Source organism: Triticum aestivum, chromosome 3D (genome assembly GCF_018294505.1).
Source record: "Triticum aestivum cultivar Chinese Spring chromosome 3D, IWGSC CS RefSeq v2.1, whole genome shotgun sequence".
NCBI lineage: Eukaryota > Viridiplantae > Streptophyta > Magnoliopsida > Poales > Poaceae > Triticum > Triticum aestivum.
Genome location: NC_057802.1, coordinates 101,498,681 through 101,787,038, shown reverse-complemented (window position 1 = coordinate 101,787,038; position 288,358 = coordinate 101,498,681).

The window sequence follows — 288,358 nt, the reverse complement described above, 5'->3', positions numbered from 1 at the left end:
AGGAAACGAGGACACTGTGCGTGCTGGTGCCTGCCTGGTGCCCGCCTAATCTTGGTCGTCATGGCTGACATCATAGGAACCTCGCGAGGTTCGCCTCGCCTTGATCTCTCCGCCCCTCGCTAGCCAGCCTGGTGAGGCCACTCCTGAGGAGGTCTTGCATCGTCCGCCTCGCGAGGTTCTTAAGCGTTTGCTGGTGAGGACGGGCCGTACTGGGCCTCGAGGGAGCCACGCCGTGGGCCACAGGCAGGCAAGTCTGGGGACCGCCGTTCCCAGAACGCCGATAGTAGTAGCCACCTATGTAATTATGTACGTAATAGTTCACTTTGGTGTGTGCAAATGCCATGGTTGTAGTAGCCACCTATGTAAGTGGATGTTTAATTTGGATATGCAACCATGTCCTTATAAGTGTGTGTATATATATGTTGTTGTTCTGTATGCAATCCCATCGCACAACACACATGTCTTATTAGCAGCAATCGTCTGTGTTATTATCGGTCTTCACACACATTTTTGATTACAGACATGTTTGTCGCGTATCATACACATCTTGTTATATTGAACCATTTCTGTTCTCTTGTCTCAACGCAAACAGTTCATCCAAGTGAACTGCATGTCATATATCGCACACACCTTGATCTGGCTGATCGTTTCTTTTGTGTTGCCTAATCACAAACAGTTCATCCGGGTGAACCGTATATTGTATATCGCACACACCTTCATCTAGCTACCCGTTTTTTTGTTCCTCCTCATCGCAAATAGTTAATTGAACTGAACCGTATGCCCTGCATTGCACACACTACTAAAATCTGAACCGTGTTTGATGCATCCATCATCGCAAACGATTCGCTCCTTTTTTGACGGTTTTTTACACCACCGTTTGCGATTATTGCATCGCACACAGTTTCGTCGAAGGGTCTCTGATCGTAGTGTCGTGTTAGCAGCATCCTGCAGTAGTGATAGCTGATGGTCACGAAGTCTTTGCAAGACTGCTCTGAGATGTCCCTTGTGCTCCTCTTCACCTTTCGAGTATATGAGGATGTCATCAATGAAGACCACCACAAACTTATCCAAGATGTCCATGAATACTTTATTCATCATATGCATGAAGAAAGCGGGGGCGTTGGTGAGACCGAATGACATGACCGTATATTCCTTAAGACCATATTGCGTGGTGAATGCGGTCTTAGGAATATCTTCCTTCTTGATTTTGAGCTGATGGTATCCGGCCCTCAAATCAATCTTGGAGAATACTTTTTCCCCACTGAGTTGATCGAACAAATCATCAATCCTAGGAAGCGGATATTTGTTCTTGATAGTGACATCATTCAAATGTCGGTAATCCACACACATTCGGAGACTGCCGTCTTTCTTGTCCACGAATATTGCGGGTGATCCACAAGGTGAAGATCCTGGACGGATATATCCTTTCTGAAGCATCTCATCAAGATGTTTCTGTAAGTCCACTAATTCCGAGGAAGGCATCCGATAATACTTCTTATATAACGTTGCGGTCCTGGGCACAAGGTCAATCGCAAACTCAAGCTCTCGGTCTGGCGGCATTCCTGGTAATTCCTCAGGAAATACATCTGGAAACTCACTAACCACAAGAATTAGATCCAATTCTTCAGCTACCACGGTGAAGACCATGTCTTTCTTGGGTATGCTTCTTTGAGCAAAGAATTTTGTAGTCCGACCTTCCTGACTTGTCAATGTGACTTCTCTGGTCGCACAGTTGATGCATACTTAATGTTGGGTCAACTAGTTCATTCCAAAATAATATCCAACTTGGATGACTTGATGACTACTAAAGAAGCTGGGAAGATGACTCCCTTGATGTCAATCTCCAAATTGCGGCAGACTAGGTTGCTTCTGAGCACGGATCCTGGGGATTGTACCATCATACTCTTTCCCAAAATCGAGCAAGAAAACTTGTTTTGGGCAACAAAACTCCGCGAAATAAAAGAGTGGGAAGCTCCAGAGTCAAACAGAATTATTGCAAGTATGCTATTAATAGGAAACATACCAATGACAACTTTTGGGTCCTCTTGGGCTTTGTTTGTGGAGAGCTGGTGAACTTTCCCTTGGATGGCCTTCTGGCCAAGGTATGGTCCCATATGGTTGACTTGTGGCTTAAATGGAGCATTTGACTTGCCACTCTTGGGGCACTGTCTGGCAAAATGTCCGGTTTTCCCACAATTAAAACACGAATTGTTGCGCTGACACTCCGCGTACCGGGCTGGTCACAACATTCTTGACTTGGGTAGTGGTCTTGTTAACATTTTGCTGCCAATTGGGCTTGTACTCAACCTGAGTCTGCTGCCAGGTACGAGCCTTCTGCACTGGCTATCCATCCTTCTTAGGCTCAAACTTGCACTTATGATCATTATTAGCGGCCTTATTGTCGTGCACGAGCTTGTGTTCTCTTTCTGCAATGAGGGCTATGTTTACCAGAGTCTGGAAATCCAAAAAACCGAGCATACTGAGAGTGCATCTAAGGTGTTGATTCAGTCCTCCAAGAAATCTGTCGATCTTCCTTCTTCCGTAGCCACATCATAGAGAGAATAACGGGCCAAATGGTTGAACTTATGCAGATACTCACTTACAGACAGGCTTCCTTGGGTGAGAGCAAGGATCACGCTGCTTGACCTTCATAATACCGGCGGGAATATGGTACTTGCGCAAATGGTCCTTTAATTTAGCCCAAGTGATTTCATCATCCGCATGCCACATAGCTTTAACATTATCCCACCATATAGCGGAAGCTCCCTCAAGATAGTTGTATAGCAAACGGAACCTTGTTGACTTCTTCGGTGCAAGCAATCTCAAGCTTTTTCTCAATAGTCCGCAACCAATCATCGGCTTCCAAAGGATCGAGAACTTGACTGAAACTGGGAGGCTTAGTCCTCTGAAAGTTTGATAGTTTAGAGTGATGGCCATTCGGATTTCCATTCTGCCCAACCATAGCTTGCACACTTTTTAACAGCTCAATCAGATCATTGTTTCTTCTTTCTTCAAATATGTGCATGATTTGTTTAGTGGATGGCGGATGTGGCGGTGGAGGCGGTGGTGGTGGATACGGCTTGGGGGATGTCCTGCCTGTCTTGCCGAGCGACAAACAGGGACATCCTCACCAGTGTGATTGTTGTTGCCTCCTCGCATCATCCTATTGTTTGTTTTTCCCAATATAAGGCAATCGAGATGAGCAACATCCAAAAATGGGAAGAAAATCAAGCGACAATCCCGAGAGAAAGCAGTAAAAACCAAAGCGAATAATAAAAAGTTCCAACATAATTATACATACTCATACATGAAAGGGAAACATCATGGCAGGTTCGACTACGCTCATACATGAAACGAAACATCATGACACGTATGACTACATCTGTACATCAACATCATGACAACAGCGGATACTCTGATGATCTGGTGCTCTGCCGGTCCTGCTGGGTCCTCTCCTGATCCGGACTCAGATCCTGAACTGACAACATTAACAGAAAACTAAGGGTTAAAGGTGACACGACGAAGCTGCCTCGAGGGCTCTCCCTCAGGGGCAGGTGCGGGATGAGGCTGGAGCATAGGGGCTGCGGGGGTAGCGAGAAGTGAAGCCCACTCGACAGGGGCACTCTGGGGAGTCACAGTCGAGGTGCCCGAGCTACTCGAGGGAGTAACCGGGGTAACGGGCAAGCTAGAAACTGGTGCAATATAGGGAGTAAATCCCAAGGAAGGTGGAGTGGGATAGGACCTAGCCGCAACTAAAGCAATGCAAGCATGAGTCAGCTCTCGAGCAAGCTCATGGATCAGAAGATAACAAGCAGTGATATAGCGGGAAAGGTGGCTAGTAGCACTATCAGTCATCGAATCAATGATAGGAAAGCGGACACGACCATCGTCGTGCAGGGATGGATAGTAGTAAAAACGTGGGTGGGTCTAGATCTGGATCTCATTATAGCGTACCTCAACGAGGATCTCAAACACAGCAAACTGGACGGCCTGAGCGGCAGTAGAAGCGAAACCACTCTTAGATGTACGAGTGTAAGAGCCTGATGCCGAACTGCTGCGCAAGGTAACCACTGCGTAATACTCATATACTGAGTCTGCTAGGTGCTCCCGGTACACCCGATACACAGGGTCATTACCGTGAGGGTAGAATCGACTGAAGGAAATATGCCCTAGAGGCAATAATAAAGTTGTTATTTATATTTCCTTATATCATGATAAATGTTTATTATTCATGCTAGAATTGTATTAACCGGAAACTTAGTACATGTGTGAATACATAGACAAAACAGAGTGTCCCTAGTATGCCTCTACTTGACTACCTCGTTAATCAAAGATGGTTAAGTTTCCTAACCATAGACATGTGTTGTCATTTGATGAATGGGATCACATCATTAGAGAATGATGTGATGGACAAGACCCATCCGTTAGCTTACCATTATGATCGTTGAGTTTTATTGCTATTGCTTTCTTCATGACTTATACATGTTCCTCTGACTATGAGAATATGCAACTCCCGAATACCGGAGGAACACCTTGTGTGCTATCAAATGTCACAACGTAACTGGGTGATTATAAAGATGCTCTACAGGTGTCTCCGAAGGTGTTTTTTGGGTTGGCATAAACCGAGATTAGGATTTGTCACTCCGTGTATCGGAGAGGTATCTCTGGGCCATCTCGGTAATGCACATCACTATAAGCCTTGCAAGCAATGTGACTAATGAATTAGTTGCGGGATGATGCATTATGGAATGAGTAAAGAGACTTGCCGGTAACGATATTGAACTAGGTATGATGATACCCACGATCGAATCTCGGCAAGTAACATACCGATGACAAAGGGAACAACGTATGTTGTTATGCGGTTTGACCGATAAAGATCTTCGTAGAATATGTAGGAACCAATATGAGCATCCAGGTTCCGCATTGTTTATTGACCGGAGATAAGTCTCGGTCATGTCTACATAGTTCTCGAACCCGTAGGGTCCGCACGCTTAACGTTCGATGACGATTTGTATTGTGAGTTATGTGATTTGATGAACCGAAGTTTGTTCGGAGTCCTAGATGAGATCACGGACATGACGAGGATTCTCGAAATCGCCGAGAGGTAAAGATTGATATATTGGAAGGTAGTATTCAGACACCGGAAGGGTTTCGAAGTGTATCGGGTACATACCGCAGTACTGGAGGGGTTACCGGAATCCCCCGGTGAAAGATATGGGCCATATGGGCCAAAAGAGGGAGGCTAACCAGCCCAAGAGGGTTTGGTGCGCCCCCCACAAGGGAGGAGGCCGAATTGTAGTAGGGAGGGGGTGGCGCCCCCCTTTCCTTCTCCTTCTCCGTCTCCTTCCCCCTTTCCCTCTTCGGTAAAAGAAAGGGGGTCCGAATTGGACTTGGAGTCCTAGTAGGACTCCCCCCAGGGGGAGCACCCTAGGGCCGGCCTCCTCCTCCTACCCTCCTTTATATATGGGGGAGGGGCACCCCATAGACACACAAGTTGATTCTTAGCCATGCGTGGTGCCCCCCTCCATATATTTCCACCTCGGTCATATTGTCGCGGTGCTTAGGCGAAGCCCTGCGTCGGTAACTTCATCATCACCGTCACCACGCCGTCGTGTTGACGAAACTCTCCCTCAACCTCGGATGGATCTAGAGTTTGTGGGACGTCACCGAGTTGAACGTGTGCAGATCGCGGAGGTACCGTGCGTTTGGTACTTGGATCGGTTGGATCGCGAAGACGTTCGACTACATCAACCGCGTTACTAAACGCTTCCGCTTTCGGTCTACAAGGGTACATGGACACACTCTCCCCACTCGTTACTATGCATCTCCTAGATAGATCTTGCGTGATCATAGGAATTTTTTGAAATACCGCGTTCCCCAACATCGACGCCATGTTCCGAAGAAGGTGCGGCGACGTGTACGGTAGCAGCTCCAACTGGTACGCATACGGTACCGGGGCCATCTACACTCACAACCATTAGTCGATTAGAAATAATAATAAAGAAAATGCATGCAATTTAGCAATCAAATGCAAACACTACCGGCACTCAATGTAAGCTAGCTACCATTCAACTAACGCGTTGGCGGTCTAGCATTGCCTACAGTCAGCGTGGCTCTGAGCAACCGGTTTACCTTGCATTGCCAGCCCAGAGATCAAGTCTTCTGGCAACACACAACAACTTGGTACAGAATACAACAGCTTTATTGATGCTAGCGGAAACATAGGTTCGATATTACATCAAGTAGCGAGGCCAAGGGCACCCACGGTGCGGCTGAACAGTATGTACATTATTTAATGAACATGAAGGGGCCTCGATCACGACAACTACGCGGCAGCGGAACGACGATGAAGCGGAACTCCATAGCACAGGGACACCGATGTGGACACGATCTAGACACGGGAAGCACTCCAATCAACTAAGACTTTCCTGAAATCTGGCATGACACACCAAGTCAGTACATTACATGTACTTGCAAGCTGACAACAAGTATAAGCATAATGGCAAACAATATTATGACAATTAAGCAGGTTAAATGCAGTACTTCAACATACTACTCATGCAGTGAATCAAACTTGTGCACCGAGTCCCTCGGACTCTCTTACCAAACGGGTTACCTTGTAACCAAAAACGGTGATCATTCCTAGATCACAACCGAAACCAACACTTTGGTTCCCACAACAACAACCATCTTCATGGTCTCAACAATCTCATCACATAACCAGTGCCACACATTTAACTCTAGTGTGCAAGATTACTTAATCATATTGATCCATGGTGTGACCTACTTACGAGCTATGTCCGTAACCGAGGACGCGACTATCGATAGATTAATAAACACTTTGTAGAGGTTACTACATTGTACCCACACCACGGAACCCATGGCCTCGCAGTCCCATTTGGGTGGACCAACGGCATTCCGACAAAACCCTCCCATTGCCATGACACTCTCTCGGCCACTCCGACCAACTCCCCTCTGGGCTAAGTCATGGGTGGCCCCGATGTCTACCAAAGACATCCAACGGCCACCGTCATGGCAAAAGAAATCAACGGTCCCAAACAGGGACAAGGTACCATAACAAAAACATGCACACAAGGTTATGTCTGCTTACCGAGCTAGGGTACCACACACCCATAACCTTCCCTCGTTGGAGGCACCGACCAGAGGCATGACAACGGACCGAATAAAGGCCTTCCCATAAAGGCAAATGTGGTTGCACTAGGAAGCTCGATTCAATGGCACCATGACCCGATCAACATTATGTTCAAGTTGAATTATCATCAAGTTTAACTTGAAATAAAAGAACTCAAGTCATAGTATGCCATGAACATGCAACTATCAGACATGCACTATATCCACATAGCACTTAAAGTAAACAGATCAACATCGTAGAATCATTCTACTTGGACTACTAATCACTTTAACTCACTAGTTTCAACTTCACTAGTTTTCAACCTCATCATTTTTAGTTATGCTCTTAACATATTAAAATCAATAACTCATATATGAAAATGATACCGATCATAACCACATCATAGCCATACTACCAAAATACTTCTACTACCTCATACTAGTCCATGCATTCAAATACTACTGTAAATTAAGCACTTCAAGCATGACAAAGTAAACTAACATAAGCAATATTTATTAAATGATTAAATGCATGAAATAAATCATATTCAAGTTGGAAAAATCATAAATATTGAAATGACACCATGCAAATATTTGTGTGGCTTGCCTTAGCACAGAGGAGGGTCACACTCCTCCTGGTTCTCCTCTAGGCAAGCTCCTCCTTCTGAAAAATAATTAAAACAGCAAAAAGAAAACATCAAGAACACTTCTGAAATTCACCAGAAATTCTAGGCGGCAGAGAAAATCTCAAAATTTGTGTGCTGCTAGAATATTCCAATACAAACACAATGCAAAAAAGAATCAATTCATTTGGACATATGGTTTAAAAGTTATGGCTGGTCAATATTTTAATTAAATACAAATAAAAAGAAAACCAAGGGGTGACGTCGAAGGCGTATTCCCGCAGGGCGCCACCACTCATACCGCTTCAGCCGCGGCTGAGTGGCCGACAGTGGGCCCCTGCGGTCAGGGTTAGAGGGAGAGGGAGGGAAATAGAGGAGGGTGGTGGTTCGCCGGCGATTCTCCAGCGAGGAGAGGTCAGCCACCGTCGTGGAGGGGGGATGGATGTGCACGACTACGGCGAGCATGTACGTACCCGAAACATGGCTAGTGTGTACGGAGTGGGTCGCGGTGGTCTTCTCCAGAGGCGTCGGCGGAGGGAGCTCGTCGGAGCTGGCGATTCTGGTGAGGCAGGGCCGGTCCAGCAGCTCCAATGGCACCAGCGCGCACCAGTGGTTCACCAGAGGCACGCCGGAGAAGTCGGTCGATTTCGAGCAACTTTGGAGAGGTGGGAAGCAGCAGAGGGGATCGCCGGCGAACTCTGGTCGGGAGCTGCGGCCAGAGGCCTGCCCGGCCAGGCGGCGGCTATCTACGGCGTCGTGGTGGTTGTGTCAGTGTGTTGAAGTGCTCGGAGAAGCTGGGGAGGGGTTGTATTTATAGGCGAGGGAGGAGAGGGGCTCGGGCTCGACCGGAGTTCTCTAGAGACGGCGCCCGGCGACAAGACGTGTCATTGGGAGGGGGAGAAGAGGTCATGGCTCACGAGGCCACTGTGGGAGGGACGAGACGAGCACAGGGCTCTGGTGGCGACGAGCACAGTGGGCATGGGCGCACTGTACGCTTGGCCGCGTCGTGCCCGTTCTCCCTGCGGTGAGCTCCGGCGTCGGCGAGCGCCAAGGGGATTTAAGGGCGTCAAGACGATGCTGGTCGCGAGGTTTGGCAAGGTACGGTGAGCTGGGAAGCGATCACGAGCGAAACAGAGCGCGTCGACAAGCATCTTGGCATCGTGCACATGCGTGGTCACCACGTGAACTTTGGCATCATGCCACGCCGCGCATAATTTCATGCCTGGCGTGTAGTCCTTGATGGTTTGAGTTGGTCCAAGGTCTTGAGTTGATCACAGGTGAACTGTGTGCGAGTGTAGCATCTTGGCAAGTTTCTGGACATAAACTTGTTACGTTAAATGAGAGAAATCTAGACTGATTTTAGAGCTGATCTTTGGAGGTTATGGTTTTCTTAGGAGGGTAATGAAGCCCTAAAAATTTCAGCTTCATTGGGTCAAGGAAAAATGCACTTCCTGTAGAAACTGCATTTTCTGGCCAAAACAGAAAAGATTTTCTCTAGCAAAAATATTCCAAATAACTATGAAATATTTTTGCACAGGGAGGTGTGCCAAGGACCAAAGAATATTCAGGAATTTTCTCAGATTTTTGTGGGCAAAAAAATGAGGGTTGTTTTGGAGCATATGTGACTGAAGTGATTTTCAGAGAAGAGCATGAATATTTTTCATTTATGGCCATTTTGTGATATATCAGAGAGGAAATGATGTGTTGGAGAGGGAGGCGGGTCAATTGGGTGAAAATCAAGGACATGCCCAAGTCATTAAGTCCAACTGAGTTGATTCAAAACTCCAAATTCAAATCAAATGACAATGAAATCCAGAAAAAGAAAGAGGGCAAAAACGAGGATCTCACACACAGTGCCCAAAGAAATTATGCTACTACTGAAAAAGAATTTTTTAGCAGTGGTGTTTTCTTGTGATAAATTCAGATCTTACATTGTTGATTCTAAAGTGATTGTTCACACTGATCATGTTGCTATAAAATATCTTATGGAAAAGAAAGATGGTAAACCTAGACTCATTAGGTGGGTTCTCTTGCTACAAGAATTTGACTTTCATATCCCTAATAGAAAAGGAGCTGAGAACCCTACAGCTGCTAACTTGTCTAGGTTAGAAAATATTCTTGATGACCCACAACCTATTAATGATAGTTTTCCTGGTGAGAAATTAGCTGCAATAAAATTTTCTCATAACACTCCTTGGTATGCTGACTATGCAAACTACATTGTTGCTAAGTACATACCACCTAGCTTCACATACCAACAAAAGAAAAAATTCTTCTACGATTTAAGACATTACTTTTGGGATGACCTACATCTTTACAAAGAAGGAGTAGATGGTATTATTAGGCGTTGAGTACCTGAGCATGAACGGGGACAAATCCTATGGAAATGTCACTCCAAAGCTTATGGAGGTATTCATGCGGGAGACAGAACTGCTCACAAGGTATTGCAATCTAGTTTTATTGGCCTACTCTCTTCAAGGATGCACGTAAGTTTGTTTTATCTTGTGATGAATGTCAAAGAATTGGTAATATTGGTAAGTGTCAAGAAATGCCTATGAATTATTCACTTGCTATTGAACCGTTTGATGTTTGGGGTTTTGACTACATGGGACCTTTTCCTACCTCTAATGGGTATACACATATTTTGGTTGCTGTTGATTATGTTACTAAGTGGGTAGAAGCTATTCCAACTAGTAGTGCTAATCACAACACCTCTATTAAAATGCTTAAGGAAGTTATTTTCCCAAGGTTTGGAGTCCCTAGATATTTAATGACTGGTGGTGGTTCACACTTTATTCATGGTGATTTCCGTAAAATGCTTGCTAAGTATGATGTTAACCATAGAATTGCATCTCCCTATCATCCTCGGTCTAGTGGTCAAGTTGAACTTAGCAATACAGAAATAAAGTTAATTTTATGAAAAAACTGTCAGTAGGTCCCGAAAGAATTGGTCTAAGAAATTAGATGATGCACTTTGGGCTTACAGAACAGCATATGAAAATCCTATGGGTATGTCTCCCTATAAAATGGTTTGTGGAAAAGCTTGTCATTTGCCTCTTGAGTTAGAACATAGAGCATATTGGGCAATTAAAGAACTCAACTATGATTTCAATCTTGCCGGTGAAAAGAGGTTATTTGATATTAGCCCTCTATATTAATGGAGAACCCAAGCTTATGAAAACTCCAAGTTATTTAAAGAAAAAGTTAAAAGATGGCATGATAAAAGAATCCAAAAGCGTGAGTTCAAAGTTGGAGGATATGTTCTTTTGTACAACTGTCGTTTCAGATTCTTTGCAGGAAAACTCCTATCCAGATGGGAAGGACCCTATCTTGTCGAGGAGGCTTATCGATCTGGAGCCATCAAAATGAATAATGCTGAAGGTACAAACCCGAAGGTCGTCAATGGGCAAAGAATAAAACATTATATCTCAGGTACGCCCACTAATGTTGGAAGCAATATTATCCACACTTTGACACCGGAAGAACACATAAAAGAAGCCTTTCGGAACACTCGAGAATCGTGGAAAAGAGGAGGTACGTGATACGGTAAGTAAACGGACTCCGAAAAATCCGCAAAAATATTTTCTATCAATTTTCACTACAAAAAAAATACACTTCCGTGATGATACGTGTTTGTCACAATAGGTCGCGTTTTTTTCATGCATGTACATCCATGACGATTTTATGACAGAATCAAGATAGTCATACCTGTGTTGTCATAGAAGTGTTCCATGACATTACCAAAATTATCATCACGGAAGTGTCCACTTCCATGACGATAAATCGCGCGTCACACAAGTGCTTTCGTCAAGGGTGACCGACACATGGCATCCACCATAATGGAACGCCGTTAAGCTATCAGGTCTGGTTTGGGATCCGATAACCCGTTAACAGCCCGGACCAATGGGGATTTTCCACGTGTAAAATCATCATTGGCTGGAGGAAACACGTGTCAGCTCCGCGTTGGCACAGGTGTCACTCATCCAATGGGCGAGATGCGCCTATGATATGTTGACATGTGGACCGGCCCAAAAGTGGCCCATAAAGTTTAAATGGGTCGGCCCAACTAAAGGCCCGCAAGATTTTGCGGACCATAATGGGCTGGCCCAGCTAAAGGCCCACAAGATTTTGCAGGCCATAATGGGCCGGCCCAGGTAAAGGCCCACAAGATTTTTGCGGGCCATAATGGGCCGGCCCAGGTGAAGGCCCACAAGATTTTTGTGGACCATAATGGGTCGGCCCAGCTAAAAGCCCACGAGATTTCGCTGACATTAAAGGGCTGGCCCAGCTGTAGGCCCACAAGATTTTTAGGACCATAGTAGGTCGGCCCATTAACTGGTAGCCATGTTTTGGGCCAAATGGCGGCCCATATTTGATCCGGTCCATTAATGGCCTGCCACGTTCCGGGCCTAACAATGGCCTTATGAGATCCGGCCCGTTAAAAGCCTACCATGTTCTGGGCCAAATTACGGCCCAGATCAAGTCCGGCCCTTTAAGAGGCTTTGGGCTAAATTATGGCCCATATCAGATTCGGCCCGTCAACTGGACGTTATGCTTTTGGGCCCACTTTCTAAAGGTCCATTTAGTAATTTGGCCTCATATTAGTTTCGGCCTGTTAAGGGCCCGTTTAACATTTCGGCCCTATATTAATTTTGGCCTGTTAAAAGCCCGTCATATAGTTGGGCCTAACTACGGCCCGGTTTGCATCCGGCTTGCTCGCAGTCGATAACCTGATTGGGCCAAACAAGGACCGAGACAATTTTGGCCTGTTAAAAGCCCGTGATTTGATTGGCACAATCATGGGCCGGGGTCCATTTTGGGGTGCTGCCGGCCCGTGAGCTGTTCGGCATGTTTCAGGCCCAACCTACTTCTCAGCCTCCTAAAAGCCCATAGAGTTTTCTTGCGAAAAGAGGGCCGGTGGTTTACTCGGCCTATTGAAGGCCCGAATCTACTAGTGGGCCAGTTTACATTTAGGCCTTTTAACGGACCAAGATGACGGGGCCCATGATGCGGATCATACATCGTGATTGCATGACGGCCCGATTATGTACCGTAATTTTACGGTTTGGCCGGTTTACTGCGAGGTCAGGATATATATACAGTAAAATAACTGCAGCATCATGAATAAGAAAAAACCTAGACTATCCAATGAAGAAATTACGGCATATTACATCCACTAGGCATCAAAGTTCGCCACTATGATAATAAAGCACAAGCAGACAGCAGATTACATACACTGGGCATCAAAGATCACCACTAGTGCAACTAAACATGCCGACAAAATAATATACAAAACCGACAGCACTTCAATAGAGTTCAAGAAAGGTTAGCCCTTCTAGGGAGCTCCAGCGCAAGCAGCTGAGCAAGCTGATGAGACTGCGCTTGTTTAACACTTATATCCTCCTCACTCTGAAAGATAAACAAGTAGACAGATGACAGGTTTTGCACATAAAAGTATCAGTGCTGACAATTCATCACATTTCTTACTGACGAATAAAGTGACACAGTTTAAAATTGCATTAACACAAGATGGTATTGTTCAGGTTAAGACATGGCAGGAAATGACATTGTGAAGGAGTTCGCAGCTTCACGACACCACACGATTACAGATCAAGAACTCATAAGTATCAATGGTTAGTGAGCTGTCAATTTATCCCATTTTAGATTGGCAAATAAAGAGATGGTTTAAATAATATTAGAATGATATGACATTGTTCATAGTTAAGACATTGCAGAATATGACATTGTGCTGTAGTGGGTAGGTTCACCACACCACTGGATTACGGATCAAGAACAGAAGCATACATGCAGTGCAAAAGAAGATCACTTGCTCTGTATAGAGAAGTAACTTGGTTGTACAACTGAAAACTTAAATTGAGAAGGACAAACTTTTGTTTATGAACTACATAATAAACTTTAAACATGCAATTTGATACAAACACCAAAAATATACAGTTGTTGCAGTCATGCCTAACCAAATATACACAACAAAGTTTGAAGGCTTGAGAAGGACAAACTTACATTATTGGTGAAGACAGGCTCTATAAAGCCCTTGTCCATGCTGATGGGGGGCAATTCAAGAAGTTTAACACAGAATCTTCTTCATAAGCATTGCCTTTATTCTACATTTTGTTAAGAGTAAATATAGATGTGATAATATAAGAAAAAATGGAGAATATTTAAGATAAGATGAAGAGTGATGCTACATAAATGTAAGTACAGCAATACAGGCAAAAGGTACAGCCAAGAGCAATGCACAGCTAAACTTCTTCAGTACCATCGGTGTTATCCAACCTTATGGTAAGAGTAAATATAGATTTGATGTGTAGAAAATGGAGGGCAAAGGAAAATAAGCTACAGAGTGATGGTACATGAACAACTACCTGTCAATATAAGTACACTGATAAAGTACAACAAGTACTTACAAGAAGAATGCAGAGCTAAAAAAATTCATTGGCATTGGATAGATTCTACACTAATGTAACCATTTATACAGATCATATAATTTGGAGCGAACAATTGATAAGCAAGCTATCGCGCATACTGCTGTTACATAATGAACCAAGTATGTATGCAAGTACAGTGATATAGGACAACAGGTACTAACAAGAGCAAAGCAGCGGGCAGCAGATTTGCGATATCCTGTCGTTCTTTTCAAACCGGAATTCTTCTTCGAGCAGATTTCCTGCAAAAAGATCCGTAAGGCACATGCGGAAAAGTAGAAGTTCAAATTGTCATGTGATTTCATAGACAGTACCTCATCCTGGGAATGAGGCCTGTGCATAACAAGGTTTTTCCATTCAATGTCTTCTAAATTTAGCACAGGGGACTTCACCGAAAATTCGTTTATAGACTTGCCATCAAAGTGTGATTGCCTCAGGTACACCGATACTGCTGCAATGCTTGCTTGAAAAGCACAAGCAAGCTTTGCTCGTCATGACTATCCAGACTGACCCTCGCCCACTTACAACAATGTAATTTAAATCATTGATGTGTTCAATAAGCAGAAAACAGGAAAATAATAACCATGAATAATAGCACTTACACGTAAGTTGGACAGGAAGATTTGAAAATGGTGTTTGTCTTCACTATAATATTCCCATGATGCGAATATATGCCTGTACTCCCTAACAACATTGAAAGCATTGTCTTTTAAACTGGGAATAAATGGAATGGGGTTCCAATCTGCAGGAATTGGCCGTCTCTACAGTTGGGATAGGTCTTCGGCCGGTGGATGTCGGTGGGAACGACACCTATGGGATCATTGGGATCCCTTCTACGGTCGGCGGGCGTGGGGTCATGAGAAGAGCAGGTTTAGGAGCAAGCACACGGATCATTTACCCAGGTTCATGCCGCGAGGATGCGTAAAACCCAAGTCATGCTTTGGTGGATGTATTGAGTGTTCTTGAGCTTTCAAACAAGCTACGGCGGCTGCGTAGTTCCAAAAAGCTGAATCCTCCTCCTGGTCGGCTCAGGCCTCCTTTTATAGGGAAAAGGGGTAGCCATAGTGGCACACAGGAGCTGGAAAGGCCTACAGTGTGCGAGCTTATCGCACGGCATTACGGGACAAAGTGCATTCAATGCACTACTTAGGTGTCCATTAGCTTTATCGAGGACGGGAACGAGGCCCGTCCCGTCCGTCGCCGCTCCTCCTCGCTTCGACACGTGCCCTGGCCAGCGATGCATGCTACATGATGTAGGCAGGCAGGCAGCTGAGGTGGCGCGGTGGTAGGGTCTTCACGAAGATCGGCATGCCACCACGCAGGTGCTTGCTGATTTGGCCTGGAAGCTGCATGTTGCCACGTAGGTGCCTGCCCAGCTGGTTGGGCTGGCAGCTGCATGCGAACGGCGGAAGAGTCTTCGTTGGTGCGGGCCTGGCAGTGGCCCCACTGATGGCCTCGGCAAGGACCTTGCCGGGGGGCCCGGCAAGGGCCTTGCCGTGGCGTCGCAGTTGTCCCCGGCAAGAACATTGCCGGGGGTCTTGTGGGTTTCCTTGGCGAGGATCTTGCCGAGGGCCGTCGTCTTCTAATCCTCATCTGATCTTGTGTGTTTATGATCTTGACAAAGATCTGCATGCCACCACGGAGGTGCCTCCCGGGCCCTGGTCCCAATGTAGTTTGTTGGGTTGGAACCTGTGGGCTTGAAGGTGGCTCGCTCTGTTGGTGTTTGGGCAAGTTGCCCCGGCAAGGGTCTTGCTGAGGGAGTCCACCTTGCCCCCTTTGCTCTTTGTGTTCCTGATCTTGGCGTTGCCTCTGATCGCCTTGCGCCTTTGGCTTCTCTCCGGCTTCCCTCCCCTGCCCTGCTTAGTGCGGCCGTGGGCACGGCTCCGACTGTCCGTGCACAAGTAAAGGGGTAAAAAAGGAGTGCCCCTACTTTTGTACACCGACAGGAGCCCCCGGGCCTGGGCCACACAAAAGCGCGACATGTTGTTGGGCCAGGCCCAAAACGGTGCGCGGGCAGTCGGCGCGGGATTTTACCGCAATAATTGTTTTGTCCGTTGCGCTTCCCCATGACCCGCGCGCGACATGGAGGATCTTGCGTGACGTGGGGGTCATGCGTGGGGCAGTTTCCGCATGCATGCGTCACATCATGGTAAAGAGGCGGCTCGCGCCTTCCCCACAGAAAGAGGGAGGCGTGGAGGCGCAGCTCATTTACTGGGTGGACTCGGGTCACAGTCTTCAAGGCGCCCACGCCCCATGATCACGGGGCGGGGAACGGTCGCCTCACCTGCCCTTTCGATCCTGTTCGCTCACCACGCGTCCTCCATGCAAGTGGCAGGCGGTGGGGGCGGGAGACCGGGCCGTCGCTGATTGGGGCAGCGGGTCGGTCCTGATTCCCTGCGCCCCCAATGGCTGGATTGGCTGAGTGGGGCGGCCGAGCCTCGACCCCGCCCCTTTATAAGGAGGGGGAGGGGGCGTCGTCCCACATTCCTTCAGTATCCATCCTCCTCCACCTTCGCTCCTTTCTTCCACCTGCCATGGCGAGAGGAGGTGCTGGGCTTTCGACGGTGGCGGCGAGGGTTGCTGCTCATCAGCGCGTCCCCCTTCCCCCGAGCCCGTGGCAGCGGAGCCGGCCACGAGAGGAAGGGGGAGGGGGCGTGGCCGAGGTCGCCGCGGCGGTCGGGGGAGAGGGGGACGAGGCGGTGCGATGGCCGTGCCTCCGCCAGCGGTGCCTCCCGCGATGGAGGGTCACATCGGGGACCAGCCCCGCGAGTTCTTCATCAGGCTGCGTTGGCCACCGCATCGTCGTCTCCGTCTCCGCACCCCCTTCGCTCAGGAGATGGAGCTCGATCCGCCCAGACCCTCAGATTGCACATGAGGGGCTGCGGGACCGGTGGCATGCCGGTTGACGTCGACTTCCCCACTCCTCATGTTATGTATCTCCGTCGTGGATGTAAGACATTTGCTCGCATCCATATCCTGACGGTGGGGCTCGTCCTCTACTTCAAGTTAATGGAGGGCGGCCTGCTCTCCGTCAAGGTCTTCGGAGATCTTGGCACTCGCCTCAAGTTCTGCGTGGAGAGCTCCTCCGACGATGAAGATTCCTCCTCAACTGGGAGTGACGAGGAGGACAGCGACATCGGCGACGAGGCAGTCGAGCGGCAGGATGCCGACTCCGACTTCGACTGACCGCACCGCCCCTCCCTCGGCCACGCGCCCTGCCGAGGGCCATCCTTGCCAAGCTCTCCATCGGGGTGCTCCCCATCGCCTCCTTGGGCGGCTGGCGTAGGAGGGCCGGAGAAGGCGAAGAAGGCGGGTGGTGGCCGTCAAATCGGAGTACGCGGGCACCGACGCCTTCGTCGCGTATTGCCGGCCCGCTGCATCGTCTTCCAACTCCTTTTCCAGCACCAAGATGTTCTCTTGGTGCCTTCTGCTGCTCGTACCTTGCCTAGGCACTCTTTTAACCCTCCTGCTGCCTTGTTCCACCTTCTGTGGAGAGGGACAAGAAAGGGATTACGGGCACCTTACTTCTTTTTAGTTTGTAAGCCTGCAGGCACTTGTTAATTTTAAGACTTGTAATTCCCTTGCTCATGTTTTTAATTCCGTATGAACTGTACCTGTATGGGATGTTTTTAATGAAAAGGGTGCTTGCCGGGTTCTTTGTGCGTGAGCGAGGCCCATGCCAAGGATGAATCCTTGTTATTTTTAAGATAAACATGGTCGCCCGGCAACAGGCCTTGCCGTTCCCCCACTTCAGTTGACCATTCTCGCGCTCTTGGCGGAGGCAGGGGCGAAGTAGAGTTAGGCCCCTCGTTCATCTCCTCGCCACCGCGACTACTACCAAATTCTGACCCGGGAGGTAGCTCTTGGGTACAGGAAAGGTGGAGCACGGTGGTTTTAAGAACATAAATGAGGTTTCACATATCCTAGTTCTATACGGAAACACATAACAGGGGGATGAAAGACTTATCTGATTCCGCAGCCCCCGGCAACCTTGGCTTGTCGTGGTTGGATCCTTGTATCTTCAGCCCCCGGCAGTCTTGGCCTGCCGGGGCCGGAGTGCCGATTCATTCTCTTTTTCCCAAGCGGCTCAGCAGAAGTGTCTGCGTGCCCTGCGAACCAAAGAGAACAGAAAGACACACACTCGACCTCTAGGCTAGGGGTTAGTCACCGCTAAGCACTATCAACCCTAACCGAGGGAGAGACTTAACCTAGCATGCATGCTATAACTTAGGGCGCCAGCGCTTCGTTTATTTATGCTCAGGGTCTGCGCCTGGCTTTGTACAGAGGGTTACATGCCTTGCTGACAAAGCTTGTACAAAAGGTGGCTTGCCGGGGAGCCCACCAAGCCGCGCCTTATGGGTAAAACTTGCGGAGATGCTCGATGTTCCTGGAGTTGCTCACTGGGACAGCATCTTCGGTCTCCAGGCGGACTGCGCCGGGCCTGGTGACTCGTATTACCCGAAAAGGGCCTTCCCACTTCGGCGTCAACTTGTTGGAATTCTTGGACGACTGAACACGCTGAAGAACAAGGTCGCCTTCCTCAAAGCTTCGGGCACGAAGCTTGCGGCTATGGTAGCGGCGCAAGGCTTGCTGGTAGCGTGCTGCTCTCACAGCCGCCCGAAGACGATCTTCCTCAAGGAGCGTTGCATCATCTTGCCGCAACTGCTCTTGCTCAAGCTCGTCATAAGCGAGCACTCGAGGTGACCCGTATATGAGTTCCGTGGGGAGAACTGCTACTGCCCCATATACTAGGGCAAAGGGTGTCTGGCCGGTGGTTCGATTTGGCATCGTCCTGATCGACCAAAGAACCACCGGCAACTCATCAATCCAGCGCCTTCTGCTCTTGTGCAGCCTGTTGAAAGTCTTCGTTCTCAGGCCTCGCAACACTTCAGCATTTGCCCTCTCGGCCTGGCCGTTGCTCCGGGGGTGTGCCATGGAAGCAAAACAGACCTTGCTGCCGAGGTCTTGGATATACTGCATGAAGGTGTGGCTTGTGAACTGCGTGCCGTTGTCGGTGATGACTCTGTTTGGTACACCAAAACGGCAGACCAGCCCATTGAAGAACTTGACGGCTGACTGTGCTGTAACCTTCCTCACTGCCTCCACCTCCGGCCACTTTGTGAACTTGTCGATTGCAACGTACAAGTACTCAAAGCCCCCGACAGCGCGAGGGAAAGGGCCCAGTATGTCGAGCCCCCAGACCGAAAACAGCCAGGAGAGAGGGATTGTTTGAAGGTCTTGTGCTGGTTGATGGAGCTTCTTCGAATGGAACTGGCACGCTTCACACCTGATTACTAGTGCCATCGCATCCTGGAGGGCAGTGGGCCAGAAGAAGCCTTGCCGGAATGCCTTGCCAGCAAGAGCCCTCGACCCTTCGGCACCATCCTGACCCTTCTCCTTGTCTCGCCTCTCGTACTCGGCCTTTTGCTTTTCAGCAAGCAGCTCAACCTGTCCGCAGTTCTGGAGGTCGTGGCCCTTGGTGCGGTGAATCTTGCAATACTGCTTGTCCGAGCCTCCTGGCTTGTCGGCAGCCGCCAAGGCCCGGCAAGCGGCACACCCGGCAATCTCCTTGCCGGGGTCGTCTATCTTGGCCTTCTTGGCGGGGCCAGTGTCGTCGGATCCCTCGACGGCAAGCACGATCTTGCCCTTGCGTTTCCTGTTGTGACACCGGCCCCTCTTCGTCGGGGCGGTGGTGTCTTCATCAGTAGAGTCGGTTTCCGCGCCGGCGTCCTCGCCGGGGTACTTCCTTCCCTCCTCAACCCGGACGCGCCTATCGGCAAGAACATAGAGTTCAGCCACATCCTTAACCTTGTTCATCGGCAGCTCTTCACGCATCTTGTAGTTGCGCATGTTCTGATCGAACGCGCTAATCACGGCGGCGGGATGAATATCGGGGATGTTGTACTGCACCCAGCTGAATCTCTGGATGTACTTGTGCAGGATTTCCCCTTCCTTCTGGGGAATGATATGCAAATCACTGGCCTAGCCATGAGATTGGTGGCCTCCAGTGAAGGCACCAACGAACTCATGGCACAGATCCGACCAAGAAAAAATGGAATCCGCCGGCAAGTGCATCCACCAAGACATGACATTGGGCTTCAGTGCCAACACAAAGTAATTGGCAAGCACCTTGTCGTCGCGAGCTCCAGCAGCTTGCATCGCGATGGTGTAGATGCTGAGGAACTCTAACGGATGGGTCTTGCCGTTGTACTTCTCGCCGACGTCGGGCTTGAACGTGCGGTGGGACAGCCACTGGAACTGCCACAGCTCACGGGTAAAGGCTGGGCAACCCACCTCGTAAGGTAGGCCACCGGAGCCCCCTAGTGCTGGGTGGTCCATAGCGGGTCCCGCCCGCTTATCCGACTGGTGGCGTGTATCGCGCCGACGCTTGATTGTGGTTCGAGCGTCTTCATGAGCTCGTTCTCGAAGAACATGACGCTGGTCGTGGTGGGTCTGTGGGTCGGACGATGCTATGGAAATGCTATCACATGTGTCGTTACGACGGACCGGCACTGACGACAACTCGCTAGGGGGAGGAGAGTGCACTGTGGCTGCAGCTCCCCCGGTCTTTCCCCCGCTGGCATGTGGTGGCTTGATACGTCTCCGTCGTATCTACTTTTCCAAACACTTTCGCCCTTGTTTTGGACTCTAACTTGGATGATTTGAATGGAACTAACCCAGACTGATGCTGTTTTCAGCAGACTTTCCATGGTGTTATTTATGGGCAGAAACTAAAGTTCTCGGAATGACCTGAAACTCCATGGAACATCTTTTTGGAAAATATTAAAAATACTGGAAGAAAAATCCACATCAGGGGGCCCACACCCTATCCACGAGGGTGGGGGCGCGCCTGCCCCCCCTGGGCGTGCCCCCCTGCCTCGTGGGCCCCCTGACGCTCCACCGACCTCAACTCCAACTCCATATATTCACTTTCGGGGAGAAAAAAAATCAGAGAGAAGGATTCATCGCATTTTACGATACGGATCCGCCGCCAAGCCCTAAAACCTCTCGGGAGGGCTGATCTGGAGTCCGTTCGGGGCTCCGGAGAGGGGGATTCGTCGCCATCGTCATCATCAACCATCCTCCATCACCAATTTGATGATGCTCACCGCCGTGTGTGAGTAATTCCATCATAGGTTTGCTGGACGGTGATGGGGTTGGATGAGATTTATCATGTAATCGAGTTAGTTTTGTTAGGGTTTGATCCCTAGTATCCACTATGTTCTGAGATTGATGTTGCTATGACTTTGCTATGCTTAATGCTTGTCACTAGGGCCCGAGTGCCATGATTTCAGATCTGAACCTATTATGTTTTCATGAATATATGTGAGTTCTTGATCCTATCTTGCAAGTCTATAGTCACCTACTATGTGTTATGATCCGGCAACCCCGAAGTGACAATAATCGGGACCACTCCCGGTGATGACCGTAGTTTGAGGAGTTCATGTATTCACTATGTGTTAAGGCTTTGTTCCGGTACTCTATTAAAAGGAGGCCTTAATATCCCTTAGTTTCCATTAGGACCCCGCTGCCACGGGAGGGTAGGACAAAAGATGACATGCAAGTTCTTTTCCATAAGCACGTATGACTATATTCGGAATACATGCCTACATTACATTGATGAATTGGAGCTAGTTCTGTGTCACCCTTTGTTATGACTATTACATGATGAACCGCATCCGGCATAATTCTCCATCACCGATCCAATGCCTACGAGCTTTTCACATATTGTTCTCTGCTTATTTACGTTTTCGTTGCTACTGTTACAATCACTAGAAAATCCAAAAATATTACTTTTGCTACCGTTACCGTTACTTCCATATTACTTTGCTACTAAATACTTTGATGCAGATACTAAGTTATCCAGGTGTGGTTGAATTGACAACTCAACTGCTAATACTTGAGAATATTCTTTGGCTCCCCTTGTGTCAAATCAATAAATTTGGGTTGAATACTCTACCCTCGAAAACTGTTGCGATCCCCTATACTTGTGGGTTATCAAGACTATTTTCTGGCGCCGTTGCCGGGGAGCATAGCTCTATTCTTTGAGTCACTTGGGATTTATATCTGCTGGTCACTATGAAGAACTTGAAAGATGAGAAAACAAAAATTTATCCCTCAACTACGAGGGGAGGTAAGGAATTGCCATCTAGCTCTGCACTTGATTCACCTTCTGTTTTGAGTAAGCTTGCGACACCTAAACCTACTTCTGCTATTCGTTCTGATATGTCGCATGTTATTGATGATGCCACTTCTGCTATGCATGATACTTATGATTAAACTACTTCTATGCTTGATACTACTGTGCCACTTGGTGAATGTCTTGATGAACAACTTGCTAGGGTTAGAGAGAATGAAATTATTGAAACCGATAATATTGATGAAAGTGATGATGAAGACTCTCCTGTTGTTCCTGAGGGTTATGTTTTTGAAAAAGAAGCTGCTCTAGCTATTTTAGCTTGCAAAGATAGATACGAGCTCAAGAGGTTATTAGCTAAATGGAAGCAGCAATCTCTTAATGCTAGAATGAAACCTGACCCTGCTTTTGCTACTTCACCTATCTGTGTTACTGATAAGGATTATGAATTCTGTGTTGATCCTTATATAATTACTTTGGTTGAATCTGATCCTTTTCATGGCTATGAATCTGAAACTGTTGTGGCACATCTTACTAAATTAAATGATATAGCCACCCTATTCACTAATGATGAGAAATCTCGCTATCTTTATATCCTTAAAATATTTCCGTTCTCATTAAAGGGTGATGCTAAGATATGGTTTAATTCTCTTGATCCTGGTTGTGTGCGTAGTCCCCAGGATATGATTTATTACTTCTCAGCTAAATATTTCCCTGCTCATAAGAAACAAGCTGCTTTGAGGGATATTTATAATTTTGTGCAAATTGAAGAGGACAGTCTCCCACAAGCTTGGGGGTGGCTTCTCCAATTACTTAATGCTTTGCCTGATCATCCTATTAAGAAAAATGAAATACTTGATATCTTTTATAATGGACTAACCGATGCTTCCAGAGATTACCTGGATAGTTGTGCTGGTTCTGTTTTCAGGGAAAGAACACCGGATGAAGCTGAAATTCTATTGAATAATATGTTGAGAAATGAAAATAATTGGACACTTCTGGAGCCAGCTCCTAAGCCAATTCCTGTGCCTATTCCTAAACCAACTCCGAAGAAGAGAGGTGTTCTATTTCTCAGTCCTGAAGATATGCAAGAGGCAAAGAAATCTATGAAAGAAAAAGGTATTAAAGCTGAAGATGTTAAAAATTTACCTCCTATTGAAGAAATACATGGTCTTGATTTACCGCCTGTTGAAGAAACATATGATCTCAATCCATCACCTATTGAAGAAACTCATGGTCTTGATAACCCGACACAGGTAGTAAAGGTAAATTCTCTCTATATATTTGATGAAGGTGATATTCCTCACTATAAGTCTGCTAGACAATGCTTAGAAGAGTTTGATAATTTTATTGTCAAACAAGAAAACTTCAATGCTTATTTTGGTAGACAATTGAAATACAATTCTTATACGCTTGAACACATGGGTGATTATATGTCTAGAGTTAAAGGTGAACTTAAACTCATTACTAAAATGCTTCTATGGTCACCACTCAAGTAGAAAAAGTACTTAAAGCTCAAAATGATTTGCTCAATGAATTGAATAGTAAGAAAAATGATTATGCTATTAGAGTGGCTACTAGAACTGGTAAAATGACTCAGGAACCTTTGTATCCTGAAGGCCACCCTAAGAGAATTGAGCAAGATTCTCAGAGAAATAATTTAGATGCACCTAGTCCTTCTAAAAAGAAGAAAAAGAAAAATGATAGGACTTTGCATGCTTCTAGTGAACTTTTTGCTGAAACACCTGAGAATCCAAATGATATATCTATTTCTGATGCTGAAACACAATCTGGTAATGAACATGAACCTAATGAAAATGTTAATGATGATTTTCATGATGATACTCAACCTAGTAATGATAATGATGTGGAAATTGAGCCTGCTGTTGATCTTGATAACCCACAATCAAAGAATCAACGTTATGGTAAGAGATACTTTGTTGCTAGAAAACATGGTAAAGAAAGAGAACCATGGGTTCAGAAACCCATGCCTTTTCCTCCCAAATCATCCAATAAAAAGGATGATGAGGATTTTGAGCGCTTTGCTGAAATGATTAGACCTATCTTTTTGCGTATGCGATTAACTGATATGCTCAAAATGAATCCTTATGCTAAGTACATGATAGAAATTGTCACTAATAAAAGAAAGATACCGGAAGCTGAAATTTCCACCAATCTTGCTAATTATACTTTTAAGGGTGGAATACCAAAGAAACTAGGAGATCCAGGAGTACCCACTATACCATGCTCCATTAAAAGAAATTATGTTAAAACTGATTTATGTGATCTTGGAGCCGGTGTTAGTGTTATGCCTCTTTCTTTATATCGTAGACTTGATTTGAATAAGTTGACACCTACTGAAATATCTTTGCAAATGGCTGATAGATCAACCGCTATACCTATCGGTATTTGTGAGGATGTGCCTGTTGTGGTTGCAAACGTTACTATTTTAACGGACTTTCTTATTCTTGATATCCCGAGGACGATAGTATGTCTATTATTCTTGGAACACCTTTTTTGAATCCTGCAGGGGCTGTTATTGATTGCAACAAAGGCAATGTCACTTTTCATGTTAATGGTAATGAGCATACGGTACACTTTCTGAGGAAACAACCTCAGGTCCACAGTATTAATTCTATTGGAAAAATTCCATCGATTATTTTTGGAGGTTTTGAATTTCCACTTCCTACTGTCAAAAATAAATATGATATTCTTATTATTGGGGATGTGCATATCCCCGTTGAGGTAACATAGTGTCATTCGAAATTTCTCCGGTTCCATGTTATTCGGAATGAGTGTGTTAACAAGACCTGATCAACCTTTTTAATGGATTCCTTTCGATGACCATGAGATGGATGAAACTAGAAGGCACAACCTTCTGTACCCTCTTTCTACTTTCTTTTATTTAGTTGAAATAAAGTAAAAATAGTATTTTTCTGTCTGTTTTCTGATTTATCTGTGCAATATAAAAGTACCTGGAAAATAAAAGTTCTCCAAATACCCTGAAAATGAAATATGATTTTTTCTGGAATATTTGAGAATATCTGGCACTGAGAACATAGCAGGAGGGGCAAGCACCTGGCCACGAGGGTGGAGGGCGTGCCTACCCCCTTGGGCGTGCCCCCTGCCTCGTGGGCCCATGGTGGCTCCCCTCCACTTATTCCTCCACCCACACACTTCTTCTTCATGAGTTCTAGCTCATTTTGCTGCGATTTTCGATCTCCTTGCTCAAAGCACCTCTCACAAAACTGCTTGGGGGGATTGTTCCTTGGTATGTGACTCCTCCATTGGTCCAATTAGTTTTTGTTCTAGTGCTTTATTTGTTGCAAATTTGTGCTTCCTAGGTGAACATGTTCTTGAGCTTGCATGTCAAATTTATATGGTTCCAAGTAGTTCTAATGCATGATATAGTCTCTAGCCACTTGTAGGAGTAGTTGCTATCAATTTTGTTGAGCTTGGCTCACTTTTATTTGAAGTTACTAAAAATTTCAGAAATTTTCAGAAAATAATGAAGAGATTTTTTAGGGGCTCATCGAGCCGAAGCTTGAAGGAAAAGCAAAATGAAGAAGCACAGAGGCCCAAATATAATTTGCCTCGCACAGCGGAGGTTCGGCCGTGTGAATGGCCTTCCAATGATTTCTTTAGAGCAGCCGGGATTTATGATGATTTTTATGAATTGGCTGAGAATGCAGGCCTCACCGACTTCCTCCGCGACCAACGCAATCAGTATCTCTTACTCACCAATACTTTTGTGCAAAACTTGTACTATTATCCTAAGGAATCACCACCTTCAGTAGAGTTTCATTTATATGATGTGATTAAGAAGATGCCACTAGATGAATTTTGCAAGGTTTGCAAAATACCTTTTGAGGGTAGTTTAGATGAACCACATCGTGAAGATGTGGATGGGTTTATTGACACTATTACTGTAGGGGAAACTAGCAAGGTTTCCGATGCAAGAATCACTAGCATACATTTTCCTGTTTTACGCTACTTTGCCTTATTTGCTAGTCGTTGCTTAATTGGTCACGAAAACTGTGGAAACCTTAGTGTTCCTGATATTATTATTATTTTCCATGGTTTATTCTACGATAACACAGTTAGTATGGGCGGTATTATTGCTAAACGGTTATGTTTGAACCGTACAAAGGGCCCCATCTTTGGAGGTATTTATGCTTCACGCCTTGCTGCACATTATAACATGCCTATTAGGCACTATGAAAAAGAAGAAAAACTGCTGCCCACTGCTTATTTAGATTGGAAGAGTATAGTAGCGCATGACTTTATTGTTAAGAATAGGGAAGGGGCGCTTAAATACAAATTGTTCTTTGATAAAAATCACCCTCAGACTATTACCTTGCCTGCTCCTTCCTTGTTTGATTTATCTGCAGGTCTGTATCTCGTTCCGCTGGCGGCCATTCACGCCTACCGGAACCCTACTTCAACCACAGAGCTAGAACCGGAACCACAATTTGAGCCTCCACGACAATCTTATTACCAGTGGGATCCGGAGATGATTGCCAACCAGTGGCAATCAGAGTCTTCTTCATCTCAGTACGACCCCGGCTACAACTATGGATATCCGCCAGGACATCCGTGGTAATAAACCAACTTAGGCCAAAAGCCTAAGCTTGGGGGAGTACGTATTTCCCACCGACATTACCTTTATGTTCTGTAAGTGCATCTAGTGCCCCTTAGTGATTTTGGTGTATTGAAGACTTATAGGTTAAGGGACTAATGTGTTTATGAGTGTACACAGGTCTTTAAGTCTATGAGGAGTTTGATATTTACAGAGAAAGTCGACCCCTAAAAATGAAGTTATTCGACTGAAGACTTTGGATTTCTGAAGACTTTGGAAGTGAAGAAATTGGTGTGACCTTGAAGACTTGGTATTCATTTGAGGAACATGAAGCGTGAAGACTTTTGTTTTCGTAGTTTCATTTTCTCTTTCTTGAGTCATAGGAAACACCGTACTGTTAAAGGGGGTCGAGGAAATACTAAGGAAAAATTTCCATGTGATGCTCAACTCAAAATCCTACACCTACCAATCCCTTCGAGTGAAGCCATTGGAAATCTCATACAGTTCAGTCAATTTCTTCAGTGACAGAGACGAAGTTCTTCTGGTCGCTGAGGAATTTGTTCTGACTGAGGACTTAGGAATTCACCAGTGCGAATTGCCTACACAGTGAGGATCATGATAGCCCTGAGGAATTTGATACTCAAATTTCCGACCGTTGCTGTGCTACGCGCCGGCTGTCCCAAAATATCTTATCCACCTAACGGTCATATCATTGAAGGGCATTTATGTCTTATCATGTCAGGGTGCTCCCTAGGCTATAAATAGCCACCCCCTACAACCACTAGCTGGTTGGCTGCTCCGAGAGAAACTGACATTTGTCATTTGAGATCATCCCATCCTCCGAGGACTTTGAGTGAAAATCATCGAGTGAGGAAAACCCAAACCCAAACACCTACAAACCCAAAGTGATTGAGCATCACTGAAGAGATTGATCCTGCGTGGATCCGACGCTTGTTACCTTTGAAGACTGTGCTTCTTCCAGACGGTTAGGCGTCATGGTCTAGAGCATCCAAGAGGAAATTGTGGATCGCCGAGTGACCGAGTTTGTGAAGGTTCGGAAGTCACCTGAAGACTTACCACGAGTGATTGGACGAGGTTTGTCTGACCTTAGTTCAAGGAGAATACGGTGAGGACTGTGTGTCCTCAGGTTTAAATACCTAGCCGCTCCAACCAGATGTACAACTGAGACAGCAGTTGGAACTGGTCTACCAAATCATTGTCTTCACCAAGCCAACTGGTTCTATTTCCCCAACTCTTTCATTTCCTCATTACTGTGTTGTGTGCCTGTCATATCTGTGTTTGAAGACTTTGACTGAAGACTTTCTCAATTTCCTCAGTTCAATTTCTTCAGTCTATTTGTCTTCATCCCGTGTTTACGCTTTCTGTACTCTGTGCTTGTCTTCATTTAATCATGATGACCATGCTTGTGTTATGCTATATACTTTTGAGTACTTATTCCACTGCAAGTAGTTCTTCGCTAAGGAATTTCCTCACCCGCAAATTCCTCAGTGAAGAATTCATAAAAATCGCCTATTCACCCCCCCTCTAGTCGATATAACGCACTTTCAATTGGTATCAGAGCGAGGTACTCCCTTGTTCTGTGTGATTTTGGTTTAACCGCCTGGAGTTTTAGTTATGTCAACCGTAGGTATGAAGAAAGTGACATGCCCCATCTTTGACGGTCACGAGTATCCCAAGTAGAAGGCCATGATGAAGAAGCGCCTCATTGCGATGAACAGCGAACTATGGACCGTCACTGAGATTGGTCTTACCGATCTGTGCAAGACGACGGAAGCTGATGACATTCGCAAGTACACTCTTCTCAACCTCACGGCGAAGGACGTCATCTGCTCCTATCTGTCTCAAAATCAGTTCAGGAACATCATGCATCTCGATCATGCGAAGCTTATCTGGAACCGTCTCTCTGAGGTCTATGAAGGTCATCGAACCCGTCATGATCCTTGGTTTGAGGACTTCAAGGAATCTCTCAAAGCGATGACATTCGAACCAGAATCATCGTCCTCTTCATCATGCCTTATGGCAAAAAGTGCTGAGGTAACTGAATGCTACCTATCCGAGTCAAGTGATGATGAATCTGGTGATGAATTTGGACCCAGCTATGTCAAACTTGCTTCCCTTGCCACTAAACAACAAAGAGCTTTGGAAAAAGTTCAATACATGCTAAATAAGAGCGATGATATGTTGGGTGAAGAAATGGATCAGTCAAAAGCTTTGGCTGAAAGTCTTCAGAGACTTCATACTAAGTATGACACCCTTCAAGATCAACATAACACTCTCTTATCTGATCATGAGAAGCTTTCTTATGAATTTCTTCAAAGAAAGCAAGATCTTGAGAAGCTAAGAGTGGGTTATGAAGATCTTCAGAAGGAGCGCGATTCATTACTTGCTCAACAAATCAGCGCTACTCAGGAAGAATTTGTTCCTCCATGTTTGAAATGCATTGAACGTGAATCTGCTAATTCTTCACCTGAATGTTCAAATGCTTCTAATGCTACAAATTCTTCAACTATCTCTGCTATCACTAATTCCTCATCTGAGGACATTGCTAGTATCACTGACGATGCAGGGCTGAAGGAATTGTACATGAAAGGCATGTACAAAAGCCTCAAAGGGCATCAGACTCTTTGTGATGTGCTTAAAAAGCAGATCCTCAACAGGAACCCTAGGAAAGAGGGTATTGCCTTTGAGAGGAAACTCAATGCTGATGGTACATATTGGAAGCCTGAGCAGTACCCCAAAACCTCATGGGTTGCTGCAAAGGGACCTCCAGATGATCCATCTAATTTATCTGGCTTTCCATGTGAATCTTCTCATTCTTCTGATGAGTCATTTGACTCCAACTATAAACTGTTTAAAAATCAGAATGGTGAAGTATTTGCTAGATATGTTGGCACTAACTGCAGGAACGGTTCTCCTATGAAGAAAATCTGGGTTCCCAAAAGGTGCCTTGAAAGTCTTCAGGTGAATGTCCTCATGACACCACCTGTGAAGAATAGGAACCCCAGATCAAATTCTTCATATGGACCAAATTCTTCATATGGATCCAAGTCCTCATACGGATCGAATTCCTCACGTGGATCATATTCCTCAAAAGGATCAAAGTCCTCATATGAACATCATTGTTCTAACAACTCTGTTTCGCAGGGAAGAGCTAAGGGCTATGAATATGAGCATTATTCTTCTAATCATTATGTTCATAAGTCCTCGAAGAATTTCTCTGCTTATTCATATGCTTACCCTAACTCCTCTTATGTGAAACGGAATGGATTGGCTTCTATGCCACCTTTATCGTATGGAGCTCGCAGAGTGATAAACTCTTTGCCACCCCTTCAGATGTGGGTGGTGAAGAAAAAGAACTAATATCTTCTGCAGGGTCAGGTCTCCAGACGTGCTCAAACGTCTGAAGAATTTGCTGGAGACCTGAAAAGTGTCTGAAAGGATGCAGGCTAATCATGAAGAAATGAACTTTCATTTCTCACGTCCTCATACTGTTTTAACTGTTGCATTGCTTGATGAAATTGGTCTGATGAATTGTGATGTCATATTCTTCACTGATGAAGTATATGAAGTTCATAAGCTGCACTAATTCATCCGCAGGATGATCAACCCAAAGCCACTGAGTGGGTCCTTGATACTGGATGTACAAATCACATGACTGGTGACAAGAATCTATTGATGGATGCTCCCTTATCACCATCGCATCTGAAGCATATCATCTTCGCTGACAAAGGCAAAAGTCAGGTATTGGGTCTATGTCGGAGTAAATGGCCACGGGTAGCCTAACCGACTGCCCCTGGTTCTTCTGAAAAAATTATCAGGCCTTCGGGCCTCCAAGCACTCCGAGCATTGGGCCGCCTTCCCTGGCCGGCTACCTCTGAAGCTGACTCCCGGAAGGCGACCCAGCCTCACCAACTCCTCCCCAGGACGACTATGGGGTGGCCGACTCCAAGAAGCCGGCCAAGAAGGACGCCGACTCCTAGGAGCCGGCCGAGACCATAACCACCAAAGCTGTTCCCACATAACGGCGACACGACGGGGTGTGGCCACAGTGCGGCCCACTACCCCCAAAGCCCGAGGCGGGCATGGCTACAGGAGGCCGTACGGGACAGCCGTCTCCCGTGCGGCTTGGCACTGTAGCCATGCTGGCCTCGACGTCACCCATGACCGACTCCCGTACGGCCCGCGGGCGGCGGGCCCCTTCAGCCAGAGAGAGGCGTGAAGGCAGCCCGGCCTTTCCAGTCGGCCAAGAGCGTAGCCGGCCTCCAGAAGCCGGCTATTCCCTTCCTCGAAGCAGGAGCCCCATTAAGGAGACAAGACGAGGTAAGGCTACAGTGAGAGCCCCCGAGGCGGCCCACTGTAGCCACGCTTACCTCGACAAAGCCCTTGTCATCAGAGGCGTGGCTACAGTAAGCAGCCGCCGACAAGACCCTAGGCGGTGGGGCCGGCCTGTCGACCAAGTAGCCGGCAGCCGGCGGGACCCAGCAGCCGGCGGAGAAGCCGGCGGGCATAGACACTGACAGCTGGGACCAGAGCCCCACCGGATTACCATTGTACCCCCGGGGGGTAGGCCTATATAAACCCCCCGGAGCACCCATGCAAAGGGTTGGCCTCTGAGCATAGTTGGCTTCTAAGCATAGCACACACACACACCATAGATAGAGAGAAGCAAGAGCTAGCCTTGTTCTTCTTCTCCCTTGATCTCAACAGCTCTAGGAGAGATTGTAGCTACCTTTCATCGATCTAGTGATCATGCGGAGACCCCGCAAAGCAGGACTAGGGGTGTTATCTCCTCGGAGAGCCCCTCACCTGGGTAAGATCCGCCGGCGTGCATGTCTTCGCCTCATCCCATTTCCAGGCACCGGCGACGTTTTATTGGCTCCCGCAATGATAAGCCATCCCTTGGCATATGTCGCACCAACCACCCAACATTTGGCGCCCACCTTGGGGCCAGGTGCACCGTCGTCCGGAGACCTGTTCTGGACGGGAACCCTCTTCCTCCCCCACGAGCGCAGCCAGCCTGCTGCGCCCGATGGTGTTTGCCTCGACGCGCTGCAAGGCGTCGACGACGCCTGCGCAGCGAGCCGCCTCGCCGATCTGCTCGGCGAGACTCGCATCTCCGATGAGCCTGCGTCCGACGCAGGCACCGACTACCCCGAGAGCCGCCTCGTCAGCCTCCTCGACCAACTTCACGTCTCCAGCGAGCCCGCTGCGGACATGGAGTCGGTCGGCTCCACCGACCCGATGCTCATCGACTCCGACACCACGTCGCTTGACGCCTACCCTTCCGACGTGGTGGTCTTCGACGACCCCCTCCCTCGAGCTGACAGCGGCAGCAACGCTGTCACCGAAGTGCTGGTCATCAGCCACGTCTCCAACTCGGGCGATAATGCCCGCGACGCTCAGCAAGCGGCGATGCACGACCTCTCCGTCCCCATCCCGACCGACGCCGACGCTGAGACCCTGGAGGCACGCCGCCTTGCCCTCATCGCGGAGGGCCAGAAGATAGCCTCGATGAGACGCCTCACCGAGGCCCACCAGCGCGAAGTCGACCGCGCCGCCTTCGGCACGCCGCCGCCTAGCGACCCGAGCCGAGCCGGCTTCGTCCAGAAGCGCGGCGCAGCCGTCGCCAGCATGCTGGGCGCAGATCGCCCCGTCTCCGCCACCCCGCTCGAGAATCTGCAAGCCACTCAGGCGGCTGCAGAAGAGCTCAATGGGCTAGGAGCCGATGAGCTCCCCTACATGACGAGACGGATCCAACAGCTGCTCCACGCGGCTGCAGGACGGCACGAAGCCGGCGCCCGTGCTGATAGTCATGCCCCGCGCCGGGAGCACGCCGCGACGTCCCGCTCGCCGACTGCGAGCGGCGCGCGCCAGAAGAAAGACAAGGAGCCGGCTGCCAGCCACAGCCGGACTCGCATCACCATCGAGCGCGATGCAGATGGCCGCCCTCGAGCTGTAGAGCACCCAGGAAATCTGCCTCCTCCCCCGCCTCGAAGAGAAAGACGCCTCACTCCGCCGCCTATCACACACCCGACTCTTGGCGACCGACTCGGCCGCCGAGAAGGAGTCGGCGAGACCGACGCCCGCCACAGGATCGACCGCCTTGCTCGATCCTTGGCGTTAGAAGAAGAAGACGATGTCGGCCCGCCATGCTTTGGCCCCCGCATCCGCGATGAGCCCTTCCCCAAAGGGTTCTCGCTCCCCAGAGACACGCCCAAGTACAACGGCTCGGTGAAGCCGGAAGATTGGCTCATCGACTACTCCATGGCTGTTAGCATAGCCAACGGCAACCGGCGCGTCGCCGTGAAGTACGTCCCCCTGATGCTGCAAGGCACGGCGCGCACATGGCTCAACAGCCTCAAGCCCTACAGCATCAACAGTTGGCTGGACTTCACCGAAGTCTTCGTCCGCAACTTCACCAGCACCTACAAGCGGCCTCCCAAGCCTCGCCAGCTCTCCCTCTGCGTCCAGGGGCCCAACGAGTCGACCCGCGACTACCTCACGCGATGGGCCGAGCTCCGCAACTCCTGCGAGGGAGTGCACGAGGTCCGGGCCATCGAGTACTTCACCGCCGGGTGCCGAGAGGGCACCCTCCTCAAGCACCGACTCCTCTGCGACGAACCGGCTACCCTCGATGAATTGCTGGTCACCGCCGACAAATACGCCACCGCCGACTCCTCAATGAAGACCGAGCTCCGAGTGGACGCCTCGGGGAAAGTACTTGCTCCGGCTCCCAAAACGCCGGCTGGCGACCCTAATCGGCGCCCCTACCAGAACGACCACAAGCGCAAGGGCCCCATGCCGACTACCTCCAGTCGGCAGGTGGCCACAGTTGAAGACGAGCAGCCCGAAGATCGGCCCGCTCCCAAGAAGAAGGCTGGCCGGCCGCCTTGGCAGCCGTCTTTCTCTTACGAGCAAGCTCTAGACGCCCCCTGCAAATTCCATGGCGGCGCGAAGCCGTCCAACCACACAACCCCGAAATGCCACTGGCTCACCCGCCTCACCAAGGGTGAGGGAATGTTGCCGCCCCCGCCTCCCGGCCAGCCGCCTCCAGCTCCCCAGCAGCCGGCGGCTCGGCCGGCAGTCGGCGCCATCCAAGACGAAATCCCCGAAGAGCACGCCGCCTACATCGTCTTCACTAGTCAAGCCGACGACAAGCGCAGCCGACGCCGACAGCACCAAGAAGTGAATGCAGTCGCCTCTAGCACCGCCGAGTTCATGCACTGGTCAGAAAAGTCAATCAGCTAGAGCCAGGCCGACCACCCAGAGGTGATGCCTTCGCCTGGCTCCTATGCAATGGTCTTGGACGTCACCCTCGCGACGGAGAGGCGAGCTGCCAGATTTTCCCGCGTCTTGATAGACGGCGGAAGTAGTATCAACATACTGTACCGCGATACCATGGAGAAGCTGAATATCAAAGCGAAGCAGCTCATGCCGAGCCGCACCGTCTTCCATGGTATCATACCCGGCCTGTCTTGCTCTCCAATCGGCAAGATCAAAATGGATGTTCTCTTCGGAGACAAAGATCATTTTCGCCGGGAAGCAATATGGTTTGAAGTAGTGGATTTGGAGAGCCCCTATCATGCATTGCTTGGCCGGCCTCCTTTGGCCAAGTTCATGGTTGTGCCCCACTACGCCTACCTGAAGATGAAGATGCCAAGCTCGAAGGGGATCATCACGGTAGCCGGCGACTACAAGAAGTCCATCGAGTGTGCCATGGACAGTAGCCGGCTGGCCGAGTCCCTCGTGGTGGCAGAAGAGAAGAAGATGTTGGAACGGGTTGTGGCCATGGCCGACAAGCAGCCGGCCTTGTCCCCCAACCCCAAGGATTGTGATGCGCAGGGCTCCTTCCAGCCTGCCAAAGAGACGAAGAAGATACCTCTGGACCCGGAGAACCCGGAGAGGTTCGCTGTCATTGGGGCGAACTTGGACAGTAAATAGGAAGGCGAGCTCGTCGACTTCCTCCGTGAGAATCGAGACATCTTTGCATGGTCCCCAAAGGACATGCCGGGTGTTCCGAAGGATTTCGCCGAGCACAAATTACATGTCCGAGATGATGCGAAGCCGGTCAAGCAGCCCCTCCGCCGACTGTCAGAAGAGAAGCGAAGAATCGTGGGAGAAGAGATAGCCCGGCTCCTTGCCGCCGGCTTTATCATGGAAGTATTCTTTCCAGAGTGGCTTGCCAACCCAGTTCTGGTTCTGAAGAAGAATAACAAGTGGCGTATGTGTATAGACTACACTAGTCTGAACAAGGCCTGCCCAAAAGATCCGTTTGCTCTGCCACGGATTGACCAAGTAATAGACTCCACAGCCGGATGCGAGTTGTTAAGTTTTTTGGATGCATACTCAGGGTATCATCAGATCAAGTTGGACCCGGCTGACCGCCTGAAGACTGCCTTCATCACACCCTTTGGAGCTTTCTGCTACCTGACAATGACATTCGGCCTGAGAAATGCCGGTGCCACTTTTCAGCGTTGCATGCAGAAATGTCTCTTGAAACAACTCGGCAGAAATGCCCACGTCTACGTAGACGACATTGTCGTGAAGACAGAGAAGCGCGGTACCTTGCTGGAAGACCTGAAAGAAACATTTGCCAACTTGCGCCGATTCCAAATCAAGCTCAATCCTGAGAAGTGCGTGTTCGGAGTGCCAGCCGGCCAGCTGCTAGGCTTCCTGGTCTCCGAACGCGGCATTGAGTGCAACCCCGTCAAGATCAAGGCCATCGAGAGGATGGAGATTCCCACCAAGCTGCGAGATGTGCAGAAGTTCACTGGCAGCTTAGCCTCCCTGAATCGTTTTATCAGTCAACTATGAGAAAAGGCTCTCCCCCTGTACCGACTCATGAAGAAGTCCACTCACTTCGAGTGGAATGATCAAGCCGACCAAGCCTTCCATGAGTTGAAGAAAATGCTGACCACTCCGCCTGTCCTGGCTGCGCCGACTGAGAAGGAGCCCATGCTCCTCTACATCGCCGCGACTAGCCGAGTCGTCAGCACTGTTGTTGTGGTCCAGCGCCCGGAGGAAGGCCGAGCCCAGCTAGTCCAGAGGCCGGTCTACTATCTTAGCGAAGTACTATCCAGCTCAAAGCAAAACTACCCGCACTACCAGAAGATGTGCTATGGAGTGTACTTCGCTGCCAAGAAACTGAAGCCCTACTTCCAAGAGCACCCCATCACGGTCGTGTGCACTGCCCCGCTCGCCGAGATCATAGGCAGCCGGGATGCATCCGGCCGGGTGGCCAAATGGGCCATTGCGTTGGCACCCTACACGATTTTCTATCAACCCCGCACCGCCATCAAGTCGCAAGCATTGGCCAACTTCCTCGTCGACTGGGCCGAGACCCAGTACTTACCGCCGACTCCCGACTCTACCCATTGGCGGATGCACTTTGACGGGTCCAAGATGCGCACCGGCTTGGGAGCCGGCATCGTCCTCACCTCTCCCAAAGGCGACAAGCTCAAGTACACGCTGCAGATCCACTTTGCCGCCTCCAACAACGTGGCCGAGTACGAGGCGCTCGTACACGGGCTCCGGCTAGCCAAAGAGCTTGGCATACGCCGGATCCTGTGCTACGGCGACTCAGACTTGGTGGTCCAGCAATCATCTGGCGACTGGGACACCAAGGACGCGAACATGGCGAGCTATCGTTTCCTCGTCCAGCAGATAAGCGGATACTTCGAAGGGTGCGAGTTCCTTCACGTGCCAAGGGCCGACAACGACCAAGCAGATGCCCTAGCACGGATCGGCTCCACCCGACAAGTCATACCAACTGGCGTCTCCCTCCAGCGCCTCCTCAAGCCGTCCATCAAGCCGTCTCCAGAGTCGGATTCCATCTTCGTACCGCCTACGCCAGAAACAGCCGGATCCGACTGGAGAAATCCCGCAGGCGGCACGGGGACTTCGATGACTGGCCCGGGGACTGTCGTAGTCGCACCCGGCCCGAGGACTTCAGAACCCGGCTCGGGGACTGCAGCAATCGGCCCGGGGACTGCAACGACACAAGAAGCGGTGGCCGACTCACCCAACCCACCCACCCGAGTCATGGTGGCCATATTAACAGAAGAAGGCGTCACAGCTCCCTCATGGGCCCAGCCCATCCTCAAGTTCCTAGTCAGCAGAGAGCTGCCGGCTGATGAGATCTCAGCAAGATTAGTGCAACGACGAGCCGCAGCATACTCAATAATCAACAGAGAGCTTGTGAAGCGCAGCATCAATGGAGTCTTCCAGCGTTGTGTCGAGCCAGAAAAAGGAGTGGCAATCCTCAAAGACATCCACCAAGGCAAATGCGGCCACCACGCAGCCTCAAGATCCCTTGTGGCCAAGGCTTTCCGCCATGGTTTCTTCTGGCCGACTGCCTTGGAGGATGCTAAAGCAATAGTCAAGAGCTGCAGAGGATGTCAAGTTTTTTGTTCCAAGCAACACCTGCCGACTTCTGCCCTCAAAACCATTCCCCTCACTTGGCCTTTTGCCGTCTGGGGACTGGACATGGTGGGCCCTTTCAAGACAGCCCGCGGTGGCCTGACACATCTACTTGTTGCTGTGGACAAGTTCACAAAGTGGATTGAAGCAAAGCCAATCAAGAAGCTCAATGGGCCGACTGCCGTAACATTCATCACCGACATCACTACTCGGTACGGCATGCCGCACAGCATCATCACCGACAACGGCACGAACTTCGCCAAAGGAGCACTGGCACGTTTCTGCGCGACGCAGGGCATCCGACTGGACTTGGCGTCCGTTGCCCACCCGCAGTCAAACGGCCAGGTCGAGCGAGCAAATGGACTCATCCTCTCCGGCATCAAGCCCCGACTGGTTGTACCATTGGAGCTATCGGCCGGCTGCTGGCTCGAAGAGCTGCCGGCTGTCCTCTGGAGTCTGCGTACTACACCCAACAAGTCAACCGTCTTCACTCCATTCTTCCTCGTGTACGGTGCCGAGGCTATCATCCCAACAGACATCGAGTTCGACTCGCCTCGGATCACCATGTACACGGAGCAGGAAGCCAGAGAAGCAAGAGAAGATGGCGTCGACCTACTGGAAGAAGGCCGGCTGTTAGCCCTCAGCCGGTCCGCCATCTACCAGCAAGGGCTGCGCCGCTACTACAACCGCAAGGTCAAGCCAAGATCCTTCCAAGAGGGCGATCTTGTGCTCCGGCTGATCCAGCGAACAGCCGGCCAGCACAAGCTCTCGGCCCCTTGGGAAGGCCCCTTCGTCGTCAGCAAGGCACTCGGCAATGACTCCTACTACTTGATCGACGCGCAAAAACCAAGAGCACGCAAGAGAGACGACTCCGGCAAGGAGTCGGAGCGACCATGGAACGCAAACCTCCTAAGACGATTTTACAGCTGAAAAGCAGTATGTATCACGCTCCCCTTTTGTATTAAGTACAAACCAACAGGCCCCCCGAACAGTACTCGGGGACTGCCTTTTATTTTATCTATGAATGACGAGTGTCATATCCATGAATGTATTATTACATTTTGAATTTTTGTCCGGCACCGGGTTCGACTAGTCGGCCCGGGGACTGGCCGCCTTGAGCTATATCGAAAGTTTTTCCTAAAGTTAGAAAAGTAGTGCGCCGGCTCCCGAGTCCTCTCTTGTTGAAAGTCGCAGCTCAAAGAACTGACTGTCCGACTAGCAAGAGGAAAGACAGAAAGGACGCCCACACGAAAAACGGCTAAGAAACAACGAACCTATATAGCAAAGAGACGGCCTCCAAACATGCCTGCCGGCTACCAGAGCAGCCGGCTGGCCGGCTTCCTAAAAAACTTAGCTTTAGTCCAGCAGAGCTAAAGTACTTCCCCCTCCCCAATCGGCCAGGCACTCCCCCGGCTACAGATTGCAGAGCAACTGTTTGACTGGGGAGGCGGCAACCAAGGGAGGGCGGCAAAGGAAAAAGTAGAAGGACAAAAAGCAAAAAGTACAAGGAAAGGCCAAATGCATAAGTCATATATATACATAAAGCCGCCAACAGGCCGGCAACAGACATAAGTTCGAATACACCCAGTGGGTGGAATTGTGCGAATTTAACCAAACATTGTTCTAAAGAGTAACAAGACAGGAAAAGCAAAAGACGGCAGACTAGGGCGCGACATGGAGGCCGAGCTGGTCGGTGAAGGCAGCCTCGCCGGCTGAAGGAGTGGCCGACTAGTGGGCCCCGGGTTGACCACCACCTGCGGCAGGAGGCGTGGAGGCGCGCGACGTAGTGCTGGAGGCGCGGTCAGACTGAGGCTGGCCGGCTACTCCACCGGCCGGCTCGGCGTCTTCACCCTCCTCCTCCTCCTCTTCGCCCTCGTCGCTGGAGTCGATCTCCTCCGCCGAGTCCTCACCGTACGCCAGGTCCAGCCCGAACCACTCTTCCGGCTGGGCGACTCCATTGTCGTCCACCTCGGGGGCGAAGACGCTGGTGTCGGTGTAGTCGGCGATCGCCGAAGCCCGCCGAATGATGGCCGGCCGCGCCGGCTCCAGCTCCGTGTCGGCTTGCTGCCGCCAGGTAGCCAGCTGGTCCAGGCTCAGGCCGGGATACCAGGCCTTGACGAACTCCAGCGCCCGCCTAGCACCGGAGCGAGCCGCCGACGCCTTCCAAGCCTCAAAGCGGCCGATTGCCACCTCCAGCCAGTCGGCGGTCCGACTGGGGGTGCGAGAGACCACTTGGCTGGGCTAGAGGGCGGCCAAGACCTGCGCCCCGGCACGCTGAAGACGGCGGAGCAGCCGGTGAGCCGGCTGGATGTGAGCCTGGATCGCCAGGAGTTGTTCCTCCAGCGAGCGGCCGACGGTTGGCGAGATTTCAAAGCCGGCTTGCCTCCGCGCCTGGCGACGGGCCTCGATGGTCTGGTTGGCGGCAGTAGAATAGCCAGGAAAATACTCTGCACAAGAAAGGAAGAAAAGAACACCAAAATCAGAAAAACGAGCCAAAGTGGCAGACGGCAAGAAAGGACGAAGGGGTAGGCGGCTTACCGTCAACCAGATCTTCGATCTGGCCATAGCCAGAGACCAGAGTCTGCCTGGCCTCAGCCCAGCTGGCCGCCTCTGTCTCGAACTCGGCCTGGCACTACTAGGAAAAGGCCTACTAATGGCGCACCTAATTTGGCCATTAATGGCGCATTAGTGGTGCACCATTAGTGCCACGCCATTAGTATATTTTACTAATGGCGCACCACTAGTGCGCCATTAGTATCTGGTATACTAATGGCGCACCACTGGTGCGCCATTAGTATATGCCATGGTGCGCCATTAGTATAGGCCACTGGTGCGCCATTAGTATAGGCCACGGTGCGCCATTAGTATTTTTGAATTTTGAAGGCGGGAAAATAGTAGTGGCGCACCGTCTAACCCCCACCGTGCGCCATTGCTATTTTTGAATTTTGAATTTGGATCTGGATCGCGATTTTTTTGCCCATTTGTTGCTCGTTCTTTTGGCTCTTTTTTTTGCATGATATTATTTCAAATTTTGTTCCTGTTTTTGGATCTTGTACATTCTTTTGCCGTGTTCTTTTGCCGAAGAGGAGGAGGAGGAGGTCGCCGGAGAGGTGCTCGCCTACATCGCCGGAGAGGAGGAGGAGGTCGCCGGAGAGGAGTTCACCGGAGCATCGGAGAGGAGGAAGGAGAAACCATGAGGGGAGCTCACCGAAGAGGAGGGAGGAGGAGCTCACCGAAGAGGAGGGAGGAGGAGCTCACCGGAGAGGAGGGAGGAGGAGCTCACCGGAGAGGAGGGAGGAGGAGCTCACCGGAGAGGAGGGAGGAGGAGCTCACCGGAGAGGAGGGAGAAGGAGATGAAGTGGAGGAGAGGTGGAGTGGAGGAGAAGAATGAAGAGGTAAGGAGGAGAGGACACGCCCAGCCATATATACGGCATAGTAATGGCGCACCGTGGGCAGGTGCGCCATTACTATTTTTTTGATTTATTTTGAATTTTGAAGGCGGGAAGATACTAATGGCGCACCATGGGCAGGTGCGCCATTGTAACTTTTTTTTATTTTTTTTTATTTATTTTGAATTTTGAAGGCGGGAAGATACTAATGGCGCACCATGGGCAGGTGCGCCATTAGTAACTTTTTTTTATTTTTTTTATTTATTTTGAATTTTGAAGGCGGGAAGATAGTAATGGCGCACCATGGGCAGGTGCGCCATTAGTAAGTTTGATTTTTTTTGAATTTTTTTGCCTCTCCAGATCTTAAAAGCCCCGTATCTTTTTTTCTGGTAGGTTTTTGAGGATTTTGAAAATGTTTAACCGGGTGTTAAATTCGGATGTAACTTTTCGAGTAGATGATTTTTCATATAAAAAACTTTTTCATCCGAGTTCGTATGCAAAAGTTATGCCCATTTTAAGAAATTCCAGAGAGATTTTGCAAATAAAGTTGAAATTCATATTTGTTAATTTTCCCAACAACTAGACCACATATCACATGGGAAACTTGTTTTATTTTATTTTTTTGACATTTCCATCATTTTCTTTTTTTTTAAAAAACCGAAAAGGCGGTCCAGGGGGGGGGGTGCATTCGGTGGAATGGGCCAAGTTACTAATGGCGCACCGTGGGGGTGGTGCGCCATTAGTAGTTCAACTAGTAATGGCGCACCGTGGGTGTGGTGCGCCATTAGTAGTTGAAGTAGTAATGGTGCACCGTCCCACGGTGCGCCATTAGTAGTTTAAAAAATAAAAATAAAAAAAATTGAAAAAAAAATTTGAAACATAATTACTAATGGCGCATCGTGGGATGGTGCGCCATTACTAGTTGAACTACTAATGGCGCACCATCCCACGGTGTGCCATTAGTAGTTTTCAAAAAATTAAAAAAAATTACTAATGGCGCACCGTGGATGTGGTGCGCCATTAGTATTTTCACACTAATGGCGCACCAACACATGGTGCGCCATTAGTATATAGTAATGGCGCACCACATGTCTGGTGCGCCATTAGTGGCCATATCATCTATAGCCCTTTTCCTAGTAGTGTGGAGAGTGGCTTCGCGGTCCTGCGCCGCCTTCAGTGCCGCCTTGTGGCTTTCTTCCTGATCGGCCAACTTCTTGGCCAGGCGGTCGCGCTCCTGCACCAAGGCGGCGAGCTCGGCATCCTTGGCACGAAGAGCAGTCTGGGACTCCCCCAGCTGTGCCCTCACACTGGCGTTGGCCGCTGCAAAGTCGGAAGAAGAAGAAGAAGAACAGTAAGAAATCGTCAAGGAAGATCCGACCCGACTGCTCAGCGGTCGGCCCGAATCTCGGGGACTACACCCAGTGGGTGCGCTGACGCGCCCCCACATGAGATAATGAATAAACCACGTATCTCGGCTCTCAGTAAGATCGGCGGTCTTCTGAGTCAGCTCCCGAGCCTGGGAGTTGAAGGCGGCCGCTCGAAGGTTGTGGTAGTCCTGCAAGATGGACAGAAGACCGAAGTGAGAACAAAAATAGCAAAGGCAAATCCACCAAGAAGTTCCAAGCCGCCTGCTCAGCAGCCGGCTCGGAACTCGGGGACTACACCCAGTGGGTGCGTTGACGTGCCCCCACGGAAGGAATCGAGATCAAGAAAAAAGCAAAGTCAAGAAGAAACAAGATCGGAGTACTAACCCGGATGGCCGCCCGCGTTGCGAGGAACTCGTCGGTGAACTACCTCAGCGCCGCGGCTTGGCTTTGGAGCCGGGTCCGGACGTCTTGTGCGGCCACGTTTACTACGGCTGTCCCTCCGCCTGGCGTCCACCCCGAGGTAGCGCTGGCCGCCTCCGCGTCCCGGGCCGACGAGCTGGAGCCCACGGCCGGCTATGGCTCCGACGCGGCCTTCTGTGGCTCCGACGCGGCCTTCCCCGCGCGCCGGCTCGGCGGCACCCGGACCGCCACCTCAGCCCCCGCGGCCGGCTCGCCCTCCGCCGACTGTGCAGGCGACGGATCAGGCTGGCCGCTTTGGGCTGCCCCAGTTGGCGGGGTCGGCTCCGGCGCCTTCTCCAAGATGATGACGTCGTCGCCGCTTCCCCCCAGCCCTGGCTGGTCGCCGCTGGCTCCCCCTGGCGAGGATTCCATGTCCCCAGGCGCCATGACACGCAGCGGGGTGACCATCAAAACCTCCCCCGCCGCCGCCGCGGCCTCAGCCTCTGCCTGGGCCCTGGCTGCGGCCTCGGCGAGTGCCTTCGCCGCCTCCTCCTCCCGCGCCGCCTGGGCGGCGGCCGCCTTCCGTGCCTCCACCTCCCGTGCCTCCTGCTCCTCCCGCGCCTCCCGCGCATTCCTTTCCGTCGCCTCCTGGAGGTCGGCGCGGGGGTCCACTCGGCGGGTGGTGCTCCCAGAGCCCCTTGGCGACTCGACGACGGAGCCGGCAGCCGCCCGCTCAAGTGACAACGGAGCTCTGATCATTGAAGAAAAAGACGAGAGTTCAAGAACCACCAAAAAAAAGAAAGAAAGAGAGTACACAAAGAAAGATTCGGACTTACGCCGACACGGACTGCGGTTGCTTCACCACCTTGCGGAAACGAGCCGCCTTCGCGGCCGCCTCCTCCCGCCTGGTGGCTGCCGCCCCGCTTCTGGGTTTCTTCGTTCGGCTGCCGAACAAGCCCTGGGCGGCGCGACGCTTCTGACCTCCACCCCGAGCAGGCTGCGCGGCGGAGGAGCCCGCGCCGCGTCCAGATGCCGGCTGGCGGCGCGGGACGGCTTCGGCTTCATCGTCGTTCGGCCAGTCGTCAAAAGTGGCAGTGAACCCGGAGCCGCCTATTTCGCCGCCGGCTTGGCCTCCGCCCGGCTCAACGTCGTCGTTCATATGGACCGCCCCCAGGTCGGGGTCCTCCAGGTCATGTTCGGTCCGGTCGGGGACGAAGGGGCGCTCCGTGTCTGACCCGCCGGCCGGCCGAAGAAGAGGACTCTGTCAAAGAGCAATCCGACTAAGTTAGAGTCGGCCCAGAGATGCTCGGCAACAAGGCTGAGAGAGAGAGAGAAAAAGGCACAGGGAGAGCATACCGTAGGCGGCGGATTGGCTCGGCTATACGGCACTTGCCGAACTGCCACTCTTCGGTGAGTTTGCAGTTCGCAAGGTAGTTCACCATGTAGGCGACCTCCTCGCGCGGCATCTCCTTGGTGCACATTCGGCTCGGATCAAGCTGGCCGCTCATCTGACAGATCAGATGAGGCCGGCTCTGGAGCGGAAGAATCCGGCGCGAGACGAACGCGTCCAGAAGGTCGGGCCCCGTCAGGCCCTCCGACTGGACCATCACCCGCAGTCGGGCGATGGCGGCGTTTCCCGCCGGCGACAGCGTCACAGCCCGGAAGGACCACTGGGGCAGCCTGCCCGCCGGTGGGCCGGCTACGTAAGCCGGCAGGTTGATGTAGTCGCCCCGTGGAGCGATGCTCCGCACATAGAAGTACGACTTCCGCCACTTCTTCACCGATTGGATCGGCGTGATGACGGGGAAGGGGTTGTCGGCAGCCGATCTCCGCGACGCGATGAAGGCGCCAGTATGAGCCGGCACGCCCTGACTGCGCGTGCCCAGCTTCGTCTGGAAGAACTCCCCCCGGAGCTCTAGGGTGGGGAGGACGCCGAGATAGCCCTCGCACAGGGTGACGAAGGCGGACAGCAGCACCACCGCGTTGGGGGTGAGATGGTGCGGCTGGAGCTGATAGAATTCGAGCCAGGAGCGGAAGAAGGCACTCACTGGCAGGCCGAAGCCGCGCAAGAAGTACGAGCGGAAGACCACCCGCTCGCCCTCCTGCGGCCTCGGCGAGATTTCCTTCGCCGGCGCGAGGCGGACCTCCACTTTGTCCGTGCTGGGCAGCCGCCGCGTGTCGCGGAGGAAGTCGACATGGTCGTCATGGACGTTGGAGCCGTCCCAATCCCCGCCAAGCTGCTCTACGGTGGGAGGCATGGCGAAAGCTAGCACGGCGGAGGAGGAGCGTGCGGCGGAAGAGCGCGGCGGCGAGGCGCTGTCGCAAGAACTGGCAAGAGGAAGAAGACGGTGGAAGTAGGAGGAGCGTGCGAGGGCCTGCCGCCCTCCACCTCCCCCTACTTATAGCCTCACGAGGCCGAAGAGGCCGGACGTGGGGGGGACGTGGGATTAACTACGCCCACTCCCCCCACGTCTCGCGATTATTGCGCATAAATGCGAGCCGAAACTGCCGCACGGAACGTGCGGGCGGTTTCGGGATACAAAGGATCCGCGCCTGGGCTGGGGCGCGAACGTGGCGGGCCCCCTCCCTGCGGCGACGTCCCGTCACGCGCGTGGGCTGGCAGGCTTTCCGGCCACGTGGTTCGCCGACGGCCCGTTGCCGGCCCGGTGCACGTGCCAGCGGGCTCCCGCCCTCCGACTCCAGAAGATTTCGACTCAGGCGGCGCGCCTGACCAAGGCCGGCTCCCAGCTGCCGGCTTGTCACAATAGGAAGCTGATCGAGCTTCTCATGCCCCACTCCACCTCGAAGCCCAATCAGCTTCGGGGACTACTGTCGGAGTAAATGGCCACGGGTAGCCTAACCGACTGCCCCTGGTTCTTCTGAAAAAATTATCAGGCCTTCGGGCCTCCAAGCACTCCGAGCATTGGGCCGCCTTCCCTGGCCGGCTACCTCTGAAGCCGACTCCCGGAAGGCGACCCAGCCTCACCAACTCCTCCCCAGGACGACTACGGGGTGGCCGACTCCAAGAAGCTGGCCAAGAAGGACGTCGACTCCTAGGAGCCGGCCGAGACCATAACCACCAAAGCTGTTCCCACATAACGGCGACACGACGGGGTGTGGCCACAGTGCGGCCCACTACCCCCAAAGCCCGAGGCGGGCATGGCTACAGGAGGCCGTACGGGACGGCCCTCTCCCGTGCGGCTTGGCACTGTAGCCATACTGGCCTCGATGTCACCCACGACCGACTCCCGTACGGCCCGCGGGCGGCGGGCCCCTTCAGCCAGAGAGAGGCGTGAAGGCGGCCCGGCCTTTCCAGTCGGCCAAGAGCGTAGCCGGCCTCCAGAAGCCGACTACTCCCTTCCTCGAAGCAGGAGCCCCATTAAGGAGACAAGACGAGGTAAGGCTACAGTGAGAGCCCCCGAGGCGGCCCACTGTAGCCACGCTTACCTCGACAAAGCCCTCGTCATCAGAGGCGCGGCTACAGTAAGCAGCCGCCGACAAGACCCTAGGCAGTGGGGCCGGCCTGTCGACCAAGCAGCCGGCAGCCGGCGGGACCCACTAGCCGGCGGGACCCAGCAGCCGGCGGAGAAGCCGGCGGGCGTAGACACTAACGGCTGGGACCAGAGCCCAGCCAGATTACCATTGTACCCCCGGGGGGTAGGCCTATATAAACCCCCCGGAGCACCCATGCAAAGGGTTGGCCTCTGGGCATAGTTGGCTTCTAAGCATAGCACACACACACACCATAGATAGAGAGAAGCAAGAGCTAGCCTTGTTCTTCTTCTCCCTTGATCTCAACAGCTCTAGGAGCGATTGTAGCTACCTTTCATCGATCTAGTGATCATGCGGAGACCCCGCAGAGCAGGACTAGGGGTGTTATCTCCTCGGAGAGCCCCGAACCTGGGTAAGATCCGCCGGCGTGCATGTCTTCGCCTCATCCCGTTTCCAGGCACCGGCGACGTTTTATTGGCTCCCGCAATGATAAGCCATCCCTTGGCATATGTCGCACCAACCACCCGACAGTCTAGGTAAGGTTGCGATCACAAAGGATCGACACATGGACAAAGTCATGCTTGTCGAGTCCTTAGGATACAACCTTATGTCTGTCTCAATGCTTTGTGATCTTGATATGGTTGTTGTCTTTGGCAAGTATCGTTGTGTTGTGGTTATGGAAGCTGACAATTCCAAAGTCTTCGAAGGCTTTAGGAGAGGAGACTTGTATATTGTTGATTTCTCTACAGGACCGCAACCAGCCGTGTGCCTACTTGCAAAAGCTTCAGAAGGCTGGCTATGGCATCGACGACTTGGTCATGCAGGCATGAGGAATTTGCACACGCTTGCGAAGAAGAAGCACGTCATTGGCATTGAGAATGTCAAATTCCTCAAGGATCACTTATGCGGAGCCTGTGAAGCTGGAAAGATGACCAAGGCTAAGCATCCAGCGAAGACTATCATGACCACTACTCGACCATTTGAATTGCTTCATATGGATCTCTTCGGTCCTAACCATTACTCAGCAGTCACAAATGATGCATCTCTCTATTGCTTTGTTATTGTTGATGATTACTCTCATTACACTTGGGTACATATTGTCACTTACAAACATTAAGTGCAGGAAGTCTTCAAACGATTTTCCTCGAGGGCTTCAACCAACATCGGTGTGAAAATCAAGCACATTAGAAGTGACAATGGAACCGAGTTCAAGAATTCTGGTCTTGATGACTATCTTGATGAATTTGGTATTACTCATGAGTTATCTGCTCCTTATACTCCTCAATAGAATGGCATCGTGGAGCGCAAGAACAGAACTCTTGTTGAGATGGCTCGCACTATGCTTGATGAGTACAAGACGCCTCGTCACTTCTGGATTGAGGCAATTTATACTGCATGCCACATCATCAACAGGGTATATCTTCACAAATTCTTCAAGAAGACTGCCTATGAACTCCTCACTGACAAGAAACGCAATGTGAGTTATTTCAATGTCTTCGGTGCTAAATGTTGGATTAGAGATCCTCATCACAATGCTAAATTTGCACCGAAAGCACATGAAGATTTTATGCTTGGTTACGGAAAGGACTCGCACACCTACAGAGTCTTCAACAACGTTCTTCACAAGGTTGTTGAAACTGTAGATGTGCGGTTCGATGAAACTAATGGCTCGCAAAGAGAGCACCTACCCTCTGTGCTTGATGAACCAGCACCTGAGGAAACTATCAAGTTCAAGGCTACTGAGGATGTCATTCCTACCGAAGAATCTGCTGAAGAATTCATTCCAGAACGTGAAGAACGTCAAGCTAATGCACCTGAAGAAAATGCTGATCAAATTCCTCGACGACAACCAGCTCATCCTCGCGTTGCAAAAGAAGTGCAAGTTGAAAAGATCATCAATGACATTGAAGCACCAGGTCCTCTCACATGCTCAAAAGCTTCACATTTATCTAACTTTTGTGGGCACTATGCTTTTGTCTCTATCACAGAGCCCACTAAGGTAGATGAAGCATTTCTAGAGCCTGAGTGGATTCATGCCATGCAAGAAGAATTACATCAATTCGAGCTCAACAACGTCTGGGAACTGGTTAAACGTCCAGATCCTCGCAAGCACAATATCATTGGCACAAAGTGGATATACCGCAACAAGCAAGATGAAAATGGCCTTGTGGTGAGGAATAAGGCACGGCTTGTAGCTCAAGGCTACACACAGGTTGAAGTAATTGATTTCGATGAAACTTTTGCACCTGTTGCTAGACTTGAAGCTATTCACATATTACTTGCTTATGCTAACTATCATGATATCACTTTATATCAAATGGATGTGAAAAGTGCATTCCTCAATGGTAAGCTTGAGGAAGAAGTATATGTTGCTCAACCCCCAGGTTTTGAAGATCCAAAGCATCCTGACAAAGTCTTCAGACTCAATAAGGCCCTCTATGGCCTCAAGCAGGCCCCTCGGGCATGGTATGATACTTTGAAGGAATTCCTCATGAAGGAATGCTTCAAACCCGGTTCACCCGACCCTACTCTTTTCACTAAATCTTATGATGGTGAATTGTTTGTGTGCCAAATATATGTTGATGATATTATCTTTGGCTGTACTGACCAACGTTATAGTGATGAATTTGCCTATATGATGAGTGAAGAATATCAAATGTCTATGATGGGAGAATTTAAATTCTTCTTAGGTCTTCAAATTCGTCAACAGCGCAATGGCATATTCATATCTTAGGAGAAATACCTCAAGGATGTACTAAGGAAATTCGGCATGCAAGATTGCAAAGGCGTCAAAATTCCGATGCACACAAATGGCTGTGCACTGATGAAAATGGTATTGACTTCGATCAAAAGGTATACCGCTCCATGATTGGTTCTTTATTGTATTTATGTGCATCTAGGCCAGATATAATGCTTAGTGTTTGCATGTGTGCCCGATTTCAAGCTACACCGGAGGAATCACACCATAAGGCTGTGAAGCATATTCTTCGATATCTAGCTCACACACCAACACTTGGATTATGGTACCCCAAGGGCTCGGCTTTTGATCTCATTGGATATTCTGACTCTGGCTATGCTGGTGATCGTGTGGACCGCAAGTCAACATCTGGTACATGTCATTTCCTCGAACGATCTTTGGTCTGTTGGTCCTCGAAGAAACAAAACTGCGTATCACTGTCTACTGCTGAAGCTGAGTACATTGCTGCTGGTTCTTGCTGTGCTCAATTGCTGTGGATGAAGCAAACTCTCAAGGACTATGGCGTCAACGTGAAGAATGTGCCTCTCTTCTGTGACAATGAGAGTGCCATCAAGATTGCTCACAACCCAGTTCAGCACTCGAAGACAAAGCACATTCAGATTCGTCATCATTTTCTTCGCGATCATGTATTGAAGGGTGACATTTCTATTGAGCATGTGAAGACTGAAGAACAGCTAGCCGATATCTTCACAAAGCCCTTGGATGAGAAGAGATTTAGCAAGTTGCGGTGTGAGCTAAATATCTTAGAATCTTCGAATGTTCTTTGAAAAGGACACTCATCCTAACACTTATGCAAAATTGATGACTTAGATGTGCAACACATGAAGAAACATTTTTGTTCAATAAATGAACAATAACACTCTAAGTGTGAAGAAATTAACGAAGAATTTCATTCTCAGAACCCTACGACAATTGTACGCGGTGTCTGAAATTATCATTCTTATACGATGGGTCACGCCACCACGAAAAGTTGAAAAACTTCAATTTGAATTTTTCCTCAGTTTTGAAATTCCTCAGTTGTTCATTTTCTTCAAATTTGAAAAATCTTCACTATTTCCGTCATTTTTCTTCATTGGCTATATATATATATATATGAGTTTATGTCCTCTACGGCATTCACTTATGGCTAATTCTTCAAGTTGGTTTTTCTGCTAAGTGAATGTGATCGGACCCTTCCCCCTCTATGCTATACTCAACCCAATCTATTCACAAATTCTTCATGTGCGTTCTATTTCAAACTCGTTCAAAATCTTCACTGTGTCCTTGTTAGCTGAAGAATTTGCGAACGGAAAGTTAAAACTTATCTTATCCAAATTTTTGTTTTGCCGCTCAAACCGTTCCGCATCCCACGAAATACTTATCTATTCACTCACGATCTAACACGATCTCCACTTCTCAGTACGTGGGTGACACATGTCAAGCGAATGAGAAGGGTCAGGGGCACGTTCGTCCAAAATCTTTGGGCGAACAGTTTTTCACCGTGGCTATAAATACCCCCTCTCCCCTTCCTCACTTCCTTTACTCCGCTCGACCTCTCTTCAGCTTGAGCTTCTCAAACCCTAGCGCCGCCGCTACTTCATCATCGCCGGTGAGGAAGAGCTTCACTGCCTCGACCTCGTCGCCGCCGTACTCGCTTCGTCACTCCGTCGCCGCCGTAGCTGTCTTCCTCCGCCAAGTTAGGGCGTGGAAGATCTGCACTGACGAACTTCACATCTCCACATCCCAGTTTGTCGTGTTCTTCGTCCAGGGTAATTAAAAGTTACTTTTACTGCCCTCTTTGATTCAAATGATTTCTACAAAATCTTCAAAGGTGTTTCTTCTTCAAATTCTTCACACACTAAACACCTCACATGTCATATGTTCTTGATTCGTTTCTCTAAGCAATAATTTTTCTTCAAGATTCCTCAATTGTGTGGATCTTCGATCTATACAACTCTGGAACCTAAGACAAAGAACGCTTAGTGAAATTCTTCAAGTCTCATCTGGTCAAATTCCTCAAACTTGTTCTTTTTGAAAAACCTTCTAAGAACGCATATGACCTCTCCAAATTCCTCGCAACTATACTCTGTTCACAGGAACTCATGTCCGCTGCTGAATCTCTAGGTTCTCATCAACTTAACTCATTTGCAGCGTTCCTCGAAGAAAAGTTGCATACTTCTTCAGAGAATTCAATTGTTCAAATTCCTCATGTGAAGAAAATGGCTGATGGAAAGAAGCCACAGAAAGGAGGAAAGAGGCCTGAGGTCAACACTGCATTTGAGATCCCTAAGGACATCTATGCTGGGTACTGCACACCCCCTGAGGAAGATAAAAATCAGCGAAAGGTGCGCATTCAGAAGATAGAGAGGAGATGGGCAAGAGAGTGGAGGGAGTACAGGTATGTGACTCCCAAGTACATGAAGAAATTCGCACTCAATCCTCCATGCTCAAGACCTCCGTTGGCACCTGGCCAAGAAGCTGATATCACCAGCCTCAAGCGTGGTGAGGATTATCCTGATGAATGGGCCAAGCACCAGGCCAAGCTGGCTAGACAAGCTAGAGAAGCAGTGAGGAAATTCAATGAAGACTCTGCTGCTGCTGCTGCCGCTGAGGCCTCTGTCAAGCCGAAGAAATCCATGGCAAAGAAGCCTGCACATAAGCCAAGTGCTTCACCTTCAATGCCCTTAAGGCCAAGTTCCTCAGCAATGCCCTCACGGCCAGAATCCTCAAAGCCCTCATGGACAATTCCTCACGCTGCTCCTGCTATTCCAAAATCCTCAGCTCCTTCGCATAAGTCCTCAGCTGCTCCGACCAAATCCTCAGCACCTGTGCATCTTGCCACGTGCCAAATGACTACAGGCATCTCTATTGCCTCAGGAGCTTCAGCTAGTTCCTCAGCTGCTCCAAATTCTTCAACAGGACCCTCTCTGCTGAAGACAAAGACCATTACTAGACGAGGTTCTCGCCCAAGTCCTCACAAGAAGCAGGTCGCCTTCCAAGTGTCGTCTGAAGAAGACGAAGCTGATGATGAAGAACTTGCTGAAATCATCATAGATAGGCAAGATAGGGCCGCTAGAGCCAAGGGCACAAATGTGCCACTACTTTTGGATCCAAAGTTGATCCTCGACTACATTGATCTCTGGCACAAGGACCCAAACACTCCTATGCCTGATTTCAAGTTGACTCCTGGCCAAAGTCATATGGTGACTGCCTTCATCCAAGAAGAGAAATGGAAATTTGAAAAGGCCAGGCAGATCAACAAAGCGCAGTACAGGAAGGAAAAATTCCTGAAGAACAACGTTGTCTCTATGACAACTAATGAACTTGTGAAGATCCAGTCCGAAATCAAAGTCCTCAGCGATGATTTCAATGCTTACTATGCTGATTGGAAAGGAGCCAAGGTCAGGTTTGTTAAACTGACTGAGAAGTTCACCTCAAATGTTGCAGCCCCATCGCAACAAGAAATTCCTCAGGCTGAAGCATCTGCTCAGCCAACTGAAGAACATGCCAGCACCGCTGATGACTTTCAGGCTGCTGAAGAAAATGTGAGTTCCAGGGCTGATGACTACATTCTAGCCGCTGAAGAAATTGCCAGGGCATCCACTAGCAGTGCGCGTGAAGAAAATGAAGAAGTCAGGTCAACTGCATCAGTTGTGCCTGAAGAAAATCAACCACATTCCTCTTCTCCTCTTGCGCCTACCCCAACTCCAATCCTTCCATCTGCATCAGATGTGAAGAAGACCAAGGCTGCAGAGCGTGCAGTAGTGAAGAAAAGGAAAGCATCAGCTTCATCAGGTTTTTCAGCTTCGAAGAAGATGAAGAAATTAACCAGCTCTGTTACAAACCCCATTGATGTTGTTCCAATCTCAACCATGCCATCAAAGGACCTTGTTCCTTTTGATGAAGAATATGTGATCCCTAGCGGATCTGATGAAGAAAATCCTTCTGCTGCTTCATCAGAGCAGATGGATGAAGAAATTGAAGTGGATGAAATCCCTTCAACTCCAGCTGTTTCCTCGCATATGCCTCAGTTTACTGGTGAAGAGGCCGGCGTTGAAGAAATAGAAGATGAAGACGTGGACATTGGCTATACCACACCAGTGATGAATGATGACTTTTGGGAAAGTCAGCACCCCAACTCTCCACGGTTCACACCTTTACAACAAATTCCTCAGTCCCCTGCACATACTGTTCCATTGGGCTCTAAAGAAACTCACCCCACTCCGTCTGTACATGAAGGAATTCCAGCCACTAGTGCTGAAGAAACTGCTGCTGCTGAATCATTGAAGACGCAGACTACCACTGAAGAGGAACCAGAAATTCCTCAGCCTAAGGAACCTGAGATTGAGATTCCTGAGGTTGTAATGCAACTGACTGACACTCCTCTGCCCAAACCGAAGGATCCATTCTCAAGGAAGCAAAAATTCAAGGCTAATGATTTCTTCGGTGAGCACGTATTCTTCACTGATTACAACCCCTATGACTCTGCTCGCATTAGGAAGAGGCGTTTCTGGACTGCCAGCCAGGCAAATTTTTATTCCTCAGTGCTGTTCAACAAAGACAAAGTCTTCGATCATGAGCACATTCCTCACGTGGATATGGAATCTCTGCCGTGCTTCGTGACAGTCCTCAGTGTTCTTCACGACGCTGGGTTGTTAAATTTCTGCACTGATATATGTGATTGGAATGAAGAGCTCATTCTTCAATTTTATGCAACTCTACACATCACCGGAGACTCTGAAGATGTGAATTCATGGGTGCTGGACTGGATGTCTGAAAATACTCACTACAAGGCACCAGCTACTGAATTGCTTCGTGCTTTGCCTCTCAGTCCTCCCCTTGAAGCTGCTCGTTGCGTCTATAGTGAACCTGAGCTTACAGATCACTATATGCAAGTGCTGATGAAGCCATTGAAGCCAGGTCAGGCCCCAAGAACTAAATTCCTTGTGAAGGAATTGTTATATGTGCCTGGGACTGTCTATGGCATTCTGACGAAGATATTGAGTCCTATCAAGGGCCACGACTCGAATGAAGAAGAAGTCGTTGGCATCATGAAGAATCTGCTTTTCAATATCATTCATGGCGTTCCTGTCAACTTCCATGATTTCTTCATGAGGACTCTGGCCAATGTCGCAATGTCACCGTTCAAGTTGAAGCCTTATGCTCCGTGGATTATGAGATTCATCAGAACAAGGTCTTCACTCAACTACAAAGCTGATACACTGGACCATTGCAGCTACTTGCCCCCGACTGAAGTCCTCAAACGGACATTTTCCTCAGCTAATGAAAAGGGCAAGGCTACTGCTGTTATAGATGAAGGCATTCGTCCATTGGATGGTCAATTTCGCAAGGCTGCATCCTACTCCACAAATGATGACTCTGCCGCCAACGCAACCAAGCCAAATCCTCAAGGCACAGCTCACAGGGTGATGACTGACCATGAGCTTCTCCTCAGTCTTCACCAGAAGGTTGATCGCAATCACAAATGGGTCAAGCGTCAGTTTGGTTCAATTCTTCACAACATGACTGCTACCCACAATGCAGTGAAGAAAAACCATTACTACCTCCATGAAACCTTCAACCGTACCTGGGCTATTCTGTCTCGCATTTACAGCGAAGAAGATCTGAAGAAAATGGGTCTCAAGGAGAACTCTGACTGCTCTGCACCTCCATCGAAGAAATACAAGAAGGTCAAGGTTCCGTCCTTGGTGGCCAGCTCCTATTCTTCATCGCGCGAAACTGATGAGCATGAAGACTTGGACGACACTGCGGCAGGCCCTACATCAACAAACGACCCCAACAACGCTGGCGCTCCTTCATCAACTTGATATTCTTCAAGGACGTTAGTCCTCATTTTCAATCCTTTTGGTCATTCGATGACAAAGGGGGAGAAATTTGAGTTAGTCTTCAAGCGGGTCTATCTTTTATGGGCGTTTTTTTCTAAGTTACAACTCTCGTTCTTCTGATGACCTTGTTGGATCGAGTTGTAAACTTAAAACTCTATGGTGGCCTGATACGTTTGTTGTTTCTTCTGCATGCTTATTCCTCGTTAATGTTATTGCACGCATGCTAAATTACATCAGTCACCATATTTCATCATGCATTTCAAATCCTTCATATATTATGTCAAATGCGTGTATGAATTACAAGATATAGGGGGAGATCTCCATGATTCAACTCTTCAAGTGTGCATTGCTTCAAAAGCAAATTCCTCACTATGCACACCTTCACGGGGAGTTCTTCTTTATCTTGCAATCAAATTCCTCAATATCAGTATTTACACTTCATATGTTTATCCCCGTTGAAAACTTAACCTATATTGTCATCAATCACCAAAAAGGGGGAGATTGTAAGTGCATCTAGTGCCCCTTAGTGATTTTGGTGTATTTAAGACTTATAGGTTAAGGTACTAATGTGTTTATGAGTGTACACAGGTCTATAAGTCTATGAGGAGTTTGATATTTACAGAGAAAGTCGACCCCTAAAAATGAATTTCTTCGACTGAAGACTTTGGATTTCTGAAGACTTTCTGAAGACTTTGAAAGTGAAGAAATTGGTGTGACCATGAAGACTTGGTATTCATTTGAGGAACATGAAGCGTGAAGACTTTTGTTGTCGTAGTTTCATTTTCTCTTTGTTGAGTCATAGGAAACACCGTACTGTTAAAGGGGGTCGAGGAAATACTAAGGAAAATTTCCATGTGATGCTCAACTCAAAATCCTACACCTACCAATCCCTTTGAGTGAAGCCATTGGAAATCTCATACAGTTCAGTCAATTTCTTCATTGACGGAGACGAAGTTCTTCTGGTCGCTGAGGAATTTGTTCTGACTGAGGACTTAGGAATTCACTAGTGCGAATTGCCTACACAGTGAGGAACATGACAGCCCTGAGGAATTTGATACTCAAATTTCTGACTGTTGTTGTGCTATGCGCCAGCTGTCCCAAAATATCTTATCCACCTAACGGTCATATCATTGAAGGGCATTTATGTCTTATCATGTCGGGATGCTCCCTAGGCTATAAATAGCCGCCCCCTACAACCACTAGCTGGTTGGCTGCTCCGAGAGAAACTGACATTTGCCATTTGAGAGCATCCCATCCTCCGAGGACTTTGAGTGAAAATCATCGAGTGAGGAAAACCCAAACCCAAACACCTACAAACCCAAAGTGATTGAGCATCACTGAAGAGATTGATCCTGCGTCGATCCGACGCTTGTTACCTTTGAAGATTGTGCTTCTTCCAGATGGTTAGGCGTCATGGTCTAGAGCATCCAAGAGGAAATTGTGGATCGCCGAGTGACCGAGTTTGTGAAGGTTCAGAAGTCACCTGAAGACTTACCACGAGTGATTGGACGAGGTCTGTGTGACCTTAGTTCAAGGAGAATACGGTGAGGACTGTGTGTCCTCAGGTTTAAATACCTAGCCACTCCAACCAGATGTACAACTGAGACAGCAGTTGGAACTGGTCTACCAAATCATTGTCTTCACCAAGCTTACTAGTTCTACTTCCTCAACTCTTTCATTTCCTCATTACTGTGTTGTGTGCTTGTCATATCTGTATTTGAAGACTTTGACTGAAGACTTTCTCAATTTCCTCAGTTCAATTTCTTCAGTCTGTTTGTCTTCATCCTGTGTTATCCTATGTTTACGCTTTCTGTACTCTGTGCTTGTCTTCATTTCATCATGATGACCATGCTTGTGTTATGCTATATTTACTTTTGAGTACTTATTCTGCTGCAAGTAGTTCTTCGCTAAGGAATTTCCTCACCCGCAAATTCCTCAATGAAGAATTCATAAAAATCGCCTATTCACCCCCCCCTAGTCGATATAACGCACTTTCATGTTCACACACACTCATTGCTAGATGTCGGTGCTCATACTCTTTCTCTGTAATATCCATGCTAGTTTATTTACTTTTTTTTCTTGCTTTCTTCTTGTGTGTTTGAAAAACCTTAAGAAAAAAATTAGTGTAGTTTTTAGTTAGTTTACTTTTCTTGCTGTAGTAGTAATAATTAAAAAGAAAACCCAAAAAGATTTCCTGTTCTTCTTTTTGCTTGTTGGGAGCTTTCCCGTGTAAATAGTTTTATATCTTTTCTTTGGGGGTCGATAGGAGAAGACCATGATTAAACTGTTGAAGTGGCTCTTATATGCATTATTGTTGATTTAACCAAGAGCCCATATTGCCTTGTCTTCTCCTGTTTAATGAATGCTCGCAGATTCCAGCTTAGTCCAATGCACGTGCACTCTTATTATTATTCACTTCGTTCGGTCGTGCAAGTGAAAGGCAATTATGACGATATATGATGGACCGACTGAGATGAGAAAAGCTGGTACGAACTCGACCTCTCTTGTTTTTGTAAATATGATTAGTTCATCGTTCCTGATTTAGCCTATTATGAATAAACATGTTTGCAATGACAATTAGAGATTATAGTTGCTCATGCCATGCTTGATTAGCTATGAGTTATAATGGTTGTGATGTGGTACAGTGGGGTGGTATCCTCCTTTGAATGATTTAAGTGACTCGACTTGGCACATGTTCACACATGTAATTGAAACAAATCAACATAGCCTTGACGATATTTATGTTCATGGTGGATTATATCCTACTCATGCTTGCACTCAATGTTTATTAATTTTAATGCATGTTCATGACTGTTGTCGCTCTCTAGTTGGTCGCTTCCTAGTCTTTTGCTAGCCTTCACTTGTACTAAGCGGGAATACTGCTTGTGCATCCAATTCCTTAAAACCCAAAGTTATTCCATATGAGTCCACTATACCTTCCTATATGCGGTATCTACCTGCCGTTCCAAGTAAATTTGTATGTGCCAAACTCTAAACCTTCAAATGAAATTCTGTTTTGTATGCTCGAATAGCTCATGTATAAACTAGGGTTGTCCGTATCTTCCATGCTAGGCGGGTTATTCTCAAGAGGAGTGGACTCCGCTCCTCATTCACGAGAAAATGGCTGGTCACTGGGATGCCCAGGCCCATAGTTTATGCAAACTAAATCGAAATAATTGCAAACAAAACTCCCCCGGGACTGTTGCTAGTTGGAGGCACTCGTTGTTTCGAGCAAGCCATGGATTGATGGTTGTTGGTGGAGGGGGAGTATAAACTTTACCATTCAGTTTGGGAACCGCCTATGATGTGTGTAGCATGGAAGATATCGCCATCTCTTGGTTGTTATGTTGACAATGAAAGTATACCGCTCAAAATATTATTTATCTCTATTTCAAAACCGAGCTCTGGCACCTCTACAAATCCCTGCTTGCCTCTGCGAAGGGCCTATCTATTTACTTTCATGTTGAGTCATCACCCTCTTGTTGAAAAGCACTAGCTGGAGAGCACTGCTGTCATTTGCATTCATTACTATTAATTTATATTGGGTATGACTATGACTGGATCTCTTTTACCATGAATTACAATGTCTAGTCAGTCCTTGATCTTTAAAGGTACTCTGCATTTATGTTTTGCGGTCTTAGAAAGGGCTAGCGAGATACCATCTTATTATATCATATCATGATTGTTTTGAGAAAGTGTTGTCATCCGAGATTTATTATAATGGCTCGCTAGTTGATTATGCCATTGATATGAGTAATTATGAGACCTAAGAGTTATTGTGAATGTGGTTAGTCATAATCTTTGCTGAAAACTTGAATGCTGGCTTTACATATTTACAACAACAAGAGCAAACAGAGTTTGTAAAAGTTTTTCTTTATCACTTTTAGTTTATCAACTGAATTGCTTGAGGACAAGCAAAGGTTTAAGCTTGGGGAGTTGATACGTCTCCGTCGTATCTACTTTTCCAAACACTTTTGCCCTTGTTTTGGACTCTAACTTGGATGATTTGAATGGAACTAACCCGGATTGACTCTGTTTTCAGCAGACTTTCCATGGTGTTATTTATGTGCAGAAACAAAAGTTCTCGGAATGACCTGAAACTCCACCGAACATCTTTTTGCAAAATATTAAAAATACTGGAAGAAAAATCCACAACAGGGGCCCACACCCTGTCCATGAGGGTGGGGGCGCGCCTGCCCCCCTGGGCACGCCCCCTGCCTCGTGGGCCCCCTGACGCTCCACCGACCTCAACTCCAACTCCATATATTCACTTTCGGGGAGAGAAAAATCAGAGAGAAGGATTCATCGCGTTTTACGATACGAAGCCGCCGCCAAGCCCTAAAACCTCTCGGGAGGGCTGATCTGGAGTCCGTTCGGGGCTCCGGAGAGGGGGATTCGTCGCCATCGTCATCATCAACCATCCTCTATCACCAATTTCATGATGCTCACCGCCATGCGTGAGTAATTCAATCGTAGGCTTGCTGGACGGTGATGGGTTGGATGAGATTTATCATGTAATCGAGTTAGTTTTGTTAGGGTTTGATCCCTAGTATCCACTATGTTCTGAGATTGATGTTGCTATGACTTTGCTATGCTTAATGCTTGTCACTAGGGCCCGAGTGCCATGATTTGAGATCTGAACCTATTATGTTTTCATGAATATATGTGAGTTCTTGATCCTATCTTGCAAGTCTATAGTCACCTACTATGTGTTATAATCCGGCAACCCCGAAGTGACAATAATCGGGACCACTCCCGGTGATGACCGTAGTTTGAGGAGTTCATGTATTCACTATGTGTTAATGCCTTGTTCCAGTACTCTATTAAAAGGAGGCCTTAATATCCCTTAGTTTCCATTAGGACCCCGCTTCCACGGGAGGGTAGGACAAAAGATGTCATGCAAGTTCTTTTCCATAAGCATGTATGACTATATTCAGAATACATGCCTACATTACATTGATGAATTGGAGCTAGTTCTGTGTCACCCTATGTTATGACTGTTACATGATGAACCGCATCCGGCGTAATTCTCCATCACCGATCCAATGCCTACGAGCTTTTCACATATTGTTCTCCGCTTATTTACTTTTCCGTTGCTACTGTTACAATCACTACAAAATCCAAAAATATTACTTTTGCTACCGTTACCGTTACTTCCATATTACTTTGCTACTAAATAGTTTGCTGCAGATACTAAGTTATCCAGGTGTGGTTGAATTGACAACTCAACTGCTAATACTTGAGAATATTCTATGGCTCCCCTTGTGTCGAATCAATAAATTTTGGTTGAATACTCTACCCTCGAAAACTGTTGCGATCCCTATACTTGTTGGTTATCATGGCTCGACGGAGCGCCGGCCCGAGGGCCTTGCCGGCCGTGGCTCGTTTTTTTTGGCGATGGCGACGAAGCTCTAGAGGGTGGCTCTCTACGCGTCGAGCTTCTCCGCGGCAGGAGGGAAGTCGAGGAGCAGCTGCGCGCGCACCAAAGCTTCTGCTGGTGTGGGTGGTGGCGAGAGCTGCGTGGACCGTGGCGCGCTTCGACTTCTAACCACATTAGAAGGAGCTCTATCACGGCCCAGCGGCTGCTTGCCATTGTCGCCAGCACTTCGGCGGGCATGCTGGCCTCCTTCGCCCCGCAGATGATGCACATGGCTCTTCCCACGGCGGTGCTCAGGGTCACCGGCGTGGTGACGCTGCTCGTCGCGCACACCATGGGAAGAGCGCGCTGTGGGTGTCGGGGTGGGCGTCCTGGAGGTCGTCGCGCCGCCCATGGGTGGCACGGCGGTGACCCCGGAGGGCCCCGCGCCGCCTACGGGGGGGGCATCTCTCTCTGGATTTTGTGGTGTGCGGCCCGCCGTCTTGCGCACGAACGACACCGGTCGCCAGGCTCTAACTGCCAGAGCGATGTTGGTGCTCGCGGGCCGCGCCTCGGGTCCTGTCCGCGACCGGCCCGCTACTCGCCCTCACCGGTACAGGCCGTCTGGCCCCCGACGAACCGGCCGCTGTGGCCTTCTTCTTCTTGGGGGACATGGCGACGAAGAACTGCTAGGCTAACTGCTAGACCAGATTCTCACAACAGCGCCCCCTACCTGGCGCGCCAAAGATGTTTGTGGGAACGACACCTATGGGATCACTGGATCCCTTCTACGGTCGGCGGGTGCGGGGTCGTGAGAAGAGCAGGTTTAGGAGCAAGCACACGGATCGTTTACCCAGGTTCGGGCCACGAGGATGCGTAAAACCCTAGTCCTGCTTTGGTGGATGTATTGAGTGTTCTTGAGCTTTCAAACTAGCTACGGCGGCTGCGTAGTTCCAAAAAAACCGAATCCTCCTCCTGGTCACCTCGGGCCTCCTTTTATAGGGAAAAGGGGTTGCCATAGTGGCACACAGGAGGTGGAAAGGCCTACAGTGTGTGAGCTTATCGCATGACATTACGGGACAAAGTGAATTCAATGCACTACTAAGGTGTCCATTAGCTTTATCGGGGACGGGAACGAGGCCCGTCCCGTCCATCGCCGCTCCTCCTCGCTTCGACACGTGCCCTGGCCAGCGATGCATGCAGCGCCATGTGGTGCATGTGCTTTTCCGAAAGTAAAGTAGGAACATTAGCTGACCAATTAAATGTTACCTATTTTAGTAATATCAGCATCATATCAGATTCGTACTTGAGCAACAAGTTTGGAATTATGAGTGGCATGTTGTTTAGCTTGATGGATTCAGGAGCCGTGCTAAGTAGGTACAATGATGGTACTGAATATAAAGGCATGTCTGCATGCAAGTCACGTGACTTTTGTCATTTGGGTGAGTCGACCATTTCATGCGGTTGGATGAAGATCCTACGTCTCCTAACCCTTCTTCTTCCTCGTCTCTAATTCTTCCCATACAGAACACCGCACGGACCGCCGGCCAGACCACCGGCCCCCACCGCCTGTGTTCCTCCGCCACCCCCGCCCCCACCCGTGTCGAGTTTTCTTCATTGGGCGAGGCCCCACCATCGCCCCCCAAAACCACCGTCCCCACCCGAGCCCCTTCGTTCGCACTGGCGAACTCCGGCGAGCTCTGAAAAATCGACTGACCCAATTTTGAAATTCAGTCTACTGTGATTTAACTAGTGTGGAATATAAAAGGGGAAAACCATAAGCATTGGGAGTATATTGTTGAGCGTGCCATGGCGGATCTGAAGGTGCAAACGGGACAAAGGCAACTTCGCAACCAATGTTTGCTTTCAACTAGCAAGTAAGTGATGGACAAGAAATCAGAGTAAAGCAGTGGCGATCTATTTTCTTGTTGCGATAAATAAGTTGAGCAGATACGAAAGAGTACCGCCTCTGGTGCGGCGTCGTGTATGCATCTGCTGAGAATTTGACGGTGCTGCGGTAGCGATGGCTGTCGGCGGCGTGGAAGAAGATCTAGGAGGGTAGACGGTGGCTACGGGGCGCGGTGGACGAGACGGTCGTAGGAGCGGCGCCGGCAAGGTGGATGACGGCGGGGATGAAGCAAGAGTACGGGATGCAAGGATCCCGGTCCGAAGCCGGGGATGAGAGACGTCGATCTCTTGTAATGGACGGCGGCGTCGGGGTATCAGCTCCGGCATGGTGGAGGAGGACGGCGGTGGATGGGGTGGCGGACGGAGGAGGCTGGGGTGGAGAGGGTGTTTTGGCGCCCACGGAGTATGAATGGGGAAATGGATGTGGAGAAGAAGGGGGGAACCATGTCTTCAGGGCGCGCTTGTCTCAAATGCGAGGAAATTTACAAACTTAGCCCCCGTTTCAAATTTCCTACATCACAGCAATATTAGCCGGTTGGGGATAGGACGGTAATCTCGCATACACCGAATATTTGCCGACGAGAGTTTGTTTTTGGCGCCCACCGTGTATGAATCGGGAAGGAGTCGATTTCGGCCGAGGACACACTGTGTTTTGGCACCCACCGTGTATGAATCCGGGTGAGAGGCGGTTATGTCACGTTTGAGTGAAATTACAAACCTACCCCTATCGAAACCTATAGAAATCGAGCAGATAGGCTTTGCGTGGCAGGGATAGGCAGTAGTAATTTCCATCTCGCAGATTTTGGTTTCGGGCGGTTACTGCAACTTTCCCCGCTCCGTTCAAATTTTGTAGAGTGCACGTTTACCATGCCAACACAATTCGAATCCCGTTTGTATTCTATTTTTTTGGGCGGGATCCATTTTTGATTGGAATAAAATTATATATACATCATTTTTATATATACTTTCAAAAGCACAACAAAGAATTCTGCTCCTTTATATGTATAATATGATTTACAAATACAATGATCTCAAAATCATAAGGTTGAATTCAAAAAATTAAACCAAATTATGTTCTACTAAAATGTATGGATCAGTAATATCTACATATTAAATAACATAGACGCGCGTGAATTCATATGAGTATGCATGTTTGATAGATCAATTTTGGTTCGAGTATGTATCATCATCTCGAATTCAAATAATTGAATCCCTTTTATGTTCACTCCTTTCACGCCCATCTCTCTCGCATGCATGCTCCTTCATGTAGCTATCACTCTCTTTTCTCCAGCTCACCCGCACGCTCACTTCATGTTTCTCCTATCCTCGAAAACATGGTATCTCGACGTCTCCCTTGAGAAGTGTCACACTTTCCCTATCATTATACATTACACGGTTTTCATTATCTCTCACGTCTCTACCGTTCTCTCGTATCACTAGGTACCTAAGCTTTCTTTTTCACTGCCACACACACAGTCTCCACTCGTCTTTCACTTTGTCTTGCTCTCTATGGGATTCTCTCACACACCCTATATGTCTCTAGATATGAATCATACCACTAAAATTACTCTCTCTCTCCTGTAGACACAGCATTTGTTGCGGTCTCCTTTTCGTCTCCATCCCAGACTGACATTATTCATTTGTTTACCGATCAGACAAACTCCCCCCCTCTCTCTCTCTCACACACACAACTCCTGCTTCCACTCCCCTTCCCGACTACTGTCTCTCTCTCACACACACAAAACTCTCGCTTTTGCACCCCCGACTCGTATTTCTCTCACAAAAATTTATCGACTAGCCTCTAGATAGGTTTATACACCCGCACACTCGTGCTTCCACTATCGCATACATGTCTCTCTCCCGCTACTTGTATCTGTGTAGAATTTTCTTCCCTTCTTGAGACATGCCCTCTCGATCGTGCACACACACACTATCGCCTCATTTTAAGCTGATACCTCTCGCACACACACTCTTTGTGTCTTTGTCACACATGCACTCCGTCCTCCTCCTCTCTCCCTCTCTCTCACACACACATGGGCTTTTTGCAACAACTAGCAAGATGCCCATGTGTTGCACGGAACATCAAGATGCATTTGTATGAGTAGTTTATCTTGTGGGAGAAAAGGATGAACAACGGAAGGAATTATTTGCAAGTGTGGAGAGGGGTGTGGGTATCTTTTTGCAAAATTGCCATAGTTTCCTTCCTATCCGTCAGATATAGATCGGACGGCCTATACTGTAGGATGGCAGGCACACGATCATCACCGACTATGCTTTTTTATAAGAGTAGGGATAAAAAATAGAGTTGGTGATGATGGTGGGCCTGTCATCCTGCAATATAGGCCGTCCGATTTATATCTGACGGATAGGAAGGAAACTATGGCAATTTACCCGCACTCCTCTCCACATTTGCAGATAAGGCCTTCCCTCGTTCATCCTTTTCTCCCACAAGATCTTGATGTTCTGTGCAACGCACGGGCATCTTGCTAGTAAGAGTAGAAATTAGACATATACACTTCTCGAATCTTGAAACCAACAACATTCCTCCCTTATCTCATCAAAACCGCCAAAGGAATATATTTTGAGTGAAACATAACATATTTTTAGTGATATACGTATTTTGAAACTAGCCTTTTTTTTATCAAATCGGTGAATATGTATTAATCTTCTCTGATCGTGTGGCAACGCATTGGCACATTGCTAGTAGTTATTATAATTTTTTGGACACCAGACAAACGGTGGAGTACATATACGAAGAGAAGAGGTGCACGCACGCAGTCGGTCTCTCGCTGTCTCGCACACATGAGTGTTACGTAAAGGCAACGTTAACAAATAAACCATAAACCCTAGGTGCACGATTGCTGCATTCGCGGGTACCGGGTACGTGGTGGAGCGCACCTTTGTAGGAATAGTCAGCTCGCGTGATAATTTGATCCGTAGGAGTTGATGGTCGGGACCACAGGTGAACGACTTGGAGGCGGTGGCTCGCTAGTTGGCACAGATCGAGTAGCCACGTTTAAAATATCTTTTTTTAGCGGGGTTAAGAGTTCCGATTTTCAATGGTGCGTTATAAGTACTAAGTAGTTTTTAGAACGATTGGTATGGAGCGAAAATGGAATTCATAGTACTACGTACCTCCTTGGCGTATGGTTGTATGGGTTTATGTTGCGAGATGTTGAACCTGGTAGTTTTAGGGCAAATACTATGGTTTAGATTTAGATGTTGGTTTTGAGTAATGAAAATCGGAAGGGGGAAACCCTTCTTTGATTAAAAAAAACAACTACCTCCGTTCTGGTTTACTAGTCCCCATCGTATTTTGGGTCAAAGTTTGTCCATGAATTTTACTTGTAAAATGTGAATGGAAAACGAGATTTTGTTATACCCAAACAAAAAAGGACTGGAGGGAGTGATTGCTCTGACACGGACGCGACCTCTCATAGCGTAGCATGAACCGGCGTGCCGGCCAAGAGGGCCCCACTTGCTGCAGGCCCGGCTGAACACGCCTCCTCGCCACATGCAACTGGCTTTAGACTGCCCCGCTTGCCTTCATTGAATCCGCGCGTGTGCCGGCAACACGTCCTTCCGCGAGCCGGCCGGCATTTTACAACACAAAAAATGACCAAAATATAATTAATTACGCATGGTCTTGACTTGTTGTGCTCGCACTGGTAGCTGGAACTAGAGGTTTTTCTTTATTCATAACTCTCCTCAATTTTTTTTGGCTTTGAAGTGAATCATGGTGGTGGACATTATGTATGAATGTGCAGATATCTGTGAACATGAGTTTGATGTGGAAGTTGAACTTGGAATGTCGGGCTTGCGCATGAACTATACCATGTCCAATGCTTCGTCTGTTATTGTTTGGAAAGTAATTGCTGTTATTACATGACCCGAAAAAAATTGTGCCACATCAGTAGATGCACGGACATCACAATAGGCATGCTGACTGGATAAACATTTGAACCTAGCTACTATGAATGAAATTTTTTATTGACAATAGTTTTAGATAGCAGGAGACGCCTAGCCTGCTCTGCCTCTGCTAGCTTATTTCTGGCTTCTTCCATCTCTTCTTTGGCATGGGTGAAGACAGCATCTGATTGCTCTTTTCGCTTCTCAGGAACTCAGCTACATTCTCAAGGGCTGTTGCACGCTTTCTTTCATCCTTTACAAGAGCCACGAGGACACGAACAGCTGACGACTCCACCTGGCTTGTGTGTAATCCAGCATCATCTAGGAATTTGCACCTTGTGTCTAATCCCGCATCATTAGGGAACTGGCACCTTGTGTGTAATCCAGCCTCATTTTGGAAACATGATCTCGAGGTTGACCATACTTCCCTCCTCACAGGAACTGCATCCTGACATGAAGTTACTTCTTTTTTAGATCAATACTCAGAGAAACCCAGATCCATTTAGTAGAAGCCAGATAAACAGAACTGGGAGAAGTGAATTCAAAAGGAAAAAATATAAAAACAGACTACAAGGTGAGAACACCCACTTCCTACATCAAGCTAAAAACGAAAGCATTAGGACGATTAAGACTCTTCTTATTACAGAACAAAGAACACGAGGCTTAAGAGAAACAGAAACTACAACATATACACATCAAGAACACGAGGCTAAACGAAAGTAATTGAAAGGGTGTTACTTACCAAAGCTCGGTTTACAGGTTCGGTGCAGCTCCTCTTTAACTTGCCACGCTCCTTGAAGATGTCCGCAATATCCCGTGTTTGGTCTTCATTGCTCCTCTGCATGTTCGCACTCGTGGTTTTAAAATCTCAACATGGCAAGAAAAATATACTACTAGTAATACTCGCGCATCTTGTGGGCAACATTAGAGCACTCGTCTGCCATGTTAGAGCATCTCCAACAGAATCGCAACACGTGGCGCTTTAAAAAAGCGTTTATAGTGCTAAGATCGAGAAGTAGAGATAGAGAGTAGAGACTATATACTAGAGGATAGTTCTCAGCATAGATAGATAAAAAAATAGATTATTCAACTACTCCTCATCGTCCGACTCCTCCTCGGTGATGTCCTCCTCTGACGTCTGACTGTAGGCGTGAAGATACCGATCGCCGTCGGATTCTCAGGGCGACGCTGCTCCTAGCCTCATGTTGAATTGAGCTTCCACTTTTCGCCTACGCTTGTCCCCGCTATAGGCGGCTCGCTCTGCCCTCCTCTTATCCCTCTCCACCCTTCTTTGCACGTAGAACTCGCGCTCGTTGATGATGTCCTCCGGGAAGCGTTGGCGCCACAGCGCCATGGCTTCCTCGTCCATATCGTCAATGCCGAGATGGTGCTCCCGCCTCCGGTTGTCGCGGCGATCCTCGTCGGTGATAAGCCGCGGCAGAGGCGCGAGCTCCTGTGCCCGCTCCCGCGTCGGCACGTTGGGGAAGTTCAATATTCTATGAGGCCACCGGAGGCGCCACGCCGCCGTGTCATACGCGCGGGCGTCTTCGTTGGAGGTGTCAAAATTGCCGAGGCCGAGGCGCATCCCGCGGAACCGGATTCTCGGCAGAGAAGCCGCTGGAGGGGCGTGCGCGAACGCCGCGGTATCCCCAAGTTTCCCAGCGACGCGGCGGCGGCGAGGCGAGAAAGAGCGGGGAGAGAGCGGTGGCGAGGCACAAAGTGGAGAGAGAGCGGTGGCGAGGAACAAAGCGGTGGGAGGGCGCTGGATTTTATAAAGCGCATCGGACGCCGCGCGCCAAAACTAGCGCACGCTCGGCCGCTTTTTCCTGCACGCGCGCAATCCTTTCCCGACGTTCTGCTATCTCTACTCTCCTCTCTACTGTTACATTTATTTTATATTTAATATTTATCTCTACTTCTCTACTCTCTACTTTTTTTCTCTACTTTTTCCCTACTCTTATAAAAAATAGAGTTGGTGATGATGGTGTTCCTACCATCCTACAATTTAGGCCATCCGATTAATATCCGACGGATAGGAAGGAAATTGTGGCAATTTTGCAAAAAGATACCCACACCCCTCTCCGCATTTGCAAATAAGGCATAACCTCATTCATCCTTTTCTCCCACAAGATAAACTACTCATACAAATGCATCTTGATGTTCCATGCAACGCATGGGCATCTTGCTAGTTTTTTTCTTATAAAAAAACAGAGTTGGTGATGATGGTGTGCCTGCCATCCTGCAATATAGGTCGTCCGATTTATATCTGACAGATAGGAAGGAAACAATGGCAATTTTGCAAAAAGATACACACGCCCTCTCCAGAATTGCAAATAAGGCCTTCCCTCGTTCATCCTTTTCTCCCATAAGATAAACTACTCATACAAATGCATCTTGATGCATGCAACGCATGGGCATCTTGCTAGTTCTAAATTTTTTTCCATCATTTGCCACACTACTGGTTGCAGATGAAAAACCTACCCAAGCACAGCGCGATACAGGAGCGACGCACAATTACAAGCTGATATACTGTTGGACAATGGAGGCTATAACCAATTACTTTTACGGGAACAATAGCACCCAGGAAATTTGAAGGGTAGGTATGAACAAAATTGGAACTGCACATGTACTGCTAAGTGATTGAATACACACATTACCAATCGAGGAGGAGAACGATGGTCGCGGCGGCCTCTGTTAGTCATGGTCGGCAACGGGAGTTAGTTCATTGTCCACGACGGTGGTGCTTCTGCGCTTGGTGTCGGCTTCCGGGAAGCAGATCCGAGACAGTGGAAGATGGTGCCGGGGAAGAGGCTCCGTGTACGACGATGACGGTGGACCGGCTCCAGTGCGGCGTACGAGGTCGTCGATGAGGCAGATACGCTGCAGTGGACGAGTGCGCCGATGTAGAAGGGGAGGAGCACGAAGGCTGCAGTGCCGTGGAGAAGTCTATTTGCAGTGGGGATAGAAAATGGGGAGTATTCAGGTGTACTACTCTAGGTGCTGGGGTGGGGTTGGCTGGGTAGGGTGAACCTGAAGTTACGAAAATAGCCCCCTACCAACCGTCATCCGTAGGCCTGTTCCGAAGGCTATGATGGTAACTTCCCACTGCTCGAATCAGGGTCGCGGGAGATTTTCCCGCCGACCTCAAAATTTTGTGACACTGAACTCCCCGTGTGGCGTGTTGGGTAATTCGGCTAAGCAACTAGCGAGTAGTACTAGTAAACTCTGCATATTAGGTTTGACCAAAGTCAAACTTCCTAAAGTTTGACCAAGTTTATAGAAAAATATAAACATTTACCATAACAGATATGTATGATATTTTTTGTTATAAACTTTCTGAGAGTTTACAAAACTTGACTTTGAGCAATGCTAATACGCGGACTTAAATAAAAAAGGAGGGTGTACACATTTGTTTTCTTAGTATGTAGTGAATTAATCATTTGTTGAAATTGTGTAATAAATATATTAGGCTACTGACTTCGAATGTAATGGTCTATACAATTCAATAGTTACAATCATTGTCGAACTCCAAGATGTATACGAGGTCTATAGTACTTCACAACATGCTCAAACTCACATAATCCCAGTCAAATGACAATCAAAATGCATTTCATAGTTATTACTTTGTAGGATGCAACAAAACCAACAATAACTCTACATCGGCCATTATAAAAGCAACATTTTGAACATATCCCAATGTGTGAATGAAACGTGCAGAGAGAGCTTGCGAAGATGGAGCAGATAGGGCGGGAAAGATTGTATGTATGTGGACGAGAGAGTAGGAGACAAACCTAACGAAACAGAGAGAGAGATAGAGAGAGAAAGATAGAGGAAGAAGTTAGGTCTGTGAGAAAGATGGAGACATGTAATATACGTGAGATGCGTGTGCATCCGGATTCTGTACACGTGGAAGGAGAAGAGACAACAGGTTTGATGAGAGAGCTGGAAAAACATGGACGAGAGGGGAAGGATCTCGTGGGTTGAGGGATTGATAAATTTGTGCGGGGGAGAGAGGGATTGGTAATTTTGTGCGAGAGAGAGAGGGTGGGGGAGGAGTCAGTCAGCCATCGTCACATCATCCTGCTTCCAAATGGCCCCGCATTCTCTAGCGCAGTGTGGTCGCCGTCTTCGATCTCCTCGATGCCCTCTTTGAAGATTGAGGTGTTGTGCATGCTGGGGTGCAGAGAAGCACAAGCGAGAGTGGTCGCCGTATAACCTTGGATGGGGATGAATTGTGTGCTCGGGGGAGGGTGTGTGTGTGTGTGTTTGTGTGTGTGTGTGTCAGATATTGAGAGAAAACAAACCTAACGAGAGAAATGTGTGTGTATGTGACGGAAAGCTACATGCTAAACAGGGTATTCATGAATAGATTGTGCGTGCGAGATAGAGAGCGATGTGCGGGCCTTGAGGTGGGTAGGGGCCGGGTGAGGGTGTCAAAATGTGCGCGTTGATGCATGTGTTACATGCGATCGTGCGAGGGACGGACGAATCGAGAGAGATGGTTGTTGTGTTACGGATGCTCCTCTTTCTCTCTCTCTCTCTCTCTCTCTCTCTTTCTCTCTCTCTCTCTCTCTCTCACACACACACAAGTAAAATAGAAGACAGTTCTGTCATGTATACACAACATATCGGCATCTGTCTATGTCTCACTCATGCATGACCATTTGCACATTCACACCTCTCTATGTCTCTATCACACGCACACCGTCTCCACATTGCCCTTCCACCACAACACACATATGGACACATACACACGTACTCTCTCAGTCACACACACAAAATCAGTATTAAAAAAAACTAGGGCGCACCTAAAACGTCCAAATCCAAATAAACACGAACTGGAGCTAAATTAAAATATATGGGAATATAGTATCGTCAAGAACTTTTCCAGGAAAAAAAAGTTGAGTAATATTCGGGGATTGTTTTCACACACACAAAAAGGTTCGGTGGATGTCCTTCGAGCGCAAGAAGGTGACGCACCATTCGGCCGAGCGGCCGCAGTTCACGCGCTTGCACATGATTCGGTATCATGGTTGTGGTAACTAATAAAAGCGCTGCCTAAGTCTAATGTTTACGTGTACTAGTACGGTTTTCTTTTAAGTTTGACCAACCCTATATAAAACTAAACTAAGCTCCCATACGCGCACTCATCAATATGCCGCCGACGTTGCGCATGCGAGCGCCCGCCTGCTCCGGCCAACAATTTCTCGCCCATCACCACCGTGTCGCCGCCATCCCTGCACCATGAAGCCAAAGGCTCGCCCGCTCACGTCGTCTGCAGTCCCTCCTCGTGATGTCGCCGCGCTGCCAAGCACGCGAGCAGCTGGTGGAGCCACGTCTATGCACGCAGCTTACAAAGAGGAGGACGAGCGTGTGCTCCATCACACCGGCGAGGAGGAACTAGCGTGTGATTGTCATCTCCGCCCGCGCGGAGGAGGCGCGCATGGTGGCTGTCGCGGTGGAAGCCAGTCGCGCGCGCGTCGAGCCCGCAACCCGGGTGTAGACACGGAATCTACCTTCGAGACCTTGAATGCCACGTGGATCCTGCAATCTGAAGGAGCAATTTGGGTCAGTCGACTCTTGTGAGCCGTTTGATGCAACATGGATGGCTAGAAGGGCTTCTTCAACCTCCGAAATTGATGCATGGTTCATCTTCTCAGCCCGCCACACGCCTAACCACCTGCCGCCGCCGCCGCGCCCTCCCCTGAAGTGCCTGCCACCGCCATGCTCCCCCTCCCCACCCCGCCATCCGTTTAACCCCGGGCACGATCCATTTTTTCCGGCGAACTGCATTCCACACCCAACACTCATAAGATAGATCATGGGCACCCTGCCACCCTAATATAGATACTGGGGTAGCTTCTCTGCCGTCTTCTTCCTTCGCTCCGTCGAACTTCTTTCACAAATCGACTGACCCAAATTATACTACTAGTACGAACGTATTAAGTACAGTAGGAACACGAAGATACGAGCAGTAGTACCAGCTGCAAGAAGAACAATAGTAAGACATAGTACTAGTACTACTGTACGTACTAAAGAGTTCAAATAACGAGAAAGAACATAAACATAGTTCTGCTGGGGCCTCAGCACAACACACCCTTGAAAATAAACTAAGCAACTAGTCCGCTTGACACTGCAGTAGAACCAGCATGAGCGACGGCACTGCCACCTACTCGGAGTCCGAGTCCACGTCCTCGACTTCGTCCTCGTCCCTCTTCCTCTTCCTCTTCGCCGACGCTTCTTTGCTTGAACCGGACACTGGGCTCTGCTTCTTCATCCAACCCTTGTAGATATTTAAACAAAGGTAGGCATCCATTGCTGCGTACAGGATGTGATCTTCATCTAATGTCTTCGACTCCCATGCATGATGAAACTCGTGGTGAGGTTTCTTCAGTTTAGCGTACGAAGGATCAATCATGGCTGCTGCCAGGGTCAGCATTGAAGGCTGAGAGGAGGACACCAGGCTTGCCTTCTGGAGATCGAAGGGCTGGCCTACAACGAGGCCTATCCGACCCAGGACATCCCTGTCGTTCCTAAAGTCTACAGTAACGAATTTCACTCTTTCGTCCTTGAGGAAGTTCTTAAAATCCTGGCACTCAACGTCGGCATGGCATATGTGGTAGACCAAGCACACGTTATGTACGCAAACCTGGATCACGGCGGGCTTCTTCTTCTCTGCCTCCTTTAGAATCTTCTCTCTTTGCAGGACTGTGGTGTACTCAACATCTAGCCCAGCGACCCACTCATCCGTTGAACTGTTGAACATGCGTAGGAAGCGAGCAAGGCATGCTTTCACCGTCGCGGATCCACGTGTGTAGATGACGATGAACTCATCGCCGGTGATGGCTCTAACCTGGTACTCAGCGGCGACCATGGAGATTTGGGAGGCCATGGATTTTGGAGGAGGGTTAGGAGAAGTTGAACTGGTGTAATGTGAAAGGACGGGACGACTGGGAGCGAACTGTTGTAAGGTACTGTACTAGTAGAAGACGGGGACGAGTAGGGCGTGCGAACGGCGTGGGGTTGCTGGCTTGCCCGGTGGATAAACGGCTGCAAGCCCCCAAAGAGTTCTCGAGAACTATGCGGGACCCACTAGATGTCATGTCTACTAGACCCATATCGTAGGCCTGACGGTATAGCTTCTGCCTGTTCGCACGCCATGCCGGCGCGTGGGTAACTTCACTTAATTCCGTCAACCGTCGCGCCTCCCACGACCTTCGCCTCCCTCGCGCGGTCGCGCCCTTTGAGACTTCGACCGGCTATAAATGAGCAATTTTTTTGCCTACTCCGCATGCATGATACTCCCTCTGGTCCTTTTTACTTCCGTCAACCGTTTGCAAAGTGTTTGACCAAATTTATACTAAAAATATCAATATCTACAATACTGATTATAATGAGTATAAGAACTATGTTTTATAATGAGTATAAAAATATTGATTTGACATTGTGAATGTTGATACATTTTTCTATAAGTTTGGTCAAAGTAGAGGTACATTGACTTCAGACAAAACTTAAATGCACAATGCAGACTAGTTCCTCCGTCCAGGTGCGTGCCATGTCCTATCTTGTCATCACAACAAGGGCCCTGTTTGGATACTCTAACTCAGTTAAAGGTTAGAATTAGATTCTAATCCTGAACTAACCCTGAAGTAACTCTAGTGAAAGAGGTGTTTGGATGACAGGGTTAGATGGAGCGCGGATACGGCGAGGTGCCTTCATGGGCGATGCGAGAGGGAGGGAGAGGGATAGGATGAGAAGCTTCGAGGTAGTGGGGAGGGATCTGCTGCGGGGAGAGCAAGAGAAAAATGTGTTTTTTAGTGTCCCAAGAAGAACTAACCCAAATAAGCACCTCTTGGGTGGGTTAGATTTTGTGAATGGGTTAGATGCATCTAACCCAAACTAACCCTCCTGTTTGGATATTTTTGGGTTAGTTGAGTTCAAACTAACCCAAACTAACTCTAACACATGGATCCAAACAGGGCCAAGGTTAGCTATTAGAGTACTACTACCTCCCTTCTAGTTTAAAGGGCTCGATTCAAAATTTTCACCTACTCTTAGCAAGATAGAGGTGGTGGAATAGTTTTTGTAGTCTGCAAAAGTACTCAACTAATGCTGTCGTTCTTCACAAAAAATGTGTTTACCAATGCATGCATGAACACTAGTTACTCTAACCCCCCTCTCTTCTTTAATTCTTTGCCACATCAGCATGTTTGCTATTCCCGTGTGCATGATACCAGCTAAGATACCACCATTATGGCCAGCCTTAATCATCGCATGCAATAATTTAGTGCACCTTGAAATATGAACATGTGTGGGGCGTGTATGTTTTTAATGACTTGAGACTATACCTAGCCCGGCATGCAAGATGAGACTTATTATGCACCGTTCCCCATACCTGCAGGAAGCCCGTTCGTCTCCAAATCTTTTCCTCTCCATGTGTGGAAACAATATGCCTGCCAGACTCTCCTTCTCCCTCCGGCGGTCCCACCACTCCACCCCGTGTGGAAAAAATCCGCATGCATGACTCTCCTCCCCCCGCGCTCGTCTAATCTGTTGTGACCAGCAATATTTCCACCCCTTCCCTCCCCCGTAATTTACTCCAACAAATATGCCCACGTAGCTGTTACGTTAATCACGCAACATATCTTCCGGGACGCTGCTTCAGTTACTTAACTGCAGGTGCATTGCGTCACTGACATATGGGCCCAACAAGGGTCTGGCCCACATGTCGGTGATGCAACTGGACCTGTAGTTAAGTCAGTGCAGCTCAGTCCATATCTTACGTAGGTCTGCCATTGCTCGCTATAAATACTGCGCCTCCCACGGCATTCGGAAGAACACTCACGTTCATCGCTATCTCCTCCCCCTCCCTCTCACGTCGACCACCATGGCATCGCCCCTCCCAAGCCCTAGGCGCCCCTCGCTGCACCGCCTGGACGGTCACGCGTCGCCGTTCCGTTCCTCGCCGCCACTAGTCGAGGAGGACGCATCGGCGTTCCACTCCTCGCCGCGACGCGTCGAGGTGGACGCGTCGGTGTTCCCAATCTCGCCAGCACGCGCGTCGGAGTTCGCGTCGGCTCCCCGCTACGAGGAGAACGCCGCGCCGCCCGCCGAGCCCCCCAGCCTTGAGGAGCTTTGGAAAGAAATGGATGTCGCCATGTGGGAGGCTTTGCCGCCGGCAGAGAAAGCCAAAATAGAGGCGGAGAAGAAGGCCGAGGAAGAGAAGCGCGTCGCGGGGCAAGCTGCCTGGCAGGTCTATGTCGCGTCCGAGAGAGTTAGGCAATTGGCTCTTTGGCAGAAGGCTCGTGCAAGGGCCGTGAGGATGGCGGAGGACGCCCGTGCCAAAGCCTTGAGTGCAGTCGGGCCCAAGCGCCTCATCTACGCTTGGCGGTACGTGGACCGGGTGCACGCTTCCAGCGAGGAGGAGTACCTGTTGGCACCGGATCACCACACCGGTGAGATCGCGCTCGCCCGCTGGCAAGCCGCCAATCAGCACCTCGCGAGTTGCGAGGCTGAGGAAGAGGCGCTGTGTCGGCGCGCTGGGAAATGGCCGCGCACCAGGGCACTCGTGGCGCGCCGCAAGCGCTCCTGCGAGCGCTGTGGCTTTTAGTAGGAGTATAATTTTTGTTTCGTAAAGCGATCTCATTAGTTTTGGGACGCAAATGATAAATCCCGAACGTTCAGGAATTATTAGCGTCCTTAATTAAGTATGTAAAAGGGAAAGTTTGGAAACCTTGTGTATTCGTACGCATTTTGTAAGTACGTGCATATAGCACAAACTTTACTATATACTATCGCACTACACGTCTCTCTCTATATATGCTTGCAGACTGTGCTACTCCCTCCGTCCAGGTCAATAAGTCATCTTTGGTTGTGCACCGTGACCAAGAAGGAGGGAAGACTTATACACCTAGACGGAGGGAGTACTACTATTACTTATGTACGTGCAAATGCACGTTTTAACATTACGATGCGGTTTTTGTAAAAGTAGAAAAACAGCACTAGTCAAGCTTGTGAAACGATTCAATGCAAAACAAATGCAAAAATGCTCGTTTGATTGTTTACTTTTAGCTTCCTTCTCTGTGGTTATTTCTCTGTCGTACTTTGTACGGAGTATCTCACTGGTCGGAAAGGCATGCAAATTCCCAAACCGCTTCCTACACCCTGTATCGAATTTTTGCCTAACAAGTTGTGCCGTGCAATTGGAATTCCAACTTGAGTACTACTACTAGTAGGAGTACCAGGGGCCAGTTCTTTTAGGCTTCTAGATTAGTAATCCCATAACTACTACCTCCGTCCTGGTTTATTGGTCCCCATTGTAATCTGTGTCAAATTTTGATCATAAATTTAACTAATGAAATGTTAGTGCATGTCACATGCACTAACATTTTATCAGTTAAATCTTTGGTCAAAATTTAGCACAAATTACAATGGTGACGAATAAACCAGGACGGAGGTACTAGTAGTAGTTTAGAAGCCCAAATAAATGAGTGAGGCGCCTTAATGTTACTCTCCACTGTGACTAGTCTTATGGGAAAAGCTGGGGAAGCCGCCAAAAGAACTGGCCCTAGGAGTAGTAGCTAGGGATACTAGGAGTAGTAGCTAGGGATCGAGTGTGCGAGATGAACCGGAGAAAGTAAATGCAGAGAGATGAAATGCAAAAAAGACGGAGGGATGTGATGGTTGCTTGTCCGTTTATTTTACCAGGCCACTTATTACTGGGAGTGGTTGGGTTTTGTGATATGACGGCTTTACTGCCGCGCCACGAGCGGGGTGAGACTCCCGTGCAGCGCCGCCCTCTACACTAGTACTACATCGGTCGTGGTTTATCCCCCATTGAATTTGACTGAAGATTTAACTGACAAAATGTTAGTGCATGTCAACAAAAACAATATCGTTGGATTCGTATTTGAACATAGTTTTCAATGATATAATTTTAGGTGACATGCATCATCATTTATCGTACTATATATAATGTTAGTTCAATTTTTGGTCGTACTAATCTATAGTAAGGTGCCCGTGCGTTGCACGGAAGAGTGAAATGCATTGATCGGGGAGTTGTTTATTTTGACAAAGGATGTGGGGGTCATCTCATGTGTAACGGGTATCGATAGGTTTCTTCGGATATTATTTCATCTCTAGAGCTCACAAACATCCGGGTGAAATAGATAAAAAAGTATCTTTTGCAAACAAAAGCGTTCAACTGTTCAACCTGCATCCAAAACTTGTGAAGAAATAACTCTTATTGTGCTTTGCAAGAAATGATCTTCAAGAATTAGTTTTTGAGTATCCATTGTTATACATGTTGGCTACAGATGACATGGCACTTTCTTATAGTCAACAGTTGGCTATACTATTTAAGTATTAACCATGCCCTTATACACCTAGACGGAGGGATTAAATCAGGATGACTTGGAAGGGGGCAGAGGATATGTAAGAAATGGTTCATCATAAGTCTTTCACCAGTACTGTAGTAAAAATTCATACATGGAAGATTCTAGACTAAACCATAAATGGATACACTTTTATTCATGCGCGATACTCCAATAGAGCAAGATCATGCATGGAAGTCTCCACATGCTTAGACAACGGATTACATTGAGCGAAGACTAATGATCAACATTTAACTTGGTAATGCAGATGTCCAGGTGAACCTCCTTGGAGTCCCCGTGCACATTGTTGGGGGCCAAATAATACCATGCGTCTTCCATGTCCACATCAGCGGGAAGGTCCCAGCTCGGCAGAGTCCAAGTCAGCTTGACGTAGCCAGTGTCGCCGCCCACGTACCTCCGAGGGGTAGTAATAGTGACCACGCACTCGTACATCGGCCTCGTGTCAGTGTCAGCGTCAGCGGCGTCGCCCCTGACGCACACTACAAAGACGGGGCGGTGGCCTGCGCGGGCCTCGCCGGTGCCCACGATCAAGAGGAAGACGCTGCCGTCCTCCTCCGAGAGTAGCTAGCAGGCGGCGGTGATCCTCCAGTGACTCCGGCACGGTGAACGGGTAGCACGTCTCATACTTGATGTTCTTCGCCAAGGGCCAGTAGTGATCGTCGCACGCCTACGTGAGGTTATGCACGATGTCCGCCGGCGAGCCCCAAAACGGCATCGGGCACTCATAGCAGTAGACGAAGGGCTCCTTGGAGGCATCGACCAGGCCGTCCATGAAACGGGAGTGGCTGTAGGGGACGTTCCGCCAGTTGAATATATGAGCAAGTTACTACGAGATTTAGTCCGAATAAGCACAAAATAAATCATGACGGCTATAACAGAGATTAAACTAATCATGCGGACTAGCATAGTAGATGAACAGATCGAATCTAGGACACAGACTAGAAACATGAATTCTACCACGATTTCGAACAGGAAGGACAGAAACACATACGGTGCAACGGGAGCAGCACCATTGGCGTTGAGGTTGTCGCCCATGTCGTTGAGGAAGAGGTTGCCGAGGTCGGGGAAGAAGTCGTCGTCGGTGAAGTCGTCGCTGCTAGCAGTCGCGAGAGTGCGCTCCCCAAATTTCAACAGCGCCCGCCGAATGGAGCGCAGGAGGGAGTGGCTGTAGGGGACGTTGCGGCCGCCGAATGGAGCGCAGGAGTAGCCCACGAAGCAGTAGATGGTGCTCCTCCCTAGTCTCTATTCTTATCTCTATCTCTACTACTCTTCTTTGTTTTTTATAATATACTAGTTGTAGTTGTCAAATCGAATAGTACTGCGCCGTCCACTGCACGCCCGGCTGAACACGCCTCCTCGCCTCCATCAAACCCCTCCGTTAAACCCGCATGCAAACCGAGAAACCTGCTCCGGCCCGCGGGAGGAAATTTGTCGGTTGCCGTTGGAGAATAATAGAGTCACGTCCAATCCATTTGAGTTAATTGCGTGTATGATTCTCCCTCTATAAAAAGTTAATTGCATCCTTAATCTTCTATTCTAAGTACCCTGTGGGTTCCACTGTCAGTAGAGTGTACATGACTTGCAGGCTGGCTACAGATTCGTACAGAAAGTTAAAAAGAAACAAATCCATCCTTAATCTTGTATTCTAAGTACTCTGTGGGTTCCACTGCCAGTACAGTAGCGAAAGAAGTATATATTAATAAAATAAAAAGCTAAAGTTTAGGACAGAATTCGAACTCAGGTCATCGCGCTGCGAGCATCTATCCCGGACCAGTACACTAGGTGTTGGTTGCGGAGAATGCAAGAGATAAACCTTTATAACAATGAGCCCGTCTGTTGCAACAGATCCAAAGTAGAATAATACATATTCACAAATTTGAAAGAAAACAGTTTACTTTTGATATACATATCACTAAAAATATCTTACATTTCATTCCAAATATATTCTTTGGGCTGTTTTGATGAAGTAAGGGAGGAATGTGGTTTGTTTCAAGATACTAAGGGGTTTTGTGTAAACTGGAGCAGAGAAGTGGGAATTGTTGCAAAAGGCCACAACTTACATCACAGCCGTTAGATGCAGATCTAATGGTCAGAAATGGCGGATGACAGACACACCATCATCACCAACTAAGTCTTTTATAGGAGTAGGAGTAGAGAAAAAACCGAGTTGGTGATGATGGTGTGCCTGCCATCTTATAATATAGACTGTCCGATCTATATCTGACGGATAGAAAGCAAACTATGACAATTTACAAAAGATACCCGCACCTCTCTCCACATTTACAGATAAGGCCTTGCCTCGTTCATCCTTATCTCCCACAACCTCATTGCTGAGCAATTACAAAAGGAAGTCTCTGGAACAATCTGGCATGGTGGCCGCTGCCGGCGCCGTCCATCCCCATGCCTCCGCCCAGTCCGACCACCAGTCACCACCACGCCCCACTCCTCCTCACCTCTATCATCTTTCTCGACATATCATTTTTTCGATGAAATGGTCGACATACCATTTTCCGATAAAATTCTCAAGATATCATTAGTTTTTACACATGGGATTACTCCTGCATGGGTCAATCACAACAGGTGTTTTGTAAAAAAATGCATCTTGATGTTCCGTGCAATGCACGGGCATCTTGCTAATTTTTTGCATATAATTCCAAACACCACGTAGACACGGTCTTTGACCATTTTACAACTATGTTAGTATCATTGTTAGTGGTCAGCCGGTGCAAGTTATAGCCCCGGGTGTTTTAACCTTTTTTTAGTAATGATATCTGGCGATTGTTCGGCACGAGCTCAATCCTGGCGAATCCCACGTAACCGTCAGATTTCCATCCGACGGTGGCCTGTTTTTAAGCCATAGTATTTGACAAAACCGCCACCCTTACACACGTACTGTAACTGCGTCGCGGGCGTTTGCAACTGCCATGTCTCCCAGCGAACGTTTGCTGGGGATTGGAGTTAGCACCGATGGCGGTTCGTAGTCGTTCCACGCTCGTGCATTAAAGTTTGTAACTATTTTAGATTAGAACATACTACTCCTCCGGTGCTAGTAGTAGAGCAGAGTCCTACTCCACTACTACTCTACTCAAGCAAGTTAGGGCATAGTAGTAGGTACTGTAGGGAGTACCAGTACTGTGATCACTCAAGCAAGTTGTCTGACTTCGATATGACCCTACGCTGCTGGTATGTGTCTCGTAAGTCAAGCGGCGTGCTGTAGTCATCATCACCTGTCCACTTCCCGCAGCACATATTCGCTTCTCCATCTTTGTCCGCTCTTCCATCCCCGCTAAGGCGCCTCCCCCCTCATCCAATCTTCCATCCCCGCTAAGGCGCCTCCCCCCTCGTCCGAAACCCAAGCACTAACAATGGCAGAACCGAGCAGCGTCCGCCGAAAGAGTGGCTGGAATTCGCTCCCCACAGAGGTAATCAAGCTCATTGTTTCGCGTGTGGACAATCTCAGTACCATGCCGCTCGCCGCGTGCTCGTCGGGGCTGTACCGTTTACTCAAAGCCCTCAGGCCGGAGCTTTTTAAGCCAGCTCCTTGCTTGCTGATGCCGCCTGATCTTCAGAAATGGCGTGTCACGCAGCATAACGATCGTAGGGTGGCGAGCATCAACCCCCTTGACTGCGATCCGATCCCCGTCACCCTCAACTACATTAACGGTATGTACTGGGTCGGCATGAACACGTCTTGGATGGTGCTCGTCGACGGTCGCGGCAGCTGGATGCTCGTGGAGGTCTACACCCGGCGATTGATCCCCCTTCCTTCGATTAACACTGCACTGCTTTGGCACCGCGGCCCAGAATACTCGGAATCTTACAGTAGCCAACATGATACCAAGTTTGATTTGCTCAAGGTTGTAATCTGCCAAGTGCCCACAAGATCTGCGAATTATAAAGACTTCAGGCTAATTGCATTCTTCAACCGCGGTCTCGCCTATCTGACAGGTCACTGCGGTAAGTGGATAAATCTGCACGTCCATCGCAGGATCATACATCCTCCATGGTTCTCTGATGCCATTGAACACAAGGGCTTCATTTACGCTGTCGACTCCTTCTATGGCTGGACGTATTGCTGGCCTACTCCAGTCATCGCTACAAACGGCTGTTACAGCAGTATGTTACTTTCCTATGATATCATGATGGCTTGCTTATATTACTGTCAACATTTACTGAAAAAATATTCATGCTCATAACATGTTGTTCTTAAGATTGACTACATCAAGAGCCCTTTTTTATTTGACTCCAACTTTTTTAGGGTTATTTGACTCCAACTTGATATGATGTTGTAGGCCGCCTGGTGTCCCTACCCTTCCTAATCCCAGAACCTTTCAAAGAAAAGCGGCATGGCAGTTGCAGGTGGTTCCTGGCTCGATCAGACGACGGCGAACGATTGATGATCGTTCGCACGTACCGGACGTGTTGTTTCGCGGAATACAATCACAGTCACTGCAAGGTCTTTGAGCAGGATCCCAGCTTCTCTGGGCCTTCAGGAATTTTTGACTGGAGGTTGGTAAGTAGCCTTGGTACACGCTCTCTGTTTGTCGGACTGAATTATCCGATTAACCAGGAGATAACCGACGGCAAGGATCATGATGGCAGCGCGGTTTCGTTCATCAGGCAAAACTGTGTGTACACAGCGTACCATGCGTCTCTGCATGCACCATACCCTGATATGTGCCGCCACGCTCTGCAGCCCAAAGTAGGAGAGAGGGTCGCAAGTATCAGACTTCGACCTGCTGGCTGGAGTTTCCCCCGTCAGGCACCCATCTGGTTCAAGCCGTCAGCCAATCTCCACAGCTTAATAAATAGTAACGTCTAACTGAGCCAGTTAGTTAGATGCGTACACTTGGTGTAGTAGGATCTTTATTTAGTTTGATGCATACACTTGTTCTTTTTTGGTAGCCCTTTTGTAATGATGGCTGATGTTTGGTTTGGAAGAGAGAGCTGCGTCTTCACTCTTCTGGCCTGCTTACTGCTTCTGTTGCACCCCCAGCCCTGGTTGCTGCTGCTGCTGTTTTCAATGTACAATCAGTAGTATATTTCGTCTGTTGGTTGAATAAATGTGTTGTTAGAACGACAAACACAATGTTTTGGAAGTCGTTGCACGGTTCGATCCTTTAGTGCCCCGTACCGTACGTAGCGCATACTATTTTTCGTACGGAACACATTTTCCACTTGTTGATAACATGCAGCCCACTGATGAAGGCCCAATAGAGAAGCCCATAATTAACTGGAAGGGAGGCTCTCACATGAATCCGGCCCAGGTACATGCTCATGGTCCCCTAAACATAAATAAGTAAATAAATAAATAAAGCTAAATGCTCATGCACCAGTTCTTTAAATTCACGATTTAACAGGAGGATATTATTTCCTATGATAGTGTCGTTACATTCAGTCGATATTATTCTTAGGCAAAGATAGCGACCAGTCTTCTTTCTCCCAGCATTTTCTTCCTGCAACCAGCGGACCCATGCAAATCGTAGTCAACGTCGTAAATAGTTCCGGTCCATTTTTATTTTTCAATAAGAATGTCCAACCCAGCCCAGCACATTGGCGACAACACTTTATCCTCCGCCTTGGTGCGCTCGCCGCGGCGCCGCCGTCCGGCCCTGTCAACATAGTTTTTTTCGAAACGGTCCCTGTCAACATAGTGAATCGGGAGAGGACTGTAGTTGTGAGTATGACAGTACGGACCCACCAGGTCCACTCCCGAACACAAGCAAGCGCCTCTTTTACTACTCAGATGAACCCCTCGTTTTTTACTCTAATCCACCCTGCTGATATCTGGGACCCACATCATTTTCAACGTATAGTCAATTAACGACAGAATTGCACAACTTTTTTTGAGTAGTAATTCGGAGGAGCAGGCTATAAACTGGGTTGTGCGGTCTCTGTGGCCCGTCTAACAACATGACCAGCCCAGCAGTTTTTTCTTTGGGAAAATAGGTAGCCCAGTATTTCTTTTTGAAGAATACCCAAGCTAGGCCTATTTGTTTTCTCCGACTTACTGGGCTGCAAATCTTTCAAGACGAGGAGGGATGCATTCCGGCCTGGCCAAAGAGTATGGTCAGTGTCTGTTAAAAGTAATATCAAAAGGGGTTGAAAATTCCAAAAAAATTATAGCAAATGGGATATTAGTTTCTTTTTTGTTTTTGTTCTTCACTGATATCTTATACTCCCTCCGTCCCAAAATTCTTGTCTTAGATTAGTCTAGATACGGATGTATCTAATACCAAAACGTGACTTGATACATCCGTATTTAGACAAATCTAAGACAAGAATTTTGGGACGGAGGGAGTATTTCATTGGATTTAACATGACATAGTACTAATTTATTTTTAAATTTGTTTTAGTATGGCTACTAATTTTTGGATTAAGAATATTTTGTTCCCCAGCAAAAATTTGCGAATTTTCAAAATTTCCCACATATTTAGTTAATTTTTTAACCCTGGTACTGACCAGAAAATGGGCAGCAATTCTAAAAATGGAAAACGGGCTGCAATAAATTCCATATGAATTAGAAAATGAGTAAAAATTATAAAAATAATAGCAAATGGGCTGTACACGCCACAGATTTCGAGGCTGACTTGTTTACGCAAGGCTTTGTCAGTCAACACACGATTCTAGCAGCAGTGACTGTTGGATGTCCATCCAACGGCCGACGTGCTTCTTCAATCTCTGATCTTCCTGCTCCAGCCGCCTAAACTAGCGCCGGCGGGACTGCCTGCTCCCTCCTCTTGTGGCCCGCTGTGATGCCGCGCAGGCTTCCCCGGCCCACCCTACTCCCTCCGCTGGCCTGGCCGCACGCAATCAACTGCCTCCTTATTACGCGAAAAAATGATTCCTCCCACTGACATCTGGGGCGCACCGGTTGGGAGGCTGACCTGTGGGCCTACGAAGTTGACGCGTACGCATGGCTTGTCAAGTTAGTCAACAAATGATTCTAGCAGCAGTAACCGTTGGATTTGAATTGAACGGTCCTGCTGCTTCTTCAATCGTTGCTCTTCTTGCACCAGCCGCCTAAACCAGCGCCGGCGAGACCGCCTGCTCCTGCCTCTAGTGGCAGGCTGTGCTGTCGTTGAGGCCTCACCGCCCCCTACTACTCCCACTGCTAGCCAGGCCCTGCGGCGACGGCAACCTCACACCGCAGCCGAACCAATGAACCCTCGTACTCCTCTCCGCGTGGGCATCCACTGCCACGTCTTCCCCGGCTCCGCGTCTTCCCCAGCTCTGCGTCGTCCCCTTCCTAGGCCTCGCCGTCGTCGACCACCTTGGATCCGCCCGGCGTCGAGTGGTCAACGAACGACACCATCAGAAGTAGACTGTGCGTGGAGAGGCTGACAGCCGGGTCCATGGCCGCACGCAAGGAAATGCCTCCTTATTAGGCGCAAAATAATGATTCCTCCACCTCACAGCTGGGACCCATCGGAAGGGCCTCTGTATTGTGCGAAAAAAACGTTCCCACCGCTGACAGGTCGGACCCGCCAGCTAAGTGCCTCCTTGTTACGCACACAAAAATGAATACCCCCCGGCTAGCTGGGACCCAAAATAGTGGGAGCCTAACTTGTGGCCCAACTAAGTTGACGGGAACGGAGGGCTTTGTCAACTTAGTCAATATCGAACGATTCTAGCTCCAGTGACCGTACGATGTCCATCCAACGGCCAAGTTTTTCTTCAACTCTGGTCTTCTTGCTCCAGCCGCCCAAAGCCAGCGCCGGTCGTGCCCGCCTGCTCCAGCCTCCCGTGGCCGGCTGTGCTCACGGAGGCCTCACGCCCCATACTACTCCACCGCTGCCAGGCCATCCCTCCACTCACCCACACCCCCTGTTATTCTGCGGCGACGGCAGCCTCACACCGCAGCCGAACCAATGAACCCCTCGTACTCCTCTTCGCATGGGCATCCACTGCCGCGTCTTCCCCGGCTCCGCATCGTCCCCTTCCTAGGCCTCGCTGTCGTCCACCGCCTTGGATGCTCTGGCGTGGCGTGGTCAAGCTGGTCAACGATCCGACTTCCATCAGAAGAGTACTGTACGTGAGAGGCTGACAGCTGGTCCACGCGCAGCTGGGTCCACGGCCATAGCCCAGTTTTTTTGTGATTTGCCAATAAAGTCGCTTTGTCAGGCCTGTTGGGCTGCAAATCTTTCAAGACGAGGAGAGCTTCATTCGGCTGGCCGAGAAAATGGCCTATCAGTAATGAGAAATGGGTTGTACATTTTTAAAACACATCAAACCGGCAATTAGTTTCAAATTTCTTTTTTTCATTTCGAGATTTTAAATTGCATTGATTTTTATGCGTGGACAATTTGTTGGATTTTATATTGATATACATTTATTTTTAAAATCAGTTTGAATGTGACTCGAAATTTCGGGATTAAAAACAGTTCGGACCGCACCGAAATATGCAAAATTTCGTATAATTTTTTAACCGTGGCCACAATATGGGCTGTAATGCTAACAAAAAGAATATGGGCTCCAAAAAAACCTTAAGAATTAGCAAATGGGCTGTAAATTATTAGAAATAATGGCAGATGGGTTGTATGCTGTTTTCCACAGATTTGAGGCTTTCCTAAAAAAAGGTTGACGCACAAGCAGTGACTGTTGGATGTCCATCCAACGGCCGTCGTGCTTCTTCAATCTCTGCTCTTCCTGCTCCAGCCGCTCAAACAAGCGCCGGCGGGACTGCCTGCTCCCTCCTCCCCGCGGCCGGCTGTGCTGCCGCGCAGGCCTCACCGCCCCACCGTACTCCCATCGCTGGCCTAGCCATCCCTCTACTCACCCACACCTGCTGTTATTCTCCGGCGACGGCAGACGAACCAGTAAACCCTCGTACAGTCGTACTCCCCTCCGCGTGGGAAACAACTGCCGAGTCTTCCCTGGCTCCGTGTCGTTCCCTTCCTAGGCCTCGCCGTCGTCCACCGCCCTGGTGCTCTCGGCGCGGCCTGGTCAACGTGGTCAACGACCGACATGCATCTGAAGTGGACTGTACGTGGAGAGGCTGACAGCTGGGTCCACGGCCGCACGCAAGGAAATGCCTCCTTATTACGCGCAAAATAATGATTCCTCCACCTGACATCTGGGACCCACCGAAAGGGCCTCTGTATTTCGCGAAAAAAACGTTACCGCCGCTGACAGCTCGGACCCACCAGCTATATCTTCGCACGCAAGGAAGTGCCTCCTTATTACGCACAAAAAAATGAATACTCCCCCTGCTAGCTGGGACCCAGTATAGTGGGAGGCTGACTTGTGGGCCTACTAAGTTGACGGGGACGGAGGGCTTTGTCAACTTAGTCAATATGCACGATTCTAGCTCCAGTGACCGTACGATGTCCATCCAACGGCCGTAGTGCTTCTTCAACCTCTGGTCTTCTTGCTCCAGCCGCCCAAACCAGCGCCGGTCGTGCCTCGTGCTCCTGCCTCCCGTGGCCGGCTGCGATGCCGCGGAGGCCTCACCGCCCCCTACTACTCCCACCGCTGGCCAGGCCATCCCTCTACTCACCCACACCCCCTGTTATTCTGCGGCGACGGCAGCCTCACACCGCAGCCGAACCAGTGAACCCTCGTACTCCTCTCCGCGTGGGCATCCACTGCCGCGTCTTCCCTGGCTCCGCGTCGTCCCCTTCCTAGGCCTCGCCGTCGTCCACCGCCTTGGTGCTCTCGGCGCGGCGTGGTCAATGTGGTCAACGACCGACTTCCATCGGAAGAGTACTGTACGTGGAGAGGCTGACAGCTGGGTCCACGGCAGCCGCAAGGAAGTGCCTCCTTATTACGCGCAAAATAATTATTCCTGCACCTGACAGCGGGGACCCACCGGACGGGCCACCGTATTTCGTGAAAAAAACGTTTCCCCCTGACTGCTGGGACCCACCAGCTACATCTTCGCACGCAAGGAAGTGCGTCCGGGCAAAAAAAACGATTCGCCCCCCTGACTGCTGGGACCCACCAGCTATATCTTCGCACGCAAGGAAGTGCCTGACAGTCGGGACCCACCTGGTCGAAGCGTACGTAGCGTTGTCATTCTGGTCGCGAACGTGTACGTACATACTGGTCGATGTAGAGGCGCGCACGTGTCGTAGTAGAGGCGCGCACGTAGCATGTACACGTATGTACTGTGGCCAGTGTGCAAGAAAGAAAATACGGCCACATACGTACGTACGGGCGGGGTCTCGAACGCCTACTCGCGCATACGTACGGCCAGGGCTCATGTACATGGCTGGGTCGGAACGGAGAAACTGCGTCGTCGTCGTGTTCATGGGGAGCCAACAGGCTAGGTCGGGACGGAATGCGTCGTCGTGTTCATCGGGAGGGCTTGGACGGAACAGCCGATGGAAACGAGGCCTGGCGTACCGCAGAACGGAGGAAACGGCCTTGTGTTCGACCGGCCACGTTCGAAACGGGATCCTGTTCATCGGGAGGGGTCTGGCGTACCGCAAAACGGAGGAAACGGACCTCCTACGGTCGAAACGGGGGTCCTGTTCATCGGGAGGGGTGTGGCATATCGCAAAACAGAGGGAACGGACTTGTGTTGGAGCGCTACGGTCGAAACGGGGGTCCTGTTCAGCGGGAGGGGTGTGGCGTACCCCAAAGGGGACTCCACGGGATACTGTTCATCTCCACCGTCGCCCCCCTCCAGCCTCCACGGGCTACTGTTCATCCACCGTCGACCTCCTCCAGCCTCCACCTGCGACTGTTCATCCACGGGCTCCTGTTCATCCAGCCTCCACCGCGCGCTACTCCACCGGCTAATGTTCAACCAGCTCTCTCCACGGGCTCCTGTTCAACCACCCCTCCACGGGCTACTGTTCATCCAGCCCTCCACCGTCTACTGTTCATCCAGCCCTCCACGGGGTGGCCCTGTTCATCCAGCCCTCCACGGGGTCCTGTTCATCCAGCCCCAACCGGCTCGATCGATCGGGGTCCTGTTCATCCAGAGGCAACACCACGGGGTCCTGTTCATCCACCCCCCACCGGGAACTGTTCATCCAAACCCCCCTAGGAACGCTCACTGTTCATCCAGATGCAGCATCGATCGGCTTTAGTTAGGAGCAGTAGCGAAGGAATTGCTCGATCGGGTTTAGTTAACAGCCATCGATCGATCACTCGGGTTCACTAACGTGTAGCCTGCAGTGCAATCGCTCGGGTTCAGTTAGAGCCCAACACCTCGCTCGGGTTCAGTTAGAGCCCAACGCCTCACACCCACGCGTGTGCGTGTACGAGAGAAACGCGCATCGCTCGGCCCCGACCACCCACCGTAACCGGGAACACTCCGATATTTTCCTCGCCCTCGCATCTACCATGGTTTTTTCCGTCATGGATGGCCCAAAGAATGTCATGCAGCTGCATCTCCGGCCCGCCTAGGACGAAAAGCCCATTTTTGTCATGATTTTTTGTCATAGAAGTAGGAGCCCACCACATCTATGATGATACCGGGTACGTGTCTATGTGAAAAAGCAGGCGTCTTTGCTGGCTGCGACCTCTCATGCTACTGAGGTATCCGAACGGAATCAGAGTCTAGAGCGGACCGAGAGAGAGCTTGGCCATGTGAAAAACAGCTGGAGGACCATCAAGGTATGCAATGACCTTGTGTAGATTCAGAAAGGATGAATGATTGGTGTTGACCATAGTGCCATGATATTTTGTAGGAGCGGCAACCGAGGTGGAGACCCTCAAGAAAGCATTGGCCGAAGCCCAGGAGAGAGAGGCAAAGGAACAAGCCGCTCACGAAAAACACGAGGCCAGGGTCGGTGAGGTACAGCTGGAGCTCCAGGACGCGTGAAGAAATGCGAGTCCTTGGAGCACAATATTGTGGATCAAGATTCCGAGCTTCCCAAGGCCCGCCGAAGTGCACAGATACCCGGGTTGAAGCCCAGAGCGCCCTCGAGGAAATCCAGGAGGCCAGAAAAATCGCGGCGGGTAAGGCCTTTATTATGCAGAGCAAGTATGTGAAGAAAAGGTACCTCTTACTGACCCGGATTTGGAGTTCTCCATTAGCGTTTGCAGATCTGCCATGCAGTGTTGCTGACGCTGCGGATTTCTTCCGAGCTGAAGAAGGGAGCTCCACGGAGAAGCTGTTCTGGTCGCAATACCTTAAGCCAGAGCATCCAGTGCCCTTTAGCAATCAGCTGAAACAGCTGACCGAACTGCATAGGGCGGCCAAATTGTCCATGAAGGATTTGATAATCCGTCTATGGCCTGCCGAAGCCATACCCAGCAGTTACTTCGGGCTCGTGAAGCGGCTGGTCAATGCCAGCCCACGGCTTATTGCCATCAAGCGGTCGGTCTGCATCGAAGGTGCGCGGATGGCCTTCGCCCGCGTCAAGGTGCAGTGGGCGAAGATGGACGCCGTCAAGCTCGCGACCGAGGGACCGCCCGCGGGCAAGGAGCACCGCACGCCCGAGCACTATTTTGATGATGTCCTGAAGGGATCCCACATTGTAGAGGGCCAGTGTTCAAAAGACATTATCTTTGAATGAAGTCATTCATGTTATCCCTTCCTGTATTATGAGACAAAGCCGTTATGTAATATAATGTTTGTTGTTTGAAAATTTTACCTCCTGGGCGGCCGTTTTGTTAAATCTGAGAGTTGGCCAGTCGTCGGCTTCAGCCCCCACGTAGGTAGTACGGGGGTGTTCGAGATGGAATCTAAACACTCTTCATCCAAGAGTTTGGTCCTTGAAGGAGGTGTTTAGCGCAACGAACCAGGCAATCGGACTATGTGGCTTTTTCACTCTCACTTAGCCATAGGAGTTGGACAATAGAAATGTAGGCGCAACCCCTAGTTAGTATTTAATCCGGACTAGGGGGTTGTAGACACTTGATCGGGTAGAGGCCGATTCGTCGCAAAATGCGGAAAAAATCGCAAAAGATTTTTTTAACCTCCGAATAGCTGACCAGCTCTCGCCGTATCATGACAGTCAGTTTTCGGCTTTCTCTACTGAGGTGTTTGCTTAGATAAACCAGAAACACAATCGCAGTAGTTCTCCCTTTACTACCCTAGCCGATAGGACGGAACGTAAGGTAGCAAGCACAGGAGCCGGGCAACCCAACTATTGACCAAAGACATGATTCAAAGCCGATGCATATAATGCTAAAATTTGGGGTGCCGAACTGTACTGTAAAAAGTGTTCAGACTTTGTTGCCGTAGTATAGAGCATAATGAAGCCCCTGGCGAATTAAAGCGTACCAAAGTGTATGGGTGCAATCGATAAGAATAACGAAATAAAATGAAGTAGTAAGCTAGTGCCACGTAAGTTGGGCCGCAAACTGTTTCCATTATAGTTTGATTAATACGTCGAAGCGTATTTGTACAAATAGTGCGATAAGCAACCTGGCTATTTAACATGCCAAGACCAAGGGGGAGCTGCATGCGAGTCCCGAAAACAGGTAGAATGATCATCAAGAAGAACATCTAGAGATTCCCCCACACGTCTGTACTGCTTGCCGCCTTGGTATATCTATCCTTCGAAAGGACCGATGATCAGGCCGTCGGGAGGGGCCTATGAAAGAAAAGACTAAAAAATGGTAAAAAGGAAAAGGAAAAGTATGTGTGGGAGCCGTATGATGGACCACAATCAAGTTACGCCTCCATCTATGCCCATGGTATTTTGAGTGCGTAGTTATGTACGCGTGGTACATACGCCGCCATTTGGTCGGGACTGAGACAGAGGCCGAATTGCTAGTCGAGCTCCTGACGAGCTGGACCGTCCTGCTGCAGAGTAGTCCAGACTCGTTTGACAGTGTCCGGGAGCTTGGCCGCCAAATTAAGGTTCTGCTTGGTAAGGCCGCTCTGTATTTCTGCCGCCAGGGCCGCGGTGTGCTCCTCGGTATGGAGGGAGTGCTCCTTGTTTCCATTGACTGTTATGACACCGCGTGGTCCGGGCATCTTAACTTTGAGATAAGCATAGTGTGGCACTGCATTGAATCGAGCAAATGTAGTTCGTCTGCGTAGTGCGTGAAAGCCACTGCGGAAGGGGACGATGTCGAAGATCAACTCTTCGCTTTGGAAGTTGTCCGGAGATCCGAAGACAACTTCCAATGTGATTGAACCCGTGCAGCAGACCTCTACACCTGGTATTACTCCTTTAAAGGTAGTTTTTGTGGGCTTGATCCTTGATGGATCAATGCCCATTTTGCGGACTGTATCCTGATAGAGTAGGTTGAGGTTGCTGCCACCGTCCATGAGGACTCGCGTGAGGTGGAATCCATCGATGATTGGGTCAAGGACCAGTGCGGCCAAACCGCCATGACAAATACTGGTCGGATGGCCCCTGCGGTCAAAGGTGATCGGGCAGGACGACCATGGGTTAAATTTTGGGGCAACTGGCTCTATCGCATAGACGTCCCTGAGCGCATGTTTGCGCTCCCTCTTGGGGATATGGGTAACGTATATCATGTTCACCATTTTAACCTGGGGGGGAAACTTCTTCTGTCCCCCTGTGTTCGGTGGACGGGGCTCCTCGTCGTCGTCCTCACTCTGCGACCCCTTCTCCTTGTTCTCGGCATTTAACTTGCCCGCCTGTTTAAAGACCCAACAACTTCTGTTGGTATGATTGGCTGGTTTATCGGGGGTGCCGTGGATCTGACATGGACGATCGAGTATGCGGTCCAAGCTGGATGAGCCCGGATTGTTCCTTTAAAATGGCTTCTTCCGCTGGCCGGATTTGGAGCCACTGAATCTGGCGTTGACCGCCGTGTCATCGGTATTGTCACCATTGTTTTGACGCTTGTGCCTCTTGCGTCAGGGCTTGCCGTTGCTATTTCTGGCTTCAGAGGTGCCAGGTTCGCTTGAATTGTTATTGCTACGGGCTAGCCAGCTATCTTCGCCCGCGCAAAAGCGGGTCATGAGTGCCGTGAGGGCTGCCATGGACTTCGGCTTTTCCTGGCTGAGGTGTCGGGCGAGCCATTCGTGGCGGATGCTATTCTTAAAGGCCGCTAGGGCTTCGGCATCCGGACAGTCGACGATCTGGTTCTTTTTAGTTAGGAACCTAGTCCAGAATTTCCTGGCTGGCTCTCCGGGCTGTAGAACTATGTGACTCAAGTCATCGGCATCCGGAGGTTGGACGTATGTACCTTGGAAGTTGTCGCGGAAGGCATCTTCCAAGTCCTCCCAGCTGCCAATGGAGTTTTCAAGTAGGCTGTTCAACTAGTGCCGAGCTGCTCCCTTGAGCTTTAGCGGGAGGTATTTGATGGCGTAAAGATCATCACCACGGGCCATATGAATATGGAGAATAAAATCCTCAATCCATACCGCGGGATCTGTTGTTCCATCGTATGATTCGATTCACGGGTTTAAACCCTTCTAGGAATTCGTGCTCCATTTCTTCATTAGTGAAGCAGAGGGGGTGCGCGGCGCCTCTACATCGGGCCAAGTCGCGATGTAGCTCGGATGGAGTCCGTCTGCGGTTTTCGGCCCGGGCGTGATTTTGCTTGTCACGTTCGGCTAGATAGCCGTCGTCGCGCGTCGGGGCATGCCCACGCGATCCGTAGATCGATCTAGTCTGACCCGCTCTACTGTCCAGGTCTTGCCGCAGGTTGTATGTATATCCCCGAGCTGTTGTATCTCTACCTTTACGGCAAGGTGGTATAGGCTGGTGTTCGGCTTGAGTTGCCGTTTTGTCCAGGCCACGAGGTGGTCGGTCAGCCGCATTACACGCTGAAGGCGCGAGCTCGAGGGCCTTGTCATCAAATTGGGGTAGCAGTTTACGCTTCGGGTAACTTTTGGTTGGGCGCTTGAGGCTGTATTCCTCTGCTGCCAAGACATTAGTCCACCTATCGTTGAGCAGATCTTGATCAGCTTGAAGCTGCTGCTGCTTCTTTCTCAGGCTCCTTGCAGCGGCAATTAGCCGGCGCTTAAAGCGCTCCTGCTCGAGAGGTTCCTCAGGTACGATATAGTCTTCGTCATCAAGGATCACCTCGTCCTCGGAGAGTGGGAGATAATTACTGTCCTCTGAGTCTTCGTTTAAGGCCTGTTCGTCAGGGCTAACTTGCCCATCTTCTCGATCGTCCTGTTCGAAAGTTGGCTCGACGGGGTATTCTTTGTCTTCGGCATCGTCCGGAGTGTTGTTGTCTCTTGTGCGGGTATTGCTGTCTTTTCCACGACATGATTTAGAGCGGTGCCACTGACGTCGGTGCTTTGGCTGTGTCTCAGGAGGCTTATCCTCGAATGGATCTTCTTTATCATTGTCGTTACCATCTTTAGGTGTGTCCACCATGTACACATCATACGAGGAGGTGGTCGTCCAGCATCCGGTAAACGACGGGTTTTCGGCCTGCTCCTCTCCGGCATCGTCGTCCATACCGTCGATGTCTTCGGAGCCGTAGTTGAGCATGCCAGTTTAGTCTTCGACAGTGGCTATGAAGTGGGTGGTGGGTCAGACGTAAAATTCCCTGCTCTCAGCCCCTAGTCCAGGCTGGGCGTAGTTCGGACATTGCTCCTCTGTAATGATAAGGGATCGCATCAAGTCCAGAGCCTCGCTTGAAGGCGAGGTTTGGCCAGGTAGAAGAAGATCCGTGGAGTACGACGGGAAGGAAACTCCTTGGCCGAACTCACACGATGTTGTCTCTGAAGGTTCGGAGCCAGCGTCTGGAGGAGAGTCCGGCTTCATGACGGTTGCCAGCGACACTACTTCCTCCGGCTCTCCCGTACTAGGGTTAGTGGCCGCAGATAGTCCGGCGGGATCAGAAATCCCGTCCTCGGACATGGGGTCGCGCTCCGGATCTAAAGCCAGAGCGGAGGTTGGAGTCGTGAACCCTTGGAAGATCAAGTCTCCTCGGATATCAGTGACATAGTCCAGGTTTCCAAAACTAATCTGGTGACCTGGGGCGTAGCTGTCGATCTGCTCTAGATGGCCAAGCGAGTTGGCCCGCAGTGCAAAGCCGCCGAACACAAAGATCTAGCCAGGGAGGAAAACCTCCCCCAGGGCAGCATTGTTGTAGATAACTGACGGAGCCATCGTACCTTCTGATGACGACGCAGCGGAACTCTCAATGAAAGCACCAATGCCGGTGTCAAAACCGCCGGATCTCAAGTAGAGGGTCCCGAACTGTGCGTCTAAGGTCGATGGTTATAGGAGACGGGGACACGATGTTTACCCAGGTTCGGGCCCTCTTGATGGAGGTAATACCCTACTTCCTGCTTGATTGATCTTGATGAATATGAGGATTACATGAGTTTATCTACCACGAGATCGTAATGGCTAAATCCTAGATGTCTAGCCCGTATGATTATGATTGCCTCTACGTACAAAACCCTCCGGCTTATATAGACACCGGAGGGGCCTAGGGTTGTACAGAGTCGGTTTACAAAGGAAGGAATCTACATATCCGAATGCCAAGCTTGCCATCCACGCAAAGGAGAGTCCCATCCGGACACGGGAAGAAGTCTTCTGTCTTGTATCTTCGTAGCCCATTAGTCCGGCCCATGTTACATAGTCCGGACGCCCGAGGACCCCTTAATCCAGGACTCCCTCATGCGCCGTCGCCGCCACCGGAGCCGTGCGCCCTCGACGCCCCTGCCTCCCTCGCTGCCATTACTTCCCTCGTCCGCCCCTTGCCGCCCCTGCCTCCCTCGCCGCCACTGCCTCCGTTGCTACCAACGGAGCCGCGCGCCCTCGCCACCCCTGCCTCCGCCGCCGAGCACCTCCCCGCCACCGTCTCTCCCCTCTTTGTAAGCCCCCACCCCTGCCCCCACCCCTCCTCTCTCTCTCTGCATGTTCTTCCTGCCATGTTTTTAGTAGTAGTAGTAGTAGATGTTAATTAGTAGTAGGGTTCATAGATAATGGTTTTTGGTAGTAGATGTTAATTAGTAGTAGTGGTGGTACTAGTTAGCTAGGGCAGTAGGGTTAATAGTAGAAGTTTTTTAGTTAGGATAATAATAGATGTTAAGTAGTAGATAATGTAGATGTTAATTAGTTCGGTAGGGTTTAGTTTTTGAATTGAGTTTGCTTAACTAGGTGTTAATTAGGGCAGTAGGATTTAATTTAGAGTAAAAACTAGTTCAGTAGTTAACTAAATATAATTTTTAGGAAAAAATTGTATATGCTTAACTAGGGCAGTAGGGTTAGGGCTGTAGGGTTTAATTACAAATGTTAGGCAAGTAAGGTTTAACTAGATGTTAACTAGGATAGTAGGATTAGTTTAGAGAAAAAAATCAATATAAAAATATAAATTTCTATTAGTGCTGCAAGTCCAGTAGGTTCTTAATTTTTAGTGAATTTTTGTTAGGACAAAAATTTAGGACATAATTTGAGTTCTAGGGTTCATAATTTTTATTAGGACAAAAATTGAGTTCTAGGGTTCATAATTCTTATTAGGACATAATTTTTATTAAGACAAAAATATGTAAAGGTTCTAGGTTTTTAGGGTTCATCCATCTATATTTGGTTTTTGAATTGAGTTTGAGAGAGCATGAGATTTGTGTAGATTTTCTTGAAGTGTCAAACACTAGGAGATGCAAATTTGAAGTGGTCAGGTTATATGCAAATTCCTCAATAGTGTTTGCTCATGTATATCTACTATTGTAGTTTCTCATGTATAGGTTCTTAAGTGGTCCTGTTATATGCAACATTGAAGTGGTTCAATTGTGCCCAAGTGGACTTTTGTTGTTTGCAGGGAATTATTCCAAGTGGCCTATGTTTTGCCAGAATGTTGATTCATTTCCGTTTCGGCAAATTTCAGGCGCTCTATTTATCTAGTTTGTAGCAAAGGTCATGCCGAAAATTTTCGTGAATTTCGGCATGACTTGTGCTACAAACTAGGACATATCGAGTGCACGGGATTTGCCACAACGGGAACGAATCAACATTCCTGCAAAACATTGGCCTTTTTATGTCATTATTCATTTTATTAGGTCTAGAATTAATTGACTAGATTTAATCATAGGAAACATGGCTAGCAACGATGAAGGACAGGGTTCTAGTGATTGCAACGTCTATGTGGCAGCAGACGCCTATTTGAACCTTCTTGATGAGCAACGGTTGTTGCAGGGCCCACCTGTCACATCCAAGACTGAGACCGACATCGAGACCGGCGCCGGGACCGGCGCTGAGACTGACACCAGCGTCGAGACCGGCACCGAGACTGGCGAAGCCGGTATAGAACCGCAACCAAAGAGGCAACAACGCCCAAACCAGCTCATCACTACTAGAGTGGTGGTCACGGAGGTGGCCGACAGAAATTTTGAGCCAAAAGAGCCTGCGGAACCGCGCTCGTGCTACGGCAATCAGATTGGCTGCATCCTATGGGCAACCGCCACCATCAATGATGCGAAACTAAGGAAGATACCAGATATGAAGCAGTCCCTCCTAACGAAGCTGCACCAGGTGTTCTTGTTCCCGGGCCGGGATGAAAGCAAATATAAAAATCCAGATAAAGACCCGGCAATGAAGAAGATAAACAGACGCACCATGGGCAAGTTTAGCGGCGTGTTGTCCACCTGGAAAGTAAGGGTGAAAGCAAGGATCATCGACAAAAAGGAACCCTACTCCGAGATTGTAAAGGATAATCCGACAATTATGAAAGAGCGGTTTAAAATATTCAAGGCGGCTTGCGTTCCCGAAGCTACCAAAGAAAAGTCGGAGTACATGAAGGGGCTTCAAGAGAGGAACATGGGGTTCCACCACCTCGGAAGCCGTGGTTACGCGGGGAAGAGGTCCATATGGGCCAAGGAGGACGCGGAACGCGAAAGCCTGGGCATCACAGACCCCTTGGCGGAGTTCACCGTCTCGCAGAAGCGTGACGTCCTCAGGGCCAGGTACCATTGGGACCCAGTCAAGAAGGTCTTGAAGACGGAAGCAGTCATGACAGAGTTCATGCGACTGCTAGTAATTTTTATTTTACCCCCTAATTTTAGCTTCTGATCAATTTGACTGCACGTTTAGTCATATTTGTAAATGATCCTTTTGCCTTTTGCAGAGAGAGCACCACAGGATCGTGGCCAAAAGAGACTCGCCGTCTGAGGCGTTGGCGAGGCCCAAGTGGGACACCCCATTCAACCGAGCCTTGAACATATTGAAAGGACTCCCGGTGGACACTCGGCCGTCGTATGGACGCGTGCACGGCGTCGGAGACGACGCCACGTGGAAGAAGTACTACCATGAGACCACGAAGGAGAGAAAGGAAATACGGAGGTTAACTGAAGAAATCATCGACAAGAAGGTTGCAATTGCGGTTGATAAGAAATCAACCGAGACAGTTAAAGCAGCGGTAGGTACCACAAAAGAGGAAATGGCAGCTTCGTATGGTGTGTTGATTCCGGCTATCGTCAATTGGAGCAGGAAAAATCCAAAAAAAATACAGTAGACTTTCCCCTTTCCAACTTCTTCAAGAGCAGCTCGACTAGAGTTGCACCAGCACCTGCTCCTGCACCGGCTCCCGCACCTGCTCCTGCACTGGCTTCCGCACCTGCTCATAGCAGCCCATCCTCCGTCTCAGACGTGCTCGGCGGTGCTTCATCTTTGGCTGAGCTCGAGGCCCTCACGGTACATGTCACACCGGCCCTCTTCAATAAATGTATAATCTCTCGTTTCCTTTGCCTTTCAGATGTCTCACGTCCTAGGCATGTCTTTGCAGGCCGACATAGCCCCGTGCACCATATTGTACACCATCAGCGGCCAGAAGGTGGACATGGGGAAGGTGACGATAGTGAAGCCGAAGGAACAATTGTTCCACGGCTGGCCGATCCCCCCTGACGTCTTCAAGGTTTCAGTGGCCAATGTCAAACCGGGCCACAAGAATTTGGCTCCTCCGGTACTAGGGGAGACGACGACGAGAGGTGGGTCCTGTTGTGGCCAAAGAGTCTGCTTCTTCTGGAGGCGGCCGGGAGCACACCCATGACCATGCAACCTCAGCAAGGTATGAACATCAACACCCCACCTACCCAATTAGCGTCGCATGTCGTGTCGGGTGATAGCAGACGGGGTGAGGAAGAGGCTCCATTAGTCGATGATGACATCGCCGCCGTTGAAGAAGCAATGCATGATATCGATGCCATCGATGAGGATGACGATGAAACTCTACAGTATCTCAATACTGGAGCCTATGACGACGGAGGATTGATGGCTCAGCAGTATGAGTACTCAGGGTTTGAGCGTCAAGTTGGTGCCTGAATTGCCATAGGCTAAACATATTATAGACGACCTCCCAGTAGCAAAGAAGCATAGGAAGAGAGCGAGGAAAGGCAACAAAGCTGCTTCTCAGCCTCGGGTTCAAGACCATATACCTGTCATGGGTGCGGCGAAATGCTATATCCCCGGTGAACCAATCCTGCCTAAGGCAGCGGTAGATGCCATATACGGCGATCTCAGGAGACTTCATGACGATGTGCTGCGAAGAGAGAAAAGCCTGATCGCCTCGCAAAATCTAGGATACCCGCTCTACGTGGTTAACGTGCCATAGCAAAGGTTGTACGTCGACACATTCCCTGCAGAAAAGTTCTTCCTTCGATTCGATTAAATCTTTGACACGTTTCACTTGAAAAAGCTGGATTTTATGTTTGTCCGCCTTTTTGCCTTGTACATGAACTACATCATTAGGATTGAGCAGATACCTTATATCTGTGTCGCTGACCCATACTTCATGCATGAGAGCTTCTTGTTAGTGAATACGCGAGTAACTACATCGCCAATTTCATGGTCGGCAATAAGGACAAGGAGACGATTCTCGTGCCTTATCATCTTATGTAAGTCATCCGCGCGGACATCCTTCCTTCGATTCCAATCATTTCATTTGCACACATGGAGGCTAATTTGAGGTGTACTTATTTTGCGCAGCGATGGGCGCGCCGTCCTCATCATCCTTTACCCCCGATTCTCCCATGCTCTTTACTTGGACTCGTCAAAGAACATGACGAAAAAGAATTACACCCACATCAAGTCTGTTCTCGATAGTGCTATCTTCAGCTATGGCCTACGGGGGTGGAGAGATCACGACCAGGAAGACAAGGAACCGCAAGGCCGCCTTCGGCCATAAGACCAACTTCTGCTGCATCCAGCAACCGAGTGGTACTCGCAGTGATGGATTCTATGTCCTCCACCACATGCTGGAGTGCGCACGGGATCAGCAGAACCTTCGCATGTCACCTAGATCCGGCGATGCCCATATTTTGCAATGGGCAAAGAACCTAGGAGATATCCCGGATCACCGACTCCGAGCTGAGTTCTATCACATCCAGCGCAAACTTGCCCAGATCATCATGAAGGAGGTCCTCAAAAAATAGGGATGTTATACGAAGAAGGGCAAATGTCGCGGAAGACGTCCGAACATGCGTAGCCGCTCAGCATCTCGACCTGAAGCCTTTCACTGTGCTCGGGGACTATCTCCCTGACTTGGAGGGATGGCACGACATGTTGGAGTGATTGACGATATATGACAATGTGTCTGTTTAGTCCATACTTTCTCTAAGACGAAACTTTGAGTTATGCACGACGAAACTTCATTTGTGATGTAATTAAACCATCATCCTCAACTAGCGAAGATCACTCTAGTTAGGGCATTTTGGGTACGATGAACTTTGTTATTTATGCTTATGATATGTTGCTTCCATTTTTTCCAAGTCTGTCTCTTTCTGTTGCTCAACTATATATGTTGCATATCATCGACTCATGTGACGATGCAGGTGCATAGATCATCGATGGCGAAGAAGTGCTACGCCAGGAGTATACGACGAGTGGCCGGAGTGTCAGGCCCAGGTGTGCCGGTTTCCGTTTTCCGAGAGACAGCCATTAGTTAGTTTAGTTTCACGCTAGTACGAGAGAGGGATACGAACCGATGCCTCAAGAAGTACTACATTATGTATGATGAGACATGTCATGTAACTTGTATAGCTATATCGTGATTATGATGTGACGACATGATTTGTGTTGAATGAAATGATGAGACTATTATGTGTATGATATGATGAGCATATTGCATGTTTATGATATGATTAGAATACTGTATAAAACCTGTACAAAAACATCGCAAATATGTAGCAAAAAAGATATGAGAAAATATAGTAGTAGCGCTCTTTAGCGCTGGACAGGAAAACGCTACTGCTAAAGCACTTAGCAGTAGCGCTGCTATGGAAAGCGCTACTGCTAACTAGGTATAGCAGTAGCACGTGTCAAAACGCACTACTGCTAAACTTTAGCCGTAGCGTTGTATCAGTAGCGCGGGTACCCACGCTACTGATACACCAAATACCCGTGCTACTGCTAGGCTTTTCCCTAGTAGTGTGTATCTCTGCCTTGCCGGTTGTCACTCATTGCTTGAATGGCTCCAGCACCGCCATCATCGCTGGGATGCATCTCTCAAGGCAAAAGTCAAAAGCCAGCCATGGCGACTAGAGCATCGGGCTGTAGCGGCCATGGAGAGGAGCGCTTGAAGCTAGACATGGCGTCCGCACGCATCTTCTGCGAGGTTGCTTGCAGCGACCAGGCCGTAGTCAGATTTTGGTGCCCCTCGTCATCATATTTTGTTGTGAGGAAGAAGAAAAGGATGAGCAGCGGAGGTGATGGAGATGTGGCGCTAAACGCCGACAGCAATGAGAGAGATATTTCATGGACGGTGGGTAAGAGGTCAGGATAAGAAGGGCGGTGCTAGGCCCCAGAACGTGCTGCAAGGTGGAAGGACGGGACGCTGGCTGGTGCCTCCCGTGTGTGGGATCTAGCTAGATCAGACGCATCGCATGCATCCAGCTCAAAGTTGGGCCGCCCAGCAATATTGAAACATTTCTGTTATTTTATGAACCACGTTTTTTGCAACAAGATCAGGCCACTACCTAAGTTATAGGGAGGTCATCAGTTCGAACCTCCACACAAACATTTAATTTTTTGGCTGCTCTCAATCGGCCCACCCATGGGGAGATGTGCTCGACCCACGCACGTGGTTATATAGGGAGGTCGTCAGTTTGGTATTATTTTTACTAAATGACCCCTAGGCGACCTTATTTCACGCACTGTGCCCTCAAAAAACTTATTTCATCACCAGACCCCACCCCCCATTCGCGTCGAGCTGTAAGGCGCCACAGTTGCACGTCGTCGCGCCGCCTGCCAAGGCGCCATTAACCGATGACGACGACCGGCTGCCAGCGTGGCAGCAGTCAGATGCGCCAAGCCGGAAGGCGTCTCTGCCGTTGACACACCGGCGTTTAACCACAATCAGACAAACGCCTATTAATGTGGCATGCACTTGTTAAAGGAGGTTACTAGTTTTGCTTAGGCGTGTATCTAACCATAGAAGAGACGCCTAGGCGTTAGGTGTATTCAGGAGTCATTCTGCCTATCTGTTTGTCGCTACTGACTGCCAGGTAAAATTAAAATATTAGCGCTCACTGGTACGCGTCGGTCCTAAACAAACGGTTTTTAACCCCTTTCCGCGACGGCATTCGGAACCGTCACCAAGTGAGTGTGGGCGCTAGGGGGTCCTTCCCACATGACCCAGAAACCGTTGGGGATATGCCCTCCTGGCACACATGCTCGGCAAAATGAGGTCATGTGCGACCGGCGAGCACTCAAATACAGAAATACATACAGTAGTGCTCAAAAAAATACAGTTATACAAGCGAAATCATTTCCGGTCGTAAGTACATCCCACATAGTCAGTCACCACTAAACGTTTCCGTTCGTATGTACATCCCACACAGTCACTACAAGGAAAACGTTTGCGCAAGCTGGCGTAACGCAAACAGTTTTGAAGAGAATGTTGTGTGTGATTGTTCATTGATCCAAGACGATTTATTCCTAGAAACTATGTGTGTTGCCTGAGGTCATCGCCCACGGTGTTTTCTCATTAACCGTTTGCAATAGGAAAACCCAATTAGCAAGCTAGTTGGCCAATTAGCGGGCTAATTGGCCTATTATTAATAATCCATTTACTAATCTAATTGACGGCTAATTGGCCTATTATTAATAATCCATTTACTAATCTAATTGACGGCTAATTGGCCTATTATTAATAATCCATTTACTAATCTAATTGACGGCTAATTAGCCTATTATTAATAATCCATTTACTAATCTAATTGACATTCATATTAAGCACATAATATATTCCATTTCCATATTAAGGAAGCAGGATTTCATAATTGAAATACATCGGAGTACAACATGATATAGCTTCACCACTCAGCTACCCCATTACACAACTGCACCGGCAGCAAGTTTCACATGCAACATCTAGAACCTTTCGAAATTAGCATCATAGATGGTACATAGAGAGATGCATCTCATCTGGAAAACTGCTGAAGCGGAAGGCGAATATTGAGCCTTCATTCATGTTGAAGGTCTTTGCAACTTTAAGCCAGTCCCTGTGGATGATTGACCGTCCATCCTTCGACCTCTTCAGGAACACTTCAATATTGAACCGTGGGTGTTGTATGAAAACTTTCCTCGCCTCCTGACCACAGAGGTGGTTTGAGAGGTAATCATCAGTGAACCCTGAAAACAAGGATGTGCATAAATATCTTCTCTATATTGGAAATGGGGCAAAGGAAAAAAGGCAAGGTATAATAGTTAGTACCATCTTGTAAACCTCAGTGCTTCCCATTGTTTCCCTGCAACACATATAAGGTAGTTAGTCATCAGGTTAAGTAAGGGTTCACATGCTACCAGTAAAATATGTTGATGAAAAATAAGCACATTGCAGATTCATCAGATTAATTCAAGCCACATGGAAAACCCATTTATCCAAACCAAGCATGATTGAGAACTAGGAAATATAGCACTTGTATATATTTCTCATGTATTAAGTGCAGCCAAATTCGATTTATTCCTCACATGGTATACAATAACAGAATGCAGCCACATCAATTGAACATCGCATTGCAGAATTGAACCGAGCAGTTAACTAAACACCACAACAAATGAACCAAACGTTAACTGAGCACCACATTGCACAATATAACATACTCCTAATAGAAGATCAGACAGTTAACCAAACCAAGCATGCTTAACAACTTGGAAATATAGCAATTGTATTTGTTTCTCATGTATTTAGTACAGCCAAATTCGATTTATTCCTCACATGGTATACAATAACAGAATGCAGCCACAGCAATTGACCATCGCATTGCAGAATTGAACCAAAGCAATTAACTAAACACCACAACAAATGAACCAAACGTTAACTGAGCACCACATTGCACAATATAACATACTCCTAATAGAAGATCAGACAGTTAACCAAACCAAGCATGCTTAACAACTTGGAAATATAGAAATTGTATTTGTTTCTCATATATTTAGTACAGCCAAATTCGATTTATTCCTCACATGGTATACAATAACAGAATGCAGCCACAACAATTGAACATCGCGTTGCAGAATTGAACCAAGCAGTTAACTAAAGACCACAACAAGTGAACCAAGCCACAACAAATGAACCAAGTAGTTAACTAAACACCAATTGAACAATATAACATACTCCTAATAGAAGATCAGACAGTTAACCAAACCAAGCATGCTTAACAACTTGGAAATATTGCACCCTGAAGAATTGAACATCACATTTGCAGAATTGAACCAAGCAGTTAATTGAACACCACATTGCACGACATATAGAGCATATACACTATAGCAGAAGATTGCATGGTAAAAGTAGATAGCACAATTCACTAGAATTTGTTAAGGAAAGGCAGTAGCTAGCAAACTGAACATGGGTCCTTATAGTCAGCTAATAAGAGAAGCAACTCCTCATTGTCAGAGATATCGATGAAGATTGGATCCTTGGACATGGAAGAGGGCGAGGCCTCCGCATCGTGGGTGCCATCGTTGTAGTGGTGAGTTGCCTGAGCCGCTCCGGGCACCAAACTGCTGGCTCTCGAGATGAGGTAAGCACGTGCACGCTGAGAAAACACCTCGTAGTCTTCGTCGAAGGCACCAACGATGGCCTCGAGAAAATGCCATGAACTGTCGTTTAAAGCAGTCAACCGTGTCGCAACGTCGGCGCGCGAGGCGTCAACGGTGGCCTCGACGACGAGGTGCTCCTCCAAGATCTGGGGGTCGGCACGAATGGCAGCCATCGCGACCTCATCCGCGCGTGCGGCTGCGATTTGCTTCTCCACTGCCAAATGCTCCTTGAGGTCCTGGCTATACTGCGTGCACCATAGGTTAGGCCGGCGCTTATTTGGTGGAGGGGTCGGTGATTTGGGTGGAAGGTGTCGCGCTCGCGCCGGCGGTCAGGGCATGTGGGATGTGGAAGGAGGAGGAGGATGGGGGTCGGGTGTGGATTACCTGCCTAGATAGGCGAGGCCGAGCAGCGTGAAGGAGGGTCACCGGCGAGGAGGAGGCGGCGCTGCAAGCAAGGAGTGAAGGTTTCAACTTACAAAGGAAGGCGGAAACAGGGAAATTTGGCTTTTGGTAAGGGGGAGGGGCGGGGAGGTAGATTTTTTCGTGGAAGCCAAAAATTTGGAATCGCTTCAGCCAAAAAACTGGCGCGCAAAGTGTCATCAGACACGGTCCCTTATTCAGACACGGTCCAAAGATATTTTGTGCTGCATCTCATACGGTTGGTTATAATAAACTGTGCGGGATCTACTTGATTTTTCATCTTGATTTGGATTACATAATGGTGTCATAGCGGCCATGGACGGTGCTTGAATTGCTAGACCTTTTATCTGCAGTGATCATGCAACTATATGTGTGTCATAAAAGAATTGGAATTATTCAGGGTTCATTTGGACATTTTTATGCATTAAGTGAGTTTTCAATTCATTTTTGTGCGTAATTCAAATTTGAACTACATGCACATGTTCCAGTGCATATAAATTGGTTGAAAAAACAAATCTTTGTCCTTGGGTGCATGCTTAGGTCCCATGCAAGAAATGGGAATGAATGTCAAACACCCTACCACCGTCACTTGGCCGCAAACATTGAGATACCTAGTTTTTAAATTCTAGTAAATCCAAAACTCTTCTGAAATTCATGAAACTTGGCATGCTATCATGGAGCGGCATCAACATGGCGTGGTAAAGTTTTTGTCCCATTTGGGGCAGGTTTGGGTATATGCTTCTCACAACAAGCATGATGGTTTCGGTAGGGAACGCCCCAACTTTGGGGACGAAACGATATCTATTCCCTCTAATTGCTTTCAAAAAAATTCTCATGTCAACATAGAACAACAGGACTGTTGTGTTATTTTTTGTGATTTTTCAGGGTTCGTTTGGACACTTTTATGCAGTAAGTGAGTTTTCAATGCATTTATGTGCATAATTGAAATTTGAACTACATGCAGCATATAAATTGGTTGAAAAATCAAATCTTTGTCCTTCGGTGCATGCTTTGGTCCCATGCAAGAAATGGGTATGAATGTCAAACACCATGCCACCGTCACTCGGCCGCAAACATTGAGATCCCTGGTTTTTAAATTCTAGTAAATCCAAAACTCGTCTGAAATTCATGAAACTTGGCATGCTATCATGGAGCGGCATCAACATGGCGTGGTAAAGTTTTTGTCCCATTTGGGGCAGGTTTGGTTATATGCTTCTCACAAACCAGAGCTTCTCACAACAAGCATGATGGTTTCAGTAGGGAAGGCCCCACCTTTGGGGACGAAACGATATCCATTGCCTCTTATTGCTTTCAAAAAAATTCTCGTGTCAACATAGAACAACAGGAGTGTTGTGTTTTTTTTGTGATTTTTCGGGGTTCGTTTGGACATTTTTATGCATTAAGTGAGTTTTCAATGATTTATGTGCATAATTCAAATTTGAACTACATGCACATGCTCCAGTGCACATAAATTGGTTGAAAAATCAAATCTGTGTCCTTGGGTGCATGCTTAGGTCCCATGCAAGAAATGGGAATGAATTTCAAAAAATATGGCATCGTTGATTGCCAGCAAAACATTGAGATGCTTGGTTTTTAAATTCTAGTAAATCCAAAACTCGTCTGAAATTCATGACACTTGGTATGCTACCATGGAGCGGCATCAACATGCCGTGGTAAATTTTTTGTCCCATTTGGGGCAGGTTTGGGTATATGCTGCTCACAAACCAGAGCTTCTCACAACAAGCATGATGGTTTCGGTAGGGAACACCCCACATTTGTGGACGAAACATTATCCATTGCCTCTTATTGCTTTCAAAAAAATTCTCGTATCAACATAGAACAACAGTAGTGTTGTGTTATTTTTTGTGATTTTTCGGGGTTCGTTTGGACATTTTTATGCATTAAGTGAGTTTTCGCATTTATGTGCATAATTCAAATTTGAACTACATGCACATGCTCCAGTGCATATAAATTGGTTGAAAAAACAAATTTGTGTCCTTGGGTGCATGCTTAGGTCCCATGCAAGAAATGGGAATGAATTTCAAACACCAGGGCACCGTTGATTACCGGCAAAACTTTGAGATGCCTGGTTTTTAAATTCTAGTAAATCCAAAACTCGTCTGAAATTCATGAAACTTGGCATGCTATCATGGAGTGGCATCAACATGTCATGGTAAATTTTTTGTCCCATTTGGGGCAGGTTTGAGTATATGCTTCTCACAAACTGGAGCTTCTCACAACAAGCATGATGGTTTTCGGTAGGGAACGTCCGACCTTTGGGGACAAAACGATATCCATTGCATCTTATTGCTTTCAAAAAATATCTCGTGTCAACATAGAACAATAGGAGTGTTGTGTGAATTTTTGTGATTTTTCGGGGTTCGTTTGGACATTTTTATGCATTAACTAAGTTTTCAATGCATTTATGTGCATAATTAAAATTTGAACTACATGCACATGCTCCAGTGCATATAAATTGGTTGAAAACTCAAATCTGTGTCCTTGGGTGCATGCTTAGGTCCCATGCAAGAAATGGGAATGAATTTCAAACACAAGGGCACCGTTGATTGCCGGTAAAACATTGAGATGCCTGGTTTTAAATTCTAGTAAATCCAAAACTCGTCTGAAATTCATGAAACTTGGCATGCTATCATGGAAGGGCACCCAACATGATGTGGTATTTTTCTTGTCCATTTTGAGAGAAGGCGCACTCGAATAATGACAGCCAACAAAGGCATTTTGAAAAAAAAATATCTGCCACTTTAATATCTCAAACGTTTGTATAATTCAAACCGTGTGCGTTCGGTTAACCATTCACGTGACGCCACGTGTCTTGGTTTTAATGGCTATAGGAGGTGCCGTGTGGACAGCTGTTTGTGAAGGAAATATGCCCTAGAGGCAATAATAAAGTTGATATTTATATTTCCTTATATCATGATAAATGTTTATTATTCATGCTAGAATTGTATAAACCGGAAACTTACTACATGTGTGAATACATAGACAAACAGAGTGTCACTAGTATGCCTCTACTTGACTAGCTCGTTAATCAAAGATGGTTAAGTTTCCTAGCCATGGACAAAGAGTTGTCATTTGATGAACGGGATCACATCATTAGAGACTCATGTGATTGACTTGCCCCATTCGTTAGCTTAGCACAATGATCGTTTAGTTTATTGATATTGCTTTCTTCATGTCAAATACATATTCCTTCTACTATGAGATTATGCAACTCTTGGATACCGAAGGAATACCTTGTGTGCTATCAAACGTCACAATGTAACTGGGTGATCATAAAGATGCTCTACAGGTATCTCCGAAGGTGTTTGTTGAGTTGGCATAGATCGAGATTAGGATTTGTCACTCCTAGCATCGGAGAGGTATCTCCAGGCCCTCTCGGTAATGCACATCACTATAAGCCTTGCAAGCAATGTGACTAATGAGTTAGTAACGGGATGATGCGTTACGGAACGAGTAAAGAGACTTGCCGGTAATGAGATTGAAATAGGTATTGAGATACCGACGATCGAATCTCGGGCAAGTAACATACCAATGACAAAGTGAACAACGTATGTTGTTATGCGGTTTGACCGATAAAGATCTTCGTAGAATATGTAGGAACCAATATGAGCATCCAGGTTTCGCTATTGGTTATTGACCAGAAGTGAGTCTCGGTCATGTCTACATAGTTCTCGAACCCATAGGGTCCGCACGCTTAACGTTCGATGACGACCGGTATTATGAGTTTATGTGTTTTGATGTACCGAAGGTAGTTCGGAGTCCCGGATGTGATCATGGACATGACGAGGAGTCTCGAAATGGTCGAGACATAAAGATTGATATATTGGAAGGCTATGTTTGGACACCAAATGGTTCCGGACAAGTTCGGGCATATATCGGAGTACCGGGGGGTTACCGGAACCCCCTGGGGAGTCAATGGGCCTTATTGGGCCTTAGTGGGAGAGAGGAGGAGGCGGCCAGGTGGAGGCCCCCCCCCAAGCCCAATCTGAATTGGGGTGGGGGCCGGCCCACCCTTTCCTTCTCTCCATCTCCCTCTTCCTTCTTCTCTTACTCCAACTAGGGAAAGGGGCAAACCTACTCCTACTGGAAGTAGGACTCCCCCTTGGGCGCGCCATAGAGAGGGTCGGCCATCCCCTCCTCCCCTCTGAGGGAGTCCTGGACTAAGGGGTCCTCAGGCATCCGGCCTATTAACCATGGGTCGGACTGATGGGCTGTAAAGATACGAAGACCAAAGACTCTACCTGTGTCTGGATGGGACTCTCTTTGGCGTGCAAGGCAAGCTTGGCTGCCACGATGTGAAGATTCCTTTCTCTGTAACTGACCTTATGTAACCCTAGATCCCTCCGGTGTCTATACAAACCGGAGGGCGAGGTCCTTAGATGGACGATCATAGTCATACAGGCTAGACTTTTTGGGTTTTAACCATTACGATCTCGTGGTAGATCAACTCTTGTAATACTCATATTCATCAAGATCAATCAAGCAGGAAGTAGGCTATTACCTCCAAAGAGAGGGCACGAACCTGGGTAAATGTTGTGTCCCCCGTCTCCTGTTACCATCGACCTTAGACGCACAGTTCAGGACCCCCTACCCGAGATCCGCTGGTTTGACGCCGACATTGGTGCTTTTATGAGAGTTCCACTGCGACTTTGTCAAAAAGGGTCGATGTCTCGCCTTGTTTTCAAGGAAAATATCACCTCCGGAGGTGCCCTGGCCTCAGGCCAAACCCTCTGGCTCGGCGGCTTCGTCATGACCGCCAGCTCGGCCCTCGGGCCGACGATGACCTCTCGGGCCAAACCAGTTAAAACGGCCGAAGCCGGACAAGTAATAGACTTTATATCCGGCGTTGTACACCGTTATGGTGTTCCACACAGCATCATCACCGATAACGGCTCCAACTTCACAGCCAATGAGGTAAAAATTTGGTGCGCCAATCTGGGCATTAAGCTCGATTACGCCTCCGTCTATCACCCGCAAACAAATGGTCAAGTCAAACGGGCCAATGGTCTTATTATGAGCGGCATCAAACCCAGGTTGGTGCGGTCTTTGAAGGAATCAGACAAACACTGGGTTGAGGAGCTCGACTTCATACTCTGGGGGCTGCGGACCATGCCCAATCGAACTACCGGATACACACCTTTTTTCATGGTGTACGGCGCAGAGGCTATGCTACCCTGCGACATTATACATGACTCACCTCGGGTGCGCATGTACGAAGAGAGAGAGGCCGAGCTCGATCGGCAGGACAGCCTAGATGCCCTGGAGGAGGAGCGCGATGTTGCAAAAGCCTGTTCCGCATTTTACCAACAACAGGCCCGTAGATATCAAAGCAGAGAAGTACGGGCCAAGACTTATAACATTGGTGAACTCGTTCTACGCTTGTCGGAGAAGAAAAAGGACAAACTCAAGCCCAAATGGGAGGTTCCCTTCATCATTGACGAAGTTCTCACCGGAGGAGCGTACCGCCTACGTGATGCATCAGACAATCGCCTCGAGCCGAACCCCTGGAACGCGGCCAGAATCCGAAGGTTCTATGCCTAAGCACCGAACTCTTTGTTCGTCTCCTTCTCCCTGCTGTTTCCATAATACTTTTTTTCTTCTTTCTCTCTCTTTTCGTTTTTTCTCTTCAGCCTTACAACTTTCGGGCGGTTAGACCGTGCACGCCTGACGCATACATCTTTAAAAATGTACGTCCATTATACCTGGGGCCTTCTTGATCAGAAGCTTGCTATTATTATTTCCCGAGCATCAAGATCACCACATATGCGCTTTTTCCATATGTACCTTTTCTTCGCCATTATATGCATCGATATGACTTAAGTTTTGGCCAAGCTGGGTTGCTTGGCTCCTGTGCTTATGCCCTACGTTCCCGTTAGTTCGGCTAGGGCATAAAGGGAGCACCTCTGCGATTGTTACTGTCGGGTCATCCAGACGTGTACCTCAGACTGGGTGAAGCCGAAAGCTAGCGTTCTTAAGGGAATATTCGGTCGGTGAATTAGAGATGTTTTTTGCATTCACTCCATTGTGAACCCCCAGAAGTTAAATATACTGTGATTTTTCAATCACAGTTCGGACATGCACTTTAACGCATGCACACCCAGGGAAAGGAACCTTTAACGGAACTATTCTCTCTGGAATATGTTTCTTACAATCTTAATGTAATATAACATAACTAGCCGGATACAACTTGTCTGTTCAAGCAATTATGACCCCTACGCCTGGTTTCCACGCATACCCCGGTCTATTCGGCCGCACTGGTATTCGGAAACACTCCGCGCCTTCGGGTCCAGAGGTCGAAGCAAAAAGGTCTGCCATGACAATAGTTTTACAATTCAGCTAGAGTTACATATATCAAGGAAAGTACACAATCACTTGGACTCATAAATTTCCTCCTCTATACCATCCAACAGGCTGTCTAACTTATAATCCTGTTGGGAACACTTGGCAGCTACTGCTACTTGGTCATACACCAAATTAACAGGAACTTCTTTTCCGTCTGACCCTAGAGGTCTGACCCGGGCCATGCAATTTGGATCAATCTTGGTATACCGTGTCTTCACCATGGCCCAGGCCTCTCGCGCACCCTCCCGGCAGGCCGATATTTTCCATAATCGGATACGCCGCCGCGCTCCCTTGAATAGCTCTAAAAGCTCCTCCATGCTTCCTGGAGGGGAGGCGGATGGCCATAAGGCCTTGGCAACACTCCGCATTGCCTGTCGGGCTTGCTCGTGCATTTGCGACAGCCCTTGTAGTAGATCGCCTGACAATCCGTACGTCTCCTCTTCGGGACGGCCCGTCAGCATACCTGCAAACATACATCTATCAGTTCCTTGCGTCTCCGAACTATCATAAGGTAAGTTCGGCCACATACTGAATATGCCGCCTCGCAGCATTTTATTTTCCTTCACATAGTCGGCCAGCTAGGCCCGCACATCTTTCAGTTCCTCGCCTAGCTGGATGTTTTGATCCTGGAGCTTGTTTTTCTCCTCTCTGACTCGGGTCAGACCGCGCTCGCCTATGGCATGTAGCCTTTTCGCCTCTTTCTCGCCCGTTTGAGCGGCTTTCAGCTTCACTTCCAATTGGTTGGACGATCCTGTTAGGATAAGGAACAGTATTAGCACAAGCTGGTACACCATTATTATTTCTCGATGGAGGGGAATATTACTAGACGACGCCTTCTTGGACTCTTCCAGTTCGGTGGTTGCAGCAGTTAGCTGTGTCCGACATTTTTCCAGCTCTTGGGCTAGCAGATTGTTCTTCTCCGTCAAAACCTGGGTATACAACGATCCTTAAATCACTTGTACCAACTGCTTCAAGTCTCGGGGGCTACTGGCATATGGTTACCATATTCGGACAAATTAAACTTACCTGTACATCTTTTAAATGCTGCTCCGTGGCCCTATTAAGACCATCCCGAGCTGCCCGGATATATGCATCAGCTAAGCTTAAGGCACTGAAATCTTCTTTTGAGAAGCGAGGATCTCGTAAAACGGCCCTCCGGCGCCGATGATTCATGGCGCTTTCCACTTCTGAGTTGGTGACGGACATATCTTCGATCCCTCAGCCGAAGGACAGTCCGGCGCCGATCCCCTATCAAGCCCCGTCTCCTCGGCTGGGACCGGATCCTGGGTGTTGGGAGTGTGACTTGCCGGATCCCCGGACATAGTCCGGCAAACCCTCTTCCTGATACAGGGCGAACATAAAAATCACAGTTGGATGCGACTGCTACAGAAATGTATTTGCTAATCTATACCTCTTTGATGAAGGCTCGGTCGTATCTTTGTTTGCCTTCCTCTTCGAAGGCTTGCCCGGCATAGGGACCACCCTCTTTGGAGATACCCCTGGGGCAGCATGGCGCGCCGAACACCTCCCCTTTTGAGCACAGGACGGTGCGGTGGGTGAGGTAGAATGAGAGAACTCTTCTGGACAAGGTGTCTCCTAATTACTTACGTGTGAAGCGGGGAGAAGACTGGGATAGTCGGCGATGATGGCCACTTCTGTGACGTTGTAGCTCGTTTGGTAAAAAAACCATTCTCGAGCACCACAAATATATCCGAATCCTCTTCGAATCCGGGGTCAAGGTCCCGATTGTGGCCCTCGGGCTGCAGGGCGGGGCTGTGAAGCCCCTCGGAAATCTTTCGCCAGTGCTGTTATAAATGGACGGGTTAATATTCATTGAACGTAGCTCAGGGAGTGGAATGAGTAGAGCAGAAGAGTTGGGGGCTTACCCAGCTAGGAGGACTGTACATAGAATATCCTTCTATGTGCTTGATGCGCAGGAACTCCTCTTCCTCCCATTTGAATAGTTCGGCCAATATTTTGGCCAGGGCGGCAGGAGTGTCTGGACCCTTCCTGCCGCAGCGGGAGGCGTCATCTTCCCCATTGTAGTGCCACATGGGAAGTCCTCTGTATTGGAGTGGCTGGACCCCCTGCACTATGGAGGTCACCATTACTTCGACTATCGTATATCCGGACTGGGCGAGCATCCTTATCTTGCTCAAGAGTTGGCGAACTTCCGCACTATCTTCCTCCTCGAGGCTCGAGGGCGCCAGCGGTGGCATTTCTTCAAAGGAACACTTGTGAACTCAGGAAGACCTCTCCGGACTGGGTCTGGAAGCGCGATGTCCTTGATGTAGAACCACTCGGAAGGCCACTCTTCGGGCGCCTTCTTCGGTGTGCCGGATAGGTATCCGGTCTCGGCAATGCGCCATATTTCGGCTTCGCCCACTTCAAATATTGATCCTTCATGATTACGTGGGACAAGGCAGAATAGCCTTCTCCATAGTTCGAAGTGTGCCTCACAACCCAGGAATAGCTCGCAAAGGGTGACATAGCCCGCGATATGCAGAATGGAGGCCGGCGTGAAGTTGTGCAGTTGGAGGCCATAGTATTCCAGAAGCCCCCTAAGGAACGGATGAATTGGGAACCCGACGCCTCTTAGCAGGTAGGGGATGAGACACACTCGTTCCCCCTCGGATGTATTGGGGAAATCCTTCGCCTGGGCCTCACCATTGAAGGAGGTCAACCCCGCTCGAACTGGGACCAGATCCGCAGGGGGAACAAACCCATGCATCTGCAGCTTCTCCAGCTGATTATAAGGAACAGAGCACCTCTCCCACTCGCCTTTTTCTGGGCTGCAGGGATGGGAGGAGGAGCTGGGAGCGCTAGCCATGTTGGAGTGGTCTTTCCTAGCAGTCTCTGAGGATTTTTTCCGCATGGTGTCGAATGGATTTGAGATCCAATCTCTTTATAGACGCACTTTCTCGCATGGCTGGGGTGTTATGTGCAAAAAAAACCCTAACCTCTCGCATTCGCTTGACACGTGGAAGCCAAAGTTGTTGATACACATAAGCCAAGGGGTACGATATTAAATGGAAGGCCGGATACATCACTTCAAAGTCATCAGAAGAGGAACCCGCCTTGCAATGCCGAAGAGAATCTGCGCGCCGGACACCTTGTCATTGAAGCATGGTTCGGGGGCTACTGAGGGAGTCCTGGACTAAGGGGTCCTCGGGCGTCCGGCCTATTAGCCATGGGACGGACTGATGGGCTATAAAGATACGAAGACCGAAGACTCTACCTGTGTCCGGATGGGACTCTCTTTGGCGTGGAAGGCAAGCTTGGCGTCCATGATGTGAATATTCCTTTCTCTGTAACCGACCTTATGTAACCCTAGATCCCTCCGGTGTCTATATAAACCGGAGGGCCAGGTCCTTAGACGGACGATCATAGTCATACGGGCTAGACTTTTAGGGTTTTAGCCATTACGATCTTGTGGTAGATCAACTCTTGTAATACTCATATTCGTCAAGATCGATCAAGCAGAAAGTAGGGTATTACCTCCATAGAGAGGGCCCGAACCTGGGTAAACATTGTGTCCCCCGTCTCCTGTTACCATCGACCTTAGACGCACAGTTCCGGACCCCCTACTCGAGATCCGCCGGTTTTGACACCGACAACCTCCTTTATATACGGTGGAGGGGGCACCCCATAGACACACAAGTTGACAGTTGTCTTAGCCGTGTGCGGTGCCCCCCTCCACAGATTTCCACCTCGGTCATATCGTTGTAGAGCTTAGGCGAAGCCCTGCGTCGGTACCTTCATCATCACCGTCACCACGCCATCGTACTGACGAGACTCTCCCTCGGCCTCAGCTGGATCAAGACTATGAGGGATGTCACCGAGCTGAATGTGTGCAGATCGCGAAGGTGCCGTGCGTTCGGTACTTGGATCGGTTGGATCGCAAAGACGTTCGACTACATCAACCGCGTTATTAAAAGCTTCTGCTTTCGGTCTACGAGGGTACGTGGACACACTCTCCCCGCTCATTGCTATGCATCACCTAGATGGATCTTGCGTGTGCGTAGGATTTTTTTTTGAAATACTACGTTCCCCAACAGTGGCATCCGAGCCAGGTCTATGCGTAGATGTTACATGCACGAGTAGAACACAAAGAGTTGTGGGCGATAATAGTCATACTGCTTACAAGCATGTCATACTTTGATTCGGCGGTATTGTTGGATGAAGCGGCTCAGACCAACATTACACGTACGCTTACGCGAGACTGGTTACCGACGTGCTTCGCACATAGGTGGCTAGTGGGTGTCTGTTTCTCCAACTTTAGTTGAATCAAGTGTGACTACGTCCCGTCCTTTTTGAAGCTTAAAACAGCAAACTTGACAAAAAATCGTTGTGGTTTTGATGCGTAGGTAAGAACGGTTCTTGCTAAGCCCGTAGCATCCACATAAAACTTGCAACAACAAAGTAGAGGACGTCTAACTTGTTTTTGCAGGGCGTGTTGTGATGTGATATGGTCAAGACGTGATTATATAAATTGTTGTATGAGGTGATCATGTTATTTAACATAGTTATCGGCAACTGGCAGGAGCCATATGGTTGTCGCTTTATTGTATGAAATGCAATCGCCATGTAATTGCTTTACTTTATCACTAAGCGGTAGCGATAGTCGTAGAAGCAATAGTTGGCGAGACGACAACGATGCTTCGATGGAGATCAAGGTGTCAAGCCGGTGCCGATGGTGATCATGACGGTGCTTTGGAGATGGAGATCATAGGCACAAGATGATGATGGCCATATCATATCACTTATATTGATTGCATGTGATGTTTATCCTTTATGCATCTTATTTTGCTTAGTACGGCGGTAGCATTATAAGATGATCTCTCACTAAATTTCAAGGTATAAGTGTTCTCCCTGAGTATGCACCATTGCTACAGTTCGTCGTGCTGAGACACCACGTGATGATCGGGTGTGATAAGCTCTACGTTCACATACAACGGGTGCAAGCTAGTTTTGCACACGCGGAATACTCGGGTTAAACTTGACAAGCCTAGCATATGTAGATATGGCCTCGGAACACTGAGACTGAAAGGTCGAGCGTGAATCATATAGTAGATATGATCAACATAGTGATGTTCACCATTGAAAACTACTCCATCTCACGTGATGATCGGACATGGTTTAGTTGATATGGATCACGTGATCACTTAGATGATTAGAGGGATGTCTATCTAAGTGGGAGTTCTTAAGTAATATGATTAATTGAACTTTAATTTTTCATGAACTTAGTACCTGATAGTATTTTGCATGTCTATGTTGTTGTAGATAAATGGCCTGTGCTGTTGTTTCGTTGAATTTTAATGCGTTCCTAGAGAAAGCTAAGTTGAAAGATGATGGTAGCAATTACACGGACTGGGTCTGTAACTTGAGGTTATCCTCATTGGTGCACAGAAGAATTACGTCCTGGAAGCACCGCTGGGTGCCAAACCCGCTGCAGGAGCAACACGAGATGTTGTGAACACCTAGCAGAGCAAAGCTGATGACTACTCGATAGTTCAGTGTGCCATGTTTTACGGCTTAGAACCGGGACTTCAACAATGTTTTGAACGTCATGGAGCATATGAGATGTTCCAGGAGTTGAAGTTAATATTTCAAGCAAATGCCTGGATTGAGAGGTATGAAGTCTCCAATAAGTTCTACAGCTGCAAAATGGAGGAGAATAGTTCTGTCAGTGAGCATATACTCACAATGTCTGGGTACCACAATCACTTGAGTCGGCTAGGAGTTAATCTTCCAGTTGATAGTGTCATTGACAGAGTTCATCAATCACTGCCACCAAGCTAGAAAAGCTTCGTGATGAACTATAATATGCAAGGGATGGATAAGACGATTCCCGAGCTCTTCGCAATGCTAAAGGCTGCGGAGGTAGAAATCAAGAAGGAGCATCAAGTGTTGATGGTCAATAAGACCACTAGTTTCAAGAAAAAAGGTAAAGGGAAGAAGGGGAACTTCAAGAAGAATAGCAAGCAAGTTGCTGCTCAAGTGAAGAAGCCCAAGTCTGGACCTAAGCCTGAGACTGAGTGCTTCTACTTCAAAGGGACTGGTCACTAGAAGCGGAACTACCCCAAGTATTTGGCGGAGAAGAAGGATGGAAAAGTGAAAGGTATATTTGATATACATGTTATTGATGTGTACCTTACTAATGCTCGCAGTAGCGCCTGGGTATTTGATACTGGTTTTGTTGCTAATATTTGCAACTCGAAACAGGGGCTACGGATTAAGCGAAGATTGGCTAAGGACGAGGTGACGATGTGCGTGGGAAATGGTTCCAAAGTCGATGTGATCGCCATCGGCACGCTACCTCTACATCTACCTTCGGGATTAGTTTTAGACCTGAATAATTGTTATTTGGTGCCAGCGTTAAGCATGAACATTATATCTGGATCTTGTTTGATGCGAGACGGTTATTCATTTAAATCAAAGAATAATGGTTGTTCTATTTATATGAAAAATATCTTTTATGGTCATGCACCCTTGATGAGTGGTCTATTTTTACTAAATCTTGATAGTAGTAATACACATGTTTATAGTATTGAAGCCAAAAGATATAAGTTCAATAATTATAGTGCAACTTATTTGTGGCACTGCCGTTTAGGTCATATTGGTGTAACGCGCATGAAGAAACTCCATGCTGATGGTCTTTTGGAATCACTTGATGCTTCCGAACCATGCCTCATGGGCAAGATGACTAAGACTCCGTTCTCCGGAACAATGGAGCGAGCAACAGACTTGTTGGAAATAATACATACTGATGTATGCGGTCCGATGAGTGTTGATGCTCGCGGCGGGTATCATTATTTTCTGACCTTCACAGATGATTTGAGCAGATATGGGTATATCTATTTGATGAAACATAAGTCTGAAACATTTGAAAAGTTCAAAGAATTTCAGAGTGAAGTGGAAAATCATCGTAACAAGAAAATAAAGTTTCTACGATCTGATCGTGGAGGAGAATATTTGAGTTACAAGTTTGGTCTTCATTTGAAACAATGCGGAATAGTTTTGCAACTCACGCCACCCGGAACACCACAGCGTAATGGTGTGTCTGAACATCGTAATCGTACTTTATTAGATATGGTGCAATCTATGATGTCTCTTACTAATTTACCGCTATCATTTTGGGGTTATGCTTTAGAGACGGCTGCATTCACGTTAAATAGGGCACCATCTAAATCCGTTGAGACGACACCTTATGAACTGTGGTTTGGCAAGAAACCCAAGTTGTCGTTTCTTAAAGTTTGGGGCTGCGGTGCTTATGTGAAAAAGCTTCAACCTGATAAACTCGAACCCGAATCGAAGAAATGTGTCTTCATAGGATACCCAAAGGAGACTGTTGGGTACACCTTCTATCACAGATCCAAAGTCAAGATATTCATTGCTAAGAATGGATCCTTTCTAGAGAAGGAGTTTCTCTCGAAAGAAGTGAGTGGAAGGAAAGTAGAACTTGATGAGGTAACAGTACCTGCTCCCTTATTGGAAAGTAGTTCATCACAGAAATTACTTCCAGTGATTCCTACACCAGTAAGTGAGGAAGCTAATGATGATGATCATGAAACTTCTGATCAAGTTACTACCGAACCTCGTAGCTCAACCAGAGTAAGATCCGCACCAGAGTGGTACGATAATCCTGTTCTGGAGGTCATGTTACTTTACCATGACGAACCTACGAACTATGAGGAAGCGATAATGAGCCCAGATTCCACAAAATGGCTTGAGGCCATGAAATCTGAGATGGGATCCATGTATGAGAACAAAGTGTGGACTTGGGTTGACTTGCCCAATGATCGGCAAGCCATAGAGAATAAATGGATCTTCAAGAAGAAGACTGACGCTGACGGTAATGTTACAGTCTACAAAGCTCGACTTGTTGCGAAAGGTTTTCGACAAGTTCAAGGAGTTGACTACCATGAGATCTTCTCACCCGTAGCGATGCTTATGTCCGTCCGAATCATGTTAGCAATTGCTGCATTTTATGATTATGAAATCTGGCAAATGGATGTCAAAACTACATTCCTTAATGGATATCTTAAAGAAGTGTTGTATATGATGCAACCAGAAGGTTTTGTCGATCCAAAAGGTGCTAACAAAGTGTGCAAGCTCCAGCGATCCATTTATGGACTGGTGCAAGCCTCTCGGAGTTGGAATATACGCTTTGATAGTGTGATCAAAGCATATGGTTTTATACAGACTTTTGGAGAAGCATGTATTTACAAGAAAGTGAGTGGGAGCTCTGTAGCATTTCTGATATTATATGTAGATGACATATTGTTGATCGGAAATGATACTGAATTTCTGAATAGCATAGAAGGATACTTGAATAAGAATTTTTCAATGAAAGACCTCGGTGAAGCTGCTTATAAATTGGGCATCAAGATCTATAGAGATAGATCAAGATGCTTAATTGGACTTTCACAAAGCACATACCTTGATAAAGTTTTGAAGAAGTTCAAAATGGATCAAGCAAAGAAAGGGTTCTTGCCTGTGTTACAAGGTGTGAAGTTGAGTCAGACTCGATGCCCGACCACTCCAGAAGATAGAGAGAAAATAAAAGTCATTCTCTATGCTTCAGCCATAGGTTCTATCATGGATGCAATTTTGTGTACCAGACCTGATGTGTGCCTTGCTATTAGTTTAGCTTGGAGGTACCAAAGTAATCCAGGAGTGGATCACTTGACAGCGGTCAAGAACATCCTGAAATACCTGAAAAGGACTAAGGATATGTTTCTCGTCTATGGAGGTGACAAAGAGCTCGTCATAAACGGTTACGTCGATGCAAGCTTTGACACTGATCCGGATGACTCTAGATCACAAACCGGATACGTGTTTTTATTGAATGGTGGAACTGTTAGTTGGTGCAGTTCCAAGCAGAGCGTCGTGGCGGGATCTACGTGTGAAGCGGAGTACATAGCTACTTCGAAAGCAGCAAATGAAGGAGTCTAGATGAAGGATTTCATATCCGATCTAGGTGTCATACCTAGTGCATCGGGTCCAATGAAAATCTTTTGTGACAATACTCGTGCAATTGCCTTGGCAAAGGAATCCAGATTTCACAAAAGAACCAAGCACATCAAGAAACGCTTCAATTCCATCCGCGACCAAGTCAAGGAGGGAGACATAGAGATTTGCAAGATACATACAGATCTGAATGTTGCAGACCCATTGACTAAGCCTCTCTCATGAGCAAAACATGACCAGCACCAAGACTCCATGGGTGTTAGAATCATTACAATGTAATCTACATTATTGACTCTAGTGCAAGTGGGAGACTGAAGGAAATATGCCCTAGAGGCAATAATAAAGTTGTTATTTATATTTCCTTATATCATGATAAATGTTTATTATTCATGCTAGAGTTTATTAACTGGAAACTTAGTACATGTGTGAATACATAGACAAACAGAGTGTCACTAGTATGCCTCTACTTGACTAGCTCGTTAATTAAAGATGGTTAAGTTTCCTAGCCATGGACAAAAAGTTGTCATTTGATGAACGAGATCACATCATTAGAGAATGATGTGATTGACTTGACCCATCCGTTATCTTAGCACTATGATCGTTTAGTTTATTGCTATTGCCTTCTTCATAACTTATACATGTTCCTATGACTATGAGATTATGCAACTCCCGAATACCGGAGGAACACTTTGTGTGCTATCAAACGTCACAATGTAACTGGGTGGTTGTGAAGATGCTCTACAGGTGTCTCCGATGGTGTTTGTTGAGTTGGCATAGATCGAGATTAGGATTTGTCACTCCGATTGTCGGAGAGGTATCTCTGGGCCCTCTCGGTAATGCACATCACTATAAGCCTTGCAAGCAATGTGACTAATGAGTTAGTTATGGGATGATTCATTACGGAACGAGTAAAGAGACTTGCCGGTAACGAGATTGAACTAGGTATTGAGATACCGACGATCGAATCTTGGGCAAGTAACATACCGATGACAAAGGGAACAACGTATGTTGTTATGCGGTTTGACCGATAAAGATATTCGTAGAATATGTAGGAACCAATATGAGCATCCATGTTCCGCTATTGGTTATTGACCGGAAGTGAGTCTCGGTCATGTCTACATAGTTCTCGAACCCGTAGGGTCCGCATGCTTAACGTTCGATGACGATCGATATTATGAGTTTATGTGTTTTGATGTACCGAAGGTAGTTTGGAGTCCCGGATGTGATCACGGACATGACGAGGAGTCTCGAAATGGTCGAGACATAAAGATTGATATATTGGAAGGCTATGTTTGGACACCGAATGGTTTCGGATAAGTTCGGGCATATATCAGAGTACTGGGGGGTTACCGAAACCCCCCGGGGAGTCAATGGGCCTTATTGGGCCTTAGTGGGAGTGAGGAGGAGGCGGCCAGGTGGAGGGCGCCCCCCCCTCCCAAGCCCAATCCAAATTAGGGTGGGGGCCGGGCCCCCCTTTCCTTCTCTCCTTCTCCCTCTTCCTTCTCCTACTCCAACTAGGGAAAGGGGGAAACCTACTCCTACTGGAAGTAGGACTCCCCCTTGGGCGCGCCATAGAGAGGGCCGGCCCTCCCCTCCTCCCCTCCTTTATATACGGGGAAGGGGGGCACCCCATAGACACGCAAGTTGACAGTTGTCTTACTGTGTGCGGTGCCTCCTCCACAGATTTCCACCTCGGTCATATCGTTGTAGAGCTTAGGCGAAGCCCTGCGTCGGTAATTTCATCATCACCGTCACCATGCCGTCGTGCTGACGAAACTCTCCCTCGGCCTCAGCTAGATCAAGAGTACGAGGGACGTCACTGAGATGAACGTGTGCACATCCCAAAGGTGCCGTGCGTTCGGTACCTGGATCGGTTGGATCGCGAAGACGTTCGACTACATCAACCGCGTTACTAAACACTTCCGCTTTCGGTCTATGAGGGTACATGGACACAATCTCCCCACTCGTTGCTATGCATCACCTAGATGGATCTTGCGTGTGCGTAGGCAAAACTTTTGAAATACTACGTTCCCCAACAGCTTGACACAACGGGAGACGTGCGAGCGCAGTCCGGTGCGCAGGCTCACCGGGAAGCGTACAAGCTGTTCAACGCAGGATCTGTGCATCTCTTCAACGCAAACGGTTCAGATTACAGTATGTAAATTCAAGCCAGACTTCAGCACTAAGCCAAGAGACACTACGATTTGTCAAAATATGCAGCTAAAAATCAGTAGCACTATCTATTTTTTGCAACTAAAATTCAGTAATTAAGCATAGATTTCATTCATACTAGAGATTAAGCAGTCATTCTCACCGGGAAGCGAGACAGCCTTCGACCACCGCCCGCCTCGCTCCCACTGGTCTATAGTAATGGCGCCGCCGAGCGGCCGCACCCACCCCCCCCCCCATCCTCGCCACACACACACAATTCCTCTCTCTCCGCCCGCATCCTCGACGCCGCTCTGAGTCCTCAAAGTCGTCAGTGTACGAGGATGCCGCCGAAGCGCCCCATCAGAGGGAGTGGCGACGCCGGGGCTGCTGAAGCACTGGAGCACGGCGTGGATATGGAGACAGAGGTTTCCGTCCCCGCCGACAAGGTGGCAAACGAGGCTGCCAACAAGTGGAGGCGGGTCGAGAAAGAACCGCAAGCGACTCCAGCAGGCCTAGACTTCATCAACAACCTCCCCGATGATATGTTGATAGTCATCATATCCCTCCTCCCAATCAAATATCGGGCGAGGACAGCCGCCCTTTCCCCGCGGTGGCGCACCCTATGGCTCTGCACCCCTGTCGACCTCCTCGACGCCCACAAGCTCTGCCATGGCTATCGCCAAAGCTTGGATGCGTTCTCCCAGATCCTCGGCAGTCACGATGGCCCAATCAAAGGCCTTATCGCGGGCAAGTTTCGTTCCAATGGCAAGGACCGAGCCAAGCTTGACGAGTGGTTCTGATCCCGCGCCATAGATCAGCTCGAGAAGCTAAGTTATAATGATGGGCATATGCGCTTACTGCCAACGTCTGTGCTCCGCTTCACGCCCACGCTGCGCCTCGCCAAGTTCATGAACTACCATTCCCCCCCCTAATGACGCGCCCGCTCTTTTTCTACCACGATTAAAGCACCTCGAGCTCGTCGTCGTCCGCATCCCAAAGGATGACATGGAGCGCCTGCTCCGCGGCTGTACTGCACTCGAGTTCCTTCGTCTTTAGGCGATGAATTGGTCGAGTACCTTGCACATCACCTCCAGGACTCTCCGGACTATTTATGTGTGTTGCTGGTGCTGCAACGAGAGATCACAAAATGTGGACCACAAAATGGTCATCCAGGACACACCTTCACTTGAGAGATTACTTGTAGTTGATCAACAAGGTGCAACAAGAATCAATGTCATTTCTGCGCCGAAATTGAAAGTGGTGGGCTACTCGTCTGTCAAATACTACAACTTTCAGGTACAACAATCGCCTTATATAGCTCTCCTTCTTGATATCAACGTTATTTCTAGTTTTGAAGATGTATGTTCGTATGTCATCTAGCGAAGCTTCACCCAGACTCTGGGCATAGTGAAGGTCTTGGCACTAGAATCTGTTGTCCCCAACCTGGACCAAGTTGTCAGTTGCGTGAGATGCTTTTCGTGCCTGAAGAAGCTGTATATCGAGGTGATGTTCCTTTCCTGTTAAATGTTAAACATAAGGGAGTTCAATTTGTTGCACCTTTTCCCAAGTTTACAATGACAATGTACTACGATTTCTGAAGGAATTTTGGAGGATTTTAGGACATACACCCCCACCCCATATTGGTTGCTTCATTCATATGGTTACAATCGTCAATAAGCATTTCTCCTTTGGATTCATCTGTACTAGTTTTCTTAGGTAATTTTTCATCCGATCCAACCTCTTGTGAAGAAGGCTACATGTTTCTAGATTGTAATCAAATGCCCATGTTAATCATGCCAGATCGAAGATGGCACGTTGGTGCATTTTACAAATCCTGCAAACCAAATGGGCGTGTAGTAGTGTTCAAAACTGCATGTAGGCACTAACACGTTCTCTTCTTTCGCAGTGCATATTAGGCCCGGAGGTGGATGATGTTTATAACGACAATCACATCGAATGCCTGCATCTGCATCTCTCAAATATTACTTTGAACTCCTACCAAGGCACCCCACCGGAGATTACACTCGCCAGGTTCTTTCTTGCCAGAGCAAAGGTGTTGAGTGTACTGAGGTTGAACACGCGTTTAATTAGGAAAGATCAATGGTATGATTATCAGAGCCAGCTGGTACTGTGGAATGGAAGTGCCTCCAAAAATGCCAAACTTCATATTGGAAGAACATATGGCAAAGCAATTGAAAGTTATTCTGTCAAATCCATACATGACTTGTTAGCGGCTGATCCCTTTTCAGAAATGACGCAGCTTGCAATGTTTGAATTTGGGCATTGTAATCTTTGAATTTGAACCTTGCAATATTTATGGTATTTGTTATATTGAACCATTTTTGTTCTCTTGTCTCAACGCAAACAGTTCATCCGGGTGAACCGCATGTCATACATCGCACACACCTTGATCTGGCTGACCATTTCTTTTGTGTTGCCTAATCACAAACAGTTCATCCGAGTGAACTGTATGCTATACATCGCACACACCTTGATCTGGCTGACCATTTCTTTTGTGTTGCCTAATCACAAACAGTTCATCTGAGTGAACCGTATGTTGTACATCGCACACACCTTCATCTGGTTGCCCGTTTCTTTTGTTCCTACTCATCAAAAACGGTTAATTGAACTGAACCGTATGCCCTAAATCGCACACGCAACTAAAATATGAACCGTGTTTGATGCATCCGTCATCGCAAACGTTTTGCGCCTTTTGACGGGTTTTTTACACCACCGCTTGCGATTATTGCATCGCCCACAGTTTCGTCGAAGGGTCTCTGATCGTAGTGTCGCGTTAGCAGCATCCTGCAGTAGTGGCTATGTTACTTTGGTCTTTGTGCGTGGCAGGTCTGAGAAAACCCGCTGATGTGAAAGGGCATGGACTGGGAAAAACCAAAAGATTTAGATCGATCTTCGCTCTATCAGTCTGCAGAGCTCCATCTTCATCCTTTTCACCCCCTCCTCCTGCTTGCCTCCCCCATTCCTTCTACCGGTTTCCATGGGGGCGCACGAGATCACCGTGTTAGAGCTGAGGCACCTGGGAGAGGAGCTCGTGGCCAAGGATGCGCAGCTCTGGGCCAAGGATGTGGAGCATTGTGAGCTCAGGGAGGAGAAGAGTGAGTTGCTCTTCCATCATAAGCGTCAGCTCATGGAGCTTCATGAGCGGCAGATTCAGTAAACCCTTACAACTATAAATCCTTCAACACTTAGGCAAATTCAGTGAACTGAAAATATTGACCTATTAATGTGGTGTGCGCTTGTTAGAGTTGTCGCCTTCTCTTGTGCCAGCCGCGAGGCGTCGATGCCTCTCTTTTATTTCTGCAGAGTTGGTCAATGCTCCTTGGTTATTTTTTCATCCATAGCTCCCCTGACGGGCCATGGTAGAAGCAAGCACACGGAAGAAAGGTTTCTTCTCTTGGATGATGATGAGGATGAACGTGCACTGTTTCCTGAGCAGACGAAGGTACCATTTATAGATGGCTGCGCGATTCGTGTGGTCTAGCCTCGTAAATTTTTTTCGTATTTTAATTCAGCGTGTATTCCAAGGATAGGACGGCAGACTATTTGACGTTTCCATAGAGATTTGGGAAATGGAACTTGTGCATGCAGGCTTTGATAAGTACTTGGGAGTTGTAAACTTTAAGTTGGGAGTTGTAAACTTGAAATGGGCAACACGCACGGGGTAGTTGCTGCCACATTTAAGTACATGGTGGGCAACCAAAAAATGTGTAAAGACGCCTTCTCGCAATGCGTGTTACATTCTAACTTTCGTAGTAGTAGTTTTGTAGAACGACAGTTAAACAGGCATGTATGGAGTACCAATGGTTACATGAGTTGCAGTGCCAGTGTGTTCCTCGCAAACACGAATAATAGGATGGCGGTTAAATAGGCGTCTATGCACTACTAGGGAAGACCTTATACACAGAATCTTAGTAGCAGCGCGGTACAAAAAGAGGTGCTACTACTAATTATCCGTAGCGCGGGAACAAATCAAGCGCTATTGCTACTCAGTTAGCAGTAGTGCGGCCCGGTGGAACCGCGCTGCTACTAAAATCGACCGACAGTACCCGCCACCCTAGGTTTAGCAGCAGCGCGCTCCTGCTACCCGCGCTCCTGCTAAAGTAATAGTAGTAGCACGCTTTTTTTGCTGGTCGCTACTGCTAATTTTGAAACTGGCCACATGGCGGGCCCCTCTTAGTAGTAGCGCGTGTGTCGGAAGCGCGCTGCTGCTATGTTCTTATCAGTAGTGCACTTTACGACCCACGCTACTGCTAAGACGCAGCATAATACCACCTTTTCCCTCCCCCCCTCCCCCATCCTCTCTTCCTTACTTTCCCCTACCTCCCACCTCCTATCTCCCTCACTTTTTTCTTCCTCAATACTTCTCCCCCCATTACTCTCCCTCTTCTACCTACCTATCTCTCTCTTTATTACTCCTAGCTAACTACACCACCTCCATTAATGCATCTCCATTTCCTTCCCCCTCCACTAGTTGAAGTTGTCTCTCCTCCCAAATTAGCAAGCTAGGTAGATGTAGCATTTAGTGAAGTGACCTATGTACACCCTAACTAGATCTAGCCTTGTCAAGAAGAGCTTTGTCCACTTTTGATCTCCCTACTACATCCATCTCCACTGCATGTGCTCCATCTGGAGAGATAGGTGATTAAAAATTCATGCTTTTGCAAGAATGGAAATATGTGTATGTGTGTGCGATATGACATAATCGGGTGATATGATGGAAATTGTGTGCGTGGCATGAGTTGATGCCGAATTGTGCTTGTGAGTTGCCTATGTTTTGCCGAAATGTCGATCTATTTCCGTTTCGGCGAATTCTGAGCAAACTCTAGATCTATATGTCCTATTTTTAGGGAAGTTCATGCCAAATTTTTGTATGACTTTGATGCATGAACGCATTTTTATAATAAATTTGTTTATTATTACCGTGCAGGCGTTCATGATGGTCAGTGGAACGATGGTGGACAGGTGGTTGTGGTTGGCATTGCAGGACATGAAAGAAAATAACCTGACAGAGGTTTTATGTCCGTGTCAAAAATGCAAAGGAATAGTTTGGCTCGACCTGTATGACGATGGTCGTGTCGAAGCGCACCTGCTCATGACTAGTTTCATGGATGGCTATACTCGGTGGATAATTGAAGATGAGGATGATGATGTTGAGGACGCCGACGGGGCAGGCAATGACGACACGGGGCAAGACGAAGAGATGATTGATAATGGCGGCAGGGAAGAGGCCGGACATGGCGGTGGAGAAGGGGCCGGACATGGCGGAGGAGAAGGGGCCAGACATGGCGGCGAAGAGAACGTGGACTCCACGCCACAGAGTTCGTCGGTACTAAGTTCAATCGTGCGGGACCCTAATGTTCAAGCACTGCTTCGCAAGGAGACAAGTACTGAGAGAGCTGCTTCTAGAGAGGAGGCTAAGCTGCAGCAACTGGTGGTAGACTGGAACACTCCATTGTATGATGGTTGCAATCCTGAGGTGACCCGCTTGAGTTTCATGCTCCAAGTCCTGAAGACGAAGGCTAAAAACAAATGGACCGACACTAGCCTTGATGAGCATCTCAAGTACCTAAAGGATGTTCTTCCCGCGGGGAATCTATGTCCTACTAGTGTGGATGAGGCCAAGAAGATCGTGTGCCCTCTTGATCTGCCGCACGTTAGATACCATGCATGCATCAACGATTGCATAATTTATCAGAAGGAGCACGCGGAAAAAACAAGCTGTCCGGTGTGCAATGCTTCTCGATACAAGAAGGCCCGGAAGAAATCTCCCTAGAAAGTTGTATGGTACTTACCGATCACTCCCCGTCTCCAGCGGTAGTTCATAGATCCCAAGGAAGCAAAGCTCATGCGCTGGCACACGGAGAGGAAGAAGCTCGACGAGGGAGATGATCCGAAGCTGAGACACATCAAGGATGGAAGCCAGTGGAGAGCGTTGAACGGCTTCTATCGGTATTTCAAAAGTGATGCAAGGAACATCATGCTCGGCGCGTGTACCGATGGCATGAATCCGTTTGGCAACCAGAACACCAACCATAGCACATGGCCCGTGTTTGTATGGATGTACAACCTCCCCCCTGGTTGTGCATGAAGTCGAAGTACATTCACATGAGCATGCTGATTCAAGGGCCGAAACAACCAGGAAATAATATTAATCTGTATCTGGGGCTACTTCAAGAGGAGTTAGACACATTATGGAAAACACTGGCCAAGACATGGGACGCCAGCAAAGGCAAGTATTTCTACATGAGAGTCGCGCTGATCACGACGGTGCACGACTTTCTCGGTTACGGATATGTCGCAGGCCAGGTGTGCCATGTTTATTGCGGATGCACGCGGTGCATGGATGATACGACATCTCAGCAGCTAATGTTAAGGAAAGATGGCGGGTCTGCGAAATCGTGTACATGGGGCATCGAAGATGGCTCGATTAGGATGACCCGTGGAGAAACCGTGGTGATCTATTCAATGGTCACGCTGAGCATCGAGGACCTCCACGTAAGCGGAGCGGCACCGAAATTGATGAGCCATTGAAAAACTAGGAATAGTGCCCCGTGCCGGGAAAGACGATGAAAAAGGCGCTGGAGCCGCTGCTGAAGGTATGGAAGACGAGGTCTGTGTTCTAGGACTTGGAGTACTGGCACAAACTCGACACAACTCATTGCCTTGATCAAATGCATATCTGTAAGAATGTCCTTGAGAGCTTGCTCGCGACACTGATGAACATGTGGGATAAGACCAAGGATGGGCCGAAGGCAAGAAAAGACTTGCAAGATTTGAAAATCAGGGAAGATCTGCACATGCCGCCCCGTAAAAAGTCAGACGAGACAGATACGGAGACAGAGGCGCGGGAGAAGAAGGGCAAAAAAGTAAAGGAAGAGGATTATTGCCCCCCTTCTTGCTTCACCTTAAGTCAGGCTGAGATCGATCAATTCTTTAAGTGCCTTACCGGAGTCAAAGTTAGTTCCGGTTACTGTGGCAAGATAAGCAGATATCTAGACACGGACAAGAAAAGGTTCAGCGGGATGAAGTCCCATGACTGTCATGTGATGATGATGCAGATACTACCTGTTGCCCTTAGAGGGATAATGGACAAGCACGTCTGTGACACGCTTATTGGTCTCTGCAACTTTTTTTACGTCATCTCTCGAAAGTCGATCAGTGTGAAGCAGCTCTGAAGGCTACAGGAAGAGATCGTTGTGATACTGAATGAGCTTGAGATGTACTTCCCGCCCGCGTGCTTTGACGTCATGGTGCATTTGTGTGTCCATATTGTGGACGACATAATAGACATGGGGCCGTCATTCCTGCACAACATGATGCCGTTTGAGAGGACGAATGGGATCATCAAAGGATTCATTCGTAACATGTCCCGTCCGGTAAGCATCGTCCAGGGTTGTCTGACACAAGAGTGCATCTCTTTCTGCGAGAATTTTCTATATGGCGCAGACCAGCCGCCTGGTGTTGGTGTTGGTTTCCCCGTTAACAAGAACGATGGGAGGCTCGAAGGAGAAGGTCACTCCAATGGTCGCAGGGAACTGCACGTGGCATACTCAGATCGACGCAACGACTTTGACAGAACAAACTTGGTACTGCTACAACACCTAGATGAGGTAGATCCTTTCGCGTCACTGCACAAAGAAATTATTGCAAAGAAGTATCGTGACCGGGGGGTATGCAGGACGGACGCCGAAGTTAATAGAGAGCACAACTCCACTTTCCTGCGTTGGTTCAAAGAGCATATTATTGCTAATCCCCCGGAAGAGGGCTCTAAGGACGGATTGCTCATATATGCCTTAGCACATGGCCCCTCGCCCAACCTCGTCACCTATCAGGCATACGATATCAATGGATACACGTTATACAAGGAGGCCAAAGATATGGACAATGGTGATCAGAACTCAGGTGTCGGAGTAAATGGCCACGGGTAGCCTAACCGACTCCCCCTGGCTCTTCGAAAAATTATCAGGCCCTTCAAGCCTTCAAGCATACAAAACGTAGGACCGCCTTCCCCTGGCCGACTATCCCCAGGGCCGACTCCCAGAAGGCGATCCAGTCTCAGAAACCTTCCCCAAGAAAGCTACAAGATGGCCGACTCCAGGAAGCCGGCCCCAAGAGGACCGACTCCCAGAAGCCGACCAAGAAGAATGCCGACTCTCAGAAGCCGGCCAAGAAGAATGCCGACCCCCGAAAGCCGGCCAAGACTGCACCCACCAAGACTGCATTCACATAATGGTGATAAGACGGGGCGTGGCTGCAGTACAGCCCACTACCCCTGAATCCCGAAGCAGGCATGGCCACAGGGCGCCGTACGGGTCAGCCATCTCCCGTCCGGCGCGGCACTGTAGCCATGTTGACCTCGATGTCACCCACGACAAGCGCTAGTACGGCCCGCGGGCGGTGGGCCCCTTTAGCCAGAGAGACACTCGAAGGCGGCCCGGCCTCCCCTAGTCGGCCAGGGGCGTAGCCGGCTATCTCCCTCCCTCGAAACATGTGCATCATTAAGAAGACAAGACGAGGTAAGGCTACAGTGAGAGCCTGCAAGGTGGCGACACTGTAGCCACGCTTACCTCGACAAAGCCCTCGTCATCAGGGGCGAGGCAACAGTAACCAGCCGCCGACAAGGGCCCCAGGCGGTGGGGCCGGCCTGTCGGCCAAGAGGCCGGCAGCCGGTGGGACCCACCAGTCGGCGGGCCCCTACAGCCGGTGGAGAAGCCGGCGAGCACAGACACTGACGGCTGGGATCCGTGCCCAGCCGGATTACCATTGTACCCCTGGGGGGTAGGCCTATATAAATCCCCCGGGACACCCATGCAAAGGGTTGGTCTCATAGAATTACACACACCACATAGAGAGAAAAGGAGAGCTAGCCTTGCCCTTCTTCTCCCTCTAACCCAACAGCTCAAGGAGCATTTGTAGCTACTTGATTTGATCTAGTGATCATGCGGAGACCCCGCAGAGCAGGACTAGGGGTGTTATCTCCACGGAGAGCCCCGAACCTGGGTAAGATTCGCCGGCGTGCATGTCTTCGCCTCATCCCGTTTCCAGGCACCGGCGACGTCTTACTGGCTCCCACAATGATAAGCCACCCGTTGGCATATGTCGCACCTACCACCCGACATCAGGGGTGACGATGAAATGCATGACCGGCAGCGACAACGGCACAACTGAGAGATTTTACGGAAGGGTTGAGGAGATCTGGGAGCTTGACTACTCTAGACTGCACAACACGACGATGTTCCGTGTTAGATGGGCTAAGAATGTCAAAAGAGAAAACCGGTATTTCACTACCATGACTATACCCGACGCCAAGAGCACTACCGTGAACGCTATTGCAAAAAACGAGCCATGGGTACACGCTAAGCATGTGAGACAATGCTTCTTCATAACCGACCCGCGCAATCCCAGCCGTGTTGTCGTGAGGAGAGGCAAAAGGAACATCATTGGAATGGATGGAGTCGCCAACGAGGAAGACTACGACCAGTACAGCAACCCAATGAGGGAAGATGACGATGACGATGAAGTATATGTCAAAAGAAGAATCAATACTACATTACCTAAGAAAAAGTGTACTCCAAGGAAAAGGAAAAGTCACAATGAGGGGCTCAATTATTCTTTAACGAACAAGAAGGGAAAGAAGCTCACTCAAAAACGAAAACGTCAACGCTAAGGAACCGTATGTTATCGGTCAAATGATGTAATATATATGTTCCTATTTTGTGTACACACTTAGCCATTATGCATGGGTCAAATGATGTAATATATATGTTCCTATTTTGTATACATACTTCACCGTCAAACGATGCAATATATATTGCCTTAGTTATATACATTGTATCACCTTCCCTTCATTCACTGCTCTCAGAAAAAAGGAAAAGAAAAGTGAGAGAAAATAAAGGAAAAGAAAATAGAAGAAACAAACAGGAAAACTGCTATAGGTACTGGTTATAGCAGTAGCGTTTTTCAAAAAAAGAGCTACAACTAGTCAAGGTAGCAGTAGCGCTTTCCGTATAAAAATGCTATAGCTACTTGCAATAGCAGTAGCGCTGTCAGGATAAAAGCGCTATAGCTAACTTAGCTATAGCGCGTTTGTCCGAAACGCACTACTTCTACGTCGACTTAACCCCCAAAATCCTCACTCTCTCTGCTTCTTCCCGCCTCTGCTTTCCTCCCCAAATCCCCACTCTCACTTCCCCCGTGTCGTAGCCGCCGGAGCCCTGCCCTCGCCGCGCCCCTGCGCTCGCCCCTGACGCTCTCCCCCGACCTCGGCGCTCACCCCCGTCCCGGTGCTCGCCCCCATCCCGGTGCTCGCCCCGACCCCGACGCTCGCCCCCGACCCCGGCCCCGACCCCGACGCGCCACGCCTCCCTCCTCGGCTTCCTCCCTTCCCAACCTCGTTCGTCGTCGGGCCTGCCTCCTCGCCCCTGCACCCTCTGTAAGCCCCCCACCGCTCCTCCTCTCTCTGCTAGCTAGGGTTCTTCGGTTAATTTACTTAGGTTTTAGTTAGGGTAGTAGGTTAATTAGGTTATCTATTTAGTTATGAATTTAGCTAGGTTTTTATGAACCATTGGTTTCAAAATAGGACAGAAATTTAGGGTTAAGCAATTGTAGTTAAAAGAAAAGGAAGAATAGATTATATAGGTTTCTTGCATTTTTTTAGTTTAAGTAATTGTTGCTATTTAAATTTTATTGTGCTAGTTAGTTAATTAAAATTAGTATTTTAAAAACAGAATTAGTTTAAGCAATTGTCCAAATCAACATCCCTTGTTAAAGCAATTTTTTTAGTTTCAAATTTAGGCAGGCTGAATTTACTTTCAAATATTGTGAAGAAAAATGACTTCTTGCATTTTTCTTCAAGTTCTATATTTTTCTTCCTTTTATATGCAAATTTGAAGTGGACATGTGATATGTGGACATGTGATTTGGACATGTCATATTTGGAATTTGGACATGTCATTTGGACATGTTATATTTGGAAAATGATGATTATGTGCAGGGTAAATGATCTGAGTGGCCTATGTTACGCCGGAATGTTGATTCATTTCCGTTCCGGTGAATTTCAGGCGCTCGATATGTCCACTTTTTAGCAAAGGTCATGCCGAAATTTTCCGTGAATTTTGGCATGACTTGTGCTAGATAGTAGGCATATCGAGTGCCGGGACTTCTTGGGAAACGACATTCCGGCAAACATAGATCTTTTTATGTCATTTCTCATTTTTTTCGTAGTTTTAGAATTAAACGAGGAAACTTAATCATAGGAAACATGTCGAACAACGAAGAAACCGGGCCTTCTGACCAAGATGCAGACGAGATGGATTATGAGGGTGAACAAGAGTACCTCGACTCTTTGTCTGCTAAGCACAGTCAAGGTTTGCAGGTCGGCCTCGATGATGGTACTGACGCCGACATCGACACCGACGGCGCTGGCACCGATGGCGGCGCCGAGACCGGCGGGGAAGGTATCGGCGCTGATGCCGCTACCGAACAGCAGAAGAAGCAGAGGATATGAAAACCTAACAAACTCGGCATTGGACGATTGGTGATCACAAAGATGGCACCTGGCAAGTTTGAGCCATTAGAGCCGGAAGAACCTCGCAAGTGCTATGGGAACCAAGTAGGATGCATCCTACGGGAATGCGCGAGCATCAACGACGATGACTTAAGGAGTAAAGAACATTTGAGGCAGTTGCTCCTGACGAAGTTGCACAAGAGATTCAAGTTCCCCGACCGGGATGATAACATAGAACAACCGTGGGATGATCCGAAGATGAAAAAGATTAACAATCACGCCATGGGCATGTTCAGCAATGATTTGGCCTCCTGGAAAGGGAGGGTGAAACGAGCTATTGAGGCTGAGGAACCCCTGTCCAAGATTCTGGAGGAAAATCCTTCACTTACGGAAGAGGAGTTCGAAAATTTCAAGGAGTTGTGCTACCGAGGCAGCCAAGCCAAAGGCTTCTAAATTCAAGAGCCTTCAGCAAAGGAACACGGGGAAGCATGGCCTCGAAAGCCGTGGCTACCTCGGTAAAAGGCCCATATGGGATAAGGAGGACGCGGAACGTGAAGCCGCGGGTCTCCCAGACCCCTTCGCAAAGTTCACAAACCCCTTGGAGCGTGACTTCATCAGGGCCCGCTACAAGTGGGACAAGGAAAAGAAGGTTTTTTACACAGACCAGATCACGAGGATATTGATTAGAATACTAGTAATTATTCTTTTACCACCTTACATTTAGCTCCAGATCAAGTCAACTACACATTCATAAACGGTTCACGTTCCTTCTGCAGGAGAAGCAACACCAACTTGCAGCCGAAAGCCCTACTTCTTCGATGAGGCCCAAGTGGGACACCCCTCTTAACCGGGCCTTGAACAAACTTAAGGGATTCCCTTTGGGCCAGCGGCCGCAATATGGACGTGTGCATGGCGCCGGAGACGGTGCCACGTGGAAGGTGTTTTACAACGAGGGCCCGGAGGCCAAGAAGCAGAAAAAGAAGTTTAGTCAGGCGGACATCGACGAGAAGGTGAAGCTTGCGTTCGAGAAAAAAGCAGCTGAGGACGCGAAAAAATAGCCAAGGAGAAAAATGATTTGCTACAACAGACAGTCAATGCAGCTGTAACTGCCTGCAGAAATGATTTTGCTACTAACTTGGTCCCGGCTATCATCAACTGGACGAAGGGAAATCCAGACAAGACGGTACATGATTTCCCGTTGCCCAGTTTCGTCACGAACAACTCCGTGAACAACAACACCACTGCACCATCACCTGCTCACGCAACCGGGCCTCCTCCCGCACCGGCACCCGCTCATAGCAGCCCGTCCTCAATCTCTGGCGCGCTAGGCAGGCCTTCGTCTTTGGCTGATCTCGACGCCCTCACAGTAATTACATGTCGCACGAACATATATATCTAGAATATTCCATTTGCGTTGCCTTTTGGATGTTTTACGCCGCAGACATGTGTTTGTAGGCCAACGAAACCCCCCGCACGTTTCACAACCAGCCGATGCGCGCTGGGCACTTCAGGGTTACCTTGTCGAGTGTGACATCACGGCACGAGGATTTGCCTCCTCCATTACGCCTAGGGGGAGAGGACGACGAGACCCCGCCGTGGATTGGAAGCTGCAAGGGTTGGGTGCTGCTATGGCCGAAGAATCTTCTTCGTCTGGATCCGGCCGAGAGCACACCAATAACCACACATCAAGAAGCATGTATGGAGACCACCACCCCGCCTACGCAATTACCAGCTCCTGTAGTGTCGGGTGAGAGCGGCGGACGACGTGATGAAGGGGGTCCAATAGTACTGGCTGATGTAATCGGTCCCCTAGAACAAAGAATGGATGATGAGACGGAGGACCCAATGGGTTTCCTCAATACAAACGCCTATGACGGTGACTTAGATATGATGACCATATGATGAATCAGACTATCAGCATGCTAATGAGGATATGGATGATCTGCCCGGGCAGGAACGTCCTAGCAAGGATTGCAAGAAGTCTCTCTTCATGAAATCGTCATAGAACACGCCTGAAGATGCCGCCTCAACACAGACTCAACTAGCCGGGGGTCGTACAGTGCTTAGACCGGCAACACTGGGGCAGGGGTTAAGGAAGGGTTTGGAAGGTGTGCCCAAGAAAAAGGAGAGGAAGAGACCGGGGAAGATAGCTGCCTCCAAACAAGCCAGAGCACATAGCAGCCAGACGGTGGATTTTGAAGAGCGTGTACCCGTGAAAGGTGCTGCCATGTTCCATGTCACAGGCGAGCCGATGCTACCGCCGAAACCGCTGGAGGCACTATCAGGGGATCTCAGGAGACTGCACGACCATGTGTTATCGACTGAGAAAAGCCTACTAGCCTCGAAGGATCCAGGATATCCGACACACACGGCTCGTGTGCCTGAGGGGAAGTGCTACATCGACACATGGCCCACGGAGGTGTTCTTCCTGCGGTTTGACCATATCTTCGAGATGTTTTTGACAAGGCGGCTCGATTTTACAATCGTCCGCCTTTTTGCGCTACATATGTGCTCCGTCATGAAGAGAGAAGAAGTCTCGCAAATCTGTGTGGCGGATCCGTAGTACATGCACGAGTCCTTCTTGAGTCTCGGCGACTTTGAGCATGAAACTGCTAGGGAGTACCTTCAAAACTTCATGGTACAGAATAAGGACCAGGAAATTGTCCTCCTGCCTTATCATCCAAAGTAAGTCAGTTCCGAACAACCCTTTCGTACATTTCAATCATTCCTTCTCGCTCATATGGAGAATAATTTGAGGTGTCTTTTTCCCCGCAGCAACGGGCACGCCGTCCTTATCCTTCTTTACCCAAGAGTCTCCCACGCCATGTATTTCGACCCTACCAGAGACTACGAGAAGAAGGACTACACCCACATAATGAATATGCTAGATGATGCTCTCCAAGGCTTCAGCATTAGGGGTGGCCACCTGCAGATCAGGAAACAAAGGAACAAGAAGTTGGATTTCTCGCATAAAACTAACTTCTACTGCATCCATGTCCCAAAACCAAGCAAGAAAGATGGATTCTACGTCCTCCATCTCATGATTGAGTTCAGCACGGATCACCAAAAGCTTCGCATGACAACCAGAAACGATGATCATATCCGCAAGTGGGTAGAATCTCATGGAGAAGCGGATTATAAACTTAGAGATGACTTCTTTCGCATCCAAAGGGACATTGCGACGATCATCATGAAAGAAGTCGTCGATGAGAATGGGATGTTCCACCATGGCCCTATATCGCGAGATGACGTCCGAACTCGCATAGGCATGTAACGTCATGACCTCACACCGTTCAAGAAGCTAGGGTCCTTGATGATATGGAAGGATGGAACTTCTAGTGATTTACGATGCCGATGATGATGATATGTGTCGGTTGAACTTGTATACTTTCTGTAGCGATGAAACTTTGTGATGTTCACGGTCCCTGCCGAACTTGCGTAATGCTACTTTGTTAGTTTGGGTACGATGACCTGCATACCTCTAGTTAATTAGTTTGCGTACTATATGTTGCATCTAGTTGCTAACCCTTTCTTTTTCGTGTTGCTCTAGTATATTTTGTTGCATATGATCGTACATTCTATTGATGAAGATGCATCTCTAACAGGTACCTAGATTCTTGATGGCGAAGAAGGAGTGCTATGTCGTGTACAAAGGGAAGGTTCCGGGAGTGTAAGACGAGTGGCCTGAGTGTCAGGCGCAAGTGGAGGGGGTCTTGGGCGCCAGCCATAAAGGCTTCAAAAGCAGACAAGAAGCAGAAGCTAGTTACTTGAGGTTCACGCTAGCGCGAGAGCGGACTCATAACCGCCGCCTCATGTACTGCATAGTTCCGCTATCACTCATAGTGATATCTCTTCTCGCGTATATCATTGTTTAGATGGATGACGATGTAGTTGCAAGTATTCAAGACTTGTATCGCTATCTTCGAGATGATGACGAGAGACCACTTTGTGTTGGATGATGATTATGATGATGACATGATTTGATTAGACTATTTGTATGTATATGCTATGATTACATTTGTATGTGTATGATATGCTAGAGATTATTGTATAAAGCCCTAAACAAAATTCAGCAGCAAAAAATATGGAGCAGGAAAAAAATCAAAAATTAATAACAGTAGCGCAAGGTATGGCTTTAGCAGCAGCGTGCTCTTAGCAGTAGCGCTCTTTGTTGAAGGGTTCTGCAGCTATTAGCAGCAGCGCGTGCTGCATACAGACGCTGCTGCTACAACTTGATAGCAGCAGCGCAGGTCGAACCATGCTACTGATAAGCATTAGCTGTAGCGTTGTATCAGTAGCGCGGCCACCCGCGCTACTGATAAGCATTTAACCCGCGCTACTGCTAGGCTTTTCCCTAACAGTGATGGAGTATCAATGGTTACATAAGTTGCAGTAGATGCGACTATCTTGCTGGCGCGAATAACTACAAGGTCACATAAACGGGCATCCATGGAATGCCAATGGTTACATACGAACGTAAGTTTCTCACTTTCTCCTTACAAGACGTGCTCGACTTCATTGTTCCAGTCCCAGCAGTTTCTCACAGATGGTACTATCCACAGTGGAGGGCATCAGGAATATGTTTCGCAACTGCTTAGTGTCATACCCCATGAAGAAGTCCCATCGCAGCTGAATCGGCATAAATCAGGCAGAGGCCCGTCCCAGGTTTCTTTCCGATGGTGCATTGTAAATACGCGACCATGCTTCATGAACGGCAAACCCTCAGCATTGTGCACTGAAGGTGGCATCGTTATGACTAGTGGGTAGCTGTCCCCATTGAAAACAGAGTGTTCGCCAAGATTGTTTGCTGGCTCCTAGATAGCATCACAAAGGTCTATCGCGGTGTCGTCCATCTGGTATAGTTCACAAAGCATACCTAAAAAGAAATGTCACATACGTCAGGTTAGATTGATGTTTCATGCATCACAGCTTTTGAGGGTTCGATCCTGAAGCAATACCTGGGTGCATCATAAGGGTTCGGCCGGAGTAGTTCTTGGTAACACCTGCACCTGGACTATTGACACGGACTAATAATATATTAAGCCCCAAGCGGTGAAGGTCGGTTACATGATTCCATGTAATAACGTGTCCAACCCCAATATTAGGCGGAGCAATTATGATAGGGGGCGTCTCAATCCTGCAAAACATTCGATACCGGATTCAAATGTGAAGGAATATATGTGTACAAGAAGACTGAATTTGTTACCACGAAGACTGAATGTATATGTTCAAAATATTTGTTGTATTACATACCGTATGACGTATCCCATATGAAGCAACCTCCCTGGTTTGTTACCACGAAGACCCGGCCTACATGGTATACAGTGTCTTCGTGCCTGTATGGGTAAAAGCTCCACAGGCAACATGTACCAGCCATTCCCATCTTCCTGAGGCTGTGCATGGCTATCCTGATGTCGAACACCGCGATGAGACGAAAGTTGGTGTACGCGCGCAAATTTGTGGGGGTTTGGTCAGTGTTTTCTTTCTCAAAGTGGTTGTGGCGCCATGGTAACGCATGTACCTATTTCGCAAATTAGCGCGGCCGAACCCGACGGTGGACATCGGGGCTACGTCAACGTCGACACCGGTATAGATTTTGTGAATCTTCACCTCGGTATCCTCCATTATGTAAACAAGCCAATCGCCGTTTGCGCCAACCCAAACCTATGCATGACTGAACAAGTAAGTATATGCATGATTGGACAAGTACATTTAGAAACTATGTGTGAAAGAAGGTACAAACTTATGTATAATTGAACAATTAAGTGTATTCGGAAAGTATGTGCCTTCAAGGTTGAGACCTAGGCTTTGTTTATGAACAATTGAGCTGCATATTGAACTCCATATTCAGAAAGTATATTCATAAAGTACATCCAGATAGCAGATTATTAAACTGCATATCACACTGGCCTGATCATCGGACAAAATCCTAGTGTCTTCCAATCCTTGTCCCTTGCCTTCCAAGGTAGGGCAACTTTACAGGCATAATCTTGCATCTTTGTCCATACTCCCTTGGACCGGCCCACCAGAAAACGTGTTCCTCAAAGACCCATGGAAGACCAACTATCATCAGCCTGTCGCTGGCATGTTTATGCAGAAGCGTCCTGTAGAAGTTGGCGCAGGAACCGGCAAGTCTTGCGGTGGTAAGGAAGTCCGTGCAATTTAAGATCTGTCCCAGAGAATCGTCGTCGATGGTCTCCCAGCCACACCGAGGACAACCATGCGGCAGCGGATCCATGGCAGCAATGTTGTGTGTGTGGAAGGAAGGGAAGCAGCAGAATAGATCGTAACCGAAGGGACACGACCCTGGGGAACTGGAAGTTTTGGAGGCGTGATGTTTTCGAGGCCTTGCCCATCGTGGGTAGTATTGGTAGACGCTAGTTCGATAGGTGTGTTAAGTTCTGGATCTCATGGCATGGCCGCACGTACGGGTCAGGTGCAACACCAGTTAACATGGCATTCAACTTCAATAGCCATATATGTTGTTTTGTCTCTGAAACGTTCGGAAACCTCGAGTTGCACTAGTTTGAAGTTGTATTAGTTCATTAGAAGCTTGAATCTACTTTTCCTGATTGAGAACCAGCGCCTGCATGTACTACAAATCTCTTTAGGGATCCACTCGTCACATTCAATGTGTACGCGCCTAATAATCAGGCGGCCCATACCAACTAGAACATCCAAGTGATTTTTAACTGGTGCGTCTCACCTATCTTGCCTATTCGCCTGGTGGGACATGAATTGTTTTTGGTGGAACGCACCTTCCACATTATGAATGACAGGTGGGACAAATCCTGTAACGCCCAGATAATCAAGCTACAATAATCCCCTGTTAATGATGCTAGGTCATCAGTTTACTGTTGCTAAATCACTTAGATTCGAAACCGGATCAAATTCAAATTTAAAATAAAGTCAAAAATAAAAAATTTCAAATGTCCAAACTAAAATGTGCAAGCTGTGGAAAATAATTCATAAGTATTGTTTGTGAAGAAACCAATTTTTTATAAAAAATTTAAATGCTAAAAATGATTAAAACAGTGGCATTCAAAATTATATAAATGCCTTTTATAATTTCGAAAATATTAAAATAATTTATCAGTACCAAACTTATTGTGACAGAGGTGTAAACAGTGATACTAAATTAGAAATTAGTTTTGTATTTCATTTAAATTAAAATAATGTGAAGTTAAAATAAACAGAAAAGTTCTGAAAAGAATAAAAATAAATAGAAAAGCAAAAGAAAGCCTTCCCCCCTCCCCCGGGCCTAATGGCCCAGCTAGCTCCCACCAGCCCAGCTTGCCCCAGTCGACGCCGTGGCGGCCATCCGCTGGCGAACCCTATGTCGCCGCCACCCGATGCCGAAGCTCTCCATCGTCGCCCCGTCCCCGACCACCTCCACGACGGCTACCCCGAGCTCCGGCGACTCCCAGACTCCTCCTCGCGCACGCTTTTGCACACCTACAGGCCCGGTGAGGCCCCCTCCTACGTGCCCCTTCCCCTCGCTGTAGACGTCGTGCGCCACACTCGCCCACGATGTCGCGCGCTACTGCCCCCTTTGCTGCTGCTGCTCTGCCGCTGCGCACGCGCGAGCTCTTCCTGGCCGCCTCGTTGCCGCAGTCGCCCGCCGCTGCTCGCCGCCCATCCCCGCGCGCGCTCTTACCTACGCCCCGTGCCCGCGCTGCCTGCTGCTCGCCGCCCTCGGTTGCACCGCGCGCTCGCCACCGCCTGCTGCGGCGCCCCACCGCAATGGCCGCGCCCGCAGCCGCACCATCGCCGACGCCGCTGTCCACTGCCCCGCTGCCGTGCCGCACCGCCCGCGTGCCTGTCGTCGCCCGCACTGCTTGCCGCTGCGCGCCGCCCCGTCCTCCCCGTGCCGGCCACGCCCGGCCCGGCCCCGCGGTGCTGCCCTCGCTCGCCCTGGCCCCTGCCGCTGCTCGCTCCCTTGCTGGACATGTTGCTTCGCTGCTGCGGCCCCGCACGCGCTCGCCGAAGCCCCCGCGTCCGCCACCCCATTCTGCCGCGCTCGTCGTGAACGCCTTCCGCCCCTGGCCGCCCCGCTGGCCGCTGGCGCCCTGCCTCCCCGCGGCTGCCCCATGCGCATGCCCTGCTCGCCGCCCGTCTCGTGCCGCTCACTGCCTCCAGTCACCGCGGCCCTCCCCCGCCTCGCCGAGGCCACGGCCTCACCCCGCCCCGGGCAGGCTTCGGCCTCCTTGGGCGCCCACGCCCATCGCCTAGTAAACCCGCCCCGCTAGGGCCTGGGCCACTGCCAGGCGGGGCCCAGTCCCCCTGGTTTACAAAAAAAGATATAAAAAATTTAAAAAATTATATTAATAAAAATTATATTAATTAAATAATTAATTAACTTAATTAGTTAATCTTAATTAACCTGATGAACTAGATTAGTTAATTTAAATCAGTATCCCTCAAAAAAAATTAATTTAAATCAGTAAGTAGTTAGATGAGTCAATAACAGGGGGCCCACCCCTGTTGACCAGTCAAACTTTGACTGGTCAACTGGGACCCCCTAGCCCACCTGTCAGCCAGTGGGTGCACTTTTGTGTACATGTGCTGGGTGCATCTAGCATTTAAGCATTATTTTTGAATTAATTATAATTTCAAAATATTATAAAAAAACTTCAAAAATTCATATAAAATAATTCGTAACTTGGATGAAAAAGTTTTATACATGAAATTTGCTTAGAAAAATATGACGAATCCGAATACGCCCTCCCTTCATCTGTCACAAGCCCCTAGCATAGCGAACATGGAACCGTCCCCCTCCATTTCATTTGTCTGAAAATACCAAACGCTGGGAAAACATTCCCGAATGTTTTCCCCCTTCACCGGTATCATGTAACACTGTGATAGAACACCATAGCTCTGCCAGTAGTCATGCCATGCATATGCGTGCTTTGTATTTGCTGTTTCTTCCCCCTCTTATTCTCCGGTAGACCCCGAGACCGCTGTTGATGCCCCTGTGATCGACTACGTCGCCGACGACCCTTCTTCCCTTTCAGCAGAGCTTCCAGGCAAGCAAACCCACCTTGATCAATCCGATATCGCCCATTCCATTCTCTCTCATGCTTGCATTAGATTTTGCTACTGTAATTGATTGCTCCTATTCTGATGTGTAGCCTGCTTTTGTAACCTGCTCATTGTACCTTGCCTGCTTATCCTAAACTGCTTAGTATAGGTTGGTTGGTGATTCACCAGTGGCCCCCACTTTGTCCTAGTTGCCTCGGCTTGATGAGCGATGACTCGATCAACGTGATCGACGACCAGAGCCCGACACATCACATCACACCCCCTTAGTTGCTCGACTGCAGAGCTACTATCGAGTGCTGAGGGTGATACCTCGTAATGCACTCCTGATGATAACTCTGTAGTATAGCTATTCGGTCGTGGTCATCGAGGGTGATTCCTCCTTCACCACTCCCGATACGACTCTGTCGTGCAACACCTCTAGTGTGAACCTCGGGGGTGATTCCTCCTAAGCTCACCTTGAGGATTACATCGAGTGGAATCCATCAAGGGTGATTCCTCGGGTTTTCCCCTTGATGTTTTGGACACACGGTTACCTTGACTTTACTTCAGACCCTTGTTAAAGTCAGGCAGGCCCAGTGAGCACCCGCGAGAGATACGTGTGAAAGTCAGGGGGCCCGGAGAGCACCCGCAAGATGTTGCGATGGCGGCTGACTGTTTAGCGGTATCACCCAGGAGGGGGTGGTAGCTCCGGACTTGTCCCGACAACCGTCACTTCTGTTAATTGTTAATGCACTAACAAATTTAGGTATTTGTTCTGAGTTGGCCACTGGCCTTTACGCACTAACCACCACGTGGGAACAGTTATGGGCACTCGGCGTCGTAGTATCAGCCGAAGATTTGTCAGACGTCCAGTTCATCATTACGGCACGGCTGGGCCGGCACCATCCTGTAGTGGTGGAGCCCGGTCCGCCCCGCTCGCAATGACCCGGAGTGCAACGGGCGATGGGCCCAAGACCCTGGAGTGCTTAGGATGTAGACCGGCGGGGACCTCTTTGCTGAGCCTAGGTAGGGCTGCGACGTGTTGATCTTCCAAGGCCAGGCATTAACTCAGAAAAGTGTGTCCGACCAGAGTAATCAAACGTGTTGGGTAACGTTGTGCACCCCTACAGGGAGTTATCTATTCGAACACAGTGTCCGCGGTAATGGACCTTAAGACTTGTATCCTGATCTATTACAACTAGAACTGGTTACTTGAGACATGTGATGGATACGTTGGCTCCGGGATTGCTTTCTCGCAGGGAGTCGAGGAAGGATCTCTGTGCATTAATATTACAACATGCTTGTTAATTATAAACTGCTATTCTATACTCTTCTGAATGCTGCAAGATGCTTGGAGCTGCTTGAAGATGCTAGTCTTCGATATGCCATGCCTTCCCCTCTATTCTGGCATTCTGCAGTTCAGTCCACAGATACAACCCTTCCATTTGATACTGATGCATACTTAGTATAGATCTGATGCTTGCGAGTACTTTGGATGAGTACTCATGGTTGCTTTGCTACCCCTTTCCCCCGTCTTCCTTCTTTCCAGTTACTACAACCAGATAGTGGATCCTTGGAGCCAGATGCCACCGCCGACGTATACTACTACATGGAGGCCGCCAAAGACTAGGAGTAGTTAGGAGGTCCCAGGCAGGAGGCCTTGCCTCTTCAATCGTTGTTGCTTTTGTGTTTGCCTTCTTAAGGCATCCTTGTTTAATTTATGTCTGTACTCAGATATTGTTGCTTCCGCTGACTCTTGTGTATCGAGCTATGTATTCGAGTCCTCGAGCTCGAGGCCCCTGGCTTGTAATATAAAGCTTGTATTATTTTATTTTATGTCTAGATTTGTGTTGTGATATCTTTCCGTGGATCCCTGATCTTGATCGTAAACATTTGCGTGTATAATTAGTGTACGGTCAAATCGGAGGCGTCACAAATTCTGAAGTCCAACCCTTGGGAGCAGTCGGATCGAGGTAAGAGAATCGAACTTGCATCTTGCCCTCGGTACGAGAATCGTAGTTCAGAATGTTTGAGTGTGCTCCTCAGTCCTGAAAAATCCTAATTTTTCTCTAGGTTCCTTACGGACACGGATCCATGGAAGAGACTGGCCAGATGCACCACCCAGATGACGAGGTGGCGGGGTGTCCTCTCAGGCGTTCGGCGCCGCAACCGTTTCGAGTTCGCTTCCGGCGTGGTCCAGGCGGAGGACCTGACCACCTCATCGCCCTCCCTGAATATATGCTCCTCCTGGTCCTCTCGCGCTTACGCTGCTCCCGCAGCGTAGCGCGCATCGGCGTCCTCTTGCGTCGGTGGCACGGCCTATGGACGCACCTCCCGGATCTCACCTTCCGCGACGTCGCGCCCACCCAGATCAAAGCCGCGCTCCTCGGCTTGGTCGCTTTGCGTTCGGTGTCGAACGCCCTCGACATCGAGATCTCTCTGAGCCACTGTTGCGGCGGAGCTGGCTTATCCTCCCTCCTACACGCCGCGGTGAGGTTCTGGCCGCAGCAACTCTGCTTCAGTTACCAATACGACAGGTACATAGAAGTGGACCGGCCCTGCTTCGAGCGCGCCAGGGTGATAAACATGAGCTCGTACAACGACATCTGCTTCACACGGCTGCCGGCCGTCGTGTTCCCGGTGGTGGAGATACTATCCCTCGACGGTTGCAGCGTCATCGAAGTCGGCACCCTGGTTAGCCTGTGCCTGCGCTTGCACTTGCTTAGGGTGACAGCTTTTGGATATGACATCGTCGTCCACTCTGGGTCGCTGCAAACGCTTGTTATCAGTAGCGACATGGTATGCAGTACCATCAACATCGTGACGCCCATGCGCATTTGAAAATGGATTTCGAGGCCGACAATGACCTTAGCGTATCCATCTCGGCGCCAATGGTGGAGAGGATCGAGTGGGAGCGCTCCTTCACAGTGTTGGCTCTTGTGTTTGGTTTTTGGCGTCTTGATAGCATCACGGTCTTCAGGCCGACAGACACTACGCCGATGCGTCGATGGGGTTAACTTAGTCAATGGGATGAACTTATCCTCTGCTGCATCCATTTTGGCTTGATGGCTTGAAGCTTAGGCTCTACATATATGTCTAAGATGAGAATAAATGAGTGTCATGATTATTTTTTTGTTTGTTGCAGATAACAAATGTACAAAGAACTTAAGAATGAAGCTGGAAGAAACACCCGCTCATCTAGGCGGCTTTATCGTAAATTGATAATGAATTGCTTGCAAGATACAATGTGCTGAAATCAGTAGTTTGGGTGACATGTCAACCATGGATGGTTCAAACCCTCACCAATTCTCAAATTGATAAGCCGCCCCCTTGCCATCATATTAAGGCTATTTGGAGGGAATTTGTTGTATTTTTCATATAAACATCGGCAATGATTTTCAACTGATTTTTTTCATCAGATTTAGGTATGGGATTAGGAAAAATACTAATATGAACAGTGGTGAACTTGGAACTGAAAAAACCCGGATAGGTGGTACTAAGATATATCGTCGGGGGAAGCGACGGGCACTCGTGGTGGCGGAGGAGGTGGCAATAGTCGTCCTTCTCTGCCTTACAACCGCCCCCGCGCCCAATCATCCACCCGCCGGCTGTCAACTGCTCCAACAAAATCTTCACACCACCACATCTTCTCCGGCGCCGGCGAGCCTCCACCACCAAGCCTAGACTACTCGGGTCGTCTCCATGCGTGAGAGCTATGTCTTGCTAGTACCGATTCCTATTAGGAATCGTGTACGTGCGAGCGAATAGGGCCGGCCCATTAGCGCACTATCACTTTGTGTCGCTGTCGATTCGCTTTGCTTCTTTGTTTTTTCCTTCCTTTTTTTTCTTTTCTTTTATGTTTTTCTTTGTTTTTCATTGCTTATCTTCGGTTTTCCTTTTTTCATTCGTTTTGGTTTTGTTTTCTTTGTTTTCCACTTCGTTTCTTCGGTTTGTCTTCCTTTCTTCGTTATACTTTCGTTTCTTTATTTCTTTCTTGGTTCTCTTTGCTTTTCTTATTGTTTCTTACTCGGCTTTTATCTTTTTTTTTTCTTTTTCTAACACGTGTTTTCTTTTTTTCAATACACAATGCACATTTTTAGTGCACACGTGAAACATTTTTTGGTAACATGTGGGCATTTTTCAACTACACGGTAACATTTCCAAGTTATACGTTGTACATTTGTTAAGGGCAATAAGCATTTTTTAAGCTGTGCGACATTTTTTTACATTATGTAATATTTTTAGAAAATTCACAAACATTGTATAAACGATTTATTAAACTAGGTGAACATTTTCTAACATTGTAAACACTTTTTTGCTGTTTCTTTTCTCTGTTTTTCATCTTGTAGTATATAAAAGGTCCACCGCGTATTAAAAAAATGTTCATCATGTTAAAAAAATTTACCTCATATTATTAAAAACAATTCATCGTATATTAAGAAATTGTTCACCTTGTGTTTTAAACTTGTTCATTGTATATTAAGAGATTGTTCAACGTATACTCCAAAATGTTCATTGTGTATTTTAAAAACTTGTTCAGTGTATATCATAAAATGTTCAATGTGTCCTTAAAATTGTTCGCCGTATATTACATAAAAAATTGTTCATGTTTTCATATATATTTCACTTTTTCAAAAAAAATCGTTTTCTAGAAGTTGTTCGAATTTTGAAAAAAAATTGCGTTTTTGAAGAAATTTGTTGAGGTGAGGGGTCCGCCTCTGTTGCTATTACTTAAGAAATTTCTCTATGTTTTGGCCAAGCAATGTGGCTAGCTCGACCGGTTACCAACTGTAGTTTGTGACGTGCGGGCGGGAGTCCGAGTCCCAGGTCCCTGCTTAATTCTCGTGAGTTTTTACATTCAGCGTCTGTAAATGGGCCGGCCCGTTTTGCGCGCTCTTCAGCAAAGCCTCTTCAGTTTGCCGCTCGCGAGCGTCCAATAGGACCTCTCCAAGTTGGGCGCACCCGTATTGATTCAAATTGCCTACAAGTGACACAGTAGAGGGCCGGCCCATTTAGCTACGGTGATCACGCACTCTTCAGCGAAGCCTCTTCAGTTTGCCGCTCGCGAGCGTCCAATAGGACCTCTCCAAGTTGGGCGCACCCGTACCGATTCAAATTGCCTACAAGTGACACAGTAGAGGGCCGACCCATTTAGCTACGGTGATCAATGATTTCGCTTGTGTCACGTCTAGTCACTGCGTTCGTAGGATCAGTCTGTTTTTTTTCCTTTTTTCGACTAGCAAATATGCCCGTGCATTACAACGGGGACAAAAAAAAATTAAGTGCTAGCCAAATAAGTATTACTCAATACCCTGACATATGAGCGTCCTCTATTTTAACACGGTGGCTCACCATGTTGCCACTTATTTTTCTTCTCCCCCTCGCTGATGATAGTCGCGATGTCCACGTGATAAATCACAAGGCTATGAGCTTGCCACTGCACGTCACACTTGTCATTATGTTGCGCAAGGGAATGCTTCTAACTTTTAAAACAAATCTCATCGACCATGAGCTACTCCCATCACCAACACATATGAAGACTTAAAAAAATCAAATCCAAGACATAAAATACTTTTGAACCAGTGAACAGTTTTTTCAAATCGACAAACATTTTTTTTGAAAATTTGGATTTTCTCAAAAAAATCATCACCATTAGTTTTGTTTATGATTTCTTCTAAATGAATGAACAGTTTTCGAATTCATGAACATTTTTTAATCAAAACATTATTTCAATTGGTAAAAAATTATACAATTAGGGAACAAGTTTTAAAATTTGTTTTTGTTTGAATTTTTGTTAACATTTTATAAAATTTCGTGGACATTTTTTTAGTTTCCCGAATATGTTCTGAATACTTGATCATTTTTTCAAAATCAGGAACATGATTTTATTTACTGACCATATTTTCCAAATCGTGAATTTCTTTTATAATTTAAGAACAGTTTTGCAAAACCACCAACATTTTTGTATCCGTGAAAATTTTATGATTTCCTAATTTTTTTGAATTCACATACATTTTATGATTTATCGAACATGTTTTATGAAAACTCGCAACTTCTAAAATTTGAAAACCCCGAATAGGTTTAAAGAAGGGAAAAAAAGGATGAGAAAAGATATGACAAAAAATGTAAAAAAAAATGGGGGAGTCAAGGCCCGGACATGGGCCGGCCCATGAACGCAAACGTTGGGGATGGACGTGCGTGAGCAAAGGGAGTGAAAAAGTGGGGAGCTCCTAATCAGCGCTGCAGGCCCCTGTTAACGAGCTGGCGCCTGCAGCGTCCCTGGCATGAGCCAGCCCACGAGCTTACGCTCGCTCGGGAAGACAAAACCGTCGCTCCTGCTTCAGTCGCTCCTCGCTCACGTCGCTGGATCGGCCACTCACTAGCAGCCCAGTTTTTTCCCCTTATTTTCCTATTTCTTACGAAATAAAAAAATGTTTACAGATTTAAAGAAAAAGCTTCACCTATTTGAAAAAAGTTCATCACTTTAGAAAAGGTTCATCGATTTTTGGAAAAAGTTTGTCGATTTTGAAAAAACATTCATCAAATTTGAAAAAAAAATCAGATTTGAAAAAAAATCATCAGATTTGAAAAAAGTTCATTGATTCTAAAAAAAGTTCGTCTATTTTGAAAAAGTTCATAAATTTTGAAAAAAAGTTCATTGATTTTGAAAAAAGTTCATGGAAATTGAAAAAGGAAAATTCAGCCAATTTGAAAAAAGTTCAGCAAAATTCAAAAAATTTCATGGATTTTTTAAAAAGTTCATCAATTTGAAAATATTCATCGAATTCGAAAAAGTTCATCGATTTGAAAAAAAAAGATTCACGTATTTGCGGACAATTCATCGGGCAAGGAAAAAGAAGACAAAAGAAAAAAGAAAAAAGAAAAAAGAAAAAAAAGAAGAAAAGAAAATGGAAAATGGAATGAATAAATGACGTATAGGTTAGAATGTTAGCACAGCCGCGCTTGTTAGTGGTTGGTTAGAACAGGCAACCTTCCTGTCTAGAGATCGAACACCTGACCTCATTTATGCCTCGCGTAACCTAAAACCTCTCGGGCGACTAGGGTTCCACGGTGGACTTGACGGCGGCCGCATGATCCGATCGGCGGGGCACACCTGATCTCCGACGAGGGATGGCAGCAGCGTCCCAAACCACAAGCAGCGGGATGCCTCCTGACTCCCCCCGGTCGGCCAGGGCGAAATTGGAGGAAGCGCTCGGGAAGCTTGGCATCACAGATGAAGAGGCTACGCCTCTGGTGATCGACGATGCACAGGAGGGGAAGCCGAAGAAGTGGCTGTTGGTAGGCAAGGTTCTCCATAGACATCTCCTCCACATCCAAACCATCACCAGCGCGCTTCGGCCTGCGTGGGGGAACCCTAGGGGGCTGCAATTCAGATCCATGGGAGAGAACACTTTTGTGGCAGAGCTCGAGACCCAAAGAGATCGAGACAGAATTTGGATAGGCTTGCCATGGCATGTGAACAAACATGCGGTCATACTTGCCGACTTCGAGGATCACATGAGGCCGGATGAGGTGACTTTTGACCGACTCCATATGTGGGTTCGGGTTCCAAATCTGCTGTATAACCTGAGAGATGATGCTTGGGGCAGGTTGATAGCACAACAGATCGATAAGAATGCAACATTGGTACAGTTTGATCATGTTGGGGGCTATTTAAGAGCTAGAGTTTCCATTGACGTCAACAAGCCTCTACGGAGGTGGATTTTGATCAATTTGACCAAGAGGAAGAAGGAAGAACTATATGACATTCAATATGAACAAGTACCTCACTTCTGTTTCTCTTGTGGCCGTTTGGGACACAATGATTTGGTCTGCCCTACTCCAGGTCCCAGGGACAAGAATGGCGATCTACCGTTCGGGCCAGGGCTAAGGGCACCAGAAGAGAGGAGGAAACCCGCCTCGGGTGAGAGCATGAGCAAAGACCAACAAACAGGACCGAGCAGCAAAAGGGAATCCAAAAACTCAAGCAATGTTGGTGAAGCTGCTGAGGTGAACTCTCCTGTCAAAAACCGTGGCAGTATAAAACGGAAAGAAGCACCAAAGCAGGTTTATCGCCGAGTAGAGCACCCTCTCCTCATCACCAGTGGCGAGCATGTTGAACAAAAGACTACAGATGGTGTCATGGGGGAGGATAGTGATGATGATGCAAGGGAAGGAAAGGAGGTAGAAAGAGAACCAAAAAAGAAAAGACCTACACCTGAAAATTCGGCAGCAGCTGCGGAGCAGAGCCGCCTGTCCCAATGAGTATCATTAGCTAGAACTGCCGGGAGCTTGGGAACCCCGAGGCAGTTTGAGAGCTTCGCAATGTTGTGAAGCAAGAAGGGCCCACCCTTCTCTTTGTTATGGAAACGAAGATACGGGCAGCAAGGGTGGAAAACCTGAAGTTTACTTTGGGTTTTGATGGATGTTTCGCGGTAAACAGTGTTGGTCTTAGTGGAGGCATTGGACTGTTCTGGTCCAAGGATGTTTCTGTTGAGCTCAAGAACTATAGTACTGGCCACATTGATGTTGTGGTGCAGAAGAGGGATCAAAGCTCTTTCGAGTGGCGATTCATTGGGTTTTATGGAGCACCAAGGGTCGAGGACCGTCACCATAGTTGGCGTCTCCTCCAAACCCTGAATGAGCTAACCTATGCGACATGGGTCTGCATGGGCGACTTCAATGAAACGATGTATGTCGACGAACACTTCAGCCGCGCGGAGCGCCCGGAGAGGCAAATGAGGGCGTTTCGCGAATGTGTGGACGAGTGTGCTCTCCAAGACCTCGGATGGACAGGTGTGCCTTTCACCTGGGACAACCAGCAGGAAGGAGTGGTAAATGTTAAATCATGGATTGACCGGGCCTTCGCAAATGAGGAATTCAGGCAACAATTCGGGTACACAAATGTTCGTCATATCAGCGCTGCCGAATCAGACCACTATTTTGTAAACTTGGTATTCCGGGAGCAACGAGGTGATGCACCAAGGAGGGGAGTGAGACCCTTCAGGTACAAAAATGTGTGGCAGACACATCTGGACTATGAGCAGGTGGTGACAGAATGTTGGCTCAGCCGGCAGCGCACACCTGGCCTTCAAGGCGTGATGGATTCTTTGAGTGCCATGCAACATGGACTCGATCCTTGGGGAAAGAAAGAATTCGGATGTCTTGCAAGGAAAGTCCGGAAACTGCAGCAAAAGTTGGATAAGCTCCGACGACAATCTGTGGGGCGAGGACCGACAGAAGAGGAGAAGAGCACGATGGTGAAACTCCGTGAAGCTCATAGACAAGAGGAGATATGGCTTCGTCAACGTTCACGCGTACTCTGGCTACGCGACGGTGATCGAAATACAGGATACTTCCAGGCTCAAGCAAAGCAACGACAAAGAACTAATAAGATCGAGGGACTGCGAAGATCTGATGGTTATGTTTGCGCAAATGCTAAGGAAGACAAAACTGAAATTATGAACTTCTACCAGCAGCTGTACACGTCTCAGGGTCCAACGGATGCCAGCGAGCTGTTATTGCATGTGCTTGAGTGCATCACTCCGGAGATGAATGCCTCTTTGGATAGACCATTCGAACCGGAAGAGGTGCACAAGGTTCTGTTCCAGATGGCGCCATCCAAGGCGCCGAGTGTGGACGGCTTTACAGCTGGGTTTTTTCAGAAACATTGGGGGCTACTTCGCGATGATGTAACCAATGTTGTTCGGAGTTTTCTAAATGGTGGTGAATTGCCTATTGGTCTGAACGATACTTCGATCACACTCATACCAAAGGTACGGAACCCACAGTCAATTTCACAATACCGTCCAATTTCCCTGTGCCCAGTTTTGTATAAGTTGGCAGACAAAGTCATCACCAACAGAATCAGGGAATTTATGGACGAGATTATCAGCGAGGAACAAAGTGCCTTCATCCCCGGACGCCTCATTACTGATAACGTACTAGTTGCGTTTGAAAGTATCCACACCATGAGGAAAAGAAAGAAGGGAACGAATCATATTTGTGCTGTCAAACTTGACATGATGAAAGCCTATGATCGGGTCGAATGGAGTTATCTACAGGCTATCTTACTTAGTTTGGCTTCAGTACAAACCTTGTCAGACTGATAATGAAGTGCGTCAGTTCGGTTCGTTTCTTGATATGTCTCCATCGTATCTACTTTTCCAAACACTTTTGCCCTTGTTTTGGACTCTAACTTGCATAATTTGAATGGAACTAACCCGGACTGACGCTGTTTTCAGCAGAATTTCCATGGTGTTATTTTTGTGCAGAAATAAAAGTTCTCGGAATGACCTGAAACTTCGCGGAGAATATTTTTGGAATATATAAAAAATACTGGCGAAAGAATCAAGACCAGGGGGCCCACACCCTGTCCACAAGGGTGGGGGCGCGCCTACCCCCTGGGCGCGCCCCCTGTCTCGTGGGCCCCCTGAGGCTCCACCGACCTCAACTCCAACTCTATATATTCACGTTCGGGGAGAAAAAAATCAGAGAGAAGGATTCATCGCGTTTTACGATATGGAGCTGCCGCCAAGCCCTAATCTCTCTCGGGAGGGCTAATCTGGAGTCCGTTCGGGGCTCCGGAGAGGGGAATCCGTCGCCGCTGTCATCATCAACCTTCCTCCATCACCAATTTCATGATGCTCACCGCCGTGCGTGAGTAATTCCATCGTAGGCTTGCTGGACGGTGATGGGTTGGATGAGATTTACCATGTAATCGAGTTAGTTTTGTTAGGGTTTGATCCCTAGTATCCATTATGTTCTGAGATTGATGTTGCTATGACTTTGCTATGCTTAATGCTTGTCACTAGGGCCCGAGTTCCATGATTTCAGATCTGAACATATTATGTTTTCATGAATATATGTGAGTTCTTGATCCTATCTTGCAAGTCAATAGTCACCTACTATGTGTTATGATCCGGTAACCCCGAAGTGACAATAATCGGGACCACTCCCGGTGATGACCGTAGTTTGAGGAGTTCATGTATTCACTAAGTGTTAATGCTTTGGTCCGGTACTCTATTAAAAGGAGGCCTTAATATCCTTTAGTTTCCAATAGGACCCCGCTGCCACGGGAGGGTAGGACAAAAGATGTCATGCAAGTTCTTTTCCATAAGCACGTATGACTATATTCGGAATACATGCCTACATTACATTGATGAACTGGAGCTAGTTCTGTGTCACCCTATGTTATAACTGTTGCATGAGGAATCGCATCCGATATAATTCTCCATCACTGATCCAATTCCTACGAGCTTTACACATATTGATCTTTGCTTAGTTACTTTTACGTTGCCACTGTTACAATTACTACAGAACTGCTACTGTTACTTTTGCCATCGTTACTGTTACTTCCATACTACTGTGCTACTAAATACTTTGCTGCAAATATTAAGTTTTCCAGGTGTGGTTGAATTGACAACTCAACTGCTAATACTTGAGAATATTCTTTGGCCTCCCTTATGTAGAATCAATAAATTTGGGTTGAATACTCTACCTTTGGGTTGAATACTCTACCCTCGAAAACTGTTGCGATCCCCTATACTTGTGGGTTATCAAGACTATTTTCTGGCACCGTTGCCGGGGAGCATATCTCTATTCTTTGAGTCACTTGGGATTTATATATGCTGATCACTATGAGGAACTTGAAAGACGAAAGAACTAAGATTTTTCCCTCAACTACGAGGGGAGGTAAGGAACTGCCATCTAGCTCTGCACTTGATTCACCTTCTGTTATGAGTAAATTTGCGACACCTACACATGCTATTGATTATGATAGATCGCATGTTATTGATGATGCCACTTCTGCTATGCATGATACTCATGATGAAACTACTTCTGTGCTTGATACTACTGTGCCATTAGGTGAATTTCTTGATGAACAACTTGCTAGGGCTAGAGAGAATGAAATTATTGAAACTGATAATATTGATGAAAGTGATGATGAAGATTCTCCCCCTAGATATGAATTGCCTGATGTACCTGAGGGTTATGTTATGGATGAAGAAACTGCTAGAGATTTTCTTGCTTGCAATGATAGATATGATCTTAAGAAATTATTAGCTAAGCTTAAACAAAAATCTTTGAATTCTAGAATGAAATATGACCCTGCTTTTGCTACTTCACTTATCTGTATTTCCGATAAGGATTATGATTTCTCTTTCTATCCTAAGATAATTACTTTGGTTGAATCTGATCCTTTTTATGGTTATGAATCTGAAACTGTTGTGGCACATCTTACTAAATTAAATGATATAGCCACCCTATTCACTCATGAGGAGAAAATTTGTTACTACTATATCCTTAAATTATTTCCATTCACATTAAAGGGTGATGCTAAAACATGGTTTAATTCTCTTGATCCTGGTTGTGTGCGTAGTCCCGAGGATATGATTTATTACTTCTCTGCTAAATATTTCCCCGCTCATATGAAACAAGCTGCCTTAAGGGAAATATATAATTTTGTGCAAATTGAAGAAGAGAGTCTCCCACAAGCTTGGGGGAGGCTTCTCCGATTACTTATTGCTTTGCCTGATCATCCTCTGAAGAAAAATGAAATACTTGATATCTTTTATAGTGGACTAACCGATGCTTCCAGAGACCACCTGGATAGTTGTGCTGGTTGTGTTTTCAGGGAAAGAACTGTTGATAAAGCTGAATTGCTATTGAATAATATGTTGAGTAATGAAAATGATTGGACACTTCCTAAACCAACTCCTAAGCCAACTCCGAAGAAAAGGGGTATTCTATTTCTCAGTCCTGAAGATATGCAAGAGGCAAAGAAATCTATGAAAGAAAAGGGTATTAAAGTTGAAGATGTTAAGAATTTACCACCTATTGAAGAAATACATGGTCTTGATAACCCGACACAGGTAGTAAAGGTAAATTCTCTCTATAGATTTGATGAAGGTGATATCCCTCGTAATAAGTCTGCTAGTCAATGCTTAGATGAGTTTGATAATTTTATTGTTAAACAAGAAAACTTCAATGCTTATGTTGGTAGACATTTGAAACGAAATGCTTATATGATTGAACACTTGAGTGATTATATGTCTAGCGTCAAAGGTGAACTTAAACTTACTAGTAAACATGCTTCTATGGTTACCACTCAAGTAGAACAAGTGCTTAAAGCTCAGAATGATTTGCTCAATGAATTAAATAATAAGAAAAATGATAATGCTGTTAGAGTTATGACTAGAGGGCGTAAAATGACTCAGGAACCTTTGTATCCTGAGGGCCACCCTAAGAGAATTGAGCAAGATTCTCAAAGAACTAATGTTGATGCACCTAGTCCTTCTAAAAAGAAGAAAATGAAAAATGATAGGACTTTGCATGCTTCTAGTGAACCTATTGTTGATATACCTGAGAATCCCAATGATATTTCTATTTCTGATGCTGAAACTGTTGGGGAACGTAGTAATTTCAAAATTTTCCTACGCACACACAGGATCATGGTGATGCATAGCAATGAGAGGGGAGAGTGTGTCCACGTACCCTCGTAGACCGAAAGCGAAAGCGTTATGACAACACGGTTGATGTAGTCGTACGTCTTCACGATCCGACCGATCCAAGTACCGAACACACGACACCTCCGAGTTCAGCACACGTTCAACTCGATGACGTCCCACTAACTCCGATCCAGCAGAGCTTCGAGGGAGGTTTTCGTCAGCACGACGGCGTGATGACTGTGATGATGATGATGCTACCGACGCAGGGCTTCGCCTAAGCACCGCTACGATATGACCGAGGTGGATTATGGTGGAGGGGGGCACCACACACGGCTAAGAGAGATCAATGATTAACTTGTGTGTCTATGGTGTGCCCCCTGGCCACGTATATAAAGGAGTGGACGAGGGGAGGGGTCGGCCCTCTCTATGGCGCGCCCTAGGGGAGTCCTACTCCCACCGGGAGTAGGATTCCCCTTTCCTAGTAGAACTAGGAGCCCTTCCAAGTAGTAGGAGTAGGAGAGAAGGAAAGGGAAAAGAGAAGAGAAGGAAGGAGGGGGCGCCACCCCTCCCCCTAGTCCAATTTGGACTAAGCCTTGGGGGGGCGCGCAGCCTCCTCTCTCTCTTTCCCCTAAGACCCAATAAGGCCCATATACTCCCCGGTGAATTCCCGTAACTCTCCGGTACTTCGAAAAATACCCGAATCACTCAGAACCTTTCCGATGTCCGAATATAGTCGTCCAATATATCGATCTTTACGTCTCGACCATTTCGAGACTCCTCGTCATGTCCCCGATCTCATCCGGGACTCCGAAATACCTTCGGTACATCAAAACACATAAACTCATATTACCGATCGTCACCGAACGTTAAGCGTGCGGACCCTACGGGTTCGAGAACTATGTAGACATGACCGAGACACGTCTCCGGTCAATAACCCATAGCGGAAACTGGATGCTCATATTGTCTCCTACATATTCTACGAAGATCTTTATCGGTCAAACCGCATGACAACATACGTTGTTCCCTTTGTCATCGGTATGTTACTTGCCCGAGATTCGATCGTCGATATCTTAATACCTAGTTCAATCTCGTTACCGGAAAGTCTCTTTACTCATTTCATAATACACGATCCCGTAACTAACTCATTAGTTACAATGCTTGCAAGGCTTATAGTGATGTGTATTACCGAGTGGGCCCAGAGATACCTCTCCAACAATCGGAGTGACAAATCCTAATCTCGAAATACGCCAACTCAACAAGTACCTTCGGAGACACCTGTAGAGCACCTTTATAATCACCCAGTTACGTTGTGACTTTGGTAGCACACAAAGTGTTCCTCCGGTAAACGGGAGTTGCATAATCTTATAGTCATAGGAACATGTATAAGTCGTGAAGAAAGCAATAGCAACATACTAAACGATCAAGTGCTAAGCTAACGGAATGGGTCAAGTCAATCACATCATTCTCCTAATGATGTGATTCCGTTTATCAAATGACAACTCATGTCTATGGTTAGGAAACTTAACCATCTTTGATCAACGAGCTAGTCAAGTAGAGGCATACTAGTGACACTCTGTTTGTCTATGTATTCACACATGTATTATGTTTCCGATTAATACAATTCTAGCATGAATAATAAACATTTATCATGAAATCAGGAAATAAATAATAACTTTATTATTGCCTCTAGGCCATATTTACTTCAGTCTCCCACTTGCACTAGAGTCAATAATCTAGTTCACATCGTCATGTGATTTAACACCAATAGTTCACATCTTTATGTGATTAGTTCACATCTCCATGTGACTAACACCCAAAGGGTTTACTAGAGTCAATAATCTAGTTCCCATCGCTATGTGATTAACACCCAAAGAGTGATCATGTTTTGCTTGTGAGAGAAATTTAGTCAATGGGTCTGTCAAATTCAGATCCGTATGTATTTTGCAAATTTCTATGTCTACAATGCTCTGCACGGAGCTACTTTAGCTAATTGCTCCCACTTTCAATATGTATCCAGATTGAGACTTAGAGTCATCTGGATGAGTGTCAAAACTTGCATCGACGTAACCCTTTACGACGAACCTTTTGTCACCTCCATAATCGAGAAACATATCCTTATTCCACTAAGGATAATTTTGACCGCTGTCCAGTGATCTACTCCTAGATCACTATTGTACTCCCTTGCCAAACTCAGTGTAGGGTATACAATAGATCTGGTACACAGCATGGCATACTTTATAGAACCTATGGCTGAGGCATAGGGAATGACTTTCATTCTCTTTCTATCTTCTGTCGTGGTCGGGCTTTGAGTCTTACTCAATGTCACACCTTGTAACACAGGCAAGAACTCTTTCTTTGACTGTTCCATTTTGAACTACTTCAAAATCTTGTCAAGGTATGTACTCATTGAAAAAACTTATCAAGCGTCTTGATCTATCTCTATAGATCTTGATGCTCAATATGTAAGCAGCTTCACCGAGGTCTTTCTTTGAAAAACTCCTTTCAAATACTCCTTTATGCTTTCCAGAAAATTCTACATTATTTCCGATCAACAATATGTCATTCACATATACTTATCAGAAATGCTGTAGTGCTCCCACTCACTTTCTTGTAAATACAGGCTTCACCGCAAGTCTGTATAAAACTATATGCTTTGATCAACTCATCAAAGCGTATATTCCAACTCCGAGATGCTTGCACCAGTCCATAGATGGATCGCCGGAACTTGCACATTTTGTTAGCACCTTTAGGATCGACAAAACCTTCTGGTTGCATCATATACAACTCTTCTTTAAGAAATCCATTAAGGAATGTAGTTTTGACATCCATTTGCCAGATTTCATAAAATGTGGCAATTTGCTAACATGATTCGGACAGACTTAAGCATCGCTATGAGTGAGAAAATCTCATCGTAGTCAACACCTTGAACTTTGTCAAAACCTTTTTCGACAAGTCTAGCTTTGTAGATAGTAACACTACTATCAGCGTCCGTCTTCCTCTTGAAGATCCATTTATTTTCTATGGCTTGCCGATCATCGGGCAAGTCAACCAAAGTCCACACTTTGTTCTCATACATGGATCCCATCTCAGATTTCATGGCCTCAAGCCATTTCGCGGAATCTGGGCTCATCATCGCTTCCTCATAGTTCGTAGGTTCGTCATGGTCAAGTAACATGACCTCCAGAACAGGATTACTGTACCACTCTGGTGCGGATCTCACTCTGGTTGACCTACGAGGTTCAGTAGTAACTTGATCTGAAGTTACATGATCATCATCATTAGCTTCCTCACTAATTGGTGTAGGAGTCACATGAACAGATTTCTGTGATGAACTACTTTCCAATAAGGGAGCAGGTACAGTTACCTCATCAAGTTCTACTTTCCTCCCACTCATTTCTTTCGAGAGAAACTCCTTCTCTAGAAAGGATCCATTCTTAGCAAGGAATGTCTTGCCTTTGGATCTGTGATAGAAGGTGTACCCAATTGTCTCCTTTGGGTATCCTATGAAGACACATTTCTCCGATTTGGGTTTGAGCTTATCAAGATGGAACTTTTTCTAATCAGCATTGCAACCCCAAACTTTAAGAAACGACAACTTTGGTTTCTTGCCAAACCACAGTTCATAAGGTGTCGTCTCAAAGGATTTAGATGGTGCCCTATTTAACGTGAATGCAGCTGTCTCTAATGCATAATCCCAAAACGATAGTGGTAAATCGGTAAGAGACATCATAGATTGTACTATATCCAATAAAGTACGGTTATGATGTTCGGACACACCATTATGCTGTGGTGTTCCAGGTGGCATGAGTTTGGGAAACTATTCCACATTGTTTTAATTGAAGGCCAAACTCGTAACTCAAATATTTTCCTCCACGATCAGATCGTAGAAACTTTATTTTCTTGTTACGATGATTTTCCACTTCACTTTGAAATTATATGAACTTTTCAAATGTTTCAGACTTATGTTTCATCAAGTAGATACACCCATATCTGCTCAAATCATGTGTGAAGGTCAGAAAATAATGATGCCCGCCGCGAGCCTCAACACTCATCGGATCGCATACATCAGTATGTATTATTTCCAATAAGTTAGTTGCTCGCTCCATTGTTCCGGAGAACGGAGTCTTAGTCATCTTTCCCATAAGGCATGGTTCGCAAGCATCAAGTGATTCCAAAATCCCATCAGCATGGAGTTTATTCATGCGCTTTACTCCAATATGACCTAAACGGCAGTGCCACAAATAAGTTGCACTATCATTATTAACTTTGCATCTTTTGGCTTCAATATTATGAATATGTGTATCACTACGATCAAGATCCAACAAACCATTTTCATTGGGGTGTATGACCATAGAAGGTTTTATTCATGTAAACAGAACAACAATTATTCTCTAACTTAAATGAATAACCGTATTGCAATAAACATGATCAAATCATATTCATGCTCAACGCAAACACCAAATAACACTTATTTAGGTTCAACACTAATCTCAAAAGTACAGGGAGTGTGCGATGATGATCATATCAATCTTGGAACTACTTCCAACACACATCGTCACCTCGCCCTTAACTAGTTTCTGTTCATTCTGCAATTCCCGTTTCGAGTTACTACTCTTAGCAACTGAACCAGTATCAAATACCGAGGGGTTGCTACGAACACTAGTAAAATACACATCAATAATCTGTATATCAAATATACCTTTGTTCATTTTGCCATCCTTCTTATCTGCCAAATACGTGGGGCAGTTCCGCTTCCAGTGACCAGTCCCTTTGCAGTAGAAGCACTTAGTCTCAGGCTTAGGTCCAGACTTGGGCTTCTTCACTTGAGCAGCAACTTGCTTGCCGTTCCTTTTTGAAGTTCCCCTTCTTCCCTTTGCCCTTTTCTTGAAACTAGTGGTCTTGTCAACCATCAACACTTGATGCTTTTCTTGATTTCTACCTTCATCGATTTCAGCATCACGAAGAGCTTGGGAATCGTTTTCGTTATCCCTTGCATATTATAGTTCATCACGAAGTTCTAGTAACTTGCTGATAGTGACTAGAGAATTCTGTCAATCACTATCTTATCTGTAAGATTAACTCCCACTTGATTCAAGTGATTGTAGTACTCAGACATTCTGAGCACATGTTCACTAGCTGAGCTATTCTCCTCCATCTTGTAGGCAAAGTACTTGTCAAAGGTCTCATACCTTTCGACATGGGCATGAGTAATATTAATTTCAACTCTTGGAACCTCTCATATGCTCCGTGGCGTTTCAAAAACGTCTTTGAAGCCCCGATTCTAAGCCGTAAAGCATGGTGCACTAAACTATCAAGTAGTCATCATATCGAGCTTGCCAAACGTTCATAACGTCTGCATCTGCTCCTGCAATCGGTTTGTCACCTAGCGGTGCATCAAGGACATAATACTTCTGTGCAGCAATGAGGATAATCCTCAGATCATGGATCCAATCCGCATTATTGCTACTAACATCTTTCAACTTAGTTTTCTCTAGGAACATATCAAAAATAAAACAGGGGAGCTAAACGCGAGCTATTGATCTACACATAGATATGCTAATACTACCAGGACTAAGTTCATGATAAATTAAAGTTCAATTAATCATATTACTTAAGAACTCCCACTTAGATAGACATCCCTCTAATCATCTAAGTGATCACGTGATCCAAATCAACTAAACCATGTCCGATCATCACGTGAGATGGAGTAGTTTTCAATGGTGAACATCACTATGTTGATCATATCTACTATATGATTCATGCTCGACCTTTCGGTCTCAGTGTTCCGAGGCCATATCTGCATATGCTAGGCTCGTCAAGTTTAACCTGAGTATTCCGCGTGTGCAAAACTGTCTTGCACCCGTTGTATTTGAACGTAGAGCTTATCACACCCGATCATCACGTGGCGTCTCAGCACGAAGAACTTTCGCAACGGTGCATACTCAGGGAGAACACTTATACCTTGAAATTTAGTGAGAGATCATCTTATAATGCTACCGTCGATCTAAGCAAAATAAGATGCATAAAAGATAAACATCACATGCAATCAATATAAGTGATATGATATGGCCATCATCATCGTGTGCTTGTGATCTCCAACTCCGAAGCACCGTCATGATCACCATCATCACCGGCGCGACACCTTGATCTCCATCGTAGCATCGTTGTCGTCTCGCCAACTATTGCTTCTATGACTATCGCTACCGCTTACTGATAAAGTAAAGCATTACATGGTGATTGCATTGCATACAATAAAGCGACAACCATATGGCTCCTGCCATTTGCCGATAACTCGGTTACAAAACATGATCATCTCATACAATAAAATATAGCATCATGTCTTGACCATATCACATCACAACATGCCCTGCAAAAACAAGTTAGACGTCCTCTACTTTGTTGTTGCAAGTTTTACGTGGCTGCTACGGGCTGAGCAAGAACCATTCTTACCTACGCATCAAAACCACAACGATAGTTCGTCAAGTTAGTGCTGTTTTAACCTTCTCAAGGACCGGGCGTAGCCACACTCGGTTCAACTAAAGTTGGAGAAACTGACACCCGCCAGCCACCTGTGTGCAAAGCACGTCGGTAGAACCAGTCTCGCGTAAGCGTACGTGTAATGTCGGTCCGGGCCGCTTCATCCAACAATACCGTCGAACCAAAGTATGACATGCTGGTAAGCAGTATGACTTGTATCGCCCACAACTCACTTGTGTTCTACTCGTGCATATAACATCTACGCATATAACCTGGCTCGGATGCCACTGTTGGGGAACGTAGTAATTTCAAAATTTTCCTACGCACACACATGATCACGGTGATTCATAGCAACGAGAGCGGAGAGTGTGTCCACGTACCCTCGTAGAACGAAAGCGGAAGCGTTATGACAACGCGGTTGATGTAGTCGTACGTCTTCATGATCCGACCGATCCAAGTACCGAACGCACGGCACCTCCAAGTTCAGCACACGTTCAGCTCGATGACGTCCCACGAACTCCGATCCAGCAGAGCTTCGAGGGAGAGTTCCGTCAGCACGGCGGAGTGATGACGGTGATGATGGTGCTACCGACACAGGGCTTCGCCTAAGCACCGCTACGATATGACCGAGATGGATTATGGTGGAGGGGGCACTGCACAGGCTAAGAGAGATCAATGATCAACTTGTGTGTCTATGGGGTGCCCCCCTGGCCACATATATAAAGGAGTGAAAGAGGGGAGGGGCCGGCCCTCACTATGGTGCAACCTAGGGGAGTCCTACTCCCACCGGGAGTAGGATTCCCCCTTTCCTAGTAGAACTAGGAGCCCTTCCAAGTAGTAGGAGTAGGAGAGAAGGAAAGGGAAAAGAGAAGAGAAGGAAGGAGGGGGCGCCACCCCTCCCCCTAGTCCAATTCGGACTAAGCCTTGGGGGCACGCGCAGCCTCCTCTCTCTCTTTCCCCTAAACCCCAATAAGGCTCATATACTCCCCGGCGAATTCCCGTAACTCTCCGATACTCCGAAAAATACCTGAATCACTCGGAACCTTTCCGATGTCCGAATATAGTCGTCCAATATATCGATCTTTACGTCTCGACCATTTCGAGACTCTTCGTCATGTCCCTGATCTCATCCGGGACTCTGAACTACCTTTGGTACATCAAAACACATAAACTCATATTACCGATCGTCATCGAACGTTAAGCGTGCGGACCCTACGGGTTCGAGAACTATGTAGACATGACCGAGACACGTCTCCGGTCAATAACCAACAGCGGAACCTGGATGCTCATATTGGCTCCTACATATTCTACGAAAATCTTTATCGGTCAAACCACATGACAACATACGTTGTTCCCTTTGTCATCGGTATGTTACTTGCCCGAGATTCGATCGTCGGTATCTTAATACCTAGTTCAATCTCGTTACCGGCAAGTCTCTTTACTCGTTCCGTAATACACCATCCCGTAACTAACTCATTAGTTACAATGCTTGCAAGGCTTATAGTGATGTGTATTACCGAGTGGGCCCAGAGATACCTCTCCGACAATCGGAGTGACAAATCCTAATCTCGAAATACGCCAACTCAACAAGTACCTTCGGAGACACCTGTAGAGCACATTTATAATCACCCAGTTACGTTGTGACATTTGGTAGCACACAAAGTGTTCCTCCGGTAAACAGGAGTTGCATAATCTCATAGTCATAGGAACATGTATAAGTCATGAAGAAAGCAATAGCAACATACTAAACGATCAAGTGCTAAGCTAACGGAATGGGTCAAGTCAATCACATCATTCTCCTAATGATGTGATCCCGTTTATCAAATGATAACTCATGTCTATGGTTAGGAAACTTAACCATCTTTGATCAACGAGCTAGTCAAGTAGAGGCATACTAGTGATACTCTGTTTGTCTATGTATTCACACATGTATTATGTTTCCAGTTAATACAATTCTAGCATGAATAATAAACATTTATCATGAAATAAGGAAATAAATAATAACTTTATTATTGCCTCTAGGGCATATTTCCTTGAGAAACACATTCTAGTAATGAGCATGAACCTAGTGATAATGTTAATGATGATGTTCATGTTGATGCTCAACCTAGCAATAACAATGATGTAGAGATTGAACCTGCTGTTGATCTTGATAACCCACAATCAAAGAATCGACGTTATGATAAGAGAGACTTCATTGCTAGGAAGCACGGTAAAGAAAGAGAACCATGGGTTCAGAAACCCATGCCCCATGCCTTTTCCTCCTATACCGTCCAAGAAAAAGGATGATGAGGATTTTGAGCGCTTTGCTGAAATGATTAGACCTATCTTTTTGCGTATGCGTTTGACTGATATGCTTAAAATGAATCCTTATGCTAAGTATATGAAGGATAGTGTTACAAATAAGAGAAAGATACCGGAAGCTGAAATTTCCACCATGCTCGCTAATTATACTTTTAAAGGTGGAATACCTAAGAAACTAGGAGATCCAGGAGTACCAACTATACCATGCTCCATTAAAACAAACTATGTTAATTAAAACTACTTTATGTGATCTTGGAGCCGGTGTTAGTGTTATGCCTCTCTCTTTATATCGTAGACTTGATTTGAATAAGTTGACACCTACTGAAATATCTTTGCAAATGGACGATAAATAAACTGCTATACCTATCGGTATTTGTGACGATGTGCCTGTTGTGGTTGCAAATGTTACTATTTTAACGGACTTTGTTATTCTTGATATTCCTGAGGAGGATAGTATGTCGATTATCCTTGGTAGACCCTTTTTGAATACTGCAGGGGCTGTTATTGATTGCAACAAAGGCAATGTCACTTTTCATGTTAATGGTAATGAGCATACGATACACTTTCCGAGGAAACAACCTCAAGTCCACAGTATCAATTCTATTGGAGGTTTTGAATTCCCTCTTCCTACTGTCAAGAAGAAATATGATATTCTTATTGTTGGGGATGCGCATATCTCCGTTGAGGTAACCTAGTGTTATTCGAAATTTCTCCGGTTCCATGTTATTCAACAAGAGTTTGTTAACAAGACTTGATCAACCTTGTTAGTGGATTCCTTTTGATGAGCATGAGATGGATGTAGTTAGAAAGCACAACTCTCTGTACCATCCTTTTACTTTCTGTTATTTGGATTAAATAAAGCAAAAATAGTATTTTCTGTCTGTTTTCTGAATTATCCTTGCAATAAAAAAATACCCCGTAAATAAAAGTTCTCCAAATGCCCCGAAAATGAAATATGATTTTTTGTAGAATATTTAAGAATATCTAGCACTGAGAACACACCAGAGGGGGAAACCACTTGGCCACGAGGGTGCAGGGCACGCCCTACCCCCCTGGGCGCGCCCCCTGCCTCGTGGGCCCCACGTGGCCCCTCTCCACTTATTCCAGCACCCACACACTCCTTCTTCCTCCAGAAAAAATCACCAACCAGCTCAAGCACGAGTTCTAGCTCATCTTGCTGCCATTTTTTATCTCCTTTCTCAAAGCTCCATTCACAAAACTGCTTTGGTGGATTGTTCTTCGGTATGTGACTCCCCCAATGGTCCAATTAGTTTTTGTTCTAGTGCTTTATTTATTGCAAATTTTTGCTGCTTAGGTGACCCTGTTCTTGAGCTTGCATGTCAAATTTATATGGTCCCAAGTAGTTTTAATGCATGATATAGCCTCTAGGCACTTGTGGGAGTAGTTGCTACCAATTTTGTTGAGTTTGGTTCACTTTTATTTTGAGCTACTAAAATTTCAGAAATCTTTCAGAGGAAGAAATATGTTTAGGAAAATGTACCAAGGTGGTTCCTCAAATAAGCAAGGACCCAGGCTCGCGATACATGAGCCGGACTATGAACTACCAAGAGAAGCTCAAGTGCGGCCTTGTGAATGGCCGTCAGAAGATTTTATGGTCCAAGTAGGCATTAAGGAGGAATTTGACGCATATGTGCGTAATGTTGAACTTGAGGGCTTCGTGTCAGATAAGTGCCCCCAATATTATTACCTAACTGATTCCTTTGTGAGAAGGTGTAAATTTACTGCTGCTTGTAAACTCCCGCAGTGGGGTAATGTTAGTGAACCTCGCAAATCTGAGTTTAAAGATTTTCTTGCTAGTATCACCGTGGGGGAATCTAGAGAAAGAACACAAGCTACCATAGGGAGAATTCATTTTCCTGCCATACATTATTTTGCTCTCTTTATAGGTAGATGCATAAACGGTAAGGATGAGGCATGTCACATGTGCGTTCCCGATCTTAGTGTTCTCAAGAGTGTTGTATTAGGAGATAAACAATATAACTTGGGGGACATTGTTGCACGTAGGTTGCATCATAACAGTATTAGTGGAGATTTGTTTGGTGGAATTTATGCAACTCGTTTAGCTAATTATCTTGAGGTACCCATACATGAAAATGATATGGAGTTGCCTCCTGCTTCTCTAGATTTTAATGCTATGATTCGCCATCAATTTGTTGAGAGGACTGAACAGTCCCTCCAGTACCGACTAATCTTTGACAGGCATCGCACTGTCCATGTTGCTCTCCATGCTCCTGCTTTCTTTGACTTTCAGGCAAAAGGGAGTTATGTTATAACCAGGGAGGAGGCAAACGAGTACGAGAGGAGAGCGGAAGCAGCTTGCCTCCAAGCTGCAGCTCATGAGGCAGTAGCGGCTACATCTCAGTACGACCCCAGTTACAACTTCGGATATCCGCCAGGCCATCCATGGGCATAGACCAACTTAGGCCAAAAGCCTAAGCTTGGGGCAGTACGTATTTCCCACCGACATTACATTCATGTTCACACACTCATTCTAGTTGTCGGGGCTCATACTTTTTCATTGTACTATCCATGCTAGTTTATTTTCCTTTCTAGCCTTCTTCTTGTGTGTTTGAAAAACCTTAAGAAAAAACAAAAAATTAGTTGTAGCTTTTAGCTAGTTTACTTTCCATGCCTGTAGTAGTAATAATTAAAAGAAAACCCAAAAAGATTTCTCGTTCTTCTTTTGCTTGTTGGGAGCTTTCCCGTGTAAATAGTTTTATTTATTTCCTTTCTTTGAGGGTCGAGAGGAGAATACCATGATGAAAATGTTGAAGTGGCTCTCATATGCATTATTGTTGATTTAAAGAGCCCATATTAGTTTGTCTTCTCCCTTGTATTGAATGCTTGCAGATTCGAGCTTAGTCAGATGCACGTGCACTATTATTATTATCCACATTGTTCGGTCGTGCAAGTGAAAGGCAATAATCACGATATATGATGGACTGATTGAGATGAGAAAAGCTGGTATGAACTAGACCTATCTTGTATTTGTAAATATGATTAGTTCATCGTTCCTGATTCAGCCTATTATGAATGAAACATATTTGCAATGAAAATTAGAGATTATAGTTGCTCATGCCATGCTTAATTTGCTAGGAGTTTATAATGGTTTACCTTCCGTGCCAACATGCTATTAAAATGGTTGTGATGTGGTATGATAGGATGGTATCCTCCTTTGAACGAGTCGAGTGGCTTGACTTGGCACATGTTCACGCATGTAGTTGAAACAAAATCAACATAGCCTCCATGATATTTATGTTCATGGTGGATTATATCCTACTCATGCTTGCACTCAATGTTTATTAATTTTAATGCATGTTCATGACTGTTGTTGCTCTCTAGCTGATCGCTTCCCAGTCTTTTTCTAGCCTTCACTTGTACTAAGCGGGAATACTGCTTGTGCATCCACTTCCATAAACCCCAAAGTTATTCCATATGAGTCCACCATACCTTCCTATATGCGGTATCTACCTGCCGTTCCAAGTAAATTTGTATGTGCCAAACTCTAAACCTTCAAATGAAATTCTGTTTTGTATGCTCGAATAGCTCATGTATCAACTAGGGTTGTCTGTATCTTCCATGCTAGGCGGGTTATTCTCAAGAGGAGTGGACTCCGCTACTCACTCACGAGAAAATGGCTGGTCACCGGGATGCCCAGTCACATGCTCAAATCAAAATAATTGCAAACAAAACTCCCCCAGGACTGTTGTTAGTTGGAGGCACCCATTGTTTCAGGCAAGCCATGGATTGATGCTTGTTGGTGGTGGGGGAGTATAAACTTTACTATTTTGTTTGGGAACCGCCTATAATGTGTGTAGCATGGAAGATATCGAGATCTCTCGGTTGTTATGTTGACAATGAAAGTATGCCGCTCAAAATATTATTTATCTTTGTTTCAAAATCGAGCTCTGGCACCTCTACAAATCCCTGCTTCCCTCTGCAAAGGGCCTATCTATTTACTTTTATGTTGAGTCATCACCCTCTTATTAAAAAGCACCAGCTTGAGAGCACCGCTGTCATTTGCATGCATTATTATTAGTTTATATTGAGTATGTCTGGATCTCTTTTACCATGAATTACAATGTTTAGTCAGTCCTTGATCTTCAAATGGTGCTCTCATTTATGTTTTGCGGTCTCAGAAAGGGCTAGCGAGATACCATCTTGTTATATCATATCATGATTGTTTTGAGAAAGTGTTGGCATCCGAGATTTATTATTATTGCTCGCTAGTTGATTATGCCATTGATATTAGTAAATATGAGACCTAAGTGTTATTGTGAATATGGTTAGTTCATAATCTTGCTGAAAACTTGAATGCTGGCTTTACATATTTACAACAACAAGAGCAAACAGAGTTTGTAAAAGTTTTTCTTTTATCACTTTCAGCTTATCAACTGAATTGCTTGAGGACAAGCAAAGGTTTAAGCTTGGGGGAGTTGATACGTCTCCATCGTATCTACTTTTCCAAACACTTTTGCCCTTGTTTTGGACTCTAACTTGCATAATTTGAATGGAACTAACCCGGACTGACGCTGTTTTCTGCAGAATTGCCATGGTGTTATTTTTGTGCAGAAATAAAAGTTCTCGGAATGACCTGAAACTTCACGGAGAATATTTTTGGAATATATAAAAAATACTGGCGAAAGAATCAAGACCAGGGGGCCCACACCCTGTCCACGAGGGTGGGGGCGCGCCCCCCTGACTCGTGGTCCCCCTCAGGCTCCACCGACCTCAACTCGAACTCTATATATTCACGTTCGAGGAGAAAAAATCAGAGAGAAGGATTCATCGCATTTTATGATACGGAGCCGCCGCCAAGCCCTAATCTCTCTCGTGAGGGCTGATCTAGAGTTCGTTCAGGCTCCGGAGAGGGGAATCCGTCGCCGCCGTCATCATCAACCTTCCTCCATCACCAATTTCATGATGCTCACCGCCGTGCGTGAGTAATTCCATTGTAGGCTTGCTGGTCGGTGATGGGTTGGATGAGATTTACCATGTAATCGAGTTAGTTTTGTTAGGGTTTGATCCCTAGTATCCATTATGTTCTAAGATTGATGTTGCTATGACTTTGATATGCTTAATGCTTGTCACTAGGGCCCGAGTGCCATGATTTCAGATCTGAACCTATTATGTTTTCATGAATATATGTGAGTTCTTGATCCTATCTTGCAAGTCAATAGTCACCTACTATGTGTTATGATCCGGTAACCCCGAAGTGACAATAATCGGGACCACTCCCGGTGTTCACCGTAGTTTGAGGAGTTCATGTATTCATGATACATCTCCGTCGTATCTATTTTTCCAAACACTTTTGCCCTTGTTTTGGACTCTAACTTGCATGATTTGAATGGAACTAACCCGGACCGACGTTGTTTTCAGCAGAATTGCCATGGTGTTATTTATGTGCAGAAACAAAAGTTCTCGGAATGACCTGAAACTCCACGAAGATCATTTTTGGAAATAATAAAAATATTGGCGAAAGAATCAAGGCCAGGGGCCCACACCCTGTCCACGAGGGTGGGGGCGCGCCTGCACCCCCTGGGCGCGTCCCCCTACCTCGTGGGCCCCCTGGAGCTCCACTGACCTCAACTCCAACTCCATATATTCGTGTTCGAGGAGAAAAAATCAGAGAGAAGGATTCATCGCGTTTTACGATACGGAGCCGCCGCCAAGCCCTAAACTCTCTCGAGAGGGCTGATCTGGAGTCCGTTCGGGGCTCCGGAGAGGGGAATCCGTCGCCGTCGTCATCATCAACCATCCTCCATCACCAATTTCATGATGCTCACCGCCGTGTGTGAGTAATTCCATCGTAGGCTTGCTGGACGGTGATGGGTTGGATGAGATTTATCATGTAATCGAGTTAGTTTTATTAGGGTTTGATCCCTAGTATCCACTATGTTCTGAGATTGATGTTGCTATGACTTTGCTATGCTTAATGCTTGACACTAGGGCCCGAGTGCCATGATTTCAGATCTGAACCTATTATGTTTTCATGAATATATGTGAGTTCTTGATCCTATCTTGCAAGTCTATAGTCACCTACTATGTGTTATGATCGGGCAACCCCGAAGTGACAATAATCGGGACCACTCCCGGTGATGACCTTAGTTTGAGGAGTTCATGTATTCACTATGTCTTAATGCTTTGGTCCGGTACTCTATTAAATGGAGGCCTTAAAATATCCCTTAGTTTCCGTTAGGACACCGCTGCCACAGGAGGGTAGGACAAAAGATGTCATGCAAGTTCTTTTCCATAAGCACGTATGACTATATTCGGAATACATGCTTACATTACATTGATGAATTGGAGCTAGTTCCGTGTCACCCTAAGTTATGACTGTTACATGATGAACCGCATCCGGCATAATTCTCCATCACCGATCCAATGCCTACGAGCTTTTCACATATTGTTCTTTGCTTATTTACTTTTCCGTTGCTACTGTTACAATCACTACAAAACCCAAAAATATTAATTTTGCTACCATTACCGTTACTTCTATGTTACCTTGCTACTAAATACTTTGTTGCAGATATTAAGTTATCCAGGTGTGGTTGAATTGACAACTCAACTGCTAATACTTGAGAATATTCTTTGGCTCCCCTTGTGTCGAATCAATAAATTTGGGTTGAATACTCTACCCTCGAAAACTATTGCGATCCCCTATACTTGTGGGTTATCAAGACTATTTTCTGGCGCCGTTGCCGGGGAGCATAGCTCTATTCTTTGAGTCACGTGGGATTTATATCTGCTGGTCACTATGAAGAACTTGAAAGACGTGAAAAAAATATTTATCCCTCAACTACAAGGGGAGGTAAGGAACTGCCATCTAGCTCTGCACTTGATTCACCTTCTGTTTTGAGTAAGCTTGCGACACCTAAACCTGCTTCTGCTATTAATTCTGATATGCCGCATGTTATTGATGATTCCACTTCTGCTATGCCTGATACATATGATGAAACTACTTCTATGCTCGATACTTGTTGAGGATATAGAATTTAGAGTCACCCGCCAGGAGGGGCCGGGTTACTCATATGGTCATTGCCAGAAGCCCGGCGCCAAGCTTGAAGACGGTGGGCCAAAGATGGGCTTAAAACCCGGATATTGTTTAAAGCCCGTAGTTGCAATCATTATTATGCTAGAACTTGTAGTGTAAGGCAAGGATAGTTGAGAGTCCGAGCCGGACACTCTTATGAGCCGGCCGGGACTCTGAGAGCTGCTGGGCGTCGGCCTCCCTATATAAAGGGACGACCCGGCAGCGGTTTAGGGACAGGAAAGATCTCATCGAAAGCCAGGCATAGCAGTTAAGCACCCTGGTCATCGAAACCCTAATCAATACCACCTCAAACTAGACGTAGGCTTTTACCTTCACCGTAAGGGGCCGAACCAGTATAAACCCTCGTGTTCCTTGTCCCACTTAACCCCTTCAAGCCTCCTAGTTGCGATGGCTCCACGACTAAGTCCTAGCTCGAGGACATCTGCCGTGACAATTCCACGACAGTTGGCGCCCACCGTGGGGCCAGCGCACGGTGGATTTGAGTTCTTGAAGGGCAGCTTCGAAGGGCTCAAGGGATACGCTGTGGGCCGGATGACCAAGAGTCGTCGCGGCAAGCTCTACATCGACGATGCAAACTGGGGCCCCGACGCCGGCTCAATTGAGTACGGGTACCGGGTCCCCTTCGGCGGATTTCATGTTTTCATTGGCAAGATGGGTGAGCCGGGCCCTAAGCCGGGTCTCTGCACCGATCTCGTCGAGACGGCTCAGCGTGCGCGACCCGCCCGGGCCCGGCCGGCCTTAAGGCATGCCTTTGTGGGATGTATCCATGGAGGGCCCTCTGATCGATCCGGATCTGGTGATGAGGCGGCCGCCGGCTTTGACGGCGAATCGTCCACCGACGAGTCAAACTCGTTGTATCAACTTCAAGATGGCAGGCTCATGGGTTGTTCCGATGGTGACAGTATTCCGGACCCGTTTGGGCCGCCAAGTCAGGTTGGAGTCTTTATGGCTGGTGCGCAGCCTGTTCAGAACCCCGCTGCTGGAGCGGGAAACCCGGTGCCTTCTCCGGCTCAGATACTAATGGATCTCACAGACAAGATAACGGTTCTGTTAACCGCCACAGTTGACCCGGCGGATCAAGCTCAGCATGATGCGGAGGTGGCACAGTTAAAATTGGATCTAGTGAAAGCTAAGGAGGATCTGGCAGCGGAAGGGATCAGGATGGCCGCGGAGCGGGCGGCTCTCGATGCCCAAACCCAGCTGATTCAAGCGCAGTCCTTCGAACTCACGATGGATCAGAACGCGTCCAATGAGGTCATGAGAAGGAGACATCAAAAGACCCAATCTCGACTCCCTCCGGTTTATGATCCACGCAACCTCTTCAACACGCCAGGTGCAGGGTCTAGTAACCCGCCAGGGGTCATAGTGCCCGGGTCTGGAACCCCTATTCAGCCACAAGTGATGGGGCCTCCCCAGGTGCCCCCTGCCCCGCCTCAGTACGTGCCAATACCCCCGGGTCATTATAATAACCCGCTGGAGAACATGGTCGCTGCGGAGGCACGGCTGGCGGCTCTCCCAGTTGACGGTGACTCTCCGACGGCTATTGAAACCCGCCGGGTCAGGGAACTCCTTCAGACAGCACTGGCACAGCAAGAGGCGTACTCCTACAGCCGGGACAGGATCCACTCGACCCCTCGCCCAGGCCGGAGCCCGAGTTACAGCAGGCACATGGTCTCAGCGACCGGCTCAAGTAACGTCCGACGCCATGACCCGCCCCCTGGCCATGGCCCGGTTCATAACGGAGCCTTCCACGCAGCAGACCAGGACAGAGCGCGGCAAGAGGCGGAGCAGGTGCCTCAATTGACGGCTTACCAGACCCCCCCGGCTTATCCGACGACTTCCGTCGACGTGGGTATCCCTACCAGGACTGGGGGTGTCCCTTGTTTAGTGCCAGCTATCCGCAATGAGCGTCTACCCAAGGACTTCAAAGGCCCTAGGAAGGTGCCCAACTACACGGCTGACTTACAACCCGCAGCCTGGATCGAGAGTTACGAGATGGCCATGGAACTACTGGAGGTCAGTGAGGCGGCAATGGCCAAGTACTTCACCATGATGTTGGATGGGACTGCCCGCACTTGGTTGAAAGGGCTACCACCGAACTCCATCGGGTCTTGGGCTGAGCTGAAAGCCCGGTTCATCCAAAACTTTAAGGATACCTGCAGGCAGTCTATGTCAATTGTGGATTTGACTAACTGTAAGCAGCAGGAGGGTGAATCCACGACGCATTGGGTTCGCCGGGTCAAGGAGATCATACATTCGTCAGATAAGATGGATGCCGGCTCAGCAGTCTTAATGTTGGAGCAGAATTGTCGTTTTGTGCCCCTGAAGATGAAACTCGGGCGGCTTAAGCGCGACTGCAATGATATGGGTACACTAATGGCGGCTCTTGTCAAGTACGCCGATTCTGATGGTACCAAGGATCCCCCTTCAGATGATGAAAGGACAGGGAAGGGAAAGAAGAACGGCAATGGCAAGGGTCCTCAGCATAACCCGGGGAACCAAGGAGGAAGCAAGCGCAAGGCTGATGGCAGCTTAGAGTTTGTAGCCAACGCCAGCTCACAAGGTAATAACCAGCGACGCAAAGGGAGGCCCCCTCCCCGAGGCGGCGGGTCAGGCCCGACGCTGGAGCAACTGTTGAATGAGCCTTGTCCAAGGCATGGCTCTAGAGAGAAGCCAGCGACTCATCTATGGAAGGACTGTGCAATCATGAAGGCCTTTAAGAATTACAATGGCCCGGGCGGCGGCTCAGGCGCCGGCGGTTTTCATGGCCCGGGCGGCGGCTCAAATTCTAATCCTCAGAACGGTCAAGGGGGCTTCAATCAACAGTCTGGCCAGGGTCATCAACAGCAGCAGGGGGGTTATCAGACCAATCCAAAGCAGCTTAGCAGTGGACAGTACCATGTGTTTACCACCAGCCTGTGTAAGCGAGATCAGAAGCTTCATAAGAGGGCTGTGAATGCTGTTGAGCCGGCGGTTCCACGCTACTTGCGGTGGTCTGAGCAGCCTATAGTGTGGAGTAGGGAGGATCACCCTCCCCGGGTGGATAACCCGGGCCACTTGGCCCTAGTGGTGGCTCCTCAAGTGGGAGGATATAAGTTCACTAAGGTGCTCATGGATGGAGGCAGCAGCATCAACATCCTCTATTATGAGACGTTCCGTCGTATGGGGTTGGTTGATAAGAACCTCAGCCAGTCCAACACTATTTTCCATGGTGTGGTACCTGGTAAGTCGGCTTATCCAGTCGGCAAGATCGAATTGGAAGTGGCCTTTGGAGATGAGAACAACTACAGGGTGGAGAAATTGACCTTTGAGGTGGTCAAGATAAGAAGTCCATACCACGCTATATTTGGACAGCCGGCTTACGCCAAGTTCATGGCACGGCCGTGTTATGTGTACTTACAGCTCAAGATGCCGGGTCACAATGGGACCATTATGGTTCACGGCAGTCGGAAAGTGGCTCTGGAGTGTGAGGAAGGCGATGCGGCTTATGCAGAATCTGTTTGTGCAACAGAGGAGTTGAAGTTTTACAAAGACAATGTTGACCCAACAGATATGACCTCTCTGAAAAAGCCAACTACAGAGCAAGAGCCGGCAATGAAATTTAAGTCGGCTGATGAGACTAAACTTGTTGATTTTGTTCCAGGTGACTCATCTCAGCAGTTTAGCATCAGTGCCAATCTGGATCCAAAATAGGAAAGCGCGCTCATCGAGTTCATCCGTGAGAATAGGGACATCTTCGCATGGAAACCTTCTGACATGCCAGGTGTACCTAGAGAACTCGCTGAGCACACTCTCAATGTTGATCCGAAGTTTAAGCCGGTCAGGCAGTTCCTTCGGCGGTTTAATGAAGAGAGGCGGAAAGCTATTGGTGAAGAGGTGGCCCGGCTCTTGGCGGCCGGGTTTATTGTTGAAGTTTTCCACCCAGAATGGTTAGCTAACCCGGTGCTCGTACTCAAGAAGAACGGCACTTGGCGGATGTGTGTGGACTACACGGACTTAAATAAGGCGTGTCCGGCTGATCCTTTTGCCCTTCCCCGTATTGATCAAATTATTGATGCTACGGCCGGTTGTGCGCGCTTAAGTTTCTGGATGCTTATTCCGGATATCATCAGATTAAAATGGCAGTTAAGGACCAGGAGAAGACGGCGTTCATCACTCCCTTTGGAGCCTTCTGCTATGTATCCATGCCCTTTGGACTCAAGTGTGCACAGGCGACTTATCAGCGTTGCGTGCAGAACTGTCTTCATAAACAGATTGGCGTAATGTTCATGCTTATGTGGACGATATTGTGGTTAAGTCCATAAAGAGGAAACCCTGATAGATGATTTGAGAGAAACCTTTGATAATCTCCGGGTCTACAAGATGATGCTTAACCCGGCCAAGTGTGTCTTTGGTGTTCCTGCAGGCAAACTCTTGGGTTTCTTGGTTTCTGACAGAGGCATTGAAGGCTAACCCGGAGAAGATCAAGGCCATCACCTCCCTGGCTAAGCCGGCGTGTATAAATGACGTTCAGCGCTTGGCGGGTCGCATCGCTGCTTTAAGCCGGTTTATAAGCCGTTTGGGTGAGAAGGCCATGCCCTTATATCAGTTGATGAAGAAAACTGATAACTTTGTCTGGAATGATGCAGCTAATACTGCCTTTGAGGAGTTGAAGAAGCAGCTGGCAGAGCCTCCAGTCCTTGCTGCTCCGGTTGATAAGGAGCCCTTATTATTATATGTGGCGGCGAACACACGAGCCGTCAGTGTGGCTATAGTGGTGGAGCGCAAGGAAGAGGGTAAGGAGCATCCGGTTCAGCGGCCGGTTTATTATGTCAGCGAAGTGCTCATCGAGTCCAAACAGCGGTATCCGCATTGGCAGAAGCTTGTTTATGGTGTGTTCATGGCAAGCCGGAAGCTTAAGCATTATTTCCAGGGTCATCCCATAACTGTGGTCAGTTCTGCCCCTCTTGGTGATATCATTCAAAACAGAGAGGCCACAGGGAGAATTGCTAAGTGGGCTATAGAACTGGGACCTCATGGTCTCAAATACGTGCCACGCACTGCTGTTAAATCTCAGGCCTTGGTGGATTTCATCAATGATTGGACAGAGTCACAAGTGCCCGAGCAGAAGCCGGATAACACATATCGGACTATTCACTTCGACGAGTCCAGGCAGTTGGAAGGCTCGGGGGCTGGAGTTGTATTGGCTTCCCCTAAAGGTGACAAGTTCCATTATGTGCTACAGTTGATGTTTCCTTGCACTAACAATGCGGCTGAGTACGAGGCCTTGCTCCACGGTCTTCGGATGGCTAAGGAGATGAGCTTGAGCCGGGTAAGGTGTTTCGGTGACTCAGACTTGGTGGCTCAACAAGTATCAGGCAAGTGGGACTCTAAGGACCCTCTCATGGCGGCTTATCGCCGCGAAGTTGATGCCATTGCTGGGCACTTTCAGGGCTACCAAGTAGAGCACACTGATCGCAGGAAGAACGAGGCAGCTGATGCTCTAAGCCGGCTAGGCTCTCAGCGAAAGCCGGTGCCGCCTAATACTTTCCTGGATGTCCTGTATAGCCCTTCTGTTAAGTTGCCTACAGAGGAAGATTTGGCGGTCCCTGACCCGGAGGCACGACTGGTGGCGGCTCTCCATATCATACCAGACTGGACAATGCCGTATCTGGCTTACATGACCCGGGGCGAGTTGCCTGAGGATGAAACTTTGGCCAGGCAAATAACCCGGCGGGCTAAGTCAATGATCGTTATCGATGGCGAGTTGCATCATCGCAGTGTTACAGGGGCGTTTCAGCGTTGTGTCTCCCCTGAGGAAGGTCAAGAAATCTTGCGTGAGATCCATGAAGGGGATTGTGGCCATCACGCCGGCTCAAAGTCTCTTGTGGCCAAGGCTTTTTCCATGGTTTTATTGGTTGACGGCTCATGCTGATGCAGAGGACTTGGTCAGTAAGTGTGATGGTTGCCAGAGGTTCTCACGACGGGCTCACGTGCCGGCTCAGGAGCTGAGGATGATCCCAATTACTTGGCCCTTTGCGGTCTGGGGGCTTGATATGGTTGGGCCTTTCAAAAGGTCCAAGGATAAGAAGACCCACCTATTGGTGGCGGTTGACAAATTTACCAAGTGGGTGGAAGCTGAGCCAGTTAGCAAGTGCGATGCGGCCACGGCGGTTCAATTTATGAAAAAGGTGATTTTCCGCTTTGGCTTTCCGCACAGCATTATAACTGACAATGGCACCAATCTATCCAAAGGCGCCATGGAAGAGTTTTGTCAACGAGAGCATATCCGACTTGATGTCTCCTCAGTTGCTCATCCTCAATCCAATGGTCAAGCTGAGAGAGCTAATCAGGAGATTCTGAAGGGTATCAAGCCCCGGCTTTTGGTCCCTTTGCAACGGACGCCGGGTTGTTGGGTGGAGGAGTTGCCCTCCGTGTTATGGAGCATCAACACTACTCCTAACAGATCTACAGGCTTCACGCCTTTCTTCATGGTTTATGGGGCAGAGGCCGTCCTCCCCAGTGACATCCGTCATGACTCACCTCGAGTGGCGGCTTATGTTGAGGCAGACAATGAACAGGCGCGCCAAGATGCTCTTGACTTGTTGGACGAACAGCGTGATGTGGCCGCAGCTCGCTCCGCGATTTACCAACAAGACCTGCGCCGTTATCATAGTCGCCGGGTTAAAACCCGGGTCTTCCAGGAAGGCGATCTCGTGCTCCGGCTCATCCAGGATCAAACAGATGCGCACAAGCTCTCCCCGCCTTGGGAAGGACCCTTTGTGGTCAGCAAGAACTTGCACAACGGGTCATATTACCTCATTGACATTCGGGAGCATAAAGATTCACGTAAGTCGGAGGAAGAGACCCGTCGGCCGTGGAACATAGCTCAGCTTCGGCCTTACTACACTTGAGCCACCAGCTCTCGTGATGTACATATTTCTCTCAGCCATGTATATATTATGATAAGCAATAAAGCAGGACCTCTGTCCTTTTTCTCCTCCAAATATGCACGTGTTGTTTTCATTGCAAGATTACATGATGACTTGAAGGAGGATCCGGCTTATGATCGTATTCGAATCTAGCCGTAAGCAATAAGGTCACTTGGGGGCTTCCTGTTCAAACATGGGTCGTATTCGAACCAAAGAGAACATAGCTGTCGATACCCATTTGATTGGCAAAGTGCCGAGCTCATTGGGGAGTTTTCCTTGATCATATTTGAATCATGGTTTCACCCCTTTGGGAACCGACGTGGATCGTATTCGAATCAGCGTCGTTAAACAATTCTTAAAATCACTTGGGGGCTTCCTGTTCAAACATGGGTCGTATTCGAACCAAAGAGAACATAGCTGTCGATACCCTCTTGATTGGCATCGCCACACCCACTGGGGGCTATATGATCGTATTCGAATCTTAGCATAACCCCTTTGGGCCGGGTCTCTGGTCGTATTCGAACCGGAAGCCCCTAAGTTCTTCCAGTTTATAGTCGGTTTTGTCTGATTATTCCAAGTGTGTACGGCCGGGTCTCACTTTGCCGGCTTAACTTGGGTTTACAGTATTGCTGAACGCAATGGGTGTTATAAGACAGGTAAACCGGAGTTGCGGTACCAACCTTCTTATCCGGGTTATCTAAACCGGAAGTATGCTTGCAGGCCGTTAAGTATGTTCTTACGGCTGTATTCAGGATATCATTGAAGACAAGTCCTTTTTGATTCATATTCCGGGTTATCTAAAACTTATGATTCTCAGGGCGGTAAGCCGCCTCGAGACTTGTGATTTGCCCTTCTATGCAGGATAATTAAAGGCACCTCTTTTGAGGTTAAGAAAAACAAAGGATTGATTATGACCCGGAGAAACATCAAAGAGACAACTTCAAAAGACTTCAGCATTCAATACGTGCACGATGGCACGGCAGAGATAAACTGTTGCACCTACTCTATTACAAAACTCATCAAGTCTAAAAGGGTGGAGCATTGTTTGGTAAACCGGCTGCGGAAGTTAAGACGCTTGCTGGGTGGAAGTCTCCGGCTCATCTCTTCCTTCTCCTCCGGTTGATCCCAAGACCCGGAAGGTTGATGACTTCCAGTCGATGCCGCTGAGAGCTTCGAACTGGGCTTCCTCGTCAATTAACCCGGAAGGGTCAATCTCCGGGGCGAAAGTGTGCTGACGAGCCGGCGGGATCAAGTTGAGGGCTTCATAGCGCGGAGTAGGAATCCTCTGATTTTCTGCGTCGTAGCCCGGCTGGTACTTGGTCAGATCGGTATCGTTGCCAATAAGAGTGGCCACCGGGCGTACGGCCTTCACGCAAGCTGCAAAGTCCTTCTGATCAAAGGCGGTGCCGTCTTCCTTCAGACTTGGGTAGCCGAGGGCGATGTCCGCCGGGTCTAACTCTGGCAAGAACGCCTTAGCCCGGCTCAGCGCAGCAATCGCTCCGGCTCTTGCAGAGGCTCGTCGCAGTTCTTGGATCCGTTGAGGAAGAACGGCGAGCCGGCGAAGGACTTCCGCCAGGTGAGTCGGCACCTCGTTGGAGAGGGCCACCACAGCCAAGGCACGTTGTGACCCGGTGTAGAGTTGCTCCACCAGGGTGTATACGGCCTTCAGCTTGGTCACCACACTCTGATTCAGGTTGGCACTTCTGGGACCTGTTTAACAAAGACAGATAAGCCGCCGACAAGGATGAAATTATGAGATATACACATTCTAAACTTGATGAAAGCCGGCGAGACGACTTACCGAAGACTGCGGCCACCATCTGGGACACTTGGCGCTTTAGGCCGGAGAGCTCGGCGGTCTTCTCGGAGAGAGCCTTCTCCGCCTGTTCAGCCCGGTTCACCAGTGCGACCTTTTCTTCGGCCCACGCCTTCCGCTCAGCGTCGAACTCCGTCTTCAGCTTCTCTTGCGCGGCGATGCTGGACACGAACTTGGCGTTTGCCTTCCGGGTCTCCATCTCTTGCATCTTCAGCCGGTTCTTGAGATCAGCAAGGTCAGCCTCAAGCTTCTTGCCAACAGCCTGTATAAACTTCCGGGTTATGGCATGAACAATTACTCTACAAATTTAAAGTCCCAAGCGTTTTCCAAGCAAAGACACTTGGCACTTGGGGGCTAATGCATATCGAACGTTTCTATCTACACATTGCCGGTTCAAATGGAGTAAGCCGGAACCTAAGTCTACAACATATTCAATCATAAGTCGTCGACTTGGGGGCTAGCATGGTAAAGGTAACTATGCAGTAAGTAAGAGGACAGCAGAATGATACCTCAGACTTCTGCTGGATCTGGTTCACCATGGCAACCTCTGCGTCCCGGCTCTTGTGCACTTGGCTGATGTAGCCAGAGACGAGCTCTCCGATGCTCAGGTTGGCGTAGTCGGAGAGGTCCAGGTTCACCCGGTGGGGCTGCAGCAACTCCCCCTTAGCGGAGCACTTGGCCAGCACGGTAGGTCTCCCCGGCTCAACGAACTCCGTCCGGGTGATTACCACGTCCGGGTCATTTGTTGGTTGAGCCGAGCCGGAGGCCTCCGGGTCAGCAGAAGCTTCTACAGGTGCCGTGTCCATTGGAGTGGTGGCTTCGGGGGCGGAGGCAGCTGGCGGTTCTTGGACCGTCACCTCCGGCTCAGGCAAATCCGGCTCTCCGGCCGACTTGGTTTTCTTCGCCCTCTTGGTGAGCTTTGCCTGGGCACTGAAAGAACAACAAAGGTTAGTATAAAAAGTATGAGCAAAAACCAGAACAAATATAAGAGGGTTATCATTACCCGGGCACGGTTTTGAAAGCCGGCAGACTGGACTGCATAGAGTCGCCGGAAGAGGGGGAGGTCTCCTGATAATTTGAGTCAGAAGAATTGAGTGGCTGACGTATAACACCCGCCAACGGATGAAAAGGGTACAAGTGGGAAATAACCTCAGTTCGGCGCTTCCTTGATGCGTCAGGTAACCCGGAGGAGAGGTCGGTGTCCTTGTTGGTCCGGGTGTGACGCCGGCTTTCATGAACCTGTCGCTTCAAAATAAATTGAGGGTCTTGATAAGCTAAAGGATGTGAAAAGCTTACTTTCCGGGTTACCCTTCGGACTTTCAGCCTTGGCAAGGGCTCCGAGTCGGAGGAAAGTGACATTACCTCTTCAACCACCGGGTTACTTGCGCCGGTGTCATCCTGTCAATGAACAAGTATTGATAAGGCGGATAGCAGCAAACAACAAATATAGCAAGGACTTAAAAGCTCAGGGGTTACCTCTGACTCGGAGCTGTCGCTTAATTGCATCAGCTCTGAAGCAGTAGGCCTGCTTCCTTTCTTGCGAGGGGCGGCTTTCTTGGCGGCTTTCTTCGCCTTTCTGGCCTTCTTGGCCGCCTCATGGTCATATTTGACCCGCCAGAACTTATCATCAGCCTGAAAAATGCAATAAGGTTCTCTTAAAATGATTCAGATGAAAGTTATGTACAGATAAGATGTTCGGATCAGCGGCTTACCGCTGGGGCTGGGTTGATCTTGCAGAAGGGGGCTAGCCCGGTCCTTCCGCAGTCTGCCAGGCTCTCGTTCAAAAGAGCCTTGGTCATATCTTCTGCAACGTCTTCAGGAAGATCGTTGCGGCTGTGTCTCTGAGGGTCATCCTTTCGGCCCGTGTACTCACACATTAAGCCGGGGCGGCGGCTCAATGGGATCACCCGCCACGATATCCAGACCCGGACCAGATCAATTCCATTCAGACCATTGCCCAGGAGAGCCTTGATCTTGTTGATGGTGGGGAGCAGAGGTTGGCGCTCCGCTTGAGTCAGCTTGTCGGACAGTGGGTGAGTCGGCTCTAGACGCGAGGGGCGAAAGCCGGGCAATGGATTCTCGTCAGCCGGTGACGTGTCTTGGCAGTAAAACCACGTCAGATTCCAGTCCTTGGGGTGGCTGGGCGGCTCTGCGTAAGGGAAAAGGCAGTCCCTACGCCGCTGGATGGAGATGCCACCTAACTCCAGACTTGGCCCATTGGCGCACTCATTCTGACGGTTCAAGTAAAAAAGCTCTCTGAAGAGCAGCAGACTAGGTTCTTCTCCAAGGTAAACCTCGCAGAAGACTTGGAAGTTGCAGATGTTGGACACTGAGTTGGGTCCTATGTCTTGAGGCCGCAAGTCGAAGAAGTTTAGAACGTCCCTAAAAAACTTTGAGCCGGGCGGTGCGAAGCCCCGGCTCATGTGATCCGCAAAAATCACTACCTCCCCGTCCTTTGGCTGTGGTCTCTCTTCTGACGGGTCAGGGGCACGGTAGGACATGACATCCTTCTTGGGCAGATATCCAGACTTAACAAAATCCGCTAGGGTCTCATTGGTGACATTGGACCTCATCCAGTTGCAAGTAATGGAGGCTTTGGGAGCTTTGGGAGGCATGGTGAAAGTCGGCAGTCTATGATAAAAGGAAAAACGTCCGGGTTAATTATGAGCCGGAAGAAATCTACAGTTCAATGTCAAGGTGGCGGCTTATGAAGGGGACTAATGGTATACATTTAAGTGCATCGGGCTATTTAAGCCGCCGAGGGATTGAGAGTAATTTGATTGTCTACAGGCCTTATTACAGCTAAGCCGGAAATTTTATGGCGCATGGTTTTCTTTAAGCCGGAAGGTTCTACGGCGCGTGGTTTCTTTAAACCGGAACTGTAAACCGCCGAGATTCAATGATTGCAGTTTTTTACTAAGTGTGGTAAACAGGTTTCACACATCGCAGTAAAAATTTTGGATCAAAATGGTCGGTCCAAAGGAAATTTTCTAGACCTAAAATACAGACGCAGGGGAGTTCTTGAGCTCGAATGAGGTCTTTATGCAGTGAAAAGAAGTCTACTTGTGTTTGAAACGGGTGCTAAAACATCTACCGCAGTGGTTCCATACGGGCTAAGATCAAAAAGGAGCAGTAAAAAAGAAGACTACCGGAGCTTGTGGGCGACGGCGACGAACACGAAGAACGCGGACGAACCCTACGGCAGATCTATTCTACAGGACAAGCAGGACTTACAAGAGCTGGAGAGTCGCGGAGGTCGTCGCGTTTCTCTGGTCAGATCAGGGTGATGCAGCGGCCTGAGCTGGTGACGACGAGAAGACCCGCGGCGGCGACGGCGGCGGAGCTCGAGCAGCACGGGACAGTGAGAGGAAGGAGACGACAGAGGAAGGAGAGTGAGAAAGGCCCGTCGGGCCGGCCTATTTATAAGGGCAAGCTCATAAGTGGGCGCGAGAATCAAGGAGACCATGGCGTGGTTATCTCCCCACGAAACGCCTCGATTTTCGGGATGACAGTAAAGATAAGATCCGTTGCGGATCTGGCGGAGTAAAAAGCGGACTTAATGGAAGATGACGTCACGGCGGATTACCCGGAGTCCAGAGAATGACGTCACGCCGGGTTATGGCCTTCACACAAATGGTAAGCCGGAGATTTTTTCTGTCGAAAGAATTGAAGATTGACATGAGCCGGCTCAAATCAATCTGGGGCCTAATGTTGAGGATATAGACCTTAGAGTCACCCGCCAGGAGGGGCCGGGTTACTCATATGGTCATTGCCAGAAGCCCGGCGCCAAGCCTGAAGACGGTGGGCCAAAGATGGGCTTAAGACCCGGATATGGCTTAAAGCCCGTAGTTGCAATCATTATTATGCTAGAACTTGTAGTGTAAGGCAAGGATAGTTGAGAGTCCGAGCCGGACACTCTTATGAGCCGGCCGGGACTCTGAGAGCTGCTGGGCGTCGGCCTCCCTATATAAAGGGACGACCCGGCAGCGGTTTAGGGACAAGAACAATCTCATCGAGAGCCGGGCATAGCAGTTAGCTCCCTGGTTATCGAAACCCTAATCAATACCACCTCAAACTGGACGTAGGCTTTTACCTTCACCGTAAGGGGCCGAACCAGTATAAACCCTCGTGTTCCTTGTCCCACTTAACCCCTTCAAGCCTCCTAGTTGCGATGGCTCCACGACTAAGTCCTAGCTCAAGGACATCTGCCGTGACAATTCCACGACAATACTGCTGTGCCACTTAGTGAATTTCTTGATGAACAACTTGCTAGGGCTAGAGAGAATGAAATTATTGAAACTGATAATATTGATGAAAGTGATGATGAAGGCTTTCCCAATAAATATGAATTGCCTGTTGTGCCTGAGGGCTATGTTATGGATGAAGAGACTAAAATAGACTTTCTTGCTTGCAATGATAGAAGTGATCTTAAGAAATTATTAGCTAAGCAACAAAAAACTCTGAATGCTAGAATGAAATATGATCCTGCTTATGCTACTTCACCTATCTTTGTTACTGATAAGGATTACGAATTCTCTATTGATCCTGATATAATTACTTTGGTTGAATCTGATCCTTTTTATGGCTATGAATGTGAAACTATTGTGGCACATCTTACTAAATTAAATGATATAGCCACCCTGTTCACTAATGATGAGAGAGCTCGCTACTTTTATATCCTTAAAATATTTCTGTTCTCATTAAAGGGTGATGCTAAGATATGGTTTAATTCTCTTGATCCTGGTTGTGTGCGTAGTCCCCAAGATATGATTTATTACTTCTCTGCTAAATATTTCCCTGCTCATAAGAAACAAGCTGCTTTAAGGGATATATATAATTTTGTGCAACTTGAAGAAAAATGCTTTGCCTGATCATCCTCTTAATGCTTTGCCTGATCATCCTCTTAAGAAAAATGAAATACTTGATATCTTTTATAATGGACTAACCGATGCTTCCAGAGACCACCTGGATAGTTGTGCCGGTTCTGTTTTCAGGGAAAGAACACCGGATGAAGCTGAAATTCTATTGAACAATATGTTGACAAATGAAAATAATTGGACACTTCCTGAGTCAGCTCCTAAGCCAGCTCCTGAGCCAATTCCTGAGCCTATTCCTAAGCCAACTCCGAAGAAAAGGGGTGTTCTATTTCTCAGTCCTGAAGATATGCAAGAGGCAAAGAAATCTATGAAAGGAAAGGGTATTAAAGCTGAAGATGTTAAGAATTTACCTCCTATTGAAGAAATACATGGTCTTAATTTACCGCATGTTGAAGAAATATATGATCTTACTCCATTACCTATTGAAGAAACACATGGTCTTGATAACCCGACACAGGTAGTAAAGGTAAATTCTCTCTATAGATTTGATGAAGGTGATATCCCTCACTATAAGTCTGCTAGACAATGCTTAGATGAGTTTGATAATTTTATTGTCAAAGAAGAAAATTTTAATGCTTATTTTGGTATACAATTAAAACAAAATGCTTATATGATCGAACACTTGAGTGATTATATGTCTAGAGTTAAAGGTGAACTTAAACTCATTAGTAAACATGCTTCTATGGTCACCACTCAAGTAGAACAAGTACTTAAAGCTCAGAATGATTTGCTCAATGAATTAAATAGTAAGAATAATGATTATGCTGTTAGAGTGGCTACTAGAACTGGCAAAATGACTCAGGAACCTTTGTATCCTGAAGGCCATCCTAAGAGAACTGAGCAAGATTCTTAGAGAAATAATTTAGATGCACCTAGTCCTTCTAAAAAGAAGAAAAAGAAAAATGATAGGACTTTGCATGCTTCTAGTGAACCTGTTGCTGACACACCTGAGAATCCTAATGATATTTCTATTTCTGATGCTGAAACACAATCTGGTAATGAACATGAACCTAGTGAAAATGTTAATGATGATGATCATGTTGATGCTCAACCTAGTAATGATAATGATGTAGAAATTGAACCTGCTATTGATCTTGAAAACCCACAATCAACGAATCAACGTTATGATAAGAGAGACTTTGTTGCTAGGAAACACGGTAAAAAAAGGGAGCCATGGGTTCAGAAACCCATGCCTTTTCCTCCCAAACCATTCAAGAAAAAGGATGATGAAGATTTTGAGCGCTTTATTGAAATGATTAGACCTACCTTTTTGCGTATGCGATTAACTGATATGCTCAAAATGAACCCTTATGCTAAGTATATGAAAGAAATTGTTACAAATAAAAGAAAGATACCGGAAGCTGCAATTTCCACCATGCTTGCTAATTATACTTTTAAGGGTGGAATACCAAAGAAACTTGGAGATCCAGGAGTACCAACTATACCATGCTCCATTAAAGAAATTATGTTAGAACTGCTTTATGTGATCTTGGAGCCAGTGTTAGTGTTATGCCTCTCTCTTTATATCGTAGACTTGACTTGAATAAGTTGACACCTACTGAAATATCTTTGCAAATGGCTGATAAATCAACTGCTATACCTGTCGGTATTTGGGAGGATGTGCCTGTTGTGGTTGCAAACGTTACTATTTTAACGGACTTTGTTATTTTTTATATTCTCGAGGACGATAGTATGTCTATTATTCTTGGAAGACCCTTTTTGAATACTGTAGGGGCTGTTATTGATTGCAACAAAGGCAATGTCACTTTTCATGTTAATGGCAATGAGCATACGGTACACTTTCCGAGGAAACAACCTCAAGTCCACAGTATCAACTCTATTGGAAAAATTCCATCGATTATTTTTGGAGGTTTTGAATTTCCTCTTCCTATTGTCAAGAAGAAATATGATATTCTTATTATTGGGGATGTGCATTTCCCCGTTGAGGTAACATAGTGTTATTCGAAATTTCTCCGGTTCCATGTTATTCGGAATGAGTTTGTTAACAAGACTTAATCAACCTTGTTAGTGGATTCCTTTTGATGAGCATGAGATGGATGAAATTAGAAGCACAACCTTCTGTACCCTCTCTCTACTTTCTGTTATTTAGTTGAAATAAAGTAAAAAATAGTATTTTTTGTCTGTTTTCTGAATTATCCGTGCAATATAAAAATACCCCGAAAATAAAAGTTCTCCAAATGCCCTGCCAATTTAATATGATTTTTTCTGGAATATTTGAGAATATTTGGCACTGAGAACATAGCAGGGGAGCTGGCACCTGGCCACGAGGGTCCAGGGCGCGCCCTCCCCCCTGGGCGCGCCCCCCTGCTTAGTGGGCCAATGGTGGCTCCCCTCCACTTATTCCTGCACCCACACACTTCTTCTTCCTCCCAAAAAAATCACCATCAGCTCAAGCACGAGTTCTAGCTCATTTTGCTGCCATTTTCGATCTCCTAGCTCAAAGCACGTCTCACAAAACTGCTTTGGGGGATTGTTCCTTGGTATGTGACTCCTCCATTGGTCCAATTAGTTTTTGTTCTAGTGCTTTATTCATTGCAAATTTGTGCTGCCTAGGTGACCATGTTCTTGAGCTTGCATGTCAAATTTATATGGTTCCAAATAGTTCTAATGCATGATATAGGCTCTAGGAACTTGTAGGAGTAGTTGCTATCAATTTTGTTGAGCTTGGTTCACTTTTATTTGAAGTTACTAAAAATTTCAGAAATTTTCAGAAAACGATGAAGAGATTTTTGAGGGGCTCATCGAGCCGAAGCTCGAAGGAAAAGCAAAGTGAAGAAGCAGAGAGGCCCAAATATAATCTGCCTCGCACCGCGGAGGTTCGACCGTGTGAATGGCCTTCTGATGATTTATTGAGAGCAACCAAGATTTATGATGATTTTTATGAATTGGCTAAGAATGCAGGCCTCACCGACTTCCTCCGCGACCAACGTGAACAGTATCTCTTACTCACCAATACTTTTGTGCAAAACTTCTACTATTATCCTAAGGAATCCCCTCCTTCAGTAGAGTTTCATTTATATGATGTGGTTAAGAAGATGTCACTATGTGAATTTTGCAGCGTTTGCAAAATGCCTTTCGAGGGTAGCTTAGAGGAACCACATCGTAAAGATGTGGACGGGTTTATTGATACTATTACTGTAGGGGAAACTAGGAAGGTTTCTGATGCAAGAATCGCTAGCATACATTTTCCTGTTTTACGCTACTTTGCAATATTTGTTGTCGTTGCTTAATTGGTCGCGGAAACTATGGAAACCTTAGTGTTCCTGATATTATTATTTTGTTCCATGGTTTATTCTGTGATGACTCTGTTAGTATGGGTGGTATTATTGCCAAACGGTTAAGTCTGAACCGTACAAAGGGCCCCATCTTTGGAGGTGTCTATGCTTCGCGCCTCGCTGCATACTATAACATACCTATTAGGCACTATGAAAAAGAAGAAAAATTGTTGCCCACTGTTTATTTAGATTATAAGAGTATGGTAGCGCATGATTTTATTGTTAAGAATAGGGAAGGGGCGCTTAAATACAAATTGTTCTTTGATAAACATCACCCTGAGACTATTACCTTGCCTGCTCCTTCCTTGTTTGATTTATCTGCAGGCCAGTATCTCGTTCCGCTGGCGGCCATTCACGCCTACCGGAACCCTGTGTCAGCCACATAGCCAGAGTCGGAACCACAATTTGATCCTCCACGACAGTCTAATTACCAGTGGGATCCGGAGATGATTTCCAACCAGTGGCAATCAGAGTCTTCTTCATCTCAGTACGACCCCAACTACAACTTTGGATATCCGCCAGGCCATCCGTGGCAATAGACCAACTTAGGCCAAAAGCCTAAGCTTGGGGGAGTACGTATTTCCCACCGACATTACATTTATGTTCACACACTCATTGCTAGTTGTCGGTGCTCATACTCTTTCATTGTACTATCCATGCTAGTTTATTTTTCTTTTTATGCTTTCTTCTTGTGTGTTTGATAAACCTTAAGAAAAACAAAAAAATTAGTTGTAGCTTTTAGCTAGTTTACTTTTCTGGCTGTAGTAGTAATAATTAAAAAGAAAACCCAAAAAGATTTCATGTTCTTCTTTTGCTTGTCGGGAGCTTTCCCGTGTAAATAGTTTTATTTCTATTCTTTTCTTTGGGGGTCGATAGGAGAAGACCATGATGAAAACGTTGAAGTAGCTCTTATATGCATTATTGTTGATTTAACCAAGAGCCAATATTGCCTTGTCTTCTCCTTTTTATTGAATGCTCGCAGATTCCAGCTTAGTCCAATGCACGTGCACTATTATTATTATTCACATCATTCGGTCGTGCAAGTGAAAGGCAATTTATGACGATATATGATGGACTGATTGAGATGAGAGAAGCTGGTATGAACTCGACCTCTCTTGTTTTTGTAAATATGATTAGTTCATCGTTCCTGATTCAGCCTATTAAATAAACATGCTTGCAATGACAATTAGAGATTGTAGTTGCTCATGCCATGCTTAATTATCTAGGAGTTTATAATGGTTTACCTTGCGTGCCAACATGCTATTAAAATGGTTGTGATGTGGTATGATAGGGTGGTATCCTCCTTTGAATGATTTAAGTGACTTGACTTGGCACATGTTCACACATGTAGTTGAAACAAATCAACATAGCCTTCATGATATTTATGCTCATGGTGGAGTATATCCTACTCATGCTCGCACTCAATGTTCATTAATTTTAATGCATGTTCATGACTGTTGTCGCTCTCTAGTTGGTCGCTTTCCCGTCTTTTGCTAGCCTTCACTTGTACTAAGCGGGAATACTGCTTGTGCATCCAATCCCTTAAACCCCAAAGTTATTCCATATGAGTCCACTTATATGCGGTATCTACCTGCCGTTCCAAGTAAATTTGTATGTGCCAAACTCTAAACCTTCAAATGAAATTCTGTTTTGTATGCTTGAATAGCTCATGTATCAACTAGGGCTGTCCATATCTGTAACACCCACGATGCGGCTATATCTCCCACGTGTCGAGGCACGACTTAGAGGCATAACCGCATTGTGGTTTTGTCGCAAGAAGAGTCATCTTCACACAATCCCATGTAATGAACAAGAATGGGATAACGAGAGTTGGCTTACAATCGCCACTTCACACAATACATAAATAATTCATACATCATCCAAAATCCACACATAGACCGACTACGGTCAAATCCAAATGAAAACAAGATAACCCCAAATGCTAGATCCCCGATCATCCCAACTGGGCTCCACTACTGATCATCAGGAAAAGAAACATAGTAACGATCACGTTCCTCGTCGAACTCCCACTTGAGCTCGGTTGCATCAACTGCACTGGTATCGTCGGCACCTGCAACTGTTTTGGTAGAATCTGTGAGTCACGAGGACTCAGCAATCTCACACCCGCGAGATCAAGACTATTTAAGCTTATAGGAAAGGATGGTGTAAAGAGGTGGAGCTGCAGCAGGCACTAAGCATATATGGTGGCTAACATACGCAAAAGAGAGCGAGAAGAGAAGCAACGCAACGGTCGCGAAGCTAGAAGTGATCAAGAAGTGATCCTGAAACTACTTACGTTCATGCATAACTCAAACCGTGTTCACTTCCCGGACTCCGCCGAAAAGAGACCATCACGGCTACACACACGGTTGATGTATTTTAATTAAGTCAAGTGACAAGTTCTCTACAACCGGACATTAACAAATTCCCATCTGCCTCATAACTGCGGGCACGGCTTTCAGAAGATAATACCCTGCAGGGGTGTCCCAACTTAGCCCATCCTAAGCTCTCACGGTCAACGAAGGATAAACCTTCTCCCAGGAAGACCCGATCAGTCTCGGAATCCCGCTTTACAAGACATTTCGACAATGGTAAAACAAGACCAGCAAAGCCACCCGAATGTGTCGACAAATCCCGATAGGAGCTGCACATATCTCATTCTCAGGGCACACCGGATAAGCGAAGCGTACAGGTACCAACGTAACCCAAGTTGCCAAGGGACGGTCCCGCACGGTGCTCTAGTTTGGACCAGCACTCAGAGGAACACTGGCCCGGGGGTTTAAATTAAGATGACCCTCGGGCTCGTGAAAACCCAAGGGGAAAAGGCTTAGGTGGCAAATGGTAAAACCAAGGTTGGGCCTTGCTGGAGGAGTTTTATTCAAGGCAAACTGTCAAGGGGGTCCCATAAATCACCCAACCGCGTAAGGAACGCAAACTCAAGGAACATAATACCGGTATGACGGAAACTAGGACGGCAAGAGTGGAACAAAACACCAGGCATAAGGCCGAGCCTTCCACCCTTTACCAAATATATAGATGCATTAATTAAATAAGAGGTATTGTGATATTCCAAAATATCCATGTTCCAACATGGAACCAACTTCAACTTCACCTGCAACTAGCAACGCTATAAGAAGGGCTGAGCAAAAGCGGTACTTAGCCAAACAATGGTTTGCTAGGAAAGGATGGTTAGAGGCTTGACATGGTAATATGGGAGGTATGATATAGCAAGTGGTAGGTAGCGCAGCATGGCAATAGAACGAACAACTACCAAAGCAAAGATAGAAGTGATTTCGAGGGTATGGTCATCTTGCCTGCAAGGTTCTCGGAGTTGTCGAAAGCTTGATCCTCGTAAGCATACTCAACAGGTTCCTCGTTCACGAACTCATCTCCCGGCTCTACCCACAACAAGAACACAAGCAATGGAACCACAATCAATCACGGGAAAAGCACAAGCAACATGATGCAAAACATGCATGATATGCGGGATATGATATGCGATGCATATGCGTGCTCCGGAAGAAAACAAATGAACAAGGCAGTGACGTGGCAAACCAATTATGCCACTAGAAGGATGAGATGATTTCGGTCGAAATTGATATAAAGATCACCGGAAACGGATGCACGGTTTGCAAATTGCAAGCAAAACAAGAATGACACGATTCTGCGATTAACAGCATGTTAGCACTTAGGATACATTGAGTAACTATGCTACAGCCCTCCAACATAACAACAAAGCATATGACAGTAATCTACAGGAGATGCTTGACATAAGATAAACACTGAGCTACGGCTAGATCACACCATAACAGGTTCAAACAAGCATGGCAAAAGTGCAAAAATATCAGGTTCACAGACTTGGTGAAATTACTGGACATGGCATAAACAGCATCAGGTAGCAATGTTCAGAGCAAGAAAAACACATGGTACAGGAACTTAACATAGCAAAACAAGGCATGGAATGAATGTAATAAATGCATAGTGCAAAAGTCCCTTACTGACCATAAGCCAGAAAGGACCATAAGATATGATGGCACCCATGTAAACATAGCAAGTTTCGTTAACAGGTTTCAGACTTGGCAGAAAACAGAGCATGACAGAAACAGTATTATGAAGGCATCTTTGTGAGCTTGATTCACTCACCACAAAACAATGCATGACAAAAAAAGCATACCTACAGCAATATGGCATGTGTATGAAGCTAACCATGGCAAGAGCAAGTACAGAGCATGTATGAAACAACTACAACAATCTTGGCAAAAATGAATATCACGTAAACAATCTGCCAGGAACATTTTATAGCAAAAGTAGAGCAAGATTGAGTCATGTTAAGGCACTCCATTATTGCAAACAAGGGCATGGATGGATAGAGAACAACTATATCTACAAAACATCCTTAATGAACATGCTCAAAATAAGCATGGATCTCTCTGTAGACACATGGATACATGGCAACAAAATAACAGCAGAAACAGACGGTGAAAATCCTAAGTCCCTGAAAACAGAAACCATCACGAAGCCTAGTTTGCATGCTTGTGCTAGTCAGCACATAGATCACAAAAATACATGGCTTACACCCCTGTAAAGATGGCATGGCATACATCAAAACACCTGTAGAGCTCATGCCCATAAGGTGCACACATCAAAAGCAACAAAAATAACAATTCCTCAAGTTCTGGTAAGTAACAGCAGTTAACAGCATATAGCACTCTTGCACCAGAGATTTGGGCATCACAATTGACTCAAATGAACATGGCATAATGGAACAAAATGAAGAGCATCTCGAGACGAACATTTTGATATATTACACGCACGAAACGGAGCAGTATGCAGAGAGTTATGATGCGATGAACATGACAACAGAATGTATAAGAAAAAGGACTTAGAGATATTTCGGGAGGGGGGGAAGAAAGTCAACCGTGGATCCAGCCCGATCTAGGGTTCGGGCCACCGGATTGAGGACGGCCGGAGCGGGCACGGCTGCCGGCGACGGAGAGAGACGGCGGCGAGGGAGGAGACGGCGGGGTCGACGGCGGGCACAGGCGGCGGCGGTCGCGGACGTCGAGGAAGAAGAGGCGGCGGCGGACGGAGGCGTGCGGCGGCGGGGCGCGCCGGGCTCGCGGGCCGGCGGCGGCGCGGCGTACGGGGCCGCCACGTGGCGTGCTCTAGTTGGGCGAGGGCGGCAGCGGCTTTCGTCCGGCCGGACCGGACGTGTCCGGCGGCGCGGGGTGGAAGAGATTAGGGTTTGATCTGCGAAAATTTCGAAGGGGGAGGTGTTTTTATAGGTAGAGGGAGCTAGGAGACTCCAAATAGAGTGCGGTTTTCACCCACACGATCGTGATCGAACGACCGAGAGCATGGAGGGGACTTAGGTGGGTTTTGGGCTGTTTGGAGGGGGTTTTTGCTGCAACACACAAAAGGACTTTGCGGTAATCCGGTTAACCGTTGGAGCATCAAACGACCTCCAAATGGAACGAAACTTGACAGGTGGTCTACCGGTTGTATACCAAGGCCACTTGACAAACCTCGGTCCATTCCGAGAATGTTTAACACCCGCTCACGAAAAGAAACAAGAGGGGTGCGCCGGTGCATGTGGGAGTGCCGGATTGCAAAACGGACAACGGGCAAAATGCTCGGATGCATGAGACAAACACGTATGCAAATGAGATGCACATGATGGCATGATATGAGATGCATGACATGAACAAAATGCAAAACGAAAAACAAAACCCGACCACGAATGGAATATCATAACACATAGCCGAAAATGGCAAGAGTTGGAATTACAAATATGGAAAGTTACATCCGGGGTGTTATAACACTCCACCACTACGAGAGGATCTCGTCCCGAGATCTAGGACTGAAAGAACTCCGGATATTCGGAACGGAGGTGGTCCTTGTGTTCCCAGGTGGCTTCTCGGTCGGAATGGTGCGACCACTTAACTTTCAGGAATTTGATTGACTTGTTGCGAGTCTTGCGCTCAGTTTCTTCAAGAATAGCAGCGGGGTGCTCATGATAAGATAGATCTTCTTGGAGATCAATCTCTTCGAAGTTGATGGTGCGCTCAGGAGTCTTGAAGCACTTGCGAAGCTGTGACACGTGGAACACATCGTGCATGTTCGCAAAGTTGGAGGGAAGCTCAAGTTGATAGGCGAGGTCGCCTCTTTTGCCAATGATCTTGAAAGGACCCACATATCTAGGGGCAAGCTTCCCTTTGATACCGAAGCGACGAGTGCCTTTCATTGGAGAGACGCGGAGGTAGACATGGTCTCCGATCTCGAAAGCCAAGTCACGGTGCTTACTATCATAGTAACTCTTCTGGCGCGATTGCGCAACTTTGAGATTTTCACGGATGACTTTACACATTTCTTCAGCCTCTGTGATTAAGTCATTGCCAAGAAGTTGGCGTTCACCCATCTCTGACCAATTGAGAGGAGTACGACACTTTCTGCCATATAGAATCTCGAATGGGGCCTTGCCCGGACTCGCTTGGAAGCTGTTGTTGTAGGAGAATTCGGCATATGGAAGACAATCTTCCCATTTCATGCCAAAGGAAATGACACAAGCCCTGAGCATGTCTTCAAGGATTTGATTGACTCGCTCGACTTGGCCACTAGTTTGAGGATGGAAAGCTGTGCTGAAGCGAATGTTGGTGCCCATGGCTTTCTGGAAGGAGTCCCAGAACTTAGAAGTGAAGATGCTTCCACGATCTGAAGATATCAATTGTGGAATCCCGTGCAAAGAGACAATCCTGGAGGTGTATAGCTCTGCCAACTGAGCTGCTATGATAGATTCTTTGATTGGAAGGAAATGAGCCACTTTAGTAAGCTTGTCAATGACAACGAAGATAGCATCATTTCCGCGCTTGGACTTGGGAAATCCGGTCACGAAGTCCATTTCGATATGATCAAACTTCCATTCTGGGATAGCAAGAGGTTGGAGGAGACCAGCTGGTGGTTGGTGTTCTGCTTTCACTCTTTGATAGACATCACATTCATTCACGAATTGAGCGATTTCTCGCTTCATTCGAGTCCACCAATACGACTGCCTGAGGTCATGGTACATCTTCGTACTTCCAGGATGAATGGAAAGAAGAGAATTGTGCGCCTCATTCATAATGACTTTCCTTAGATCACCTTTAGGAACCACAATCCGGTCCTCGAAGAATAAAGTGTCTCTGTCATCAATTCGATAGCACTTGTATTTGGAAAGACCCTTGTCGATACCACGTTTCACCTTCTTCACCATGGTATCCAGGAGTTGTGCCTCATGAATTTGATCTTCCAAAGTAGGAGAGACTATGAGGTTGGCAAGAAAACCTTGAGGAACAACTTGGAGATTCAGCTTGCGGAAAGCTTCACAAAGATCCGGTTGGAATGGCTTGAGAATTAAGCTGTTGCAATAAGCCTTCCTGCTCAAAGCATCTGCAATGACATTGGCTTTGCCTGGAGTATATTCAATACTCGGATTGTACTCTTGAATCATTTCGACCCATCGAGTTTGCCTGAGGTTGAGGTTGGGCTGAGTGAAGATGTACTTGAGACTCTTGTGATCGGTGAATATGTCCACTTTTCTTCCCAACAAGAGATGTCTCCATGTTATTAATGCATGGACAACTGCCGCCAACTCAAGATCATGAGTGGGGTAGTTCTTTTCGTTGGGCTTCAACTGACGAGAGGTATAGGCCACAACTTTCTTCTCTTGCATTAACACAACACCGAGACCTTGAAGAGAAGCATCACAGAAAACTTCAAATGGCTTGGATTCGTCAGGAGGAGTTAAGACAGGAGCTGTGACGAGTTTCTCTTTGAGAGTGTTGAAAGCAACGTCACACTCAGGAGACCAGACATACTTCACATGCTTCTGGAGGAGGTTGGAAAGAGGCTTTGCAATCTTAGAGAAATTCTCAACGAATCTTCGGCAATAGCTTGCAAGACCAAGAAAACTGCGAAGCTACTTGACATTCCGAGGAGGTTCCCAATTCACAATTGCAGACACCTTCTCGGGATTAACAGCGGTGCCCTTGGCAGAGATGATATGACCAAGGTAAATAACTTCATCGAGCCAAAACTCACATTTGGAAAACTTCGCATAGAATTGATACTCTCTGAGCTTGTCGAGCACCAATCGCAAATGTTTGGCATGATCCTTCTTATTCTTGGAGAAGACCAAGATATCATCGAGATACACCAGGACGAATTCATTGGTATAGGGGTTGAAGATGAAATTCATCATCCGAGAGAATGTTGGAGGAGCATTGACAAGGCCGAAAGACATGACAGTATATTCATAAGAACCAAAGCTTGTTCTGAATGCTGTCTTGGGAATATCTTCTTCACGAATGTGAATCTGATGATAACCCATTCGAAGGTCAAGCTTGGAGAAAACTTTAGCACCTTTAAGTTGCTCGAATAGCTCATTGATGTTGGGAAGTGGATACTTGTTCTTGATTGTCTTCTTGTTCAATGGACGGTAGTCAACACAAAGTCGGTCAGTGCCATCCTTCTTCTGGACAAAAAGAACACCACAACCCCATGGAGATGAACTCGGTCTGATCAAACCCAGACGCTCTTGTTCATCGAGCTGTTTCTTCAATTCCTTCAGCTCCTTGGCTCCAATCTTGTAAGGACGCTTGCAAACGGGTTCAGTGCCAGGCTCAAGATCGATAACGAACTCAACTGGCCGGTGAGGAGGCATACCCGGAAGCTCTTCTGGAAAGACATCTTGGTACTCACAAACGACTGGAATTTGAGAGATAGCATCCAACTCGCCCTTCTCATTGAGAGAAAACAACTGAATGGTTTCATCACGAGCGGCATAGATGATAACATCCTCAGAAGAGTGTGTCAATTGAATTTCCCTGGCAGCACAATCAAGTTGAGCCTTGTGCTTAGAAAGCCAGTCCATCCCGAGAATAAGATCAATATCCGAGTCACCAAGAACAATTGGAGAAGACATAAATTTATAGTCGCCCATCTTGATAGATACATCAGGAACTATCGAGTTGGCTCTCATTGACTTCCCTGGAGAAACAACACCCAATGTTTTATCCAGATAAGACCAAGTAAAATCATTCTTTGCAAAGAACGATCTTGACATGAAACAAAGCGATGCACCAGTATCAAATAAGACTTTTGCAGGAATATCATTAACTGAGAGATTACCCATTATCACATCAGTAGATTCCTCCGCTTGAGCTGCATTCATCATGTTCACCTTTGCAGACTTGGGATTATGCTTGACCACTGCATTGCTGGAAGATCTCACAGGAGGAGGAGGCGGAAGACGCCTTTGGTTGAAGCACTTGTTAGCATATTGACCTTTCTGCTGACACTTGTTGCAAGTCACCTCTGAGAGTGGACGATGATAAGGAGCATTCGACTTTGGAACTTGATTCTGAGACTTGTTCTGATAGCCAGGGTTGGATGAGTGGGAAGATCCATGGCCACCTTTGTTCTTCTGCTGGTAAGGCTGACGAAACGGAGGAGGAGGAGGCAACCAGAACTTCTGTTGCTTAGCAGCCACTAGTGAGGAAGAAGAAGACTGAACTGCGTCCCTGACTCTCTTCTTAGAAGCCTCACACTTGAGCTGAGCAGCCTCTTGCTTCAGTGCCATATTGTAGAAATCATCATACTTGGTCGGCTCAAAAAGCACGAGAGGTAATTGCAGATCTTCTCTAAGGCCACCTCTGAATTGATAGATCATGCTCTTTTCATCAGGAACGTCTTGCTTAGCGAAGCGGGCGAGTTTTTCTGAAACTGAGTATTGTATTGATACACGGACATGCTGCCTTGCTTGAGATTGCGGAACTCCTCACGCTTACTCTCAACAACACTTTGTGGAATGTGGTGAGCTTTGAAGTCTCGGCGGAAATCATCCTAGGTAATCACACGACCTCCTCTAGAATCTTTGTATTATTGATACCACTCGGCAGCTTGATCCTTGAGTTGAAAAGAAGCGAACTTGACAAAGTCCTCAGGCCTGACATTGCTACATTCAAAATGCTTGTTGATGTCCACGAGCCAATCATCAGCATCTGTGGCCTCGGCAAAGTAGCTGAAAGACTTGGGCTGATTTGCGAGAAACTGGTTGAGGGTAGCGAAGTGAGGCTGATTGTTGCCTTGGCCTTGATTTCCTTGATTGCCTTGCCCCTGGGTGCGTTCTTGCAAGAGTTGCGAAATCATTTGAGCATTGGCGTTGGTGGCTACCATGATAGCTTGCCATGCCTCCGGAGGCGGAGGTGGTGGCGGAGGGTTCGCCTGACTCCCTTCATTGCGTTCCGGATTCTGACGCGTTGACGGAGCCATCCTGAAGAGGGTGACATCCGTTAGCATCTTGATAGACAAATAGACAAGTTGAATCAACGGATAGAAATTGCAACATATAGTCTTCACAATAAACATTCGAACGAGGATGAACGAATGAATTCCATAGTAAATCATCACACTTCCATTAAGGTGAGAAGCCACTTGATAAGAGATTGATGAATAAAATAAAAAGGTACGAGTGGAACAAATAAGTGGTAAGGATTACCCAATCACAAACCAAATATCTGTGGGAAGAAATGCTAAGAGCTACTTGAATCCCACCTATAAACTCCCGAAACTTTCTGGTTATGCAATCTGGTGTTGGGGATACAGGGGACACAAAATATATCACCCAAACTAGCAATCCCTAGATCCAGCTGTATCCATCCGTCAACACATAACCAAGAAACCTTCAGAAATCGTGTACCTCAACCTTCGAAAAGCATCTGTCGGGGATATACCCCGCGGTATGACCCGGCCGGAAGCATGACCCGGCCGGGCTTGGCGCTTCACCGTGACCCGCCGGATGACTGGCAACTCACGGGTCTGGCGGCTCACTGTCAGACGACTCACGAGCCTGACGACTCACGGATGACCCCGACGGCGGGTCAGACAGAAGAGTAGGCCCAAGGCCCAGAAGGCCGGCTCATGTGATGATGGGCCGGCTTAAGAAGAAAGGGATGGCGAATATTTCCTTTACAAGGAAGCAAGACCCGGACTTGTAATTAACTTGTAAGAGAAGATAGACTAGTCCTAGTCCTACTAGGACTCCACATGTAACCCGCCCCTCTAACTTATATAAGGAGGGGCAGGGCTCCCCAAGAGGGACGAGGAACAAGAAACAATCTCTAGGGCTAGACACAAAGAGCCGGCTTACCGGCGACTCTCTCATAAGCATAATGAGACCTAGCCTCAAACAGCATGTAGGGTTGTTACCGGATGATGTTTCCCGGGGCCCGAAGCTGTCTAAACCCTTGTCTTGTGCGTTGATCCGCCCTGCGTCTCTCATCCCAATCAACCCATCTCAAGCTACTACAAAGATGCGTTGGCCTCACGACTAAGTCCTAATGCTAAGGACATCTGACGTGTTAATTCCACGACAGTTGGCGTCCACCGTGGGGCTGACGCCTGGTGGTGTTGAGTTCTTGAAGGGATCTCTTAAGGGATCGAGAAGTTTGTGATTTTCCGGATGAACCGGTTTGAAAAGACTTGGATCAACTTCAAAGGTCATCAGTCCAGATTTGGGATCTATGAGATTTAAGGTTCAAGAAAAATTAGGGTTACAACTTGTCTGCCGCCCTCGTCTCACGATCCGTCGGAGCTAACAGAGTTTATCCACATACGACTTTTTCTCGGCGGGTTGTGCACAGCATCTAGCAATCAAGCTGTCAAATCACTGCGTCGCTAAGGTCCCGTTGGAATCTGATCAGACCCATTACAAGTCCCGGAGCATCAACTCGTAGCTGCTGGTGTTTTTATTCCTTCGAAGTACAGCAATCCGGAGCCGGATTAATGTTTGGAACACTACCTAAACCGAGACCGACAGGAATTCTGTACGTACGCAAGTCATCTGAGGCTGCGACCTAATCCGCCGAGTTCCAATACTGCTCCCAGGCCGTGAGAATCAACCATTTGCTGCTACCTTTTTTCCCTCTGGCGTGAAGAATAGTCAAATCTGAAAAATCAACTAGTACGTACGTGACCAAGACTAGTACTACTTGAGTACTAGTAGATCAGATTACAACATCCATCCGAATTAGAAGAGTCCAAAAGCTGCTGCCGGATCATCATCAGGGAATTTTTTTTTCAAAGAAAAAAAAGGGGGGCGCTAGAAAGAGGGCCACGACCCGGAAGGTAAGGCGGACGTGGACTTGGCAAAGCGCACGACCCGGAAACAGACTCGAGCTGAGTCGCCTCAAGCTGTCGTTGCCGGCCTCTGTCTCTGTCCCTGAACCGCCATCAACAGGCGCGCCTCAACTGCCGTACGGCCACAGCCCCTGCCGTAACCGGCGCTTCTCCAACCCGCCGTTGATCCAACCGCAGCCTCGATCTACCTCCACTGGGTCACCGCTTCCTCCAAACTGCCCAAACCACCGCGACCTCCCGCCGCCGTGACCCGCCATGGCCAGGACTCGTCCATTGACCGCGCCCGCATGCCTCGCCTCCGCCGTTTCGCAAGAGCCCCGAGCTGCTGCCATCTGCCGGGGCCGAATTGCTGCCACGGCCTCCCATCGCCTCCGGGCCGGTCGCCGCCGTCGCATCCTCGTCAACCTCCCCACCTGCAAATCGCCGCCGGGTCACCACGGAGCGGCCCCGCCAAAACGCCGCCAGGTCACCGCCGAGCGCCTCGCCGAATCGCCGCCAAGTCGCCGCCGCATGGTCTCAACCATCGCCTGGGCCTCCCCTCACCTCGAGCTACCGCGGGCAGGCCCTAACGTTGAGCCTGCCTGGCCCTGAGCCGCCCTGGCCCCGCTCTACTTCACCTTTTCTGAACCACCTGCCGCGGTCTGCAAGCCAACATCGCCGCCTCGCCTTCTGCTGCGGGCTGGTCAAACCGGCCGTCTCTGCCACGCCGCCGCAAGCCACCGTTCTCACGGCCTTGCCCTTGTTACGAGTCGCAGGCGTGACTTCTTATCCTCCGCCCAATTCACCTGCGCCGCCGCCGTCCCTCGCGCCGACGGAAACCCCCTGCTGCTTCCGCGTCACGGCGCCGCCCGAGCGATCCGTCATTGCCACGAGGCCGCCCTGGTTGAGTCGCTTTATCGCTGACCCGTCCGCGCCTCCGGCCCATCAAAGCCGCCCGACCGCCGAGCAAAACCGTCGCCATGGACCGCTTTGCCAAGTCGCCGGTGCTTCCACCTCCAGCTCGCGTGTCGCTGTGCCCCGCCGGCGGTCGACCCGTCACTCCTTCTCAAGACACTGGGTCATCATCGTCGCGTCTGCAGCTACTACGGCGCTCCCGCGAGTCGCCACTTCTGCTTGCAAGTCGCTTCCACCACCATGGCCTGCTCGTCTCCGTGTGACCTCCACGAGCCGGCTATATAAACCGCCGCGGCCTGGTTGTTTCTGTCCGAGCTGCCGCGTCTAGCGCCCCACTACTATGGGCTATAGCCGTGATCCGCACAGGCCTTTACTCTCGTGCGTTTCCCTGCCAGAGAAAAGAAAGAGATAAGAGGAGATTGTCTGGACAAAAAAGTCAAGTGGCCAGGTCCTTAGGCTAAGGCCACCAGAAATAAAAAAACCAATGGCTAGCTAGTTGCCGTATTACCGTCACGCAGAGACCTGGAGGAGGCCTAGCACAATACTGCAAGTACTACAATATTCATTCATCCAACAGACGCCAGGTGTTGTCTTTTTTGGTTATTTTTAGCGCATATTATTTTTGTAAAGAGAACAATTACTTTGTCTATATGTTTTTAGATATGCAGGACAATGATTCATTGTTTGCTGTTGGACGGGGGTGCGCAAGCCGCCGCCTCGTGCAGTTCGATCTACATCAACTCGCTACGATCGCGCCCGCGATTGACTGGCCGTCTGCGCGGCTTAACACGTCTGTGATTGACTCGCCCGTCCGCGCCGGCTTACAACGCCGCGGCCGATTTATCTGTCTGCTCCTACGGCCGATTCACCCCCCGCGACCGACTCGCCTGTCCGCCCGGCTTACCGTGCCTGCGATTAGCTCGTTCATCCGCACCGGCTTACAACGCCACGGCCGGCTCGTCTGTTTGAGCTGCCTCTGACGCGGCGGTCGGCTTTTCCATCTGTCTATTGCGGCCGGGTCTACATTGACACACCAGGACTGCACCTGTCTGCATGAGCGGATTATTGAATATGAGCAAGTCACTGCTTGGGAAGCCCGGTTTTCTTTCAACAAAATGGAGGCAAATTATCATATACTATCAACCGCCGTCTGTACCGGATGGTTCAATGGACATGCGCACAAGTCGCCATCACTACAGTTTGGTTAAACTTCAAACAGCCAGTTGGAATGAACCATTGGCCGAGTTGCTGACACGGCTCATATGGGATCATTTATAACCCACCGCAGTCACCTCAACCTTCTGTGGATACACATCGTGTTATCAACACCAATGATATGCAAGTTATGCCGGTTTATATCACGGTTAAATATGGAGAATCTCAAGCCAACTCCTCGAGTCATCTTGAGACTCGGGGGCTACAGTGACATGACTCGGGAACCCCGGGTCATTGGAGGGAATGATAACCCGATTCCGGAGGCTGCTACCATATTGATGAAACTTTAAAGGCCGTCAGAAAATTGCCGGTTCAAATAAAGATTCTGTCGGGGATATACCCCGCGGTATGACCCGGCCGGAAGTATGACCCGGCCGGACTTGGCATTTCGCTGATGACCCGGCGGAGGACTAGCGACTCATGGGTCTGGCGGCTCATTGGTCAGACAGCTCATGAACCAGACGACTCATGGATGGCCCCGACGACGGGTCAGATAGAGGACAAGGCCCAAGGCCTAGAAGGCCGGCTCACGTTTATGATGGGCCGGCTTAAGAAGAAAGGGATAACGAATATTTCCTTTACGAGGAAGCAACACCCGGACTTGTAATTAACTTGTAAGAGAAGATAGACTAGTCCTAATCCTAACTGGACTCCACATGTAACCCGCCCCTTCAACATATATAAGGAGGGGCAGGGCTCCCCAAAGAGGGACAAGCAACAAGGAACAAGAGATAATCTCTAGGGCTAAACACCGAGAGCCGGAGCCGGCGACTCTCCCGTGATCATAATGAGACCTAGCCTCAAACAGCACGTAGGGTTGTTACCGGATGATGTTTCCCGGGGCCCGAAGCTGTCTAAACCCTTGTCTTGTGCGTTGATCCGCCCTGCGTCTCTCATCCCAATCAACCCCTCTCAAGCTACTACATAGATGCGTTGGCCTCACGACTAAGTCCTGACACTAAGGACATCTGCCGTGACAATTCCACGACAGTTGGCGCCCACCGTGGGGCTAGAGCACGGTGGTGTTGAGTTCTTGGAGGGATCTCTCTCAGGGATCGAGAATTTCATAAGTGTCCGGTTGAAGCAAGAGCCGGTTTGAAAGATTTGCATCAACTTCAAGTTCATCCGTCCAGATTTATAATCGATGGAGTTTTTTGATATGCGATGCTGAAGAACGGCCAAGACCAGGAATGGCGCCAGTTATGATTGGAAAATTAACAACCACAATACGGATTCGCCGACGCCGAGCCGCAGTTTATCGGTCTGAGTTCATGGTTTGGAAGATTAAAATTTCAAGGAAAGTATTGTTGTGCTGATTGCACTGTCGCTGCTGCAAGTTCAGAATGTGTCCGCAATCTATCAGATGCAATGATCAAGTCGCCGAAACCATGGTTTCCTGTTGCAGCACGTTTTCACCAGCGCGCTGAAGCCCGAGGTGTTTTGTCCTTACTGCTAGTACTACTTCCGAATCGTATCCATCAACTGTACCGACTACTACTACTACAAAAGAGCAACAGGGTCTGTACTATTGACGGAAAGAAAAATCCAATCACTCTGGGTACTAGTGATTGTGGAAGCTACAGCAGGTGGCCCAATGCACACATCGTCCGGAGTTGGACCTATTTAAAAACTACTTACGGGCGATGATTCGAGACCTACGAGACTCACAGCAGTATCTTAAACCGCCGGCGACCCTCGCACGTCCTGAGCCGCCATGGCTCCCCTTGCCGCGGCCTCTGTTTAAACCACCGCCGTCCGCGGTCGTGCGTCGAGCTGCCGGCGACCGTCGTCGCCCCCGCACAAGTCTGCGTCGCCCTGGAGCCGCCTTGCTTACGCCATGGCCGCGGCCTCGCTCCAAGTCACCACATGTCTGCTCCGAGAGGCCCGGCGCCCCGCCTCACTTCACGGGCTCTCCGGTCGGCTGCCGCCTTGCTCTGTCCGCGTAGACGGCGACCCGTGCCGCCGCACCTTGGATTCGCCTCCTCCGTCGCCGTAAGTCGCCGTGGCCAAAAGACCCCGCCTCGTCGCTACCTCGCGCGGCTAGGGCCGCGTCCTGCTCCTGAGCCACCTTCGCCAGGGGCCTCCTCGGCAGCGTCCGCGCCGAGTTACCGGCCTTGCTGCCATCTCCGCCGTGGTAGACCGCGCAGAGGGGGCAACTGTAAACCGCCAGCTAAAAATCATCTGTCGTCTGGACGAATCAAGTGCTCTTTATCTTATTTATTTTTAAGCACATATTATTTCATCCGAACAAAATTACTTTGCCCTGCAGTATTTTATATGCAGGAGAATTATTCATTACAAAGTGGTATTACGCCACGGTGATGGAAGCGTGCCAACATCATTCGGCACAGGTGGTCGTCCTTACTCAACGTACTGCCACACCAGCTTACAGAGTCGTGGCCGGTTCACCCGTCCGCGCTGCCTTACAACGCCACGGACGACTCGCCCGTCCGCCCTCGCGGTCGGTTCACGTGTCCGCGCCAGCTTACAACGCCGTGGTCGACTCGCTGTCCACGCCGGCTTACAAACGTCGCGGTGGACTCACCCGTCTGCACCGGTTTATCACGTCGCGGCCGGTTCACCCGTGAGCGACTTCAACTTCACCTAACAATCATCAATTTCATGGCGGCTTATTCCCGGCCTAGCACATCAGGTGATATCCATCTAAAATATATTTTATTGGTACATATTATTTTTTATCAAAGAGCAGTTTATCTTTGTTTTGGTCTACAATATTGTTGATGCAGGACAATTGTTCACTACATCAAAACGATGTGGTTAACTTGCCCATCCACACCGGCTTACAATGCCATGGCCGGCTCATCTGTCTGTGCCGCCTCTGATGCAATGGTCGTTTTTACCATCTGTCTCTCGCGGGTTGGTCTATATCAACACACCGGGCCGCACCTGTCTGCATGAGCTGTTTATTGAATATGAGCGAGTCACTGCTTGGGAAGCCCGTTTTTTCTTTCAACAAATTGGAGGCAAGTTATCATGTTTTATCAGCCGCCGTCTACACTGGATGGCTCAATGGGTAGGTGCACAAGTCACTGCCACTACAGTTTGGTTAAACTTCAAAGCAGCCAGTTGAAAGGAACCATTGGCCGAGTTGCTGACACGGCTCATACGGGATCCTTTATAACCCGCCGCAGTCACCTCAACCTTCTATGGATTTACATCGTGTTATCAACACCAATGATATACACCTTATGTTATGGTCAATATGGAGAATCTCAAAGCCAACTCCTCGAGTCGTCTTGAGACTCGGGGGCTACAATGATATGACTCGGCAGCATTGGTCGGTTTCAATGCATTCAAGAACTCCGGGTCATTGGAGGGAAAAATAATCCGGTCCCGGAGGCTACCGCCATATTGGTGAAAAGTTTAAAGGTCATCAGAAAAATTTCCGGCTTAAAAAGAAGGATTCCGGTTTAGATCCGGCTCAAGAGACTTGACATTTCCCACAAAGCACTGAAGCTCTTAAATATCCGGTTTAAAATCCGGTTCAAGGGAAATTTATCTGCCGCAAAGTTTTGAAGCTCTCAAATCCGGTTCAAGGTAAATTTGTTTATCACAAAACTTTGAAACTCTTAATATCCGGTTTAAGAATTTCCGGTTCAAAAAGAATTTATCTCTCACAAAGTTCGAGTTCTCAGGAAAAATTAAAGCTACCAAAAAGAGTCTGTTACAAAGCACAACCCAAACATAGGTACCCTGCTTTAATGACCATTGGGAGCTGATCGTATTCGAATTTAGCTTAACCCTTTTGGTGTGACCCTGATCGTATTCGAATCAGAGTCGTTAAATATTCTCATGATCACTAGGGGGCTTCCTGTTCAAACATAGGTCGTATTCGAACCAAAGAGAACATAGCTGTCGGTACCCTTTTGATTGGCACACTGCCGAGCTCACTAGGGGGCTTCTTGATCGTATTCGAATCATAGCTCAACCCCTTTTGGGAACCGACGTGGATCGTATTCGAATCAGCGTCGTTAAACAACTCTCAAAGGTCATTTGGGGGCTTCCTGTTCAAACATAGGTCGTATTCGAACCAAAGAGAACATAGCTGTCGGTACCCTCTTGATCGGCAACGCCAAAGCCACTGGGGGCTATATGATCGTATTCGAATCTTAGCTTAACCCCTTTGGGACGGTTTTCTGATCGTATTCGAATCAGAAGCCTCAACATTTTTTTTAAAGTCTCTTTTTGCAAATAATTTTTGGGATTTTATTTGAAGCTCTTTTGAACACATCTAAAGTGTATATGAGTGGTTTCTATTTAAACCCGACTTGATTTTCGATGATAAGTCGCCGGCTTATGACAATCATCATCTATGTGGAAGCATTGGCTTCTAAGGATTGGGTTATCATACTTACTGAACAGGTATCATAAGCCGGCAGTACAATTCAATATCACAGGTATGATATTGTTTATACATGATTATGTTTAAACCGGCCCTGGCTATGGACTTTAAGCCGCCGGTATGTTTTGAATTGCGCCATTGGAATCATGCGCGTATCAAAGATTGGGTTATCACCCTTATTGTGCAGGTCATATAAACCGACAATGCAAATTCAATATCACAAGTATGATATTATAGTTATGTTTCAAAGTTATGATTCATAACAGGCTTATCTGTGACTCCTTTTTTACACATCAGTGGTCATATGTAAGATATTATGACCCGCCCTGCGGTAAACCGCCAAGAGTTCTTGTGATCTACTTGTGTGCAGGATAAGACTACATTTGGGTAGTTACCCGCCCGGGCTTTTGACATTAAGTCGCCAGGGCGTATGTTGTTTAAACTCTATGCAGGATTTGCAGAACTATGACTTATATAAATGTTTAAGTCCAAGCTCATCATTAAAATCGATGCTTCAAAATGATTATCCGTTCTGGATTTTCTCAAAGGCTATAAGCCACCAGGTTATAAAAATTCCGGCTTACAATGGAGGCGTATTAAATCGCCATCGGCCAAGAGCCGCCGGGTATTTAAACTCCGAATTGACTTATCAACAGATGAGGTATTCAAAGTCGCTTTGGTGCAATGGCTATTACTTTATCAATGGTGATTTATTCTACAATGGAAAGAATAGTCCCGAGTCGCTGCAGGCTTACGACCCGGCACTTGGGGACTACATTATTCAAATTGATATTACATCGAATATGCAAGTCCCATGTCACTGCCAGCATGTACCATGGCACTTGGGGGCTAATGCAAAGTCATTTTTTGCTCAACTTATTGAAGACCCGACTCATCACATTCTAAATGAGCCGGCCCTTGGGGGCTACCAATTGCTCCTGTCAAAAATTCAAGATTGACCCGGCGTCACCAATCATTATGACCCTGTGTCTACAACCCGGCTTATCAATAATCATGAACCGGCGTTGGCAACAATCATGACCCGGAATTATCAGCTTTTATAACCCGACAATGGTGGTAATCATAAACCGGCAAGTTTTACATCTTCAAGCCGGCTGGATATCAGTTGAATATTTCAGAGACTAATATTTTTGTCAAGTCAGAGCATTGAAAGCCAATTCAAATGGATTCTTTATTTACAAGAGCCAATATTAGCAAATGGGTTATGAAGCTGGCTTATTGACCCGGATATTCTAGGAGAAAATGTCAAGGACTCAATGATGATCAGGTGCCGGTTTACAAGAATATTTAACCCGGAGCACAACCTGTCAAATTTGTTCTTGTGTTTATGTTGCAGGATCAGTTTAACATGGATAAATCCAAATTAAACTGGGGGCTAATGTCGGGGATATACCCCGCGGTATGACCCGGCCGGAAGTATGACCCGGCCGGACTTGGCATTTCGCTGATGACCCGGCGGAGGACTAGCGACTCATGGGTCTGGCGGCTCATTGGTCAGACAGCTCATGAACCAGACGACTCATGGATGGCCCCGGTGACGGGTCAGATAGAGGACAAGGCCCAAGGCCCAGAAGGCCGGCTCACGTTTATGATGGGCCGGCTTAAGAAGAAAGGGATAACGAATATTTCCTTTACGAGGAAGCAACACCCGGACTTGTAATTAACTTGTAAGAGAAGATAGACTAGTCCTAATCCTAACTGGACTCCACATGTAACCCGCCCCTTCAACATATATAAGGAGGGGCAGGGCTCCCCAAAGAGGGACAAGCAACAAGGAACAAGAGATAATCTCTAGGGCTAAACACCGAGAGCCGGAGCCGGCGACTCTCCCGTGATCATAATGAGACCTAGCCTCAAACAACACGTAGGGTTGTTACCGGATGATGTTTCCCGGGGCCCGAAGCTGTCTAAACCCTTGTCTTGTGCGTTGATCCGCCCTGCGTCTCTCATCCCAATCAACCCCTCTCAAGCTACTACATAGATGCGCCGGCCTCACGACTAAGTCCTGACACTAAGGACATCTGCCGTGACAATTCCACGACAGATTCCGTTTTAAAATCCGGTTCAAGAGATATCTTTCTCCCGCAAAGTTTTGAAGCTCTCAAATCCGGTTCAAACATCCGGCTCAAGGTAAATTTGTATCTTATAAAGCTTTGAAGCTCTTAATATCCGGTTTACAAATTTCCGGTTCAAAAAGAGGTTATCTCTCGCAAAGTTCGAGTTCTCAGGAAAAATTAAAGGGACCCATGAGAGTCTGTTACAAAGCACAACTCAAATATAGGTACCCTGCTTTAATGACCATTGGGAGCTGATCGTATTCAAATTTAGCTTAACCCTTTTGGTGTGACCCTGATCGTATTCGAATCAGAGTCGTTAAATATTCTCATGGTCACTAGGGGGCTTCCTGTTCAAACATAGGTCGTATTCGAACCAAAGAGAACATAGTTGTCGATACCCTTTTGATCGGCACACTGCCGAGCTCATTGGGGAGTTTCTTGGTCATATTTGAACCATAGCTCAACCCCCTTTTGGGAACCGACGTGGATCGTATTCGAATCAGCGTTGTTAAACAACTCTCAAGGTCATTTGGGGGCTTCCTGTTCAAACATAGGTCGTATTCGAACCAAAGAGAACATAGCTGTCGGTACCCTCTTGATCGGCAACGCCAAATCCACTGGGGGCTATATGATCGTATTCGAATCTTAGCTTAACCCTTTTGGGACGGTTTTCTAATCGTATTCGAATCAGAAGCCTCAAAATTTTTGAAGTCTCTTTTTGCAAATAATTTTTGGGATTTTATTTGAATGCTCTTTTGAACACATCTAAAGTGTATATGAGTGGTTTCTATTTAAACCCGGCTTGATTTTCGATGATAAGTTGCCGGCTTATGACAATCATCATCTATGTGGAAGCATTGGCTTCTAAGGATTGGGTTATCACACTTACTGCACAGGTATCATAAGCCGGCAGTACAATTCAATATCACAGGTATGATATTGTTTATACATGATTATGTTTAAACTGGCCCTGGCTATGGACTTTAAGCCGCCGGTAGGTTTTGTATTGTGCCATTGGAATCATGCGCGTATCAAAGATTGGGTTGTCACCCTTATTGTGCAGATCATATAAACCGACAATGCAAATTCAGTATCACAAGTATGATATTATAGTTACGTTTCAAAGTTGTGATTCATAACAGGCTTATCTGTGACTCCTTGTTACACATCAATAGTTATATGTGAGATATTATGACCCGCCCTGCGGTAAACCGCCAAGGGATCTTGTGATATACTTGTGTGCAGGGTAAGACTACATTTGGGTGGTTACCCGCCCTGGCTTTTGACGTTAAGTCGCCAGGGCATATGTTGTTTAAACTCTGTGCAGGATTTGCAGAACTATGATTTATATAAATGCTTCAGTCCAAGCTCATCACTAAAATTAGTGTTCCAAAAGAGTTATAAATTATTGATTTTCTCAAGGGATATAGGCCACCGGATTACAAAAATTCCGGCTTATAAGGAATGCGCATTAAGTCATCATCGGCCAAGAGCCACCAGGTATTTAAACTCCGGATTTACTTGTCAACCGATGAGGTATTCAAATCTTTAAATAGCCAAAACTGGCTGGATTTTCATAATGATATTGAATGATTGAGGTTTTCATACCGGATTATATTATTCAAATCTTGAATAGCCATCATGGCTGGATTTCTATTGTGATTATCAATAACCAGTGTTATGATTGAGGTTTTCAAAGTCGCTTTAGCGCAATGGCTATTATTTTATCAATGGATATAATTTATTCTACAATGAAGGAAATAGTCCCGAGTCGCTGCAGGCTTACAACCCGGCACTTGAGGGCTACATTATTCAAGTTGAGATTACATCAAATATGCAAGTCCCATGTCACTGCCAGCATGCACCATGGCACTTGGGGGCTAATGCAAAGTCATTTTTTTTGCTCACTTCATTGAAGACCCGACTCGTCACATCGTAATGAGCCGGCCCTTGGGGGCTACCAATTGCTCCTGTCAAAACATTCAAGACAATTCTAGGATGACCCGGCTACACTACTATGACTATAGCCGACTCATGGGGGCTACACAACTGGATTTTATTTAAAGCCATGGTGATAAGTCCCGGCTTATTCATGCTGATTAAACCGGCCCTTGGGGGCTACAGGTAATATGGATATAAGGGAGAAATATCTTCAAATTCTCAGTTTTGAGTAAATTAGATTGACCTGGTGCCTGCAAAAATCGTAAACCGGCGTCGGCGACAATTATGACTTGGCATCATCTATTTATAACCCGGCAATTTTGGTACTCATAAACCGGCAAGTTTTATATCTTTAAGCCGGATGAATATAAGTTGAATATTTGAAGACCAATATTGTTGTCAAGTCAGAGCATTGAAAGCCGACTCAAGTGGATTATCTCTTACAATATTTCTCAACAAGAGACCAATGTCAGCAAATTGACTCTGAAGCTGGCCTATTGACCCGGATTTCTTAAAAGAAGTACCTGGGTTTTTTGCATTCACAAAGTTTGAACATATCTACTAAAGGAGATTTGCTATGAGATTATGGATACATATCAAGAAGGAAGATGACAAGGACTTAAGGATGATCAAGTGCCGGCTTACAAAGAATATTTAACCCGGAACACAACCTATCAAATTTGTTCTTGTGTTTATATTGCAGATTAGTTTAACATGGATAAATCCAAGTTAAACTGGGGGCTAATGTCGGGGATATACCCCGCGGTATGACCTGGCCGGAAGCATGACCCGGCCGGGCTTGGCGCTTCACCGTGACCCGCCGGAGGACTGGCAACTCACGGGTCTGGCGGCTCACTGTCAGACGACTCACGAGCCTGACGACTCACGGATGACCCCGACGGCGGGTCAGACAGAAGAGTAGGCCCAAGGCCCAGAAGGCCGGCTCATGTGATGATGGGCCGGCTTAAGAAGAAAGGGATGACGAATATTTCCTTTACAAGGAAGCAAGACCCGGACTTGTAATTAACTTGTAAGAGAAGATAGACTAGTCCTAGTCCTACTAGGACTCCACATGTAACCCGCCCCTCTAACTTATATAAGGAGGGGCAGGGCTCCCCAAGAGGGACGAGGAACAAGAAACAATCTCTAGGGCTAGACACAAAGAGCCGGCTTACCGGCGACTCTCTCATAAGCATAATGAGACCTAGCCTCAAACAGAATGTAGGGTTGTTACCGGATGATGTTTCCCGGGGCCCGAAGCTGTCTAAACCCTTGTCTTGTGCGTTGATCCGCCCTGCGTCTCTCATCCCAATCAACCCCTCTCAAGCTACTACAAAGATGCGTTGGCCTCACGACTAAGTCCTAATGCTAAGGACATCTGACGTGTTAATTCCACGACAGCATCCGTTATATGAGTTATGGCAATACTCCCGAACTCCCGCCCCAGTACTGGGTGGCGTCGAGGTGATCTCACCAACAACTGCATAACAGAGATTTTCGATGTCAGCGAAACTCAGGTATTCCAGAACTGCAACGATAAAATTGTGACAACAACACCTCGGAGCTCAACTCCCCGGGACACTGCCACAACCCCTAAATGTCAGGAGGCACCAAGAACAATGTTCTCGTCACAAAACCATCGGAACGATTCCAAGATACCCGCGTGATCCTAAATTTTTTTTTAGTGAAATTTGAGGAGAGAAGAGTCAAAACTTCTACGTCAGGAGGCCTCACCAGAGCGACGAAGGGACTGAGGAGTAAGAAGAATCCTACTCTCCGATATATATAATCCTAAGACTCAAAACATTTTTGTTCTAGACTCAACAACGCAGCGATTCGATCAAGCAGGGGGCTCCTAAGTCGGGATGGCTCTGATTACCAACTCGTAACGCCCACGATGCGGCTATATCTCCCACGTGTCGAGGCACGACTTAGAGGCATAACCGCATTGTGGTTTTGTCGCAAGAAGGGTCATCTTCACACAATCCCATGTAATGAACAAGAATGGGATAACGAGAGTTGGCTTACAATCGCCACTTCACACAATACATAAATAATTCATACATCATCCAAAATCCACACATAGACCGACTACGGTCAAATCCAAATGAAAATAAGATAACCCCAAATGCTAGATCCCCGATCGTCCCAACTGGGCTCCACTACTGATCATCAGGAAAAGAAACATAGTAACGACCACGTTCCTCGTCGAACTCCTACTTGAACTCGGTTGCATCAAATGCACTGGTATCGTCGGCACCTGCAACTGTTTTGGTAGAATCTGTGAGTCACGAGGACTCAGCAATCTCACACCCGCGAGATCAAGACTATTTAAGCTTATAGGAAAGGATGGTGTAAAGAGGTGGAGCTGCAGCAGGCACTAAGAATATATGGTGGCTAACATACGCAAAAGAGAGCGAGAAGAGAAGCAACGCAACGGTCGCGAAGCTAGAAGTGATCAAGAAGTGATCCTGAAACTACTTACGTTCATACATAACTCAAACCGTGTTCACTTCCCGGACTCCGCCGAAAAGAGACCATCACGGCTACACACACGGTTGATGTATTTTAATTAAGTCAAGTGACAAGTTCTCTACAACCGGACATTAACAAATTCCCATCTGCCTCATAACCGCGGGCACGGCTTTCGGAAGATAATACCCTGCAGGGGTGTCCCAACTTAGCCCATCCTAAGCTCTCACGGTCAACGAAGGATAAACCTTCTCCCAGGAAGACCCGATCAGTCTCGGAATCCCGGTTTACAAGACATTTCGACAATGGTAAAACAAGACCAGCAAAGCCACCCGAATGTGCCGACAAATCCCGATAGGAGCTGCACATATCTCGTTCTCAGGGCACACCGGATAAGCGAAGCGTACAGGTACCAACGTAACCCAAGTTGCCAAGGGACAGTCCCGCACGGTGCTCTAGTTTGGACCAGCACTCAGAGGAACACTGGCCCGGGGGTTTAAATTAAGATGACCCTCGGGCTCGCGAAAACCCAAGGGGAAAAGGCTTAGGTGGCAAATGGTAAAACCAAGGTTGGGCCTTGCTGGAGGAGTTTTATTCAAGGCAAACTGTCAAGGGGGTCCCATAAATCACCCAACCGCGTAAGGAACGCAAACTCAAGGAACATAATACCGGTATGACGGAAACTAGGACGGCAAGAGTGGAACAAAACACCAGGCATAAGGCCGAGCCTTCCACCCTTTACCAAATATATAGATGCATTAATTAAATAAGAGGTATTGTGATATTCCAAAATATCCATGTTCCAACATGGAACCAACTTCAACTTCACCTGCAACTAGCAACGCTATAAGAAGGGCTGAGCAAAAGTGGTAACTTAGCCAAACAACGGTTTGCTAGGAAAGGATGGTTAGAGGCTTGACATGGCAATATGGGAGGCATGATATAGCCAGTGGTAGGTAGCGCAGCATAGCAATAGAACGAACAACTACCAAAGCAAAGATAGAAGTGATTTCGAGGGTATGGTCATCTTGCCTGCAAGGTTCTCAGAGTTGTCGAAAGCTTGATCCTCGTAAGTGTACTCAACAGGTTCCTCGTTCACGAACTCGTTTCCCGGCTCTACCCACAACAAGAGCACAAGCAATGGAACCACAATCAATCACGGGAAAAGCACAAGCAACATGATGCAAAACATGCATGATATGCGGGATATGATATGCGATGCATATGCGTGCTCCGGAAGAAAACAAATGAACAAGGCAGTGACGTGGCAAACCAATTATGCCACTAGAAAGATGAGATGATTTCGGTCGAAATCGATATAAAGATCACCGGAAACGGATGCACGGTTTGCAAATTGCAAGCAAAACAAGAATGACACGATTCTGCGATTAACAGCATGTTAGCACTTAGGATACATCGAGTAACTATGCTACAGCCCTCCAACATAACAACAAAGCATATGGCAGTAATCTACAGGAGATGCTTGACATAAGATAAACACTGAGCTACGGCTAGATCACACCATAATAGGTTCAAACAAGCATGGCAAAAGTGCAAAAAATATCAGGTTCACAGACTTGGTGAAATTACTGGACATGGCATAAACAGCATCAGGTAGCAATGTTCAGAGCAAGAAAAACACATGGTACAGGAACTTAACATAGCAAAACAAGGCATAGCATGAATCTACTAAATGCATAGAATAAACGTCCCTTACTGACTATGAGCCAGAAAGGACCAGAAGATATGATGGCACCCATGTAAACATAGCAAGTTTTGTTAACAGGTTTCAGACGGCAGAAAACAGAGCATGACAGAAACAGTATTATGAAGGCATCTTTGTGAGCTTGATTCACTCACCACAAAACAATGCATGAAAAAAAAAGCATACCTACAGCAAGATGGCATGTTTATGAAGCTAACCATCGCAAGGGAAAGTTCAAATCATGTATGAAACAACTACAACAACCTTGGCCAAAATGAATATCACGTAAACAATCTGCCAGGAACATTTTATAGCAAAAGTAGAGCTAGATTGAGTCATGCTAGGGCACTCCAGAATTGCAAACAAGGGCATGGATGGATAGCGAACAACTATATCTACAAAACATCCTTAATGAACATGCTCAAAATAAGCATGGATCTCTCTGTAGACACATGGATACATGGCAACAAAATAACAGCAGAAACAGACGGTGAAAATCCTAAGTCCCTGAAAACAGAAACCATCACGAAGCCTAGTTTGCATGCTTGTGCTAGTCAGCACATAGATCACACAAATACATGGCTTACACCCCTGTAAAGATGGCATGGCATACATCAAAACACCTGTAGAGCTCATGCCCATAAGATGCACACATCAAAAGCAACAAAAATAACAAATCCTCAAGTTCTGGTAAGTAACAGCAGTTAACAGCATATAGCACTCTTGCACCAGAGATTTGGGCATCAAGATCCACTCAAATGAACATGGCATAATGGAACAAAGTGAAGAGCATCTCGAGACGAACATTTTGATATATTACACGCACGAAACGGAGCAGTATGCAGAGAGTTATGATGCGATGAACATGACAACAGAATGTATAAGAAAAATGACGAGATATTTCGGGAGGGGGAAAGAAAGTCAACCGTGGATCCAGCCCGATCTAGGGTTCGGGCCGCCGGATTGAGGACGGCCGGAGCGGGCACGGCTGCCGGCGACAGAGAGAGACGGCGGCGAGGGAGGAGACGGCGGGGTCGACGGCAGGCACAGGCGGCGGCGGTCGCGGACGTCGAGGAAGAAGAGGCGGCGGCGGGGCGCGCCGGGCGAGGTCGCCGGAGTTGCGGCGCCCGGCGGAGGCGGGCGGGAACGGCGGCGAACGGCGGAGCGGCGGCGAGGATGGCGCGGGCGCGGGGGCGCTCGGGAGGAGGAGGCGGAGGCGCGCGGGCTCCGCGGGCCAGACGCGGGCTCGCGGGCCGGCGGTGGCGCGGCGTACGGGGCCACCACGTGGCGTGCTCTGGTTGGGCGAGGGCGGCGGCGGCTTTCGTCCGGCCGGACCAGACGTGTCCGGCGGCGCGGGGTGGAAGAGACTAGGGTTTGATCTGCGAAAATTTCGGAGGGGGAGGTGTTTTTATAGGTAGAGGGAGCTAGGAGACTCCAAATGGAGTGCGGTTTTCGCCCACATGATCGTGATCGAACGACCGAGAGCATGGAGGGGACTTAGGTGGGTTTTGGGCTGTTTGGATGGGGGTTTTGCTGCAACACACAAAAGGACTTTGCGGTAATCCGGTTAACCGTTGGAGCATCAAACGACCTCCAAATTGAACAAAACTTGACAGGTGGTCTACCGGTGGTATACCAAGGCCACTTGACAAACCTCGATCCATTCCGAGAACGTTTAACACCCGCTCACGAAAAGAAACAAGAGGGGTGCGCCGGTGCATGTGGGAGTGCCGGATTGCAAAACGGACAACGGGGAAAATGCTCGGATGCATGAGACAAACACGTATGCAAATGAGATGCACATGATGGCATGAAATGAGATGCATGACATGAACAAAATGCAAAACAAAAAGCAAAACCCGACCACGAATGGAATATCATAAGACATAGCTGAAAATGGCAAGAGTTGGAGTTACAAATATGGAAAGTTACATCCGGGGTGTTACAATATCTTCCATGTTAGGCGGGTTATTCTCAAGAGGAGTGGACTCTGCTCCTCACTCACGAGAAAATGGCTGGTCACCGGGATGACAAGTCCCATGCTTTATGCAAATCAAATCAAAATAATTGCAAACAAAACTCCCCCGGGACTGTTGTTAGTTGGAGGCACTCGTTGTTTCGAGCAAGCCATGGATTGATGCTTGTTGGTGGAGGGGGAGTATAAACTTTACCATTCTGTTTGGGAACCGCCTATAATGTGTGTAGCATGGAAGATATCACCATCTCTTGGTTGTTATGATGACAATGAAAGTATGCCGCTCAAAATATTATTTATCTCTGCTTTAAAATCGAGCTCTGGCACTTCTACAAATCCCTGCTTCCCTCTGCGAAGGGCCTATCTATTTACTTTTATGTTGAGTCATCACCCTCTTATTAAAAAGCACCAGCTGGAGAGCACCGCTGTCATTTGCATTCATTATTGTTAATTTATATTGGGTATAACTATGACTGGATCTCTTTTACCATGAATTACAATGTCTAGTCAGTCCTTGATCTTTAAAGGTGCTCTGCATTTATGTTTTGTGGTCTCAGAAAGGGCTAGCGAGATACCATCTTGTTATATCATATCATGATTGTTTTGAGAAAGTGTTGTCATCCGAGATTTATTATTATTGCTCGCTAGTTGATTATGCCATTGATATGAGTAAACATGAGACCTAAGTGTTATTGTGAATATGGTTAGTTCATAATCTTTGCTGAAAACTTGAATGCTGGCTTTACATATTTACAACAACAAGGGCAAACAGAGTTTGTAAAAGTTTTTCTTTATCACTTTCAGTTTATCAACTGAATTGCTTGAGGACAAGCAAAGGTTTAAGCTTGGGGGAGTTGATACGTCTCCGTCGTATCTAATTTTCCAAACACTTTTGCCCTTGTTTTGGACTCTAACTTGCATGATTTGAATGGAACTAACCCGGACTGACGCTGTTTTCAGCAGAATTGCCATGGTGTTATTTATGTGCAGAAACAAAAGTTCTCGGAATGAACTGAAACTCCACGGAGATTATGTTTGGAAATAATAAAAAATATTGGCAAAAGAATCAAGGCCAGGGGGCCCACACCCGGTCCACGAGGGTGGGGGCGCGCCTGCCCCCTGGGCGCGCCCCCTGCCTCGTGGGCCCCCTGGAGCTCCACGGACCTCAACTCCAACTCCATATATTCGTGTTCGGGGAGAAAAAATCAGAGAGAAGGATTCATCACGTTTTACGATACGGAGCCGCCGCCAAGCCCTAAACTCTCTCGGGAGGGCTGATCTGGAGTCCGTTCAGGGCTCTGGAGAGGGGAATCCGTCGCCGTCGTCATCATCAGCCATCCTCCACCACCAATTTCATGATGCTCACCACCGTGCGTGAGTAATTCCATCGTAGGCTTGCTGGACGGTGATGGGTTGGATGAGATTTATCATGTAATCGAGTTAGTTTTATTAGGGTTTGATCCCTAGTATCCACTATGTTCTGAGATTGATGTTGCTATGACTTTGCTATGCTTAATGCTTGACACTAGGGGCCGAGTGCCATGATTTTAGATCTGAACCTATTATGTTTTCATGAATATATGTGAGTTCTTGATCCTATCTTGCAAGTCTATAGTCACCTACTATGTGTTATGATCCGGCAACCCCGAAGTGACAATAATCGGGACCACTCCCGGTGATGACCTTAGTTTGAGGAGTTCATGTATTCACTATGTGTTAATGCTTTGGTCCGGTACTCTATTAAAAGGAGGCCTTAATATCCCTTAGTTTTTGTGAGGACCCCGCTGCCACGGGAGGGTAGGACAAAAGATGCCATGCAAGTTCTTTTCCATAAGCACGTATGACTATATTCGGAATACATGCTTACATTACATTGATGAATTGGAGCTAGTTCTGTCTCACCCTAAGTTATGACTGTTACATGATGAACCACATCCGGCATAATTCTCCATCACCGATCCAATGCCTACGAGCTTTTCACATATTGTTCTTTGCTTATTTCTTTTCCGTTGCTACTGTTACAATCACTACAACACCCAAAAATATTACTTTTGCTACTGTTACCGTTACTTCTATATTACCTTGGTACTAAATACTTTGCTGCAGATATTAAGTTATCCAGGTGTGGTTGAATTGACAACTCAACTGCTAATACTTGAGAATATTCTTTGGCTCCCCTTGTGTTGAATCAATAAACTTGGGTTGAATACTCTACCCTCGAAAACTGTTGCGATCCCCTATACTTGTGGGTTATCAATTCACTAAGTGTTAATGCTTTGGTCCGATACTCTATTAAAAGGAGGCCTTAATATCCCTTAGTTTCCAATAGGACCCCGCTGCCACGGGAGGGTAGGACAAAAGATGTCATGCAAGTTCTTTTCCATAAGCACGTATGACTATATTCGGAATACATGCCTACATTACATTGATGAACTGGAGCTAGTTCTGTGTCACCCTATGTTATAACTGTTGCATGAAAAATCGCATCCGACATAATTCTCCATCACTGATCCAATGCCTACGAGCTTTTCACATATTGATCTTTGCTTAGTTACTTTTCCGTTGCCACTGTTACAATTACTGCAAAACTGCTACTGTTACTTTTGCCATCGTTACTGTTACTTCCATACTACTTTGCTACTAAATACTTTGCTGCAGATATTAAGTTTTCCAGGTGTGGTTGAATTGACAACTCAACTGCTAATACTTGAGAATATTCTTTGGCTCCTCTTGTGTCGAATCAATAAATTTGGGTTGAATACTCTACCCTCGAAAACTATTGTGATCCCCTATACTTGTGGGTTTTCATTTCTCAGTCCGTGTTAATGGGGAGCTCCTGCCGTTTTTCAGTCCATCTCGAGGACTACGCCAGGGATGCCCCATGTCACCTTTTCCGTTCCTCATATGCGCAGAGGGTTTTTCAGCACTACTCAAGCATTATGGCAACATCGACAGAGGAATCATAGTTAACTTCCGAGCTCCATGGGCCAATCACCTGCTTTTCGCAAACGACAACCTCATTTTCATGAAGGCTGATAACCTAAGTGTTGGGGAACATAGTAATTTCAAAAAAATTCCTACGCACACGCAAGATCATGGTGATGCATAGCAACGAGAAGGGAGAGTATTGTCCACGTACCCTCGTAGACCGAAAGCGGAAGCGTTAGCACAACGCGGTTGATGTAGTCGTACGTCTTCATGATCCGACCGATCAAGTACCGAACGCACGGCACCTCCGAGTTCAGCACACGTTCAGCCCGATGATGTCCCTCGAACTCCGATCCAGCCGAGTGTTGAGGGAGAGTTTTGTCAGCACGACGGCGTGGTGATGATGATGATGTTCTACCGACGCAGGGCTTCGCGTAAGCACCACTACAGTATTATCGAGGTGGACTAGGGTGGAGGGGGGCACCGCACACGGCGAAAAGATCAAATGATCAATTGTTGTGTCTTTGGGGTGCCCCCCTGCCCCCGTATATAAAGGAGCAAAGGGGGGAGGTGCGGCCAGCCAGGGAGGAGGCGCGCCAGGAGGAGTCCTACTCCCACCGGGAGTAGGACTCCCTCCCTTCCTTGTTGGAATAGGAGAAGGGGGGCAAAGAGGTGGAGGAGGAGAAGGAAAGGGGGGCGCGGCCCCGCTCTCCTTGTCCTATTCGGACTAGGGGGGAGGGGCGCGCGGCCCTGCCCTGGCCGCCTCTCCTCTTCTTCACTAAGGCGCACTATGGCCCATTAACCCCCGGGGGGTTCCGGTAACCCCTCCGGTACTCCGGTAAAATCCCGATTTCACCCGGAACACTTCCAATATCCAAATTTAGGCTTCCAATATATCAATCTTCATGTCTCAACCATTTTGACACTCCTCGTCATGTCCGTGATCACATCCGGGACTCTGAACAACCTTCGGTACATCAAAACATATAAACTCATAATATAACTGTCATCGAAACGTTAAGCGTGCGAACCCTACGGGTTCGAGAACTATGTAGACATGACCGAGACACGTCTCCGGTCAATAACCAATAGCGGAACCTGGATGCTCACATTGGCTCCCACATATTCTACGAAGATCTTTATCGGTCAGACCGCATAACAACATACGTTGTTCCCTTTGTCATCGGTATGTTACTTGCCCGAGATTCGATTGTCGGTATCTCAATACCTAGTTCAATCTCGTTACCGGCAAGTCTCTTTACTCGTTCCGTAATATATCATCCCACAACCAACTCATTAGTTGCAATGCTTGCAAGGCTTATAGTGATGTGCATTACTGAGTGGGCCCAGAGATACCTCTCCGACAATCAGAGTGACAAATCCTAATCTCAAAATACGCCAACCCAACAAGTACCTTCAGAGACACCTGTAGAGCACCTTTATAATCACCAAGTTACGTTGTGACGTTTGGTAGCACACAAAGTGTTCCTCCGGTAAACGGGAGTTGCATAATCTCATAGTCATAGGAACATGTATAAGTCATGAAGAAAGCAATAGCAGAATACTAAACGATCAAGTGCTAAGCTAACGGAATGGGTCAAGTCAATCACACCATTCTCCTAATGATGTGACCCCGTTAATCAAATGACAACTCATGTCTATGGCTAGGAAACATAACCATCTTTGTTCAATGAGCTAGTCAAGTAGAGGCATACTAGTGACACTATGTTTGTCTATGTATTCACACATGTATCAAGTTTCCGGTTAATACAATTCTAGCATGAATAATAAACATTTATCATGAAATAAGGAAGTAAATAATAACTTTATTATTGCCTCTAGGGCATATTTCCTTCACTAAGCGCGGCGAGATTGAATACCATTCTGCAGATTTATGGTTCAGCTTCGGGCCAGAGTGTAAACAGAGAGAAGAGCGCGATATTCTTCAATCCCAACACACCGACTGGCTGTAGACAAACTATCAAGAATAATCCGAATGTTCATGTTGAGGCATTCAGCGAGCGATATCTTGGCCTCCCAACTGCTGTGGGCAAGATAACTAGTGGCACCTTTGATCGCATCGGAGAGAGATCAAGGAGCAAGATGCAAGGGTGGTTGAAGAGGCTCTTTGCTTGTGCAGGGCGTGAAACTCTTTTAAAATCCATTGTCCAAGCAATCCCAACTTATAGCATGAGCGTCTTCCTGTTGACGAAGAAGGTGTGTAAAAATCTCACATCTTCCATGGCGAAATTTTGGTGGAGCAGTTCGATAGATAAGCGATCACTACATTGGATATCATGGAAGAAGCTAGCAACACCAAAGTGTAGGGGTGGCATGGGATTTCGAGACCTCCACCTCTTTAACTTGGCATTACTTGGGAAGCAAGGGTGGCGCCTCATCACTAATCCAAACACCCTGTGTGCCAGAGTGCTCAAAGGAAAATACTTCCCAGATTCAGACTTCACGCAAGCAACAACTCCAAGCTCTTCTTCGGCAACTTGGAGAGCCATCATTGCTGGTCGGGAAGCGTTAAACACCGGACTTATTAAGCGTGTTGGAGACGGATCCATTATCTCGACTTGGAACGATCGATGGATCCCATCTACAGATACAATGGTTCCTCTAGTTCGGCCTCCAGCCACCACTGTCTCGCTGGTTAGTGACTTAATTGACACGGAAAACTGGACATGGAAGAGGGAACTAGTTCAGGACACATTCATGCCTATAGATGCAGGAGCCATATTAAACATACCACTGCGATCTGGGGGAGCAGATGATTTTCTTGCATGGGCACATGAAATTTCAGGCAACTACACCGTCAAGTCAGGATACCGAGCTGTAGTGACTCGCAACGAGCGTCAAGCTCTAGAGGAAGGGCAGGCTACCGGTTCCTTAATCGACAACCAACGGCTGTGGAGTGCTCTATGGAAGCTCAATGTGTTACCTAAAGTCAGAGTTTTCTTCTGGCGAGTTCTAAGAGGCATTTTACCTGATGAGTGTACACTGGTACATCGACATATCAGGCAACAGAAGCTATGCAAAATATGTTTGGTAAGGGAGGAAGACTTGGAGCATGCACTACTGAAGTGCCCTCATGCAGAAGGCTTTTGGGAGGAGGCGGCACAACTCTTTGATTTTCGCTTGCCGAGACTCCATCCATTAACCTGGGCCAAGGACATAGTATATGATGAAAGCTCTACCTCCAGAGATCGAGCAGTTATAGTCTCGGTCATGTGGTCAATTTGGCATTCAAGGAACAGATTAACGCATGGGGAAGAAAGACTTGAACCGGCGACTGTTGTACGCCGTACCAGGGAGGCACTAGCCCTTCTGGACATTCCCCGACGGCATGCCCTAGTAATGTTGGGTCATGGGTAGCGGCCTCCTGAATTAGATTTCGTCAAGATCAATACGGATGCCGCCATAAAGCATGATAACAGTAAAGGAGGAGCTGGTGGAGTCGCTCGCTCTCCTGGTTCTTTTCTTGGGGCGTGGAGCAAGCCATTCCCCGGAGTTACGGATCTCCTCATCACGGAGGCAATGGCAGTACGTGAAGGTGTCATTTTCGCCAACTTGAGAGGCTTTGCAAATGTCATGTTAGACACGGATTGTCTGGAGGTAGTCAACCTCTGGAACTCTCGCTACGACTCTCGGTCGGTCGTGGCTCCTATCTTCTTAGAAATTGGAGAGCTTACTAGTAGTTTTAATTCTTTTGATATTCATCATGTTGTAAGATCAGTCAACGGTCCCGCTCATATTTGTGCTAAGCATGCTTGCACAATTGACGTAACCGAAAGCTGGATTGATATTGTTCCTAGCTTCCTGACCAGTAGCCTGTTGGCGGACTGTTCGGTGAACGCTTTGATTCAATAAAGCTCTCAGTATTCCCCGCAAAAAAAACAGGCAACCTTCGATGGGGAGTTCGCAAGTTCGAATCCATCTCGTAGCGCTCTTTTTTTTTGCCTTTTAACATAAAAGGTTGGAAAGCAAAATGGGCGAGCCCAAGTAGCCGCGCCCTTCAGGCGCCCATTTGCTCGCGGGCGCATGAGCGCCAAATAGGATCTGCCGAAAAAGTGAGGCTGGGGATCGAACCCTGGTCACATGGCTAGAAGAGCTAAGTGTTAGCCATTGTGTTGCTCTTGCATTTGTGATTTATCTCGATATCACATCTATAAAACAACGAAGCACGACAACGACTTTGGAAAGGAAAAGGAATCATTTTCTTCACATATGGGTGACGCAGTAGGTAATTTATAGCAACTTCGGTGGTATTTTTTTGGACGGGCGGGCAGAAGCAATAGCCCCTTTATTATTAGGTATAGATTTCTTTTATTCTTAATTCAGTTTTCTTTGATTTTTCACAGGTTTTCTTTGATTCCTTCCTCATTAGGGTTTGGTTTTTTTGTTTGTTTGTGCAATGTTTTCGACTAAGGTTTTACGCTGGCTTTCTTCATTTTTTTCTTTTTTCCTTTGTTAATTTTCAGTTTTCTTTGTATTTTGATGGTATTCTTCCATTTTTCCTTTTTTCTTCTTTGTACTATAATTTTCTTCGTTTATTTCTTGGTTTTTTTTCTTTGCTATTCTTTTTGTTTTGTTGGTTTTTTTATTTTTGATTTTTAAACATATTACTTTTTGTACCAACACGTGTCTACTTTTGCACATTTTTCGTATACATGTAAAACAATTTTTTACACACATCTAATATACTCTAATACATTTAAAATATTTTTTGAAAAAACATGTTAACAATATATTTTTCATAACCATGTTAAATATTTCCAAATGATAAAAAAAACATTTTTTTGAACTATGCAATTTTTTTGTATATTTTATGAACATATTTTGGAAATGTCACAAACAAAATTTTGAAAGTTGTGAAGATATTTCTAGATGGAGGGTACATTTTTTCTAAATGTACGTAACATTTTGTTTCAATATCACTAATTTTGTTTCTATATTGTGTATATATATTTTAAATATCACATACATTTTTTCCGAAATTTGTGACATTTTTGAATTGTCACAAAAATAAATCATACATATGAATAAAATTTTCGGACTTATGGTTAATATTGTTTTAGACATGATTAACATTTTTGTATACATGACAAACATTTTTTTATTCACATCGTTCATTTTTCTTATACATTAGAAATATATTTCTGTACACGTTTACATTTTTCAAATATAAGATCGACACATTTTAATTTTATGTAAAGTGTTTCATATATGATAAGAATATCTAAAATATAGAGAAAATAATAAAAGAAAATAGAATTGTGCGGAAAAACCAAAACACAAAAATCAAAATCACACATGATGTCATCTTGACGTCTGTGCAGAGAAGAAGCCATGTGGGCGCCCATGGGCCGGCCCGTGTTCTGGTTTCGGGAGGTTTTGTTCCATTCTTTGTGACGTCCTATTTGACGCGCTAGGCGCCAATTGTTTTTGAGGGTTCTCTCCTGACTTTATTGATGCATCAAAATCTCCATTGGTACAAGGTTTTGGTCATAAGGGTTGCCCAACCAAATGTATGTCGACCTATCTTTGAATTAAATGCAAACTTGGCGAGATTGTGAGCTTCAAAATTAAAATTCCTATGTTCAAAAATAAATTTACATGCTTCAAACGCCTCCATACGCTCCATTATTTGATGTACAATTGCAGCACGTCTTCCCTTGGATTGTTGCGCAATATCAATCACGACACTTTTGCAATCTAAAGCAATCCATATTTTCCTTACACTCAAATCCTTTGCAAAAGATAATGCCACCCGACATGCTAGAGTCTCCAGAATTGTTGTGTCTGTAATGCCTCTAAGGACTATCACTCAAGCCCCTTGGTATATCCCCTCCGCGTCTCTACAAAAAGCAGGCGCAACTCCCTTCTGGCCAAGTCTTGCCACTACTCCATCTACATTCATTCCCCTAGTGGAGCTAGCCATCGAACCAAATTGTCCATGGCCTGGCTGGTTGGCTACGGATTACCAGCTTCCTTTGGCACCCAAGTTGAGCAAATAAGAATTGATGAATGAATTCGTGTGTTGTGGACTTTGAAAAATAGATACGCATACCAAATAAACCACAAGGTGACAACAAGCCTTGTGAACTTTTCATGGCTTAAGCAGTCGCGCATATCAAAAATCCCGCTTTTGGCGCTTGGCTCCGTGTTATCAGACATTTGTTGCACCAATTCCTCGTCTAACAAAGGCTAGGTGCATCTTGCCACAGTGCAATTTACTAGCGCATGTCGCCATGAGTCCTCACCTCTGCATAATGGACATGTGTTAATGGGCGACATGTTCCCGGTATGTTTGTAATACGTTCATCGTCGGCAGTGAGTGTCGGGTTAGCGCAGCCTCCTCCCCCAGTGCGTCCTTTTAGAGCGAGCCAATGTGCAGACGCCCATTTCCACTTCATACTTTTTCCGTTTCCCTGTTTAATTTTTACTTTCTAAATAATTTGGGATTTAAAAAAATTTCAAATTTTAAAAACTGCGAATTTATATTAAAAAATCATAACATGTTCGCAGATTCTGAAAAATTCGTGATTTTAAAAAAAGGTGCACTTATTCAAAAAATGTTCATGTTTTTGAAAATATGTTTGTAAACTAAATACATGTTCATGAATCTGGATTTATTGTGCTAATTTTAAAAATATTCATAAATATTTTAAAATGTTCGCAAAATTCAGAAAATGTTCCTGTATTAGAATTTTTTCATCCAATGAAAAAATGTTAATGAATTATAAAAATGTTTATGCATTTTACAAATTTGTGCCACCACTAGAAAATGTTATTGAATTTTGAAAATTGTTCGGCAATTATAATACTTGTTCATCGAATTTAAGAAAATGCTCCCCATTTCCAAAAATGTACTCAATTTAAAATAAATTGTGGCGGATATAAAAATTGTTTATGGTTTAAAAACTGTTCACGAATTTGTAAAACAAATATTCAGTAATTCAGAAAATGTTTAAAATTTCGAAAAGTGTCCGCATTTCAAAAAAAGTAATAAATAGAAATAAAAGAAATAAGAAAAAAGTAAACAGGGAAGAAAATACGAACTTTAAAAAAGGAAAATAAAATATGAATTAAATAGCACAAATGAAAACAGAAAAAAGATAAACACCAAATAAGGGAATAACCAATGGGCTGGCCCAATGTTTGTGGTTGCGGGGAATACTATATCTCGCGTACGCGAAAACTAGCATATGTCTCGCTAGAAGGGCTCGCGGCCGTATGTGGCGGCCCGTTAGAGTTATGGCTTCATCGCTAGTTTAGTCACTCCCTTGCTCCGGGGTATTTTTTGCTAAATCCTATTTGGCGCCTTATGCGCCCGCTACCGAAATCACTAATTAAGGACTACTCGTTGCAAAGAACACTCCATCTTGCCAGGTCACGACAAGTGGCGCACATGCAGCGCGCCAGTTGTCGCAACCTGGGAGTTTTCCTTTTTTTTTTAGATTCGTTTATTCAAAACGTTTTATCTCTTAAACCGTGCGTTCAAATCTCAAACCGTTTTCACCATTGGATTCCTCGCGTCGAGATCTTCAAAACTAGATCCCATGTTGATAGGTTTTGACGAACTTTTTTTTCACAAAAAAAACGGACGAAAAAACCAAACCGGGAGCACGGTTTTTTCCCTTTCTGAAGGAGGCACGCCCGTGCTTCTCGCGAAATCACAACCGTGCCTCTCGTGGAAGCAAAACCGTGACTCTCGTGGAAAGAAAAAAAACACAGAAAACGCATTTTTTTTTCCTTTCCGAAAGAGGCACGCCCGTGACTCTCGCGAAAGCACAACCGTGCCTCTGGCAAAAGCAAAACCGTGACTCTCGCGAAAGAAAAAAAACAGAAAACGCGTTATTTTTTCCCTTTCCGAGAGGCACGGCCGTGACTCTCGCAAAAGCACAACCGTGCCTCTCGTGAAAGCAAAACCGTGACTACGCGAAAGAAAAAAAACAGAAAACGTGTTTTGTTTTTCCCTTTCCAAGAGGCACGGCCGTGACTTTCACGAAAGCACAACCGTGCCTCTCGCGGAAGTAAAACCGTGACTCTCGCGAAAGAAAAAAAAAACAGAAAATGCGTCTTTTTTTCGTTTTCGAAAGGCACGGCCGTGACTCTCGGTAAAGCACAACCGTGCCTCTCGCGAAAAAAACGTGACTTTTCACGAAAGGAAAAAAAAAGTAAACACATTTTTTCGCGCAATTTTTTTTTCAAAATTTGTTTTTGGTCGAAACGCTAAGGAAGACCGGGGAAAAACCAAAACGTCGGAAAAAACCCTGGAAAAAACCGTTTAAAAAGCCGAAAACGCGTGCGGAAAAATAAAAAAACAAAATCTGGAGGGAGCGTCCAGAGCGCGACACGTGGCGAATGGCTGAGAGCGGGCCAAGTGGCGCTGATCGTTGCGAGGCTCCCGAAGGAGCGCTCTAGTTGCTCCCGCCCGCTACTCGCAATCGGGTGCATACCCCCACCTCTCCGCTGGGCCGGCCAATCTAGAATTTTTCCTCTGTTTTTCAACCCCGAAGGAGCGCTCTAGTTGCTCCCGCCCACTACTCGCAATTGGGTGCATACCCCCACCTCTCCGCTGGGCCGGCCAATCTAGAATTTTTCCTCTGTTTTTCAACCCTGAAGGAGCGCTCTAGTTGCTCCCGCCCGCTACTCGCAATCGGGTGCATACCCCCACCTCTCCGCTGGGCCGGCCAATCTAGAATTTTTCCTCTGTGTTTCAAATCGCGAAAAAAATCTGGTAGTGCTTTGATTCGAACCCGAGAACTCCTGCTTAACACTAAGCTGCATAACCACCCCGCCACCCCCAACTTGACGTCCTACTTTCATGTTTCTACGCCTTTTACTTTGTTCATTTTTTCTTCTGTTTTCCTTTTTCTGGTTTTCTCTTTCGTTTTTTCTTTTTTGTTTTTCTTCTCCCTGGGTTTGATGAACTTTTTTTAATTCGTGAACTTTTTCTTAACATCGAGCAACTTTTTTCAAATGCTTTGAACTTTTTTCAAATTTGATGAATCTTTTTCAAATTTGATGAACTTTTTTCCAAATTGGATGAACTATTTTTCAAATTCGATTAACTTTTCTAAAAACCGGTGAATTTTTTCAAATTAGATGAACATTTTCAAAATTGGATTAACTTTTTCAAAATCAATGAACTTTTTTTAAACTGATGAACTTTTTTCAAAATTAGGTGAACTTTTTCAAAATTCGATGAACTTTTTCCAAATTTTGTTGAATTTTCTTTTCTAAATTCATGAACCTTTTATCAAAATCGGTGAACTTTTTTGTAATTCATGAACTTTTTAAAAGTTTGATGAACTTATTTTAAAAATTTCGAAAATAATCTCGAAAGTCAATGGTCAATGGCTCACCGGTTTACCATGAAACGATCGAGCGTTTTTTCGTTTTTTTCTTTCGAGTAAACGAAACGATCGAGCGGGATAGCTGGGGAAGCAGGCGTCGTACGAGCTCGTCGGCTCGTTCATGGGCCGGTCCACTTAGCCAGGCACGTGGGCGCTGGTTTCCTCTTGCGGCGCATAAGGCGCTGGCGAGGAGCACTCGTATTCTTTGGCGGTTCAGGTTTGCAGACAAACGCGTGAAGCCCTCCAAGTTAGGCCGCCCGTTTAGCTATTCTTTCTTTTCTATTTATAAACTGAAAAAACTAACACGCGTGTTGAGAGTTCGACAAGGGATCTCTTGTCCCTGGTACACTGCACTAACCACTCGACAACAATGCTTTGCTTTGACAACTTCTCCCATTTCTTCTTTTTCTTTTTTTCTTCCTTTTCCTTTTCCCTTTCTTTTGTATGTCTTTTTTTTACTTTATCTTTTATGTTTTTATGTTTACTTAAATTTCGTGAACTTTTTCCAAAAACGATGAAGATTTTATAAAATGATGAACTTTATCAATTTTGTTAACTGACCTTTTTTCAAAATTGATGAACTTTTTTAAACATTGCTGAATATCACAGCAATTTCTGCAAGATTTATGATTTTTTAATTTGATAAAAAAATATTTGACGAACATTTTTCAAAATTGATGAATTTTTTTAAAATTCGATGATTTTTTTTCAATATCGATAAACTTTTATCAACATTGATGAAATTTTTGTATAGGTTTTCTTCCTTCACTTTGTACACTTTTTCTATACACCAGGTACAATTTTTATATACATGTTTAGCATTTTACAAATATGTGATTAACATTTTTTACATCTATATGTTTTGATATATACCATTTTTCATACGCATTGTACTTCTTTTTATACGTTATGAACATTTTACATATAAACATTTAAATTTTTTAAAATACATGATTAACATATCATAAAGCACATTATTTTTTGTCTACTTTTTCCATAGACATATTTCATCTTTTTATACACCAAAAATATTTATATATACATATTTAACATTTTAGAAATTCATGACTATCATTTTTAAAACAAATATGTTTTTCATGTCTACTTTTTTCATACACATTCTATATTTTTGTATACATCAGAACTATTTTTTATATACACGGTTAACATTTTCAAAATACATGATTATGTTTTTGGAATTTTTTTACTACTACTTTTTTTCGTACACATTGTGTACTTTTGCATACATTTCTCGTATACATTGGAAACATTTTTTCTATTCACATTTTACATTTTTGAAAATGTATTTTGTTATGTCTACTTTATACCATAAACATTGTATATTTTTTTGTATACACCTGAAACATTTTTTCTATACACATTTAGCATTTTTAAATGGATGATTAAGTTTTTTCAATAAATAGAAACTTATATTTTTTCTAGTTTTTTCCATACACATTGAACATCTTTTTTGTATACAACGGAAACATTTTATCTATACAGGTTTAACATTTTTAATGCATGATTAATATTTTTCATAATTTGTATATAAATTGATTTTTAATATGCCTATTCAGAATATTTCAAAATAAAAAAGTAAAACTTAAAATGGATGCAAAAAGGTGAAAAAACACTGAAGGCCTGTGTCTGCACTGGGCCGCACAGGGGGGAGGGGTGGGGGTGACGCACTCGTTTGTTAACTAGCGACCTATGGACCAAATAGGATTCCCCCTTTTTTGTGATCCGCCGGCAATGCTAGGAGGAGCCTTTGCCATGGGGCATGTCCGGTTTTGTGCCACACACTATTAATTTATAAAACAAATTGTCCAAAAGAAAATGTTAAACAGCTAAATGGAAGAAAAAATTTATTGTGGAAAATGAGTACTTTTGATGTAAGTACATAAAATAAGTTTACCAGGTATTTAAAACATGTTCACCATGTATTATTATTTTAAAATATCACACATCACAAAAAGTGAACTATGTATTTGGAAAAGGTTCGTCGCATATTCAAATGGGGTTGTATTCGTGCTTGGTACTGGCATTACGAGCTGTATATACACCAACCGTCTAACAATTTGATTGATTTAAGGAAAAACGATTATTGGGACGCCTTCTAGCTAAAGTTGACTCATCTCCAGTCCCATCTTTATCAAGATTTATATTAGAAAACAAAGATTCAATAGGAGTCACACCAATCACTTTAAGATCTTCATCATTATTTTCAGAAAACTAGAAGAACACGCTTTTACAAACAAATCTCGCTTAGCATGCATCATAGCGGTCCTTTCTTTGCATTCATCCATAGAAATTTTAATAGCTTTCAGAGATTCATTAATATCATGCTTGGGTGGCATAGATCTAATCTTCAAAGAATCAATCTCAAGGGAAATTCTATCTACATTTCTAGCCAAATCATCAATCTTAAGCAATTTTTCTTCTACCATAGCATTGAAATTCTTTTGAGAACTAATGAAATATTTAATATTATTCTCAAGATCAGAGGGTATTTTATTACAATCTCCATAAGAATTGTTGTAGAAATTACCATAATTATTAGAGGAATTACTAGGAAATGGCCTAAGGTTGAAATTACCTCTATACACGTTGTTACCAAAATTGTTTCTACCAACAAAATTCACATCCATAGATTTATTATTATTCTCAATAAAAGTGGATAAAGGCATATCATTAGGATTAATAGGAGCATTCTTACTAGCAAACAATTTGATAAGTTCATTCATCTTTCCACTCAAAGTATTAATTTCTTCAATCGCATGCACCTTTTTACTAGTGGAAAATCTTTCGGTATGACATTGAGAGTAATTTGCCACAATATTATCTAGGAGTTTAGTAGCTTATCCTAATGTAATTTCCATAAAAGTACTTTCCGCGGCGGAATCTAAAAGATTTCTAGATGCAAAATTCAATCCGACATATTTTTTTGTATGATCATCCATAAACTTAAACCATGAGTAGGGCAATTTCTTATCATCAATTTCATCCTATCCCAAGATTGTGCAACATGCTCATGATCAAGTTGCTTAAAATTCATTATATCTTTCCTAAGGGAGATGATCTTAGAGGGAGGAAAATACTTGAAAATAAAAACATCTTTACACTTATTCCATGAATCAATACTATTTTTAGGCAAAAATGAAAACCAAGTGTTAGCACGATCTCGTAGTGAGAACGGAAATAGCTTCAATTTAACAATATCATTATCTACATCTTTTTTTCTTTTGCATATCACACAACCCAATGAAAGTATTTAGATGGGATGCGGCATCTTCACTAGGAAGGCCGGAAAATTGTTCTTTCATAACAAGATTCATCAAAGCGGCATTAATTTCATAAGATTCCGCACTAGTGATGGCAGCAATCGGAGTAATAATAAAATCATTATTATTAGTATTGGAAAAGTCACAAAATTTTGCATTTTTTGAGACATCGTGACAAAGCAAGCAATCTAGCACACAAGCAAACAAAAAGCAAACTAAAAGACGAATGAAAGAAGGGCGAATAAAAAGGCAAATACTTTTGTGTTTTTTCTGAAAATGTTTTAGATGTGGAGGAGAGGAAAACGAGAGGCAAATGAAAAATAATGTAATGCAAGAGATGAGAGTTTATGATGGGTACTTGGTAGGCTTGACGTAGAACCTCCCCAGCAACGGCGCCAGAAGTTCTTCCTACTACTTCTTGAGCTTGCATTGATTTTTCCCTTGAATAGGAAAGGGTGATGCATCAACGTAGAGATAAGTATTTCGCTCAGTTAAGAACCAAGGTATCAATCCAATAGGAGGCACAAGCAAGTCTCCAATCTATGCACCTGCACAAACTAATAAACACTTGCACTCAACACGAAAAAGGGGTTGTCAATCCCTTCACGATCTCGAACAAGAGTGAGATCTAATAGAGATAGGTATAAAAGATAAATAAAAAGGCAAACTAAAGTAAATATAAATAAATTGCAACAAGGTATTTTTGGGTTTTTTGTTTAAAGATCTGAAAATATATGATAGAAAATAGACCTGGGGGCCATAGGTTTCACTAGAGGCTTCTCTCTTGAAGATATCATATGGTGGGTAAACAAATTACTGATTGAGCAATTGATAGAAAAGCGCAAAGTTATGACGATATCTAAGGCAATGATCATGAATATAGGCATCACATCCATAACAAGCAGACCAAAACGATTCTGCATCTACTACTATTACTCCACACATCGACCGCTATCCAGGATGCATCTAGAGTATTAAGTTCGTAAGAACGGAGTAACGCCTTAAGTAAGATGACAGGATGTAGAGGGATAAAGTCAAGCAATATGATATAAACCCGATCTTTTTATCCTTGATGGCAACAATACAATACGTGCCTCGCTACCCCTTCTGTCACTGGGTGAGGACACCGCAAGATTGAACACAAAACTAAGCACCTCTCCCATCGCAAGAAAAACCAATGTAGTTGGCCAAACCAAACCGATAGTTCGAAGAGAAATACAAAGATATCTTAATCATGCATAAAAAAGTTCAGAGAAGACTCAAATAATATTCATAGATAATCTAATCATAAATCCATAATTCATCGAATCTCAACAAACGCACCAAGAAAAGTATTACATCGAATAGGTCTCTAAGAACATCGAGGAGAACATTGTATTGAAGATCAAAGAGAGAGAAGAAACCATCTAGCTACTATCTATGGACTCGTAGGTCTGTGGTAAACTACTCACGCATCATCGGATGGGCAGCAAGGTTGATGTAGAGGCCCTCCATGACCGAATCCCCCTCCGGCAGATTGCCGAAAAAGGCCCTAAGATGGATCTCACGGGAATAGAGGCTTGCGGCGGCGGAAAAATATTTTGGTGGATGCCTCTGATGGTTTGGGAATATTTGGGAATTTATAGTGCAAAGATTAGGGTTGGAAGACCTCCGAGGGGTCCACAAGCCCTCAGGGCGCCCCCTAGGGCGCGCTTGGCAGGCTTGTGGCCTCCTCGGGAACCTTCTAGCCCCCTCTCCAAGTCCTCTAGATGTCTTCTGGTCTAAGAAAAATCACAGCGAAAATTTTATTCCGTTTGATATTCCTTTTCCGTAAAATTCAAAAACAAGGAAAAAACAGAAATTGGCACTAGGCTCTGGGTTAATAGGTTAGTCCCAAAAATAATATAGAATAGCACATTAATGCATATAAAACATCCAAAACAGATAATATAATAGCATGTGCCAATAAAAAACTTATAGATACGTTAACGTATCAGCGGAATGCCCTGGACATCCCGATCCCTTCCCCTCTATCTGCTCTCCCTCTCCTCGCCTGTTCCCCCCTCTTGGGAGCACCACCGAGCATACACGTCGCCGCCGTTCGCTACTGCCGTGGCCACCGAGACCCGCTCGTCCTTCCGCCATGTCAGAAAGCTCCTAGGAGACCTCTTCCTCTACACCGAGCCGTGTGAGCTCGGATGCCCTATGAAGCCGCCATCGTCGTCATCCTCCTCGCCTCTGTCCGACGATCGCCGTTGTCGATTCGGCCATTCTACTACGCCCCCGAGACCACTGACCAACCCTGCGGAATATCTGTGAGCTCCTACTGCTTTCTCCATGCTCGCCCCCTTCGTTCCCGTCCCCTAGCTATCGTCCCTGTGAACCAGAGCCCCGGCCACCACCATAGCCGACGAGCTTGACGCTCTCGAGCTCCTCCACTCGAATGCGTTGCATCACCGTGCTCTTGGGGTACTCAGGGTGCCGTAGAGCCCCTCCGATGACCTTCTTGTGCTCTACAGCCTCGCCGCAATCAGGCTCAAGCCACAACCGCTGTTTGGCTCGTCGCCGACGTCGAATCCGGCGGCCCCGTGACCCGCTGCTGCCTCCGTTAGACGCGGAGCAAGGGCTAAAATCTAGTGCCCTCCACGCGTCGAACCGCTGCTAGAGCAGTGTTTCCGGCGAGCCTCTGCCATGACTGGACATCGCCAGCGTCTAACCGGCGGTTAAGCCCGTCATTAACCCTAATCACCCTGTTAGCCACCCCCAGACCCACTGACATCTGGGCCCCATTACTCTAACTGTCTAATGAAATAATCAGGATTAGTTTAGTACATAGTGGACCCACACGTCAGTTTTGACCACTGCTAACGTCATCGTTGACCGGACCCACTATACCTGGCCATGGGTCGGGCCTAAAAAAGCCCATGGCAAAAAACTGAGGCCCAGGCCCTACCATCGGGCCTACTTTTCAAGCCCAAGCCCGGCCCATTTGGCAAAAATCCCTGAAAAGCCCTTAGGGCTTAGGGCCGTGGGCCGGGCCTCTTCCTTAAAATGCCAATATGCCAAGCCCAAGCCCGTTTAGGCCCTGCTGGTGCGCTCAAAACTCAGGCCCAAGCTCGGCCCATGGGCAGGCCCATCGGGCCTAGGCCCTGGATTTTAGGGTCGGGCCTGGGTGGGCCGACAGGGCCCGGCCGGAGATGGCCAGGACTAGGAGCCACCTAACCGTGACACTAAATGACACATAGTAATGCTTTTTCTAGAATTAGCTATTTTTAAAAAATAGCGAGGAAATTCCAAAAAATGCTTTAAACTTCAAAAATTCATAGTAATTCAACCGTAGCCCAGAATGAAATAATTTATATATGAAAAATTATCAGAAAAATCCAAAGAATACATTTATGCCACTGATACGTCTCCAATGTATCTATAACTTTTGATTGTTTCATGTTGTTATATTATCATTCTTGGATGTTTTACAATTATTTATAGCAACTTCATATCATTTTTTGGGACTAACCTATTGACATAGTGCCCAGTGCCAGTTGCTATTTTTTGCTTATTTTTTACCTTGCAAAAAATCAATACCAAACGGAGTCCAAACGCAGCGAAATTTTTTGGAGATTTTTTCTGGATCAAAAGACACAAGTTGGGCCAAGGAAGTACTAGAGGGGGGCTTCGAGGGGAGCACAACCCACCTGGGCGCGCCTGGGGGCTCAGGCGCGCCCTGGTGGGTTATGCCCACCTCGGCCGCCTCCCGCATCGCCTCTTTGCTATATAAATACCCCGAAAATCCAAAAACCCTAGGGGAGTTGATAAGGGCTTCATCATCCTCATTGGTGCCTCTCTGATGATGCGTGAGTAGTTCATTGTAGACCTTTCTTGAACACTGTCAACGCTAATGTAGATTGTCATAAACAAACTGTCAATGTTCCCTTTGGTGATGAGTCTCATGAATTTAATTTTTCCAAGTTTAATAGGCAACCTCATAAGAAAGAATTACCTAATAAGGATGAAATAATTGGTCTTGCTTCTATTGCAGTGCCTCCTACTGATCCACTAGAACAATATTTGCTAGACCATGAAAATGATATGCACATGCATGAAAGAAATGAAATAGATAAAATCTTCTTTGAACAACGACCTCTGTTTAAACATAATTTGCCTATTGAAACTTTAGGAGGACCTCCTCCGCCTAAAGGTGATCCTGTGTTTGAACTAAAACAATTGCCAGACACTTTGAAATATGCTTATCTTGATGATAAAAAGATATATCCTGTTATTATTAGTGCTAACCTTTCAAAACATGAAGAAGAAAGATTATTGAAAGTTCTGAAAAAGCACCGATCTGCTATTGGATATACTCTTGATGATCTTAAGGGCATTAGTCCCACTCTATGTCAGCACAAGATTAATATGGAACCTGATGCTAAACCCATTGTTGATCACCAACGACGTTTGAATCCTAAAATGAAAGAAGTGGTACGAACTGAAATATTAAAGCTTCTGGAAGTAGGTATAATATATCATGTAGCTGATAGTAGATGGGTAAGTCCTGTTCATTGTGTCCCTAAGAAGGGAGGTATTAGTATTGTTCCTAACGATAAAAATGAACTTATTCCACAGAGAATTGTCACTAGCTATAGAATGGTAATTGATTTTAGAAAATTAAATAAAGCAACTAGAAAAGATCATTACCCTTTGCCTTTTATTGATCAAATGCCAGAATGATTATCTAAGCACACATACTTTTGCTTCCTTGATGGATATTCTGTTTTTCTCAAATATCTGTTTCACAACCTGATCAAGAGAAAAGCACCTTTACTTGCCCTTTTGGAACTTATGCTTATAGACGTATGACTTTTGGTTTATGCAATGCACCTGCTACCTTTCAAAGATGTATGACTGCTATATTCTCTCATTTTTGTGAAAATATTTTTGAGGTTTTCATGGACGAATTTTCCGTTTATGGAACTTCTTTTGATGATTGCTTAAGCAACCTTGATCGATTTTTGCAGAGATGTGAGCAAACTAATCTTGTCTTGAATTGGGAGAAGTGCCACTTTATGGTTAATGAAGGTATTGTCTTGGGGCATAAAATTTCTGAACGAGGTATTGAGGTGGATAAAGCTAACGTTGATGCAATTGAGATGCCATGTCCTAATGATATCAAAGGTATTCGTAGTTTCCTCGGGCATGATGATTTCTATAGGAGGTTTATTAAAGACTTCTCTAAAATTTCTAGGCCTCTTACAAATCTTTTACAAAAGGATGTTCCGTTTGTTTTTGATGATGATTGTGTAGAAGCCTTTGAAACACTTAATAAATCCTTAACTTCTGCACCTATCGTTCAACCACCTAATTGGAACTTGCCTTTTGAAATTATGTGTGATGCTAGTGATTATGCTGTCGGTGTTGTTCTAGGACAAAGAGTTGATAAAAACTTAAATGTTATCCATTATGCTAGTAAAACTCTAGAAAATGCTCAACGAAACTATGCTACTACTGAAAAAGGAATTTTTAGCAGTTATATTTGCTTGTGATAAATTCAGATCTTATATTGTTGATTCTAAAGTGACTGTTCACACTGATCATGCTACTATATAATATCTTATGGAAAAGAAAGATGCTAAACCTATACTCATTAGGTGGGTTCTCCTGTCACAAGAGTTTGATTTACTTATCACTGATCGAAAAGGAGCCGAGAACCCCGTAGCTAATAACTTGTCTAGGTTAGAAAATATTCTTGATGACCCACAACCTATTAATGATAGCTTTCCTGATGAGCAACTAACTGCAATAAATGTTTCTCATAACACTCATTGGTATGCTGACTATGCTAATTACATTGTTGCAAAATATATACCACCTAGTTTCACATACCAACAAAAGGAAAATTATTCTTCGATTCAAGACATTACTTTTGGGATGACCCACACCTTTACTGTCGGAGTAATGGGCCACGGGTAGCCTAACCCGAGTCCCCGAACCTTTCAAGACATCGGGGCCGGCTGCGCCCGTCAAGACATCAACATGAAGCGCCGCCTTCTGGTGGCCGGTTGTCCCAAGAGGCCGGCTGCCAGAAGGCAGCTAAGTTCCAGAAGGCGGCACCAAGACGGGCCGACTCCTTACAGGCGGCCTCCAGAGAGGCCGGCTCCGAGCAGGTGGCCCACGGCGCCCTCAGAGTCTGCGCTCCCATTAAAGAAGACAAGACAGGGTGAGGCTACAGTGTAGCCCATCACCCCCGTATCCAGGGCCGGGCATGGCCATAGTGCTCCGTACAGGCGGAGATCTCCGCCCGGCGCAGCACTGTTGCCACTCCACCCCTGACATCACTACTGGCAGGCGGGCCCTATCAGGCATCGAGAGCTCGGAAGACGGCAGAAGCCTGACCAGTTGGACCTGAGGGAGGTCGGCTTCCAGCATGCGGCCCGTTCCTTCCTCGGGGCCCATGCACCATTAACCAGATGAGACACGGAGTGGCTACAGTGACCTCCCACCAGGCGGCGGGACTGTAGCCACGCTCCCCTGACCAAGCATGCGTCATTAGCATCACGGCTACAGTAATCAGCAGCCGGCAAGACCCGCGAGCGACGGGAGCGGCCTGTCGGCTCCGTACCAGACTAGTTGGCGGGGCCCACCAGGCGGCGGGCCCTAGCATCCGGCGGAGAAGCCGGCCACTAGAGACACTGACGGCTGGGTCCTACACCCGGCCAGATTACCATTGTACCCCTGGGGGGTAGGCCTATATAAACCCCCCAGGGCACCCATGCAAAGGGTTCCCAACCTGTTAGAACTAGACTCATACCTAGGGGAAGGAGAGAGCGTGCCCGCCTTCTTCTACCTCTAGCATACAGCTTGAGGAGCACTATTGTATCCACTAGTGCCTTAGTGATCATGCGGAGATCCCGCAGAGCGGGACTATGGGTGTTATCTCCTAGGAGAGCCCCGAACCTGGGTAAAGTACGCCGGCGTTCGTGTCTACGCCTCATCCCGCTTCCGGGCACAGGCAACGTTCTACTCGCTCCCACCATGATAAGCCATCCTTTGGCATATGTCGCACCCAACCCCCGATATTTGGCGCCCACCGTGGGGCGAGGTGCATCGTCGTCTGGAGACCTGTTCTGGACGGGAACCTTGTTCCTTCCTGGCGAGCGCAGCCAGCCCGGCACGCCAGACGGTGTCTGCGGCGATGTGCTGTGCGGCGCGGAGGTCGTTTGCGCGGCAAGCTGCCTCGCCGATCTTGTTGGCGAGATTCGCCTCTCCGACGAGCCCGCGGGCTCCGATGGCCCCGAGAGCCGCCTCGTGAGCCTCCTCGATCAGCTCCACATCACTAGCGAGCCTGCTGCGGACTTGGACTCGGTTGGCTCCACCGACCCGATGCTTGTCGACTCGGACACAGCGTCGCTTGACGCGTTCCCCACCAACGTGGTGGTCTACGACGAACTGCTTCCTCGCACGGGCAGCGGCGGCAGCACCGTCACGGAGGTGCTCGTCATCAGCCACGGCGAGCACTCTGGCGGAGGTGGCCAGGATCCGTTGCAGGCGGCGCTGCAAGACCTGACTGCGCCCATCCCGGAAGACGCCGACCCTGAGATGCTGGAGGCACGCCGTGTCCAGCTCGTCGAAAGAGCCAACCGGCTGGCCAGCATGAGATGCCTTTCGGAGGCCTACCAGCGTGAGATGGACCGTGCCGTCGGCGGCACGCCGGCTCCTAGTGGGCCTAGCCGCATTGGCATGATCCAGCAGCGCGGTGCAGCTATTGCCAGCATGTTCGGGGCAGATCGCCCTGTCTACGCCACGCCCGCGAAGAACATACGAGCTGCCCAGGCGGCAGCAGACGAGCTAGACAAGCTCGAGGGCGACGAGCGTCGCCACATGACGGAGCGCGTCCAGCGGCTTCTTGACGCGGTTGCCGAGCAGCACGAAGCCGGCTGCCGCACTGAGGCGCCTAATCGGTAAAACGACGACCCGCCTCCCCGCCGAGAACAAGGCGTGACATCTCGGACGCCGACTGGTAGCGTCCGCGATAGAAGAGACAAGGAGCCGGCTGCTAGCCGCAGCCAGACTCGCATCACCATCGAGCGCGACCAAGACGGCCGCCCAAGAGCAGTGCAGCAACGAGACGACTGTCTGCCTCCCCCTCCCCGCAAGGAGAGGCGCATTTCCCCGCTGCCTGTTGACCACCCGACGCTCGGTGACCGCCTTGGTCGCCGAGAAGGAGTCGGAGAGAACGACGCCCGCCACCGGATCGACCACCTCAACCGATCCCTGGCACTAGAAGAAGAGGACGAGCTGGGTCCGCCTTGTTTTTGCCCCCGCATCCGGGATGAGCCCTTCCCCAAAGGGTTCACGCTCCCGAGAGATACGCCCGAGTATACCGGCTCCGTGAAGCCGGAGGACTGGCTGGTCGACTACTCCACAGCTGTCAGCATCGCCAACGGCAACAAGCGCATTGCCATGAAGTACGTTCCGCTCATGCTCCAGGGCACGGCCCGGACATGGCTGGACAGCCTGAAGCCCTGCAGCATCAACAGCTGGGTCGATTTCACTGAAGCCTTCATCCGCAACTTCACCAGCACCTACAAGCGGCCACCCAAGCCTCGCCAGCTCTCCTTGTGCGTCCAAGGCCCCAACGAATCAACTCGCAATTACCTCACGCGTTGGGCCGAGCTGCGCAACTCTTGCGAGGGTGTGCACGAGGTGCAAGCCATCGAGTACTTCACCGCCGGGTGCCGAGAGGGCACCCTCCTCAAGCACAAGCTTCTCTGCGACGAGCCGACGACCCTCGACGAACTGCTGATCATAGCAGACAAGTACGCCACGGCTGACTCCTCCATGAAGGCAGAGATCCAAGTTAACGCATCGGGCAAGGTGGCCCCTCAAGCTCCTCGGACCCCGGCTGGTGACACCAGTCGGCGTCAGCAACAGAATGACCATAAGCGCAAGGCCACGCAGCTGGCTTCCACAAGCCGGCAGGTGGCGACAGTTGAAGACCAGCAGCCGGAAGGGCAGCCTCATCCCAAACGCCAGAAGGGCGGCAAGCCCAACTGGTTGCCCGCCTTCTCGTACGAGCAGACTCTAGATGCACGCTGCAAGTTCCACAGCGGCGCGAAGCCGTCCAACCACACCACTCGGAAATGCCACTGGCTCACCAGGATCGCCAAGGGCGACGGACTCCAGCCTCCTCCGCCTGCCGGCCCGCCGCCTCCTCCTCCCCAGCAGCCGGCAGTTCGGCCAGTCGGTGCCATACAAGATGAATATCCTAAAGAGCATGGAGCTTATGTCGTGTTCACCAGCATGGCCGATGATAAGCACAGTAGACGGTAGCGGCGGCAAGAAGTGAATGCAGTGGCATCAGAGACCCCCGAGTTCATGCATTGGTCTGAAAAGCCAATCAGCTGGAGCAGAGCTGACCACCCGGAGGTGATGCCTTCTCCTGGTTCTTATGCTCTGGTCTTGGATGCCACCTTCGCCACGGAGAGGCAGGCTGCTCGCTTCTCCCGAGTTCTGATAGATGGCGGCAGCATGATCAACATCCTATACAAAGATACTATGGAGAAGTTGGGAATCAAGCAGAGACAGCTCCAGCCCAGTTGGACTGTATTCCATGGCATAGTTCCTGGCCTTTCCTGCTCACCAATCGGCAAGACTCAGATAGATGTCCTCTTCGGAGACAAAGATCACTTTCACCGAGAGCCAGTATGGTTTGAAGTGGTGGACCTTGAGAGCCCCTATCATGCGCTACTTGGCCGGCCTGCTCTGGCCAAGTTCATGGCGGTCCCCCACTATGCTTACCTCAAGATGAAGATGCCGAGCTCCAAGGGAATCCTGACCATAGCGGGGGACTACAAGAAGTCATCCGCCTGCGCAGCAGACAGCAGCCGGCTAGCCGAGTCGCTCGTGATCGCGGCTGAGAAGCGGCTCCTTGACCGGGTTGTGGCAATGGCAGGCAAGCAGCCGGAAATGTCACCCAACCCCAAGGAGTCGGAAGCCGAGGGCTTGTTCAAGCCGGCGAAAGAAACGAGGAAGATACCTTTGGAACCGGAGCACCCGGAGAGGCACGCTGTCATAGGTGTGAACCTTGACAGCAAATAGGAAAGCGAGCTCATCGATTTCCTCTGTGAGAATCGGGACATCTTTGCATGGTCTCCAAAGGACATCCCGGGTGTTCCGACGGATTTCGCCGAGCACAAGCTACATGTCCGACCTGATGCCAAGCCAGTCAGGCAGCCCTTGCGCCACCTGTCAGAAGAGAAGAGAAGAGTTGTCGGAGAAGAGATAGCCCGACTTCTAGCAGCCGGCTTCATCATGGAAGTGTTCTTTCCAGAGTGGTTAGCCAACCCAATCCTTGTATTGAAGAAGAATGAGCAGTGGTGCATGTGTATTGATTATACCAGCCTCAACAAAGCTTGCCCCAAAGACCCATTTGCTTTGCCAAGAATCGACCAAGTGATTGACTCCACAGCCGGATGCGAGCTGTTGAGCTTTTTGGATGCATACTCAGGGTATCATCAGATTAAGCTGAACCCGGCCGATAGGCTGAAGACCGCCTTCATCACGCCATTCAGAGCCTTCTGCTACCTGACCATGACGTTCGGTTGAGAAATGCCGGTGCCACATTTCAGCGTTGCATGCAGAAGTGTCTCCTCAAGCAACTCGGCAGAAACGCCCACGTCTATGTGGACGATGTTGTGGTGAAGACGGAAAAGCGGGGGACGCTGCTAGAATACCTCAAGGAGACCTTTGAAAACTTGCGCCGTTTTCAGATCAAGCTCAACCCGGAGAAATGTGTCTATGGAGTACCAGTCGGCCGGCTTCTTGGCTTCCTTGTCTCAGAGCGCGGCATAAAATGCAACCCTGTGAAGATCAAGGCCATCGAGAGGATGGAGGTGCCCACTCGAATGCTCGATGTGCAAAAATTTACTGGCTGCTTGGCATCCATCAGCCGTTTCATCAGTCGGCTGGGCGAGAAGGCTCTTCCCCTGTACCAGCTCATGAAGAAGACCACTTTTTTCGAGTGGAAAGACAAGGCGGATGAAGCTTTTCTCCAGCTCAAAAAGATGTTGACAACTCCGCCTGTCCTGGCGGCTCCGACTGCTAAGGAGCCCATGCTTCTCTACATCGCCGCCACCAGCCGGGTGGTCAGCACAGTTATAGTTGTGGAGCGCAAGGAAGAAGGCAAAGCACTGCTAGTCCAGAGGCCGGTGTATTACCTGAGTGAAGTATTGTCCGCCTCCAAGCAGAACTACCCCCACTATCAGAAGATGTGCTACGGCGTACACTTCGCCGCCAAGAAGCTGAAGCCATACTTTCAAGAACACCCAATCACCGTAGTCTGCACTGCTCCACTTGCCGAGATCATTGGAAGACGAGATGCTTCAGGCCGAGTGGCCAAATGGGCCATAGATTTGCCCCCTACACCATCTACTACCAGCCTCGCACCGCCATCAAGTCACAAGCACTGGCCGACTTCCTCGTCGACCGGGCCGAGACCCAGTACCTGCCGCCAGCTCCAGACTCCACTCATTGGCGAATGCACTTTGATGGTTCCGAGATGCGCACCGGTTTGGGAGCCGGCATCGTCCTCACCTCTCCCAAAGGCGACAAGCTCAGATATGTGCTGCAAATCCACTTTGCCGCCTCCAACAACGTTGCTGAATACGAAGCACTCATTCACGGACTCCGGCTTGCCAAGGAACTCTGCATTCGCCGGATCCTATGCTATGGTGATTCCGACTTGGTGGTCCTGCAGTCGTCAGGCGACTGGGATGCCAAAGATACAAACATGGCAAGCTACCGCTTCCTCGTACAGCAACTCAGTGGATACTTTGAAGGGTGCGAGTTCCTCCATGTGCCAAGAAATGACAATGAGCAAGCTGATGCTCTGGCACAGATTGGCTCTACCCGGCAAGCAATACCAGCAGGCGTCGCCCTGCAGCGCCTCCTCAAACCGTCTGTCAAGCCATCGCCAGAGTCAGATTCCATCTTCGTGCCAGCTCCTCCTGAAGCAGTCGGATCCTACTTGAGGACCCCAGCAGCCAGCGCGGGGAATTCGGCAGGCGGCCCAGGGACTGCAGCAGCCGCACCCGGCCCGGGGACTTCAGAACTCGGCCCGGGGACTGCAGCAGTCGGCCCAGGGACTTTATCGACTCAGCAAGCGGCAGCCGACTCCAACCCACCGCCTCCCGGCCCAACCGCCCTCGTGCAAGTTGCAGTTCTGGCAGTCGAAGAAATAGCAGCACCTTCATGGGCACAACCCATCCTCAACTTTCTGGTGAATAAAGAGCTGCCGACTGATGAGATCTCGGCCCGACAAGTGCAACATCGGGCGGCAGCATACACCATTGTCAACAGAGAACTTGTGGGGCGCAGTGTCACTGGCGTGTACCAGCGCTGCGTGGAGCCAGAGCAAGGCCAAGCAATCCTCAAAGATATCCACCAAGGCGAGTGTGGCCACTACGCGGCTTCAAGAGCACTTGTTGCCAAAGCTTTCCGCCATGGGTTTTTTCTGGCCGACTGCTCTAGAAGACGCCAAAAACTTGGTCCAGAAATGCAAAGGGTGCCAGAAGTTTCGCTCCAAGCCACATCAGCCGGCTTCTGCACTCAAGACCATCCCCATTGCCTGGCCCTTTGCAGTTTGGGGGCTAGACATGGTGGGACCATTCAAGACAGCATGCGGCGGCATGACTCATCTGCTTGTCGCGGTGGACAAGTTCACCAAGTGGATAGAAGCAAAGCCAATTAAGAAGTTGAATGGTCCGACTGCTATGACTTTCATCTCCGACATCACCATCCGGTATGGCATACCACACAGCATCATCTCCGACAACGACACGAACTTCGCCAAAGGCGCCTTGGCTCGTTTCTGTGCAACGCAGGGCATCCGGCTGGACCTAGCGTCCGTTGCCCATCCGCAGTCAAACGGCCAAGTGGAGCGAGCAAACAGCCTCATTTTGTCCGGCATCAAGCCCCGACTGGTCGAGCCTCTGGAGCGTTCGGCCGGCTATTGGCTCGACGAGCTGCCTGCCGTCCTCTGGAGCCTGCGAACAACTCCGAACAAGTCAACCGGCTTCACGCCCTTCTTCCTCGTCTACGGTGCCGAAGCCGTCATCCCGACGGACATAGAATTTGACTCCCCTCAAAGAGGAGGCAAGAGAGGCAAGAGAGGCACCATGTACACCGAAGAGGAGGCAAGAGAGGCACGAGAAGACAGCGTCGATCTGCTGGAAGAGGGCCGACTGTTGGCACTCAGTCGGACCACCATCTACCAGCAGAGTCTACGCCGATACTACAACCGGAAGGTCAAGCCAAGATCCTTCCAAGAGGGAGACCTTGTGCTCCGGCTGATTCAGCGAACAGCCGGCTAGCACAAGCTCTCGGCACCTTGGGAGGGCCCCTTCATCATCAGCAAGGTGTTGGGCAATGACTCCTACTACCTGATCGATGCTCAGAAGCCTCGAGCACGCAAAAGAGATGACTCCGACAAGGAGACGGAACGGCCATGGAATGCAAACCTCCTTCGAAGATTTTACAGTTGATGCAATATGTACCACACTACCTTTTGTATTAAGTACGAAGACTCCGGGTCCCCCGAGAAGAGCTCGGGGACTGCCCTCTTTTATCTATATGATAAGTATTATGCCTATGAATGAGTTATTTCATTATTATGCCTGGCACCGGGTTCGACCAGTCGGCCCGGAGGCTCGCCGCGTTGTACTATGTAATGCTTCCTGCAGCCGGACAAGTAATGTGTTGGCACCTAAGCCCTCTCCTGCCAAAGCCGCAGCTCGTAGAGCGGCTGTCCGGTAGGCAGGAGTCAAAGGCAGAAAGGGTGTCCACATCAAAAATGGCTAAGGACCCAAAAGAATGTACATAGTTCAAGCCGGCTTCCCGCCTCGCCGACCAGCTGCTGAGCAGCCGGCCGGCCGGCTTCTACTTAAATTGCTAAATGCTCTAAGTGGCTAAGTACTTACCTTCCCAAAGCAGCCAAGTACTTGACCCAGCCGCAGTCCGCAGAGTGGCTGTTTGGCCGGCAAGACGGCAGCCCAGGGAGGGTGGCAAAGGAAAAAAGCCAAGGAGCAGAAAGCAAGGAAAGATATAACTCGGCAAGCATATTTACATATCAAAAGGCCCTTGGCCAACATTCAACAGAAGTTTGAAATACACCCCGCAGGTGGAATTGTGCGAAGTTAACAAAGTTTGTCGAGACTGATAAGCAGGCAAACAAAAGATAAATTGGCAGCCTAGGGAGCAGCAGACGTATCCGGCGGAACGGTGGAGTCGGTGTGCCGGTTGGTGGAGCGGCCGGCTGGCCAGCCTCCGCTTGGTTGCCTTCAGCAGCAGTCGGCTCGCTCGTGCGAGGCTCGTTGTTGGAGGTGCGGTCGAGCTGAGGCTGGCCGTCCGCTTCAACCTCTGGTGCTTCCTCTCCACTTTCCTCGTCCTCCTCGCCTTCTCCCTCGTCGCTGGAGTCGATCACCTCGGCCGAGTCCTCGTCGTCCTCCGGGTTCAGCCTGAACCACTCCTGGGGCGCCTCGGCACCATTCTCAGCCAGCTCCAGGATGAAGATGCTGGTGTTGGTGTACTCGGCGATCGCCGCCGCTCGCTTGATGAGATCACGCTCCACCGCCACCAGCTCCTCCTGGGCCTCCTGTCGAAACATGGTCAACTGGGCTAGATTTAGCCCAGGGTACCACGCCTTGACGAACTCCAAGGCCCGGGCCGAGGAACCCTTCCAAGCCTCAAGACGGCCGGCCGCCACCTCAAGCCAGTCGGCAGTCCGACTGGGAGTGCGTGGAGCCGGCATGTCTGGCCACAGGGCAGAGATCACCTGGGCGCCGACACGCTGAAGACGGCACATCATCCGATGGGCCAGCCGAAGACGGGCCTGGATGTTGAGAAGCTGTTCGCTAAGGGTCCGGGGGCGTTGGCAGCAATCTGCACACCTTCCGCCCTCCGCCCTTCGGGATCAGCCTCGATGGCCTGATTGGCAGCACCAGAGTGACCAGGGAAGAAGTCTCTCAAACGGAAGCAAAGAGTCAAAGTTAGAAGCAAGAGGCCGGCTCGATCAGCAGTCGGTGGTTCGAAGAAAGAAAAAAGAGGGAAGCTTACCGTCAACCATGTCTTCAATTTTGCCGAAGCCGGCAGTCTGCAATGCCTCCTTATCGGTCCAGGCGGAGCGTTCGGTCTCGAACTCAGCAAGGAGACCGGATTCCTTTTCCTCTGCCTCCTTCTGGGCTTTCTTGAGAGGCTCCACCTGCTCCGCCAGTTGCGTGGTCAGCCGATCACGCTCTTGGGCCAGCTCGTTGCACTCCACCTCCTTGGCGCGCAAGGCAGTGTTGGCATCACCCAGCTGCTGCTGCAGGACGACGTTGGCCTCTGCGAGAGCGTAGAAAGAAAAAGATGTCAGCAACCAACAGAGAAAGTACAGTCGTCGGGGAGATCCGGCCCGACTGCTCAGCAGTTGGCCCGAATCTCGGGGACTACAGCCCGCGGGTGCGCCAGCGCGCCCCTGCAGAGAAACAAGTTATCAACATCAGCAAAGAGAAAGTACAGTCACCGGGGAGATCCGGCCTGACTGCTCAGCAGTCGTCCCGAATCTCGGGGACTACAGCCCGTGGGTGCGCCAACGCGCCCCCGCAGAGAAGGAAAACAAGGACTCACTCCGGCTCTCCGACAGGTCGGCGGTCCGTTTGTCCAGATCTCGGACATTAGAGTTGAAGGTGACCGCACGGAGGTTATGATAGTCCTGTAATAAAGATATCAGACAATGTTAGTACTCGGAGCTTGCCAATTAAAGTTCCGAGCCGCCTGCTCAGCAGCCGGCCCGAAACTTGGGGACTACACCCAGTGGGTGCGCTGGCGCGCCCCCATAGAGAAGTACCAAAAATCAAGATGAAGAAGTCATGAGCATACCCGGATGGCTGCACACAATTCCAAGAAGGCCTTATTGCACCGCTTCAGTGCGTCGGCCTCGGCTCAGAGTTTGCCTTGGACGTCCAGGATCGCCTGATTCAAAGGGCCCGTCCCGCCTCCCCGCACCCAGTCAGTGGGCGCGGCGCTGGTCGCTTTGGCATTGGGGAATGATGAGCTCGCGACGCTGGCTTCCAGCGGCCATGGCGTTGAGGCCGCCTTTGCAAAGCGACGACGCGTTGGTGTGAGGGCCCAGGAGTCGGGCCCGTCACCATCTCGTCTCCGGCTGGTGGCACCGGCGGGTCAGCCGGTTGCTTGTCCCGCGCCCCTCCAGATGGCGGCAGCGGCACGACCACGACCGGCATGACAACATGTCCGCCCTCCCTCTCCATGATCGGGTGCTCATCACCGGCTCCTCTAGTCGGCGCCGTGAACTCTGGTGGAGGCGGTGCGGAATTCAAAGGAACGACGAATAGCGGCTCCTGGCGGCGCGCGGCTTCTTCAAGCTGCTTCTTCACGGCGACATCGACGTCGGCCTCCACCAGCTTCTTCAGCGTGGCGGCCTCCGCCTTGTCTGCCTCCGCCTTCTCCAGGCGGGCAGCCTCCTGTTCCTTGCGCGCTTCACGCACATTCCGTTCTTGCGCCTCTCAGAGGTCGGCCGCGGGATCGATTCGCCGGCTTGTGGTGGAGGTCTCCGCCAAGCCAATGACGGAGGCGGCGACCGACTTCTCCAGAGAGAGCAGAGCACTAAGTCGAGAAAGTCAAAGAAAGGAAGCTCTGAAAGAATCAACAAGAAAGAAAAGCATAAGAAAAAGATACTCACGCCGACACCATGGGAGGCGCCTTCGGGAGCTTCTGAAACTTGGCTGCCTTCGACGTGGCCTCCTTCAGCCTAGTCGCAGCGGTCGGGTTCTTAGCCTTCTTCGGCGCGCTACCAAAGAGGACGACGCCTTGTTTTCGCTTACGCGTGCCGCCTCGAGCTGATGGCTCGGCGGAGGGGCCCGCGTCCACCCTGCCGGCGCCTCGCACAAGGCGCGGCTCGTCTTCCTCATCGTCATCGTCAGGCCAAGTCTCGATGCCGCCTTCTTTGGAGCCACCTGCAACGTCGCCGCCGCCTATGGCGTCATCCTCCAGGGCGACCGCCCCCAAGTCGGGGTCGTCTACGTCGCTCTCCTCCCGGTCCGGCTGGTAGTTACCACCCGGCCCCACGACGGCGGCCGTCGCCGGAGACATGAAGATCTACGTCCCCAAGATCGACTGTTCAAGACCAAGATCAAGACCAAGACAAGTACCAAAAGGAAAGAGTTGAAAAGCTTACCGCAGGCGGCGGGTCGGCGTGGGAGTATGGCCGCTTGCCAAACCGCCATGATCCCTCCGACAGCTCGAGGTCGGCGATCTCGTTCACCATCCAGGCCACCTCGGCAGTCGGCATGTCCCTCGTGCACATCTAGCTGGGGTCGCGGTGCCCGCTCATCCGACAGATCAGATGAGGCCGGCCTTGGAGCGGGAGAACCCGGCGCTCGACGAAGGCGACCAGCAGGTCGGATGCCACGAGGCCCTCCGCCTCTGTCAGCACCCGGAGCCGGTTGATGGCAGCAGCGGCGTCGGTCGACATGGGCTTCGGCTTATAGCCCCAGTTGGCCCGAGGCTCGGCTGGGGGCCCGGCTTCGTAGGGTGGCAAATTGATGAAGTCGATCGCCGGGTCGACGTTCTCCACATAGAAATATGATTTCTGCCACAATTTCATCGACTGCGACAGCTTGATGGCGGGGAAGACGTTCTTCGCTGACGGCCGGCGCACCGCGACGAAGGCACCGCACTGGGCCGCCTTCTCCTTAGCGGAGGTGCCCAGTTTGGTGTAGAAGAAGGCTCCCCACAACTCGATGGTGGGGAGAATACCGAGGTAGCCCTCGCACGCCGTGATGAAGGCGGACATCAGCGTCACGGTGTTGGGCGTCAGGTGATGCGGATGAAGATGGTATAACTCCATGAAGGAGCAGAGAAAAAACCCACTCACCAGCAGCCCGAAGCCGCGAAGGAAGTGCGAGCGGAAGATGACCCGCTCGCCTCCTTGCGGCACCGACGAGATTTCCTTCTCTGACGGCACGCGCACCTTGACGAAGCCCGGGCCGGGCAGCCGCCGTGTCGCGCGGAGGAAGGTGAGGTGGTCGTGAATCACCACCGAGCCATCCCAGTCCCCTCCCTTCTCGCGCGTCATGGAGACCGAGCAGGATCGAGCGAGAAGCTTGGGGCGAGGAAGCCAAATGGTGGCAAGCTGTGGCGGTGCCTCGGCGGAGCACGAAGGTGCAGCGGCAGCGAGGGGAGGAAGAAGATGGAAATGGCGAATGGAGGAGAGGGCGTGCGTGCTCTGCTGCTCCCCCTCCCCCCTACTTATAGCCCTCAGGCTGTGAAGCCGAGGGGGCAGGGCGAGGGATCGTGGGATTAACTGCACCCACGTCCCCACGACCCCGTGTTTATTTCGCACGTTACTGCGCAGTAACCCCCTTCGGAATCGAAACCGCTCGCCTCGGCCGCAGCGGATCGCCCGCGCGCCGAGGCCCGGTAATGGCGGGCCCGGCCCGCTGTCACGTCCCATCGTGAGCGTGGGTTGGCAGGCTGGCCCGGCTGGCTAGCGCCACGTGGCGTACTTGCAACGGGCGGTGGGCCTGGAGGCTTGTCTAGCACGCTACCTGGTTCCTGCCGTTGTGTTCGAAGTTTTCAGACAAGTCCGTCTGGTCGTGGCCGACTCCCTCCAGGCGGCACGCTAGGGGTTGGATGTAGCTTCATACCAGAGCACCCGGAGAAGAAACTGTTGAGGCTTCCCGGCTTATCAGCTGCGACGCCTCACCAGCTTCGGGGACTACTGTCGGAGTAATGGGCCATGGGTAGCCTAACCCGAGTCCCCGAACCTTTCAAGACATTGGGGCCGGCTGCGCCCCTCAAGACATCAAGATGAAGCGCTGCCTTCTGGTGGCCAGCTGTCCCAAGAGGCCGGCTGCCAGAAGGCAGCTAAGTTCCAGAAGGCGGCACCAAGATGGGCCGACTCCTTGCAGGCGGCCTCCAGAGAGGCCGACTCCTAGCAGGCGGCCCATGGCGCCCTCAGAGTGTGCACCCCCATTAAAGAAGACAAGACAGAGTGAGGCTACAGTGTAGCCCATCACCCCCGTATCCAGGGCCGGGCGTGGCCAAAGTGCTCCGTACAGGCGGAGATCTCCGCCCGGCGCGGCACTGTTGCCACTCCACCCCTGACGTCACTAATGGCAGGCGGAGCCCTGTTCCCCCGACAGCCTGTCGGTACGGCCCGCAGGCGGCGGGCCCTACCAGGCAACGAGAGCTCGGAAGATGGCAGAAGCCTGACCAGTCGGACCTGAGGGAGGCCGGCTTCCAGCAGGCGGCCCGTTCCTTCCTCGGGGCCCGTGCACCATTAACCAGATGAGACACGGAGTGGCTACAGTGAGTGAGCTCCCACCAGGCGGTGGGACTGTAGCCATGCTCCCCTGACCAAGCATGCGTCATTAGCATCGCGGCTACAGTAATCAGCAGCCGGCAAGACTCGCGAGCGGCGGGACCGGCCTGTCGGCTCCGTACCAGACCAGTCGACGGGGCCCACCAGGCGGCGGGCCCCAGCAGCCGGCGGAGAAGCCGGCGACCAGAGACACTGACGGCCGGGTCCTACACCCGGCCAGATTACCATTGTACCCCTGGGGGGTAGGCCTATATAAACCCCCCAGGGCACCCATGCAAAGGGTTCCCAACCTGTTAGAACTAGACTCGTACCTAGGGGAAGGAGGGAGCGTGCCTGCCTTCTTCTACCTCTAGCATACAGCTCGAGGAGCACCATTGTATAGAGCCTTAGTGATCATGCGGAGATCCCGCAGAGCAGGACTAGGGGTGTTATCTCCTAGGAGAGCCCCGAACCTGGGTAAAGTACGCTGGCGTTCGTGTCTACGGCTCATCCCGCTTCCGGGCACCGACGATGTTCTACTCGCTCCCACCATGATAAGCCATCCTTTGGCATATGTCGCACCCAACCCCCGACATTTACAAAGAAGGATTATATGGTATTATTAGACGTTGTGTACCTGAGCATGAGCAGGAACATATCCTACGGAAATGTCACTCCGAAGCTTATGGAGGACATCATGCGGGAGACAGAACTGCTCACATGGTATTGCAATCAGGTTTTTATTGGCCTACTCTCTTCAAGGATTCTCGTAAGTTTGTTTTATCTTGTGATGAATGTCAAAGAATTGGTAATATTGGTAAGTGTCAGGAAATGCCTATGAATTATTCTCTTGCAGTTGAACCATTTGATGTTTGGGGTTTTGATTATATGGGACCTTTTCCTTCCTTTAATGGGTATACACATATTTTGGTTGCTGTTGATTATGTTACTACGTGGGTAGAAGCTATTCCAACTAGTAGTGCTGATCACAACACCTCTATTAAAATGCTTAAGGAAGTTATTTTCCCAAGGTTTGGAGTCCCTAGATATTTAATGACTGATGGTGGTTCACATTTTACTCATGGTGCCTTCCGTAAAATGCTTGCTAAGTATGATGTTAACCATAGAATTGCATCACCCTATCATCCCCAGTCTAGTGGTCAAGTTGAACTTAGCAATAGAGAAATAAAATTAATTCTACAAAAAACTATCAATAGGTCCCAAAAGAATTTCTCTAAGAAATTAGATGATGCACTTTGGGCTTACATAACAGCTTATAAAAATCCTATGGGTATGTCTCCTTATAAAATGGTATATGGAAAGGCTTGTCATTTGCCTCTTGAGTTAGAACATAAAGCATATTGGGCAATTAAACAACTCAACCATGACTTTAAACTTGCCAGTGAAAAGAGGTTATTTGATATTAGCTCACTAGATGAATGGAGAACCCAAGCTTACGAAAATGCCAAGTTGTTTAAAGAAAAAGTTAAAAGATGTCATGATAAAAGAATACAAAAGCACGAGTTCAAAGTGGGTGAATATGTCCTTTTGTACAACTCTCGTTTCAAATTCTTTGTAGGAAAGCTTCTCTCCAAATGGGAAGGACCTTATGTTATCAAAGAAGTTTATCGTTCTGGAGCTATCAAAATAAATAATGCCGAAGGTACTAACCCGAAGGTTGTCAATGGGTAAAGAATTAAACACTATATCTCAGGTACCACTACTGCAGGATGCTGCTAATGCGACACTACGATTAGAGACCCTTCGAGAAACTGTGTGCGATGCAATAATCGCAAACGGTGGTGTATGAAAACTGTCAAAAATGTATAAAACATTTTCGATGACGGATGCATCAAACACGGTTCGGATTTTAGTTGCGTGTACAATGAAGGGCATACGGTTCAGTTCAATTAACTGTTTGCAATGAGGAGGAACAAAAGAAACGGGCAGCCAGATGAAGGCGTGTGCGATACACAGCATACGGTTGACTCGGATGAACTGTTTGTGATTAGGCAACACAAAAGAAACGGGCAGCCAGATGAAGGTGTGTGTGCGATATACAACATACGGTTCACTCGGATGAACTGTTTGTGATTAGGCAACACAAAAGAAACGGTCAGCCAGATCAAGGTGTGTGCGATATACGCATGCAGTTCACTCGGCCCTTGTCGTCAGTGTGTGACCTCTGTGGCAACCGTTCGCTCCCCAGGCGCCTCTTCGTGTACCATGGCAACCGTCCACCGCCTCTTCACCTTTCCCTCTCGATTGGAACTGCTGTCGCACACTCTTCCTCCCTCCATTTGCCTTCACCCTTCCTTCTGCCATTGTTTGATCATCTTCTCCATGGAGGGAACAGGCCGGAAACGACCCCGTTATTCTTGCCCCGATCTGAAAGATCACGTGGTGCAGGAACTCATTGATCAGTGCGACGTCATCACCTCGGCTAGCATGGCAGGTTCGTTCAAGACCATTCTCGACTCAACTAATAACATCATTACAAGGAACCCAAGGGTCCAGGAGCGGTTTGATCTCCCCTATCTTCTTCGATGTGACCCTGCTGACTGGCGCGGGGACGAGGGAAGCCTCGCCTTGTGCAAGTTGATGCCGCTTGATAATGATATGTATGATGTTAAGATGCCATCGCTTGAGGGCAAGGCTTGGGCAGGCGCAAATGGAGATTGGGTTGTTTATATTGGGTACAACTCCGACTGGGAACTTGTGAATGTGTACACGCGTCACCGGGTTCCACTTCCCAAAATCTCAGACGACTGCCGAGAGGTTGAGTACACCAGTATTCTACGTGAGCTCAAATATGATCATGGTGACTGTCGTCTACGGAAGATAGCAATTTGTCGAGTTCCCAACCGCTCTTGGGATTACATGAAGTATGAAGTACGAGGGTCTTGTGTCCACTCGTGGCACTGTTGTTGCATGGAATCATCATGCTTTCGGTACATTTGTCTTCCACCATAATTATAATTGTTTCATCCACATGCATGTGGGTTAGCTAGTTTCCCTTTACTAATTAATTAACCTTCTTGTGTTTCCAAGGTCCTGTGAACATTCCACCACCCATATTTGAAATTTTTTATAACCAAGGGGGAGATGACGATGCTGATGATCACGAGCATGAGGACGAGCAGGACCCATATACTCAGTGGCGCCTGGCAACTTATTCTGATGGATCACCTCTTCTTGTCTGTATACAGGGCACTGCTGATGTTACTAAGGAAGCAGGTGTTTTCTCGCATGGTCGCACTCTCCGGACCTATTCCAACATCCGTTGCAGGGTATTCGGGATGGATACTAGTGTACTAGCACCAACACCTTCTCCCTGGTTCAGTATTGAAAGTCTTGGAGGAAACTCGCTCTTCCTTGGACAAAACTATCCAATGATGGTGGAAGGTGATCCAGCTACTGTTGACACAACGTTACTACATTTATGAGAAGCAACTGTATCTATACCTCGGACATTGCTATGCTTCCCTACCATCCCAATATGGGTCTTGACATAGGCCGCTTCAGCCTGGATGATCATCCTGCATTGGTCTCGAGATTGATAGTAGCTGGCCCTTCCCAGAGAATCACTTCTGGTTCAAAGCAAGCATTTCCAACGCCGAGTGGTTGAGCTGAAGTTCATTTCATCGCTTTGTTATTTGTTGTGTGAGAAAAACTTTACTTTACTAGAATGTTTTGTTGGAAATGATCTATAATCCAACGTGTATCCTCGTTGTCGTTGTGGGTTGATGACTTGTTGTATGTAATCAATGGTACATTTGCATATGCGTCCATCAACTCACGCCTGCTAGTGGTGTCCATATGAACAATGCTAGTGATTTTAGTTGCAAAAAATAGATAGTGCTAGGGCTTTTTAGCTGCATATTTTGAAAAATCGCAGTGTTACAAGGATGACAAATGGCAATGTTACGAGATAACAAATGTCAATCTTTCCAGTTTGACAAATGGCAACATACCCAAAATGACAGATATGCAAATCTTACCCAATTGTTTGTACGTGGTTGCACACGGGTCATGAAAAACAACCGTTTGCGTTGAAGGGATGCAGAAATCCTGCTCGACACATTTTCCCTTGGCTTCCTTGGGAAGCTGTCGGTTTGCATACGAGTGTTCTAATTAAAACATTTGCGATGAGTGTTTTATATTTAAAAACCATTGACGTCTTTTTCAAAAGAAAATCGTTTGATAAGTCTGTACATTAAGAGAGAAATACGCAAGTTCGTTCAAACCATATCTTTCATTCAGTCACACTATGAATTTATATTCATATGATCGAGAATACGAGATACAATATTAAACCCCACAAAAACTATTTCCGGCGGCGGCGGAGGCGGCGTGCCGTGCCATCGTTGTCGTTGTCATCCTCCGGGACGCCGTTGTTGAAGTCTTCAAGGCAGCACAAAATGTTCTTCACTTGTAAATCAAACATCATGTCGTCGCGCGATCGACAGGCGGGGCGCGGGAGGACGGCAACTGGCGCCGCTGAGAGGTAGCGGTCGACGGTAGCGTCCCATGCTGCTGAAGGGGGCGCGCGCATGGGCACGGGCGCGGCGGGTGCAACCAAACGCACGGGGACCGGCGCCGCAGTGGGTGGAGGGGCGCACATGGGCAGGGGCACGGGCACGGCGGGTGCAGCCAAACGCACGGGGGCCGGCGCCACGGTGGGTGGAGGGGTGCGCACGGGCACGGGCGCTGGGGCTGGCATGTACACGAGGTCGCGCGGGTCCGCAGAGACCACGCTGATAACCGCGGCTTCCAGCTCTACGATAGTGCTTGGCGACCAGCCCGTCAATGCTACGGGGATGGTCGCTGGCACGGGCGCGAGGATGGGAGTTGGTGGAGGTCTGCGGGAGGGAGGGGAATGGGAAGAGAACAGTAAGGCCGCCCGTATTAAACATCGGCTCGGGCGCCATTAATGGAGAGGAAGGCAGGCGACCATGGAAGTCAAAGGGCTCGCTTCCCAGTGAGCCCGCGCAGCGTACAGCTCGCACGCTTCCAGGTGAGCCTATGCATTGGAGGACAGCTTGCACGCCTCTCGGTCAGCCTGCGCACCGGACTGCGGTCGCACGCCTCCCATTCTGTCAAGGTCAAGCAGCTGTCTGCACGGCACCTTCTACATCCATTAAAACCAAGACATGCAGCGTCACGTGAATGGCTAACAGAACGCACACGGTTTGAATTATACAAAAGTTTGAGATATTAAAGTGGCAGCTATTTTTTCAAAATGCCTTTGTTGGCTGTCATTATTCGAGTGCGCCTTCTCTCAAAATGGACACAAAAAATGCCACAGCATGTCGGGTGCAATTCCATGATAGCATGCCAAGTTTCATGAATTTCAGACGAGTTTTGGATTTACTAGAATTTACAAACCAGGCATCTCAATGTTTTGCCGGCAATCAACGGTGCCCTGGTGTTTGAAATTCATTCCCATTTCTTGCATGGGACCTAAGCATGCACCCAAGGACACATATTTGGTTTTACAACCAATTTATACGAATTGGAGCATGTGCATGTAGTTCAAATTTGAATTATGCACATAAATGCATTGAAAACTCAGTTAATGCATAAAAATGTCCAAACGAACCCCGAAAAAATCCCCAAAATTGACACAACACTCCTGTTGTTCTATGTTGACACGAGAATTTTTTTGAAAGCAATAAAAGGCAATGGATATCGTTCCGTCCCCAAAGGTGGGTCGTTCCCTATCGAAACCATCATGCTTGTTGTGAGAAGCTCTGGTTTGTGAGAAGCATCTACCCGAACCTGCCCCAAATGGGACAAATTTTTTACCACGACATGTTGATGTCGCTCCATGATAGCATTCCAACTTTCATGAATTTCGGACGAGTTTTGGATTTACTATAATTTAAAAACTAGGCATCTCAACGTTTTGCTGCCAATCAATAGTGCCCTGGTGTTTGAATTTCATTCCCATCTCTTGCATGGGACCTAGAAATTCACCCAAGGACACAGATTAGATTTTTCAACCAACTTTAGTGCATTGGAGCATGTGCTTGTAGTTCAAATTTGAATTATGCACATAAAATGCCTAGAAAACCCAGTTAATGCATAAAAATGTCCAAACGAACCCCGAGAAATCACAAAATTGACACAACATTCTTGTTGTTCTATGTTGATACTAGAAATTTTTTGAAAGCAATAAGAGGCAATGGATATCGTTTCGTCCCCAAAGGTGGGACGTTCCCTATCGAAACCATCATGCTTGTTGTGAGAAGCTCTGGTCTGTGAGAAGTTATACCCGAACCTGCCCAAATGGGACAAATTTTTTACCATGGCATGTTGATGCCGCTCCATGGTAGCATGCCAAGTTTCATGAATTTCAGACGAGTTTTGGATTTACTTGAATTTAAAAACCAGGTATCTCAATGTTTTGCCGGCAATCAATGGTGCCCTGGTGTTTGAAATTCATTCCCGTTTCTTGCATGGGACCTAAGCATGCACCCAAGGACACAGATTTGATTTTTCAACCAACTTTGGTGCATTGGAGCATGTGCATGTAGTTCAAATTTGAATTGTGCAGATAAATGCATTGAAAACTCAGTTAATGCGTAAAAATGTCCAAATGAACCTTGAAAAATCACAAAAATTGACACAACACTCCTGTTGTTCTAAGTTGACACGTGAAAAAATTTGAAAGCAATAAGAGGCAATGGATATCTTTCATCCCCAAAGGTGGGACATTCCCTATCGAAACCATCATGCTTGTTGTGAGAAGCTCTGGTTTGTGAGAAGCTTATACCCGAACCTGCCCGAAATAGGACAAATTTTTTACCACGGCGTGTTGATGCCGCTCCATGATAGCATGCCAAGTTTCATGAATTTCAGATGATTTTCGGATTTACTAGAGTGTAAAAACCAGGAATCTCAACGTTTTGCCGGCAATCAACTGTGCCCTAGTGTTTGAATTTCATTCCCATCTCTTGCATGGGACCTAGAAATTCATCCAAGGACACACATGTGATTTTTCAACCAACTTTAGTGCATTGGAGCATGTGCTTGTAGTTCAAATTTGAATTATGCACATAAAATGCCTAGAAAACCCAGTTAATGCATAAAAATGTCCAAACGAACCCCGAGAAATCACAAAATTGACACAACATTCTTGTTGTTCTATGTTGATACTAGAAATTTTTTGAAAGCAATAAGAGGCAATGGATATCGTTTCGTCCCCAAAGGTGGGACGTTCCCTATCGAAACCATCATGCTTGTTGTGAGAAGCTCTGGTCTGTGAGAAGTTATACCCGAACCTGCCAAAATGGGACAAATTTTTTACCATGGCATGTTGATGCCGCTCCATGGTAGCATGCCAAGTTTCATGAATTTCAGACGAGTTTTGGATTTACTTGAATTTAAAAACCAGGTATCTCAATGTTTTGCCGGCAATCAATGGTGCCCTGGTGTTTGAAATTCATTCCCGTTTCTTGCATGGGACCTAAGCATGCACCCAAGGACACAGATTTGATTTTTCAACCAACTTTGGTGCATTGGAGCATGTGCATGTAGTTCAAATTTGAATTGTGCAGATAAATGCATTGAAAACTCAGTTAATGCGTAAAAATGTCCAAATGAACCTTGAAAAATCACAAAAATTGACACAACACTCCTGTTGTTCTAAGTTGACACGTGAAAAAATTTGAAAGCAATAAGAGGCAATGGATATCTTTCATCCCCAAAGGTGGGACATTCCCTATCGAAACCATCATGCTTGTTGTGAGAAGCTCTGGTTTGTGAGAAGCTTATACCCGAACCTGCCCGAAATAGGACAAATTTTTTACCACGGCGTGTTGATGCCGCTCCATGATAGCATGCCAAGTTTCATGAATTTCAGATGATTTTCGGATTTACTAGAGTGTAAAAACCAGGAATCTCAACGTTTTGCCGGCAATCAACTGTGCCCTAGTGTTTGAATTTCATTCCCATCTCTTGCATGGGACCTAGAAATTCATCCAAGGACACACATGTGATTTTTCAACCAACTTTAGTGCATTGGAGCATGTGCTTGTAGTTCAAATTTGAATTATGCACATAAAATGCCTAGAAAACCCAGTTAATGCATAAAAATGTCCAAACGAACCCCGAGAAATCACAAAATTGACACAACATTCTTGTTGTTCTATGTTGATACTAGAAATTTTTGAAAGCAATAAGAGGCAATGGATATCGTTTCGTCCCCAAAGGTGGGACGTTCCCTATCGAAACCATCATGCTTGTTGTGAGAAGCTCTGGTCTGTGAGAAGTTATACCCGAACCTGCCCAAATGGGACAAATTTTTTACCATGGCATGTTGATGCCGCTCCATGGTAGCATGCCAAGTTTCATGAATTTCAGACGAGTTTTGGATTTACTTGAATTTAAAAACCAGGTATCTCAATGTTTTGCCGGCAATCAATGGTGCCCTGGTGTTTGAAATTCATTCCCGTTTCTTGCATGGGACCTAAGCATGCACCCAAGGACACAGATTTGATTTTTCAACCAACTTTGGTGCATTGGAGCATGTGCATGTAGTTCAAATTTGAATTGTGCAGATAAATGCATTGAAAACTCAGTTAATGCGTAAAAATGTCCAAATGAACCTTGAAAAATCACAAAAATTGACACAACACTCCTGTTGTTCTAAGTTGACACGTGAAAAAATTTGAAAGCAATAAGAGGCAATGGATATCTTTCATCCCCAAAGGTGGGACATTCCCTATCGAAACCATCATGCTTGTTGTGAGAAGCTCTGGTTTGTGAGAAGCTTATACCCGAACCTGCCCGAAATAGGACAAATTTTTTACCACGGCGTGTTGATGCCGCTCCATGATAGCATGCCAAGTTTCATGAATTTCAGATGATTTTCGGATTTACTAGAGTGTAAAAACCAGGAATCTCAACGTTTTGCCGGCAATCAACTGTGCCCTAGTGTTTGAATTTCATTCCCATCTCTTGCATGGGACCTAGAAATTCATCCAAGGACACACATGTGATTTTTCAACCAACTTTAGTGCATTGGAGCATGTGCTTGTAGTTCAAATTTGAATTATTCACATAAAATGCCTAGAAAACCCAGTTAATGTATCAAAAAGGCCAAACGAACCCCAAAAAATTCCCAGATTAAACACAACACTCCTGTTGTTCTATGTTGACACTATAAAGTTTTTGAAAGCAATAAGAGGCAACAGATATCGTCCCGTCCCCAAAGGTGGTACGTTCCCTATCGAAACCATCATGCTTGTTGTGAGAAGCTCTGGTTTGTGAGAAGCTTATACCCAAACCTGCCCCAAATGGGACAAAATTTTCACCACGGCATGTTGATGCCGCTCCATGATAGCATGCCAAGTTTCATGAATTTAAGATGAGTTTTCGATTTACTAGGATTTAAAAACCAGGTATCTCAACGTTTTGCCGGCAATCAACAGTGCCATGGTGTTTGAAATTCATTCCCATCTCTTGCATGGGACCTAGAAATTCACCCAAGGACACACATGTGATTTTTCAACCAACTTTGGTGCATTGGAGGATGTGCATGTAGTTCAAATTTGAATTATGCACATAAATGCATTGAAAACTCAGTTAATGCATAAAAATGTCCAAACGAACCCCAAAAAATCACAAAAATTGACACAACACTCCTGTTGTTCTACGTTGACACGAGAAATTTTTTGAAAGCAATAAGAGGCAATGGATATCGTTTCGTCCCCAAAGGTGGGATGTTCCCTATCGAAACCATCATGCTTGTTGTGAGAAGCTCTGGTTTGTGAGAAGCTTATTCCCGAACCTGCCTCAAATGGGACAAATTTTTTACCATGGCATGTTGATGCTGCTACATGATAGCATGCCAAGTTTCATGAATTTCAGACGAGTTTTGGATTTACTAGAATTTAAAAACCAGGCATCTCAACATTTTGCCGGCAATCAATAGTGCCCTGGTGTTGCAATTTCATTCCCATCTCTTGCATGGGACCTAGAAATTCACCCAAGGACACACGTGATTTTCAACCAACTTTAGTGCATTGGAGCATGTGCTTGTAGTTCAAATTTGAATTATGCACATAAAATGCCTAGAAAACCCAGTTAATGTATAAAAAAGGCCAAACGAACCCCGAAAAATTCCAAGATTAAACACAACACTCCTGTTGTTCTATGTTGACACTAGAAATTTTTTGAAAGCAATAAGAGGCAACAGATATCGTCCCGTCCCCAAAGGTGGTACGTTCCCTATCGAAACCATCATGCTTGTTGTGAGAAGCTCTGGTTTGTGAGAAGCTTATACCCAAACCTGCCCCAAATGGGACAAAATTTTCACCACAGCATGTTGATGCCACTCCATGATAGCATGCCAAGTTTCATGAATTTCAGACGAATTTTGGATTTACTAGAATTCAAAAACCAGGTATCTCAATGTTTTGCTGGCAATCAACAGTGCCCTGGTGTTTGAAATTCATTCCCATCTCTTGCATGGGACCTAGAAATTCACCCAAGGACACACATGTGATTTTTCAACCAACTTTGGTGCATTGGAGCATATGCTTGTAGTTCAAATTCGAATTATGCACATAAAATGCCTAGAAAACCCAGTTAATGTATACAAAGGCCAAACAAACCCCGAAAAATTCATTTCCATTTCTTGCATGGGACGTAAGCATGCACTGAAGGACACATATTTGATTTTTCCAACCAATTTGTATGCACCGGAGCATGTGCATGTAGTTTAATTTTGAATTGTGCACCTGAAATGTCTAGAAAACCAGTTTAATGTATAAAATGTCCAAATAGACCCTGAATAATTCCAATTCTTTTACGACACACATATAGTTGCATGTTCACTGCAGATAAAAGGTCTAGCAATTCAAACAGCGTCCATTGACGCTGTGACCCCATTATGTAATTCAAATCAAGTAGATCCCACACAGTTTATTATCACCAACCATGTGAGATGTAGTACAAAATATCTTGGAGCACCGTCGGTGTATAGTACGCCTATGGCTTACGTGAGATGGTGCATCAGCTACAGTCCACAGCCAGCATCTCAAGCACACTAGCTCGCTCCCCAAAAACTCCCACCTCTGCATCCCTCGCAATCTCGAAAATATCTACCGCCTGGAAGGTTTTAATGTTTGATAGTACACGATTAGTATGTGCGGACCATGTGCGATGTCTGTTACTCCCTATCTGCTTCAGTCCCTTGATTCAAATTTTCAGTAGCCTCGGCATTTTACCCCCGCCTTTGCATCCCTCGCAATCTCAAAAATATCTGCTCGCCCTTGATCCAAATTTTCAGTAGCCCCGCCTTGTTACTCCCGCCTAGTAAAATTTTCAGTTGCCGCAGTATTTCCTCAAACACAACCTTGCCCCCACCCCCCGGACCCCCTCCACACACACCCCAAAACCTCCGCTCACACAGATAAACACAACCCTCGAAACCATTGGTAGGTCACCGCCATCGCCAGCGCCTCCATCCTCAACCTCTGCCTGTGTGCCGGGGAGCTTGAGGAGCCAATGGCCAAAAAGAGGTTTATCGCGGCCTTTTCGCCCGACGCCGGAGAGGTGGCCGCCGAGGTGTCCCCGTCGTCCTCCGCGGGCCCGATCCACCGTTGCCGGTCCCTCGATCCACCCGCCGCCATGTCCCTACGCTGGTTCGAGGACTTCCCAGTCCTCCCTCGGACCTGGTAGCCGACGAAGTCCTACCTCGGGGTCCGACAGCGGCGGTGGGGGACGTGGGTCGCCAAGATTACAGATCGAGAGACCCACACCCGCCGGTGGCTCGGTAGCTTCCACACGGCCAAGCTCACGACCATGGAGTATGACCGCTGGCAGGTCTGCTACCACGGCGCGGCGGCTAGGCTCAGTTTCCCCTTCGGCACACATCTGGTCCACCTCGTTCCGCCGGAGCGAGGGGTGGTGAGCTCGGCTATGGTGCGGGACGACCGCGAGGCATGGGAGCGCCTCGAGGCCGAGGCCGCCGACGAGGCCTACATGCAAGAGCTCCGCCGGCAGCACCCGGAGCTCGTGGAGGCGGAGCGGGCGATCTTTGCCGGTGCGGAGGGCGGCGAGGTTATCGCGCTCTCCTCCAATGACGAGGTCGAAGGCGACAAGGACGGCGGCGCGGAGGGCGGCGAGGTTATCGCGCTCTCCTCTGATAACGAGGTTGAAGGCGGCATCGACGGTGGAGCGGAGGGCATCGAGGTGGGCCACAAGGATGAGGAGATCGACATCGACGAGTGGAGGAGTGCCTTCCCCAACGACCCCGATGACGGTACTGGCCCGGACCCGGCTCGCGGCACACCGTACATGACGAGGAAGGATTAGCTCGATCTCTACTTCGACTGAAAGTAGTTTAGCTTAGTTTAAATTTATGTTTTATGTTCGGTTATGCAAAACTATCTATGTTTATGTTTGAATGCATGCTACTTTCGGTTGAACCTTCTTTGAACTTGATCAAATTGAAGTTTACAACCTTAAGTTTAGGGGATCGACTAGAAAAGGTCAAAAATTGCTGGAGTATATATATATATATCGACTAAGGGTTTAGTCCTTTATCTTTTTAAGGATCGCCTAGAGATGTCCTTATGACTTGTTTATTTAAGTTCTTCACAATGTGATGCTCTATATGTGCAACTATTTGCCGTGCAGTTCAATTTCATCAATAACAGTTTCAACAATACCACTATGAATTATGATATTTGGTTGCTATTAAGGATATTGCAGTTAACATGCCTTTTCGTTTTTCAATTGTTCTTTAGCAACATGCATTGTACAGAGTGACTAAATATGCAATCCCAGGCTACATAGCAACAAGGAAGAGTGTTACCTTAATGTTCTGATGATGTCTAGATATACATGTAATAAAATCTTATATAATGGGATGGATGGAGTGTTGTACTACATCATTTTTCAATTGTTGTTTAGCTTCTAATATTAACTTGGTGCTTTTAGGTACATATATCATTGCCAAAGATCCACACTTCGACCCTTTCTGCGTATGGGGCAATGAGATATTCATGAACCAGCATCAAGTGAGGAAACTGATAAAGATTGTTATTAAAATGGGTCAAAAGATGTCAATCGAACTATTTGTTTACACTTTATGCAAGACAACAGTGAACTGCAGGATGGTAAGTAAGAACCTGTAGCCTTCTTTTTACTGCCCGTAATGAGTTGTGTTAGATGACAATATCTGAATCTTTTTTCTTTTGCAGTGGATCCTGAAGCAGTTTACTCAAGATTACCTCTCAAACTACATGATTGGCGGCCGGCCATCACAAGGGGTTGGACTAGAGTCCTGCATGCCTTCTGCATCCAGGAGAGCACAATAGGGCCATTCCGCTTCACCTTGTTCAGCAACTGGAATGTCTGTCGCCTCTTTCTTTACCATCTGTAATAGTACAAGTATAGAACCCTGGTACATCATTCTTTATTTGGTGCTTATGTAATTCTTAAACATATGTACCTGTGAATCGAATAATGCATTGGTTGTTTGAACCTGATGGATATGAATAAAGCTATAGCCTACTTTCAAGTTTAAATTAGGTACAATTTTAAATAGCAGCAATTAAATTAGGGCGAAATTACACTGTGCAAGTCATTACGACACACACGGTTGGTAAAACACAAACGTTTGTGATATACACCATAATCCGAGACGGTTCACAGAGAGGAAACGTGTGCAAGCATGCACACAGTTGCCGTTTGCAAAGCGTGTGTGATGTCGGACACTATCACATACGGTGCGGGAAAACTAAATGTGTGTGATTGTCTACGTATCATACACGGTTTATAATCATGAACTGTTTGTGATGTGCCAGGTATCGTAAAATTCCCGTGCCTAAAATCTGCCTGGAAAACTCCCGTGCCTGGAATCTGCCTGGTTTTAGGCAGAACCACAAAACTCCGACTGTGATGGCAATGCGAGCACAAACGAGTAGCAAGGATGAAGCGTTTGGGATATTCGAGATATCAGAAACGGTTATATAGGGACAACTGTATGCATCAAGGCTCCCTATCCCCGACGGTTTCTGGGTCGTGTGGGAAGGACCCCCCTATTGCCCACACTCACTTGGCGACGGTTCCAAATGCCGTCGCGGAAAGGGGTTAAAAACCGTTTGTTCAGGACCGATGCGCACCAGTGTACTCCTATTAATGTTGAAAGCAATATTATTCAAACCATGACACCGAAGGAACACATAAAAGAAACCTTCCGGAACACTCCAGAATTGTGAAAAAAGAGGAGGTACATGATACGGTAAGTAAACGGACTCCGGAAAATATGCAAAATATTTTTTGTCAGTTTTGGATTTTTTTTTTAGGAAAATAAGATACAACCAGGAAGGCAGCCCTGGTGGGCACAAGACACCAGGGCGCGCCTGGCTTGCCAGGCGCACCCAGGTGGGTTGTGCCCACCTCGGTTACCTTCTGGACTTCGTTTTTCTCTCGTTTACTTGTTTCCCAGATAAAAAAAATCTTTATATACCCCGGAACCTATTGACCACCGTATCGCGGAGAAATCTTCTATTCTTCTTTCTTGCTGTTTTCTGACGGATCTAGATCACCATGGCCGCTTCGAGGTCCTCCAAGGACAAGTTCTTCGAGAAAGTCATCAACCCGTATTTGCGGGAGGTGATGCAGCACCCTCAAGCAATCAAGATGCGTGAGGGGGTGCTCCACATCCACGACGTCCAAGGCCCCAAGGGGCAGGGACCGTGGATGCCAGGCTCGTAGCTATGGAGTAGGAGGTCTTCAAGTGCAAGGGGATGGTGGAACGTGGACTCAATGCCGATCTCCTCATGATAACGAACTATACCCGTAATCTCAAGGTGGATGGCAAATCCATGAAGGACATCGTCTTTACCTTCAACGAGCAAATCAACTTTTTGCAAAGCCAAATCTATGATCTCCAAAACCAATTCTTTGAATATGAGGCAAGGTTTAAAGGTATGAGTTTGGTTGCCAGTTGCAGGACTCGCGAGACTCACTCCTCCTCTTATTATGGCGAGCCTTTGCCATGGAAACCTGAAGATAAACCCGCTACTACCTCATCACCACCACCACCTTCTTCATCACCAAAGGAGACTTGAGTATCGGGTATGGCACTCCCCTTGGCTTGTGCCAAGCTTGGGGGAGGTGCCCCGGTATCGTATCACAATCAGTATCTTTTGCCTTTACTTATCTTAGTTCGATCCTTAGTTATCTTTTGATTTAGTTGAGTAAAAATTTAGTTCAATCTTTCTTCGAGTGTTTGCTTAGTGATCTATCTATCCTTGTAATCGTGTGTGAGTTATATAATAAAGTTTAGTTTGATTTTTTTCTCAAATATGCAAAGCTTGCATATCGTTGCATTGATAGAAGAAGTGAGAATGATTACAGGAGGTGGCACAACACATGACACGGACGCAAGGGGCGTGAACATGGTGCCCGAAATGGAGAGATGAAAGATGCATGACCCAAACAAAGAAGAACACGGCTAAACTCTCCGACCAAAGAAGCAAACCAATCTACAACTAGACGACCAAAAATCTAAAGCCCGCACTAAGGACGCCACGAGCAACCAAGATGACGCCTTCAAGAAGGAGAATGACACCGAGATGCCGTCATTGTCTGATCCAGAAACCCAGACCTAGGGTTTCCCCTGATGCTCGAAGAGGGGCACAGAACGGCCATGACAATGCCTCCAGGAAGGTGACGACACACACGGGTGTCTCCGCTGCCACTAAAAGATGAAGGACTTTCGCCCTGGCCAATTCCAAGCAATCCCAAGCTGTCGGAACATGAGTCAAAGAGGAGGTCATCGGGTGTAGGCCGATGCTTCGACTGCAGGAAGGGGAGCCACGCGCGGCGCCAAAGGAGGCACTGTGCATCGCCGGGCGCGCAAACTCTGGAGGAGGATGAGGATGCGTGGCTGCGCAGAATGAAGTGGGGATGGGACGGTGACCATAGCCCCAGATAAGCCAGGATCTGGAAGGAACGCAGATCCGGGCCACCGGACCGGAGCAGTAGGGACGCCGGCGGGCCCAAGGAACTGGAAGGGGATGCAACACCCGGAGCATGCCGGTGACGAAGATGCACCGGGATGGATGGCCAACCAAGACACCGCAGGGTGGTGATGGTGTGGATATGTCGAGGAGCCAAAGAGCTAAGAGAGCTGGAAAGAGCGTAGTTTTTGAGGCTCGTCGGGTCTGAAGCCGCGCCGGCCGGCAATAGACGCAGGAAGGGGCCGCAAGTCCATTGCCGCCGGGCCGAAGCCACCCCTGCGGGGAGAGGGGTGGTGAGGTGGTGGTGTCGAAGTGGATTCATGCGCAGCCAAACCCGACCGGCGTGCCAAAGGAGGCAGACACCAACGGGCACAATAGCAGCCTCCATGGCTGGCCCCCGAAGAGGCGGACCTGAACTCGCGGGGGGGGGGGGGGGGGGGGGTGGGGGGGGGGGTGGGGGGGGGGGGGTTCGGAGGGGGAGGAGCCACAGCTAGCAGGGCCCAGCGGACGCCGGCCGGCCGGAGCACCACAGCTAGCCGGAGAGGGCGTCCAGATCGCGTCGAGGCGGACCAGGGCATCACAACGGGGAACTGCGGCCGGGGCAGTTCCCCCCGAGTCGCCCGGCTCTGGCGAGCTTTCTTTACTTTCGTGTTCAATAAAAAGAAAGGAAAATAAATAAAAAGATCATATGCTAATCTTATGGTAAGTGATGACATCACATAAGGAAGAGTATAAGTAGTAAAATTTATTGGAGATTGACAAACAGAGCATTGGTCAATGATGCAATTCATGAAAGAATTAATAAGGGAAGAGAGGATTCACATGCAAATACACTGTCTTGGACATCTTTTATGATTGTGAGCCCCTATCAAAATACTATATGCCAAAATTGCTGATGTTGGACAAGGAAGACAACGTAATGATTTATGTCTATTCATATTCACATAGAAGTTATATTGTCATAGATCCTTTAACATGTGGTGCTTTCCCCCTATCTTTGCTAGCCAAAAATTCCTCACTAGGTAGAGATACTACTTGTGCATCCAAAAACCCTTAAACCTAAATCTTTCTTTGAGAGTCGACCACACCTACCTATGGATTGAGTAAGATCCTTCAAGTAAGTTGTCATCGGTGCAATAAGGAAATACAAATTGCTTCTAAACGTGTTAGATCATTTAGTGTAAGAGAAAATTGAGCGTTGTACGAACTTGTGATGGCAAAGTAATAAAGGCGACAAACTACATAATAAAGGTTGATATCACAAGGGGCAATATAACGTGACGTTTTAATAATATACATGATGCTTCTATGTCCGTATTTTGTTTTTATTGACACCTCTCTCTAAGCATGTGGTCATGTTTTTTGATATCGGTTTTTTGCTTGAGGACAAGCGGGGTCTAAGCTTGGGGGAGTTGATACGTCCATTTTGCATCATGTTTACCTACTGTTATTTATTATGTTTTTACGCATAATAATGCTTTTTGGAGTAATTCTAATGCCTTTTCTCTCATAATATGCAGGTTTACACAAAGAGGGAGAATACCGGCAGCTGGAATTTTGGACCTGGAAAAGCTACGTCAGACACTACTGGAATCAGGATCTTTGCCATCAGCTAGCTGACCGCAAAGAAGGTCTTTGCCATTAACTTGCAGAAAGCTGACGACAAAGAAAGAGCGGACGACAAAGAGGGTGTTTGCCGTCAGCCACCTCTTTGCTGTCCGCTAGCTGACGACATAGAAGCTTTGCCGTCAGCAAGCAGACGACAAAGAGGGTGGGTGACCCACTAACGAGAAGGACTTAACGGCCACTTTCTTTGCCATCTGCTAGCAGACGGCAAAGCTTTTTTGCCGTCCGCTAGCGGACGGCAAAGGAAGTGGCCCGCCTAACGGCCGTTCCCCCCGGCCCCACCCCACTACCTAGGCCTTTTGCCGTCTGTTTGCAGACGACAAAGAGATTTGACCTAACAAAAAAGGTCAGCGTCCGCACCATCCTTTTCTCTCCCCTCTGTCTCTCTGCCCTCACCGCGCCATCCCCGTGCCCAAGCCGCCCCCGCCGCCGAGCCCCACTGCCCCTGACCCCCACCGCCCTCGACCCCCAAGGCCGCGTGCTGCCCCGGCGCCCCGCCGCTCAGGCCGCCCGCCGCCCCGCCGCCTGGAGCCGCTCCGCCCCCCGCCGCCCGGCACCTCTTCGTCCAGCCGGCCCCCGCCGCGCGCCGCCGCTCCGCCCCCTGGTGAGGTTTTGCCCTTTACTTTTTTACTTTTTTCTTGCTGTTTAGTTGATTTAGATGCAGCAAAGAAGTTGATTTAGTTTTCTTCTGTTTAATTTAAGTTTTTTTCAGTTTAGTTAGTTTAGGTTTAATTAGTTTACATTATTTAGTTTAATTAGCTTAGGTTACTTAGTTTAAATAGTTTAGGTTTAATTAGTTTAGGTTATTTAGTTTAATTCGTTTAGTTTTTTTGTTTAGGTTTAGGTGTAATTAGTTTAGGTTATATAGTTAGCTAGATTAGTTAAATAGTCATAATTAAAGGAAGTAAAAAAAGATGAAAAAATAAGAAGAAAAGTGGAATAAGTAGAAGGGGGAGAAGAAGAAGAAGAAGAAGAGGAGGAGGAGGAGGAGAGGAAGAAGAAGAAGAAAAAGAGGAGAAGATGAGAAGAAAAGAGGAAAAAGGAAAAGAAGGAAGAAGAAAAATAAGAAGAAGAAGAGGAGGAGGATGAATTCTGTTTTTTCTTTTTTTCTTTTAGATAATAGATATATAAGATATATAGTTAGCTAGATTAGATTAGATTATATTAGATTAGTGTTAGGTTTTAGTTAAATAGTCATAATTAAAGGAAGTGAAAAAAAGATGAAAAAAAAGAAAAGTAGAATAAGTAGAAGGGGGAAGAAGAAGAACAAGACACCCGACCCTGCCTCGACACCCCGACACAACACCCCGACCCCGCCTCGACACCCCAACACCGCGACCCTGACACAGCACCCCGACCCCGACACGGCACCCCCGACCCCTACACAGCACCCCGACACGACACCACCGACACCCCGACCCCCGACACATGTATTGTTATTATGTATATATATATATTATTAATTAGTTCATGTTATTAGGTATTCAATTTTTTATTATGTTCATGATGATGATACACACTTAATTTTTATTATGTTTATGTTGTACTAATTTCGTTTACTCTTTGTCATTGCAGGTGTTGACAGATGGTGGGCGCGGGTCGAGAGCGCTCTGAGCCTCCTTCCTCGACGCGTGCTGGGAGGGGTGCTGTTATTCCACCCCAGCACCTTCGGAGAGCGCTGGTAGACAGCATGCAGACACCGGCAGGCGCTTCTTCTTCTGCCGGGAGAGGTCAGGGGAAGACGAAGAGGGGTGCAGCTAGAGGTGGACGTGGCGGCGGGAGAGGTAGGGAGGCTGCTGCGCCTTCCTCGCCGCCACCCCCAGCTGATTCTCCGGACCACCAGAGTGCTCCATCTCAGGTGGACCCGTCTCAAACTCTGGTCCACGAGCCTCGAGCCGACGAGCCTCGGGTCGCCGATCCTTCGTCCCATGAGACTCAGGCCCCAGAGTCTTCGTCCCACGAGACTCCTGTCCTGGAGTCTTCGTCCCACGTGACTCCGGAGACTAGTGGCCATGCTGATGGCGAGGAGACCTGGTCTGACGATAGTTTTAGCGAGGGCGAGCTGGTTGAGCAGGGCAAGAAGGTCTACCAGCGTGGTGGTACGAAGCTCCCGGCCGTGCCAGCGACTCACGATTAGAGGTGGTTGATTGAGCCTAACAGGGAGAAGTAAGTGCATTTACTCTTTTTAACCTTTGTCCTCCATGTTTCTTCAAATAAATATCTAATGTGTTGGCCTTGTCATACTGCAGGGGTTGGATACACACCGATGGTGTCCGCAGGCCCAACCAGGTCCTTGGTGTGCTTTGCCGGCACGACTTCCCGGGGTGGGTCACGTTGCCCGGTGAGGGTCAGGTTCCACAGCTAGCGCTGAGCTGGGAGCTGTACGTGGCTGCCCCAGCCCCACCGGAGGAGAGGGTCAACGGTGTCTTGTGCGAGACGGTGGCCGACATTGTGAGGCGGCGGTTTTGGGTAATTTCTCCTTTACAAAATTAAAAATCAACATTACCTAGTGATTGTACTAATCAGTGTTGTATTGTTCGATTGCAAACCTTCTACAGGTGTTCTGAGGAACACGAGGCGGAGGCGGCTAGGGTTCTTGAAGCCGAGTGCAAGCGCCTACTTTAGAACTTATGGCACGAAGCTAGGGTGCAGGCTGTTCGAGACTACCACGCCTCGACTAACATTAGGAGGGCCAAGAAGAAGTGCCGCGGCAAGTATCTGAGTAAGGAGAAATAGATAAATGTAATTACCTATTCTTAAGGCCTTGTACTTAGTTTCCTTGATTTCATTCGTATGCGTAGCGCTGAAATTTCTCTTTGCCAAACTTAGGTGCCCCCGAGATGGTGTGCGGATAGGATGGACTGTTGGTAGGCGTTGGTGGATGAGTGGTGCTCTCCCCAATGGCTAGCCGAACACAACAAGGCCAGGGATAAGCGTGCCCAAATGCGAGGTGTGCCACACCATCAAGGGAGCTCCAACCTGTTTGAGTACGGGGATCACTGGGTATGTGGTTTGGGCCCTTAACGATTCATGCAATTTCATTCTTCATGCTAGCTTCAGCCCTTAGCTAATATGTTGTTCCTCCCTTTTAGGCGAAAAACAACAAGAAGGACGTGCCACCGCTGTAGGACCTCTATGCCATGGCCCATACTGCCCCGTTCAAGAAGGCCAAGGCATTTGATACGTCCATTTTGCATCATGTTTTCTTACTATTATTTATAATTTTTATACCCATAATAATGCTTTTTGGAGTAATTCTAATGCCTTTTCTCTCATAATTTGCAAGGTACACACCAAGAGGGAGAATTCTGGCAGCTAGAAATCTGGACCTGAAAAGGCTACGCCAGACTATCTATTCCGCACAACTCCAAACAAGCTGAAACTTCACGGGGATTTTTTATGGAATAAATAAGAATTACTAGAACAAATATCTACTAGAGGAGGGCCACCAGGGGGCACAACCCAGTTGGGCGGGCCAGGCCTCCTGGTGCGCCCTGGGGGGTTGTGGTCTCCTCGGCCCACCTCCGGTGCCCATCTTCTGGTATATAGGTCGTTTTGACCTAGAAAAAAATAAGGAGAGGACTTTCGGGACGAAGCGCCGCTGCCTCGAGGCGGAACTTGGGCAGGCTCACTTTTGCCCTCCGGCGGAGCGATCCGCCGGGGGAACTTCCCTCCCGGAGGGGGAAATCATCCTCATCATCATCACCAACAACTCTCCCATCTTGGGGAGGGCAATCTCCATCAACATCTTCAACAGCACCATCTCATCTCAAACCCTAGTTCATCTCTTGTGTTCAATCTTGTTACCGGAACTATAGATTAGTGCTTGTGGGTGACTAGTAGTGTTGATTACATCTCGTAGTTGATTACTATATGGTTTATTTGGTGGAAGATTATATGTTCAGATCCAATATGCTATTTAATACTCTTCTGATCATGAGCATGTTTATCATTTGTGATTAGTCACTTTTATTCTTGAGGTCACGGGAGAAATCATGTTGCAAGTAATCATGTGAACTTGATATGTGTTCGATAGTTTCATAGCATGTATGTTGTGATTCCCTTAGTGGTGTCATGTGAACGTCGACTACATGACACTTCAACATATTTGGGCCTAAGAGAATGCATTGTGGAGTAGCAATTGGATGGTGGGTTGCGAGAGTGACAGAAACTTAAACCCCAGTTTATGCGCTATTCCGTAAGGGACCGATTGGACCCCAAAGTTTAATGCTATGGTTAGAATTTATTCTTAATACTTTTCTCGTAGTTGCAGATGCTTGGAGGATGGTTAATCATAAGTAGAAGGTTTGTTAAGTAAGAACATCACCTAAGGACCGGTCCACCCACATATCAAATTATCAAAGTAGTGAACACAAATCGAACCAACATGATGAAAGTGACTAGCTGAAATTCCTGTGTACCCTCAAGAGCGCTTTGCTTATCATAAGAGACCGTTTTGGCATGTCCTTTTCCTCAAAAGGATTGGGCTACCTTGCTGCACTTTTTTTACTACTATCGTTACTTTCTCATTACATATTATCTTGGTATCAAACTACTCTGTTACTTACAATTTCAGCACTTGCAGACATTACCTTACTGAAAACTACTTGTCATTTCCTTCTGCTCCTCGTTGGGTTCGACACTCTTACTTATCAAAAAGAGCTACAATTGATCCCCTATACTTGTGGGTCATTAAGGCTATTTTCTGGCGCCGTTGCCGGGGAGGGAAGCGCCTTTGGTAAGTGGAATTTGGTAAGGAAACATTTATATAGTGTGCTGAAATTTATTGTCACTTGTCACTATGGAAAACAATCCTTTGAGGGGTTTGTTCGGGGTATCTTCACCTCATCTGGAACCACAATTAATTACCCCTAAACCTACTACACCTACTAAATATATTGAATATGAAATTCCTTCGGGTATGATAGAACAACTGCTAGCTAATCCTTATGCAGGAGATGGAACCGAACATCCTGATATGCACTTGATATATGTGGAACAAATATGTGGATTGTTTGAGCTTGCAGGTTTACCCAGGGATCAAGTTATGAAAAAGTTTTTCCCTTTATCTTTGAAGTGAAAAGCATTGGCATGGTATAGGCTATGCGATGATATTGGATCATGGAATTGGAATCATTTGAAATTGGAGTTCCACCAAAATTTTGATCCTATGCATATAGTTCATCGTGATCGGAATTATATATATAATTTTTGGCCTCGTGAAGGAGAAAGTATCACTCTAGCTTGGGGGAGGCTTAAGTCAATGTTATATTCATGCCCCAATCATGAGCTCTAAAGAGAAATTATTATCCAGAATTTTTATGCTCGGCTTTCTCGTAACGATCAAACCATGCTTGATACTTCTTGTGCCGGTTCCTTTATGAAGAAGACTATTGAATTCCGGTGGGATCCTTCGGAAAGAATTAAACGCAACTCTGAAGATTGGGAACTCGACGAAGGTAAAGAGTCAGGTATTAAAATTAAATATGATTGTGTTAAATCTTTTATGGATACCGATGCTTTTCAAAAGTTTAGCACTAAATATGGACTTGACTCTGAGATAGTAGCCTCCTTTTGTGAATCATTTGCTACTCATGTTGAACTCCCTAAAGAGAAGTGGTTTAAATATCACCCACCTATTAAAGAAGAAACTAAAGAACCGGTACCAATTAAAGAAGAAACTATACTTTATAATGTTGATCCAGTTGTTCCTTCTGCTTATATTGAGAAACCACCTTTCCCTGTTAGGATAAAGGAACATGCTAAAGTTTCAACTGTGGTTAACAAAAGCTATATTAGAACACCTAAACCTGATGAACAAATTAAAGTTGAACCTAGTATTGCTATGGTTAAAGATCTCCTAGAAGAAGATATAGATGGGCATGTTATTTACTTCTGTGAAGAAGCTGCTAGAATTGCCAAACCTGATAAAAAGGATAAACATAGACCTATTGTTGGCATGCCTGTCATCTCAGTTAAAATAGGAGATCACTGTTATCATGGTTTATGTGACATGGGTGCTAGTGTGAGTGCTATTCCTTACACTTTATATCAAGAAATTATGAAAGACATAGCACCTGCAGAGTTAGAAGACATAGATGTTACTATTAAACTTGCTAATAGAGACACCATATCACCATTTGGGATTGTTAGAGATGTTGAAGTCTTGTGTGGGAAAATAAAATACCCTACTGATTTTCTTGTTCTTGGTTCCCCACAAGATGACTTTTGTCCCATTATCTTTGGTAGACCTTTCTTGAATACAGTTAATGCTAAGATAGATTGTAAGAAACAAACTGTTGGTGTTATCTTTGGTGATGAGTCTCATGAGTTTAATTTTTCCAAGTTTAGTAGAAATCTTCATGAAAAAGAATTGCCTAGTAAGGATGAATTAATTGGTCTTGCTTCTATTGCTGTTCCACCTACTGATCCTTTAGAACAATATTTGCTAGACCATGAAAATGATTTACATATGCATGAAAGAAATGAAATAGATAAAATTTTCTTTGAACAACGTCCTCTGCTTAAACACAATTTGCCTATTGAAACTCTAGGAGGTCCTCCTCCACCTAAAGGTGATCCTGTGTTTGAATTAAAACAATTGCCAGACACTTTGAAATATGCTTATCTTGATGAAAAGAAGATATATCCTGTTATTATTAGTGCTAACCTTTCAGAACATGAAGAAGAAAGATTATTGAAAGTTCTAAGGAAGCACCGGGCTGCTATTGGATATACTCTTGATGATTTAAAGGGCATTAGTCCCACTCTATGTCAGCACAAAATTAATATGGAACCTGATGCTAAACCCGTTGTTGATCACCAACGTCGGTTAAATCCAAAAATGAAGGAAGTGGTAAGAACGGAAATCTTAAAACTTCTGGAAGCAGGTATAATCTATCCTATAGCTGATAGTAGATGGGTAAGTCCTGTTCATTGTGTTCCTAAGAAAGGAGGTATTACTGTTGTTCCTAATGATAAGAATGAACTTATTCCACAAAGAATTGTTACAGGCTATAGAATGGTAATTGATTTTAGAAAATTAAATAAAGCAACTAGAAAAGATCATTACCCTTTGCCTTTTATTGATCAAATGCTTGAAAGATTATCTAAGCACACACACTTTTGCTTCCTTGATGGATATTCTGGCTTTTCACAAATACCTGTTTCTCAACCTGCTCAAGAAAAGACCACTTTTACTTGTCCCTTTGGAACCTATGCTTATAGACGTATGCCTTTTGGTTTATGTAATGCACCTGCTACCTTTCAAAGATGTATGACTGCTATATTCTCTGACTTTTGTGAAAAGATTGTTGAGGTTTTCATGGATGACTTTTCTGTTTATGGGAAGTCTTTTGATGATTGTTTAAGCAATCTTGAGCGAGTTTTGCAGAGATGTGAACAAACAAATCTTGTCTTGAATTGGGAGAAGTGCCACTTTATGGGTATTGAAGTGGACCAAGCTAAGGTTGATGCAATTGAGAAAATGCCATGTCCTAAAGATATAAAAGGTATTCGTAGTTTCCTAGGTCATGCTGGTTTCTATAGGAGATTTATCAAAGACTTTTCTAAAATTTCTAGGCCTCTTACTAGTCTCTTGCAGAAGGATATTCCTTTGTTTTTGATGATGATTGTTTAGAAGCCTTTGAAACACTCAAGAAAGCCTTAATTTCTGCACCTATTGTTCAACCACCTGATTGGAACTTGCCTTTTGAAATTATGTGTGATGCTAGTGATTATGCTGTTGGTGCTATTCTAGGACAAAGAGTTGATAAGAAATTGAATGTTATTCATTATGCTAGTAAAACTCTAGACAGTGCTCAAAGAAATTATGCTACTACTGAAAAAGAATTTTTAGCAGTGGTGTTTGCTTGTGATAAATTTAGACCTTATATTGTTGATTCAAAAGTAACTATTCACACAGACCATGTTGCTATTAAATATCTCATGGAAAAGAAAGATGCTAAACCTAGACTTATTCGATGGGTTCTCTTGTTGCAAGAATTTGATTTACATATCATTGATAGAAAAGGAGCTGAGAACCCAGTAGCTAATAACTTGTCTAGGCTTGAAAATGTGCTTGATGACCCACTACCTATTGATGATAGTTTTGATGAGCAGTTAGCTGCAATAAATGTTTCTCATAGTACTCCTTGGTATGCTGATTATGCTAATTACATTGTTGCTAAATATTTACCACCTAGCTTTACATACCAACAAAAGAAAAAATTCTTCTATGATTTAAGACATTACTTTTGGGATGACCCACATCTTTATAAAGAAGGAGTAGATGGTATTATTAGACGTTGTGTACCTGAGCATGAACAGGGACAAATCCTACGGAAATGTCACTCCGAAGGCTTATGGAGGGCATCATGCTGGAGATAGAACTGCTCACAAGGTATTGCAGTCTGGATTTTATTGGCCTACTCTCTTCAAGGATGCCCGTAAGTTTGTCTCATCTTGTGATGAATGTCAAAGAATAGGTAATATCGGTAAGCGTCAAGAAATGCCTATGAATTATTCACTTGCTGTTGAACCATTTGATGTTTGGGGATTTGATTACATGGGACCTTTTCCTTCCTCTAATGGCTATACACATATTTTGGTTGCTGTTGATTATGTTACTAAATGGGTAGAAGCTATTCCAACTAGTAGTGCTGATCACAACACCTCTATTAAAATGCTTAAGGAAGTTATTTTCCCAAGGTTTGGAGTCCCTAGATATTTAATGACTGATGGTGGTTCACACTTTATTCATGGTGCTTTCCGTAAGATGCTTGCCAAGTATGATGTTAACCATAGAATTGCATCACCCTATCATCCTCAGTCTAGTGGTCAAGTTGAACTTAGCAATAGAGAAATAAAATTAATTTTGCAAAAGACTGTTAATAGGTCCAGGAAGAATTGGTCTGAGAAATTAGATGATGCACTTTGGGCTTATAGAACAGCATATAAAAATCCTATGGGTATGTCTCCATATAAAATGGTTTATGGAAAAGCTTGTCATTTGCCTCTTGAGTTAGAACATAAAGCACATTGGGCAGTTAAAGAGCTCAACTATGACTTCAAACTTGCTAGCGAAAAGAGGTTATTTCATATTAGCTCTCTAGATGAATGGAGAACCCAAGCTTATGAAAATGCAAAATTATTTAAAGAAAAAGTTAAAAGATGGCATGACAAAAGAATTCAAAAGCGTGAGTTTAAAGTTGGAGAATATGTTCTTTTGTACAACTCTCGTTTTAGATTCTTTGCAGGAAAACTCTCAAAATGGGAAGGCCCATACGTCATCGAGGAGGTTTACCGATCTGGAGCCATCAAAATAAATAATTCCGAAGGTACTAACCCGAAGGTTGTCAATGGGCAACGAATAAAGCATTATATCTCAGGTACGCCTATTAATGTTGAAAGTAATATTATCCAAACTTTGACACCGGAAGAGCACATAAAAGAGTCCTTCCGGAACACTCCAGAATCGTGAAAATAAGGAGGTACGTGATACGGTAAGTAAATAGCTCCAAAAAATCCGCATTTTTTAATCAATTTTGTGATATTTATGAATTTTAGGAATAAAGAAACTTCCAGGAAGCGTACCCTGGTGGGCACAATACACCGGGGCGCGCCAGGCTTGCCTGGCGCCCCCAGGTGGGTTGTGCCCACCTGGGACACCTTCCGTACTCCGTTTTTCTCTCGTATACTTGTCCTCCAAGATAAAAAATCTATATATACTTCCTGAACCTGTTGATCACCGTATCGCGGAGAAATCTTCTGTCCTCTTTTGTTGCTGTTTCCTACGCAGTTTTGGAAGTATGTCGTCCCAAGACTACGACGGAGAGAGCTATGTCTCACATCTTATTGCGGACCCAAAGACCTATGAGGACCTATCTCCTTATGGTCGAACTTTGGATGATGAGGAGGATGCTCACTTGATGAGGATCAATGATTCAAGCTCGGAGGAGGAAGATGTTCCTCTACCTCTACCTGGGGATATGCATATAGAGTTCAAGAAATCCAGCCTCCCTAAGCGACCTAACCGATCTATTCCTTCTCGTTTTCAGTAGAAAAGCAAAGGGGATTTATGTGACAAGATCTTGAAGTTGGAATTGGAGGTCGACGATCTAAAAGAAGAATTGCTCTCCTCAACTACAATATGAAAAAGTTGAAGGCAAAATTGTCATCACCACCACCATCTTCTTCACCACCAAAAGAGAATTGAGTATCGGGTATGGGCACTCCCCTTGGCTTCCGCCAAGCTTGGGGGAGGTGCCCCGGTATCGTATCATCCCACTATCTTATTACTTTTACTTATTTTAATTCGATCTTTTGCATTAGATGAATAAAAGTTTAGTTCGATCCTTTCTTCTTTGAGAGTTTGCTTAGTGATCTATCCTTGTAATAGTGTGCAAGTTATATAATAAAGCTTAGTTTGAGTTTTTGCTTTCTTTACTTTCACGTTGCAAATAAAAGAAAAGAAATAAAGAAAGAAAAAGAGAAAGGAAACAAATAAAGAAAAGAAATAGATAAAGAAAAGATTATATACTAATCCTATGGTAGGTGATGGCACCACATAAGAAAACGTATAAGTAGAAAATTTTATTCGAGGTTGACAAACATAGCATTAGTCAATGATGCAACTCATGAAAGAATTAATAAGGGAAGAGAAGATTCACATATAAATATACTATCCTGGAAATCTTTTGTGATTGTGAGCCCTCATCAAAATATTATATGCCAAAATTGTTGATGTTGGACAAGGAAGACAACTTAATGGTTTATGTTTGTTTATATTCACACAGAAGTCATATTGTCATAGATCCTTCAACATGTGGTGCTTGCCCCCTATCTTTGCTAGCCAAAAAGTCCGCACTAAGTAGAGATACTACTTGTGCATCCAAAAACCCTTAAACCCAAATCTTACTTTCAAGTGTCCACCATACCTACCTAGGGATTGAGCAAGATCCTTCAAGTAAGTTGTCATCGGTGCAAAAATGCAATAAAATTGCTTCTAAAAGTGTGAGATCATTTAGTGCAAGAGAAAATTGAGCGTTGCACGAACTTGTGATGGTGAAGAATAAAAGCGACAGACTGCATAATAAAGGTCGCTATCATAAGAGGAAATGTAACGTGACGTTCTCTTGCACTAAGGGGTTGAGCATACAAACAAATAAGCGCATGGCAACCTCTGCTTCCCTTTGCGAAGGGCCTATCTTTTACTTTTATGTATTTACTTTTATGCAAAGAGTCAAAGTTTTCCTTCTATCCCTTTTATTTTTCTCCTTTGGCAAGCATCATGTGGCGAGGAAAGATCTAGGCACATATGTCCAATTGAATATAGATAGCATGAGTTATTATTGTTGACATCACCATTGAGGTGAGTATGTTGGGAGGCGAAACTATAAGCCCCTATCTTTCTATGTGTCCGGTTGAAACATTTTTCTCACAGGTAAGAGGTGAGTGTTAGCAATCATAGAAGACTATATGATGGTTGAGTATGTGGACTTGCCTAAAGGCTCCGATACGTGACCCTTCCTGAAAAGATGATGAATTGTAGTTCGAAAGTTGACTGAGAACATAGTTTGTTGGTTTCTAATAGAGTTTTTGCTGTATACTTCGATTGTGTGATGAACTATTACTTATTCATGAGAGTATATGATAAAAGTTCTATGATAAAAGTCCTATGTTTAATTTTATTGCTGTTATAATAATCAACATGATGCTTCTATGTCCGTATTTTGTTTTTATCGACACCTCTCTCTCAATGCATGTGGACATGTTTTTCAATTTCGGTTTTCGCTTGAGGACAAGCGAGGTCTAAGCTTGGGGGAGTTGATATGTCCATTTTGCATCATGTTTTCTTACTATTATTTATATTGTTTTCACCCATAATACATCTTTTTGGAGTAATTCTAATGCCTTTTCTCTCATACTTTGCAAGGTACACACCAAGAGGGAGAATTTTGGCAGCTGGAAATCTAGACCTGAAAAAGCTACGTCAGGCTACCTATTCTGCACAACTCCAAACAAGTTGAGACTTCATGGGGAATTTTTATGGAATAAATAAGAATTACTGGAATAAATATCTACCAGAGGGGGGGGGGGCAAGAGGGGGGCACAACCCACATGGGCGCGCCAGGTCCCCTTGGCGCGCCCTAGGGGGTTGTGGCCTCCACGGCCCACCTCCGGTGCCCATCTTTTGGTATATAAGTCGTTTTGACCTATAAAAAATAAGGAGAGGACTTTTGGGACGAAGCGCCGCCGCCTCGAGGCAGAACTTGGGCAGGAGCACTTTTGCCCTCCGGCGGAGCGATTCCGCCAGGGGAACTTCCCTCCCGGAGGGGGAAATCATCGTCATCATCATCACCAACAACTCTCCCATCTTGGGAAGGGAAATCTCCATCAAGATCTTCAACAACACCATCTCATCTCAAACCCTAGTTCATCTCTTGTGTTCAATCTTGTTACCGGAACTATGGATTGGTGCTTGTGGGTGACTAGTAGTGTTGATTACATCTTGTAGTTGATTACTATATGGTTTATTTGGTGGAAGATTATATGTTCAGATCCAATATGCTATTTAATACTCCTCTAATCATGAGCATGTTTATCATTTGTGAGTAGTCACTTTTGTTCCTGAGGTCACGGGAGAAATCATGTTGCAAGTAATCATGTGAACTTGATATGTGTTCGATATTTTGATAGCATGTATGTTGTGATTTCCTTAGTGGTGTCATGTGAACATCGACTACATGACACTTCACCATATTTGAGCCTAAGGGAATGCATTGTGGAGTAGCAATTAGATGGTGGGTTGCGAGAGTAACAGAAACTTAAACCCAGTTTATGCGCTATTCCATAAAGAACCGATTGGACCCCAAAGTTTAATGCTATGGTTAGAATTTATTCTTATTACTTTTCTTGTAGTTGCGGATGCTTGCGGGAGGGTTAATCATAAGTAGGAGGTTTGTTCAAGTAAGAACAACTCCTAGGCATCGGTCCACCCACATATCAAATTATCAAAGTAGTGAACACAAATCGAACCAACATGATGAAAGTGACTAGATGAAATTCCCGTGTACCCTCAAGAACGCTTTGCTTATCATAAGAGACCGTTTTGGCCTGTCCTTCTGATCCTCGTTGGGTTCAACACACTTACTTATCGAAATGAGCTACAATTGATCCCCTATACTTGTGGGTCATCAGCATTCTCTGAGGATGACCTCGATCATCCAGAGAGCTTCACCAACATCTCCTCCCACAACAAGCTCGTGAGGTATAGAGACTTTGGGAAGGCGACGAAAGGGGATGACTTCAACCCGAGCCAGAGTCCTTTTGATCCAGAGCTCATGATGCTATTTGGTGAGGGGAGGAAACATGGCTCGGTAGCCATTGGGGATGGACTGATACATTGTCCTATAATCTCCCTAAGATCAAGAAGCGCCAGGTGTCGTGGTTTTGTCACGGTTGATGTCCTAGTGTGAGGACATAGTTGTGGAGCCATCACAACGTAGTTAGCTTAAAGGGGTTAAAGTGGGACAAAGGACGCAAGGAGTTTATACTGGTTCGGCCCCTTGCGGTGAAGGTAAAAGCCTAATCCAGTTGATGTGGAATTGCTATGGTTTCGATGACCAGGGAGAGAATACGCTTTACCTGGTTATCGATCTGTTGTTTCTTGTCCCTAAACCGTCGCCGGGTCATCCCTTTATATACACAGGTTGCTGCCCGGCGGTTTACAGAATCCCGGCCGGCTCATAAACGTGTCCGGCTTGGTTTCTAGCCTTTCCTATCTTACAACACAAGTTATACATCATATGGCGGTTTATATTTACGGGCCCTAATCCGCCTTTGGGCCTTGGGCCTTCGTGTTAGATCTCTTCCGTAAAGCGCCATGTTCTTGTCTTCGTGGGCTTCAATATGAATAACTTATAATGAGTATAACCCGGCCCCTCCTGGGCGGTTTATGCTTAGTAGTTATATCCCCAACATTAGGCCCCAGATTGATTTGAACTTGTTCATGTCAATCTTCAATACTTAGGAGAATTCCTTTGTCAACACCTTCGCGAAAATCTTGCAACTCGCCGTGACGTCATCTTCAAAGATCATGATAATCCACCGTGACGTCATCTGCCATTAACTTTATATAGACCCAAATCTTTTAATACTTCTCCTTTAATGAATCTCCGAAAATCGAGGCGTGTGTATATCTACAGATCCGTTTTTCGACCTCCTCGATTCCCGTGCCTGCCACTTATCCATTCCCCTTATAAATAGGATCGGGGGTCATTTTCACTTTTCCCCCTCGTGCCTCTTCACTTCATCTCCTTCCTCGCGTCGACCTAGCGCTGAAGCTCAGCCGCCACCGCCAAGTCTTCGTCCTCGACCTCAACTCCGGCCGCTGCATCACCCTGATCGTACCCGAGAATCGTGGCGCCACTCCGCTGTTCCATCAACATCAGTAAGCCTTCCTTCTCTCCGCCATAGATCTGCCATTAGGGTTTCAGTGTTCATCAGGGTTCGTCGGTCTTCCTCGCTGTGCAATAGCTCTTTGATTCAAACCTTGACTCTTATCCCATACAGTGATACCCATAGCCCTTCTTTCCATTAGTGCATCTCTTTTAAGTAGAAAATCCCATCTGGATCCTTCAACTGTTCAAGTACCAGAATATTTTAAACCTGAATATCTTTTCGTTTTCTGACACGCGGTAGATCCAGATTTGCAATGCCAATTTATGAAACCAGTTTTTCCATCACTTAGTTATTTCAGATCTGTACCTTCAATACTAACGTAGGTGGTTTAACCTTTAGAAAATGATAACCCGCCAGGTACCATTAGTCCCCTCATAAACTGCCAATCGCTTATCATTAGGACATCAACCTCGGGTTTAACAATCTAGCATGCTTCAACAATTTCTGTCTCTTAACCTGTAACACTTTATGCTTGCCAATCATGAATCTTAAACCGGCATAAACCTTCCATCAGGTTGTTGCACAAATGGCCAAGTCTTTTTATGCTTGCAATTGGGTTCCTTCCCAGGTTACTGAAGAGAAACTGAATGGGTGCGTCGCAACCGGCGCTTTAGCAAAAAAGGAAGTTATCCACTGGAGAGCCCCTGGTCCAGAAAATCCTCCTGAGCCCAAGGATGGAGAAGTAATTGTGTTCGTTGATCATCTGGGTCGAGGTTTTAGCCCTCCCGGATCAATTTTTTTCCGTGATGTGCTTGCAAGCTTCCAACTCCACCCTGAAGATGTTGGACCTAACTCCGTGTCCAATATTTGTAATTTTCAAGTGTTTTGCGAGGCTTATCTACAAGAAGAACCCATCGTTGAACTGTTCAGAGACTTCTTCTATTTAAACCGCCAGACTGAATTTACAGATGGGCCCAATACTGAACTTGGCGGGGTTTCAATTCAGAAAAGGAAAGATGTCAGCTTCCCTCACGCCAAACATCATAGTCACCCCAAAGATTGGAATCAGACTTGGTTCTATTACCGAGATACGTCTCCAGCTGACGAGAATCCTCTGCCGGGTTATCGTCCTCACCGGCTTACCAATGTACATCCATTTCCCCAACGGCTTAGTGCCAAGGAATGAGCCAAGTATGCACCACGGCTTTCAAAGCTTCGAGCCTTTGTTGCAAACGGTTTAACAGGCATGGACTTTGTTCGTTGCTGGATATCCTGGAGTATTCTGCCTTTAAGCCGTCACCCCGGTTTAATGGGCGAGTACACATGGGACTTGAAAGATGCTCAACGGCATATTGACATTCAGCTAACGAAAGCTGAAATTACTGAAGCTGTCAAGAAGATATTGGATGAACTGGTAGCTGTCTGCAGCAAAACAGAGCTTAGTCCCTTCTGCGCTTCCAATAAACCGCGAGCTGTAAGATTTATATAACTCTTGTTTTAATCTGGTCCTTTTAAATATTCCCTTATAATTTTGTCAATCTTTGACAGGGTGATGATCTGTTCTGGAAGAAGAAGCCACAGGACAAACCGGACAAGACACCTCTCCCCAAGACTAAGGTTATCAAAAAACCTGCCAAGAAGAAAACCGCCGAGTCCACCGATTTAAACATTGATGATGATCTTGATAACCCGGAATCAGAGGTAGAACTTGATTCTCTTGGCTCCTTTTTCATACACCTCATTGACAATGACTATTATCAGGATGATGCTGAAGCCGGCCATGCTGATGATGTAGAGGTAATTATTCTTTCCTCCGGTTCAGATCCTCTGCCAACACAGAAAACCCGTCAAGCAAACCGGAAAGTAAGATTTTCTCACCCCCTAGCTCACTTGGATCCAAACTTTCTTTTGAAGAAGCAACAACATGAAGCTCGCCGCACAACCCGGCATAATGGCCAGGTGGTTACTTCATCCGGTTTACCGAACACGCCGGTACGTAAACGCCGCCCAGAGGTTCCACATATTCCTGACACATCTTATCCCAAGGCAAGTTATTTCCGAGAACCTCTTAAACCGTCTGATTCATACTATCAGGGAACATCTCATTCATCCTCTGGTGAGTCAACAAGGACACAACTTCCACCTCTAAAAACTATTCCTGGGTAAGTATATTAAACTAACCATTTATACCTTGTGCTTGCTTATCATACTAACCTTTATGTTCATTCCTTTCAGAGCCAAGGCCACGCCCAGCAAAAGGGCAAAACTGAATAAACCGGCTGATGATAATACAGCCATTAATCCAGAGAAAACTCCAGAACCGGAGGATACCAATGCTGATGCTATTCTCAATGATCCACCACCGCAAGATCATGATTTGACAACTGAACAAATGGAAGTGGGTCTTGAAGAAGGCCATGTTGATAAACCGGCAAGCCCAGTCGGAGCTGCTAATAATACGCCAAGCCCACTCAAAGCTGCTGATGACAACACTGATGACATTATGATTACCGGCGTCGGCCACACCACCCCTGGCAATCCTATCGCTTTATCAAAGCATAGTGCCAAGGAAGAACTTTCTGCTATGGATAAGGGCAAGTGGAAAACAGATCTGTCAAGCTATGCCCACCTCAACGCCCAAGATCTTCATTCTGGATTTTTAAACCGCCTATACACAAGCCGCGATTATGAAGCCGGTTTAGTGAGCATGATGAAGGAGCGATATGAGGTAAATGCTGTTAACTCTGCATAACTATTGTTCCTTTACATCCAATTGATAATATCAACTCCAGTAGCCCCCAAGGGCCGGTCTATCATGTCCATATAAACCGGGACTATGTAATACTTCAACCTTGCCTGCCCAGCCCCCAAGGGCCGGTTTATCTTTTCAAGATGAACCAGGACTTTAGCCTATAAGGTGCAAACTCTTGTTGAACATTTTTGTAAACCAATTGACCACCAAGCTGATTGATAAAATAACATCCATAGTGTTAACCTCAGCAAATATGCATTAGCCCCCAAGTGCCAAGAATAATACTTGTATTGAGCTTGGGACTTATAGAACTTTTTGATAAAAAGCAAATAGGCATTAGCCCCCAAGTGCCAAGTGCAGAACTTGATATGTGCTTGGGACTTCAAATATATGCTGCGACCTTATAAATTGAACATTACTTGTAGGCTGATCTTAGCAAGAAAGAATCCCAAATCACCGACCTTCAAGAAAATATTAAGTCCCAACAATCAGAGACTTCCATGGCTAAAGAAGAGCTGACCAGCGCTTTAACAGCCATGGAGAAACTGAAGGAAAGCTTCAAGAAGGAACGGGCAGACTGGGAGACAGAGAGAGCCACACTGCAAAAGAGGGATGAGGATGTAGAAGCAGCCCTTAATCCGGTGGTAGAAGAGCTGACTGGCTTGAAGCGGCAAATAAATGCCATGACCACTGTTGTGTTTGGTAAGTATCCTTATTATACACATTTAACATGTACTGTCCCATAAACTGCCGGTTTATCGACGTTCGTAATGATGCAGGATCTTGCATTACCCATCTGGGCTCTCATATGCAAAAGAAATTGAAGGCTGCCTATACTCTTATAGAGCAATTATATACCGGGGCGCAACGGATCATCTGTACCGCCTCTCATAACAAGCTGCCCCCAACTTTAATCAAGGGGACATTGGAAAGGCTGTCAATGTTACTTGCCCGGTTTGAAGAATTGAAGAAATCGGCTGCCAGGGCAGGTGCTCTTACTGCATTAACCCAGGCCAAAGCATGGATACCTGATCTTGATCCGACCGATATTGGAAACTTACCATAAACTTATGATGACGACCTCCGAGCCATAACAAGGGAAATGCATCCACTGGCTAGCAAATTGGCTGAAGAAACTGATCTTTCACACTATTAGTCGATTTATGATGCCAACAACAAACGGGTTACTGCGCCAACTTATGATGCACAAAATCTTATCCCGCCAATCCGTAAG